The sequence below is a fragment of the Cinclus cinclus genome, chromosome 3, assembly GCF_963662255.1.
Source record: "Cinclus cinclus chromosome 3, bCinCin1.1, whole genome shotgun sequence".
Classification (NCBI taxonomy): domain Eukaryota; kingdom Metazoa; phylum Chordata; class Aves; order Passeriformes; family Cinclidae; genus Cinclus; species Cinclus cinclus.
In genome coordinates, this window is record NC_085048.1 from 83,074,354 (window position 1) to 83,359,285 (window position 284,932).

The window sequence follows — 284,932 nt, forward strand, 5'->3', positions numbered from 1 at the left end:
ACATCTCCCTGAACCTCTTTTAAGCAAACAGATTTCAGTTCTAAACTAACCTGGGATATCAGTCGTAAGACAGGATAGCATCAGCAACACACTATGCAAAAAATAACATCCCGGAGTTCTTCTTAAGCCATAGATCATCATGGGAAAAGAGCCTCCTTGTTCCAGTCTAGGGATCTCAAAATATTGTAGTCAACTAGACAAAAGCTGTACAGTTCTGAGCAGTCTGTACTACGTTGCTGTGACATCCTGTTACAGACTTCTGGGCACATCTCTCCCCAAGGGGTAAACATCTCTTTTGGCCTAGCAGAAAGAGCCAGCGCAAGAAACACTGAGGTTGAAGCCAGAACTTGTCCTTGAAGTAGGGGAGATAGCTGCCTCTCTATTTTCTTGCTTCAAGGGATTGATTTCCTGGGAAACTGTATAAAGGTCAGAAGCACACTATGCTCTATGTGATTGTGAAAAAGCCTCTGGAGAGGGATGTTACATAAATATTTACAACTACCACTACTAACCAAACCTGTTTCCAACCTCTGCTCCTCCCAAGGAGGAAAGCAGGAGAACAAGGAAAAACTGACTTGTGGAAAATAATAGCAGTGATAGCCTAATTTGAAATTACTAATGAAAGCCGCATACTTATCTGAACATAGACAAAAAAAAAAAAAACAAACAAACAAAAAAAAAACCAACAAAAAAACAATCGAGGAGCATCTGTAATTTTCCAGTGCAGACTACAGAAGACTGCAAGTCAGCTGTGACAAGAATGATAACAGGACCATGCTTTTGTTTTCTTTATTTTACCCTTGAGAAGATAACCTTTCATATTTTGTTATAGTAGACGCATTGATGATGATGTTTTTGTGATGTTGCAAAACTCCACTTTCTTCTCATCCCTCGGGGGGGGGGGGGGGGGGGGGAAGGGATGATCATTCATATCCTTTAACCACAACACAGCTTTATAAAGAATGTAAAGACCAGAGGCACAGCACTTTGTGGGGACTCAGATATACGGTATCTGTTCACGTATCCTATATCTACTGTTCACATCAAAAGCTAGCTGAGAAGAAATGTCAGAAAAAGGATATTCATATGAGCCAACATGCTAATTCAGTGTCAAAGAACTCACTCAGAGATAGTATTTGACTAACTTATGCCTAAAATCTTTGGTGATCCAAGATTCAAGCAAATACGTGCAGCTCTGGATGTCCGCGTGGCATGCCAGCAGCTCTGATGTGTCTCCCGTTAAATATGGGATATCAGACTGTGGGTGGCAGAACTCTGCTGGCGGTGAGCAGCTGGGCAGTGAGACAGCAGAAGGAAGTGACTCAGAAAGGACAGCTGGGGCAGATAATGAGGCATCTTGTGACCCAGCCACACGCCTAAGTCTGTGGCTGAACCCTGACATACAGTAGAAGCACTAAGATCTGCAAAAGGTTTTTATCCTTTTTTTCCCCTCAAGACTATTCCTTGAGTTCCTCTCCCCTTTCCCTCTGAGAAATGTACATTAGCTGCCCAAAGACATGTAACCCTGATCCTTAGTGGGACCAGGGTGCCTAAACTTCTAATGCACTTTTGAAGACCCCAACCACAGCCTAAAAATACATGGGAACATTAATAAAGTGAAATTAATAAAACAGACTTTGAAACTTAAAAGAAGAAACTCATAACTCTTCTATAAGCCTTCTCATGAAAAAGCAGAGTTGGTAGAAGTACCCAGAGTCTGTGACATTTCAAGTAAAAGTTAATCAAAAGATTAACAGTCATTCCTGTATTTTGACAGCAGAAACTTTTACAACCTCCTGGGCATCCAGATTTTATAGTACACCTATACTTACTAAGTTTAGCATGTGAAAAAGGCTGCAAAGGATATGCATTAAAGGGTTTCACATTTTGTGAAGTGCAATTCTAATTTACTCATGCTTAAAGAAATATACTTTGTTCTTCACACAGGCCAGTAAAACCTACATTGTGTATCCATCAGTGAAAATCAGTAAGATGAAACATGGAAAAGAAAAGTTTATGCTAAAGGCTGTGAAAGAAATTACCCAATGTTCAAAAATTTGAAATGCATTTATTTTGCATCGGTATGATCCAAGAGGTCCACTGCCTCCCTTCCTGATCTCTGCTGCCCCTTCAAATGCTATTTGAGAGAACATTTATTACTGTGCAATCAGAAAAAGGTCAACAGAATAAATTTCATTCAGCTGATCCCTTTGCTACATTTTTTCCTGTAATCAGTTCCACCAGATAGCAACACACAGACTGGCCTCTTCTGGAAGCACTTTTTTCGCAATATATGTTTCAGAACTTGTGTTCCTGAAGACAATACACTCACTCCATTTCTTTGAATATAGCTATGGATATTTCTAATTCCTCAGTCCCATACTCCAACAAACTCTGTTTTTAGTCTTTTCTCTAAAAACCCCATGGAATCTTGGTTCACTGCAAAAGCTGAAGGCTCAACCAAATGCTTCATTCTGGTTTGCTGCCACATGGTCAAGTCTTCCAAGTTAATGCTTAGGATGCAAACAGCACAACAGGGATAACAAAATGAGAAGAACAGATAATGGAACAAAAACAGCACCAGGAGTTAGATTCTGTTATGCCATTATAAATGGCATAATATATCAAAAAATTTTCATTAATTTAATGGAACTAAAAAGACCCAACCATGTTCTGTTTCATGATTGACACAAAGGCCAAATTAGCATGTCTGGCATTCCGCAGATCAAAGACAGTTGTGATCATATCTAGATCAGGTACACTAATCATTCATGACATGAAAAGTTCATCACAATAGCATGTCTTGATCATAGTTGAAGAAAATTCAGTCTTTCTACATTGAAGTAGCCCTTGTTAATATTTGCCATAGGAAAATGTTGGAACCACTGATTCTTAAAATTGCTTGTACTCCTCCTTTTCTGACTTCCAAGATGTGATAAAATATAAATCTATCTAAATGAACTGTTGCATTTAGCTGATGACATTTGGTCTGCAAAATACTTCAAAGGATGAACACACAAGTTCTGAAGTAAGGAATAGCCTACCCAGTCTTTTTCTCTTAGCAGACCTCTGATGTAGAAATTACTTTTTAAAAAAATGGAATGATCTGTTTCTGTCAGGCACTTCTACAAGTTCTTCCTCATTGCCATCCCTGTACGAAAGATGAGAGAGCAAAACCTTGCTACCACCTTTCACAAGCACAAATACATAGGTGATGGTGCACATTTGCCATGACTGCTAGATAACATTAAACAGTATTTTCCATTTCTTCTGGCAATATGCTATTTGTTTCCTGCATTAAATGGCACTTGCTTTTATGGCTGTGGCATTCGCAAAGTGCCATATGTATAACTAGAGGCTGCAAGAATCATGCAAAGAAATGGACAACAACGAGTGTAGCTCAGGGATATCAAAGATTACCTCATAGACTGAGGTGGGAGGGCAGGTAATAGTTCCATAAATCTACTTTTGGCTAAGAGTCCTGCTGGTAATACTTGGTGGTGCTGCAAATGAAACATTCTGTCATTAGTCAATTCAAAATAAAAGCATTTCAAGCTCAGTTAGCGAACTTTCATCCCATTCACCAGTCAGGGCAGCTCCACTTAATATATTTCTAAATGGTTAATCTCTGGTGGCACTAAAACCTACAGGAGACTGAGGATATTTTTCTTCTCTAGAGGGTTTCTGTAGGAGCTGTGTAACAATGAGATTCAACTGGTCCTTTTGTTTTTGTCTTTGTCAGTGCAGATCTCCATATTTTGAAGTCCAGCCATATTATTTGTTTTACCATCCATTAAGTCTTCTGCCATCACAGTGTTCTTCTTGTTGCATTGACAGAAGTCACTGGAGCTCTCTAGAATGTTGATGCAAAATTTGATAACCAGTGCTAGCCAGGCCATCCCAAAGAGGATCCACAGAGAGATTACATTCTTGTACCAGCTTGGATAGGTGCGATCTGGGTTCATCCCTACAACAGAATCACCCAAAACATTTCTATGTTGGATCAAGAGTGCCTCAAAGGAGATATTACATGTAAAGCAAGGACTGTTGAAATATCACTGAATATTAGTGATTTCTACATAAAACACAAGTATGCCATCTACTTAGCATTGTGAACAGATGTCGTAAGTATGCTTCATGATGTGTCAGCACAGCCTAGTACTCCTTAGGAACTGTAAATATCACCCATAAGAAAGAAAAATAAATCCAAAACTAGACATCCATGTCAAAGTGAAATTATTCACATTCAAGCACACAGTTCAGTTTCTCTGCTTATCACTATTAGCATGTGACAGGGTAGCAGGCAGAGAGGTAAGTAGATTTCATGCACCACTGTATGCATCCTGTTCAGCCAGATATAAACACGAGAGTCTCTGAGAGCAGGGGAAAAGAGTTCTGTGTAGTCCTAAAACCTCCAAGAACAACCAAACCTTGAAAGACAGTTTGACACTGTCTCTGCCTTCATGGCCACAGAGGCACTCTCTGCAGGATCATGGACAGCTTGGTGCCCATCAGGACTGTCAGGTCCCTTTTTGCAGAGATGTTTCAGGTCAGTTATTCTTCCCAGTTCTGTATATCACACCAGTGGGGAAACAGTGTGATGGTTACTTGTACCTTAATTTTGAGGCATAAACCACACATACAGGACTGTAAGGCAAAATACCACAACTGATGTATGAAATTATTCCCATGCCAGACCTAGTGCATCTATGGCAGTATTCAAGTTACAAATGTAATTACACAAGTGAAGACACACCTGGAAGACAAAGGAATACCAAATGCCTTACCAGAAACTGAGAGAAGTAAAGCTGCTGTGGCACAGAGTTCAGCATCATCTGTAAAATCATTATAAGAAAATGCTGAGCTGACCAGCTTTTGTCAAGCTCCATCTGGCTACTGTTGCCCAAGCTAACTTTCTTCCTAACTTACTTACATGTACCTACACAAACTCTGATCATAACTTTTTTGCATTACAGAAAAGTCCTAAAGTAACTGCCTCTAAGTTATCTAAGCATCAAACAAGGGCTATGAAGGAAAGAAAATAGCAAATCTGCAATAAGATGTTTTAGTCTGTTCCTCAGGAATCCAAGGGTGCATGTGTTTCTATAATTAATTTATTTTTAATGACAAAGTATTTATCAAAAAGGTGTGTCCTGCATTTTAGCAAATGCAGTGGGTGTGGATCCAATCCCACTTCCTCTGGCAAAGGGTTTTGGCATCCAAAACTAGGTAGTGCCTGGTGTCTTAAGTTGCCTTTCAGAAAGCAGTTATCTAGGGTTTTGACAGAAGAAACAGTCCTGTATGTTAATGATGCAGACTGGCATCTGCTTAAAGCTAATGGCTGCTGTCCCACTGGAGTGTGAAAAGTGTGCTCTCAGCACCTACTGTGATTAAACCATAGCCCTCCTGCTTGGTGGCATAGTCATTCAAGTGACAGGCCACTTCATTGCCACTTACTGACTGGGAAACATTGTCTTTGTTCTTCCACAAGTGGCCTTGCTATGGCAGAAAGCATGTCTTTTCCAATCTGTCAAATGCCCACCACAACATACTGATCATCAGGTCTGGGGATTGCGACTGCTGCCAAACTGCCAAGTGGGGAGTTTGTATATAGTGGATTTGCTGTTCAGTAGGTGAAAGCAATGAAATGAGAACTACTCACCAATCACATAGTCCCCAAACCCTATAGTGCTGAGGGTAATGAAGGAATAGTAGAAGCCTTCTTCATAAGACCAGCCTTCTTTGTCAGAGAATAACAAGGGAGGTAGCAGGAGGAACAATAACAAGCCAATTACCAGTGCACAGGTCTTCATCAGGAAGGAAGCTTTATTCTAGTAAAACAGAAAAGAAAAAAATTAAAAATATTATCACAACAAGTGCAGCAAGGAAAGTCAAGCTTGGCTTCTGGTTGGAGATGATATGATGATGGACTCTGCAAAAGCATATATTCACTGAATTCCACTATAATAAATGGTCTGTCTGTCCCACATGTGTGGTCATTTTAGCTGGGATGGTTATTTTCTTCACAGTAGTTAGTAGGGGGTTGTGCTTTAAATTTGTGTTGAAAACAGCATTGGTAATACAGAGGTATTCTATTGTTGCTGAGTAGAGTGTGCACAGTGTGAAAGCCCTTTCTGCTTCTCATCCCACCCCACCAGTGAGTAGGCTGGGGGTACAAAGGAATCTGGGAGGGGACACAACCAGGACAGCTGAGCCCATGTGACCAAAGAGATATTCCATACCATATGGCATCATGCTTAGCATATAGAGCTGGGGAAAGAAGGAAGCAGGGAATGTTTGGAGTGATGGAGTTTGTCTTCCCGAGTAAATGTTATGCATGATGGAGTCTTGCTTTCCTAGGAATGGCTGAACACCTGCCTGCTGATGGCAAGTGGTGAACAAATTCCTTTTTCTGTTTTGCTTGTGTACACAACTTTTGCTTTACTTATTAAACCATCTTTACCTCAACCCGTTAATTTTTTACTCTTCTGATTCTCTTCCCCATCCCACTGGGAAGGGGTAACTGTGTGGTGCTTAGATGCTAGCTGAGCTTAAACTTTGACACCCAGCCAATACAAATTGGGCATCATCTTCATAAGTCCTAAATTCATGCCAGTTTAAAGCCTGTTCCACAAATGTTCCCATATAACTTACACATGCAATTTTAACTAAAACTGATGATAAATAGACCAGATAGTCTAGAACTGTGCATTGCTCACATGCTTTATCACTTCTGTTGCTGTAGGGGAAGTCATTAATCACAGAATTTCCCTCAATTAAAAAACAACCTTATCTGACACCTCATAGGGCTGTCATAAACTAAATTTATTTGCTTCCAGTTATTCCTGAATATTATTGTCTTTTTGGTCAAATAGTCAGCTAGGCTGTCCTTGTTAGTCACAGTATCTCAAATACCAGACAATGTTCTGTGTCTTTTTTTCTTTGGGATGTACCTGTCCATACTGCTTACCTGCCAGTGAAACACCTCCTCTAGGCGGTGGGCACAATGCTGAACCCCAAGCAGCATCAACTGTCCAATTTCATTCAGGAGTACAAGGTTCAAGGGGATCCCAAAAAGTGCAAACACTATGCAGAAAATTCGACCAACTGCAGTGCTGGGACTCAGGTTGCCATAGCCTAGACAGGAGAGGAATGAAGCATTAAATCTAAAATATTCTCACTCCTTCCCCCTGGAGGGGTGAATCTCCATCATCTACAGAAGTTAGGTAAGAAGGCCACTGCTCCAAAAGGACCTTTGTTATAAATATCTGTAAGTTACATCCATTGTTTGTCATATCCTCTTGTGGGCTAGAAAATAACATTTCTTTCCCTGCCAATTTTGCTTAGTTCCTTTTCAATTTACCAGTGCATTTCCTCTCCTCTACCCACTACCCTGGCTAGGATCTGACGTAAATGCAAACCTTCCGTTTAGTTCAGTTTTTAAGTATTGTTGGCATGGGCTTTACTGGTAAATGATCCTGCATGGCTGTCAGATGGTCTCTGAATCACAACAATAGTGTTTTAATTATAACAACGGCCCTTTTCTGCTTTTGTCCCACAGGACTAGTGAACTTAACACTGCCTCCTTGCTTATAGTCTTTTGCACCACAAGTACCAAATAAATCTTCTATTGTTAAAATTACAGTCTAGAGTCAATATACCCAGAGAAATTATATTTAACCTGTGCAAAATACTTCAATTTCAGACCAAAAGAAAAAAAGATATTTAAAATTCTGTCTCTTTCTTCTAGTCATAGGAAGCAATCTAATAAAAGGTCCTGCCTTGCAATCACAGCCTTGCTTGTATCCTTAGTGATTCAAAATCATTTGTCTCCACTCCCCACACTTTGTTTTTAAAACATCCCATATATTTGCAGACTTGCACTTATAATTTCTAGTATTTTCTGCCACGAGAAAGTCAGATTAAACTAGGGTATATTTTACAGGATGCTTTCAAACACAGAAGAACTAGCACACCACAAGCATTTCAACAGTGCTGTAAGCCAGTCAGACACCTATGCTCTTGACTACATTCCAAAATCACCTCTGCTCATTAGTGACTGCTGTATTCCCACACAGGAGATTATCTTTTTACCACAAATTATGCTATCCCCTCCCAGCACCGCCCAGCCATTGGCACAGCAAGCACAGATGTGCTCCCTCCACAGCTGCTGTGCTACCCTGCTTTTGGGTGCTGTGGCCTCAGGGCAAGTGAGTAGTGCCCAGCAGGGAGAGGCCCCAGGGCTGGGCTCTGTATCCCAGATAAGTGAGAGTACAAACATCTGTGGTTAGCGGGAGAGTCCCATTTCTTCACTAACCTCTGTCACATGCCAGCTGCAATAAGCCACTGACCCACAACGTAGAAATGTGTGCAGCTATGAGCTGGGGATATCTGCACAGTGCCAAGTCTTTGCTAACAAAAATCTCTCACCCTGGACAACTCTGCAGTCAGTTGTGCATGTGTGCTGGCAAACTACACCCAAAAAAAGGTCTGGGGGCAAACTATTCCTAAGTATGTACCCCCCACAAATCCCAAATTTTATTCTATGGAGGACATTCCCTCCAATAATTTTAGGCACACAATATACCTTCAATGGAGCCCCAGGAGCCTGTCCCTGGGAATGGGGAGAGCATCCCCCAGAAAGAATGGGATACGGTGATGTAACTCGATGTTTTGAAATACAGTCAAACAGAAGGGGCTAAATTAAGACTTCATTCCAGTGCTACTTCTTTGTGAGCAGCTTTGGAATGTCAATGCTAATCACTTTACCCCACTGATTGCTCATTTCTACCATCTTTGACCATTTCCAGATTAACAGGTGTGGTAAATGAGACATGCAAGCAAGTATAGCTGGTAGATAACCCCTTCTAAGTGAATTACAGAAAGATGTGTCTGGTGTGATGCATTTCACACTGGCTGTGACATTTCAGTGGATTAGTTCCAATTTTTCTCTTACGGGATTAGGGTGTTTTGAGGCCTTACTTGGCCCAGGAGAAAGTGCTGGGGAGCATTTATTGTAGGGTTGGAGGCTGAAGATGAGTTACATATATTTATGGACAGTTATTCCCAAGGTGGCTCCCCCAGTCCTTCCCCTTTCTTTTCCTTCTATATCTAGTGTTAAAAGACTGGGTAATGTCCTGGGCAGCTCTTTAAACCATAGATTTCTAAGTTTCTTTGCAGAAAAGCATAAAAGAAGAAAGGCCCATGTTCTCTGGTCAATGTGTGAAGCACAGAAGCCCTCAGAATTTTTGGGATGCCACACAATGCTGGATGGCAGAGCACCTAAACTTAACTTGTATGTTGCAATTAATTTAGAATGGCAAATTGAGTAATGTAGGAAGGCCTAATGCACACAGTAAACCCAGCCCTCCAAACAACAGACCTGCTTTGCATTTGATTTCTCTTGCTCCCTTTTCCCTTGGACTCGGCAGCTCGAGACAATTTTTTGAAGACTTGGCACACAGTTGCTGTATACATGCCAAAAAGCCATGTCCCACCAGCTGTTTACACAGGATATAAAGTATAATCAAATAGCATAGGAGATTTTACATTATGCAAAATGGCCAGAAATTTACTCCTGTCTGGTTACATACACTTGTCTTTGCACTAGACTAAGAGATGCCAACCTAATTGCATATAAACCTCAACTGTTATAAAACTCAGGTAGGAATGGGAAAATAGGACTTAGCCTCTTCAGTACTGGTGTCTTAAATCATTGTGAGCTATATATTGTAAGATCTGAACCAGATTCAGAAACTAAAATTACACTGCCAGTTGTGTCACATCCCTCACAAGCCAGCTGCTGGGGTGTCTCCTGGTATGTGTCTGAGCAAAGGGACACTGAGAAATGATCACTAAAATCTGCAGAGACATCAAAGTGTAAGTGCTTCCAATGAAGCAGCTGGATTAAGCGCATGTATAGCCCCTCTTGTTTTGAATAAGGTGTAATGTAAGTTAAGCTTCTTTGGAGGAAACAAAACAAGAGGGGTTTTATTTCTAAATGCACACAACCATGTGCTTTAACTCATGCACTTCTGTTATATATATTAAGTAATTCAGGATTTTTTCCTGCTTTCTTATTACATTCCTGCCCATAAGGGATTCAGAAATTCTGTAGACTTGTTAAGAAGATGAGACTTATTAGTAAAAGATCTTTTTATTCACAAGACATTACTTGCAGTGCCCTCAGTTAACTGAGGCAGCTGCAACTTTCTGCTACCCACAATGAGAGGTTTGTTCTCACTGTCCAGATATAAAAGTATTTTCATCAAAAAGTGCTTAGAACAAAAAGTGTCTATCATAGGCTGAAAAACATCTGAAAGTTTACCAGAAAATTTCATCTTCAGGAAAAAACCCCAGAGTTAGCATAAAACCAAATCTCTCCAAAAATATGTTTGGGTGCTAAAACCACTGATAAAGCTACAGGTTAGAGAAGCAACTCTTCTTATTTTATTAAATCTTTTCTCCTATCTGAAAGTATACAAGCCATCAGACACTGTCTAATCCCAAATTTACAGATTGCTATTGTTGACATTATTTTGCTTTGAATAACCAGGAATTTATCTAAGCCTGGGGGCCAGGTATCCACTGTGCAGTTCACTGAGGGGTGTCAGTGCCAGAATTACTTTATTTTGCATTACACATTTAAATACTCAAAAACCTCTCTGCTTGGAAGTTGGGGTGATGTTTAGTGAGCCATATACCTATTTTCCCAGGCACTAGAGGGGATCAAATCCTTAAGCCATTCAGCTCCTCCACCATTTTCCAGACAATCTAAACTTTTCTTTCTCTTGTTGTCTCTACAAGCAATCTGGATGTTTCAATCCAGGAGAAATGAAAGATTATTTTCATGAAAATTCAAATTTTTGTTGAGAAAAAAATATGAAAACTCACTCTAGATGGAAAATACATCTTTGTGTAATTCAAAGTGGAAAAACCACAAACACACCTACTGATAACTCACACAGCCTTATGGTAACATTTATCTGGTTCCTGAAAATTGGGAGGATGGTCCCAGCTTAGCTGGAAGGTGACCCTGACAAAGTGCTGATTAGCCTGCCTTGATCTCATAGTTGACTGCTTCAAGCAGACAGTTGCACTGGAGTCCTCCTGAGGTACCAGGAAGCCTGAACTATCCTATGATCGTGCAAGCATTAGAATTTTCAAAGGTCATTTGGTACTACCTACGCTCACCTGAGGATCAGCAAGTCAGAGGTTCCTATCCTCCCACATACTTCAAATGTCTCCATGACTACATAAAACATTAACATGCTTGGCTTCTCCACCTTCTTGTGTGATTTCACATTATACCCACCAAGTCTGCCCCAAGTTCAAGAACATTTATCAGCTGGACACAGCTAAGGACACCTGGCATGGGAAGTCACAGTTATTCCCAATTCATCCATCCAGGGAGGTTGCTACAGGCATGGAGCCTGTACATTTAGGACAGAAAGAGGACACAAGCCCAAGCAGCCACACTGCTTGCATTGGCTTCTCAAAAATTTGAAGAATTTCATTTTAAAGCAAGTGGTGGCAGAATCTCAGGAGCTGTGTCTTATAGCGGGAAGCTCACTGGGACCCGGGCAGATTGAACAGGAAAGTTATTTACAGTTTTAGCCCTCTGAAATTCCAGATGAGAGTAAAATTTGGTTGCACACTCCTTCAGTGAGTGAAGAAAACCCTTCAGATGAGTATTGCAGTCTTTGAGTCATGCTGTGCATGTGCTGAAAGCTGTACAGAGAGCTTAGTTTCAGCTGGGTGAGATAGCATGCAGTCAGGAAAGCAGACCACATTTCCAGTGCTAAGGAGCTAGCTCAGAGGATGCTACTGTGAGTGGCTGACCCCAAACCCACCAGTGACTTCCCATGGACCACTGTGCCACATCCTACTTGGCCAAGCCTGCAGAGAAGCTTTGCCAGTTGTCACAGGGCAGGGAAACGGTCAACAAATCAACAGTGACAGCTTTTCAGCAGAGAACTCCGCTACACAAGAGGTTCCTGAGGTCCAGAGAGGATTCAAATATGAAAGTGGTCCCAAGCTGTTATTCTGTATTTTAACCACTTTGAGACATCAAGCCAGTTTAACTGAATTCCCCAACAGATTGTCAGCCAGCAATGGGCAGGAACCTAACCATTTTTCAGGAGCTCCACCAGACACTGGGCAGCACTACAGAGGGTCACAGTCTTCACAAAACTCTTGCTGGCCCAAAGCTTTACCCTACCAGGACTTCACAGCCCTGAACTTGCTACTGCTTTATTCCCTGCACTGGAATCCTCTGTGGCAACTCCTAAATGTCTATAACAATGTGGTGAATACCATCACTCACTGAATAGCCTGATCCACGTCTCTGTTGTTGCCTCCCAGCCCTCTGGGGTATTGCTTTTAGGAGCTATGTACTGTGCTAATTAGAGAAGAAAACAAAAGGAAGAAAACATTTCCCTTCTTTACAGTGAATAAAATAGGACAAGTATACCATCTATTTAAAAAAGAGCCCTTGAAATCCACAAAACTAAATTCTGGCAGCTGTGCCACCAGAAAATGGTAATACAGCACTAGGCAGTGGCATCCATTCACCCAATATTAAGTGGGACATTCAGGCTAGAGAGGACAATATTCCTTCTACTCTAAGGCTTGCACAAACGAGTAAGCCTCATCACTGACTGTAGAAAGAGCCTTTCCCTAGCCCCTTCTCTGAAATTACACCACCCTGTGGTCGCTTGACTTTAAGAACTTTTTTGATCTTGTGCTCCACTCTGAACTTGCTTTGACCTCTGCCCTGTTAGTCCAAACTAAGTAGGAGGAGAGTAAACACAGAGAGACTTTGTGTCGGGAAGGAATAAAGAAGTCTGAGAGATAAAACCAGCAGCAAGTCAGCTTCTCTTTCTTTAATCATGTTTAGTACTACAGCTCCACAGGAGCTCTGAAGATGACCCTTCAAGGCACTGAAGAAAAGAAAAATTTGTAGAATACGACATAACATCTAAAATATGGCATGATATAATATGTAAAATACAGCAACAAGGAAAGCACAGAAGTGCAACAGTGGGGAGAAGGAATCAGCAGGTGGCTGGGGCTGCCCACCCCAAAGGTTATAAATGCAGTTCCGTTCAAGTTATGAGATTGGCCAAAAAGTAAATCGGCTTTGGGGCACTTTTTAAAACAAGAGTTTAGTTCATACGTATCTGTTCTTTAAACATTTGTGCTTGAGGCACCAACTATGTCAAGCCTGCACGTTAGAATTCACTTTGTTTTTAAGCAGAGTTCACAGGCTGCTTTTAAATCTCTAGTAGCAAAAAGAGAGATAAGAATCTCATTTAAATGGAAGGATACAGTGCAGAAGATTCTGCAACAGGAGACATGGGGATTTAAACCTTGTCAGTGTGGAAAGAAGCTGATGCCCCTCAGTTGGTGTTAATGGGGAAAGAAGTTAACATCCTTTCCTCTATCCCAGTGAGAAAGTGTTCTGGTAAGGACTTGAGAAATAGACCTAGCCTTGTGAGGGGGGTTAAAGCACCTAAAGTAGAAAACAGAAGCTGGCAGAACAGAAAAAGCATCTCAAAGGAAAGTGAAGGTAAAAGTGATAGTGGTTCTGGCAGTGCTATTTGAGAAGACAAAGGCCAATAACAAAGATGTTATTTCACATAAGAGGCCAGCAAGACATGGATAGCATTAATTGCAAAGAAAAGATGTGGAAGAGGCAAACAGGCCAAAGGACTTGCAGCAGCTGGAACACGTGGAATAAAGGCCATCCATGATCTTCAAAATCTTTATATAGTACCCCTAAATTCCTGAGAATTTGTCTTCTGCATTATCATCTTAACTCTACCCTTCCTGAACTCATTTGCCAGAGTGCCTTGAGTTTTAACTCTTCGAAGCTAATCTTGTGCACCTGGACTTGCTTTCATTAGTTCCATAATCACAGCCTAAAATAAACCCTTCCTAAGAACACAAAAAACTCGACAAATCCTCAAAAAGCCTTCTCAATTGTCATTTATCTCATTGCCATACATGAAGCTTCCCATTGTGACTCACCCCTTTGAGCTTCATTGAGTTCTTTGGAAAGGAGCTTGTATCTTTACTTGACATCATCAATTTTCCTTCCCAGTCAAGCCATGGTATCATCAGTGAGGCTGAATTGCTCACTACCTCAAGAATGTGCATAAAGAGAGATTACAATAACAGACTCAGGGTGAGGATCTGTGGAACTATTTGTAGTTCTCTCTTCTACAATACGTTCTTATCAACAGTGTTATGTTGCATAATCTGTATGCAACTAACAATTTAACTCAAAAAAAGCAGAATGAAGGGTCCAGACATCTGCAGTTTTCTACACAGAAGCAGCTTGTGTGGCATTCTCAAGTCCACAACTGAAAAATCATGAACAGTTCTCTGGACTCATAGCATCAGCTTGAAATTTATGAGATGAAGATCTGTAAGAGCTGGTTCTTTTCAATTTTCATTTGCCTCTGTTACCAATTCAGTTGTGTCATGCCCTGTCCTGTCCTCTTCCCCATAGACATCAGGGTGATGAGTTTACTAAAAAAAAGAAGGGAGTGGGGGTGGGAAGAGTAGCTTAGCAGCCACTCTTGGCAGAAGAGCACAAAAAGAAGCTTAGTCTACATCTCTGCCAACATCACAACATCCCTTAGATTATAATATAAACTTCATTCTTCCTAAATATAACCAACTTAAACTGGCCGCGGTGAAACTAATTCTGATGGCTTAGAAACTCATCAGGATTCACTACTGAGGCAAGCAAAGCAGCTCTGAGCAGCCAGAGGCTGGAAGGAGCTGACCAGGCTCTGCTGGAAACCCACAGCCTGTGTAACCCTGTCTGATGAGCCTCCACTGCCATCATCTGGTGCAACCCTTGCCTGGCAGTGCAACACACCGAAAGTGTGTTCCCAACCGGAACAATGAATGTGCAAAAGAGCAGGACAGAAAGATGTATCGAGTCACAAGAAGATGACACATCACCACCCACTTGCCTCCACCCCCACAGAAATCACACGAACCCTCTTTCTTTGTGCTCATGCTTGGGGAGTTATTGTTCTGGAGCCAATATATCTTCAAAAACAATCAGAAATCAAAAGAAGGCTCCATTTGGGTACAAAAAAGAAAAATCTTAATAAAAACATACTTAAAATTGAAGAGAGCAGACAAATCAAGAAACCCATAAGGGATTTTTTGATACTCAACCACCATCTCTCCACTTACTCTACCCTCCATGCTTTTTTTAATACTGGGTCACACTATAAGAAAATGACATCAGGGAAAATTACTAATTGTTCTGGGGACAGGGGACACAAACTGACAATTATTAACATAATGTGTCTCGACTAGCTCTGTACCTAGTACATTTTATTTTTTCCCCATTTTCTCTCCCCTTACTTATTTCCATCATTTCTTCATGGCTTTGCATTACCTGTTTGCTGAAGCCTGAGTCAACAGAACTGTTACGTTTATCGAGCTATTTAACTTTCACTTGAACAAGCAGGTCATCTAATAGAGGTAGTAATACAGAGGAATAATCCATAAATATAGTCTCTGAAGATGCCAGTATATTAAGAATTTTCCAAAATCATTCATGTCCTTGTGACAGGAAAAGCCTTTTTCAATGCACAATTCACCTCAGACCTCCCAGAGTGCACAAGACTTGGGAACGTCCAGGCACTGCAACACCATGAAGCTCAGGCCCCAGAATCCATATGACTTAGTAGGAATATGTCCTCAGCTAATTATTGCTGTGTCTGATCAGTCAGAGTTCATTATTGCACTGGCACTAACAAAGTACTCCCAGGGCTGGGTTCATGGATACTTGCCTACTGCAAGCTCCAGGGAACCACAGAATGCTGGGGCAGCAACTGAGTACAGGTCCTCATTCCCACTCCTTTTCACCCTATGAGGTGGCCCCATAAGCAGGGAACTCTTACCAATGGTTGTTATTGCAGAGATGGAGAAGAAGAAAGACCCACTGTAGTCCCACCTGCCCAGGCTAGTGGTGTTTCCCTGGAGAGTTATGCCACTCTTGTAGGCTTGGATGATACCCTGCAAAGAGACAGTAACATGAGATCCCACAAACCACTTTAAAGCAAGTTCATGTGACTGACAGCCCCACTTCTGGCTGATAAAATCCCAAACTACAATCACCGCTGATTCTGTTGTTTCCCTTTTAGGACAGGATATCATGCACCTTAGAGACCAAAAGGCTGCAAGGTCAGAAAAGCCAAGAGCCAGCATATTGCTTCTAAGAAAAGGGCATCTACAACAATAAAAGAAAGTTGCACCTGCACATGGTAGATTATGTAGATATATATGAAAGAGACTGGAGGATAAGATCTAACTAGAGAAGGCCTAGACAGACAATTAAGACTGCCTTATGACATATTCATTTGAAAAACAAAAGGTTTCCAGATGGGATATTCCAATGGCAGAACTCCAGAGCAGCAAGTACACATGCAAATGTAAATATCTCTTGCAGGGGATCGCCCTGGACTGGGGAGGGTTGTATCTGATATATTAGAGGACACAGAGACTACTCAGGTTGGCCAATACGTCCCCACACTGGGACTACAAATATGAATGAACATAGCAGATCAGCATTATGCCCGATTCTGTTCAATTCTCCTGGGAAAGGCTTAGACAACATTAGCCAAAGTGTGCAGTTATGCCAAAATAAGGTATTGATGGCTTAACACTGCCCACACCTGACTATACCTCCCCATACCAAAAATTAATGGCAGTTCTGTCCAAAACAACATTATTCACAGCATGGACACTAAACATTTAACACTTAACAGTTGATTATCTTTGAATGCAAAGTGTAACCAAGAATACATAAAACTCATCATCTCTGAAAAAGATGTTCAGATACTAAATAATACTGTCCCTACCCTAACAAAAAAGATTACTGATAAAGATTTTATCACTGATAATAAAAGGAATCACACTCAGATTTTGATAATTTTTTGGTTTTACAATGAAGCTGTAGTTTATAGATCCACCAAACTGGCATGTCAAGCCTGCAAAGCAAGGAAGCTTTGTCCCATTTTACTGATATAACATGCTGTACATAATTTTTATGATTTATATAATATTTACAAGGCTGTGAATTAAAAACTGTTTCCAGGGTCCCAAGCAGAAGCTTAACTACAAGGATCATTATCTCTTTTCTCTAAAGCTACTAATTCTCACACTAAGACCAAGGAGCAGCTCAGAGATCAACACGTTTTTCTAAGCAATAAACACTTTTTGACAGTACAGTCTCAGAAATATATTGATTCACTCAAAACTGAAGGCAACTTAAACCCCCTTATTATCCCCCACATTATCATCTATTAAATTCTAACAGAGAGCTTGTGGTCTGAGAAGGGCTAAGGACCACACATATTGCATTGCATTTTGCTACCTCCTGTAAATTGTTTCTGTAATGTGAGTGGGGCAACTCAAAAAAATATTTTGTATATAGCATTAGTGACATAAAAGACCCAAGCCCTGCTTCCCTTCTCCATGCAACTACCCCTAAAAAAAAAAAAAACCCACAAAAACAAATAAGAAAATCCCAACAAACCAGAAAAGGTTGCCTCAAGAATCCTCCAGAAGGATTTATTTTGAACAGTTGCATGTAATTCCCCCACTCATCATTCTTCTTCCAGGTGTGGTGTCTGCACTGGGGTTGTCAGGTTGCATGGGATGCAGGCTGACAACACTTGACCTTCAGTTTTAGTACTGTAAGAAACTCTGCAGACTATGGCCTAGACAGGAATCACTGTACATAAACATAAAATAAGTCCCAAAGTAAGTCATACAGCAAGAGAGACAGTGGAAAATTATACAGATGACCTATTTTTCCCCCTCCAAAACCAGCAGTTAAATTTGAAATAAAAAGCTTGATACTTTCCTCAAAGTTTCCTCTGTAAACTGTGATCTCAGCAGTTCTTAGTTAGTCTTGAACAAATATACCTGCTGGAACAGCAAGAGTCCAGTTCTTGGATAAATTTAATATCAGCTGGATCAGGGATACTTGCAAAACTCAAACATGCAGCATGTTTGTTGTCCATTCTCCTGCCTGATGTCTTGCTGATACAAGTTCAGCAGTTGACAATATTACACTCAACATCAAGTCTTTGAAGACAGAAACACTTAAGAACCAGAGTGGATTGCAAGAACCTGTGGCACAATTGGCCCAAACAAATGGAAGAACTTTCATGCAGAAACAGGAAACAAAGAGCCTGCAAGAGACATCATGTCAGAAGCAAGCAGCAGTAGCTAAGTCACTAAACGTCTAATTTCACATCTTTGCACCACTTCTGTTCTGCCTGGCTTAGAATGAAGAAGCCGAGCAGTTGTGACCATCCATGCCAGCTTTGCAGTGACTTGTAACAACTCAGCATCCCAGGGTCACTGTTAACTTTCCCAAAGCAGCGATGCTGCAGCCAGGATGTGCCTCGCTGTGCAGACAGGCCACAGCATTTGCCTGAATGGCACAGTGACCTGCACTGCTGTCAGTGGGAAGGAACTACCACATAACCATTACTCATTGGCAAAGACTGAGCCCTGAGCTTGCAGCATGCCAGCTGTTCTCTTGTTTCTGGTACTGAGGCATTTGGTATGCTTGCTGAGGTCTCCAAGCCCCTTCAGCAATAAGTTTCTAAGCACTCCTTTATTAATCTTGTTATCAAACACCCAGATAACATCATTAACCATTAGGCTCACCCACCTGTTGAAGTCAGCCCAATGGGGACCATTGAATATTCATGCAAATCCAAACCACTTGAATAAATGAACACTCCCAGAAAAAAATGTCAAGTTCATTACTGTTAGGAAGAAAGAAATACTGATGCCACCCTTAAAATGTAAGAGTCAGTGGTTGGAGATAAGGATACCAGCTTTCATATTCCTAAAGTAAAAAACGTTTTATTACGCTATCTAGAATCAACCTTTGACACAGCAACAATGATGACAGAAAACTGAAGATTGACTCTCCTGAGAATGATAGAGCTAATGGAGCTTGCCTTCCTGCAGATGTGCCCATGGGGGTGGATTCGTGAAAGAGAAATCCATAGACGGATATTAATGCACAGAAATTACTTCTGGCACAGGAAGTCATTGGATTGCAAACCCCTGAAGGCTGACTGAGCATTCAGGGAGATATCAGTGAATATTCTACTTAATTTACTATATTCTTTTAGACTTTTGCTTTTGGCTATTGCTCTTTTTCATAGAAAAAAATTAAGATGGTTTATAATTTTAGAGAGGGCACAGGAAAAAGCCCAGCTGATAAACATTCTAGCAGAACAGCTGAATTCTCCTTGCTTTTGCCATTGAAGAGGTGTTGATGTGTCTATGCTACTGATTTTCAAATAAATTTCAAGTATATTTTAGCTTGTGTGTTCAAGAGGTAGTAAAAAGAAAGTGAATCACACATATTGCATCTTAAGGGCTTAGTTTTCCTAGCCAGCCTCTTTGAGAACGAGAAACTTAGTTTTACTTTATGATTACTTTGAGATTAAATCCTAGGGGTTTTCCTTTTTTCTGAATTTGGCTGGTGATTTGTACAGTGTGTGCTTCAAAACCTAATGCATTAAGAGGCACTAGTAGAAGCAGCATCTTAAATCCAGCATTCAAAAGTAGTTATCTGCCTGATCTAGGACCCCAGTCAATACCACCAACGGCTCAAGCCCAAAAAATACTGAACTTGCAGAGCTTGGGTTTGATATTTTGGGAACTTGAAAGTTCATGTGCAATTCAAAAAGCAGAAAGGAAACAGGTGGGTGGTTAAAATAATTGGAAAAAACCCCCAGAATGTAGTGGTTCTTCGGTTTCCATTGGCAGACAAGCTGTACAACATAAAACCATAGTTTCACTTCTCTGCACTTCTTTCCCCCTGTCTAAAGTGATAATTTACAGTTCACAGTGACTACTACATTTTTAGCTGACAATACTTACATAATTTCAAGCTACAGATAAAATTAACACCTGGAAGATTTATAAATTGAGATTTTAAATACTTAGACCTTCACACATCAGTGAAACTTCATTTGCAGGATGCCACATTTCTCACCAAGTAGGCTGTTCTGGTTTTTGACTACACAAGTAGGCTTTGCCTGGTGCTACTTGCCATGGCTAGTGATTGGAACACCAGCATGGTGTTCACTCAAAGAGGTCTATTTAAAATGTAGATGCCTGTCCGGCTACCTTTGTGATAAAAACATGCCTCAGAATAGTCAAATTGGGCTTCCAGCTCCACCTTACTCAAATATAAACTCTGAAGTTTCAGTTAGGAATGTCATAAGCTAATGCTTGCAAATACAAGCTGTGTTAGATTACATCCCAGTACAAAAGCCTGCTTTGTGAATAACTGTGCAAGGAATTCCCTCCTTGAATTCAAGCTAAGTGGTAACCCTGTAAGGAAGCTGTGACACCCTCTCATCACATTTATTTTAGGATGGCAAATACTCCTTTCTTTCCTTGTCATTTATCATCAGTTGCTGGTTCTTTCTGCAGCAGTTTTCAAACACAATGTTATCACAGTTTCCTTATTTGAGTCAAAAAAAGCAACTAACGAAAAAATTAAATCACTCCTACAGCCTGAATTTTAACCCTTCACAGCTCTGCAGCTACTCTTCCACAGATAACTGATAGTGAGTGACTCACCTATACTGGAGTTCTATCACTCTACACAGCTTTGAAGCAATAAACCCAAAGTAGTTATTACAGTCATACCAGCAAAAATTAAACCATACACTTCAAATTACTTTCAAAAGATCTGGTCATACTGTAACTATAAAAAAACAGCTCCAAAACAAATAAACAAAAAACCACCAAAACCCAGCCCCAACAACTACAGTTTGGTTCTCAGTTGACATTTGAGTATTCCATCTTCCTCCTCACAAAATATAGGTTAATTCTTCTGTATTTGCTGCAGAGCCACTATCTTTCAGCCATACCCATAAGTCTCATTGGCTATGTTTGCTGTGTTATCAGCTCTGGGCAACTCCCAGGTTTCTCAGTTTACACACTTCCTCCCTTCCATGGTTATCATCACATGTGGGCCCCTCCACCACCAGTCTGTGGCTGCAGCACAGCTTCTGATCACCAAGTACTGCAAAAGGAAAGACTTATTTAATCTGACCCTCCTGACACCAACAAAACGTTCCATCTTTCACCTCTGCAGTGAGTCACAACAGCATGTGACTAGGACACAAGTTTCAAAAAAGGCATTTAAGATCAGCAGTAAAGAATGGATGAATGTGTATATGTAAACTGGAGCACTATGTTCTTCACAATTGCTTTCTTCAGAACACTACACTTCTTTTTCCTCCCACAATCTTTACAGCAAAAAATGAGCTTTGTATAAATGATTAAACACGCTGATTCTAATCTACCTGCCCTCCTCAAAATGAGGAAGTTAAAAAAAATGACGAAAGTAAATCCCCAAAAGGTTATGACCCTACCAAGTATATCCATACCAATTCATGACATTTTTTTCAGAAGGAAACCATCAGGGAAAGAGCCACACAAATGACCTTTTCATAAACTGTGGCCCCTGTCACTGCTGTTGTCCCCTGCTTCTGAACTGTGGCATTCTGGCCAGAGGTCACAGTAATCTTGAGATACCTTTGAAGGCAAAAGCAGTATTTACTAAGTGTAAAAGAAAGCAGTTCTCAAGGAAGGCACAAATGGACTGGTGCAAGAAACTTTATTTCCAAGTTTAGTTGACGTTTACATATTCATGTACAAAAATCAACTTTTACAGGGCATACCATGTATTCCAGGGCATGAAAATGGCTTGCCTCATTGCAGACACTTTTCCTCACCTTTGCAATATATAAAGGAGGAAAAGAAACTGTTCAAAAGGCACCAAGCTACAAATTAGACTAATGAGAAAACAACTCACAAATTTTGTGCACTGGAAATTCTGGGCAATGTTGGCATATAAACATTCATTTATGCCTCACAGAATACCAGCTGTAAATCAGAAGAAAATGGTTAACATTAACCTTGGTCTCAGACTGCAAGGACAAACGTCAATTAAATTCCAAATAATTGACAGATTATTAATCACACTTTCCCAGACATGAGCTCTGATCCCTTGTCTTTACCTGGATAGGAAACTTACATGAATTCTGCCTGAAAGAACAACTGGCACCAAAAAAACAAAAACAAAAAAATAAACCCAGACCCAAAATACCAAAAACAAACTAAAAAAACCCAACCCAGCTGGATTCTTTTGAATTTTTAATGTTGTTTTGCCTATTTTTCCTTTTTTTTTTTTTCATTTTATGCTGCTAGAATAACCTGAGAGGTGATCAAGTAACATCTCCCCAGCAATGTTTGCTAATGTAATTGGTATTAGAGTTCCTCAATACCAAAGGAACCCTGAGAGATAAAGCATTTTTACTTTGCATCTGGGTCTGCACTACAATTTCTAGAATCCATCTAGACTTACCTACAGGAAAGGAGCAAAAGATGTAGCAGTAATGCTGCAACCAATTCTACCTTAAGCCACTAGTACTTTTTCTGAAAATTAAACCTTTGTATCAAGGAAGAACATGTGGCATAATTCCTGAGACAAAGCATTGCTGAATTCCAGTCACTTCCCAAACCCCAATGAGAACAGCTACTTGGCTGCAACAGAAATAGGCAGGGCCTGTTGAAAGAAGTTCAAAGAAGCTGCCTGCATAATTTACAAAACACAGAAAGATTGCATTGTATTATCCTTGTAAAAATCGAGATTTCTTTCCCTAGTTGTTTTTCTTTTAATTGCATTCAAAAAGATACAGTAGGAAGAGCAAGTGCATATAACAATTACCCACATCTTCAAACAACTGATAAGAATTACTATTTGTCCTTTTAGAAGGCACCCCCAGTCTTTAGCTACTCACTGCTAGTTGTGGGTCTCAAACCTTCTGGTAGGACAGGTTATTGAGACACTCACCACTCAAGGCCAGCTGGCTACACTCCCTGGTTACTTCCCATCAAGCCTGACCAGCTGTAACTGGGAATTCAAAAATATCAAAAGAATGCATCTCTTTAGGCAGAGGTATGATATAATAGGCTGCCATGCTTTTTCCCTTACCTTTCTCTTTTTTGAACACAGGTACTAGATACTACCAGAAGACCTAGGGCTGAGTCAAAACCAGAAAGAGCTCATCAGTATATCTTACCACCTTCCAAGAAGTCTAGTGATATAGTGCCAGCCTACTGCCTTATAGAGTAATGACTTTACCTTCAACAACTTCTGTCAAACGTGCACTAGAAGATGGCATTATCAGCACAGAATGCACATTCTTGATAAGGCACCCACAGGTCTTTTAATCGACAGGTCTGGAGAACTGGCTGTAACTTAAGCCAAGTAGTAGTACATTTTTTTAGGCATGAATTTGGAAAGAACAGTTACAGGGTAATCAACCCTATTAAACCTGTGACAAGTTAATGACCAAACTGGGTTCTATATAGATATTACAGCTCCACAATACCAGGAGCCTTTGCTGTTCCTTAAAGACCCTCACCACTGACAGGTGATCTCTGATGCTCACCCCTTCCTGTTGCATCATCTGAGCACAAGATTATTTTAGTAAAGTGTGTTTGCAGGCTTTTATTTCCTGACAGCTGTCACAATTCTCTGCTGGTTCAATGTCAGTACAAGCCAAGGTATTGATGAGGATCTTTCAGCCACATGGGATCTCATTGCTCTTGTAAACATCGACTCAAACCTCTAGCTGTTGACTCTGGAGATAACAGTATCTAGATCCACCTGCAGCCATTTAGTTTATAACCCGCCCTTTAGCATTAGGCTCTTTTCACTACACCATAAATCTTTCTAGGAAAAACAAAATTAGCTCGGCTCTCATTTCCACATTTTATGAAAGCAACTGTGTTTAAACAGCATTATATATCTACAATAGAAAACCAATAGAATCATATAATAAATATAGGAAACACCTATACTAGGGAGATATGTATATTACACAAGGTTTCTATTAAAAAAAAACAAAAAACCCCAACAAAACAAAAGGATAGCACAAGAGAGAGATGTCACTGTAATAGGGTAACACACAAGAAGTGCGGTTCCAAACTTGGCCCTACGGCCAACCATCTGATTAAAAAGACACTGGCAAGTACAGCAGCTGAGTGCCTGTAACCATTCGAAAAATTATGCAGCAAAAGGAGAAAGTTTGGAGGACAGCTCAGCTGAACCAGAGCTATATATACACTCCCACAATATTCAGTAAAGCTGAGGCACTTCTGCACTAGAAGTGATTCACACCAAAGCGTGCCTAGGTGCCTGCCCCCAACCTCAAAAGGTCAGAAAGGGTCTCAGCTCCAAGAAATATGCCCATAACAGAAAGTGCCCTCTCTGCATTCTCACTTCTAGAATCCAGAACCAACAATTTTTTCCTGGACATAGATATTTTTCTCCCCAGCTGAATCCAGCTACTTTTCCTCATTGTATTGAAAATGTTATCACCTGCAATGTGTCTCACCATTGCACTTGCTGCCACTTTCTGCAAGTCTTGTCATTGAAAGCCTCCTTTGATGTGACCTCAAACCCAGTAATTCTAGCATGTAAAGACTACCACCATAAGGATAATAAAAGGTCAGACATGGCCCTCTTTTCATGTTGCCTAGTGGCTCTCGAGGAAGGCCTGCTCTCAGTCTTGCTCCTGGTTAGCATGTGCTCAGTCAGACTGTATACAGTCTGGTGGGTCAACAGACTCAAACTCATGTGTTCCTTGAGTAAATGTCACTGGATGCACTGTAGAGAAACTTGTGGCCACAGTGCTTCCATTGTGCCCTACCAGCGTGTATAAACACACAACCACACATTGTTCATTTGCTTACATGCAAAGCATTTGCACTTGCTACTTTCAACTGCTCAGGAGATGTGGAACTGCTCCTGAAAGGGAAGAGCTGGCCAATCCCTCCAGGCAAGACAGCCCCAGCTACAGGAAGCAAGGGCCCACCACCACAGATGTCACTTTAACACATTCTCCTCAACTGTTGTTCTTGTTGCTCGTCTGCTATTGTCACCTCCTCCTCTCTTCTTTGTTAACTTCCTTGGAAAGGGCCTGAGTCACAGAAATTACTGAATGATAATTCACTGGTCTAGCTACTACAGCATGGTTTACTTGCTTGGCTTCCCTCCTGCTCAGCCTCACTCCGTGCTCTCCCGCTAGCTCCTCAAAGCTGGAGCTCTCTGTTGCTCTCCCATCTGCACAAGCGTTGGAACAGTGGACTTCCACTCCCAGTTGGTAACTAGGAACTGAGCGATAAACAGCTTGTAAAATTATGTTTGTATATTGCTTAGCAAACTAGGATTTTATTTAATATTGGCCCCTATACACTTAAAATAAACAGTTTAGGATTATCTGGAATGAAAGAGCTGTAAGAAAACAATGAGGAATTGCCAGTAATGTCAAGGCAATTAAAATTCACACACTGCTTTACATTTTCACAAACACTCTTTATAGGCCTTTCTTAATTAGCAAATAATCAGCTGTGTATCTAGAATACAAGTTTCTTATCTGAAGAGAGCCAGTGATGACACTGCCTGATAAACTATGTGCAACACACCACAATTACAATTTACTGCACAGAAAAACATCTCTTTTTGAGCACACCTAGCACAGCAGTGACTGCTGCATAGGAAATTAGAAAGCATCAATTCTGTGGATTTTAAAGGATTAGTTTCTCAGTGTTAAAGTTATTCAAAATAACACACAAAGCCATTCAAACTCAGAGTATGGTTTCTCAGAGCATGAAGGCACACACAGACACTGCAAAAAATGAAACAAAGCTTATTTGTAACTTTTCCATCGAGGGCTTGCTCAGTCACAATTAAGTAGTCATACAGCACTTTGTAACAGCCCCTGGTCTAAACGGCTTTGAGTGGCTGTCCTATTCCTGGGCTATCAAGAATGATTAGAGATCATACTGCAGTAAAACTGACAGAATGACACCTCTACCTAGTTAGTTGTGATTATCTTCTCTCCACTACCTAGCACCTCATTACCACCATTCACCCTTGCAAACCCTGGGCAAGTGCCACGCCAGGTGCTCACTACACAATGGGCCAGTGCTGAATGGGCTTCTTTGCCCCATTTCTCACTTCTCTCTATTTAAATTCCACAACTAGCACAGCACACACCATAAATAATAAAAGTGGTTACTACGGTAGCTTACAAAGGTACCATTTTATAGTATATAATCACTGTGCTACTGACTGCCAACAGAGAATATACCATCCAGCAAGCCAAGAGATGAAAATGTGACATAGGGCATCAGCATAATTTTGTCTGCCAGAGCCTTGCTGAAACATCCGACATGATTATCCTATTTGATAGCTTCTGCATTTTCCTCTCTTCTGGAGAGGGAAGGAAAACAAAAAAAAAAGTATATAATCAACTCTCCTCTTTTAGTTTATCTGAACTGCAGTGGCCAGCTGTTATTGCTTCAGACACCATCACACACTGCTTTCACTAACAAACAAAACCCAAAAAACCAAACCAACTCCAAGTTTTCTTTGTGTTTGGCAACAACTATTTGAGGCAGACAAACAAAAAGCAAGAAGTACATACTCAACTACCACCACCTACTGAAATCCAATAGTTTGGGTAAGTACTCAAGACACTTCGATATTTACTTTTCAGGCAAAAGCTGAGCAAAGAGAGAACCCATTTATGCCACTTTGCTTCTATCTGTATCATCAAAATGCAACCACCTGTACTTCAGTAAGACTTCATTTGTTGTTGCTTTACATTTTGCAACCATTCTGCAAATATCTTCAGAAGCACTTTTAAGGATAACTTAAGAGACCCAAGGACTTTCTATTTTCCTTTAAACACCACGCAGAAGATGGAAAAAAGTTTGACACTAGTATAAACATCAAGTAAAAGTACCACGACAAAGCCTTCCCATTAGAATTCACCACTCGCAAGACGTCAGAGACTACAACTCGTGCTTTGCAAGAGCAAACCTAAACCACCTGTAATTAACCGCAAGCAATTATCACTTAACGGGACACTCCGCCTGCCTTCGGCGCTTCGAAACCCGCGGACGCCGCAGCTCGGGGGAGAAGGAGAGCATCTCCCCCTGGGAGCGAGGGGAGCCCCACGCTGCCCGCGGAAAGCTCCCACGCCGTGGGAGGCTTCTTCGGGACAGGACGATGTGCGCGCACGCACTTATAGAGAGAAAAAGTTGGGGTTTTTTTGTTCGAAGTTACTCTCGGGTTAGAGGCGCGGCGGGTGCCGCTCCCGGGCCGGAGGCAGCGCCCACCCCGCAGCCGTGCCCGGGCTCACCTCGATGAGCCGCTGTAAGACGGGCTCCTGCAGGCAGGTGTGGTTGGCCAGCAGCCCCAAGTACTCCCGGAGCAGGCGCTGGGCCACCTGCACCTCGACCGGCCGCTCCAGCGCCTGCAGCACGGCGGCGCCCATGCCCAGGTACCCCACGTATGCCGCCAGCAGCAGCGGCACCCCCCAGCACCGCCGCTGCTGCTGCTGCTGCTGCGCCGCCACCATCGGCCCCGCTGCCGCCGCCGCCGCCCCGGCGATGAAGAAGCGGCTCGGCCTGGGGCGGGAGGAGGGCAGCGCCGGCCCGGTAGGGCGGCCGGCCCCCAGCGCCTCCCCCTGCCTGCCTCTTCCCATCCTCGGCGGCGAGGAGGGCAGCCCAGAGCGCGGCTGTGCCGGGGAATGAAGGGGGTCGTTCCGCCCGTCCTGCGGCAGCCCGCCCCGCCCCGCCGCCCTCGCCGTGCGCCGCTCCGGTTCCCACCTGTCTGTCCCAAAGCACGAGGCTGCCCAGGGATCCTGCTCCGCGCCGCTCGTGCCTGAGCAGGAGCCAGCTCCGAGTCACGTTCGCTTCCCCGAGGGATGCCGCTCTGTCCCCCTCCCGACAAACTCAAGTTCTTCCCTCCTCTGCTAGCACCCCGAATAAATATGCATTCCTCTTGCACTCAGCTGCTAATCTAATTTAAAAGGCAGCAAACAGGTGTTTGTGATAACAATCATTCGATAGAAACAAGGGAAAAGGTAGCAGCTTTTCCAGAGTCCTTTTATAATTTGTGGTTTTCCTGTGAACGATGGGACTACTTCGTTTAGGTAGTTTCTGAGACCTATTTGATTAATTATGTTCTTATGTATAAGATTGCACCCGATGTTCCTTTCTGTTCTCTCACCGGTAGATAAAACAATCAAATTTTTTTTGGGTGCATAAGAAGTTTGTAATTTATCTATTTCGTTGCATATTATGAGATAAAGGGGAATAAAGCCAGTAAATTTCTGCACAGAACGACTTTATACATTGTCAGAGGGTAATGTCTTCTCACACTGCCCTGTGATTACTTTTGCCAGGGGAATGTACATACTATTAAAAGTAAGGCAGCCTCCAAACATGTATTACCCCCCTGGAAAAGTTCTGGTCATGTACCTAATTCATGGTTTTCTGAGATGTGCTTTAAACTGACTGGTGAGATGTAAAAACCAGTATACAAAGGCTAGACCAATTCCAGTGTAACGATATCATCCGGAGCACAGCCTTAGGAAAAAAAATAAATAATGCTACTTATTGTTCAGTCTTAGAATTATGCCTTTTCAGGATAGTCGTTACTCAGTGATATTAAAAGACAGAAGTGGAATTATATATATAAAAGTAAACCTTCCATAAAAATATACATAAGTAAGAAAAAAAGCAAGGATATTAAAAAGTATGTATTTACTCCTCACATTTAAAATCAGGAAACAGACACATCTGAGCTACATTTTGACATTTTAGCTGTATTCAAACCCAGATAGTTTACACAAAGCACACTGAGTATAACTGTTGAAACATTATGGACTAAACATATAAAATTTAATGTTTATACTAAAAATATAGAAAACTAATTACAGGTGAGACTCAGGTTTTTAACTAAAAGATATGCTGTGAAAACACAGGACATCAGGCATATGCTTACTAGAAGGCATTTGGGAAGAAAGAGATCAAGATTCACAGCAAATCTTTACAGAATGATATATTATTGAAATGGCTGTTTCCTTCAGTATTTTTAGAAACATCACTTGTCTACCAGTCTTCTATTTACATCTCCAGAGAGAAAGGCTCAAATCTTTGCCAATGATACTTTGGTGTTGGCTGATAGGACAGCATGTATATCTGAGGATGAAGAAGGCCTTGTTGAGTAGGCTAAAAGGGTAAGTGTAAGCCTGGAAGGACACTTGCTTCTTGTCCTGCCCTGGACTGCAGGTGGTAGCTGCCCAGGACAAAGTGCTACTTTTCCATGTCACAGAAGAACACTTGCATTGCTTCTGCCACAGCCTGCAGAACCACATTCAGAAGCTGCAAAAGTGCTGTTTTCCATGCTTGCAGCTGAGCATGTGTGCTTTCCATTCTGGGCAGAAACATACCACTGGTAAAATGGGTCATTAGACCAAAAGAATCCCTTTTCTGTGCTCCTCTGGCTCATAGAAACTCCTTGTGACTGTGCAGTTCTTCCACTTTACTTTTCTTAGCTCGTCAGTTGATACTTGATGATTATATTTTTGCTACAGGAACACTACCAGAAAGTACTTGGTCCATCCATGGTCAAAACCCTGGCCAGTGCACCCAGTATGTATCTCAAAGTAACTTTTATTATAGATGTACATGACCTTTAGGAGATTTTCAGACCCTTGAATATTTGACAAAATAAGCAAGACATTTCTATTTCTTATGTAGCACAGGAGAGGGCATCAGTATCCTTCTCATTTCTCTTCCAACACGGCCATATGCTTGATTTAAAGGTAGCTTTCTGAGTCTTCTGTTGGGCAGTTGGAGAACTGCTGCAGCTTTAGTAAATGCAGCAGTAGGCAAAAAATCCAGGAGGTAGTCTCACCATTTGCTGCTACTTTGCAAAATCAGTATCAGATACAGGAGCAATTTTCTGGACTGTAGTAAAAACAATCCAAACTTTCACCAGTCAGATTTCAAGTAAAGGTAATTTTAAGAAACACTTTGTCAGTAAGTGCTTTCTATCCCTGATAAACCTCTTTATCATTCTTTTATGGCATGCGGCATGGTGTAAAACACTGGATAGGATCACCTTTAGACTAGTGCATGTGTTGTGGCCAACTGTAGCTTGATAAAGTACAGAAGGCATGGAAAAAGGCAAGGTGAAGAAAACAGGTTAGATACAGAAGTCAGCAGAACTTCAGTTTTGTCTTTTACATAAAGAGGCCAAAAGTGTCTGATGGTGTTAAGACAAGGTGGGTACAGAGTACAGCGATGGTGATGATGTTAAAAAGTGCAAGTGCAAACACTGTGTCCGAAGAACACAAAATACTGAGAGACAGTTTCTCATGAGATTTGCAAAGATACAAAAAGCCAGACAGGAGAGTTGGCTGCTCTCTGTGAAAGTCTACAGAGAAAGGTATTGCATAAATTTATGGGAATAGCTAAGGGCATAGAGGAAGTGCAAAAACTGAGGAGATAAAAATCTGTGAGGTAGGTAGTGGTAAGAAATGAGGGAAATCTTGGACTGGATAAGCATTTGAATATTTTTTTTTTTTTAATTAGTTGAATAAACCATAACCAGCATTCTTATATGCCAGAATTTCAGATTTGAATAGCCACACTGCACTGTGCAGGAGTCAGCAATTGGCAAAGAAAACATGTACCTTGTCAGCTGTAAGAATAAACATCTGCTGTGACCCTCCTCAGAAGTAAAAATCTAGCTCAGAAAGTATGAAGGAAAAAAATGGTGACCTACACAAGTCTCTACATGTTTTATGGACGTCTCCAAAATGAAATATCAAAGCAGCTGCTGAAAGGCTGACATTTGATGTTCCTACAGTCTGTCAGACATACGCTAGCTTGGGGCTAGTCTATGTACCCAGCCATATTTCACTCATCCTTTACATTAAAGTTTCACTTATAAATGAGTTCAAAGGGATTAATTGATGGTTACTATGAGATATAAACATACTGAATAAATAGCAGCATGTATATAATTACAAGCATACCCATGGAACATGTTAGTGATGATTGAGCGTGGTACCCAAATTAATGGATAACTGTTTTATCAAGTTTCTAGAGTTTACTTTAATAGAGAGTGTGACTACAGAGCTGTGTCTAAGTGACTAGTCCCTTATTAGGTGTGTATATGTACTTTGGTTTTTCAGCTCTTTTGAGGATGGCTGCTGCTGCTTTTGAATTAAAATAACTGGGATAAATTCAATCTCCCCGTTTCTGATGGGTCACACAGTGGGCTTGACTGAGGATCAGATTTATTGCAAGAACCTATCACTGGCCTTATTTAGAGGCAAACTTACAGCACCAGTTTTGTATGGTGCATAATAGCTCTTCTATGAACTGGCCCAAAGGAAATTCTGGCCTCTTATGGTATTTGTGAACTGGCTGGAAATAAGCATGTGTCCTTGCTTTTACATTTAGTTTAAAGTGCTGCTTTCAGATGGCTGTGAAACGAACTGTGATAAGGACCTGCTTTGAGCTGTTTGCTCTGAGGCAAATGGTAACAGTCCAGGCAGAGCTGGACAGACACATAATTTCCTCACCATTAAAAGAGAAGCATTTTAGACCAGAAAATAAAGAAATGGTGTCACTTTATATGAAAGCTGTTAGTTTCAGATAATATCAACTGAATCTTAATTGGGTGGATGTCATTAAGCAGGTGTTTATAACTGATGATATTCCTCTGTGGTTTTGTTTGTTTTCTGATTGGAAATGAAGAAAGATTTCTGTACCTGACTTTTTCCACTTCAGATTCTTGGTGAAATGACTTCTTATTGAAGCTGGGAGGCAGTCACTCTGGATTTGTTTGAAAATGAGTGACTGTAAGAACTGAATCCCACTAGAAAAAGAGAAAGGATAATAATTGATTACCTCAAGGGAAGTTGCTTTAGAATGAGAAATGTAAAACGAATCGTGGCACAGTTGTGTCACCATGTATGCTCCTTCCTTGGGGTTTTAACTGGTTGATGCCTACACAGGGTCTGGAAATTTCCACATATCTGAGACATTTCCTCTTTAGGAAACAATCTACAACCTGTGGTTTAGTCCTTTATCCACAGGGGTTATTGTGAGATACAGATGGAAGATGCAGTTTCAAGACTGCTTTCTTTGTACCTTGCTCAGCTAGGGATATGGATTCTAGGCTGCTCAGGTTCATCTTCCAACTTGGTGGTGTCTCCTTCTGCCAAGCTTAAGTCAGACTTGTGCCACTTTAGCTGAAGGTATCTTTCCATCAGGTCAGCTCCCACGTTGAAGACCAGAGCCAGCCAGGCCAAGCCAAAAACAATCCATATTGCAGTCAGGCTCCTGTACACAGGGATATAGTGCTTGTTGGGATTCGTGCCTGAAAAATCCAGGGAAATGTGTATATTTATCTTGACAGCTTTGGTCTGCTAAACATACATACTCATACACCCTCTCCACTCCTTGCAAAAGTGTATGTGTTAATGAGCTTGTATGATCCATCAGCAGATATATATTTTTTTTTTTTCATGCTAACTCTCAGGTTAAGCTTAGCACAGTTAGCATGAAATCCCTGAAGCTGAGGCTATATAATAAAAATAGCCATATCTAATATTAATCATGGATGCTAAAAGTCAACGGTTCCTAGCCAACAACAAAGGAAAAAAAAATCTTGGAAATTAGATGCTGAATCCATATTAACCATATTTTACTCAAAAGGCACACAGGGTATATCAGATGACCTAGAAAGCTACAATTTAATGATGCAATGATTGCTTTTTGAAGGGTGATATTACCTTAGTACCTGGGATTCACAATCACTTGGATGATATGGGAAATGTAGCCATTTTAATTAAGTGGCTATGAGAATCTTAATCACTGGTTTGATATCTCCACAGCATGGACAATCAGTGCAGCTGATACTGTCATGAAACTCCACAGTACCAGCTTCAGCATGGGATTCTTTTTTATCTCCCTTTGCAACACAGTTATGACCTCTAGGAGAGGAGAGCTATTACTTGTGAAGTAAAAAACCCTAGAGATTTTAACAAATAAACACATTAGACATAATCTGTTAAGACTATGCATTTGTTCAAGTAAGTGTGTGGAAAAACAGCTCCTCGTGTTTCTACCATGATGTTCTCAACCTAGAGGTCTAAAGACTATGTAATGTCACTGGGTTTGTTTTCTTCCAGAGGCATCCTGTGGTTTTCAGTAATCTCCCCATTTTAAGTACAGATTATTTAATAATCTATATGATTTGCTGTTGGGAATTGTAGGCACTTGCTAAAACAAATCAGTGTTAGGAGAGTGTGGTTCAAAGGCTTAATACTGAAAAAGGAATTTTATTTATATTCTACCTTTCACTCTTCATAATGTTTGTACCTGAACACAGCCACTGCTGAATGAGTGTTCAGTGGCATGTGTGAAATGAGTTGGGTGACTCTCAGGTTGGCTGTCAAGAGAAAAATAAATGCTCATATCCTGTAATACATTATCTCATTGTTACTGATCTGGCTGAGCTCACTCTTGACCAGGTCTATAGTGGAATGGATATCTATGCTCCCTGTATTTTGTTTTATACTAGAGTTATGAATTTCAACAAAGCTCAATCCAGTTCATGTTCTTTTTTACCTACTACGTAGTCCCCAAATCCAATGGTGCTCAGGGTGATGAAGGTGAAGTAAAAGCCTTCTCCGTAACTCCAGCCTTCTACATAACTGAAGACTAATGGTGGGAACACCAGAAAAAGCAAGGTCCCAGTGGTCAGGAAGATGGCCACTGCCAGTGTTTGAACCACCTGAAAGAGAAGAGGAAAATGGCATCTAAAGAGCATGGAGCAGTTGTCAAAATCGCTGTGTCTGTTTTACTCTTGAATCACAAATCCACCCCACCTGGAAGCAGTGGCAGAAAAACAGAAGGATAAGGAAATGCTTCCATGTACTGCAGGTTGAGCTCACTGTTTACTCTGCACATAGATATTGTACCTAACCATGATAAAAAATCTTAAAATTAAGAAAAAAAAGGAGGATTTAAAAAAACCCCAACTTTTTGCAATGAGTTTTCAAGAATGTTCCAGTTATATTTTCAGACTTACTATGACAGCCATTGGAATGAAATATTCATTTTACTATTTCAATTCAAGCACAGTTGCTCTTGTAGTCTTGTCTTTGAGAAAAATCACCATGTAATGCATAACTCATGGAACAAAGTTTGGCAAGAATAAATTAGGGTACTTTTCACTATGACTGCTTCCAGAGATTTATAAAGTGGCTTGCAAGAGCTCAGCCAAAAATATGTTTGGATGAAACCTAAGTGAAGTCAGTTCACCTGCTTTCATTTTTAACTTAGAAGTGCTCAGAGAAAAACTGTTTTGTGTTAGCACAGGGCAGATCTTTGCCTCTCAGGATAAACATCTGCTTTCGGGGAATTAAGTTACTATATATGTGACTGCAGATAGGTGCAAAGAATGGTCAGTGGATGGGTCCTGAAAGGATTTTAGGAGTTTAGGACTGATGATCAGGAACTCACGGGTTTCTAGGGGACACATTCTGGTGAACTTTTGACTAATGATGTCTGGGCTGATGCAAACTCATTGCAATTATTTAAAAACGCCCTCAAGGGCAATCAAACAAGAGGATGATTTTCTATTAATGAGCCTATTGTGACTGGATGAAAAGCCAGACCTCTGTTTATAAAGTGGAAGGTCCAGATATCATGCTTTAATTTCTCTCTCTGAATTATCTCACATAAAATGTAATGCTCTGAGCTTGAGAAACTTGGCTTGAGATGACTGGGTGACTTTGACAAGTCACTTCTATATTATGTGTCGTGTCTCTCTAGCTGTGTAATAACACTTGCCTCGCAGAGCAGTTTTAGAATTACTGATTGGCATGATTACAACTGATATATAATTCATTTGTTCTCATTTACTTAATTCCAGTACTGTAATAGTGTTTAATTACATAATAAACTTTGCATAAAAATGCACACTGAAATGAACAATTTTACTTTTTAATCTGTTTTTTAAGAACTTTCTTGTATAAACCTGTAATGTTGGGAGCAGTAAGTCAGCAGTAACAAAGAATGATTGCAATTTATTTCCCAGAACATGACAATGTTCTCTTTATAAGGAGATAAACCAACTTCCTTGAATAAACTTTTCAGAGTGAACAAGCAGATACAGCTCCAAAGCTTTGTCTGATCATAGGAGTTCTGTCAGAAATGAGGTGTCAACTCAGGAGTGAAAAGGTAAAAAAAAGACCACATCTCTGAGCTGCTATCAGAAATCTCAGGAAAGATGCAGCTATACTAGCAAGAAAATCCTTCTGGTGGTAGAGCTGCATGTGTTTGGGGAACAGGCAGAGGTATACACCTAAATAATTTCTTGCTTATATAATCCAAGTCTGTATTTGATGGTAGCTGTATAGCTTTCCCATTGTAAATAAGGAATGCTTTTCTCTTCTTTTCAAAAGTAGATAAAGTGACCCAAGAGATTTTACAAATGTAAAAGAAAGTAATTGTGCCAGAACTCTGAAATATTTCAACATATCTCACATATCTAAGCTCCCTTTTCCCTAACTGAAGGGGTTAATTCATTGAGCCTTTTCTCAGAAACATGCACTAATTTTGTAATAAACGATCTTCATGTATTTTCCATTATCAGCGCTTTTCTTATTAAAAAATATCTGGACTAGTTCAATGATTCACCAATAAACTGTAAGCAAGGAGGAGTATTTGCATTTTAAGAAAAGAAAAGGAAGGAAGTGCTCAGTTGCTGGCGCAAACAGGAAAGCTAATTCCAGCCAGATCATTAGGCCATAAAAAAAGTTGCCTTTGCACAGTGTGGAGCTAGACTCTGGATAGATGCTGGCATAGGCTGAAGAATAAGAACTTGATTTGGCAATGTGCATGCACGCACGTATTCTGCCAAGGTCACCAGGTCTATGGTTTTGCTGAGTAAGGTTCTAAAAAGGCAAATCTAGGGCACCTCAAGCAAAAGCCTATAGCTTTAAAGCTATTGTAGGTAAATTAAGTCTATCAAGTTTCTGATAGAGAGGGCCACATAACTGCTGTGGTTCACACAAAGAAACCTAAGCTAGCAACAGCAGCTATCTGAGAAAATAATTTTAACTAGTTTTAAAATAGTGAAAAACAAATGGTAAATTGACACTGTACCTGGGCACGCTCTGGCTTTTGCACCCATCTTTCCAGGGTAAGCAGATGAGCATTGAGAGCTTTCCCCAGCTGATTAAGGAAGGCCAGGTTGAGGGGCACTCCAAACAAGGCATAAAACACGCAGAAGATCTGCCCTGCCACTGTGCTGGGGGACAGGTTACCATAACCTGGAAGAAAAGAAAGAAAACATGAAAAGGCTCTACAGTCAAGCTGCAGGCATCATGGAGTGTTTGTAAGATTGGAAGCTCAACTACATTAAGCTTCAGGAACCTGTGGATCTATGATTTTCTGCAATTAAATTGATCTGCGAATTTCCTTTGCTTATGATGAAGCCTTTTGCGTTCACTACTACTAGCTAAAAATTAAATGTAAAATTATTACTCTTCCAGGTACTATTGTAACTTTCTATGTCTCTTGTTTTATGGTGAGTGCAACTCAGTGCTTCAAAGCAACCTAAGGATGTGCTGTCCATGTACAAAATAATCTTGCATGTACCAAGTAAGTGCTCAGCTTTTTTTTTGGAATATAAAATACTGTTTACAGAAAAATAAAAGGCATAACTAGAAACCAATAGAAAACCATAACACACAGTAGTTGATTGTCTTGCAGGTGTATTCTGACCACTAAGTACACATTTCTGGGGCTTTACAGGACAGCTGGAGGAAACACCAGTTTTTAAGGAAAGAGAGTACCTCACCTATAGTGGTGACAACAGTTCCTGCAAAAAAGAAGGAGTTGCTGAAGTCCCAGTTACTGGGATTTGTAGAGTTTCCTTCTGGGTTGACCCCTTTTTCCCATGCTTCCATGAGGACCTGAAGTGGAAAAGGTCAAAGGAGCAAAGATGAGGAAGAATGTCAGAAATAGAGATAAGAAAATACTATTTTCCATCTTGAGCAAGCAGAGTGATAAACAGTGTAGATAAAAGGGTAGAGTTGGTCTAAAAGAACTGCTGACATGGCAAAACTTGGAAATAGAGCTGGCCAGGAACTTGAACTCTTGCTACAGGAGAGCAGGTCATTGAAGTACAATAGGTTCCCCAGCTAGATGAAATCTAAGGGGAAAGGGGTGGAGGATTCCCCAAAGTGATCAAACTGGGAAAAAAAATCAAGGTGAGCCATAAGAATAAAGTAGTTGATCTTTTCTTCTTCCGTGATCTAGTCACCTCATTCAAGCTTTTAATTTAGGTGTGCGCAAATGTATAATTGTGTATGTGGGCAGGGGAATGGGGAACATGCTCATTTCTGTTTCCCCCATGTAAGTACTAGTAAGGATAAATTACTCTTTTTGGCTATGACTTCCATATAATTTTCAGTGAATATTAGGCTTCTCCTAGTCTGAAAGATTAAATAGTAAAATATTCTCTGCTATTCCAGATAGCTCTTATCAGACCAAAACTACTGTGTGCCAAAAAATTACTGTTCCTGCATCAAATATCCTGTCAACTGCCTTAATGGAGATTGTGTTCCTTTGCTGTCCCCAGGGATTTCTCTGTGGGAGAATGGTTTCCCTCTGCTCAGTGGCTGGGGTTTTAAGAATCCCCTTGTTTGTCACATACCTTACAAAGGCTAAGTCACAGCCTCTGTAATTTTTCAAAATGCCTGAAGGAATTACTTGTTCATCTCTTCTAAAGACTTTGTATGATGCAAGACATGAGCAGGAGTCAACAGCAACCCCAGTTTTAGCTGGTTCCAGGAGTGTGAGACCCAGGAAGATACTCTTTCTTGATTCAAATGTTAGCCACCCCCAGAAAGATTGCTTTTCTAGTGAAATTAACTAATACTTAAGGTATCTTATTTTGGACAGGTTCTGCAATATTAGTTGATCTGTACTGCTGGACTGAGTATCCTAAGTATAGTAGCTAATTTGATTCCTTCAGTAAAAACTGCTAGGGAATTGGTCACATTTATCAGAGGGCTGCTGGACATCATCATGTGTGACCTCATGACTGAAGTGTCAGCAGAGCTTATTTTGAATATGGTAAAGAACTTTGCATTATCCATTAAAAGCCTTTTCTTAGAATGAGAAGAATTCAGCATGTCAGATTTTCTAGAGTTACTTATTTCACTTGCTGCTTAGAAGAAACACACAGAAGCTACTGAGGTGTGATATTTTGAAATAATCACGGGTTTAATTTATTCCTGTAAGGAACACTTGGCAGTTCTATGCAATTCAATGCACAAGAGTTCACAGACGTTACATTCACATCATGAGAGCCAACACAGAAGAGTAAGGCAACTTTGACTGTCAAACCTTTCAGAGACAGTCTGACAAGGCCAGATTTCTTGGTATAATCAATACTGTTAAGTACAACCCCATGAAAGAAGCCCATAAATGAAATGGACATCCTGGTGCCCAACAAATGGATTCCTGTGGGAATAGTTATGATGGCTCCTGGCTCCTTCCAACTACAGCTCAGGTAAGGGTTATGGCAGCTGCTGAATGATTGGTTGAATATTATCTGTTGCCTTTGGGAGAGAAGTCATCAGTATGTCAGTACATAAAAGCAATGTGCTCTAATTTACAGTAAGAATATGAAACCTACATTAAGCTATAGTAGGATGTGGAGAGAATAAAAATTGCCTGCTGTTTCTGCTCCTGTCCCTCTGCCAATGCACACTGTAGCCACCTGTGGTCATAGACAAGGATTTGGTCCTTTTGGTTTGTTTATACTGTTTATAATCTATTTATAATCTCATTTATAATTTATTTATATAATGTCCTTTTAGACTGAAAAGGTATGGACATGATCAAAACACAGACTCCTTAATGCATCTGCTTCTCAGTTATGCTGTCAGACTGGCATAATTTCCTGACCGAAGTATGTCCACCAGAGATGCATTTGACAAAAGAGTTTGGATTTGCACTTTCCCAAAGTTCCAGGCTGCTCATGTCAGTAGCTGCAGCTCAGAGCCATCTCTCAGCTAGGCAGTTTTAGCTGTGCAGAACCAATGCCATTTGTTGACATGGAATTACAAGAATTTGTTTCATGTACAATGGAGGCAAAAGTTAATGAATTATAAGTGGCAACTCATTATAAGTGATAATAGATATGCAAAAAATATATATAAATCAGTGTTTAATCTTACATTGCAGGATTTGGTTTAAAGAATGGGCATTGAGACAAGACATGCTTGTTATCTGAGTGAGCTAAGTCTGGGGGCTGTGTCTCACTGCAGTCTAACTACTGTGACTTTTCAGATGGGAACTTGTGACACGATTGATAAAGAGGCCACCTTAACCATATAGTTAAAACATGCAGGGACACAACTGTTTCCCTGCATTAGAAGTTTAATATAGGAAGACTAATGTTTTCATATATTAATAAAAGTTCGACAAATTTGCTAACAGGCCTTCTAAGCAACATATGGGTCAGAGAGTACCTGCACATACTATACCTTGAGGACTACCAAATCTCAGTACTTTGAAGCTTGGTGCACTGCAAATGATTTGGTGCCCTCAGCTGGTTTTATCTGGAACAGTTGAAAAGTGAAATTGTGTTTAACTCAGCAGACACAGCAGCAAAATGTGATTCCCTGAGTGGCACAGCAGTGGACCTAGGAAAAGTCCTCTGGAGTCAGAGAGAGAAGAATCTGGACACGTGTGACCTCCCCTAATGTTCTGAGGGTAGTGGAGATTTAAATAGATCTTTCAACCCCATAAAGTATCACAGGTTTAGAATGAAAATCAGGGTTTTCACCTCTGCAATCACTATCAGAGAGGTAAGGGGAAAACAGGTAGTATCACCAAGTCATGAAGGTGAAAAAATAGACATGTCTTCAGGCATGTAAGTTCTTGAAAGCTCTAGTCATTTTATGGCCAATGCCCAATGTTCCACAAGTAATATATCACAGTCTTAGTAATCAGAACATTGGCTTTGTAGACGTTCAGGCACCTTTTCTAACTTTTCTGATCTGAACTTCACTGTTTGCTTAAATCCATATATGAAATCTGGGCTTTTTTTGTTGATCAAAATCATGTACCTTCATGGAAGTCCTCTGACTTGGGCAGTACAAACCGTTCTGAGTTTTTATCAATTTTAATGACATGGTAGAAAGATTTCAAACCATTTAGGCACCCAGCTCTGCAACTGGGTATGTTTTGAGCACAAAGTAACTCAAGGATTCAAGGTTCAAGGATTTTTGTCCAGTTCCTGCAGGACTATTATGAGAATATATCTACAATACCAGGAAAGGTCTAGTAATTTATCTCCAGCCAGTTTTGAGGAAAAGATTAAAATGTAATTGAAGTTGTCATTAACTGACAATGGGTATTGAACAAAAGCCCTTTATCTCTTCTTATAAATGACAGATAACACCGTTTGTGATGGTTGACTTTATCATTTCTTTAGGTCTGGAAGTGCAGTACCACCTTCAAAGGTAGCAGACAATTTCTAGTACAAAAGGGCAGAATTTGCACAGGTTTGGACTGAAGAACCTTGGAAGGGCAACCTACTTCTTTAGGTTTGATTCTTGTTTTTCTTTTCCCACGCATAGTCTCCAGTAATAATTAATGAGGGAAATGAGAACTATGAAGTTGGCTTATTATTGCATTTATTATTGCAGAATTATTGCAATCTAGCACAAGTGCATCACTAGATGCTCTTATATTTTGGGAGTACATGACTGTGGAAATAAAGTAGTTCCATAGATCAAGATAAGAAAGTATATGAATGGGCTTGAGTTATTTATAAAGTTAGATATTTAATATCATGGACAGCTGATCAGTTTAGATAATGTTTGGGTGCTTAGCCCCAGTTGTATAATTTCTTTTAATGAAAATATTGCTATGATGGGAACCCATTCCTCTTACCTGTACAAACTGCTCCAGGGCTTGTCTGTCCAAACATGTGTAATTCTGCAGGAACTTGAGCTTTTCCAGCTGGAACTGGTCCCGAAAATGTGTTTCTGCCTGCTTTTCCAGCAGCTGGAACACCATAGCACCCAGGAGGAGGTAAAAGAGGTACCCCAGTACCAGCGGTGGAGTCCAGCTGATCTGCCGGCTGTGCATGGTGAGCAGGGGCATGCTGCTGATCTGCCCTTGCCAATCCCTGCTCAGTACTTCATAGGTTACTGTTCCGAGATGTAACCTACCCAGAACACCCAGGAATCACACACCCATGTTCCCAGCTACTGCCCTGGAGAGTTTTTCAATAAAACATCAGGGTATCAGGGCTTACAAAATGAGACTAACAGAGAAATTCTATCCCTCCGCATCTGTTCACTATCGAAAATAAAGGGTGAACATTTATAGCTTAATAAGAGTGTGAATCATAGTGTTTTTCTTCTGTTGGCTTTTATACAAAGATCTCAATCAAATGAATAAAGACCTCTGAGGCTCTTATAGATTTCCAGTCTGGGAAACTGAATCAAAACTGTGGTTATATGACTTACCCCAGGTCATATGAATATAGAGCCACAGATAGACTCTTAAAGTCTTGACAAGTAAAACCTTACTCTAAACACTGGACTTCAGTGCAACAAAATGCTTTAAACTTTCTAATTACAGCAGACTCCCCAGAAGAAAGAAGAATATGGAGCTGAATAAATGGAAAAGTCAATAGCTGCTGTCTGTACCATACAAACATTGCTGGCACTAGTAAAACCAGTATGGTGAAGCTTATAAACATCCTGAATTCAACTTGGTCACACAACAGAACCTCTTTCTTTTCTAGTCCTAGTAGCATCAATTCCCTCACTGCCTGGCCTACTGCTTCTGACCCCTGTTGGATGACTACACCCTTTAGTCCATAGAGTTAGAGAATAAACTATTCATGCCTACTGCCTTCAGTCTCTCTATTGCCCTTTTAATCCAAATATTTAAGGGGGAAGGAGGGCTTACGGTTAATCATTAGCCAAAAAAAGAATCAGTGTTTCACTCATGGGAGCCTTAATAATTATCATGTGCTAGAAATGAGCTGGGCTTGCATTTTTTCTATAGGAAGAGCTTTATGTAAGTGTCACCTGTTTCACACTGCTTCTGAAAGAAAACAAACACACACACACACACACACACACACTCACACACACGAAGATGGCCAGGTAGCTAGGGCTGCAATTTTGTTGTTATACTCCTTTACAGTTAAAAAGTTCTGAATATAGATATCCCTACTTTGCTAGCGTACATATGGTTTTATGTCTATCTTCAAACAAGAGATAGTGCTCACAGAACAAGACTGAAAAAAGGATTTAATTCATATCTGTGTTTGGGAAAAATCCCTGGCCTTGCCATTTTTATTGTGCTTGTAACCTGGGCCCAGCCATCAACCAGAGGAGGATGACTGACCAGCAGCAAAAGGCCACTTACCATTCTGAAAAGTGGAAACTATTGTGGATAATTCCCAGGAGACCATCCTGGACTTTGTCTGGGATTGTTCTGTCAGTGTGAGTAGGAGAACAGAAAGATTTCAATAGGGAATTGCAAAGTGCAAGGAATCAGAGCCTTGGTGGTCTGGTATTTCTTTTCAGCTGAAAAAGCAAATATTTGGGAGATGGAAGTTACAGCAGCATTGATGTTACTGAGCACTGCAACAACATTATAAAGCAAACTGGTCTGAATCAGCTGAGGCATCCAACTCATTATCACTGATGGAAGACCTTCTCTTGTTCTATGCTAAGGATGACATTTACTTATACAGAATCTAACAAGAACATCAGTCTTGTGTCTGACTTCCATAACTAAAAGGTACAGCTTGTTGTTCCATTCCCAGTGCAGTGATATGGGTAAACAAGCCTGGGGTATTGCACTAGCAGGGCTGTCTGTGGTGGGAGATCCAGCTGTTTGTTGTGATGTTGTTGATAGGACTTATGACTACCAGGCTGAGAGAATGACACATTGTTGGTTTTCTGAAATGGGTGCAAACCATGGAATTGTGATCAGCTGGGCTGGGACAAATTTTCTCAGCTGAAGTATATTTCACAATTAAGGGTATGAAACTATAAGATATAAATGAACAAATACAACTCATAATAATTTTTTTGTACCCTTCTGTTCTTTCAGTTCAGATCAACAAAACATACCAGCTGACAAACTTGGCAGTGTAAATTATGCCTTAAGAAAAAGTTTCCACTCAGATTTACTTCTGGGATCTTAATTTTATAAGGTTTTGCAAACTGAGTCACTAACATCATCAAAATGTGCTTATTGCTATACTACTGTTATTCCTACTGGTTTGGTTCTTTCCTCCTCTAGTGTCAAGCTGCAATACAGGAACCAAGTAAAGCCAGAATCTGTGCAACAGCCCAGAAATTATGCCTTGCCACAGGAAAAAAGAAACTTAAATATGTACATTTGGAAGTAAATTGAAGATTTAGGGTTTTTGTGTGAGTTCTGAATCTGGAAGAGGGAACTCAGCATGGCTTACCACATCAGAAATTAAATTTGACTTCCAGGTAAAAAGACATCATATACAATGTGCTGACATAACAATACTAGCAAATTGCTTTTTACGACAAGATGACAAAGCACACTCTAGACTTAATTTCTCTTGCTGCTTCTCTAATGCTCTTCTGATTTAAAAATAAGCAAAACCTGAGATCATAAACTTTAGGAATAAAAAATGCAGAATAATGCCAGAACTTCTTAAGAGTAGCTGAACATGGAAGTTGACTGTTTTTCCAAGGCCTTGCTTTTCCAGTGGTTCCTGCCAATGTAGAATGTAAGAGTGCATCTGGTCTCAAAGCTAGGGAATGACTTCTCACAAAACATATTTTGAATCCAGGACTGGATATGATATCCTTGATAATTACTTGTCTTTCTTCCTCAGTGTGACTGATCCAATAGGATCCAGCTTTTCCACTAGAAAATCTGAGCCATTCTGGAAAGGATAGGTACCAAAATGACATCTTGGTTTACAATCAACACAATAACCACTTTTCATGTATTACTTGGAGCAAATAAAAGGATTTAGAGTTCTCCAAATGCTTTACCTATTGTCCTTATGGCCCCTAACAACATATATGGATTTGAAATAAAAGATAATCCAGAAATAACTGGTTTGCTCACTTTCCTCACTGGTTTTCAAAAGCCAGAAAACATACCATTGTGATCAGAAGTATAATTTATATCAACACAAACAAGCTGTTTCTAAATTAAGTGATAAAGTAAGTTGAAAGATATCCTGACTGATCCTCTTATTCTCAAGCTTCTGATGGAGAATGATTTTTGGACTAGTTTTTCTGTAGAAATGGCTGTGTACAGAAGTAGTTGACAAAGTGGATGCAAAGATCTGGGGATTAATTCTTTTGCATGCTAAGTATTTCAGCCTGAACAGTTTGTACAAGGAAATATTGAATTATTTTAATTTGTTTTACTCCTTGAATGACTTTTAAACTCTGCACTTCAGAGAGGAATTAAGGAAATTATTTTAAAGCCCTATTAAATATAAATAAGGGAACCATCACATTTCTTCAGGCATGACACTGCCATCTCTCAATTTTTTGCTACTGATTTTGTTCTCTCTCCAAATTTAAACCAATTATTTTGACTTCCTGATTTATGTTCACATAGGTGAAAACATATAGCATTTTCAGATAAATACTATAAAGAATGCTAAGATTTCAACAGTATTTTTCTCAGACACATTCCATAGGAAGAAAAAAAAAATGTTTCCTTGCATTCTGTAATTACTGTACTGGAGGTAGACCTTGTTTCTGTTCTGCATAAATGCATTTGAGTAAATCCACTGTTGGTCCACAAATATAAGTATTTGTTTAGTTCACTGTTTGTGTCAAATGAAGCACTGCAGCTGCTCCTTAAAATGAACATAAGGTAACCTTTAGAAAATCTCTGGTGCCATTCCTGAGCTTTTCCTCAAGGAAAAGAGAAAAGGAATCTTCAGTTTTATTGTGTTGGTGTCAAATCAAGGCATGGATAATAACCACTATAAATATTCAGTTCACTTTGCTTTTCTTTAGGTGGGGATCCAAAGCAAACATTGCAGGAAGTGAAAATATTAAGAAAAAAAATACTAGAAAAAGATTGTTTAACATTAATTAAAGCAACAACAAAAGTAAATAATATGAAATAACATAAAACCAGCAGTTTGATTGTTGTGGTTATTAAAAATTCACTTTGAAAAGACAAACAAATTCTATACAGAGCTACCAAATATGCTATATGTAACAAGATGTTCATCTTCTTTGCATCCATATTTATCAGCTGCATGTTTGCAGCAACATTTATAAGATATTAACATTTTATTATGTTGAAGTTCTCTCAATTTATACTAATGACATAAAATACTTGCATCCCATGATTGATTAAACCAGGTAAGTATATATTACATTATATACTTACACTGTTACACATGTGAACCTCATTACTCCTCTTCAAAGCCTCTTTTTTAAAAAACACAGGAGTGACAGAGAGAGAATGAGTTAGGGCATGTCCATCTTCCAAGAAAAAGAAACTCAACATAAGGTTATGCCATTTTCTTCTTGGAGCTCTCTGGAAAGCTGCAGTGGCCAGGAAGTAATGAAATGCCTAAGCCAAAACCTGGTTAGCTCAAGGGTGTCACTAATGCAGGTCCAGTCTGGGTACAGAGCTCTGGCAGATTCAACATAAATGAGAACAGACCCCTTGGGCTTTGCTATAATCTGGGTCATATGCTGAACCTCCCAGAAGCTACAGTGCTGTAATACAGTAGAGGACGTGTATCTTCTTTTGAAATTAACTATATAGAATATTGGAAATGTGTTGAAATAAAAGTTAAGATGGTCTACAGTGCCTGGTATCAATTAATCCCAGAAATATCTGTACGGAATCTAGAACTCTAGGGCTTCTTCCTCAAGATATCCCCACCAAAAAAAAAAAAAAAAAAAAAAAAAGAAAAAAAAGATATTTTATTCTGGTTGCAGATAACAAATAAATTCTATTTACCATATGAACATTGCACCAAACCCAACTAGATACGTGAATTGTCTGGAGTGAGATGTGCATGAGGAATGCCACACTTAGCAATGCTGTTTTACAGGTGGCTTAGAGAGGATTCAAGACCAGGATAAATGTGGGCCTCTGACTGTTTCTTCAATGTAGTAAATGCTTGGGTTGTTTCAAATTAATCTTGAAGTTATATGAAGAATGATTATTAAAAGAAGGAACTTTGGTAGTCTGTGGCCTACAAAAAATTCCTGAAGCAATAAATGCTTTCACAAAGCCACATAGACTTAGAAAAGCAGCCCTCCAGCACCCAAGAAAAAGACATCAAAAGCTAGAGCCAGGCTTTTGACAGTGTGGCTTTTGAGAGGAAGAGACATAATGACAAAAATAAAAGTTCATGATGGACATTAGAGAAAACCTTTTTGTCACGATGACAGTCAAACATTAGAATGAATTGCTTAGAAAGGTTATGCATTCTCCATTCTTGGAGGTTTTCAAGATCACATTGAACAAAGCCCTCGTCAGCTTGATTTGATCTTGTAGCTCATGCTCTTTTGAGGAAGAAGTGAGATTGAAGACCTGCTGAGATAATTTCCAACCTGAATTTTCCTGTGAACCCAAAAGGTAATTTTTGAAGAGAGTTTAAAAAAGAGAATGCTTTATGTCTTAAGACTATTATTTACTAAATGAGCAATCTTTTCTTTCCACATGATCTTATGAAAATTTTCAAAAGATGCAAGAAAGACTTTTTATTTATATAGTTTTCTATTACTGGATGCACTTTTGTCCGAAGTGCCTGGTATAATATTAATCTTGTCTTAGACCATTTTGCCAATCAGTGACTGAATTTCTCACAAATTTTTCAACAGTGTAAAAAAAGGCTAGAGAATTTTGAAACAGAATAGCAAGGAATTATTTTCTCTCTGAGTGAGATGCGTGGCAAACAGACCAGAACACTGAATCATCAAGTAGGATCAGCGTCACATAACTCATGCAAAGATAGCACTGAGATCCTTCTTTTAACCAGTTACTTAAAGCTATTGGAAATGCTTCAATGTCAAAAGGAAGGAGATGTTGGACTAATGATTCCCTTTCAGGCACCTTCAAATAAATTCACCACAATGGGTATTTCACTGGAAACAAAAAAAGGTGATTGCTCGACCCAGCAACATTTTGGAATCTATGGCTCTTCTCCAGCTAGTAGTGTTGAATGGAAGCAGGAATGTGGCCCTGCTCTACACAACAAAGCTGTATGAACAATAATACAGTTCATATTTAATACAGTGTTTATATATAACAGAGTGAGAAAAAGAAAAATAATGACAAACAGATTAAAATTCTGGAAGAAGGACATTTTAATATAATCTCTAACAAAGCATACATATAAAAGGGAGAAGGCCTGTGAATTTTTCCACTTCTGACCAATCCTTGAACTCTTCTCAAAGCAAGGGTAGATCTGACTTTTATCTCAGTTTGCACATATTAAATTCTGCTAAAGCTTACCAATTTATATAGTATCTGTAATAACTTTTACAGAAAATTAAAATGCGAAAAAGGGTATAACTTTAATATTTTAAAATTGATTGCATATTAGTTGTTAATTTGTCAAATATATTTTCTGTAGCTTTGAACACAGCAATTCACCATGTACTTCTGTATAATTATGTATTTGACAAAGAATTAAGTATCAGCATGTATATAAAGAATTATACATCCTTGAGAATATGTGATTTCTGCCAATATATTGTTTTATTTTTATGTGAACAATGCATATGCTTCTAAATGCATGACTGTAAGATTATCACTAGCATGAAAAGTGACAGCTTCAATGTGTTATGCATATCTCAGAGAAAGGCTGTACTTTGCATTGCATTTTTGATTTTAATTTGATATGTAAAACAAATTGTTTCATAACTGGATATTATGCAATAAAATAGTACCAAGTCAATAGTGAAATTACATTGTATATAAGATATAAATGCATTTAAGTTTTCACATCTTGTTGGTGTTTCAGAAGTATTTGCCTTGTTCTGTTTAAGGCCTATTACATGTAGTTATTTCTTCTGAAATCTGTATATTTTTGAAGGATGTGCATCTTGCAAATTTAATCCATTCTGAACAACATTTAAACCATTCAAATAAAAAGAAAACAGTTGGGAAATTTTGAACTCTAGAATTACTAAAACACATTTGTTTTTATATTACAATACAATCTCAGTATTCTAATAATCTGAAATGAAAATTGTTATTCCTTGAGGGGGGAAAAAATCTAAAATAAAATTTTATGGAATTTTATAACCCAGATAACTATGTTATTGAATGCATATCTCTTGATGGTCAATAGGTATAATTAACAAAGCCTTGTGCAAATCGATGCAAAAACCCCCTATCAGTAGTAATAAGCCTTTCCCAAACTAAAGATGTATAAGAGCATTAATACATAAGATAATTTTAAAGTTTAGAAATGTACAATGAATTCTCATAAACAAACATGTTTGGCAAACTCCTGATTAGTTGTTTCACTGTTGTTAGTCTTAATGCAGGGTGAAGATACTGCGTGCAATACTCAAATATCTATTGTCAGAGAAATGGATTTTGCTGTCAAAGACAATTTATATACCCTTACCAATTAAACCTGTACATCTGAAGTACTTACTTGTACCTGTTTCTAAATAGAAGAGGAAGGGAAAGAATAAAGGTCTTTCACTATTTCTAAAAGGAAATAGTGGACGGTGACAAGAATTTCATTTGTTCCCCAAGCCTGAAAGGAGATAAAGGGATACATTAGATTACATTTCAGGTTTCATTGTCTGTTTTAAAACAACTTCAGAAACAAAAAACAGAAGAAAGAAAGAAAGAAAAAATCTTTTAATTTGAATCTTTTAAGACAAAAATAATTCATCTACTTTTCTGCATTTTCATTTCCCTACCCCAACACTGAACATGGCATCAAAAACAAGTTTGCCTAGTAGCCCTTTTCTAAAAAGCTTTCCAGGGTGGTTATTGCAATGCTCTAACAATCCCAGCAAGTGAATGTACCTGCTTTAATTCCCCTCTGTTTAGAAAGCAAATGGTAATAACCCACAGTCCCTGAGGTAAACTTTACTGAGTCCTCTCATTCCCACCCCTGCATTACTGTCACTAAGGATACTGAGCATTCCCATGCTTTCTATTTATGAAACTTATTTTCCACTCTGTTGGCTTCTGCACACATTTATTACTTTTTTTCTTCCCCTCTAATGTATAATAGGGCTTTGAGTTTGCTCCTGAGATGCTAATATAACAGTTTGAAAGGGTCAGGATCACTAAAGGAAAGAGCAGTAAGGATGCTGACAGTTTTTGAGCCCAGCAGATTGGCTTGGCTGACCCTCTGCTTCCTAATGTTGTTTCCTGCAGGGCACTGTGTGTGTAACAGTCATGCAGACAGCAAATACATTTGCATGCAAATGTAGAAAGGATTGTTGAGCATCTCGGTTGAAGAGAGTTTGGTAAGGAAGTAACAGAGCACGAAACTGGGACTAGTACACATGGATTCTGTGTGAAAGTGTCTGACTCAGTTTAATGGCTCTGGGCAAGTAATTTCTCTTTGGTTTATTTTTTTATATGTTTGAAATTTCTTGAGGAAAAATTATGTGACTGATGATACACAGTGTTTTTCCCCCAAAGTTTGAAGTGAGACTACATTCTTCTTCTACTCTTCCTCTCTACCTAACTCTACATCTGAAAGTTTTTCTTTGTGGGGGCAGGAATGGGGAACATCATAGCTCCTATCCCTGTCCCCTAAAAGAAAACTTTCTAGTTCTCCTCCTTCATCCTGCTAAATTAGAATTTAGAAACTATTTTCTCTATGGTTCCTGCTATCAGTTGCTGCATCCCTTAGATCTGGAAGATTTTCCATTTCCTCATAAGGAAGAAAAGCCTCCTTTTATCTGCTAGGTTGGCTCCAAATCCTTCTCAGAACTTGCTGCTGAGCTGTCTCTTGTCTATGACACATCAGGTCCCTACATGTTTGTTGAATGACATAGCCTCTTTGCTTTTTTATTCTCCTGTTCTGTTTAGCAATTTGTTGAGTCATCCAGCCCTGCACTGCCAGGATGATCAAATGCTACTCCACTCCTTTTTCATCTACTTAGGACAGCTCATCTTGTCTGACTGAACTTCAGAATAATTCCAAAAGTGTTGACCGTCCTTTTTTGTGTAAGAATATCTTTCATGACTTGGGGGTCTAAGTAGTTGCCAATGTTGATAATGTCTAGTCCCTTCTGAAACTGATGGATGATGCCAGGTGATAGCCACTGGCTGAAAACAATCAGGATGGAAAAGGCATTTGAGAGAGACATTCTTGTTATGGTGTGATTTAGGAGATGATCATAGGATAATATGTTCTCTTGTTAATTACATTATTCTCTGTCACACATTGAGTCAGGTTTGGACCTTCAAAGGCCAGAAATGTTTGTAAGACATTTATCTATAACTGTCTTCTGATGACCTGCCTATAAATACAGTTTAATTTCATTTGCAAAAAAACCTGACAACAGCTTTTCTAAATAAAGAAAAAAGGGATCCCAAAGCCTAAGTGTGCTAAGTGTTTGCTTTGGATGAGTGTAGGGAGGCTGTTTTTTCAGCCAGGGTGTGTTTACCTGGCAGTTTTCTGATAAGCAGTGTGATACCAAAGCCCCACTTTGTGACAGTGCTAACACCATCTGCCAGGTGCAGATAGTTTGTTGAAAAATGCTGTCATCAGCATCAAAGTGCTGATGGAAAGTTATTGCTTCAGTAACCACTAACATGCTCATATTCTCTCTAATTGGTTGCTGCCACTGAAAACTATTATTCGGGGGAAAAAAAAAGCACAAGTCACTTCTCTTTATCATGATAAATTACTTTTAGGCTACCTTGCAGTGCCACAGTTGTTTATTTATTGCTTTCTACTTCCTGCCAATTTTGCTTATCTACACTCTAGAGTGAACTTTATTGCCTTCCTATGACTGCTCTCAGTACCTGATTTAATGACAAATACTCATAGAAATTTTCATTTATCCTTGACATAGTGAAATACCTGTTAAGGACATACTCTTTGCTAGGCACAGTGGGCCAGTCTGCCTCCTGAGGTGCGGGTACAGTGCAATCATTTGAGTAATCTTTATTTGGTTTCAACTTTTACAACTAAATTTGTACCAGATGAAAACCAGGACAGATAGTTTAAAGAAAATCTATACAGAAAAATTTTGGATCATCAAGAAACCACATTCAAATGCATTTGCTTAAGGGTAAAATAATATACTGTGCAGTTTGCACAGCCATGCATGTCTCAGACATACACTGATGGTGGCTTAGAAAAACAGAGAGCCTTCATAGTTCTGCACTGCAGCATTGAGCTACTTAAGAAATACATGTGAAGAACCTCAAGTGTTTAGAACAGCTGAGCACATAATGTAATTCAATTGAAGCCAGAATCACTTCTCACTTGCTTCAGTACAATACTGACTAAAGCTATTTTGGCTTTAAAATACTGTACAGGAGATTTTGGTTTGGCTTCATATTTTTTGGCAGGATTTACCTTTCTTTTGCAGGATGTTCTGTCTTGCTTTAATGAAAGCTAGGATGTCAGCATCAGCCTGGCTGTCTCCAGTCAGAGGAATAGATGTACTTGGTGGGGTCCTGAAATAAGAAAGTATGCTTGTGGACTCAAGTAAGAAAGTTATTTTTTCTGTCTCCTCTTTTTTACACAATGAAGGATTTTATTCTTTAGATGCATTGTTAGGTATGGCACAGTTTAGCACAGAATTGATCTCAATACTTCTTAATAGTCTTATGTAGGTTCTTAAGATTAGCCACTATCTCTTTAGTGTGGAAAGGCTACTTGCCTATCAGCTATAGACCTCTCACAAAGGGTTAAAAATAATGTAGTGCTGAGTCAAAGACTTAATTCTAAGTGGTAAAGCTTAATGTAGTGAGTTTACGAAGGAAATGATGGATGTGACTATGCCATGTGTTTGCTTGCTTCAGGCTGCTATACATCTGAACAGATCAATAGAATTTTTGCCTACTGTGGGGGAATTAAGTTTTCATACACACACAGAAGCAAACAATCACATGGCACCCAGGACACCTCCTGACAGACACAAATCCTTCGTGCTGCTGAGTCTCCAGTCCCAGCTGAACTCTTGCTCCTGTGCTGCTAAATCATTGACTTACGACAGCTTTTGACAGATCCTCTGGTAGTAAAGATGATGCAATACAATGAAGCTGCTCTAATCAGCTGAGAAAGCTAAGAATTTCCACCTGCATCTTTAACCTTGTTTAAAGATTAATGATAATTGGAGATGAGAAATATGATGGCAAAAATTGCAGTACAGAAGGACACGTGGAACTGAAGGGAAAAAGCATTTTTTTTTTTTTACATGTCCTACCTCTATAATTATGGTTATTTTCAGTGTTCCTTACTGACAGTAGCATTCGGTGGTTTGTGTGACTGACATGTACAGCAGTCTAATACCCTTGTCTTTGTGCTACTAATTAAGTTCTCAGTTGCTGAATCAGTGAACCAAAATGGAAAAAGAAAGAAGAAATTACTCTGAATTTAAAACTCCCCTATTTTTATGTAATTTACAAGGTAATTGCAGAACACCAATAAGGGACTATCCTTGATGGATTTTCATTTATTTAGCAACAATACAAAAAATAAAAACCCACAGTATATTGAGAAGGTGGTCTCTAAATTCCATTTTAGCTCCTATTTTTCTTCTGCTTTTCTTAAACCCAAATGCAATTTAAAACATTAGGTTTTGGAGGATAAAGTTTTCCACATTTTTTTTCTGCTCTAGAAGTGGATTGTTTTGGAAACTGAAAGAAAAAACCCCTTGTGCTTTCTTCTTAGTAATGCAGTAGGGAAAAGAGTAACTTGACCATATTTTCTTAGTGGCTTTAATAGCCAGAACTGTTGAGCACAATAAGTATATAACTCCTGGAAGTAGAGTGACTTGGCATAATGTTTCAGTGGGAGAAAAGACTGTGGAAATAAACACACTAGAAAACATAGAGCAGCTCAAAAACCTAGTAGTTTCTGTTAACCTGCTAAGCTAATTTTCACAAAGCAGTACCTCCTTTGAGAAAACAAGACATACAACCTTTGCCAAGCCTGAAACTGTTGCCATTTTATTTTAAAAGAATAATCTGTGGGACGGAGATTAAAAATATTTTAAAGACAAAATCACAAGTATGAAAAAATATGTGCCTGGTTCCTGCATTGTACAATTTTGTAATACATACACACTCTGATTTCTCTTATTTTCAAATGTTTTTATTTACTCTTTCAGACTCCCTTTCTCTGAGAAGGCTGGAAAGACACAGTCATGAATATTCATAAGATTATAGAGAAAAAAGTCTCAGGCCAAACACAAAACCACCTTTGTAATACTGATGATGCAGCAGATTGTTGTAAAACTATGTGGAAGCCTGCAGTTGGTTTGGAAGCTGGAGGAAAATCTGCAATTTACAAAAAAAATTATTTCTATATTTCAAGGAGACTGTTCTTAAATAGATTGATGGAGGATTGTGAAAGCATTATATTATTTTGTATTTTGCTTTTTCCTCTGAGTAACCAATGTCTAGTTCTTACCTTGTTTTTAAAGATGTGTTACCAGAAGTGTTTGAATTGCTTTTCACAGCTGGATCTTCATAAGGGCTGTCTCTACTGGTGTCTGAAAAACTGGAATGGGAAATGAAGAAATGAAGGAAAATGAAGGACATAAAGAAAAGAATACAGCCCTTGTGTAGGCAATATTAATAAGTACACTAATTAGCTACAAAGAAGATTTTTCAAGATTTTTTCAAATCTATATAAAACACTTATTTGCTGAAAGAAGATTTTAAGTTTAATCCATATGATGATTATATTTAAAGAATGTGGCTATGAAAGAGTGACAAATAACTTCATAAGAATATACTTTTAGTATTTGCCTTCTAAGCCAGACTTGTAAAGCACTATGATTATCTGATATATAGTTTGTAATGGTATATTTAGTTGCTAAACTGACTATTAGCCAAGTGAGGCCTTTGCTCATTTTCCATTCTTTCTTTATTCAGGCAAAATTATTACCAAAATCAGTGAGAGACCGGATAAAAGCTCGGTGAAAACTTTGGGATGGGGCTTGTTGATGATAGCCAAACATATTGTGAACATCTGCTGTGCATTCCTGCCTCTGCAGATATCATTATAATGGAAGTTGGGAGGCAGTTTTCTGCCACTGGATATCTAGGGACGCTCTGCTTTTCCTGGGGGTTGCATATACTGCCAGATCTGGTGCCAATTTTAGAGTGGAAAAAGTAAATTACTCAGTGTGAGGAATTTTCCAGTAGATGGCAGGATTGGCAAGTTCTTGCTTTTTAAAATCTGCAGTAGTTAGTTCATTGTTGGCTGATGAATTGATATTTCTGGCAGAGAACTTGAAAAGGGAAAGAAATTTATTACTAAAATTTTACTGTATTACACTGTGCCAGGTTCAGTTTTGCAGAAGATATTGTGCCCAGGAGTATAAGTAATTTTCAGTTGAACAGCTCCAGGTTTGTTGAATGATTCTCTTTAACTCCTCGAGTCCCACACCATTCACACCTGCCTAATTCAACTAAAGCAATATCTTATTTAATGTTAATAATATTCTGTACTTTATTGCACCTACATATTACAAGAGCTAGAAAGGATGTGTGATATTATTACCTACTATGTGGTTAAACAATATCTGGGAACTTCATATCGTCAGTCTACTTTAGGATTTCCTGAACATTTTTTTCCACTGATTTGGCAGTTCTTAAGAATGAAATGATTTAGTGCTTTAAATTCAGTTTTCTAAAAGGCCTCTGTGTCTGTGCCCTGAGATACTGCGGCATCCAAGGCACATAACCACAGTTTAATAAATTGCTGCACATCAACTGAACCATAGCAACCATCCTTGACTCTATTCTTAGGCTACAACAAACATAAAGTAATGTGACTTTACTGTGAGTCTTTCTCCTTGCCTTTTTTCATTGAAATAAGCATCTTTGCTTTCTCTTTGTCATGCATAAAATGTAAAATTTTACAAATACTGTGAGTCAGCTGAAGTATTTTACTTTTAAGTTGCAGTAGTTTATATATTTGAACTACTTTTTTCCCACTGAATTAAAATAAAATTGTTAAATCCCCATTTGAAGGGGGATTTAACAATTCAGAATAATTAAAAAAAACCAACTATATAGTACAGTTGTGACACAGCTGGAACTCTGGGGATGTCACTTTCAAGTACTTTCCTGGACCCTAGGACAACATGGCAAAACTTGCCTTAGGGTGCTCTGGGAGAATTTGGCACCCACAGAAAGCAACAGTCAAAAACCCTCTTAGACTGAATGAGATGATGCCCAGAATCAGGAAATTAACATTACTGTGCTTAGAGATGGACCCTAATGGATGGACCCTTCCTATCTTGTGCCTGTGGGGTTACAAGCAGGCATTACTGTGGGATGCAAACTGTACTGCAAGTTAAGGAAATTTATAAGGAAGCTTATAACTACTTTTTTTGTAATGACTCAAAGTTCTGCTTCTATATAAGAGGTTAACAGTTAGTGTGCTAATCTAACAAATGAGTCTCTCAGTCTGTTACAACTCAAATCCATCTTTTTTATTCCCTAGAGATTACTCTAATTCCTACACTAGAGGGATGGTCTTTATGGGGAAAACTTGCATCCTTCATACTGAAGCTCTGATAATGGCATTGCAAGATAAGTTGAATCATAAGGGGAAAAAAGAGTGTTATTATGCTGTGCAGTGATTTGTATGCTCAGATGCAACTTGTTCCTAGCCTGTTCTTAGAAGTCAGGACACTCCTTATTCATCCGAGTGTTAGATGTTAGTAACGTAACGCAAAAAAGTGAGAAATGTTCTAGTAATGCTCTAGATTTAATAGAAAGTCATTTTGCTGCATGGGGTAGAGGTTATGATACCCCTCTCTGTATGACCAGCATGAAAGATTGGGCATTTCAGGATGCTCCAGTAAAGCCAAACAAAACCATGCCTGACACACTTTAGTGCGATTAAAGTCTTCTTCAAGCAAGAGGTTGATCCAGAGATCTCTAGAGGTGCCATTCAGCATTTCTGTAATGTGCAAACAAACAATCCTACGTCACATTTTGAATTTAGGTGGATGTACAAGGTATGTAAGTTCTGTTTCTTTGTCGCCTAAGCTTTAACATTATTCAGCTTGTTTTGACAGTGTATAATTCCCGTTTCCATTCTGAATCTACCTGATTTTTCCTTGAATTTAAGAAATCTCAAAGACTGTTTCCTGACAACTTCAGTAAAATTCCTAATTTTTCTGGAGATTAAAGATAGTCTGTCAACTTTGTATGCCTGTTTGTTTTGATAACCTAGTACCTGAAGTTTCACCCAGTGTATAACTATTTTTTGGGAGGGGTTGAGGGGGCACAACCCTCTGTTGGGGGTGCATTTCTCAGTCAGGCAAGGGGCAGTGGTCATGAAGATGTACACAGGGTTGCAGCAGCGTTTCCCCTGCTGAAGGAACCCAAGGACCAGAGACAACTGATCCATGGACTGATTAGCTCTGTCAAGTACATGGGGTACAAGAGCTGCAGAGGTGATGCAGGTCATGGTACGAGTGCTTAACTTGCCAGCTGAAAAAAAATGGAATATCAGGTAGATTTAAATGGAGAGTGAAAATCTGAAGATATGCAACCTCTGTAATGTTAAGGAAACCTCAGCTGCAGTCGTCCAGTTATCTTAGCTTTGGATGTGAGGGGAACAGATGTTCAGTATACAGACAGGAAAGATTCAAGCTGCTTAAAAGCTGAGCATTTTAGTAGTTGGCTACAAAATTAAATTTGGCCTAACTTGCAAATTCATAGATAAATTGTTCCAGTTGTTACCAAAGAACGTGAAAACCTTTGAAATGTCACTAATTGATGATGTTATTCCCAGATTATGTTTTTATCATTATGTAACACTGCAGGAAATTGGCAGGAATAAAGAATGATTTGACAGAAAATGCTGCAAAATATGTAAACATTAACTTTGTTTCACACAACATTAATATAGGGAGTAACTGTTGCAATCCAGGACAATAGTTGTTAAAAAACCTTGATGCACAAAGTCATCAGAAAACATGGAGAGTTATTTGAAAATGTCTCCAGGGGAATTTAAAGTGCCAGGAAGATTTTGAATAAGAAACAGAACAGTCGAGGAGTCTGAGGTCGAACATACAGTGGGGCTTGCTGGAATAGGACAAATGAGATGCAGTAAAAGGAAACGAGTTAAGAAAGATTTGACTGAGATAGAAAAGAATGCATTCCTTCTGAGAGGAGGAAAAAAAATCCAAAATTTTTATAAGATTTGAATGACTATCTAAGATTTATATGATTCAAAGAGAATAAAAGAACCATTTGACACTATTGAAACTAAATGTTCAGTGAGAGAAGCAATTTGAATAGACAAGGATCTGATAAATTGCTTAAATGAAAGCCACTGTAGGAGAGACTGCATGAGGACTATAAAAGGCTGTGCTTGAATTCTGAATGTGTGGAGGGAGAACACATGGAGTGCTGAGAATAACATGTTTGCAGTCTTCTTGCAGACTTGACAGGAATCCATTAAGAGACATAAACATATATACAGTAGATTTGCAGGTAGCCCTACAACCTTTCAGACCGCACTGACTGAGGCAGAAATGGTCACTATTCAACTCTTTATTAACACAGACTGATTTCAACACTTTAACAATTCAGCCATTTTTTCAAGTGAAAAAGAGACACTTTTGATCATTAATCAAGTGCCTTTTAGGTGTGTATATCCTTCTTAATTTCAAAAGGATTACCAGCCTCCCTTCTCTGTTATTTTAGTTATAAATTAACTTAGTATAAAATAAAATTTGAGCCTTCTCAAGGCTTAATATGGAATACATACATAGGAATATGCTGGTGTCTTTTGCATGCTGAGTTATCTAATTTATTATTTCTAACTTGAAGTTTGTATTTACATCCATTCCCATTCAGGAGTTTGTCTGAATGGTTTTACTGCATACTTACTTCACCAACAGCAGTCTTAGAATTTAGCCTACTAAGTTTTAGATATTACATCTATTGAACACACCTGTTAACTGAATTCCATCTTGGAAACAGGTTTTATTTACATCACATTATATCAAACAAAATTTGTGACAGCTTTTGTTTTGGTGGCTGGTTATTCTGCTGAGTGAAGATAGCAATATCATTCCAAAGAAAGAGATGATTGACTTTTAAGCAAGTTAGATTAAAAAGAGCTATTTGTGTATCAAGACTATGTGAAAAAAGCACCTGTAGCCTGGACTCATTATACACAATTATGAGAAGTGTTCTTTGTCACCTAGGACCAAGAGAATCCTTTGGAAATAAATATTCTACTATTTTATTCTTTTAAAGTCTGTGAAATTTGAAACTGTTACTCTAAAATGTTATTCACTCAGGTTGGGGGTAAAGTAAATTTTCATGCACAGTGGAATGTTAAGCCTGTAGCTCCTGCCTCAGAAAAAGCAGAAGCGGTGTTTCTGCTTCCGTATACAGGCCACTGGAAATGTACCTGAGAAAAATATGTTTAAACAGCCTAACATAAAATAAGATCAACTTTCTAGAACCATAAGAAGGAAAGAGTGATTGACTTTTAAAGATTGTGGCAAGAATATTGCTAGAGATGGGAAAATAAAACTACATTCATCCAAATCCCTTTACAATTTCAGTTCCAGAAGATAAATATTCTGTGTCTGTGATATTTCTGCAAGGATCATCCAGTCAGCCTCAGTCAATATGCCCATTACTTAGACACAGAGAAACTGTTCACTCTGAAGAACATCTGCTTTTTGCAGGAAAGCATCTGGGGCAGTACAGGACTCTGAAGTAAGCTTGGTAGTGGAAAGCAACCACACACCTTTCCCCATTCTAGTCAAAATGCCAGATAGACTTTCCTTAGACTTGTCCTCCAGTAATAAACATGAACAGTAAAGGTGTTTGATAGAAAAGCTTAAAAAAATATAAAGAAACCAGTTGTACAATTTTGTTTCTGAGGTAGGGTAGGGAAAGGAAGACTCACCACTGCTGGAAGCCAGTCCTCCATTGCACTGGAAAGTGCTGGGGCATTACCATACCTTCTTTTTAGTTCTAAATTTTTAAATTGGAATGCAAAAGGTATTGCTGTCCTGAGCAATGCATCAGCACACCAACCAGAATTTGTTGTTCCCAAGGTCATCGGGGCAGAGAGGTTGTGCAAGAGTTGCTTAGTTCAAAGGACAGTACAAAGTTAAAGAGAGCGACAGTCATGGATTATTTGAGATAATTTGGCTGAATTTGTGCTAAGCTAGACCAAAAATGCTGTCATGTTCTGTACCATCAGCTTTCCTTTGGGACAAGTAACCTTCAGCCTGAGACCAGAAACGAGCAGCATAGATTAGGCCTAAAACCTGCCACCCATTTGCAAAGTGATTAATGCCTAAGTCTTGAGAGGACACAGAATATGAACCAAAGCAAAGTAGAGAAGACTGGAATTGGTTTTCATCCGTTTGAGAGACCTGAAAATGTCTTCTCAGAAAACTTTAGAGGACTATGTCTATAACTTTCTGTATTGATTATGGAGCATTTACCACAGATACATGAGAGTGTAAAATAAAACTTAGCACCTATTTTACAGTTTTAATAAAATTCAGTACTCATTATTTAATGACATGTAGAAGATACTATGTTTGGTGAAAAGCAGGAAACATCATTTATTTAGATTACTGTCATAAAAATGTAGGTAAAGCCACTGATCAGAGAAATGTTAGTTGCATAATGAGGAGGAGAGAGAGGCAGAAAAAGAGAGCAAGAGAAAGGTGGGAAGGGAAAGAGGAAGAGGGAGGGAGAAAGGAAGAAGGAAGGGGAGAGAACACCTCCATTTATTGTCCTTGAATATGGAAACCTACGCAGCCAGGTACGTGGTTTTTGGCACTCTACTTTCCCTGATGGTTATGAAAAACCTCTTACTGCAAATCTAAATTAGAGATTTTAAAATCAGAGCTAACTGTTGATGAAACAACAAAGATGATTACATTTTTCTCCTGTTGATGACTCATCAGCATCTTACAATACCAAATATAATGTCGTTGTGGCATAACATGCTGCATAAATGCAGTGTGATGACATCTAGTCTATCTAGGATATATATGAAATAATTAATCTTTTTTGGTTTGAAGTCCCCTGCATACATCCCAAAGGTGATATAGTCTCCTCACACAGCAACACTGGCTGATAACAGGCTTGATTTTCTTAGCTGTTGTAGGGCCCCTAGAGAAAGGTTTCCAATCTTCCAAGACCAACAAGTCAAAGGAACTGATGTCCTACCTTCAATAGGACTTCCAAATAACTGAATGATAAATTTTCATTTTTTACACAATCGTTTCTGCTGTAACTGAAAATACAGTGCTTCAGTATGATATTTGCAAAAGCATTCTGGACAACAGCACTTACGCTAAAACTGCATTTTTCCCATGTAAGGAAGGAAGAGAAAAATAAACAATTTACCTGTTAGGTGATAGATGCTGTGAGGATCTGATATACTGTGGATAAACAGTGGCAGTATTTGGTGAAACAACCATCTCTGGCTTTTCCTGCTGGGATTAGATTGAAAAACAAAATTAAGAGGATAGGATTTTTTTAAAGCGCTTCATATGGGTCTATAAATTTCAGCAATAACAAGATAAGCAATGGTTCATTCAGAAAACACAGAGTCTGAATCACACAGTATTTTCTCCACTTACACAAACACTTCTGAACAAAGAGAAAAGTACTTAGGATTGGTTCAAGTATTTTTAAGCTCAAGTTACAGGTCTTTAATATGTAACATCATATGTTCACTGATTTCAGTGTCTTTGGGAGCTCAGAGGTAGAGATAGGTCAAATCTAAGAAATCAATCCAAATTACATTTTCCAGTTTTCTAATCTACTGATGAATCATGAGAGGTTAAATCCTGAACCTCTCCTGTTAAGTAATAGAGAAAAATGTGCTGAAGCGGATTCAAGAATACTACTTGCCATGCTTTGAAAAACCTAAATATTTAGACAAGAGGGTGACTAAAACATCATTCTCTTTCCAGTGATTTTAACTGGAAAAGTATTTGGCAGTGCTAACTTGCAGTTACACTACTTAGGTGCCAATGTATGGATAACTAAATTCCCCATGTAAACTTCTGTATTTATTTTAGTCTGTTTTCTTAAAAATATGGTTTAAATTTATACTCCTGAGAATGAACCAAAATATAAGCTAAAACTTCCTTTGTTTATAGTAACTTTTCTTCAAGGAGTAAATCTTCTCTTCCAGTTAATAATAAATGATAAGGGATGGACTGCACTCAGCATTCTTTTTCATGAGGTTGATGTATGTTTTATGGCAGAGCTTTGTTGTGAGTTGCTGTGTCACTACTTGCAAATCATTAAAAAAGTGTCAGAAAGGGAGCACAAGAAACCTAGGTTGTTTTCAGGAATTTTCAGACTGACTGTGTTATGAACTTCTAATAGACTTGTTAAAATCACAGCTCTTTAGTTCATTTTTACACAAGTTGTTGCATTAGAGCACTCTGTGTCTAAACACTGCAGGACTTCAGCTAGAGAGTGAGGAAACACTCTGTGGTGGGAGCTGCTGGTCCTCTGGGAGCCTAGGGAAGCTGAAAGGTTATTAGAGTCTTTGTAAGCAAAGGAAGCTAAAAAGTAACTGTATTTACTGCAAAAAACCTGATAAAATAGTTTTGCTAACTGTAAAAATGATTATTTTTTTGCAATCTGATAATGCTCTTTCAGAATTGTTGGCATTTTGGGCTCATTCTCCCCTATTAATCAAGTTGTCTGGAGAACATCAAAACAGAAAATAGAGCAGGAAAAATGGGTTGACTTTTTTAGCTTCACAGAAGTATAATTCACATTACCTTTATCCAACTTACATTGGAATAAGCTCAGGTGAAGCAGACCCTGAATCTCATCCTTCATACTCCTTTCCATCTACTCAATTAACTACTTCTTTAAGAAAATACTGAAGATGTTATATTTACATGAAAATAGAAGAAATAAAAAATTAGTTCATACCCGGATTTTTTTTGCCTCTTCAAACCACCAGACTTCAAAGTCTTTCTGCAGCTTCATCTTTACTTTTTCCATAAGAAGCTGCAGGTGCTCAATCTCTACTTTCAGCTCTTTGAAGCGACTGTACGCTATTTTGTAGCTAATGTGAGAAGAAGAAAGAGTATAACAGATTTTCCAACATATATCTGAACAAAGGTTATTCCTACCTAGAACACTTAAGAGATTTAAACTGCAAAATAATTTGTAATAATCAAAGATGCAGAGGATACATACAGATGGTAGAAAACTTCTTATATTTTATAAAAGCTTCACAGGACAGTAAGTGCAAGAAACTTATTCCACAAACCTTTTATTTCATAAATAAGTTAGTGAAATTCAAGTGGGATCAACATTGATTAACAGTTGAAATAGAGGTTCAATCAACTATGAAAATTATTTCTTTTGAATTCTCAGCATGTTACCATTAATAAATAACTGGTATCTTGGATTCAGAAAGGGGCCGAGACTAGTTCCCCTGTCAGATGAAAGCTTCATTACCTTCTTGGCTTTTAGACACTTGGAGATTTACCAGCAGTATGAAAGAGCCAGAAGTTTCCTCAGAGATTGTGAACAACATAAGTGCTAGTAAAATACTTCATACTGACAGTCTTGTTTCTACTTTTTTTTATCCTCCTGGCTACAGTGACATTACAGCAAAGATCAGTCAACCAATGTGTATTCCACATATTATTTACATTTAGTGAGTCCAGTATAACCTACAGATTTTCTTTAGGTCAAGAAAGACAGGACTTTTCTGAATCAACCCAAAAGGCTCATAATACATTTGGATTCAAACAAGTTGCAAACACTAATCCTCAGGGAGAACATTAGGCTGTTTTTATTTATTTTTCACCTTTAGCTCAAGCATAAATTTTCCTCTCTCATCTACTGTGGCATCTGACTGACAAACCAACTGCAAATGCACAAATTTAAAAACCATTAGTGAACCACAAAGCTGATACTTTTAAAATGTCAGAGAACACCCAGAGGGTAGCTGTGTGTGCAGAATTGTAATTGGAATATACTATCAGTATAATTTATCTTCTGAAGGATGGTAGAAATCTGAGGCAGAAATAATACCTTTTCTTTTCTTCTTCGATTTGCATTCGGAGATTCTCTTCTTCTGGATCAGACACTAGTTCTTCAGAAGGATTTGAAACAGCTATAGGATAAATGATGAGATTTAAGCCATTACTATATGGTGTCCAAAGAAGCAAATACTAATTACAAAAAAAACCTAGACTTTAAGAGGTAGTTAACAAAATCACTTCTCTCTTCTGGAAATGCTTCTTCAAACTCCTTATTTAGGCCTTACTTAGTAGAGGACATAGTCAATAACTAGTGATTTAAATAAAATTGCTTATAGTTGGGTTTTTTCATCATTAAAGACTGGAACATTAATTTTAGATATAAATAAATCAATTTTATTGAGCATAATAATGTATTCAGTTATATATTTTTATACATTTTATATACCTATTCTATATACATTATTTATTAGAGTATAAAACTCTATCAAATGCATTCAACCACTTTTTGCAATGGTTTTGGCAGCAAAAATAAGACCAGAAACTGCAGCAGCACCTCTTGAAAGAAAGATTAACTTTGGAAAGCAATAAATTCAGATAATTAGTATAAATAAGGAAAATATCCTGAAATTATGTGAGAAAATTTTCAAGGTAAAAGAGAACTAAGGAAATACCTTAAGAGTAACATAAGTTAGCTTAAGAAAGCAGCTTATGACTTCCCTATCCTGTACCAGAGCTAGTTAACATGCAATACACAATGTGCTTATTCTGAGAGATGGTAAAACAATGTTTCCATCATGGTTTATATGTTCAGTGGTGAAAGGAAATGTAAAGTTACCTGCTAATGTTACAACAGTTTCGGTTTCTGGGATGAATGAGAAGAGTTTTAGGTTCCCAAGAAAACATGTTGGACCTTTTTAACTCAAGAAAAATGAAAAAGCCCAAAAGATTTGCCATACAATACATTCACATTTCCACCTCAACTCTCACTTCTGTCAAGAAAATAAATTCTATGTCAGTCTGTCACAAGGCCTGAGTATTGCACTCTTTCTTCAAGGGGAGGAATTCTGTCTGGAACAAGAGGGCAGCAGTGACCCCTCTCTGCCTGTCAGCACAACAGCTGAAAGCATTAATCTTTTGTAGTAGCGCCCTGTAGCTTAATACAGATGAAGTTGAAAAGAATTTTATTTCATTACTTAGTTCAAGCTTAATACAGACAGTCAAGGTGGACAAAGCCCACGCACAAGCCTCATTTCAAACATTGAAAGGTCTTGCTGTCTGTGATTACAAAGAAGGATAGGGTGAATACATTTGTGGTGGGGAGGGAACCCTTAAAAAATAAAAATACAAACTGCTTGAAATTTTAAAGTGAACAAACAAGACAGGAGGTGGAGAAGATGCTACAACAGTGACACTGTATTACAAGTTATACCTGAACCTAACAGGTAATAAAAAGGTCTTCATAACTGTGCCAGAACCTTTAAGGAAAGGAGCAAACCTTTCCATGATTACAAGGGATGAGGATTTTCTGATTTCTCACATTTCATCCCCAAGAGAAGGCATAATATGGGAAAGCACAGAGCTACAGATGGGATTTGTGGGGAGACACTAATGGTAGAGCTCCTGAGGCTTCATGCTTTTCTGAACTTCATGAACACACAGCAGCCAGGCTTGAGGGAAATGTGCTCTTGTGGAACAAACTGAAATTATTTAGGGAGTTACTGATTCTCAAGTGAGCCATGCTCACAGACCATATGAGAGTCCTTATTATGTTTTCATTAATATTCCAGTCAGACCTAGTGTGAGCCAATTTCAGGGTAAAGGGGACTCTCCTGAGCACATGCTGAAGTGCATTTGTCCTATTTACACAATCTGTGACCCTGCCTAAGTTCAGGAGGCAGCAGTTCTAGCCCCTTATAAAGAAGGGAAATAATATAGGGTGGAAGAGAGTAACATCTTAAAATGTTAATGCTGTTTCTGTAGTGAGGACTTCCCTACATGAAAACATCACCAAATTCTGCTAGTTACTACAGAGTGATACAAGCCAGAGTATAGCTTTCCTTCCTTGGTTTACTAGGACATCTAGTACTTAGAAAAAACATTTCTATATTAGCTCTGAAAGGTCAGCCAAACTTAGGCTAAATTTTGTCACTTGTATATAAAACCAGCAAAAGAATTTTTTTTTTCTGCTGATTACATACTGTAGAAGGGATTATTTGGTTGCACATTACCTTCAGAAATAATAATAAAGCCTTTTGTATGAGATGAAAACCTTTCTCACAAAAAGGGCACAGCATCCTCACCCATGAATGTAAGTCTGTCCATTATCCCTAGCTGGTCATGGAAGGCAGCAGCACAGCTGCAGACAAGGGGAGCAGCACAGTTTTGTGAATGGAAAGCGATAAGTATACTGCAAGCTGGTGTGGCTCCAGCAGCAGAAATAGCATCAGATAAATGGCTCAAATTTACACATCCCTGTGTACATCATTGAGCTTGGGTCACAAAAGCAGAAGAGGTTGGATCACAGTGTCAGGTAAGTCCAGTAGTAAGTCAAATCCAGGGCATCTCTGCCAGGGCACTGCTTTATAAGTTCTCCAGTGTCTTTTCCCAAGCTGTTGCAATGTCCATTTCAGTTTCTTGTCATGTCTGCTCATTACAGCAATACATTTGTGAACTGAATAACATTCCGCTCTAAAGACAACACCTTTAGAATATACCTACTTTTATATATACAAAGGATCATGGCTTTTCCTGATGTTCCAAGCAAAAAGACATCTAAGGTCTGGTGGACTTTTTTTCAACGCTTACATTTCTTTCTACTTCTGCCTCCTCCTCATTCCCTGCTGCTTCTATTATCCCCTCTCCTCCTCTTTCCTGATGAATCCCTGCAGTGGCCTCTTTCTGCCCCTGGACTTCTGCTGCCTCACACCACTCTCCTCTTACCAGTCCAGGCAATTTCAGCTATAGCTGAAGAAAGGAAGCTAAGGCATAAGTTATTGGCTCTCTGTATCTCATACCTAATGTTAGCATTCTTCAGTACATAGGCTCAGTCATTTTAAAATAATGTTAGAGGGGCACTGAATGAATAGACTGTAAAACATAAAAACATATTTACTCACAAATTTGATTTAGACACCTAAGAAAATAATACTTTCTTATGGCTACAGGTTTTTTTACTCTAAAGAGTTTTTTTTTATTGTCTATATCTGCCTTCCCATGCAGAAAATATATATTAACCACATATATACAAAGTATATGTTGATTACTGAAAAATCATGACATCAATTTTTGCCCACATATATGAAAAAATTTGCAATACGTTAAAAGATGTAGTAGAGATGCTACTGCTAAAATATTAACTATCACATGTCATTTCTGCAACTGCACAGAACACAAAGTGGTATCTGCTTTGTCCAGTTGGGATTGACTTTTAATTCATTGATTGATAGTTTGTCATATGAAACTCAGCTGTACAGTTTAGCTCTATGCTTTTAGTGCATCAGCTGAGATGATTTCCCTCAGCTGGAGTGTAATACCACATGCGCTTTTCATGCCCCAGTGACTTCTCCTGGGCAACAAATGCAGTTGCTGCAATTTAATCCTGGATAATGCAGCCCCAGTTTTCAGGGGTGCTGGGAGGTATGACATGCATGTTTAGGAAAACGTTGGCTCTGTGTCTACTAGGGGTTTCTGTTGGCATCCAGCTCTGTACAACAGAATTATTTTGGCAGCAGTCAGCAATGTACTGATAAGTAGTATTATTTTCTTTACATTAACATAACTGCACAGAGAGCTGAGTGGCAAAAATTATGATTCCTAAGATGTGAAGTCTTTTTTAAGAATACCGAGTCACAAGATGTAAAGAAGAGACTGACAGTGCTACTCTGGGTAGGGAAATAGCTAGCAAATTTTATATTTACTTTCAGGCTAACTGTATTTGCTTCATTGTCATATACAACCCTTTTGGTGAAGTCAGCACAGGATACAAATGATACCAGCTGCCCGCAGAGAGATGAAGGTGAGCTCTGCACGAGTTGACAGTTCATATGATAAAATAATCATAAGTTTGTAATTTTTGATGCTTTTCTTCCCATAAAGAAGATTGTAAGAGGCATTTTAAGAGATATTTATTTTATTCTAATGAAAGGGCCAATTTTGGAGTACAGGAAGTGGTAAATTTTACAACACATTTCACATGATCAAATCACACAATACCAGAGAGAAAATGTAGCATCTGCTAACTGGATCACTATTTCAAAGCCATGTGGAAATCATGGATGAAACACACTATTTCTAGAATTATACCAAGTGTTATCACCATAGTTTTCTGCAAGCCAGCAACAACCTGAAATACTTTGGCAGATTCTTGTCTACTGTCAGAAAATTTTGCAAGAAACTCTCTGTGACCCTGAACTTTATACTCTCTGGGGTGCTCATATATTTTCTCAACCTGAGTGTATCCTGGAAGTCAAACTCCTGGGGATTTATTGTCTTGTGCCTCAAATAACATGATGCCCTGCCCTCCAGCTGTACTTCTGCAGTCAAATATTTTCATTTTTTCCACTGGATAGTCTTGTGTTTATCCGCTTAAATTTATAGTCACTTGAAGTAACCAAATTTAGAATTGACTTTAGTATCCCCTTAATATATCTACTGCTTTATTTATCAACTTTGCAGATTTTGGCAAACTCAATCATTAGCGCTTTCAAACTGGAACATATGTTTTAAGTTTTTGGTTTTGTGCTTTTTTTAAAAAACAAAAAAAAAAGAACTACCCATCTATCATTATTCAGGATCATCTTACAAGCAATTCTCTTTTTCTTTATGTTTCCCCTGGGCCATGTCAGCCTACGTTTGTCACTGGGTATCACGTGTGTACCTTATACAAAAACAAAGAGGAGTAGGCACAATGTAACTCAGGAGAAGAAGAAAATATCCTAATTTCTGGATGAGTTTATATTGTGGGTTTTAGAACAATTTACTTAAACATAATGTAATATATTTTTTAAATTATCAGTCAGTTTGTCATAGAATACACTGAAACACACTGTCCTATTTTCAGCATTTTACAAGTTAATGGGTGTGCAGGGAATCAAGGACATGTATTTTGTTGATTTAGATTATTATTTTCACCACTGAATTGAGCAAAAGGGTCCATTGGTATGCAGGGTTTTTTTGAGGTTTTTGTTTGTTTTGTTGTTTGTTTTTTTTTTCCTAACATTGCATTGCTTATTGTTTTACCAGCTTAATACTGGCTCAAACTAACTTCCAATGTACACCTGAAAGCAGAGCTATTTTTCCCATCTCAGTGAGTTGTTTCTCCTAAATACAGAGTTACATCTCAATTCAAATTCACTTTGAAACTAGTCATCTATATTTTTGTTCCTGAAAGTACATGGTATACAAAACAGAAGGCTTTACCTTCATGCCAGCTGCACTTAAGCTTGTGAAACCATCATGGCTAAAAATTCTGTTGCTTTCCAAATATACAATTGAAATATACTGAGGGAAAAAACCAACAAAAAACCAAAACCAAAACCAAAAAAAACAAACAAGCAAAAGAAACCAACCAAAAAACAACAAGCAGCTTCAAGTTTAACATGTTCCATACATGCCAGCTAATGTAGTGGAACAGTAACATAGCTGGGTCTTAGCCAGGAACCCCCTACTAACTCACATTCTTGCCTACACTTTAATAAATACTTTGTACCCTTTGATTATATGCAATTCCTCTTGCTTACTTTATCTTATTCATAATAGATAAAATCACAACTGATATGTTTGAATGCTCTTTCTCTGCCTCCCAAGAAAGGGTGTGATTTGTCATCCATAAGTTTTGAGGTTTTGTAGATATAAATTTCTACAAAATCCAAGAACTTTCATGGAAAAAAAAAAAAGTCATCTTTTCTAATCTTTGTCAGGAGACATTAGGAATATCCCAGCACCAATATCCAGACTGCAGCTCAATAAGCACCACAACTTTTGTAAAGTAATGCCTGTACAAGAGAAGGGCTTGACTGAGAAAAATATAGCACAACTTTCCTAAGAATAAGACATACCTGAGGGCGCTAAAGGTGCAGTCACATTGAGTGTCATGGATTACCATGCATGAGCAACATACACAGGCATGGGCAGCAAAGTCTGTGCTCCTAGATCACATTTAGGAATGCAATGCAACTGTGGGATTAATTCAATAGGCCTAGTGTTTTCTAAATATAAGGGGTGTTTTACCTGCATTCTGTATAGAACTGTCTGTGGTTTTCAGTAGAAATGCTAGTGACAATGCACAGAAACATTTATTCTGGACTGTACACTAAATTTATAGAAATGTCATTTTAAAGAGTATTAAGGAATAATAAGCATACAGGCGTATCCCGTATAGGTATAGATGGGCCATGAAACTGATGTTTAACTTCAAGTTACACAATAAATGATATTTTAACCTTGATTCAAGAAGTGAATACTAATCAAACAAATGTATATGGCTGTACCAGTCTGAGCAATTTTGATCTTTCTGCTACTTTGATCTGCAAGAGAGTAGAAGAGATGGAAAGCACAAAGGAAAGACACATCACTATTGGTGAAACCAATATATTATGAGCATGGGGTTGCACTATAAGTTATTTAGTTTAACTCTTGGCTCAAATAAGACAAAAGGTGTTGGGCTGAAGCTCCTGTATGGTGGATCTGATGGCTTTTTTCTATGCAAATAGCAGAGAGATGTGCTAAGACCCCACCTCAGTTAAGTGTAGAACAAAGACAAAAGTACTACAGAAAGTTTAGTTGCCACTCTCCCATATGAATACTCCACTGATCCTCTAAAACAGTTTCCTAAATGCTTTTCTAAATTGTATGATGTATGAGTTTTCCAGAAAATTTCTGAAACTTCAACTGTAGGATTTTATGTCACCAGGAATGTTATTCTTTAAGAAGATGAATTTTGATGGTCAGTGTTCTGGCACATGTATTAGATTAGGGCCATGTGCAACGCGGGCAGTTGTAGGGACCAGATTATGGTTTTGGGACCCCCTATTCCTGCTGGCCACACTCATATCCCACATGGAGTGCCACTCTCATGCTGGTTCTTCCATGCACATACCTGCTTTCTGCAGAACAGCTGGGCTGTCTGTGCTGTGCTACCAGCTCAAGAATGTACAAGAAATACAGAGGTATTTAGGGAGTTCTCATAACTCAGTTCTTTCCTATGACCTGTGAAGGAAAGGACACTGGGCTTGATGTTCTGGTAGCTGTTGACTGAATTACACTGTACTGTATACTGAGAAGAGACAATCTTGACATATCCAGAAACAATTACAACTTAACCACAAGATGCTTATCTGGAGAAGTTACATCCAACCTCCGCACATTTGTGGGATATTATTAGCTTCTTGTTCCAAGCAATTATTTATTTTGATCTCAAATATGCAAACATTTTTTTTCAGCAAAGAAGGAATGAATTAATTTCCTTTAGCTATTTCAGCAAAAAATGAAAAAAGCAGAAGTTTTTTACCAGACCTGCAGGTTGTTCTGAAATGCTGGACTTGCCATGCAATTTCTTATTCACCCCTCATCCTGCCCTTTACATAATCAGCTAGATAGAAATTTCTACTCTAGGTATGACCTTGAAAAACTCACAGAAATACAGCTGTGAAAGAGATCCATTTCTAGTTTACAGTTCATTAGATTACAGAATTTTTTATTACAGAAATCTTTCATGGAGAAAATCTTGACTGAAACAGCAGTAGTCAAACTGACCAACACACCCACTTGATATGGCTGGAAGAAAGAAGTCTACAGCACTTTACCCTTATTATTCTTAGTTAAACTTTCTACCAGATTTTTAGAGACAAAAGAGAAAGAGAGGTACTCAAATACATACTGAAGTTAAGCAAATAAGCTTAGGCCTAGAATCTGTAGTCTGTGTGCATAGAATCAGATTTATTTTTTGTTCCCTCCACCTCAAGTCCTGGTTTGGAATCACAGAACCATTCTGGTTGGAAGGGACCTTGGAAGCTTGTGTGGTTCAAATGGCTCAAGTTGGGTGAAAACTGAACCAGATTATTGTGAAAATAACCAGACATATTGTGAGACATATTGCAGAGAACCTGCAAACTTCTTTGATGACTTTTTCTATGAGTAACTACCCTCACAGAATCTTAGTATCTTAAGACATCAAACTAGAGAACTGAAAGCTTCATCTCCAGATTCTGTCTTGTTAGACACCAGAAGAAGATTCTAAATAATAATACAACTCTCACTGAACTTTTCGTTATCTCAGAAGAAATACTTACTACAAGGAAGCTTACAGAGACTGCAAGCTGTTCCAACAACAGTGAAATGCCAAAGTCAATGTCAATAAAGCTGAGTACTGGGTAGCTGTGCTACAAGTTCATGACTCTTAATAAAAATATCACTTGATCCAAAAATGTCTCTGCTTTTTTCTGAGATCTCATAACTGGATTTGAGTAGCATAATAGGAACTGGGTAGCATAATAGGATCATACAAGTAATCTCAGAATTTTCTCTGAGAGTTCAGGAGGACATATTTGCAAAGACTTCCAGTAAATATCAGTATTCTCTTTCTTGAAGACAAACTGAAAGAGAAGACTCATCCCTGCCTCTAGACTTGAACACTGGACACAGTAAATCCTGCTAAAAAAAGTAATAGAAAAAACACAGTAAAAAATACAACTACAAAACACCCTAGAAGGACTGGAGAGAAACCCATGGAAAGAAAGGTCTGTGTGAAATTGTGGCGTGAAGGGACAGGTGTAAGAAGTGTTTTCTTATTGGAACATACTCCTACAGTTTTAAACTTAATTCCGATGTAATACTGTGAAAACCCCAAAACATAGTACCAAGATGATACCTCAAGTACTGTGGCAAGGGCATCATTGCAGCTTGTGTAGCTGCTGCTTTGAATCCACAGCTTTTTTTCCTCATTGTGATAATCTTAACAGAAGAACTTGGTAGATAGAAAAACAAAAAAACCCCTCTTCATGAGCTCATTGTTTCAGCCATAAACTATGCTGACTTGAAGCACAAAACAGCATGCAAAACCAAGAGAGTAAATTTGTTATGGTGTGTAGCTTCATAGTTACTAGAGCATAAAGTCTAACAACTTTACTTTAGTCTAACGACTAACGTAATGTCTAAACAACTACTTACATATGTTTTCAAAATTAATTTTCCCTAACTGTTGCAAGCATTTGATTAAAAACTGATTTGGTAAATATTTCTAAAAGTAAATAATAAGTTACAATAACTGCACAAAGCAAATTCAAAAGTATCTGTATCTTTGGCATAGTAAAACTCTTCAAAAAAAGGCAAAGAGGTACTGTTTTTGAATTTTCATCCAGTTGTGCTACCGGTGTCTTTGTCGTAGCAATAATGATAAATAAACGTCCTGTTTAGCACGGTCTTTATCAGCTTTCTGTCACTCAGAATTCCTATTTCCTTTGAAACAGACTAAAGAAATTAAACTCATCCCTAAAGAAAATGGCCTTGATGCCACTAGAGGTCACCCTAGGAATAAAAATCAGTGCTCTGCATGCACAGGAACTTGCGCAGGAACACCACTTGACCTTTCAAGCACAAATGTACAGAACACAATGCACAGAAACATTGTGAATATCAAAATTGAAAATTCCTAAGAGAAACATTTCCCTTATTCTGAGGCTATTGCAAATTGACTACACTGTTCTTTAGCATATTTTAGCACTTAGGTGCCTGATAGTACTGGGCACATTTGCCTTATCTCTTGAAAAAAACCCCAAAACAACAAGAAAACCAAAAAAACAAAAACCAAACCAAGAAAAAAAATCCCAAACAACAACAACAACAGCAACAAAAAAACAAACAAAAAACCCCAAAACAACACAACAAAACAAAACAAACAAAAAAACCTCCTTGAAATTATGGACTTCAGATTATTTCTCTAAAGTGTTTTATTTAGCCCATACATAAGATATCATTTTTCATCACCAAGAATGATGGTCTTTAAACAAGCCATCTATTATCCTCCACGGACTATGCTGGTTTTGTGTGGGAAAACACAAACTGCCAGTTTCCTCAGCTTCTGTCATTTTGTGATTGAAAACACTTGTGTCTCAATTTCATGGCATTAGTACAGATCAAGACTCTTCTGCTTCATATGAAAAAAGTTAAATGTCATCTCAGTTACAAGATGTAAAGCAGTGAAAGAAACCAAGCTCATTTTATTTAAATATGGATTTATTTAAAGAACAGATTAACTCTGATGAAAACCAGCAGTTTGGAAGTGCTATGTGCTTTCCATTCACACAGATCACAGCAGATGAATTCAAGACAGTCATAATTATTGGACTAATTAATGTTATATATGTCTGGAAGAGGCTGCAATGGTTGCAGAGAGGACTACCATACACCTCCTGAACATACTTTATATCCAGAGCAGGTACAAACCATGGTGGACCAGCATTTCTAGTGGCATGAGCCACATTGGAAGGGTTCAATGACAGGCTGGATGGAACTTTGAGAAACCTGATAGAGTGAACAGTCCCTCCCCATGGCTGGAGAATACTGGATGATCATTAAACCTACTTTCCAACCCAAATCATCCTGATTTGGGTGATTCTGGGATCTGACACTCTGGACAACTGGGAGCAGCAGTTCCCCTTTGTAACTCTTCTGATTTGTAGAAATGTGTCAGACAATATATTTGCATCCCGGTATCAGATATGTGATAGTGGCAGCATCACAAGCTTTGGAGGAATCATTGCTTGAAATCCTTTCCTAAGACTGACTGGAATACCCCTGCAGGAGTACCCTGAGGCATCCATTAGACAGCAGTGTCTGTCCCTGCTGTACTCAGTGCTGATCGTGTTCATTCACTTCTAGACAAGGAAGGGTGAGTAAGCAAAATAAAACATGCTATAGATAAACACACAGCAAGGAATGAAAAAGGGCATAGGGTGATACTGACATCTTTAGAACAGGCATCTAGCTTTGAAAATATAGGAAAAGATGGTACAGATAAAGCTGTAAAGGGAAGAAAGATAAGCAGAAATTTCCCTATGTTTGCTTAAAGGCAAATACGTGTTACAAACCCAAATATAAAAATAACATGCCAAAATCTTTGCTCGCAGGCATTTGCCACACTAAATCAGATGCTGGTATGCATTTTCAGGGATTGAAACTTATCTGTTGCTTCTGACTCACCTCGTCATTTTAGTTTTAATGAGAAATCAGTTTTTCAAGGGAATTTTGTTTAAAAAAGAACTTGGAAACAGCTGTTTGAATAACATCAGAAATACAGAATCTTATTTCTAAAATTCAAGTTACAAAACCTGGAAAAAAAGTGGGCCTTTTGTTTGGCTTGGTTGCAGGTTTTAAATAAAATATTGATAGAATTGTGCCTTAATACCGAAATCTGTACAAGGGATGCAAATTCCTTACAAAGACCCATACTTTTCTTTTTTAAAAATTATTTTTTTTTTATTTTTTTATTATTTCAAGTATCTTTAACAAAGACAACAGAGTTGGACAGTAATTCATTCCTAACAAACCTCCTCAGACGGAAAAAGGTTTTGCCATCAGGCTCTGCATTTTACAGAAATACTACTTTATAGCATCATAAGATAATGATTCACTAGGGACAAATAAAGCACCAACTTTTTTTATACAACACTGCAAACCCCAGGGAAAGCTTTTCTTTCCTTTCTTTTCTCCCATCTTTTTCACACAGAAGCATGTTTGTGACCCAGTGTTTTTGCTGTCAATACTTAAGCAGTGTGCACATTATTTCCTTTTAAATACTCCTGAAATGCTGTTCAGCATGCAAAAGGAACTTTAAATCCTGTCTAAAAATGCTGTTGTGTTACTCTAAAAGATCTTCATAAAGATAACCAAAATATTTTACTTGTATAATAATGTATTTTTTGCAGTTAATAAAGATGAAAGTCACACCGAGATGAACCCTTGCAAACTGACATGAAGTAAATGATGTTTCTGGTAGTGTACTGACAAACTTTGAGCATCCCTTGTCTCTGATGATACCTCCCATCTATTTGTGTCCTTTTTTAACTCCCAGCATATGGTGTTTTTAAAGAGATAGCTAAGAGCAGTGGGCTAAGTAGTGGTGTTTTCCTTCAAAAAGAAATCCACATCCTAAGCACAGCCATAAGGGAGACAGATCTACACTCTTTAAAATCTGACTAGAATAGTTTATTGAACAGTTTTAACCATGAAATGCATTAAGTTAAGGGGAAGAAAAAAAGGCAGCTGGAAGATGTTAACTTGGTTTCTAGTTGAAACAATGGTGTGTTTTATTTCATGTTGGGATTTTAACAGACACTTATAATTAGACTTTTGGCCACACAGTTTTCATTTAAAAATATCTTGATGACATTCTGATCATCAAGAAGTTCCTGTAAGACTTGGCACCTGTTACTCTTTGAAAGAACATCCATCCAGAATGGCAGGCAGGCAGGCAGGCAGGCAGGCAAATAATACTCCCCAGCTCATAGAATAAATAGTAAGTCTAAATATCCAGAGTATTTAAAATTAAAATGTAAATGCTGAAAAAATACTCTGTGCGGTCCAGACTTAGTGAGAATAAGCCCACAGCAATGTTCAAAACAAAAAGGCAAAACCACACAAGTTGCCTGCTGTGAGGTGAAATACTAATAGAATATTCACACTGTGAATGTATAGCTGGTAAAGTCACTACTGTGGCATTTCCTAAGGACATGAACAGCTATACCTACCTATGTCATAAAAAACAGCTTAGCTATTGAAAACAGCATTTGAAACACAATTTTTCTACGTCATAAAAATGTCAGTGTACAAGACCAGATATTATCATTCAGATTGAAATACATATTCAGAATGTATTACTTTATTTTTTCAAAACATTGAAAAAGGAATTCTCATAAACAGCACTGCTATGATTCATCTTGATGTAACTTGTAAGAGTGTTAAAAAAATTACTAAATAGATGGTATTCAAACCTGGAGTGAATTAAAGAAAAAAATTCCATGTTATTCTGAAGATAGCACCTTTAAATTGAACTTCAGAGGAGGGAAGGGGAGAGCAGGGAAGGGGAGGAGTTGGACAGGACTCCTAGCAATCATCTAATTCTCTTCAGGACAAACCAAAAGTGTATTAAACCAGGGTGTTCAAATACTGTTTAAACAGTCAGGTATGAGACACTGATCACCTGTCAAGGAAGCCTGTTCATGGTAAAGCATCTTTCCCTAATATCACATCTGAACCTCCCCTGATGCAGCTTTGAACCTTTCACGCATGTCCTGTCAATGGATAACAGGAAGAAGAGATCACCAACTCCTTCACTTCCCCTTCTCATCCTGATAAAAATCAACTGAGTCTGATTCCTCGGCTTTATTGACATAGACAAAATTATTTTTAGTGCTGATTTTTAAATAAAAATAAAATATTATAAAGGTATGAAACAACAACATCTTCACCAAAGCTTGAGATGCATGGGTAAATTACAAAGAGAAACAGTTTTGTTATTTTGAAGTAAGTTACCTGAATTTGGAAGAAAAGAGAGTCCCCAGATTTTCTCTCTCTTATTAAGAGACAAATGTTCTCTATGCTTTGTACACATAGGAAGTACACATATCAGCTGCAATCCGGTGAGTTCCATCTTTTATGTGAAGCAGGTCCATGAAGGCACATTTTGGGATTCTTTGATGGATGAGGGGGGATCTAAGCTGATTGCCCCAGTGTTTTTCTGTCCAATTTTGGCTGAAGTTTACTGTCCCTAAAGTGGAATTCTCTTATGAACACTCCTGGGTTATTTCAATAAATAGTAAGTGGAGTCAGCTTAAAGCATCTTAAACCAAATTTGGATGACTTTACACTTTTGTGAACAATTTGCACAGACAATTTTAGTTTTACAGCTGTGTCAACAGAAACTGCAAGAAATAACTTCTCAACTTCAATAACTAGATGTGAGAGAAATGAACTGTATATACCTTCAGTTGCCCTTGGAATGAGAAAAATTAAAAAGAATGTTAGATTGTGGCATCACGGCTACTAGCTCAGCCTCAGGACAAATCAATGTCTGTTAATGGGAGTTCTGATTAGACTAATCAGAAAGCAAACTCCCAAATCTGTAAGAATTGTGAACTATATTTCTCACCACAGACACCTTTTGAGTCAAATTCCAGGCAAAGTTCACAGAGTCCATGTCCTTTGTGGCACTATATAGGCTTTGTGGACAATTGTAGAAATACTGTGGCAAAAGACAATCATAGAAAATATAACCTGCCTCCCAAGCAGATTCAGCCCTGGGAGATAGCTTCTTGTCCCTGTTGTATCCCGTCTGAAATGTTATGCTCTTACCTAGAGCTGCTCTCCGAATCTGCCTCTGGATTATCTTTCCTTTCAGATGGTCTGTAGAAGACACAAAATGCAACTAATTAGAATCCAAAATGTCAAAAAATCAATGAAACATCCCTTATTTCCTACTATTTGAAACTCCCTGTGCTGCTGGCCAATTTGAGGGTTTTTTTGTGATCCATGGGACCAGTTGATTTCTGAGTTCTCTCTACTGCAAGTAAACAAGTAGGCACAATGTGACTCTAGTATACTGAGATTTAACTGTCCAGTAAGACTGAAAGTAAGACTGAAAATTAAGCATTTACTGTCAAGCACTTTGACAGGATAATGATCTCCTACTGCTAGATAGAAAAGAAGTCCAAATGGGATCAGAGGGCATGCAGAATCCCAAGTGTTGGCTCAAACAGATTTAAAAGTCCTTACAAGATAATAGGTCACTAATCCACCCCTTTGCCAGTGAAAAACTAATTCCCCAAAATTCATTTTTTCCTGTCTGTCCTGCTCAGTTTTAAATATCCCATGTACTAGAGTTTCTGCAAGTTTTACTACTGCTGCCCTTGTTCTGACCGGGGTTAAGAGGTTATTTTTGCACTACCTCACATCACTGCTGGGGGCAGGGGAAAGGGACACTCTTCTCAGGAGAAGGGTCAAGTAAACATGGCAGAGGAAGCCATCCTATATTGTCTAATACTGGGGAGGCTTTCACTGTGACTTTTTTTTTGTGTGTTTCTTTTCCTGTGCCCTCTGCCATTAGGATTGTTGTTGTTAGTGTTCATTTTCTTATCTCACTTCTGCTTCCAGTAAATTGTTCTTATCTCAACCTGTTATATTTGCCTTTCTTACCTCCAATAATTCTCTCCATCCCACCACAGCTGGGAAGGGGAGGGGAGAATGGGGCAGTGAGAGACGGCAGTGTGTGGTTTGGAGAGCCTTGGTGGGAGTACTTAGTTAGGCAGTAACATTCCTAAAGCATGGTAACTACTCAACAGGACTTGCTGTGTAGATGTCATTGGTTTTCAATCAAAAATTAACCAATTCCATATTTTCAACATTCCTAGTTAGACTCCCATGCCCTATATAACTCACTTTTATCAATTTCCCACTTGATCTATGACAATGGGCCAGTTTCCCAATTATTCCAAACAATAATTGGATTACCACATGGGAAGCCATTATTCAAAGACGTTAATGGAACCAATAAAGGAAAAACATAACCCTAGATATGGAATTTCAGCAATAAATGTATTTGGAAGGCAAATGGGATTATGTCTCTCAAGTTTTCAAATTAAAACACTTTCTAAGCAGAGATTTGTTCATAATATTTACTAATATGTAAATCTGGATACTAGGGAAAGAAAAAAAATCCATGCAGGATTCACTTTTTTTCCCCCCTCAGACCTGTGATTATCTATATCATATTAGTGTGCCTTTTGAATTAAAAACATTATATTGCTTATAAGTGAAGTCTTACAGAGTAAGTTAATCAGAGGAAAATTAGTCATTAAAAGTTGGCAAACGCTTAACCAGAAAATATAAAAACCATTTAAATTCCCAGGTCATGAGAATTAGATTGTTCTGTGAGCACAAAATTTGAATTTCAACAACAAATTGAATTTCTTTGGAAGTTATGAGAATAATTGTTAAGTATCTAGTAGCATTGTAGGAAATGTATTATTTGCAATACATTACAGTATATCAGTCAAATTTAGTTGTTTTGAATGTTTATAGAAAACAAACTAAGAGAAGAAAGTACATTGCCTACTCTATGACTATAAAATTGACAAAGGGCTGTATTTTTCTGCAGAGGAAGTTTTGTTCTTTTTAATTATTTTTAATTAAATCAATGCATTTTTGTGTAATTAAAGTTACCTGCAAAATTAGGAAAATGCAATCAGTAAAATTAGGAAAAGCCTTCAGCTACTGAGAAACAGATTAAATGAAATAGCTAACTTCATCTAACCCTGCTATAAAAACAAATAAATCCTCCATCTCAGCTGTACTAACACTCAACCAAAAAACCACATTCAGTTAAACAAGTTGATTCCTTTTATCTATAGAAAAAACATCCTTGATTACTATTTTTTATTGATAAAAACATAGGTGAATGAGCAACATTCATGCTATTTGTGCTTTGAAAGCTCTGTAAAGCAACTCAGTTGATTTTAATACTCAATGAAATGTGATTAAATATGCTACTTTTTTCTCAAATTGCTTTTTGCTATTCTGACTATTTAGATCCTTATATTCTATCACACTGTTTCACACAGTGTGATGTTACTCACTCAATACTGAGCCGTGAGACAGCTGTGAAAAAATTTATAGTAATCTTGGAACTCATCTCAATGGATTACCATTAACAGAGGTGACTCAGAAACAATCTATACTTTTATCTTTGTGTAGGTGCTCAGAAACTCTCTTAGCACTGTGAGCTGCAAAAGGCAACTGCCACTGTCATTTGGAAAAAATGGTTCCAGTAGGGACAACAGGCTTTTCAGCGAGAGCCACCTGAAAATAAGGGTGACATACAGCTCTCAATATTGTCAATAAATGGTGTTATATCTCCTTCTTTAACCTTGCTAGAAACAGATAATCAGAAATCTAAATGTTTTGCATTTCAAGTGGCAATGAGGTCAACTGAAAAAAAAGCAGGCCAAACAAGTCAATAAGGTCAAGCAAACAGACAACAAATTGCCATCAATAAAAATATGTGGAGACACAAGAACGTAGGGACTGGGTTTTGAACGATTATAGCCAAGAGGCTTGACTTTCAATTACGTAGGGTTTACTCTGAGCACAGCTGGGATAGAACCCACAGAGGTTGCAGAAGCTCTACTTGTATTGCGAGCTTTGTCAGATCATTCAGAAATGTGAAACTGTCCCAAATGTCCTCTCTCCCTTCATTCTAGCCTTTGTACATTTCTGCTCCACCCATGACATGGACCATGATGTTGCAAGAAAACTTCTATTTGGCAGCTTTGTGAAAGAATGAGAAGTTTGAATCAGACCACCTGTAATCAGAGAGGAATCACAGAAAACTCCATCGGCTACAAAAATAAAATTCCAGCCTTACTATTCTTCTAGATAATGAGTTTTCCTTTTCTTCTTTAAATAGGAATAGAAAGGTGACATTTATCCAATTCACATAGTCCAAACTGCCTTTTCAGGGCAGCAAAAACTGCATTTCATTTCCCAGAAAATATCCTGAAGAGAAACTGAAATTTTATTATGGGAAAAGTAGGCCAAACATGAGTTCTGATTTGAGGGACATGGTGTTATCATAAGGCACCTGAGTATAATTCCATACCAAGATTTAGCCAGCCAGATATGATTGAATCTTTCAATTTGTTTTAATCCAATTTGAAATTTGACAGTTTGTTTAGATTCCATTTGGGAAAAAAATTGTTTTCACTTAGAAGCTCTTATTTTTGACAAACCCTTCAGATCTTCTGTGTATGTTTTTGATTAAAGTAATCTTGTTTTGTTTTCCTTATAAATACTTGCGGGGGAGAATGAATGTTTCTGACCTGCTCTACTGTTCTTCCTCTGAGAACACCATTGCGCCAGTGCTAGGCTTGAAGTTCAGAAGTGACAGAATTAGGGGATGATTCCAGCACTGTTGCGTGAACTAATCTTCCCATATAAACAAAAGAAAGATTTCAGTTTCAAGTGCTGCCAGTTCTACAGTCTTCATAAACACAAATATATACTCAAAGAAATATGAAGAATCACATTCTCATAAAAAAACCCCGCCATGTCTTCTGATTCCAAGTGTAAAGTTGTGGACGAGGTAGTGCTTGAATGTGGTTTGCAAAACTTGAATTTAAGACATAGAGAACATCTCTCAGCATATGACTAATTATATTTTCTGAAGTTTTACCAAACAAGAAGTTAAAAATAGATCTATAGCTGATACCAAATAATTTTTTCCAGCAGAGTCATTCTTCATCTGGAGATAACGGTCCCAATAAAATGTTGACTGCTGCAACTCCACATGTTTTGGCAAGAAGAGCAGTTTTGTGGAATTTAAGAATTCACTCAGCATGCAGCCAGCTGTCATTAAGGCTGTGATAAATCTGTTGGTTTTGGCCTGCATTTCTGGAGATATGTAGGTATGGAAAAGAGATGAGCTGGTAACACAGAACTTCGGCTTTGTGACAGGAGACAAAGGCAAGGAGGGAGATGGAGAAGACAAAATGGAATAGAGAAATCTAATTAAGAGTGATGTAAAGCAGAGGAACGTATCCCATATAGTGACTAAATATGACAGAATACATAACTTGAATAATATGACTGTTCTTTAGCTTCTTGCCTTTGTGCTGTTCCAGAAGGTTTCAAGTATCAGAAATTATCTTCCAATGTATTATAAACAAGGAATGCTTTGACCTGAAGTGTATGCTTCAGGACAATACAGAAGTGAATATGTTACAATTTAAAAAACACACTAATTAAAAAAAATAATTTTTTGTTTTGTTTAGGCCCCCATTACAGGTTTTAAAACTTCTCTTATGCCTTATTAGATCCTCAATATAATACTATTATAAGATTTCTAAGACTGCTAACCCAAGAACTGACAGGCTAAAGCCTTTGTCAATGACTTCTCTTATTTTTTGATTTTTTTAGTATTTTTCTATTATTTTACATTTCCAAGCCTGCATTTATCTTAATTCATCCTTCCATCATGGAGATCCTGAAACCTTCACACCTCAAATAGGATGCTGTATGTTTCAATTTCTTTTTTGTTAAATCATTTTAGGTGTTACAAATATCTAGCAGAACATCCTCTTATGCATCCAGGGCATCTGGTTCCTGAAATTCACCCTCCAGGGATTTTGTGTCCCTAATAATTCTATATGGTATTAGATGGTGGATGGTGCTTATATTTTTTTTGTTTTGGTTTGATTTTTTTTGTTTGTTTGTTTGTTTTAGTTAGTTTGTTTTTGTTGTTTTTTATTTTTTTTTCCCCCTGTTTCTCACACTACCAGACCAGTCAATATGCTGGGAGTGCACAAGAAGCTGTGATAGAACATAGTTGGGACAGCTGACCCCAGTGAACCAAAGGGATATTCCACACCATGTGGCATCATGTTTAATTAAAAAAAGGCTAGGGAGAACAAGAATGAAGCAGAGGCATTTGGGGCAATGGTATTTGTCTTCCTAAGTCACTATTAGGAGTGAAGGAACCCTGCTTGCCTGGACATGGCTGAACACCTGGCGGTCAACAAGGAGTAAAGGAATTCCTTATTCTGCTTTGCTTGCACACACAGGTTTTTCTTTACTCATAAAACTATCTTTATAGCAACCTATGAGTTTTCTTACTTTTACTTTTCTGATTCTTTCCCCAGTCCCACCAGAAGGGAGCAAGCAAGTGACTGTGTGGTGCTATTTTGCCAGCTGGGTTTAAACCATGACAGGAAATAAGTGGGGGTTTTGTTTGTGATGCAGTGCCCCTATATTTGCTGCTGGACTCAGCTACCACCCAGCTATGAAGACCAACTTAAGACTGTGGAACTATTAAATCTGATTCATGAAGTTGCGTGCACCCACTTGAATCAAATAAGAAGTCCTGCTGAATGAGCAGAAATTAAAGTTGCATATTCAACAAATAATCACTCAGAAAAAAACAAAGAGAGGACCAGTCACATATCTTCCATGAACCTTGTATAGATATATTTTTAATGAGCTTGATGTTAGAGTTGTAACGCCTTACAAAGTATTCCTGAAATAGGAGACACTGAATCCAAATGTAAATATTTAAATGGAACAGTATCTCAGACTGAGAAGATGTAACAGAGATAGTTATAGGAAATCTTACCAGATGTGTTAGAATATTTTTTAAAATGTGATGAAACTGTATGAGAACACAGTCTATGATAAAAAGTGTCTGACAAGAAAAGCCATGGACTAAAATAAAATATTCTGTTCTAATATAAAATCCTGCAGCGCTAAGTGCAAATAAACCATTCAGCCTTTTTGTGACCCAGAGAAATATTTAGGACAAATTCTGAATTTTCTTTTCAAACTGTCCTTCTCCAATGGCAAAAACATGTTAGTTGGCTCTATTAGGACAATGTGCAGAGACAAAGTAGTCTGCATTAGTAAACTGGCTCAACACTATGTCTGATGGAAATGCTTTGTTTTGGAATACATGGTTGGCCAAAACCCCATGTAATTTGATAGCTTCTTATTTTCAGAGAGTCCTTGGTGGCACTGGGGAGGAAAACAAACTGTTGCAATACTCAGGACCTCTCTGATTCACATGCATTTTTCCAGGTATGAAATACAGCCCTCAAAAGCATTAAAAAGATATGGATGACAATACTTCAGGTAACACACTGTAGAGTATAACCTGCTGCAGCAAATTTCTGCCTTCTGCAGCGGTTTAAGACTTTACTGCCTCTCCTTTCTCCTCTTCCCTCTCTCTTCCATCCAACCCAAAGTTTGATGTCAAAGGTCACTGCCCCACAGCAGAGGATGTAGAAGGAAATGTCTGCCCATGTTCTGGCTGCTCTAGCAGCAGAATTTGGCACATCAGCACAAACATACCAGCAATTTAAGTTGAGACACTATCATCAACTCAACTACAATGTCTGAAATACAAGTAAACACTCTCTTTTGCCAGCTGGGAAGAAAAGATTGAAGAAAGGAACTGCCAGCAAAGAGATGGGCCAGACCAGTGGGAGCAGGGAAGCTGATGGGATTTAATAGAACTCATCAGTTGGAGCTCCCAGGAAGGACAACAGGTTTAGAATTTGAAGCACAGCTCTGACTTTCACAAATTCATAGTTGCAAACCATAGCCTAAGCTCAACACATTACCAAGCACACATGGAAATACAGAGTTTTTCCAACATAATATCCTTCCTTGGAATTTAAATATCTCGGATTCAAATTGATATATTTTACTATGATGTAGGTTACCATACATTTTGAGATTACTATTTAAAATATCTGACTGGAGCATGACTCCTTCCTTGCCATACTCATTTGAGACAATAATAGATTTTATTGACACTTTTAATACTTTCAAGCATTATCAAATTTACAGACAGAAAGCTTGAGACAGCAGTCTCTTCCAGTCATTGCTACAGAATGACAATTACTTGACTTCTCAGGAAGAATTTCTTCACTGAAAGGGTGTTCAGGCATTGAGATGGAATGGCCTGGGAGGTGGTGGAGTCTCCCTGGGGGCATTCCAGAAACAACTGAACATGGCACTTAGTGCTGTGATCTACTTGAAGTGATGGTGATTGGTTAAACATTGAACTCAATCATCTTGCAGTTCACTGAGCTACTCATTGTACAGTCCTCTAAACTCTTCACTCATTTTTATGCATTTACTTCTAACTTCCATATTAACTCCCCTTTTTCTTCATGTTCCTGTTAATTCTGGCCAGATTACATTTTATTCCCTCACAAGATGATGACTAACACTTTCTGACTGAAGGACATTCCTGTTTACTGTTTGGCCTGCATTTCCACAGCATCCTTTATCCCGCATCCCCCCACTTTTTATTTTTTTTTTAAACAGCCTTTCAGACATTCTGGCTGATAAAAAACAACAACAACAACAACAACAAAACAAAACAAAACAAAAACAACCAACCAATCAACCAACCAACCAACCAAAAAAACAAACAAAACTCCTTTGATAGCGTTAAACAGCAAAACTCCAGAAAAACTGATTTTATTTTTCTGCTGACATCATTCTGGACCTCTATCCTCTTCTAAGTACAGACTGTCATAGGTTACATAGGTCTTACTTGTTCCTTTGGGAACACTTCAATACTTTTTCTAAAAATCCAGGTACTCAACACTGGAACATCTAGGATAACTAGCATAAAACACTAAGGGCTCTGGACCGCAACTCAGCATCTCCTTGAAATTGGAAATCAGAACCTGGATGCTTTCTGAATTTAAAAACAATGGACATGTATTTTCATGTCCCAAGGTTGGCTGTCACTACTTATTTCTTACCAGGTGCTCTTAGCCAAGCATGGATATACAGCAGCAAGCACACTCCAAGGGACTTCAGCAGAAATACACATTATATCTGGATATTCCAGGAGTCCAGGATAGGTAGCTCAGCCAATAAAGTAGTACTTCTGTATATGCTGCAGCAATTGCAGTTTGTTGCATTCAGGAAATAAAGTGAACAGCTTTTTGGGGGAGATTTATTTGGTTTTATTTTTCCTGGATTGCTCTCTTGAATTTAGATACCTAAATTTCAGTTAAGCTATACCTTAGATGCCAGAGTGCTATTTTAGGTATTGTCCTAATAGCGAACAAATATTCTGTTTATCTATCTTCATATGCTAGAAAAGAAACAGAAATTATGCACATCTGGAAACTGTTGTTCTGTTGTTTATCATGTCTATTTGTTCATGAATTAAATATTAAGCTGGTCCAAAAAGCATGACTGAAAAGCAGTGCCATACGGATAAGGAGCCATAATCTGTGAATTTAGTGCTCTGGATGCTCATATGACTAAATGCCGCTTATCTCTTGATTGTTTCTCAGAAATTGTTGTGAAGAGAAAGAATAAGGAAAATAGAGAAATAGCTTTGTATATCGTTCCTATCCTTTTCACATTTTCAAATATGCAAATTTATGAAGTATAAAAATAAATAAGGGGTTCTAAAGAGCACAAACAAGAAAAGTTAAAACCGAAGGATTTTATCCCCGACAAGTATTCTGGGAGTAATACACTGGTCTCAGTTAATATTTTAAGCAGAGAGTGACTATATTCAAGTTTCAGATGAACATAGTTATTTTCTGTTATCATACTGCCTTCATGGCTTTGCAATTTCTATGCAACAATTTGATGTCCAGTTTCATTTTGTGACATTTCTTCTGGACAGAGCTGTCCAACATACAATTAAATATAGAGCTCCAGGGTTCACTATATGCTTCAATTTCAGAAACTTTTAACATTTTGCTCTTACCCAAGGAATTGTCCTGGTTTTGAGCACTTACTGCTGTGTAACTTCTGGTCAGATAAGACCGACTGATGTTAAGAATCTGATAGATATGATACAAAATTAAAAATAATAAAAAAAATATTATGCTGAAGCTGATTAGATATGCTACCATGTTTTGAGGCCATGCATATAAACAATTCAGGGTGATGGAAACAAATCAGAGTATGAATAAGTGTATGACATATTTTTTGATGCATATTTACCTGCAATATGTGCACTAAACCTTTGAAAAGTGACTCCTTGAGTGTCAGACACATACTAGCAGCAGTAAAATGTGAAATACTTTCCTGTGAAGATACAGCATATATTCACTGTTGTGGATAAGCCTAAGTCTGCTTCTTAAACTGCTCATCAGTTTAAAACACAACCTGATTATATATAACTGGTATAATGATGAAATCAGCTCAGAACAGCTTTAAATAAAGTGCATGACAAAATCTTAATATTACAGCTATTTGCTGTTGATTGCATTCCTTCTGCAACATTCATAACCAGTTATAGTGACATCACAAGATTTAGGAACTAGTTTGATTAGAAAAAAACAGCTATTGTCTTTTAGTATGGGTATGTCTGTATGGGTATGCTACAAGTCTGCATGAATGCTATCTATATGTGTAAATGAACCATGAAATATAAAAAACAAGTTTCTATTTCTGTGTTCAGGAAGGAATATCACTCTTGGACTGTACTACTCTGAATAAGATGAGGCCTACTTCTCTAAAATTCAAAGCTTTGATTTTTCACTGTTAAAATCTCAGGCCATCCAATATGAAAGACATAGATGACTTGGATGCAGGACTTGAGTGAATACTACTAAGTTTACTGATGACACTAAATTGGGAGGGTCTGTTGACTCCCTCGAGGGCAGAGAGGCCCTGCAGAGAGACCTCAACAAATTAAAGAGATGGGCAATTACCCCTAAATGAAGTTCAGCAGGGGCAAATGCCAGATTCTGCACCTGGGGTGGGGCAAACCTGTATTGTTTTCTGTATATAGTAGGGAATGAGAGGCTGGAGAGCAGTGCTGCAGAAAGAGACCTCGGGTCTTGGTCTAGGGGAACTTGAACATGAGTCAGCAGTGCCCTGGCAGCCAGGAGGGCCAAACATGTCCTGGAGCATTAGGCACAGTACTGGGAGAGGTTTAGGTTGTATAGCAGGAAAAGGTTCTTCACCCAGAGGGTGATTGGGCACTGGAACAGGCTCCCCTGGGAAGTGGTGACAGCATCAAACCTCACAGAGTTTAAGAAGCATTTGGAAAATGCTCTCAGGCACATGGTGTCAGTCTTGGGGCTGTCCTGTGCAGGGCCAGGAGTTGGACTCAATAATCCTGATGGGTCCCTTCCAAGTCAGTATATCCTGTGATTCTGTGATCAAGAAAAACCTTTTGTACAAAAGATTGTAGGATTAACACACACACCTCATATTTTAGCATCAACTATCACCTAGCATTTTTTATTTAAAAGAGCAAATTGAATAGATTGACATAAGAACATACTATAGCCTAATAAATAGCCTAATAAAAGAGTAAAGTGCAGTGTAGCAATCTAGCAATGACTATCTATTTTCAGTCAAAAGACATCTTACAAGCAGAAATTCTGTTACTGAGTATTTTTCCAAGTTTATAGCCATAGCTTGATTAAATCCAATGAGCCTGGTAAATTTGTTTTAGTTATTCTAGTGAAACCTTAAGTAAAAAATATTTATTTGGTTTCTTCCTGAGCATAACTTTTTTTTCCCCGAAAATAGTTCTGTTTCTAAAGAACAGAGCATCATTTGTAATAATTAGGAAACGAAAATGTTTCCTACATATGTACATTCCAACTCAGAGCCAAAGCAAACATTAACATCTTGGGACTGGAGTGACTGTTACACTAATAAGGTTCTTCTGTTTAAAGAATAGCACACCAGGGGAGCATGATAGAGCTGTTCAAATGAGTTCATTCAGTTTGGTATTTTCTGAATAAGTAATTTGACAAATCATGTTTTCTCATTCTGAGGACCCATTCAGCATATGCACTGTAACCCTGGGGCATTGCCTATTGTTTGAAAGTAAAAACAAACATATGCAAGTGACTCTGAAACAATGGACAATATTTAGCATTGCCATTAACATATGCATTGCCCCCTGAAGCCAAAAGACTTGTACCTTCTGAAATAAGTTTGCTGAGTGCTGCTGCAAAGACTAATTTATATTACCAAAGATGGTATCCTCTTCTTATAAGAAGGAGCAGAAAAAAGAAAAAGACTGCAACAAAGCTACTAAAACTGCCTGGTTCTCTTGCCAGTCTTATTTCTACCAAGTCAGACAAGAAAAATCCTACATCAGCTAAGGAATGGTGAAGATAGAGCAATGACATGTATCCTTCTCTCTTTTCTGAAAACTGCCCAAGCGTGACCGTGCTGCAGCAGCAGCAGAACAGACAGCTCTGGCATAGGTACCATAAACCTAGGTGTACCTATGAAGGGAGAAAACCTGTACCACCCATGTGCTGGACATCTCAGCCTCACAATAACCCTGATTGGGGTGAAATGAGGTGCAGTGAAAAGGACCAAAACTTGTCAAAATTAACTGTACAGAAAACAAGCCCAAATAAAATACAAGAGAGGATATTGATGAAATGTCCTGCCTAATTAAAAAAATAAATATATATATATACCATAGGGAAAACATTTAAATGGCATGGGATGCCATGAAGTGCAGTGAAATAAGACCAAAACTTGCCTAAATTAACCTTACTGAAATCCCAGCATCAGGGAACCATATCAATTGAAATGACTGTGAAGAAATTGATTTATTTTCCTAGAAGAAAATTTTCCTGAAAAGGAGGTGTAAGTAAATTAAATCTTGCATTTTTAATGAGGAATTAACTTAGGAATGTTTTGCCCATTTCCCTGTACTTCATGGCATCCCACACCTTTTTATTGCTTTTCTTTCGGTGAAGATTTTTTTTTCCATTAGGCATTTAATTTCTTCCATCTCTACTTCTGTCTTTGACTTAGTTTCTTGATTTTGGGATTTCAGTAAGAATAACTTTGGCAAGTTTTGGACCTTTTCACTGCACTTCATTTCATTCCTATCAATTTGCTTTTAGTCACTCCATTTCCAAATTTTCTATTGTTTTTTATTTTTTCACTTTATTGGATAATATCTCCTTTCCAGAATTCTTGCAACCTTTTCTGTTATCAAGAATTAAGATCCTTTCCTGAAATGAAGATTTCTTGTGATTTCAATGAAGATCAGTTCAGCAGGGTTTAGTTCTTTTCTCTGCCCTTTAGGCCCTCCATGCCATTTTTTTGTTTCTCTTTGTTTTAATTTTTTTTTTTCTTCTTTTCATGAATTTTGTCTCCTGTCTCTTCTTTTGACTTTGTTCCCTTAGGTTTTAGTGGGTATCATTTTGGTAGATTTTGGAGCATTGTATTTAGAAAAAGCAACTGCCCACTTCCCAAAGATTGCTCCCTCAACAGCTTTCTTCTTGGTGCAATTTATGTCCTGGGCACCTAGAAAAGAAGCTGCTTTTGCTGCTGTGCTTAGGGCTAGGGTTATGTTTGCAGTTAGCGTTGAGAAAACCACAGAGCCTTGAAGTCCATGGACAGTGCAAGTAGAAAAGGCATGCCAACCCCAACATTGCTCCCTTCACACCTTGGCACCAACCACAAGATGGAAATTCACCTTGAAAAGTTCTGTTTTTTTCTGTTTTGCTTAGGGTTGGGCTTGAAAAAGCCACAAAACCCAGAGCTCTAGGAACACTGCAACTACAACAGGTATGCCAAGGGGAGCATGGCACTGCCCCAACATTGCTCCCACGCATCTTTCTTTTTGGCACCTCCCTCATGTCTTGATCCTCAGGTTTGGAAAATGCTGATTTTTCCTGCTCTGCTTAGGGTTAGGACCTATAACATGTGCAATGCCTACCGTAAGTGTAACAAAGGCAGACTTTCTCTACTGTTTTCAGAAAGGGATGGTGACACTTTACAGATTTTTAAATAGATTTTATAGACTTTAATAGACTGGCTTTCCTCCTTATTTGCACACCTTACTATCAGCTTTCTGGGGACTCTTCATTCAGCTAGAAGTATTATTATATTATAAATTACCTAGTCATAGGTTTAGAATTATACTGAGCAAACATAACTGCACTACTTCAAGACAATTTAAGCTTTGCTCACTTGGCAGAGACTTTTGAGATTCTAAAAAAAAATTTCATGTGAATCAAAATATGATCTGTTGATTACAAACAAGGCAATTCATTGATTACTCTTGCTATGAACACTGTAAAAAAGCAAACAAACAAAAAATCATTAACATGAACCTTTCACTGATGTGCTGGCAAGAAAGAAAAATACATTCCCATCACTCTGCCTTATATTATGATCCAACTGGCCGCTCAAAGGACAAGAAAATAGTTTGGGGAAATGTGCATCACAGGATTGAGTCTGCCCCAAGAGGATAGTAACCAGCTACCACGTAGTAGTTACCTGCCAGGTGTGTGTGAAAATCATGACACCTATTCTGCCTTACAGCACCTTGAGAGAGATCTTCCAGAAGACACTGTGAAAGACCACACTATTTTAGATTATGCTCTACAGATCCCTGTTTAACCAGCCAGGAAATCATGCCTGAAGAGGTAGAAAAAGAACCTGAACAGAATCAGGATGAAAGTAAGCTACATGACACCATACAAAGAAGGAAATATGTTAAAACTGAAGGAATTGTAGCCAAGCAGAAAAATACGATATAGCACCCTGCAAAGCAAAGTAAATTACATTTCTAACATAGAAGAGACTGCAGATGGTGACAAAGTAGTTAAGAAAATAAAATCTTTATAAACTCAGCTCTTTTTCTGTGTTTTCAATGCCTTGCTTCCAAAAATCAAACTGTAACATTTAAAAAGATAGATTCCAAAACTGTCATCATAATGGCACGATGCTTAGTTATTTATCCAAAACAAACACACATAGGAACTTTGTTTTTTCAGCATTAAGTTGCCAAATAATTGGGCCAAGAAATTAAGGAGAAAGAGACTGAAGACTGTGTCAGCCATGCTGAATGGCTTCAGCTTTAACAGCTACTGCTATTTTTGGTGGACACATAAACATGCCTCGTTTATTACAAAACTTCTTTGAAACTGACCTGCAGATCAGAAACAGACTGGGGCTTCTAGGCACTGGGCCACATTGAATAACATCCCAGCTGGGAAATTACATCTGGGGGGACTGTTTGTCCCCATGGCCTGTTTTCTCTTCTGTTTTTCTCACAGATGGCTGCAGGTTTTGCAGAGCTAATGTGCTTTGTTATGTTAGGCATAAGCAACATCCCTCAGGGGTAAGCAACATAGTTACACACCTGAGAGGCATAGTTACACACCTGAGATAAAGTGTGGAAGAAATAATGTTTTTGTACTATTTTCTGATACATCTTATCTCCTGATACCAAGACTGACTTTGTTAAGCGACAGAGGACATCTGCAACATACAGGCAGCATTCCAAGAGGAAAGAAATCACTGGAAATTATGCGTATTGAGGCTTCAATTTTCCATATATCCCAGTGCAGGACAGAAGTGGTGAAACAGCAGAGACACAGGTTTTTTTTGCTCAGGGAGCTTCCAGTCTATGTTAATGTGTTCTTGTCAAATCTCCTACTTCTCATAATAAACTACTGTTTCAGCTTCTTCTAGATCACTGATCTATCTGTTCATCTGGAATTTCTCAGGTACTGGGCAATCCAGCTAGGGATGTTGGACACATAAATCATGGTACTTGCAGCATGCATGCAGCCTGACACTGAACAGGCTTTGGAGAAGGCACACACAGTACATCTGATGGAGAATGTGCTGAATGAGCAGCACAGCATGTGCTGCACCGAATGCCCATTTTTACTGATGGGTTTGGGCTCAGAGCAACATGTTCAAGTGGAAGGTGACCCTGCCCACAGCAGGAGAATTGGAACTGGATGACCTCTAATGTTTTTTCCAATCCAAATCACTCAACGATTCTATGATTCTATAGCTAATGCTTGTTGCCCTTGATCAACCAAAAGAACAATAGAGATAAATGTGGAAATCTTTGCAGAATCTTCTTTTTACTCCATGCACAAGTAGAAGTCAAACTGACCTCAGCTAGAGTTTTTCCTTAGTGAGGATTTCAAGATTTCAAGTTCCATGGATTTTAAAGGTCTCTGCTGAGAATACAAGCTACCTGAAGAATGAAATGCTGTGGGATTACATTACTGAGTTATCTGCTCATTAAATCATCATTCAGAATTAATTTATTTATGAGTTGTTCGCATCTCATTTGAACCATATTTTTTTGTGAATGTAACCTTTCTTCTTGAAGTTTCTCCATCCGTTTTTAAGCCAAATCTTGCCATTTTTCTTCTACACTAGTCATTTCCAGTAGAATTTGCGGAGCACATTTAAGGTCTTGTAAGTACTTGATAGTTTCTGAAATTACACTAGAACAGTGAATTAAATCAGCAACTAGGAAGTCACAATGTTTATTTCTATAAAAGAATGAGTATCTCAGAATATTACACTAAAGAATTGAATGCATTTCAAAGCACAGTAATTTCTCTCTTATTGTAGCCTCACTTCATTCATGGCTGGAACAATGTCCAGTAAGTTAATGTCTGTAACTCAGAACATTTGTATTACTGTAAAGAAATTGCTAACACTACCAATGCTATTGAGCTTTAAGAAAGCAGTACATTGATTTTGGTGGGTTTCCATGTCATCTAGAAAGTCATCACAACTTTTTTAATATCATCTAAGTTCCATGTAAAGCATGGAACTTTTCCTTAGCAGAAAAATTCCATCCTTTCAAAGTACAGATACTTCTTCAGCAAAAGTTTTAAAAATGCTATTTGCTCATGCATGACTTCCCTCAATTGTTTCAGCTCATGTAATCATAGCTTAAAATATGCGTAGCATTCCCAGTATCAGCCTTGGGATTCTAGTTCTTAACTAGTTGATCCTTCTTTTTCCAAGTAACTTATTGCCTTCATATGAAGCTACAATGTAGATATACAACACAGACAATAGAGTGCTCTCAGACCACCGCTGCCTAAAAAATCTTAACTTCATTTATATCTTATTTCTTCCCTTCTCTGTGCAAAAATACTGCCATCAATTCCCTTCATAAAGCTGTGTAGGTGTAAAGAAAACCCTTGCACAAAATATTCTTATTTTGGAGTTTAATGTAGGTCTGCTTGGCTCATCTACATGGGGAGGAAGAGTGACAGTAACAAGACTGATAATTTTTGTATAGATACAGAGAATCTTGCACAAAGAGAAAAAGATGAATAAGAATTCTGGGTTTATATTAATTAGGTTTGGAGTAGGTTTAACATCTTCTGTTCATTCACAGAAATAACAGTGTGACATACAAGTTAGTGAATCAGAATCAATATTATCTTTGAGCACTGACATGTCCTGTCCTCGCTCTCCTCCATCCTCACCATTTCAGTGTAGCATGCCATTAACTGATGCATATGAACATTATGTGAATAATATGCAATCAAATTAAATGAAGACTCTTCAGTAACCATGCTTTGCAATACTAGAACATGCTGTCACTAAAGATTATAATTTGCTTTGGTATTCTGTGATTTTGTGCACAAAAATCAAAGCCTGAAATGAGGCAGAGCAGTGCAACAGCTCAGCATTCCTGTGGGTATAGATGCACCATCAACATCATGTGCACATAATCCACCCACCTACCCTTTTTCATTCCGAGAGTGCCTGTTTCCTCACACAGTTATTACTCCCACATGAGTTTGCCCTTCCTCTCCCAGCTTCAATCATAATGTTAGCTGATTTCTGGACAGACTAAAAACAACAGCTGCTTCCCTCTGGGCATTAAATACCATATAGTATGCTTTTTTTCCTCTAGGAAAAAACTAAATCTAATAGTGGTAAAAATAACCCAAAATAGTCAGACATTTATAGGAGTGAACTGGAAATCTTTACTACTCTTAAATGCTTCTAACACACAGCACATTCTTGCATATAGGAAACTTTTTTAAGTGGTGAAATTCTGAATGAACAGATCAGTTTAATTTACACTGAAAATAGAAGTTGTAATTCCCCTAACTCACTTTTTGATTAATTTAGTAGCAGTTGGTTCTTTTTTGTTATTGAATTCTTTACAGATTGCTCAGATGTACAGTAACCCTTTCTGTCAGGATACTTTGACACAGAATGTTTGCAGCAATAGTGTAAAACCACCTTGTTGATAACAGCATCCCAGAAAAAAAAAAACCCAAAAATTTCTTGCTAGCCCTGAAAAGGGGAGAAGTTCTTATTTCAGAGGTTTTGTCTTTGCTTCTCACCATACAGCTCTATTTTAATTCACAATAAATTAAACTTATTTTCTCTGACTTCAGTCTGTTTTACTTGGTAGTTGGTAAGTCATGTCCTCATTTTTATCTCAACCCACAAGCTTTTTCTTCCTACTTTCACACCTATTCTTTTGAGGAAGGGATATGAGAGAGCTGCTAGATTGTCGGCTGAAGCTGACTCACCACACTGGGAAAGGCACAATTGCAATGAGAAGTTTTCTTCACTATTCTGAAAAAAATCTTAGGCTTCAGCATCAAATTTCCCTCACTGTCTTCTTCAGTAATACCAAAAGGATCTACTGTTCTTGCTAGAGACCCTAACTCTCTGAAAATGATACAATATAAAACACATGCAGCCACACAGCACTTTTTTCCCCAAGAAAAGAAACCTTTTTTTTTTTTTTTTCTTGCTAGCAAAATATACACTTTGAAAGTTCTTAATGTTGGACTAGAAAGGCAAAAATGTACTTTGTGTCAGTGCTGGCCCACTATCCACTTCTCCTACGCTGGTTACAGAGTTCTCATTATTTCCTGACCTCTCAGTTATTTTTTTCTAGTTTCATTCATGTTGGTTTTCGTATTTGTCTTTTAAAGCCCAGTCCTTGGGTACATTCTCCAGTCATATGTAAACAATTCTGAATAGTTCACTCAAATAAATCCAGACATGTCTATATGTTCAAAATCTATACCATTTCTCTGCTTTTTATGGTGTATTTATGCAATATTGACTTGCAAAAAGAATTTCCCCTCAGTGCTTGCACCAAAGCCCTCTGCTCCTTTCTTTGTGCCTATACAGAGTTTAGTGTGATAATGCAGCAAACAGCATCACTAAAATGACTCTGACTTATAGAAACATTACCTCTTTTTCTTCTCTGTCCTTTTTTTTTTTTTTTATTCTCAACTATCCAAAAGACAATTTTCATCCTCAATAAAATTAATCCTCTTATTTCTAGGACATCATTGTAAAGAGTAAGCACAATCACATATCTAAGACATAATATATTTCATAAAAAAAAAGTCTGTACTGCTGTTAACATAAAAGGAGGCAGAATCCAGGACTAAGAGTTATAGTAGCAAAGAGGCATGCTGCTCACCATGTCTCATTTCTGATATTATAGTTATTCCACACTTTAAATCAACCTTACATGTAGACATAATTTTCCTTAATCTTTTTGTGCAAGCAGTAACATTTACAAAAGCCTACCAAGGAAATCCTACTTCAAATTTCTTTCTACAGCTCTGATTTCCTGATGATTTTGAAATGCTTGTGTAATTGAGAAGAGGTTGGAGTATGGCGTATTTTCACTGCAAAACACTAATACTTCCAAAGTCAGAATGAAAGGGTATTTATGACATAAAAGTTACAGCCAGATGCTGCTGTCACTATCTCAAAATATAATCAGAGTGCATGAAATGGATTATTATGGCCTCTGTGGTGCACATTTTTATACTATTAAGAGTAACTTAGAAATAATGGAAACTGATGCTGATGGGATCTGTTCTTGATTGTGCACAACAAGGCAGCCAGGAATGTTTAAGGAAACCAAAACAACAATAAAAGTAAATTAAAGATCTAGTTGCAGTCCACAGATGACTCTCATTTCTTGTACCACATTTTAAGTAAAAATTTAGCAGGTTAATAAACTTGCTTAGCATCTTTAATGATCTTCTGAGTATGATATCTATGATGAAACAGACTTAACTGGAAAAAAATGTATCAGGCTGTCAAACTGTATAAGGTAGTGTAACTGAATTGACTAAGCTGAACTGCAGACAAAATTTAAATTCTTCTTAGGAGGTGCTTATATGTTCCAAACAAAGCTGGACGGGTTGAAAGGACAGATTAATAAAATGTAATATTTGTATTAGCCAGAGTGCAAATTTTCAAATGTTGAAGGGTCTTACAGAGAAAATATTGAAGAAAGGAATTTACAGTACGATAATTTTTAAGCCTCAGACATCAGTGTATAAAAACAATCCAAAAAAGCAGTTGCATCTTCATAATCTGCATCAATCAGGATACAGATACTTATAAATGGGTACAACATGAATAGAATTTTTTGCTTATACAGTAGAACTAGAGTGAAAACTCAATGAAAATACTATTTGCCCATTTTTCTACCAAAATAATAATAAAAAGAGAGTAAAGAAATTAATTTTTAATTTGAAAATGCTTTACTTGTAGCTATACTTACACACCAAAAAAGGATCAAAATATGCTTTGTGCAATTTTTCTTAGAACTTTGGAGACATTTCTAGCTTGATTCTTAAAGGACATTTTCAACATTTGTGTGGTCTACAACCTATTACAATTTCCTACAGGAGGTATGTAAACATTGTCAAATTCAGTGCAACACTACTGATGTGTTACATGGCTTCTTGCTTTGTTCAAGGGATCAGTTTGGTTTTTTTTTTTTAGTTTACATATGCTGCTGTTGTATTGCTCATGTTTCCCAGATATACTTTACTGTTTCACTCTTATCACTGAAGAACTTAACCAAAAGCAAGTTTTAAACAGATGTTTTTAACTGCAGTTAAATCCATACTTTACTGCATTATAGCTATCAGAAGTTTTGCCTAACTTAAGGAGGAAAAGCCCACAGTAATTCAGTCCAAACCAAGGGTTTCTTCTACATTTTGCAGTAATCCATGGAAACAGTCTTGAGAGATGATGTCTACATTGCATTGTTACATTTCTTCTGAGAGATTCAAATTTCAAGGGACTTAGAGATCACACAAGTCTTGTCCTAGTGTGTCCCACTGCATCTTTTACTGTCTCCCATACACTACAAACATTTGTTCTCCCCAGGTATAAGGTGCATTTAGGGTGGCTGCCAGGCTCCTGTCTTCAAGGAGCAGAGTTGCAACCCCAGATACTGAGAAAAATGTCCTTGTGTGTGGCTGCTTATTGCTGACACTCATTGTTCCTGCTCTAAAATTAATTTCAACTTCCATAGGAGAAAGAATCTTGAAAGTCAGGGCTGTGTTTTGGGCACACCTTATTTAGGCTAAAGAATTTCTTGGGTGTAACATAGATAAGCAAATCTAAGAGACAGAAGGAATGCAGGACAGTGTGGACTTCAAGATGCCAGCAGAGGAAAAAGAGTTCTCCACAGTATGCCTGGAGAACTTGCTTTTCCAAGTTTGCCACAGCAAAAAGCCGACTTGGCTGGAGTTAAGTGAGTTTATATAGAAACTGCAGAGACCCATAATTGCAAGGTAGATATTGAAATTCTTTTCTCATGGGTCAATCTATGGATATCCATGAACAGGTTCTGTACTGACATTTATGTTCTGGCCAGCCTGACAGAGGCAAATTAACCTACTGAAAGAAGACAGGTGAATTCCAGTGTCATGTCTTACAGAAATAACCAAGTATTCAGAAAACTTCTGCAGCACGGCTCACCACCTGATGTCTCTGCTTCTGGATCTATTCCAGAACATCAGTTGTGCTGTGGTTTGAGAACACGTTGCCAACATGGCTGAAGCCTTCTGCATACCTGTCATAATGTAAGTATACTGCATAATATCTCTGAGGGACTTGTGGTGTACCCAAAGGTGATTGAGAGGGAAATCGGGCAGTAATTATCATTTGGGACCACAGAGAATATAATCATGGCTATGGTGTAAGTACAGAGCACTTGGCTCTGTGTTGTGAGATACTTTTCCTTTCCCAAAAGTCAGCTGGTGTTCTAAGACATGAAGTGATGATAATGACTTCATTGTCCATGTCTATTTTGATGCCATCCAAAGAAGGAGTATATAGAAAATAAGATCAAGATCGACACCATTTGCTCTGGATGCCAGATGATCCTAGAATCTGATCCCTCACAGCCTGTATCTGGAAGGTTGAAGAGACATAGCTCACCTGCATATGTGCAAAAGGACATGGACTTGATCTCTAAGAACTTCAGGGACAGAAAACCACTGTTTAACATCTGACAGAAATCCTGGATAGCCTCCAGGTTCGGGATCAACAAAATTCTAAAATCAACTAAGAACATACAAAAGGCTTCTAGGAGGATCATATAAGACCTGCCTTGGGGTTGAATATATCTATGGGTGATTTTTGACATTGAAAAATCTGAAACTGGACACTAAACATATGCTGTTGGCACCTTAAAGGAAAAAATTATGAAACGCCCCACCAAACTGAGGCACTCCTCAAAATTGCTCTAATTAATCTGCACAAAGTGCAGAGTGATAATCCTTTATCAGCAGTCATATAAATTTATGGATAAATACAATCCTTAATGATCGATTCACATGAAATTTTCAAATTATGGTTCTGGATCCTTTTATTTCAAAATAAAATTTCAGAATCTCATGCTAATTCCATAACTTCTCCTTTTGATAAATTTCAGACATTCTATCAAATGAAGAAGGGAGCTAGTTTTCACATAGTGATATTTGAAATAATCAAAACTTACACATAAAATTATTACTGCTGTCATCAGCTTAGTTTACCTCATCTTAGCAATGTATTGACTTTTTTTCTTTTGGAAACTAGAATCTCTTCCCGTATATTTGAATTCCATGATTTCATCAGCTAAGAGGTAAAATGAAGTTAAAATGTACTCACTTATTTTGTTTCTCACTTCATTTAATTTCTCTCCTAGGCATTTAGCTTCTTCAAACCTGTCAATGCAAGCATAATGATACAGAATTAGTCTAAAGAACAACTAGTTGCAGAAGTTTATCATAATAAATACAGAATTACTCAGTACTAATTTTCCATTTGTACATAGAACTATTTGAAAACAATTTTTCATTAGGAGAACTAGACCACTGTCTGGTCTAAGATAAACCATCAAGAAGAGTCTTGATCTAGACAAATTAACTGAAGAAATCCACAAACTGTACTTCTGTCTAACTAAAAAAAAGTCAAAACAGAGTAAACAAGTATGGCTTCCCCTTACAAAGGTAGGATGTGAAAAATTCCCCCTCTCAGTTAGCCCATTTCTTCACAAGACTGGAACAAGTTAGAATTTCAAGTGCCTATGCTGGTATCTGCTCACAAGCATTTGCTTTCAAGGCTGAATTCCACAAGGCTAAATGGATGAAGCTGGAGGGTTCCTGAGCACTTACTCTTTCTGACAGAAAAATGGTGGAAGCAATTGAAGCTTCTGTTAGACTTTAGAAAACTTTTTCTACTGGGATTAACCTGGAACCCTGAGCAAGCATTAAGTATTACATAAATATCAAAGGGAAGAAGTTCTGAAGTACCTCTCTCCTTTCTCTCAGGTCCCATAGTAAGTTCATCAATTACTTATCACTTAGTTCCTCAGACAAATCTCATGTTGGCTATTGACTCTGATCCACTGCACCAGAGAGATTTATCTTGAAAAGTCGAAGCCAGATATTTATCCAGCCTTTATTCATAGGCTACTGCCAATAGTTGAATAGGTCGTGCATCTGTTTTTCAAACACCACAGTTTATAAACCCACACAGTAACATAAACTGAAATTTGGCATTAATTTATGACATTTCAACAGATTCCATCTGTGACTATGAATCCTAGTAAAAAAAATATAAGTCAGGTAAATACACAAGACTTGGCTCTAATATTGAATGGGAAAAGGCTATTTTCAATAATTCTTTCATAAAAAAAAAGGGTGTCATTACCTAGCATTAAGGTGATATTGCTATTAATAGTGATGAATGAAAGATTATATTGTTAGCCGAAAAAACTTCATGTATGTCTCAAGTGGAAACCACTCAACAGAAAGGTTGAAATTGCCAAATCATGGCTTCTATTACCTACAAGATAAATACTCTATGATGAAACCCCAGAGTGAATTTAGCCGCTAATTCTAGTGGAAAAAGCGTTTTTGGCAAAGATTTCACTCTTTGAATGCAAATGCCAGTAATTAAAATATAAACACATTGGAAAACAAATCTCCAACTCATTATGTAAACCAAGACAAACTCAGAGGCTGTCTAATGAGAAAGACATTCAGTGAATTAAATGAATATTCACTTGTTTTTAATTACTAGAAATTACAACAAGTGACCCAAGTAAAACTCATCCTTTCCATGAAACTTGCCCATAGTACTGACAAAACAAGTTAGTCGTTAACCAGCTAAAAAACAAAAAGCAAGGAAAGAAGAAAATTGAAAAAAAATAATGGAGAACAACAAAAAGGAAATTAGATTTACATCACATCTGTAAGCTCAGTAGAATTTTACTACTGGAGGTACTGACTAAGATGGGATTTAGAAGCTTTGTGCAGTATGCAATATTACATTGGAGTGGCACAACTGGAAAGATTGCTTGGTAGCATATTTCACTAGGAAATGGGATGCATTTTTCTCCTTCTCAGAGAAACAATCCTAAGAGAACATGATTGCATTGAGGAATGGGATATTATTAAGTTCTCTGGAAGTCAAGTGTAGAAATTCCAAATTGCAGAAATCTGATTCTGTCTGGGTATAAACATACAGGGTGGTTTCTTTTAAGCAGGGAAGCAGTTATTAATGTATGGAAGAAAAATGAAAAAGAATTGCTGTAAAACTGTAGAAGATCACATTTTCTATTTTACAAAGGCACTTCCCGTAGGGAACTTGAATTGAAGGCAAATTCAATCAATTTTGTTTCATTTGAATTATCTTTGGCTGTATCAGTTTCCCCACTTTTTATATTAAGAGATATTACTGAGTTACAGTATAAGCTACTGCACCTCTGAAGAGCTCGGACGTAGTAGGTGAAAAGCTTTATTCAAAACCAGATTTTTTACTTATATATATATTTAACAAAACAAATGCTTTTCAGTATTTTGATTTGATTAGCTGACTGCTTTTGATCATTTTTACACCAGTAGTTACAGAAAAAAAGCCTATATTTTATATGTATGATTATGCATAATTACATCTATGTGAATAATTTTACAGCCAAAGCAACAGTTGTGACCTTCACAGTGAAACTTCCAAGTTGGTTCACTGACAGCTCACCATTCAACTAATATTAGAGTGATATAATGCACACTTGATGTCTTACTGAGAGGTGCCAGGAGCTCCTGAGGCAATAGGAGCCAATAACATCAAGGAAATACTTGAAAGCAATTAAGGTGTGCTCTTCTAAGAAGATGGAGTGGCCAACAGCTGAGGTACCTTTATACCAATGCATGCTGTGTGGGCAACAGACAGAAGAAGCTGAAAGTCACTACACTGCTAAAAAAGCATGGTCTAGTTGCCATTTACTGGAACTTGGTGGGGCAAATCCCATAACTTGAGTTTGCTTACCAATGGCTACAGGTTGTCAGGAGACAAGTGAGGAGAAGGGGTGGAGAGGTTGCTCTCTAAACCAAGAGGCAGACTGAGCATGAAGAGCTGTGTCTGAACAACAGTTACCTGCAGTCTGATAGCAGATGGGTAGGAATCAGAGACCAAGGCAGCAAAGGGAGTTGAGTGGTTCGCATCTGCTACAGGATGCCTGATCAAGGGGAGCCTGTTTATGAGGCCTTCATGCTCCAGCTAATGGAGGCATTGCGCTTACTGGTTCTTGTCCACCTGGAGGACTTCAAACATGCCAGCATTTGCTGAAAAAGCAGCATGGCAAGCAGTAGGCAATCAAAGAGACTCCTGGACTGCATGGAGGACAACTTCTTAAGCAAGGCAATAGATGTGAGGGACCAGAGGGACACGATACTGGACCTATTGGTCACCAAAGTAATGAGCTAACTGGAGATTGGAATTGAAGATTGAAGCAGCCTGGGCTGCTGTAGTCATGCATTGGAGTTCACAGTCCAGAGGGATATGAGTTAACGGAAGGGCAAAGTTAGGCCTCTGAATTTTAGGAAAGCAAACTTCCACTCTTCAAGGAGTTAGTCAATAGGATTGCCTGGAAAACTGCCTTCAGGGACAAAGCTGGGGTAGGTCTTTTAGAATGCTTCCCATGAAGTGCAAAAACTCACAATTCCCCAAAAGTAAGAAATCAAGCAAGAGACCAGCATGGCTGAGGTGAGATCTGCAAATCAATCTAAACTGCAAGCAGGAAATGTACAGGCAGCAGAAGCACAGATGGATAACCTAGGAAGAGTACAGTGATGCTGCCTGTGTAGGCATTGGACCAGAATTTTTAGGAATGGTATTCTCTGAATTAGGAGTCACACTAAAAAATACACACTTCCAGTTGCTCCCTCTCCAATTGGAAGCATGAAAGGTAAAGATTACAATTTGAGATAAGAACAATTTACTGGAAACAGCAATGAAATAAGAAAATTTCTAGTAACAGCAACAATATTAATAACAAAATTGTGCAAAAGAGAAAGTTTGGAGTTTGACCCAACCACAGCCATGCCACCCAAAGTACTCCCTTCAACTGGAACCAGTGTTACCCCACTATGTCTGCCACACTTCCCGCAATGGAAAAGGAATGCCCTTTTCTGAAAGGAGAGAGCATCCTTTTCCTTCACCTGTGGCTATGGCATAGGATGGTATTGAATAACAGCTGGGTCTTGGTTATGCCCACATGGCTGCTACAAAAAATTAACCATGTCCTTAGCCAAAATGAGCTACACTCATCACCTGAGCTAGGACCAAAGGCCCTTTGCAGTGAGTAGCTCCGGTAAGCCAACAAGTGAATTGCTTGACTCCCTGCACTCCTTACCACTCAGACAACATTTCCTTACTGTCTCAACACCAGGTTTCCCATAGCAGAGACTCAGATGTCTGGGTCCTTAAAATAATTTAATCATGATGCAACAACAAGATAATAGTTTGAGCTGGTACCTCTGAGAAGGGACCCTGAACAAAGGAAACCCTGGATTTTTATACCCTCACAGTCTAAGAGCATGAAAGTCTCTGCTCTTCATCCTGAGGCACCAGCTCCTACTGTCTCTCAAAGTGTCTGTCTACCTGCCAGGAATCACAGGTCCCTGTGTCCTCTGTTATGCAAAGGATCAGTGCCAGTTCAAGGCCTCTTGACTTGGGCTCCTGCCAACCAGAGCTCCAAGTGCAGCTGCACACTGAGCTACTGACACTAAATGCATTCAGCTGCGTCCTGGAGCACGGGAAAGACATGGACCTGTTAGAATGGATCCAGAACAGGACCTCAAAAACCATCAGAGGGCTGGAATACCACTCTTAGGAAGATATGAGAGAGTTGGAGTTCAGCCTGGAGAAGAGAAAGGTTCCTTTCTGCAGAATTTCAATATTTAAAGGGAGATTATAAGGAAATTGGGGACAAATGTTTTAGCAGGGGCTGTTGTGAGAGAACAAGGGATAGTGCTTTAAGATAGATTTAGACTAGATACAAGTGAGAAATTTTTTACAATGAGAGTAATAAAACACTGGAACAGATTGCCCAGAGAAGTGGTGGATGCCCCATCTCCAGAAATATTCAGAGGCAATCTTGTCTTTGCTCTGAGCAGCTTGATCTAGTTGAAGAGGTCCCTGTTTATTGCAGCAGGGTTTGACTAGATGACTTTTAAATATTCCTTCCAACTCAGCCTATTCTCTGACTCTATGATAATTAGCAAGCCAAGAAAATCTACCCAAAATACCCAAAGGAAAAAATAAGACAGCTAAAAATAAGTAATTTGCGAACCAAACACTGTTTGTGGTATGACAGAAGTGGTTATGCAAGTATAAACAAAATTATTAACAAGAGAAGCCTACATATAAAGGAAAGCTATGGCAGCCTTTAAACATGTGGTGTCCACTCTCCTCTTCCTGTGCAATTAGAACACTGGCTGGGTAACAGAGCTTTTGTGTAACTAGTAGTTCAGAGGCTGCATTCCAAATTACAGACTGGATTTGATACAAATCCATTCTAATGAACTTGGTAAACTTGTAGATATAAGCATTTTTGCTAAAAATGACTGCAAATGGCAGAGGAAACTGCTTTGTTCCAAAGTATCAAAATTCACATTAGCACTGATTTCAGCAATCAGCTGATGCCTATTAGAGAGGGGTTACACAAGGCATTAGTATGAATCTCTTTGTCCTTTAAGGGAAGCAAATCTGTCATCAAACTTAGTAGATTCTGCTCATCTTTATTATATATTCTGAAACCAGAAGGAAACACTGGTTTGCTTCATAGTAATGACATACAGAAAAATATGGAAGAATTGTGATTAACTAGAGGAAGGGAAGAGCATGGCTCAGAACTGTATTTCTTTCATTATCATGCTGTAACTATTAAATATTCTGCTGAATAGCAACACCAGAAATGACTGCAGTGCAATCATTTATGCAGTGATGATGCAGTGATGTGGCATGATCTGATAAACTGATCAGAAGAAAAGCACTACTAAATATCCAGTTTACATGGATAAATGCTTGCATATGTCTAATACCTTAGCAATTTGTGTTCCTGTGGCTGAGGTATAGATCCAGGAAAAAAGTTGATCAGTTGAGAAACGTGATAAATAGCAAGAACTTGAGTAAATCACAAAGATATGAAGATCATTTCTTACCTCAATTTTACTGAAATAAATGAGACTTGGTGACCCTGAAAAAAAAAGTCTTTCATGCCTATGAAGTAGAAAATTGTGTTAAAGAAAACAGAAGAAAGCAGGGGAAACCTGGAGAAGGAGAAAACCTCAAGGCAAAAAACTCCACCAAACCAAACCAAACCAAACCAAACCAAACCAAACCAAACCAAACCAAACCAAACCAAACCAAACCAAACCAAACCACAACAACAACGCCCTACAATTAAACCAAACACCCCCCCCCACCCCCACAACCAAACAGAAAAGGCCAAACAATATACCCCCAAGCAACTTTTAGGGGAAATGCTAGTTACAAATAAAGATTGAGAGATTTGCTTTTGGCATCTGCAATCTCAAAGCCATGGGTTTTTTTTTTTCAGTACTAGGAGGGCTAACACTTGAAAAGCTGACACTGAAGCAGTAGTGTTATCCAGACATAAAATAGACAAGTGCTGGTGGTTCAATTTGTGAAGTTTAAAATCTGTTTGAAAATTCATGTTTCCAAGGTTTTGCCATTATCACTATTTTCACCAGACATATGAAGTGTTTTGCCAACAGTAACAACAAATGTGGAGGAGGAAAGTATTATTTCTGTTTGTGAATGCAAAACTGGCAGAGAGAAGCTAAAATGACTTGGCAAACAGGTTAGGGACACCAGACATGCATATGTTAAGCATCTCCTAGCCTACTATCCAATTCAGTGCTGAAGCCAGTAAAGCATTTTTGACAATGGAAATTGCAGTAATTGATTCAGTCCCATGGATTTTACTTCCCCTAGACAATTCTTGATCATGAATGCCATTGCCACGTTGCTTCAACACGGCTGTGAAGATGAATAAAACCTGTGGAAATATGCGTTAAGGTTCCTCACGCTATTTTAATTTCTGTCCAGACTTCTATCATCACTCAGTGCTTTCTGAATATGAAATCTCTTAAGTAAGAAAAGGAGAAGTGCCTGTAACAAGTCCTCAACAGAAGACTGGGTTGTCTGCCCAGACTGTAATGAACTCTCAGATGTCTTCCCCCAGCTGCATTTTGCTGTGTCACTCACCTCTGCTTCAGAAGCTGTTTGTTGTCCTCGATGGTTATACTGTCAGCATGGTCCCACTTGAAAACTTCAAAAGCTTCCTGACATCCAAGTGACATCTTTCCTTCTGCCCCAAGGTAAAAAAAAAAAAAAAAAAAAAAACCAACAAAAAAATCTTCAGAGTATTCAAAATAAAGAGATTTTTGCACTTATTTACTCATTTAAATCCTTTTTAGATAAATGCAGCAAGTCAACCCAGGGGCCTTAAAGCAAAGAGAAGACTAAGTTCAGTTTTCCAGTGATTGGAAATAATTTTTGATAAAAGATTTCTATTATCTGACAAATTACTTATGTTTCACATCACATCTCTAAAGTCTGAGTGCTTGAGGCATGTAATTCGTCATGATAATTTTGAATATTCATAAGTAAAACTGAACTTTGAAAATTTAAAATATGTGAAATATTTTTAAGTGTGGGCTAGAGGTGTTTTCACAACAGCACAATGCAGTTTGCTTCTGTATTTCTTCCATCTGTTTCACATGGGGCCATAAATATACCTCAAATATTTTCAATATTCTTGGAGGAAACAAAATCAGGCTTCTTTAATTATGTATTACTAAATACTTTTCTGTACCCTTTTAGGTAAAGCAAGAATTCTACCTACACAAATGGTTTGTGCCTTTTTACATTTATGACATGGTGTTTGTTTCCTTTTGTGCACCAGAATGTCAAGACTTATTTGGCCTTCAAATCCTTTAAAATCAGTATAGAAAAACATTACAGTCTGTATTATTTTCAGTTCTTACTATGAACTATGTTCTATAGCTCAAAGTGAGATACATTGTATCTGTATTATCATTAACAAAAACATTCACAGGCTTAAGAAGAATGAGAGCTTATGCCAGCATCTCTTTTATCATCAGTACATATATGCCAATAAATTTGCAAGAAGAAAGGATGAAACTTGCACTTAAAGAAATTTGAGGAATTAAAATAGTTCAGGAGCAGAGAGGGGGAAGACTCTAAAACTTTGTGCAGATTTCAAAATAGCTCCACCTTTAATTTAGCCTCCAAGTTGCAACTTAAACCTCTAAAATTATATTCCTTAAATTGGAATTTGATTATCTTTTGATTTTCTCCCTCTTGCATCTTTCTTTTGTTCTACTGACAAGTCTGCCTTCCTGCCTCAGAGCTATGAAGACCCCCAAATAATTTTGAACAAGAGCTATAAAACTCCCTAGGATTTCTGCTGTGCAAGTGTTTTCTCTATGTGTTATGCCAGTGGACCAGCATTACCAGTACTACCTGCATTGCAGTTTTGGTGTAAGGGTTTTCTCCTTCTCCAGGTTTCTCCCGTTTCTTCTGCTTTCTTTAACACAATTTTCTCATTTCATAAGCATGAAATACAGTGTTTTCAGGGCCAGCATCACCAAATCTTATACTCATTTCCATCAGTGAAGATGAGACAAAAAACAGGCAAAACATGCCTAAACAGGCTGGGATGTGTGATACTGGGATGTTATCCCTTAATGGTCCACAAGCTGAATTTTAAAGTCATTCTAAATATTTTCTGGTGCACCTCATCATATGTATATCAGGATAAGTTCCCATTGACTGCAGTGAGATTTCTGTGATGTAAGATACTGTTCAGAGAGAAGGCTGGTAACAAAAGCTAGGACTCAGGGTTCGGTGAACAGTAAAAGTTTAAAAAGATTTCTTTAAAATATAGAGATAAATTTGCCCCCCTGTTTCAGTCAAAAGAATCAGTACATCTGCTACTAATTCAAAAATTTTGAGTTGAAAATAGAACCACCAGGAATGTTTGAATGGCAAAGCATGCAGAAATGCTCCACCCTTTTTGAATAAGAAAATCAAAGAAAGATACAGTGCAGTATTTACTGGTGTGTGATCCAAAAGAGCAAGAGAATTCAGGAAAATATATTTTTCTGTGGTGATGACCTGAGAGTATTATGTTCATGTTTCATGCTTGCCTTGTAGAAAAACAGGCAGCTTTGCAAGCAGAATTTTATAACATGTTCATCCCATCTCCAGTACTAATTTTAGCATGTAGCCTGAATTGACCCCCAAGAACTGCTTTTGCTGCAGAAAAAGCTTGTGTTAATTGCAGAAAGCCTGGAAAAAAATCATGATCAAGCCTAAGATAAACAGTGACATGTCCTTACTCACACATAACACTGTAATGTAAAGTATTTAACTCTTCTGGCCATGTGCTTGCTTTGAGAGTACAAATAAAAACAGTAAAGTAAGTTTGGAAAACAAAACTATTACAGTGATTATTGCTACTGCCTGGCAGAAATGCATCAACCAAAATTAAAGGTAACCTGATAATCATTTTCCAGCACTAGCCTGAAAAGGCATCAAATTTGTACAGCCAAACAAGGCACACAAAAGTAGATCCCCAAAACATTTGGGAAGGGGACATTTTCTGGTTTATGCAGTTCATTTTAAGAAAATACAGAAACATACGAAGTAGCAAACAAACCCATTCTGAAAATGGTATTAAAGGAAAGAAACTTGGAAGGATCACTGAGATTGTATTTAAGTAAAGTATGAGCATACAACAGCAACAGAACAATGTTGCAGCCTATGGACAATGGCACAGACATTTATGAAGAAAATAAGGGAAGACCACCGGGTCAATAATAGCAAAAGACTGCAAGAGACATTGGAAGTTTGATGGAGAAGTTGTATTTTCATTTTTCTCAGAAATTAAGATTTTGTATTTTCCATTGTTGATGTGGTATTTTCTATTGTGATGTCTACATTTCTTTATATAATCCTTAAATAATCTGCAGTTTCATAAAACAGTCTGACCTTTGTTCAAATGATCTCCAAGTGCCATGGTGTATTAGCATTATTGGCATGCTGTTTCTCCTGAGCTTCATTCTAAGAAATAAGCTATATGTTATTTTAAACCAAGGTGTTATTGGATTTTTGTCTAGCTTTGAAATTGAAATCTATGTACAGCAATACATACATTATTATAAGCAAACACAAAATGAAGAGAAGAAACCAAAGATAAGGACAAAGTTTTGGCAGGGTAGTGGAATAGTTCAGCTAAAACTTCTAGAAAAACCAATTTCTTTCACTCTTAAAAAGCCAAAAAAATTTCTCCTCTCCTTCTTAATTACCATGGCATAGTGTTACAAAATAAATATTTGAAAAATCTTATCTAAGGAAGAACCATCATATCCTGCAGGATGAGAACCAGGAAACACATGCCAAATCATTACAATGTGACCTGGAATAGTCATTACCATAAAAATAATTCAGATCATTGGAAAAAGCATAACATTTTCTTTCAGTCACATTCATGAAACCCCAGTTGAGAGGATTGCATAAAAAAAAGAAATAAAGTTTGTATCAGCCTAATTTTAATTATACCTTCCCTGTTAGATTGTGTAACTTGGCTTGAATACTAGAACACAAATATGGCCAACTCACACAATGTGAAATTCACAGCAAACCCATCATCATTTATAGCAAATTCACATAGCTGAAATTTTTTGGTAAAATTCAGGTTCAATCCACATCATGAATTTGTATGTTTAGGAATGTTCTCATTGAAGGTTTGATTTCAGTCTGTTCTCTGACCCAGTGAACTCTCTCAGCTTTTATATTAAACAAAAAAATTTGGTTCAATAGGCTCTTTTGCTGAAATGTGCAAATTATATCTGTCCCACTGAACTTGGGTAAGTCAGCAGGGTGGCAGTGATGTCTCCCAAGCTCTGAAATAGAGCAACAAGGTCTGACTTGACCAAGAAGTAGAAAGGTTGCTGTAGCATTGATAATCTGTTAAACTCTCAAAACCAGTAATAATTCAAAATGCAGTGAACAAAAACAAAATAAGGCTTTTAGATGCTGCTGATTACTTTTTAAGGTAAGAAAAGATCAAAATTATTTAAAGACTCTGTTTGTATGCCTATAATATGCCTATAGCAGATAGAAGCCTGCATATCAGCAAAGACTCTACTGGTAGAGATTGTGCATGCTATTCTATCACTCATAATTTAGAGATTTTTAAGCATTTATTCTATGCTGTTACATACACAAATGCCATTTACAGCCATCCTAAACACCAAATGTTAATTTAAAAGAAACTTTAAAGGAATGTGTAGGATATAGGTGGCACTTAGTCTTCAACTACCAACAGAGAAATTATTTGACTGAATGCTATTTTTGAGTTAAATAGGATGTACTGGAATTATTCGAGGACTGCATTGAGTAGGTAGATGCATGCAAGGGGATAAACATAGACCTTATTTTGTTGTTAAAAGTGGTCAGACACGGTTGTATATTTACATGACCATACTAATTTTTAAATTTATCTAACATCAACAAATCCTATTGCAGCTTGTATAAGTGATCAAATTGCAAATACTGGACAATTTTAAAACATATAATTTTAGGGTTTTTTAATTTTTTTCCCCCAAACAAATTTCTAGACTGCTCAATCTGGAAAGGACACTTCCAGTCATGAGCCACCTTCTGTTTTTTGGTTTTTTTTGTAAAAGGGTGATTACACAGAGGGAGAAGATCTTAATAAAGTTTAATGCATGAAACCTACAGAAAAAAAAATTACATTGGTTTTCAGATAGGTCTGGGAAAATAGGTCAAACAATAGCATGAAATTGCCATTATCTCTCTCTGAAAGTGGAACCACAGTGTCTCCTCAAAGCACCACCCTGTAACCAGATTTTGGTCCTGGTATGAGAGCTCTGAGGGGGTTTCAGCAGCCCTTATGCCAGAGGCTGCCAGTTTAACCCACAAAAAATTGGAAACAACTCTCCAGAAGTGAAGTATTAAGATTTCAAGTGGATCTGTTCTGAGGGAGGAACATTAAGACAGTTGACAAAAGCAAACTCTTGGGAATAATTGTTCAGACAATGTATTCTGATGAGAAAGGCATCTGTCTGCATATCTGCCCATGTATTTGTTTTGCAGAAACTTCATTTTCAGAGTAAAAGACTTTGTCAGTAATTGGCTTTCCATTTTTACTAAGTGGGCTGTTAGACAGAGTCTTCCATTGAAATCAATAGAAGCAAAGGGTCCCCTTGGCTCAAGGAAAGCTTTCATTTGAGTGAGGGTAGTCTGAAGAATTTCAGGATAGCAACTAGCATGAATTATGTCTTCATGTTTAAGAGGACTGTCAGCCTGTTTGGGTTATTATGTATTTCCACATATTATCAAATGGGAACAAAGGAACTGCAAAAACTTTCAAATGAAACTAAAGACCAATTATTTGGTAAGTCTTTGCAATAGAATTAAGGTATTAGAGGTCACATAAACATAATTAATTACATCTTTACCAGGATTCATCAAGATGTCATAGCCATCTGCTCAGAATGGAAAAAGATGTAACAGAGCTTGCAATAATGAGTCAATAAAGAATAAATACTTAAAAATAGACAAGCAAATGGCAAAACAATATACAACAAATACCTCCCCACTGCAAAACTCAGCTAAATTTCTCATGAAAAGCATATGTATTCCATATGGCTACCTTCACTAGACTACAATTCAAAAATGGGAAAGACTTAAAACAAGGTTGCTCATAGAACTCCTGCAGTGTTGAACAGTTTTGGGGGAAGTTAAAAGCCTTTAAGGAAAAACAGAATATTCAGATGCAATGAACTAAATAAAACATGGACATAAATTAATTTCTCTGGCTCTGGAGTTTTTTTGTTTATTTACAGGGAAGGAAGAGGGTAAAATGAACAATTTGTTGAAACCCCGAAAATGAGGAATAACAAAGAACAATGTTGTACAGGAGCCTGTTGGACATAAATTAAAAACAATCACTATTTCTAACGCCATTCATATCACTAAAATGGGATTACTTTAAGATGATTAAAATAAAACATAAAACCCCTAGATATTACATAAAATGTCAACATTATAAAAGTCAATTTTTATAAAGTTCAACTGAAATGCTTCCAAAAAACCCAGCAAGCAACTATTTCGAATCTCATAAGGAGTAGACTAGTACATTAGTTATATTCCTCTGCAGGAGTAGTAAGGAAAATACTGAACTGTATTTCAAACCCAAAGGTTAAATGAAGTATAAAATTAATTTTAAAGAAGATGACATTGACTATTTTACTATTGTATAAGACCTCAGAACAATAAAACTCTAAATGTGTTATGTTAGCTGAATTTAATCACATTGAATTTCTTCTGTTTCATTATTTGAAGAAATCTCAAGTGGCAGTGCAGGTATGTTTTTAACATCTCTACTTTTGCAACAAAAGCCACTTGACCTTTAATGAAAATCTAATGAAAGTCAGAAATTTGGTTTTAGGCTCCTTACTGAAATGTGGTAAGTCTGACATCAGGTTGAATCTTAGAGTGATATCTACGTGTAAAGATTTATTGAAATATCCCTCCCTCATTTTCCTCTTCTGGCAAATTAATATACCAGTTTGCCTCCCCGTCATAGGTTGCAAAGCACAATTTTAGAGAGAGCTGCAGGATAAAAGGAAACTGTCAATAGCAACTTTAAATACTGTCATGACCTCCACCTGGAAGAGCACATATTTTCCTCAGTTAATAAGATAACTTTGGTCTGATTATTTCTTACAGATTCCTCAAATATAATTTGTTATATTTCTCAGGTATAATTTTTATTATAATTTCTTTGACTACATGGCATGGAATCAAGATACGCTAGAATAGTTGCACCAGCATTGATGATTTACAGCATACTTACTTTTGTGTTGCCTAGTTATGTTAGTATATTCTCTTTAAAAAGCCAGTGGGCACCAGAGTTATCAATGTCAAAGTTGGAGCATAGAGATGAGAATGCAGTTAGAGGCTATTTGACTTAACCAAAATGTTTGCAGATCTTGGCAGTGGGAAATAAAATAGTTGTGTGCTGACATAAATATTACTGGAGAAATATTTTACATTTTGTGTATGACATCTTTTATGTTTCAAAAGAGAAAAGTCATCTGCTATTTGCAACCATTTACTTCTTTAGAGCTGCCTGTGAGATCATATTCGATTGTGTAACACACACATTGAAAGTCCTTAATTAGTAGGTATAAAGGGAAAGCATGAAATGAAGCATGATAGGCTTGGCAGAAGCTCAGTGGGTGGATATGAAGGAAAAAATGAAGTCAAACCCACAAGAACTTTAGGAGACACACCCAATGGTGCTGCCAGTTCTAAATAAATAAGATTCATTTCTGCATATGACAGGATCACACATTTCAGATAACTTCTCATAAAACAGGATATATATGTCATGCTGCATTGTGCAGTTTACATCAAACACCAGATATTACAAATAAATTGTGCATCTCCCTTGTTTTTTAGGCATCTATGGTTGATGCAGTTGTAAAAGTTTTTACTAAATACAAAAAAGGGCCTATATTTATGCACCTGTGTCAACTCTAATTAGAGTTGATTTTGAATAAAATTTAGACCACTGATCTTAAGATAAAGACTTCAATTAAGATTGAGTAACAGCAAATTAAATGAGTTTTGCAAGCTTCATGTACTTGACATGCTGCAGCAGCGACATTTGCGGCTTCTGTTTCAGACCTGAAAAAGGGCTTTTAGGCTAAAAACTTTCCTGCTTTTTTCAACAAGACCAACATATTTATAAAAAATTAGAATAGTGTCAACAACCTTTGCTCAATTTACATGTTTCATGCTGTTTTGAGTGACAGGTATGGTATTTGCATTCTCCTTTTCAATATATCTTAATTTTAGAAGAATTACTCTGAGTGGTGGAGAAGAATATTTTAGGAGCTCTACAAAATGACAACCTACATCAATGGAGTCATGACAGCTTGGACCAAATGAAAGTGAAGGTTTTTGTTAGGGACATCTGTAGACAACTGCATGTATTTTTGGTGCTGGAGAATAATTTCTACCACTAGCCTTGCCAGTAACACCATAAACCACAAAAGAGGCATATTTCATTTTCAGAACAATTTAGCAGAGGGAAAAGAACTTGTTATAAACATCAATCTGGTTTTGGAAACTTACTGTACTTTTAATTTTATATTACATTTTAGCTTTTTCTTTATTAAGATACTGAGGTTTTCTGAAGTAGAAGTCTGTCTGTACTACATCTTAGGTAGAAAAGAAAAATAACTTCTGCAGTGGGTACACCATTAATTAGTAACATCTTGGGGCTATCTTTTACTTTTAATATTTCATGCCATAAACTACAGGAGTGCAGGGGCCACTTAATGAGAAATTGATCTTTATTTTCTTTTTTCCCCCTCCCAGCAGGAACACCAGCACTGAATGGGGTATGCTGAAGTAGAGCGCTTAGAGAGGAAACCAAGATACCATGAAATAAACTTCCTGATAAGCTGTTTCTTTTTGACAAGCAGCAATCTAAATTAACTATTTTTTAAATTGACTTTCTGTCTATATTCAAGATGAACAGCTTTACCTCTTCCATCACTTAGATCTTTTGGAAGCTGAGCATTAGCAATTAAGAAATAAGTAAAATTTATCTGTAAAAAAAATGAAATCTAATTATTGCTCTGTTGAAACTTTATTGGGGTTCCTTTCTGAGAATGGTACACAACAGACTTCTTGTCTGTTGTTCTTGTTTTCAATATCTAGATTTGAAAAAGTAGTTAGGCATGTTATATCCCAGGAATGACCACAATAAATTTCAAGCACTCACCTACTGAAGAAATATTTAATCCCTCTGAGTAGGAATTCTGTAACTGTTACATTACAGACTGCATCAATGTGTATTAACTGCACTTTAAATATACACACAAAATTGAGCCTTCAGAATTTTCTACTAATCTCACAGCTGAGGACTTCTAGGCATATGACAAGCTCCTGAAGTCTAGAAGAGTTAAAATGGGAGTCCTGTGCCCAAAAATCAGCAGAAGTTTAGAAAACACTTGTGTAACTTGCATGCTCCTACTCTGACAAATTTGCTGAATTCACTTTGGAATTAAGGACATTGTGCCTCTTGTGTTACACAAAGAGTGCATTTTAGTAACACAAAGCGAAGATTAGTGAATGCAGAAAGAGAGCAGTTATTGCCAATTCAGCCCCATTCATATAGTCAATTTTTTATCTATAGTGGTGTTGAAATAGCAGACAAAGCAGAAAAGGAGGAGATAGCAATGGGGCCTGAAAAACCAAACTGGCTAATTTCTCTCCTGAATTTTCACTTCTGCTTTTCAAATTTTATCATACTCTTTTTTTACAAAACTCTCAGCTATCTTTAAGTAAAACTTCTCATTATTTTAGACTTTCCTCAGATCTGTTAAAGGCTTTTTACTGCTTTTAAGAACTCCTTTGACTGCACTGTATTTTGAACAGGAAAAAACATAATCTATCTTTAGTGATTGAATTGTAAAGGAAACATTAAATCTTTGTATCCTGTAGAAAAAAAGAAAAAATATTCTGAATGCCATACGCATCCTTTTTTAAAACAACTTTTGCCAAACCCATGCAGTAAGTGTACTTGCCTTCTGCATCAGTGTAAACACAATCTAGAAGGCTGAGCAGGTTTAAGTAAAGCTGTAATTTGCATTTTTAATAAAACATTTTGAGCGGAGGCATTAATCAAAGTAATGTTTAAAACTGCAAATTAGAGCTATATTTAAGTTAGTTTTACCAAAATCTTACTACTCACTTAAAGTGGGATAAAGTAAAACAAATACCTCAGAATTTAAATCCATTTTTCTGACAATAATGACAAATAGCATGCACATCACATTTTTATGAACAAAATTATGTAACACACCAGTAGTATTCACTTTCAATATTCTAAGAATAAAACCTTCCAATTCCATGAGAAGGAATATAAATATTAACTTGAACATTCTTAATATATAATACCAAGTTTACTTAAGTTCACAGGGGTTTGAGCTATAGTCATTAGCAGTTGTTTACAAAAAGAGAAATCCTGCCTCTATGGAAGTATTGATATATTAATCAAAACCAGAAAGTAGTAGCTGTCCTTGTTACCAAAAAATATATGAACAGCTGATCAAATTTTTAGGATATCAAATTGCTTCTATAACAAGACCTTTTGAAATGCAGCTGAAACCTGTTAAAAGGAAAGTTTAATTTACATCCCTAATGTATTCATTCTGTAGAGAAAACTAAAGAATGAGGTATCTTCCCTTTGTTTTTATCAAAAATATTTTGTCTGCCAAGACTGAAACCACTGGATGTTTCCAGTGCCACTGGATATTCATGTTGATCAGCTGACATGTGAGATGTACTGTAAGTATATAGAATCACAGAATCAACTAATTTGGAAAAGACCTTTGAGATCATCGAGTTAGTGAGCTAACATTACCTCATCAGCTAACATAACCTTATCTGCTTACATGTACTGATGTTGTGCTGTTAAATTGTTCCATTCTTGTTCTGGGCTACACAAAGTGTAACATGGAAGGAAATTGCTTAAAGAAAACAAGGAGGACTTCTATACATACACTGGTGACAAAAGGAAGGCCAGGGAAAATGTGGGTCCCCTGCTGAATGAGGTGGGGGACCTGGTTACACAGGACATGGAAAAGGCAGTGCTTCTGAATGCCTTCTTCACTTTAGTCTAGCACCACCAGCCTTCTGTTATCCCAGGTCCCAGCAGAAAACTCTGCATGAAGGCAGAGACAAAAGCTCCATTTGAATGTTTCTACTGCTTTTCTTCTAATACAGCCCAAGCTTAAGAAATTCTAAGATAAATCTATTATTTTCTTTGCTTAATAGCTTACAGACAACAAGTTGCATTTAAATAAAAATTCATTTGAATGTTTCTACTGCTTTTCTTCTAATACAGCCCAAGCTTAAGAAATTCTAAGATAAATCTATTATTTTCTTTGCCTAATAGCTTACAGACAACAAGTTGCATTTAAATAAAAATTCATTCATACTCTACTAATATATCAACCATTACAGGGAAAAAATCATGCATACTGAATGGAAATACTGCTTTTATTAACAAAAATATAACTGGCAACAAACCCAGCTGGACATCTAGGCCCTTGTGATGTGACCCTTTTTTCTGGTTATAAATTAATGAGACATTAATTATTGCTACTGAATATCTGCTTTCATGCTTGTAAGTTCCTAATGTGACAACAGAGTTTCTGTCCTCTGATTGCATCCACTGGTATCTGTCTTCAGTTAGTTTACGTATGACAGTACTTCTGCTGTGGCAATTTCACCACAAAAGAGGTTAAAAATTGTCACTGCAAAACCACAGAGCAACTGCAGAGGGTTAAGTATGTGGATGTATTTTTTCTTAGGGTGGGTATATACTAAAGTGAATATTCAAAATTTGTAACTTGCTATTTCAGTGCAGTTCAAAAGAAACACCATCTAAATGCATATTTGAGTGAAGGAGGATGGAAATAAGTTGGGCTAAAATGTTACCAGGGTCAGTGAAAGTTAGTATTGTACTACCCAGCCCTACGTATCAACTAAAAGCCTCTAAAACCTTGTGTGTGGTAAATCTGGGACATATGCATGACCAAATGATAAAAGCTATAACCTTACTTCTTATATCAAGACTAAAAGTAGTAAGTGGCAATAAGTGTTAGTTTAGATGGCATGAAGTAATAAAAAATGCTTGAAAAAATTCATTAATACTACAGAAGTATTTCTGGAATTCAAACAAATATCCCTGTTTATTCCTCTTGGCACAGACACTCCTCATAGAAGACTGAGAAACATTTGAAAAAACTTAACCCAGAGGATTCTAATAAACAATCTGACCTAGAAACAATGCTTAAAATCTCTATATTCTACATTGAAAATGTAATTTAAACCAGGAACATTAAGTTCTCCAACTAGTCCTATCATTCTCACCTGAAATACAACCTTTAATGTCCACTGATATTGTGAAAATAGTGACTCAAATATATAAATATCTCTAGGTTTTGAATTAATAAGACTGAACATGAGATTCCCCACTGCCAGTTCTGCAACTTTCAAATAGCTAAAAAATTATTATTCTTTACTACACTGTATGTCTAACCCTTTGCAGCCAGATCTCAAAGCCTCTTCCTTTCAATAGAGGGATTCATCTGGAGCTTTTTCTCTTTGTACATTCATTTTTGGAGCATGCACTCTAGGAGTATGCATGAAGAACAACTTTATGCCAAACTACAGTACTGCCCTCAGAAACAAGAAGGAATATAGTGGGGAACAGAGAAGGACCATATTAATTAAAAATTATTTCTCCACCTGACAGTCTCAGGCTTGCTTCATGTTGGAAGCAGTAAGGGGGATCACAATGGCCATGAACAATATTTATGGTATTGATGCTGGAAAAAGTTGGAGTGAAATTATTTTTGTTAAATATATCTTAATGCATTTTAATGAAGAACTACTACTTAATGAAAAGAAACTTCTGTTTTGAGCTTAGAGTCATACAACTATGAGCACTGTAAAATTACTGGGAAATTAATTTCTAGTCTCCCATACTCTCAAGGTGAAATACCACCCTATTGTGTCACTGAGGCAATTAAGATACCTTCTTTGAGGGCAGGTCTGCTGCAGAGAATGAATTTCTCCCATAACAAAGGGAGAATGAATAGCCAGAGACATCTAAAACCTCATAATTGCCACCACACGTTGACCAAAAGGTCTAAGCTATTCATGTTTTTTGTCTTCAGAGAAAACATTAGAAATAATTGGGTCAGAGTTTACAAAGGGTCTATAGTTCTGAAACAGAAGCACACATATGAACTCCAAATTCAATCCCTGAAACCTCATAATGCTAAAATTAATTCAAATTTTGGATGAAACGTGTATCTTACATTGTCTCTAAAGGCAGGAACTGCCTTTTGCCCTGTAGTTGTGGGTTAGTGTGGCCTATCCCATTAAAAGTAAGTCCTGCTTCCATAACAACAAATAACCACATTCAGCAAAATAATCATTCACTGTCTTCATGTACAGCAACCATTCCCCATGATATAAAAGTCAGATGTGATACTGGAGTGTGGTAACATAAACTTACAATTTGGCAACATCTCCTTGCTTATAAAAATTCACAAAATGTTTGTCTTTCAGAAATCTATCCATACATCTTAAGCAATTTCTTGACCATTTATCTTTTTGTCTTGTTGGTGGGTGCCTATTTATAGAAACATATAAATTCCATGAACTTTTGAAAAATTATAGTGATTCCAAATCCCTTACTATTAGATATATATTTGCACTACATGATTAGATATTTTTTTCCATCCTCAACAGTGATAATGGAAAGCAAATTAATTTAGAAGCTAAATTCCTGATCCTGCAAACAAATAGGCACAGACATTTTTTTTCCCCAAGTACTTTCATGGCAATTGAAAAGCCAACATATGTACACAATAAACATATGGAAAAGCAGAGAGACACAAAGCCTTTCCTGCTCGTGAGAATAAACAAGAGAAATCTCCCCCCCCACCCAGTATTAGAAGGACATCTTCATTTTTCAAAATGCAAATATTTTTTCTTGTATACAACATGCATACAGTTGACAGTAATATGCAACACATTTGACATAACCTAAATATGTTCTCTTCAGAGAATTGCTCCCACTAATTTTTTTTAGCTTTATTTATTCTGCCTATATTCTCCAGTGTAAATAAAAAAGAGAAAAGGAGAACTTTATTGTTATGATGCCTAACATGTCTATTGCATTAAAATTGAGAATAATCATAATTGAAAATAAACTAATTTGGGTTCTTCTGAATTACAATGATTGCCTTTTATTTCTATGATTCAAAAAACTCTAATTTTAATCAAAAGTGGTGACATTCTTGTATCAGAGATATTAAAAGCAAAACTGATTGCTCACAAAAGATAGAATGTCCTGTTGTCTCCCTGGCTCATCCTACCACAGAATTTTTCTGGTGAAAATTCAATGGTCTTGGAAGCTATTTGAGAGAACTTCTCTTACCAAAAAACTAAACTAAACAAAAAATGCCAATAATAAATATAAAGTATTTGAGTGAAATTCCATTTCATATTGACACAGTTCCCACTGTGAAAAGCAACTTCTTTCAATTCCTTTTGAACCAAAATTTGTAACCAACTGAACTATATAACTAACTTGCAACAAAGGATCAAAAGACAATTTTTGAACCAATAACCTCTGTAGCTCTAAATCGGCTTATGTCAGGACATAGAATTAAAAGCAGTTTTGCTCCTTGAAAATCTGTTTAAATAAGAGACTATCACTAGAAATATAATATAATTCTTCCTGAAAACGAAGTACACTATGTTTATTTGATGGCTTTAAACTGTTTGTTTTCCTGAAGATCAAAAAGGTACAATAAATTATGGACATTCCTTGTCATTCAACCTCACTACAATAGTAAATGTGCTGTATCAGAGCTATGAGCTCTTGCATCAGGCTTTAGTTAATTAAATAAACCTGCTGAAAATCAAAAGGATGTCTTCCCAGAACTCTTTTTCTTCTAGTTTTCCCTAATGCAAAGTTGTTTTTAAGAGCTCTGATACAAAGCTACGACATTCCTCTGTTTCCAAGCACTGGTCATTATTCAAACTGATGTGACTCTCTGTACACTTAAAGATTAAAGGAAATTTCTGAAATATTTCAAATTATTTCTCCCCAGAACTATAGCTGGATGCAAATGGCATAAATAAAGAGTGCGGATCCAAGTGGGGAGGTACTGCAGAAGAAATGATTCATAATAAAATATTCAATAATTTTTAACACAACTTTCCTAGCCCACTCTGAGTGCTTTACACTCCTCTCTTTTAATGAGCAAGTAGAGACAGCTTTGCACGCAGCTTACTCTCAGAACTGACAATAAATATCAAACATACCATATGTTTGCCCATGCTTGTATAGAATTTCAAGTAGCCAGCATAGTCTAGAGTTTCAGCAAAGCTTCCCAAACAAATTAGCTACAAATAAAAAGAAAAAATTTCAAGAACTGGGTTGAATAATTTTGCTGACTAAAAATGAAGAATCAAGACTTCCAAGATTCTATGTTGGTTTCTGCATCTAATTCACTGTCTTAATGTCACAAATCATTTCAACTGCTCCTCAATGTTAGAAGAACAAGATTTTTCTTTTACTGATGGCCTTTGAACATGAAATCTCAAAGTGATCAAGGAAGATAAGCCACTCTTAATTTATTTCACAGTTGAAGAAAGTGATTCAGAGAGATGAGGTCACTTGTGTAAGTTCACAAACTTAGTAAATAATAAGGATTGAAATAAAAAACAGATGCCCTGTGTCTCAGTCTGGGATCTTATTCAATGCAGTGTATTGCCTTTATAATGCAGTAGAAAACTGAGTTGCTTTATCTGCGACACACAACAAGAATAAGCCAGCTAACAACCTCTGTTAGGCAACGCACTTTAACACAAGCATTCAGTGAAAAATCAGAAACATACAAAGGCAAATGTTAACAGGAGCTCTTACATTGTTCTTACAAAGCAGTTTCACTTATTTTGGAATAATAAGAGTGTCACAAGTAATAAATGGGCACAAGTGCTAACAACAACTGTCTGAAGCTTCACTGCTTAAGTAATAAAAAAGTGAACATGACAAAACCAAAAAATAGATGATTGTATGAAGAATAAAATATAAAAATAAGTAAATATGAAAAGGGAAAGCTTTCACTCTCCTCAAAATTTACAGCTGCTGCTGTTTATGACATAGCATGCACAGGCTGTGCCACATGGGAAAGGTATATTTGTTTGCTTATCTTTACTTATGTTTTAATTATTGTTCTGAACTGTTTCCAAACCACTTTTTCCTGTCTCTTTATCCATGAGCAGAATCTTTAATGACTGGAAAAAGACTCTACATAAAACAATGGTTATACAAAGTTGTTTTGTATATTGTCATTCTGTAGTAAACAACTACATCTATCACAAAAGAAAAAAAAATATATATTCTGATTTCTTGATTATATGTGAAATTTGCAGCTTTTTTCTGAAATTAAGATTTTTTTCTAAGTATTTACTTTGCTGTCTAAAACATAGGATTTTGTAATATTATTTAAAAGAAAATGGAAAATTTTCAAAGGTTCTTATCTGGTGCATTACAATATGACTTATTACTACTACATTTCTCAATGTACTTCTTTTCCTTTTTAGCAAGTCTGAAATAGCCCCTCAGTAGCAACAAACCTTATTTTTTTTTTTTTAATACGAAACAGCTTTTGTCTACTGCTTTTCAACTATCTGAAAAATACCAATTATTTGACCCTGAGATTAAGGGTTTAGGAAGATGAAGGCTGTGCTTATACTATTGGCAGCTATCCAGCACTACACTGTAGTGCAGGCACAGTTATTGACATATTAAGGTTGGTAACTGTAAGAGAGAAGGCAAAAAAAACCCCAAAACCCCACAACCCAAAAACCCCCACAAAACCCCCCAAAACAAACAAACAAGAAACAAAAAGCAACAAAAATCGCCAACAACAACAATAAAACAAACAAAAAACCCACCAAAACAGAATAAAAAATGTGGTTCAAATCCAGCAAGTTAGACTAAAAAAGGATGAATTTGCAATAACTTAAAAACTGCTACGACAGTTTAATGACATAATGTTTAATGTCATTCTGTTTAATAACAATAAAGAGAAATTTTACTAAACATCGGGTAGCTAATAAGTCTTTATAACATGAGTGGTCATACAACACATTCTCTTATATCTCAACTACTTCGTGGCTGCCTTGCCAGTGAACACTAAACAAGCATAAAACAGACCATGGTGAAATTGACCATAATAAACATAATGGTTTAATTAATTATGTGCCATTACAGTCAATAGATTTTTACTATTGTTTTTACCATATAAATAAACTATCAATTTAAAAAAAAACAATTATGTAACACTGTTGTGACTATATCTAGAAAAAAATGGAGTTTGATAATTTGTGCTTTCTTCTCAGAGGCTTTTAAGGGTGAGCTTTCCTTTACCACTTAACATCCCTCTTTACACTTTCTTTCCTAAAGTCCACATTTTGCAGAAAAGCAGATTCCAGGAAATGAAGTTACTTGTTTTGATACAACTGCCAAAGCCACTTCCTGTACGCACTTGGCAGAAATGTTTGGGGAAAAAAAGTCTTATGACATTTTTCAATCCAACCAGGCTGGGCATTCCATTCAGCCACACAAAACCTCCATTTAGCCCCAGAATCGCATGCCAGCATTATATATTTGACCACTCAAAGCATTACAGTCCAGTAATAATAAATTCATTTTTACATTTCTCAGGAAAAAGAGTATCAAACAGGTTCCAAACAAAAAACACACTGACCACTTCATCCATGCATGACATGATACTGTTCCATTTTTCCATTTTGCTATTTTTCCTCTCTTCTCTCTGTACAGCCTCACATGTGAATGCACTGTACAGAATAACTTACGAAAAGCCTGCAGAGAGACCATTCATTGCAACATGACATAACATAGTTACTGTTATTCTTGGCATTAACACTATTTGTGCCTCATTTAGAGGCACGTAAAAAAGTAAATTGTAATTAGAACGCCTCTATAACAAGAACTTGGGCTGCTGCAACAGAAAATCATGAAATACATGATACTCATCAGACAAACTGAGCAGGCTGTCAATGACTGAATCATATTTTTTAACAGGTGTTTTACCAAACCTTGCCCTGAACAATGTCTGTTATGACAAAATTAGGTCTTTGACTGTAACAACACAGTTTTTCCAAACCAAGCATTTAAAAGTATCAATTAAAAAGATACCCAAGCCTGCTAATAATTTTGTTGCTTTGACTCCAGAACAATCTCTTCATCTTAAAGGCTAACAAATTTACCAGAGGGATTACAATTGTATATGCATCAGTTTAAAAGAGTACCTCTTCTTCCTACAGTACTCCTAATTTAAGGAAGCCTTGTTAAATCTAAAATGTGAGTCCTCTGAGGTCCCTGTCTTTGAACCCTCAGTTCTTTTTGGGTGCTACAGGTAAATTAAGCATGACAAGCAGTCACTTCTCAACTACTGTTTCCATTTTATTGCATGTGTAATTTCAAAACAACTATTACTGTCTTGTCTCTCTAGCCATTTTTCATTCAATGACTCTCTTGGGTTCAGTCTCTCATTTCTGATCTCATTCACAGCTTCATTAGGAAGACATCTGAAGCCACAGATATTTTTGCCCTATTTATAAAAGGGAATCCATACCTGCCCTTTCCTTTTTACCCCTTCCAAATCAATTTTCTCCTCCCAGAGTTTAGAAAGTCCAGTGTGAGGTACAATAACCATCGTAGTATCAATTGCTTCCACTGTCTACTCCTACTACAGTTTCCTGGCAGCCACAGTATTTTCACAAGAAAGACAAAAGTAGTATTCAGAAACACATTTGCTATTTGTAACTAGCACATGGTCTCCTAATTTATTCCATTAAACAGATGAAAAAGATTCCTGACATTTGAATTAAAAAAGCCCAGAAACAGAGTGTAAGAGAGAATAAAAGACCAATCATATTTTCAATTTTTTCCTTCTTCTTGAGTCCCCCTCCAATGTTTTAAACATATTCAGAGAAATTTTCAACCCAGAATTAAAGTTATTATACTCAAAAAGTTCAAGACATGACTTAATTTACCCAAGCTTTCTTTCCCTAGATATAAATTTGATGATTTAGTATTAAGAGCTACAGTTAACTAGTTCAGCTATAGGAATATAAAAATGTACATCTCCTCTCATGGCTGGCACCCTGCAATCTATTCCTTCTTTTAAAAAATCTGGAGAAAATCAGACTTCTAACAACAGTTAACTAGTTCAGCTATAGGAATATAAAAATGTACATCTCCTCTCATGGCTGGCACCCTGCAATCTATTCCTTCTTTTAAAAAAATCTGGAGAAAATCAGACTTCTAACAGAGTGGAAAACAAGAAAACTCTGGGGCACCTCATGAGGATGCCAACAATGAAGACATTTCTGAAACAATGGCCTGACCACAGATCTTCCCTTTTGTAATAGATGCAACTTCTAGCAGGGTTTCTTAACAAGGCAGGTCCCAAATGACTAACATTTCTAGGCCAAAGGCTTAATTTGAGAAATATTGTAGAACTGTGCCATTACATATATGCAGAGATCATTTCTATTTAACAGACAAGCAGATACTTTCTACACCAAATTCAATTTCAAACCAGTTTAAATTTGTCGCTCTACTGGAGTACACTTCAGGAATCAAACCTAGGGTGACAAATGCCCAGAAGGGTGTAGCAAAATAATTTATATCAAAAAATATCTATTCATTCAGTGCTTGTCAGTCACAGATTAAAACATGACTATTTATTGGAGTCTAAAATACCACAAAGTTGTATTACAAGCTACAGGTCAATTTTCTGTTCAAGAATGGTAGTGTACATTCTGAGAAGTTCTTCCCATTGTCCCATAGTAATGCATAATAATTTAGTGGATTGAAGTGGATATGTTAATTTTCATTAATATCTCAATCTTAAAGAAGCATTTGTCAAAATTTTTAATCAAAATCAAATAGGACACATAACAGAATATAACCTAAATCCATTCCAGGCAATCTTGAGTTCAGAAATCCCTACCAGGGCTTTTTTTTTTTCCCTTTGAAAAATACCTTAATTTTTATAACCAGTTTTATTTACCATTAAATCACTCAAAGTTATACCTAAGAGCACAATACATGATAGCAACCTGTGATGATTTACAAGGAGAGTTAGAGAAGGGAAAGAAATTCTCTGGACTTAACCTTGCTTCTTCAAAGAGTAAGAATAAATAGATTAAAGTTCTAATTCACAGAGTTTCAGAACATTATATGAGTGACATATGATTAGGTCCAACTGACATAATAGGAAACTAATAACATTCCTACACGTACTTCTTCAGAGATCAAAACACCATTAGTTTTTTACAGAATCCCTGACAATAGATCCTGCTTAGTCATGCAATGATACAGTGAACCTCATGACTGCCTTGGGCCTATTTTTCTAAGCACTCATCTTTTTTCTGATTAACTTAGCTTTACAGGCTGTGTCCCCAAACTTGGGATTCCCCATAAGAGTTGGAGATTATTTACCTTAAGTTATCCTCTTTCAGCCATGCAGATGTTTTGATCATGAAGCCACGTCGTTGTGCCCAGAAAACAAACATGTAAAATATTGAGCTATAAATGTCTAAATACTTATTTTAAATACGCTTAATGACACATCAGAAACCAGAAGGGAATTGGCTACATACATATACAGAATTATGACACCAAGTAGAAACAGGAGGAAATATTAAATCTTGTGCTTTTGCACTTTATCTAAACACTAAGTAACAGATATCAAGGAAAAAAAAAAAAAGCAAACTGAACCACGAGTTATCAATCAGCAGTTTATCCTGGCTTTTTACCCTTCCTGCAAATTATCTGGTTTTGGAATGGGTGCAGGTATTTCCAGCACTTTTATACCCAGGAGGTGGTGCTGCTGTTTGTTTTGGCAGTGACACAGGAACATGTACTCTTTGTATTCTCTGTATTATTGAAACATATATATGGAGAAACTGGGTTGATTTCTGTTGAGCAATAAGGAAAAAAATGCCAGTGTCTTCCTAAAATAGAGTGTAAATCACAGATACATAGAACTGTTAAGGCTCAAAAAGATCTCTAAGGTCATCTAAGTCCAAGATCAAGATCTCTAAGTCCAACTGTCAACGCAGCACCACCACCATGTTCACCACTAAACCATATCCAACTGCCATACCCACACATTTTTTGAACACTTCCAGGAATGGTGATTCCACCACTCTCCTGGCCAGCCTGTTCCTACACTTGACAACCCTTTGTGAGTAAAATTCTTTCTAATATCCAATCTAAACCTCTGCTGGCACAACTTGAGGCCATTTCTTCTTGTCCTGTCACTCTTTACCTGGGAAAAGAGGTTGACCCCCATCTCATTACAATCTTTTGTCAAGTAGTTGGTGAGAGCAATAAGGTCCACCCTGAACCTCCTTTTCTGCAGGCTAAATAATCTCAGATCCTTCAGCCTCTCCTCATAAGACTCATAAGACATAACATAAATATTAAAGAAGTTAATCTTTCCATATAGGTTTTTGGGAAAGTTTATTGTGACTTCCAGCATAATAAACTCATGTTCTCAAAGGCTGTTATATCTAGGTAGTAGAAAGCCTAAAATGGCAGCAGAAAGCGAAACTCACATTATAATATGCATAATAAAATAAGTTGCAGAAGCCTTCAAACACAGCAGCCAGTATTAATAGCAACAGACTTTCAGATTACATGTCTATATTAGTTTTGCTTAGAGCTGAACTTCAGAATGTTGTTTCTGAGATAATCTTTATTTTAAGGAATTACAAGGTTACAATAAACATTACAATAGCTAGGATAATAACTGTAAGCAAATTCAGTAACATGAACATAGAGCAGCAGTTCAAGGACCATGAGGTGACCAAAATAAAAAAGCTTGAGACAATTACACTCAAGACACAATAAAATAAAAGACTGAGAATACTGGTTATAGAAAATTATTGGACACTAGTTTGATTATTAGGAAACAGTAAAAGATAAAATTTCATTTTATTTGAATGAGGGTTTAGTAAAAGTATGCTGAAAATCAAGTAGGGGCTCACAGTATGATAAGGCTATTTGTGAAAGTATTTAGCACAACATCATTAAGAACAGCTATAACTACAAAAACAAAATCTTTCAGCAAATTTTTTGCTCAATCATCACCAAATGGCTCACCTCTAGGAAGAATATTACCAGGAAAAATGGACTATAAAGAGACTACTAAGGGCGGGAAGATTAAATATGAGCTCACTATAACACAACACAAAAGTAGACAGAACTGTGTCATGCCCAACTCCACCATTTAATGCATTCATGTCAGATATAAATGATTTGATGAAGAGCTGGAATTACTGCTAAATGCTTACAAGTGTTAAATAATTTCGTCAGTCGTAACTTCTGCTGCAGGAAAATGGCCATAATTACCTATATGTAAAGGATCTTTGATACGCACAATTTTACAGAGAACAACTTCAGCTCTTGGTATAGCTCTGTGTAATCATTTCAAATGCCAAAATTGCCGTAACTTAAGGAAGTCTTAGACCAACTGCTACCTGACACTATGAACAAAAAGATCAAAGACTGTTTTCAGTGTAGCTTTGTAGATATTTACAGCAGACCATCTCAGCCAAAGATTTTTAAGACCATCCCTGCAATGAAAATCAGTAAGAGCTTTTACCTGACCTAGAAGCAAAATCTACCAAACTTACTGCATAAGTGTGGGAAACCAAATATCACTCCTTCTCTAGTTGTTAGCTCATTTCCATTTATGCGGTTGCTCTTTTCTTTCACACAGATGTCAATAATGGTTTAATTTTTCTCAAATTAACCTAAATACAATATAACCTGTGAACATAATGTTATTCTTTAGAAAGTAACCTTCTGAACTTACAGCAGGGCTGAAAATTAATGAATCAAAGGCACAGTTACTAAATAGATATTTCAGAGTTAAAAGTATAAGGGACAAAAAGGTAATGCATCTTTGGTGCAAGTGAACTTTGCAATGATTTTTTCAACAAAAACATAAGAGCCAATTGTCACTGAGGCAAATAGGCATGCAGAACTTCAATGGAAAAACGGGACAGGAACAGAAGCTTGAAATTGGCCTGAAACATTTGTATGAAACTTAAATGCTTAAATATACTGCAAATATCAGGGAAAAAAGGTAGGGATTTGTGGGATGTCTCCAATAATTCTTACTCTGGTTTTATATTCAAATATTTTGAGACTAGAGTCTCAAGAAAATATCTGTTTCTGCTAGTAACAGAATGAAAAAATACATTTTTCTAGGTGAAATATGCAAACGAAAGTGAGACAGAACTCTAGATTGTTGTATTATATTTAGCAAAATTAGTAATATCTGTACAGAAATATCTAAAGTTTAAGATAATAGAAGAGCTTTTTAGTATTTAGATTAGCCATATGCATACATAATGTGCATGTAGTGACTCTGTTAAAAGGCACTGCAGTCTCTTGGGACCAGCGTCCATAACAACAATAAGGAAGAAGTTTTACAGAGGTATTTGCCAAACCCGACAGTCAATATATAAAGGAATTTGATCACCCTTCAAGCATGCAGAAACTTTCTGAATCATATTTTACCTCTAAAATATCAAGAGTTGAAGAGCTTTAGCCATCAAAAAACCCCCCCAAACAATATTAAGGAGTTAGTTTGAAGGATCTATTAGTATTTTTAGGCAGCTAAAAATATGGCTAATGAAATAGGAAGCCAAAAAAGTTTGAAATGGCAGAGAAGTTCCAAGGAACACTAGGTTACATTTAGCAGACTAATCTGGATAAGAGAACAGTAAACTAGTATAAGAAATACTGGAAAGTTTCCCCATCTAAAAAGACTCAAGAGGAAGGCAGTAAAAACTGCCAAAAGCATCTTTAACAGCTTCCAAACATACGTTCTACATCAGAAGAGATTCCCACTTGAGAAGTGGAAAGAACAACATGATGAGTATGTTAGAAAATGTTTTGTAAAACCAAATAAATGTGGAGAAGGAAAAAGCTGTTGATGGAAGCAGTAAGTTGTTTTACATAACAATATTTTCAATACATAAGTAAGACACAGTGCCTCTGAGAAATCAGTGAAAGTACTGTAATGATCTGGTCCTCACTTCTATTAAATCCTTGCAAGTTACAAAATTTGCCTTTGAAGTTTCAAATGGGGACCAAGCTCCAAAGAGGAAAATCTGAGCTTCTCTGCTAAAAATAACCCTATGGTCATATTTGCAAAGAGTAAAGATGACAAAAATTGCAACACACAGGGTTTTATCACTGAATATCAATTGCAAGAACTCACTTTACATCCTATAACGTGTAATTATATTTCTTTGTCACAAAGAATAGTCATCTGTTGTTCCTTACAGAGATGTTTCTGGAGTCTCAAACTTTGTAACACAGTCATTTTGCAGTTCACTGATCTCAGTGATTTCAGTTCAAAGTCCTCACTCAAGCAAAAGTCACAGTGAATTCCAACAAAATAAAATTTTTTGAAGAAGTACATATAGAAGAATACATTTTGAAAAAACAATCAAACAAACAAACAAAAAAAAAAACCCCAACAAAAAAACCCCAACAACAAAAGAGCAAGCCCCAGAAGCTCATTGAGTCTCCTATAAGTTCACAGAGTTAGTCTGCTTGGTATTTATTGCAGTCAGTGTACATTTAAATAGTGTAATTTTGTTTTAGAAACCACTCTGAGTTTAAATTTCTAGTTTTTGTTCATGTTACAAGATTAAAAAAGGGAATAAAACTGTGGCCTTTAAGACAAACAGAGATACCAATATGTATAACAGCACATGACAAAGTAAAAAATTTCCACAACTACATGCTACAAACATATGCCTCACTGATGATGACAGCCATTCATACTTATGACATAAAATGGAGCCCTAGCAATACATGCTTTATCAGTTAACTTGCAATACCAGAAAATAACTTTGTTAAGCTTAAAAGAAGTAAATTTCAATACAATTGTTCAAAAGCTTATGCTGGGTGTTAACATTTGCTGAATTTATTTTGTAGGCATTTTAAAATAACTAAATCAAGCAGTGAAGTCTGATACTTCCTGCTTGGTCCTTATATTTGGCAATAATGAGAAAAAAACTGTAGCAAATAATCTCTCTACATTATAGAAAACATTTAATGCTTAAGAAATTAGCAAAACAACACATCTTGTTTCAAGTAGTTGTTGTAAAGATTTGACAGTAGCAATGAAATATGCACTACTTATTACTAGGATCTGGTAGAAGTTCAGTTGGAGAGCAAATGGAATATATACTTTTTCCTGGACCTTTAACAGAAAATGTAGAACATACTTTCTTTTCTGACTAATGAGAAAGATCAACAGTAATTCTGAACAGTGCTCTTAATGCACCAGTGAGGTCTTTTATTGGCCAAATAGCAATAAAATGACTACATGTGTTTGTTAACAAAATATCTGCCATGAGCACGGTGCCAAGGCTCTGCCCCCAGATATCTGAATGCACTACTGGACACAGAAAATACTCCAAGAAACATATGGGTTTGCTAAGCATTTAATTGTTCTGAAGGTTTGAGACCTGCCTTTTTTCCTGAAATGAAAGCATAGAAGAGATTCTGATGGAAAACCTCAGTCAGTCCTTTTCATTACGGAGCTCTCTGTGGGTTTTCAGCAACAGAAGGAAGCATTTTCCTCAAATTATTACATAAATATATAAAATAGACAAGATAAATATTTTAAAATGTCCTAATACAGGACAAAAATATTTAGCTTTCAGAAATGAGCAAGTATGTGTGTTATCATCACTACTTTCATGCTATTCATAAGCATCATCTATTTATAGAAACCATCTCTCACCTTACATTTCAAAGCCAGCTTGTCAGCCCCTCAGCAGGAATAATTTTTTATATAGGTGTTTGTATAGTGTTGAGCAAAAAGTGATTTTAAATCATGAATGGGATACACAGGAAGTTAATTCCTCACAAAAGTCTCAAAAAACTTCACAACATCTGAATGAAAGCAAATGGAAATGGCTCAAAATGGTCAGAACATGATTGTAACAAAATCTTTTGTGAGAGCAAAATAATCACTCTCAAATCCATCAACATATACAACCATTTGAACCTCTTACTAAGATTTACTGTATTATTTAAATGCCACAATAGAAAAACTGTTTATATTTCAGGAGAAAAACAAATCTAGCAGGAGGAATAATGGCTTTTATGCTGACAGAATTATCCTAAGAGACAAGTGCCAGTCTCTGAAATCAGTGACTGATTTAAAAATAAGACTTCTTTGTATAGAAGTGATATAATGCAATAAAAGTAAAATACAACACAGTATTTATCACTCTGTCTGATGAAGTCTGATTTTTTTCTTGTTTTACTACATTAATTTACTCTCTGATTTATCCTGAAACTACTAATTTATTATTAACTCAACTCCTAAGAAAGATTATATGTAGTTCTATAATTATATCTCTAGAAAGCATGAATTGTTAACACAATTAAAGATGCAGAAAATACTTTTTATGATGAACAAAATGATTATATTAAAAGGAAAATTGTTGAAGAATTTGTAAAGCTCATGTTATTATGCCCATAACTTGTCTTCGCATTTTTTGGAATGTTCACCTGAAACATAATTGAAATTCATAGCCAGTTATGTCTCTTTCAGATTCATGAAGTATATTATGATGATATAAACTGGAAAAAACACTATGCAAAACACAACAATGGTCCACATGTCCAGTTTCAGCTGTTCTTAGTTAAGTCTCCAGTGATATCAAGCCTCATGTTCAACAATATTTTACTAGTGACGTTATTTCAAATATGATATTCAAACAAGTCCCTAAAGACATACCTGCTCACAAAAAGTACCTTTCAACATTAAATCAGACACAGGCAAAGAGAGCTATGGTTGCTCAGCATGGAGAAGAGAAGGATACAGGGAGATCTCATTGTGTCCTTCCATTTACCTAAAGGGGCTTTAGAAAAGGAGAGAGAGGAATTTTTATATAACAGATAGTGACATGATAAAGGGCAATGGTTTTAAACTGAAAGACAGTGTGTTTAGAACAGATGTTAGGAAGAAATTCTTTACTCAAAGGGTGTAAAGAAGGTGAAGCACTGGAACAGGTTGCCCGGAAAGGTTGTGGATGCCCCATCACTGGAGATGTTCAAGGCCAGCTTGGATGGGGCCCTGAGCAATCTGTCCATGGCAGGGGGTTTGAAACTAGATTATTCTTAAGGACCTTTACACACCTCAAAAACATTCTATGATTCTATGGAATAAACTCTTTAGAATTTAGTATTATCAGCTGATAATATTATATACTGGTGCCCAAAAACCTATGTGGAAATCAAATCTAGCTGTTAGGCCTTGTAAATCCTGGAGTCTGTACATCCATTAAAGGCTTCTGTTTAGAGTTCCAGGCATACGCATGGTAAGGAAAAGTAGAATGTACAGGAAGGTAAATATTACCGCATGTCAAACCTTTGAAGATATGTTCACTCAGTTTCTTCTGAAAAGACCTTGCATATTCAATACAGGATGGACTTAGAAAAAGTTAAATTATGGCTGTACCTGTAAAACATTTACCATTGTAGAAGTCACTACTCATTTATCTCCAAAGTCAGCCTGTTGTGGGACAAATTTGGACCAGGAATCATTTTACTGCTGTGACAAGATCAAGATAAATTTCCTGTTATCACAGATTATTACAGCAAGCTCAGCAGTGAAATAGTATAACTGCCTTTCTCCTACTTAAAGCATTGTCTGGATAGGATAGACAAGAAACACATCTTTCAATGTAGATATGATACTAGATCATATGGGAAAAAATGCTAAAAATATTATTCTATTTTCTGTCACAAAATGGTAAAAATCTGTTTCTGGGCAAACAAACATTAAAGCCACAAAACAACTCAACTGCAAAATAAATGAATAATTCTAAATATATTTTTAAATTAATTATTAGATAAATGTGCCAACAACTATTTTGTTAAAGTAAGTATTTTTTTCCTATAACTTCTTTTGATTTCCTAATTTAATATTCAGGATAAGGAAATGAGATAGGAAAATGGAAAATACATTAGAGACACTAGAAATACCATGTTATATTGCATTATATTCAGGCTGATGGCAAGTTTGAGAGTAAAGAACTAAATAAATAAAGATAGATTGTTCAAATAGTTAACACATCACATAGCCTTCATGTTGTAAATTGAAATCTTCATAAACGATGCAAACTATGCAAAGGGTTTAAATGATGAATAGTTTCAATGCTACACTAAACCTTCTACCTGGGAGTTTAACCCTGGCTCAGGCCCAAGCCCTTTTAGAATCTTTAGTGAATTCTTAAAGCGTACAGACAAAATGGCAGATATATATATACACACACACAGTTCAGATGGATTTTGAATAGAGGGGGTAATTTTATAATGATGTACATCATTTTCAGGCTTTCAGTAGATGAAAAATGAGGCTCTGTGCTCGAGTGAGAATTATACCTCATGCAAACTTAGTAAAGGACCACAAAATTTTTTGGGGTTGGAAGGGACCTTAAAGATGATTGAGTTCCAACCCCCCTGCCAAGAGCAGGAACATCTTCCACTAGACCAGGCTGTTCAGGGTCCCATCCAACCTGGCCTTGCCAGTGCAGAGTGCAGGCAATAATCCAGTTCTACAATCCAGTCAATTTGAGCTGACATGATGGTTCCTGTTTTACATTCAAAGAAAACTCATATGAACATAACCACACAAATGTTTGCAAAAAAGGAATGCATTCATCAATACTAAGATTTTGATAATGCTTATGAGGGTATTTTTTAAAGACTGAAGAATAAGTGGCACTGTAAAAAAGATGGAATTATATTAGCTATTTGTTGATAAAATATAGCTATTATTTGCTAGCATATTTTGGTGGTAATGAAAAGCTTTGTGTTACAAGAACATGATTGTATTTACTTGACACTGTTATGACACCAAATCAAATAAATTCTTCCTATAAAATGAGAAGAAGCATGGTAAATAGGAAAAGCAGAGGGCAAAGGGAATTCCTCAGCAGCTGAGCAACTGAAACAAAATAACAAGTGTGACAACAGACAAGATCAATTAGAATCCAATTTTAGAGGGTAACTGGCAACCTTAAATAATTTAAGAACTTCATTCCCACCACTACTCTAGGAAGATCTAAATTTCTACTTGTCAGCTGCCACGTCTGAGTTTCACAATGAAAACTCCTTTTTTCTTTCAGCTAGCTGCCCCCAAAAATGCATAAAAAAGCATACATAAATATAAATAATGAAAATTCAATAGACATATGTGATAATTCAGGCTGAGGCATTTTCTTTACTAACAAAAACATAAACACTTCCAGAACCTGCTGACAGCAAAAAAATCTATTTCAACAATTCAAATAGAAAATGAAGAAAACATGAGACTATGCAAGAAAAACCTATCTACAGGTTTTGGAAGTTTTTTAATGTGGATTTTGAAATGAACAATTTGCAAGAATATTGTTATCCATTTTTCATAAATAACCAGATAAAATGATATATGGAAAGAAAATTCCAATGCTCAGCACTTAACGTTTTTCAAATAACCACTATAAAAACTGCCCTACTTATGCGATCCATGCTAACTGGTCAATATTATTTCAATTGTTTGAGTTGCTTTACAATGATTTAAACATAAACGTAAATCCTGTAGTATCAGGACAAATTGAAATGGATCTTCCTTCCAGGGGAAAATATTATTTCCTTATATTTCTTAATGAATTCTACTCGAACCCCCATTTTTTTCTGTGAATTTACTGAAAGAATCAAGGGCCTGCAACTGAATTTATACTATGGTTCCATAAGGCTGTTCAACAGAGTATTTATATAAGTTTTAAAAATTATAAGCACCTCAGAGGGCTTTAAATTTAAAACCCTGCATTTGTACATATATAATTAGCACAATATGACTGGTACTGAAATAAAGATTCCTGGTTTTGGTTCACATTTGAAGGATATACTGAAAATCATATTGGAATAATCCAATAACTGTTCACTTAATTAATTACACTAACCTGTTGCTCTGGAAAGAAAAGGTAGTCTGGGAACAGAAGAGCTGAGAACTTTTGTTTCTTTCAGACTAAAACATCTAGATGGACTCTGACTTTCTTCCAGGCTCATAGAAGGAGACTGCTCCAAGAGCGCAGAGCCAGCAGAGGTGGCATTAAACTGGGAAAGAGCATCTCGTGCTTTTTTTTTTTCTTTTTTTAGCATAGTTACCAGAATATCTGCAAGATATATTAAGGAAATAATTATTTTTTTTTTAAAGCAACAATCATCATTGTTTGTCCATAAGCATTTTTTTTCTAAGTGAAACAATATTATGGAATTAATATTCCATAATATGAAATTAAAGTTGGTCATATGCTTTGCAATTATTTTCATTCACCTGTTTTTCCAAAGAGCAGATTAATTCTTACTAAAACAATAAAAAAGTCACACATTGACCACAACTGCTGATCCCATTCAATCAACTCCTGATAAAAGCATTCACAGACAAACAGGATCTTATTGCCATTGTGGTAGTCCCTTTTTATTTTTTAAATTCTGCAATAAAAAAAAGTCTTGCAAACAGAATAAAACCTCTTAATTTACAGGTAGGCTTACAAGCATATCCCATCTGCAAGCTTTTCATGAAAGGTTTGATAAAATTCAGGAAAAGTATTTGGAAATTCATTGTAATAACACTAAATTTACTGGAAGTATACTAGATATAAATACATTTTGCCTAACAGCTTATAGAGAATGTAAAATGGAAAACCTGCATGCATTCAGTTAGGAACACTGAAAGCCCTGTGATATGAATTTCATATGCTATTCTTTCTAATCCTAATTAATCTTCTTAATGAACAGTAGAAAATCTAATTAGTCTTTGGGGAATATTATTAACTGGACTAGGTAATAAAAATAAAGCCCTTTCCAATTCAGTTTTTATGATAGCTTCTAGCCACTGTAGGCAAGAAGGAGCTCATAGTTTATTTAACAGCTCCCATATTTCCCACCACTTAATCACATTAGGCATGCTATTAATGTTCTAGTGATGATATACCACCACTTAGCCACTGCAGACTTCTTAAATCAGTCTTGTTTTCAAAGTCTTCCTATATTCTTTCTATTTAACTCTTACATGGATTTACATGAGTTTCCTCCTTTTACTTGTGTGAGCCAAGCTGTATAAATTTGTTGAGCACAAGTGCATTTGACAGAGATATCTTTGTCTTTATCTCATACTAATGAAATAATTGATTTCAGGAGGAAATGTTTCTGGGAATTCAGATATTAAAATTTACATTAAAATAATTGAAGAATTTTTTGAAAGGAATGAGTCAGTGTTTTAGCTAAATTTATCTGAAACTGCACCTTGGAAAAACAAAATCTTATCATCTATGACAGAGCAGAAATAGGGAAGCTTTCCTGCCACCTCAGTTCAGACAGGTAACATGCTACACCCCAGTGAAAAATGCCATTCTCATTTGACATATAAAATTGAGTTGAAATTGTTGAGCACAAAGAATGCAATTGAGTTCACTCTTTGTTAATAAATGTGGAAAAAAACCTGCTACCTTTACATTCAACAACCTCATATTTTTAATTTTTCTGCTGTATTACCAACTTTCCCCTCTGAGTAGCCACAAAGCTGGGGTCACAGTGGCTGTGGTTTGCCCACAGCTCTGTCAACCTGCTAAAAATACCTCCCACCCATCACGCTGCCGTGCAGCTACTCGTGTTTCCTGTGAGGCAGTGAAATGGACAAAGCATGTCTGAGCAGTTTAGCACTCTTATGTGCAAAAAAAAAAAAAAAAAAAAGCTTTAAATTTAAATGTAAAAAGTTTTATATTTGTTCTAAGGGCAAATTGCCCAGTAGTCCCCAAAGCAACACTTCGTTTGGCTAAAAATAACACATACAGGAAATTCTATTCTTTATAAGGTAATAGATTGGTCTTTATATAGCATCAGAGTTTCCCCCTCTAAAAAGTAGCTTAAATTGCTTGAGGAGAATCTTTTAGGTGTAGCCTGATCCACAATATTTGGTTATTGGCTGGACCATTCTAAAGCTAAATGGTGCTTGGATCCAGGATTTTGATTTTGGTGAAAGTGGAAAGAGAACCAGGTGCAAAGCAGAAGTCCTGTCACATAAAAGCTGGGAAGTGAGTATTTCCTTTAACACAGTAGAGCCTCTCTTACAAGAAGAAAAATGGTTGTAAGTCAGATCATCTCAAATGCAAATAATACTTTTTCCCCCACAAAGGATACTGATTTCATTGTCTCTTTGTTGCAGAACTCCTTTCAGTTTTTCCAGTTCTTCATTATTGTTTTGTTCTTCAGAGATGTCTTGAGAGAGCAATTTTTTACCTGAAGTCATTGGATGATTTATAATTTGCTATTAGGAGAAACAAAAAATGAACACCCCTTTAACTTTTCCTCCAGCTCTGTATTCTATTCTGAGAGAGTCTAGCTATAGTAAGAAAGATGAAACCTTTCTATACTCTTTACAGCATAAAATCATGCCACAGTTGACTGTTGAATTATATCCATTGTATCAAGTATGAAAAAAATTGGATTTTTTAATCTTCACTGGTAAGGGTGCAGTTTATTTTACTTTTTCTACACATGAACTCCAGTGTTCTCTAGTATCACAGAACTTTCAGTATTAAAAATATAATTAAAAGTAATTATTTAAGGACAATAAATTAAGATCAGGAATGTATACACTATTATATTGGAAGATCTATATCCCAAAATACAGAAAAGCATTATCTTCTATAATTTCACAATTACCAAGTATATCTGGTTTTCTCAATGATTCAGAATGTCTTGCAACAGCATCAGAAGAATTAGTGTAATAGATAAAGGAACATAGTGTTTTTAATCTACATTTTTACATCCTTCAACATAATTTGTTCAAAGTAAAGCCTCAGTAATGCTGGAAATACAGATGGGAACATCTATCCATATAACAACAACTTGTCTTAATTCCAGTAACTTCCAGTGCTCTCTTACAATTTTACTGCATGTTGGGATCCTTGCTGATGTTTCCACAAAATACTGCTGAATTTTCCCAGCTAAATTTAAATTTTCTATGAGTCCTCCAAGTTTAAAGTTTGATTGTTTTACCATTTTCCAGTACCTCCCAACTACATTGCATTTCTTTTAACACTTTTCAACCATTAATATCTCCAAGTTATTTTCAGAGAGCCAGCTGCACTTTCATCTCCATTTAAAAAAAAATACCTTCATATGAATGAAGCAATACTTTATCTTGCGCATGTCAGCACCAACATCCAGAGAGCTGTCAGGATCATTATCTTTGAGAAATGTTTCAATTAACTCATCCAACCTGGAAATAACATTTTTAAGAGAAGAAAAAAAATTCACAAACAAGTAGATAACTGCAAAATGGCATGTCAAATACATTACAAAATGCATCAAGCTGCCTGATATTAATAGGCTATCTTTCTTCAAGGACCATGCATTTGAAATGTACTTTTGATCTGGTTAATGAAACCTGGATTTGTTCCTGAAGATTCTACAACTGCATATCTGAACGTACTGGCGCTTGCTAAGGAATAGTTCTAGAACTAAAAAGCATCTCAGATGTAATCTTTTCTTTTTCTCATTTATTTTGTAACCTTTTGCTCTTCTGCTATCTCATAATTGAAAAGACTTAAAACCTGCTCTATCATAAGACTAGATTTTAAGAGGGTTTGGGCATAGGATTTGCAATTATATACAATTATTTGTTCAAAAGAAAAGTCTACTTCTTTTTCTATTACAATAATCAGCAGATAGCATAGCTTTCATACATAAATTACCTGCTCCAATCACCAAGTAAGGCAAACTCTCCTTTAATGCAGATACTTACACACTTTTCAAAGATCTACTGCTCTTCCTCTGACAAATGAAATGTAATTAGCATTTTAATCTCTTTAATGTATTCTTTAAAAACAACTGACCAAATATTCCTTAGGGAGAAACAGTTATTTCTGTAATTTGGTCTTCGCAAGACAATCTGGCCCAGAGAAGCACACTCTTTATTTTTCAAATCCAAATTAAAAGTATCAGACCAGAAACCTATACAGACATAATATATCACATTCTAGGCTGGATGTCACATCTATACACATAGAGACAGACTTCCTCTTACGTGCTGTCACCATCTTTCCAGGTCTCATATTTCAGGATGCATTGCAGCTCATTCTCAAGGCAAAGTGAAGAGGATTTCCAAGCCAAAGCTACGCTTTTAATCCACTTGCTAAGGTATATTTCTGGGAAACTGCAGAATTTGCAAGTGCAAATTCAAACTCCATCAACTGGGTTCAGATTTATGGCTTGCTGGCTCCTGACAAATGTTATTTCAATTTTTTAATAGGCAAATGGTGGGCAACAATTCCAGGCATATGACCTGTAAAGCATAATTTTATAATTTAAAATGTTTATTTAGATTCTTATCCTCAAGTTCTGAGCCTGAGCCAGGGAATGTAAGGTAGCTGCATCAAGTACCCAACTGCCCAAGAAGGGCAAGAGTTCATGTCTGCGTCTAGTATTTCTTTTGAACTAGTCTCGTTCAACTCCCTACTTAATATGCAAGCCTTCTGAATGTCACTTCGTAGTCATTTATCCTCTTCGGTTACAGGACTGGGAATCTTGTTGCCATTTTATTATCAGAATCACTTTGTTGAAACCACATAGAAAAAAAATTAGCATTATAATATCACATCATCCAAAGCTGACCCTAGAGTATGTTTTGTGGTATTTCCCTGCTTCTGGAGAATTTTTTCACTGAAATTCTTCACATTACAATATTAGGAAATCCCTGCTGGAGAGTGAAACAAAGGGATATATGACAATCAGAAAAAAAACCCCAACATTCTTTTCAATAGATAAATATCTGAAAATCAGTAGCTGCAAGACTGGAATGAAAACTGGAAAACATAACAGAAAGTTTTGATATTTATCTCCTCTAGGTCCAGCAATGTGGCAATACTCAGAAGAAAAAGGAAACAAGTGGGTTGATATCAGACAAACTTTGCTTTCCCATTTTCATCATTTCAGTTAAGTAACAAGAGATATATATGTTCTCTATTCCACTCATTGAATGTCCAAAATTCAGAACTTCTGAATTTATAGGATATTCTCTGAAGTCAGTGTGAGCTGTACATGTGAAGAGCTTGAAGGAGAGGATATTTAAAGAGAAATATTGGCTACAGAAGTGTTATTGGCACTGACTTGCTTCTCAGCTGAAGAGACAACAAGATTTACTCAGTAAAAGAAAACAAAATTTTACTTATTGCTACGGGATTTTTTTACAACATTAAGAGTACAACAGAACAGAATCCAAGAGTACAAAGTTACTATTAGTCTCTGCAGACTCACTAAGCACAAAGAGAAGGAGAATTAATCCTTCATCCATGGAGGCAGGCATTTGTGTAAGCAGTGGGAAAAGAGAAGCATTTATACTATTAATAAGAATATGACTGTGATTACACAGACACAGTAAGTCACTATCTTAAGTCAAAGTATTTGTCACTATCTTAAGCACCTTATTGCTTTCAGTAAGAGGAAACATTTTTTTTTTAAATAATTAGATTGCCTAGACTGACTATATGAAGTCATCTATAAAAATGGGCCTTTATCTTGAACTGTAAATTATGGAGGAGATGTATTAACCTTTCAAAGATCGTCTAGTTGCCAGGGATTTACCCATACTCAGATTACAACAGATTTAGGCTATGGGAATCAATTAAAAAATGCACTAACTCGCATAATTGCAATTACCATAATGTGAAAATCTTTCAAGAGAAAGGGAAAGAATATATAATTCCTGAAACATTATGCTTTATTTTTTAAAACTATTATTCCAGTCAAGAGTCAAGGTTCATTTGCTAAGTGCAACAAATTTGACAAGCTCTAGTCATAGATATAAACTGCTATTTCCTCTGTCTTATATTAACATTTTAGAAGTCGTGCAAAAACACAACAGTGCAATTAATTTTTTGATTTCCAAGTAGTACATAGCAGCCAAAAGAGATCTGAGCATCAAGACTGAGTCAAGTCTGAAATATCACAGTGTAAATCTGAAGCTGTAAACCAATTCAGCCTCTTTCCCAGTTGTAGGAAACCCTAGATTGTCAGTGTGCTTTTAGGTAAATTTTCAGTATTTCATCTTTAAGAATGGGAACAAGAGAAGGAACAGACCATCTGAGTCTAAACACTACGGATAAAATAAAAATAGATAAATGAAAGAAAACCAGCCATGCAAATCTCCATGAATACTAGCAAAAAAATCACTGCCTCCCTTCCTCTTCTAGGTTTCCATGTAAAAAATGCCAGAACTCTTTCTGAAATAAACACAGGGTCTGGCAACATGCTGAATATTCTGGGAGTTCTTCCAGAAAATTGAAGCACTACAGAAAGGTACAAAATAAACAATGCGATACAGAGGCAACTTGAAGATTCTCTTCTCAATTACTAGATCGTAGCAAATGGAACCATCTTTCATTTAAGTGATTCAGCAGCTCAAAGACTGTCAATGTATGATTTTATACAGTTTAGAACTTCAGTTTCACAAATTAAAGAAATACAATGCTACTTCATTTTCAGAAACATTCACAGGATTAATCAAGGAGACAATAAAGAATCACAAGGCAAGGGAACAAAACACAGATGAGAAGATACATAAAAAATACTGATTGTACATTTACTTTTTACTAACATATATTAGACACGGTGTATCTCTTTGCTAGGTGGTACAGAAACAAATGACAATAGAATTTAAAAGACGAATATGCTTTTACTTCTCATATTCCTAGCTAAATCAGTCTACTATTTGTCTCTAAATACTCCATAAAACTAAATAGATGGAATATATGAAAACTAGACCGCAGAATTATATAAAATAAGGTTGTAAAAGATTTATGAAATTCATGTAGTGCATTTACAGTTACAAGTCCAACACATTCCTTCTGGTCAAAACCATGCACAGGCTGTAGTCATCCTCCAATAGAAAGACAGCGATAAAAAACTTTTTGGAAGTAAAGGAGAGCCAGAATAGCTTGTGTTTTTAATTCTGTTATTTTTATGAGATCAGTAATACCATTCTCCTTATCAATAATAGCATATTCTGAGATAGTCATCTATGTTTGATCCTTAGTTTTCTACAAGGAGAACGTAAATCAAACTGTTTTTCTTAAACCAAAGATTTTGCTAGAAAATATGTCAGCAAGAATTGAACCAGAAAAACAGATTAAACACCCCAAAACTGAACAAAGTAGGGTCCAGCTGTTCAAGAGCAGCAAGAAACTCACAGATAACAAGAAGTCCAGAGAATTTTCTAGCAAATCTTTCTTTACTGGCCTACTCAGAGGCATGGGTATGTGGCAGAACAAAGGTAGTATGAAATCATGAGTTAAAATAAAAATATTCATTTTCTAAAAGACTTTCCAATTTTTTTTCAACTCAGTCATAGTAGAAAAACAAAAAGGGATAGGTAATAAAGAATTTTTAGTCATCTATTGTGGCTCAGCCCTGAGACCATGCATCTAGTCAGTCAGTATGCCCTATTTTCTGTAAGAGCTGTGAACGAGCGTTTCTTTCAAAAAGACCTGAAAAATGAAACCTTTTATTTATTTATGCTATTATGCCAAGGACAATGGTCAGTATTTTCATGTCCTCTCAAAACACAGATTAGGAAATAAAGCTGCCCAAAGAAGGGCATTTTGAAAGGTGTAATGAACTTGCTAATGGAAAGAGCATGCTGGGCATAGAACACATATCATGTATGAAAAATTTCTAAGTATGTGACTGAACTTTTCTTCTCCCTAAAACAATGCAGACTGAACCTTAATTTCCCCATTACACAAACTGCCAAAATTCAATGGGAAAATAATTTAGAAGAATCATATACATAGGTTCTACAACATAATTGAGAGGGTCAAGGTAACTCATAAACTAGAGGGAAGAAAAAAAAAGGTCCAAATGCTTTGGTTCAGGCATGTAATGAAAACCAGCTAGAAACAAGAAGAAAAAGAAAATCAACTAACAAAAATACCAAAAATGCTTTCCATAATATTGAATATATGTGAACACTGACACTTACAGTATGATATTATGTTTTCCTTTCTTGACTATATTTTTGAAGACTAGCAGTACAGCAATCCTGGACCTCCCTGTTATATGAGAGATGGACTGCAGAAGAAATAAATTCCTGTTCTGATAGTCTAATTCTCTGTTATAGTTTAAAAAATAAGAAGCTTTGCAAGGTATCAGTAGCAAAAAGAATAAAACTATTCTAGAATAGAATAAATCCCCCAAGTAAAATTAAAATTCAAGGTAATCAAGCCAAAGACATGAAAGACACCAAAAACCTTGTGAGAAATACCTGTCATTCACTGGAGTAGAAAACCAGATAGAGATGCTCTGTACTATCATCTGAAGATCAACACCAGGAATTTTATTTAACGCTGGAGAGACCCTTATAAAAAAATACTTAGCTGTAAGAATTCACACTGTTCTGCTTTTAAAATCAGCTTAATATGAAAAATATGATAAAAACTGTTTAATTAACTGAAATGCAATGGAAACCTAATTATGGAGCTAGGCATATGCACTGAATTGAAAATTACTGAATTGCTTACTTGTCACACTTAACTGCTTCAATGGAAATATGCAGCATGTATATGAATTTCAGAATTTGGTACTCTTCTAACATAAGATCGTCAATTCAATTTTTTAAATTTGAGGGAATTCTGTTATGCAGGTAATTTAGTTCAGAAAAGCTTCCAGTATTCCAAAGTAGAAGTACCTAGCCTTTTCACGGAAAGTATTAAACTAGTATTAAAAAAATCCCCAGACCTAAAAGTATATTTTAGAAACCCTAAAAACTTTATTTTTGTGTCTAAACAAATATAAAACTAATAAGCTTTTGTTTGTTGTAGTCAATAACATTAGCGAGCCAGATGCTGTATTCTTCATTAATTTTAGCTTACTAAGGCTCTAAGTAATGTTTTCATGCAGAATTTGTGCTAATCAAAACTGGAACGTGGATGACCACAGCTAATTTCACATGACAGGAAAAAAAGTATCATATGAAGATGTCTCTTATAACACATGGACATCCAAAGTTATTCCCTTTGTTCTCTTTTTTCTGGTATGTTGTAAGGTAAATGACAGAGAATTGAATACTATTTAATGTTATTAAAGTAAATGAAATATCCAAAGGTGATGTTTGATCAATTTCTGTTATTCTACTAATGCAAGGTTCTGCCCTGAGAACAGAAGGCCAAACTTACACTAATAAGAGCAAGGGTGTGCTGAAGGCTATTGCCAAAACCCTGCTGTATCAGAAAAAAATAATTTTCCCAACAGAAATTCTCCAAAGGATGAAGAATATGGAAGTATTAAACAGAGACCCACTTTCTGTGAAATACAGCAGTTAAAAAAAAAAAAAATGGGGCTTTCTTTTCCAGTGCTTATCAGGGGAAAAAAGAACAAACAACAAAACCCCAGAAATGAACAAAATATTACACATAAAAAAAGTTTTTAAGTCAATATCAAGGGACCAGTAATAAGTGATTTCCGAGATTAATTTAAAACCAATTTTGATTGTGACCTTTTACTTTTTAACATAGTACAAAAAGGAAGGTATTACAGTGCTGATCCAGGCAGGTTTGAATCATGACACCAGAATGTGAAACCACAAGCTGTGTCAAGTACAAGTCCTTATGCTGATGCTTGGAAGAAAACTCACAGTAGAACAGTCGTGAACAGTTGGGATGGAAAACTAACTGTTAGTGTTAACCTAACAGTGCTCTTTCATTAGAGACTGTAAATCAGGCCCAAGTTCTTGGTCTAGCCTTTCCCACTTTATATCTTTTCTTTTGCAAATAATGTAAACACACACTGTACTGCAGCTTAGATACAGCTTTTATATTATCAACTTCATTTCTCTTCTGTTACTTTCCATCCTTCAGAAATTCTTCTTTAATGAAGACCGCTTACTGTTTAGACCACACATAAATCACAAAACTTTTCTATCCACATTATTTCAGATTCCATGCAATTTTTCTGATAGCACAACTGCAGAATGATTAACTGAGAGCGCTGTACTACTTCACTTTTACACATTCATTAAATAACACACACATATATTTTTTAAAAAAGTCTGCTTCTGAATCAGTCATTTTTCTGGATGAACCAGGATACAAATCACACAGCTGAAATGCATCAGAAAAGCACTCCCAGCCAACTGAGTATGTTTTCAAAGTTTGGAGCTCTCAATAGCTTGCAGGATGCACAGTCTCAAAACACAGATTTGGAAGGACTTGTTTTGACCTTGCTTTATGTGTCATGATTCATTTCTGAGAGAACTTCCCTTTTAACCCCTATCACTGACATAGTGTGTTATGTATCAAGATTAAGTTCACTTAAATAACAATTAATTTTGTGGGTCAGTTGTGAACTCTGTCACAAGCAAAAATCCAAGTTTATGAAAAATAGGTTGCTAACAAGGCAGCTAATGAAGAACTTGTAGTAATCAGAGAGGTTGCTTTAATTAAACAAGTTTTTTTACCTTGACTTTGCAATAGCTTGCCTATTAGTAACGTAATTGGTATCAATTTGTTTTAAAATATATTAATTCCAAAAATTATCATTAAGTTTAATAATGATGTCTATATTGTTCAAATAGGAACTCCACATCTCTACAAATTTTATTAATACATTGGTCTAAAAAATGCATGATAGTGAAAGAAGAATGACTGCTACATTTAAGAACAACTAAGTGTGCATCAGAATGGGAAGACTGTGGAGATTCATACTGGATTTTATAAATAATGCTATGGAAGGTAATGGAAAAAAGAAAAGGTATTTCCAGGCATTGCTGTGAATGAAATTGCCAGAAGGTAAAAGTACACAGAATTCATACAGCTTGCCCTGAGAAGAACTGTTATACATTACTGACAGGTAGTACATGACAGCACAGCTGACATTTACAGAGGATAATGCTGTATTCTGTACCCAGAAATAACTGCTTAACTTCTCATTTAACAAAAGTGTGCTAAGTCTTGGGTGAAATAATAATTAAGGTAACTGATAGTGGAAGCAGATACATAAGCCTTTGAACAATCCCTTCAGTAGATATTTCATAGAATAATTTTATTATCATAGCCCTGGTATAGGCTGCATTGATTTGATGTCTTAGACCAGAGTAGTAAGAGCAGTAAGTATTTGAGTAAGTATTGATTAAGTAAGTTTTATGTTTCTACAGTCTGGAAGAATTTTACAGTTTTAGAAAATATCTATACAGTGTTCTAACAGCTACATATTACAGGAGATTCTTCTGAATTAGATGGCTACCATGTGGCAAACAGATGTAAGATGAGTTTCTACAAAGTTAAAAATCATTCATTTCAATGATGAAATCCACTCAGATCTAAATCTTTGTATCGGTAAAAAATGAGTGATTTGGATTGAGCAATAAAATGACCAAGACTGGCTTTTGAGGGGAAAAGGTGGCTACTGCCTGTAATTCCATATGCATTTTCTTTTTTCAGAGAAGAAACATGTCAAGTAGCTTGCTGAGTAGATGATTTCCTTCTTCAGCAGCACTTTGTAAAAACAACCCAAAGCGCATACAGAAAGGAATGCTACTTACTGCCAAATTATACTTGTGGCCATAACAGTAGTTATGTTTTAATCATTGGAATATATCTAAAAGTAGAAATACAAAACCAACATTTAGTTTATCAAAATTTCAAAAATCAAAATATCTGCAAAGAATTTGAAATAAAATGAAATTACATAGGACAAACATAACAGCAATTCAAAGCGGCCAAAATACTTTGTACCTCTATGGATGAACACCAAGGTAGTATAGAACCCAACACAATATAGAAGACAGACTTAGTTTTAAAAAATATGTAAAGTATCACTTTCAGGTTATTAATTAGAGGTATAAGAAGAAAAGAACAAAAGAGAAGAGAAGATAAAAGAAAGAGAAAAGATGGGAAAAGGGAAAGGAGGGGAGGGGAGGGGAGGGGAGGGGAGGGGAGGAGAGGAGAGGAGAGGAGAGGAGAGGAGAGGAGAGGAGAGGAGAGGAGAGGAGAGGAGAGGAGAGGAGAGGAGAGGAGAGGAGAGGAGAGGAGAGGAGAGGAGAGGAGAGGAGAGGAGAGGAGAGGAGAGGAGAGGAGAGGAGAGGAGAGGAGAGGAGAGGAGAGGAGAGGAGAGGAGAGGAGAGGAGAGGAGAGGAGAGGAGAGGAGAGGAGAGGAGAGGAGAGGAGAGGAGAGGAGAGCCAATGATTCAAACAGATATTTAGTGGTACTTTCAGAAGAACTCAGCTGACCAAACATTCAGTGAATTTCAGTGAGATTCAAAATACTTCTATGATCACTTTTGGTCATATACATTAGAAAACTGGCTCCAAGATTTTTTTCAAACACATAAATAAGCAACTGGAGCTATCTTATGCTTTCTCCATACACTTCACTATTATGAGTTTATTTCACTATTATTATTTAAACCACATAATATTAGATGACTGGTATAATTTTGAACACTAAAAAACAGGACATCGTCTACCTCACTCCCACCCCCATGCTGAAACAAACTTGCTATCCTTTGAAAAGAACTTTGCAGTTTATTATCTCTGAATAGTTTCAATGCAAAAGGTGATCAGTTTAAATAAGATTTCCACCCCCCACCCACACACACTTTTAGGGGCCTTTGAACAAAAAGCAAGATCACAGAAAATTATTTACATTTTAAGCATGTAGCTTAGGTACATGCATTATGAATCTGAACTTTCTGTGCTGTTGCTAGAGTTTTCATAATCTGTAGGAGAAAAAACGTCCTTGGCAAAAATGCATTGATTTAATAGCATTCTAAATCAGGCATCTAAGCAAGCTAATTATTTTAAGGCTACTTTATAGCTAAGGTAGCTTGTTTTCTCTTGAATATTGCCTACACAGCTCATGTCAGTCAATCTGCTAACTTCTACACAGATCTATGGTCTGCAAAGCTGTCTTGACAAAAGGCAAGGTGATACGCTTTTATTTCTTCCACCTTGCAAATGAAATTGAACATTGACATCAGCAAATATGAACATTTGCTCTGCTTTGTAAAGGAAGCCATTTGTTCAACAGCTTAACTAAGTAACTGTTAAAGCTCTATATTGTATAACAGGGCAATATTTTTAATACTATGATAGCACACAGATGTCACGATGTTGAAACAGAAAAAATGAAAGACAGACGTAATGAGATCTCCAGGACTTGAGTCAAACAAACAGTATATGACTGTTGAAGTAAAAAAAATAGAAGCATCTGTAATAACATATGTATCTGAAAGAAATAAGGTAAAATTATTAATAAATTAAAGTGCTAAGCCAGTACTTCCGGTCCTGTTCTTAGAGATTTCCAACTGGCAAAAGCTCTGGAAGCGTGGGTGCTCTGGAACATAGGACCTTGATTAGAAATCCTGACTTTCTGTGCACACACTGTAAATTGCTAGTGAGCTCATTTATATTATTAAAAAAAAAAATAAATCCCAAACTATTCAAGCAAAAAGGACTTTCCCTTCTACTTTTGGCATACAATTCTCACACACACACACACACACACACACACACATAAAAAGTCATTTGAAGATAATTTAATTCCATTTTAAACCATAATATGGAAGCCTGAAAGAGTACAATTTCTTTGTATTTGGGATGTATGATGTTTTCTATTTTTAAAAAATAGTTCAAAGAACTCCTGTTCTATTTTTTTCCCCTTAAATATGAAACTAATTCTTCAGCTCAAAGAAATATTTAGACCAACCCTTTACTGCTGAGGAAGTAGAAGGTAAGATCCAAAGCAAGCAATTCAGATTTTGGAAGCATTTTATGAACTACATTCTGAACCACTTATGTAGTCTAGCTGAAATTTTTAAGCTTTGCTTTTTAGATAAACAAAATGAGAGCAGAAGAATTTGTTTATGTTTAACATTTATGAGAACAAAATAATTAAATCAAAAGTATGGTGCAGTAATGCAAATGCTCAGCATTTAACACAGAATTTTGAATACCAGAGAGCTGTAGCTTTAGTGACACAACTGATAAGCTGCATCATATTATAATTTACCATTCCCAAGAAAAGTCAAGAGCATTTGTTTTCCATTTTGTTTCAAATTTAGTGAATGGTAATGTGACATTGTAGTGTTTATGAGGAAAGTCTATTTGACAGATTTTTTCCTTCCATTAAATGAAAAAAAAAAAATAAAATAAATCCCTGAAGACACTTATTTGATTTAACTGAGGAAAAAACAATCAAGAATGAAAATTAGCTTATTCATACGCTACCTGCAAATATTTAGCAATTCCAATTGCATTGAGTAGCCCATCAATTTAATTTGGAATGCTCTGAATGTAAAAGATTGGAATGAAACTCATTGTTGCAAGAAATGTTCAGCATTTCCTGACTTAATAAATCAAGAAACATACAAAATATAATTTTCACATATTGTTAACACTTTTTTCCTTGGCAATCACTAACACTTAATTCCTGCACATATGTAGATAGCAAAAAAATCTATGTAATGCCATAAGCATTGTGTTAGACTAAAAAAATATTGGATCTACACAACTGGACTTGGTTTCATTTTGGCATCTGTCTTCTACTCAAAAGTGCCTGAGATAAAGTGTTTTGTGGAACAAAAAAATATAAATGTGTGCTCAGTGAATGGAGTTTTTCACTGACATGTTTTGTACCTTTGACCATCTGTGCTCAGCATCAAAGAATAAAAAAAACCCAAGGATCAGAAAGATCAGAAGGATCAGAATACTTTCAGCAGGCTAATTTTTGTGTGCCCTCTGTTAAAATATGTATAATCAATCAGGAAAAGGAGAATTAAAACATAACCATTTTTATAAGGCTACCTTTTGTAACATTTTTTCTTACCAGTCAATTATTTGCAATAAAATTAACCACAGTTAGACTTTGATCAAAGTCTAAGAATTTGGAAAATAATTATATAAACTTGAATTATTTATATAGTTATACATATATATGCATATATATATATACACACACTATGAGATACAGTTTGTTTAAGTTTAAACAGAAGATAGCTAAGCAAAAATGTTTAAATAGGATTTGAAATACATCATGACCTTAATTAGATTTTCCTCTTTGACATATAAAAAAATCATCAATAAAAATAATAATAATAATAACAAAATAATCCCCTACAATACTAGTCCCTTAAGAATCGTTCTTGGGTGGCCATTTAAAATAAAGCACAACAGAGTATGTTGCATTATCACCTATACTATGCTTCTTTTCTTCTTCTGCCTGTCATAACAAACTGATCTGTATGGCTCCTGATAAGTAATACTATTTAGATTTCATTATAGATTCAAAACCAGATGCAAATCCCAACATAGACATTTTCCAGTAATAGTCAATCATGATTTTATTAGCCACCATCCAGGTCCATATCTCTGTTTGGACTACTCATTTGTATATTTATTCTTTAATGTGTACAAACTTTCCAGATAATGAGTAGTTCCAAACTGACATGGCCAGTCCCCATAAACAGAACTGTCATGAAGTTTTGCTGTTATGTGTTGATAGACTCTAACTGGAGACAGAACACTTAGATGCTATCTGCTGATTGTCATAAATGCTCAGAACATTTACAAACCTCAAGCTCAGACGTGTAAATCAGCATGGTCACAAATGTTATTGCCATATAAAAGTAAGTTCAAAAAGCATAAATGTTCAAAACCACACAAAAAGATACTTTAATTGAAGTAGTGGCTTTTTATCCTATCATTTCATTATATTTTTATTTGGGTGTTTGAGCTACATCAGTTGTTTATCAACAAGCATTCTGTTTGCAAGAACACAGACAAATGTGAAGCTCATAAACCCTGACATTTACCCTCCCTTGAACTGTTCTAGAAAATACTGAAATAGCCTTCAATGTTCCATTCAACTGCAGCCCAAAGTAATAACAAGCCAGTCTGACTCACATACCTGACAGATATTCTCTAGCAAACTCTTTGCCTCTCTGTTTGAAAAAAATCTGTATAACCAACTTTTTTTTTAAACTTTAAATAATATTAAGAAAATGATCCCTGAAAAATGCCATTATATGATGGATGAGGTTTAGCATTGATCTTGTTTAGCACTGATCCTCAGGAAAGTTATTATATCCCAGCCAGTAGTACCTAAGTGTTGTTCTGCATTTTAATTCCAAAGCATTTGATCCAAGAAAGAACTTATTTCTTAAACAACGAATACATGTGCTACATGAACCCTAAGAAGTATAAATAAACTATAAATTCAGAAACCTTAAAGATTTACATTGACCTAATGTAACTGAGGTCCTTGAAAGTTACTTCTCATCACGAGACTTAATGCAGGTAGAAACTCATTAAAGTCTCCACCCTGTTTCTTTCTGGAGTAATGGGATGCAAATTTCCTTTTTATGATCTCAGAAGAAATCTTCGATTGTAGTGTAATGCATGACACATTATGCTACATAGATAAAAAGGAAAAGCACACAACTAATACACTTTTTAGTCACACTTCTGAAACCAGGGCTCCCAGATGTATGGTATGGTGCAATTGTATGCGATACATTCCTAGTTTTCCTATGCATAATCATAATGAAAAAAATTAATAAATCATTAATCCATTACTATTTATTACCCATTCCTATTTATAAGTCTGCCATTTCCATGGGAAAAAGGGTATAATCTTAGGAAAAAAGATTTGTGACTGTGGTCTTAGAAAAACCCAAACAATTTCCAAAATCCCTGTTTCTCTGTACAAAGTAAGCAGCAGATAAGATCACAGTGGAAAATTCATGTGACATAATTTTGCAATAATATTATGAAAGCACTAATTTAAACCAATATATAGATTATTTAAGTATGTCTGAATAAAATCACTGAAAGCCCATCATCTTCTGAAGACTGAAAAAAAGGGTTTCTTTTTACCCTTCTGCCAGGGTAAAAAAAAAAACAACTAACCAAATAAGGGCATTTAATTATGCATATAATGAAAAAGAAAGGTACTTTTCTTTCTATGGCTAGTCTTGCTAACATCTAGAGCTACTCTGCAATCTTGTTTGTGCATTTGACTCTTGTGTTTGGGCAGATGATAAATATATATTAACTCAGTAGGAGCTGCAGGGACATTTCTGGTTAGGAGAATACAATGATAGCTACTGATGTAAATGATTAATAATGACAACAATCTACATGAGAAATTCAAGGTTCAAGTTAGCAGCTTGTCCTCATATCTCCAGACTCTCCTGTGTGTTAGGGGAAATTGTTAGCACTGGGAGCTGTCTTCTGGACCATCCCCCTGAGAAATTAAATACTAAATATTCCCTCAGCTTCAGTTTGGTTGCTGTTAACATACTAATCAAACAAAATTAGGCAGTTACTGCTTTATAGAAATGAGGTACAGCAATTGAATAGGTCCATATTACAGAATTAATTTTTCAAGGCTGGAAATTGAATTCAATTATTGTGAACATTTAGAAGTAAGTAAATACATCATATGCAGAAAGTTCTTATATGCTGTATTAATCTGTTACCAAAAGCTGAAGAATATTAGAATATTTACATGAATTAATACTGCATTTCAACAGCATGTTCAGTTAAAAAATATTTATATTTGGCTTTTAAGACACTGATCAACTATGGAACAGAAATGTGAGATTTCTTTTGGTTTATGTCAAATTAACACTGCAGCAGGATACTTCTCAGCACAAGAATATTATTTGAACTCTACTCGGATTGCATATCCAGTTTTGAGAGAGACTGTTTTTCATTCTGCCCTATTATACAACACTTCTTTTTGCCTGGCATTTGACAAGCATTCCCATCCTTTGCATTTACTTTACTTCACTTCCTCATTGCTGAGGCTGCAAAAACACAGCCAGCAACCTCACAGAGCTTTTCATGGAAATCTGCCATTCTAAACTGGCACCTAACTCCATTTTCTTATTCACTCAAGGAAGTTTAAAACTCTGAGATGGATTTAAATATTTATGCCAATAAAGAAACTGATGAAAAGCATAATAATAAAAGAAGAAAATGAAAACATTGTAAGACATTACTGAAGTAGCTCTTCTTGGGAAAGCTCTGATGTTCTTTGTTTGCCAGTCAACAGCACCAACTCATCCTTCAAATCCTGGATCTCCTTTTTCAGCTGGACAATCATCTACAAACAGCAAGGCACAGACCATGTATCACCTACAAATTAATAGCTAGTTTATGATTTTTGCAGTAGAAGGCTGAGTTTAAGTAAGTATTTTATTTTAGTTTTCTCTTTTTTTAGACAAGATTTCTTTTCCAAAAACTGTCAAAATTACTTAAATACACCAAGCACCTTTTTTCCCCCCACTCTTTTTCTATTTATAAACCCAAGCAAAGTCTTCCAAATTCAGTAAATTCTTGTGTTAGAAGACTTGGCCTTCAAAAGATTTTTTGCAAAAGACAAATATAGTTTAACATAGGAATAGAAAGATAATTCTGACTCATTAGTTTTGCCTCTTAATTATGAACACACGTTTAACAACAGACATCTTTGTTAGAGAAAGAGCAACTACACAACAGAAGTGATTTTTTTTGCTTTCACTTTTATAAAGAGAAGTTTCAAAACACTATCTTAATTTTAATCTAAACTTTTTTCTTTTTCATGTGACATTTCTCTATTATTAGGATTATAGTATACTGTACTTGTAGGTATGCATCAGCTAGCTAGGTTGCTAGCAGCAAACTGATGGCATAAAGCAACATACTGAAATTCAATTCTATTCATGAATGGTAATGTGAGAATATTACATAGAAAACTGAACTAGATTTTTAAATTCTAGGAAGTCCTGGTTGGAATTTGCACTTTTGGAAAAAATGTCCATATAAAACTAAATTTTACTTATCATTAAACTCTCAAAGCTAAATTCTACAAAGCAGGGGGCAATATACATTTAGCTGAGTCTAAGACTTGAATGAGCACATTCTTGGATACTTTGTGGTTGATCATTTATTAAAGCCTCCTTTTACATGGCACAAATGTATCAGTAGGACAGTGATATACTTAGGTGGATATATGTACACTGATTCAATGTGCAAAATAAGCTTCCAAGAGAAGAATGTTTTAAAGGAAAAAATAATCACTCTTGATTGCATGTGGTTTCCAAAAATGAGATTGTTGAAATTGATGACATGTATTTTCACTGAATGTTAAAACTCCTTCAAACATTTCAATTTATTTTAATGGTTAAATTTAATCGTAACTTCCTAAATTTGTGCTTTAGAAATCAAATTATTTTACACATGCATATGATTATTTCTTTTAACTCTAAACCTATAGCTAATTATTTTTTACAATAAAGTATTAAAGCCTAACATTTTATTTAATACTACTACTAGTATTAATACTACTAAAGTGATTACTATTAATTAGAGAAGCAGCAAGAACACTTAGAGAATATTGCAGGCCAAACATTTTACTCCAATTTTATATTGTGCCATTTTGGTGCTGCACCCTTATTTTGTGCCAGCTAGTGAGTCAAGAAATTAAATTTGAGGCTGGAGTGGAAAATGGTGGAAAGCTGAATCACTATAACATCTCTGTTCAATGCTTAAATTTGTTAGGATGAGTAACTTCAATCTGACAACAACAGAAATACCAATTTCAGGACATGGATAGAAGATTCATTTTCAAGTATTATTAAGAAAAAAATCTACAGAAGCAAAATAATTTCATTTGTATTTTTACATGAATGCTAGAAGAGATGAAGTCTAATTTGACCTTCATTTTCAGTTTAAATTATGTCCTTTAGCCATGAATGAGAGAGGTTCAAAGTTGAGTCACTCAAAAGTACAACAGGTACAAATTCATGTTCTCAGTAAGATAAAACATCAGGAATTCTCCATTATAAAGAATAAAGTTTACACAACAATCTGACTTAAATCAGATCCACCAAGAGGTATTGTGAACTCCCTTTATAAAGCATGCATTGAAATCACAGATGAGAGATATTGCCAATAAAATGTGTTTCTATTTTTAATAAAAATAATATTATTTTATTACAATAAAATTAGATTTTTATGAAAAAAATCTTAAATCCAGCTCTTTGAGTAATGGAGTTGCATCCGGGAATATACCTAAGATGGGCAACAAATTCCATAATGAGCACAGGGCCATAGAAATTCAAGGCACTTGTGTTCCCCTGCCTTTTCCAAAAGAGGGGATGGTTTTCTTACTCTCACGAGTCCACTTTTGCTTTACTTGCTAAATGATCCTGCAGAGTGAGACATACCAAACTCGTGGAGTATAGCTCCACAGGATGTAGTAAAAGTTCAGGAGCCTGCATGTGCTTTACCTCAGTCAAAGCTTTCTGTGGACATGGAAGAAATGTTTTGCATGATTTGCTACTAGAAAGTTATGTAGAAAGAAAAAAAGAACAGAGAGATAGGAATAAAGAAATTGTTCAATGCCTACTGGGTTTATTTTTTGGCCTTTTTTTTATTTTTTAATTTGTGATACTATTGCTGTTAGAACTTGCCTGGAAAGAAAAATAAAATTGATAATAATAAAAAAGAAAACTAGCTAAAAACAGGACAAGGATCTTCTATTCCCTTTGAACTCCAAGAACAAGAGACAAGAAGAAATAAAAGCATGATTATTAACAGTAAACAAAGTATTCTAATTATGATCATGTAACAATGAATGAAATCATTAGCTGTATAATTAGCTATTTCAGTCTCCTTTTCTTGTCTTCGTCTTTTTTCCTAATGGTAACTTCACAGAGTTCTTTCTTCCTGTCTAAAATGGTTCTCAAATCTATTTCAAGGAAAGAGTCAGTATCACTATGTTTCTTAGCTTTTTAATACACAAATTTTTCAGTGCAACTGTGTGCCTTCACCAGTTGATTAGCAATCTTAGTACATTTTTTAAAGAATTTTAGAACCATCTGGTGATCTGTGTCTATGATTTAGGAATTATCCCCCTAAAAAATCAACACAAAGATGATAATGAAAGTGACTGTTTCTCCTGAGATGCTTTAAGAATTGAGAAAGCCTTTAGAGATTTGATAAAGATTCACTAAATTATAATTGTGTCCAAAAAGAAAAAAATTAAAGTGGCAGCTATTTTATAGAAAAAAATTTGGAGCTTGCATCTTGAAACAATTTAATTGGATATTTCAGTATAAAATCCCCAACATTCCCCTTGTCCCCATCCAAGGCTCTCACCAATCTGGGGTCAATTTCTTCATTAAGAACTGCTTCATTCTTAATAAGAGCAACTCGCTGTGCAAATCTGCAGGTTGATATAGATTCCTGGAAAGAAAAAAAAGCAAAAAAAAAAAGAGAAGAGAGAATTCGAATTACCTTTGCACCAGATAAGTAGCCAGACTGCTAGCAAAGCTATTAAACAACATTTCCATTTTTTGAGTATGTTACAGAAATATTCTATCATTTCATATTCCAAAACAAAAATATTCAAGGGAAATTAGGTTAGCATATTAATGACAGGGACATATAAAACTGATAAACATATTTTACTGATACAGTTTATCTTCTGACCAACTGCATTTCAGGTAAGACCACAGCTGGAACTATAGGATAACAAAGCCATGCTATTCAGAAGACAATAACCTTGGAACGATGAGTTGGGATTTTGTTGTTTTGTTTTTTTTTTTGGTGTGGGGATTTTTTTGTGTGCTTTTTTGGGTACTTTTTTGTTGTTTTTTTTTTGTGGTTGGTGGTTTTGTTTTGGTTTTTTTTGTTGTTTTTTTGGGTTTTTGGGTTTTTGGTTTTTTTTTTGGTTGGTTGGTTTTTTTGGTGAAAAAGGGACTAGGAAATTTTATGTAAAAGAAGTTTGGAAAAGATATGAAGGGAAGAATAGTGGAAATCCAGGACAACTGAGAAACAAGCTAGGAGACTAGGAACTGGGAGACATACAGGGGAACTGTGATACCAGATAAAAATGTCAGATGAGCTAGTATGGGGATCTGCAGGAATGGAAGGAAGAAAGAAAACAGAAATATGCAGGACTGAGATGGCTGGGGAAACTCTGTGACAGCCATTGTGTACTCCCATCTAGTGCACAGCAAGAAATCAAAGATCCAGATACGTATTGTTCTCACATTCCAGATCAGCTAATATCTAAAGGCCAGACCCTGCTGTAAGACTTATATATTTAATGAAGAAAACCCCAGCAATTGTCTCCAGTTAGGTCAAATAATAAAACATAGAATACTAGGCAGTAGAAATTCAAATGATGCTCGAGAAACTGTATGGTAAACCCTTGTGGGATTTGGCAAACTGCATTTAAAACAGAATTTGTATATAGCCCTTAAATCAATTCATTAATGTAACAGAATTGATTTTCAGAATTTTCTGTCTCTTATTTGGTTTGGAACCCTGAATAAAGGTTACGTGAGAAAATACGTTTCTTGCTAATAACACAATATATAAACTGAGTATCAAAGAAAAGGAAGGTTTTACAATTGAGTTGCACACAGTATTGTTGGGCTCCGTGTCTGCCTCTGCTGTTCCTTTACAATGATGACCAGCCAATGTGATTGTAATTAAGTTCTATACATATAACAACTACAGTTATATGTCATTACACACTCATACATTTCCACTAGGTCTCTTTACCCTGCTTAGTGTGCAGCACATGAAATTAATGAGTAGGTAATCAATTTGGTTCTCAATGTTCAATATGCTAGCTTACAATTTGTTTATTCTATGCCATCAAAGTGGTAATCAAGTCAGACATCTAATTTCCTAATCATTTTTATACCATGCTTATCATCACAGCACCTCAGGGTTTTACAAGAATTAATCACTTAACCTTCTTTGCTGCAAGTGTGTGGAATGATTACACTTAACAGAATGGAAACTGAAGTCAAAAGTACCAAAAAGTTGTATTCTATTGTTGTCATTTTATGATCTTCTGTTCAAAACAGCTTCCATTCTGCTTCAGTTACAGCTATATTAAGTAATATATCTACAATTCAGAAACAATGTCTTCATCCAAGCACTCCAAAAAACTAGGACAAAAAATGTGACCTAGTGACCTAAGAAATTCTGTACAAACTCATTGGTAGAAGTAGGAATATAATCTAGTTCTCTAGGATAATAATCTATTTGTCCTCTTCATATGAGTGCTCTTTCTTACTCTGAATTCTCTGCTTCATTGTCTTCATGACAAGAAACAACACTAGGTCCTTAAGAAAGTGGCTTTTATTATACAACTACAATTCATACTGGGGGTAGTTCTGTCTTGTGCATCATTTGTGAGCGAAATGTGGGAAAAAACAACCAACATACCACCCTAACATAGCTATGGATAATGACTCATGCACTTACCCTAATTCTGACATTTTCTGATGGCTAGCAATTTACTTATCCTTTTTTATTATTCTGACATATCAGCTTATTACCCACCTATATTATTTGGATATTTCAGATTTTCGGGAGCAAGGAAGGGATTTTTTTTTTTTTATTTTTTTGGGAGGACCAAAGAATAAGATTGGTTGTGTAAATAGTATATGTTAAAGCAAGAACATGAAAATTGTCACAGCTTATTCTGGATAATTGCTTGATCTAAATATTTTCAAAATAGAAATCTAGAACACCATGTGAGATACACACACCTCATGAACTGATATATGAAAGGCTTCTAATCTCACAGAGCTGAAAATGAAATTAATAAACTTACCCAACTGCATTTGTAACCAGACAATATGTTTTCATAATCATGTTTGCAAGTCTGAACAATATGTTTTCATTTAACAGCAAAGTCCACTTTACTAAAGAAAAAGTCTATAACTAGATGAAGTATGGTTTGAGTATAATGCTTTCCACTGTATTTCAGAAAGAAGTCTTAGACTAAATAGTTTTTCTTTTCTTGTTTATTCATATTAGAATGCTTTTATGTTAGGAAAATCAGGAAATAAACTCGTTATAAATAGCTTTGAGCAGTGTTCTATGAATTCACATTGCTACATGTTTTAGAATAAAATAGACTAGACTATTTCAGTTGGAAGAGACCTCCAATGATCAGCTTACAACTGCCTGACCAAGTATAAGCACCTTTTTAAGGGCATTGTCCAAACACCTCTTAAGTACTAAAAGGCTTGAGGCATCAACCACCTCTCCAGCCTGGTCTGGTGTTTGATCATCCTTTCAAATCAATGCTTCCTAATGTCCAGCCTGAACTTCCCCTGGTATATCTTTGAACCATTCCTAGACATTCTATCACTGGATACCAGGGAGAAGAGCTCAACACCTGCCTCTCCACTTTCCCTCCTCAGGGAGATGCAGAGAGGAATGAGGTCACCCTCAGCCTTCTTTGCTCCAAACTAGACAAGCCCAAATTCCTCAGCTGCTCTGTACAGGCTATTTTTTTCCAGACTTTAGCCAGCTTTGTTTCCCTCCTCTGGCTGCACTCAAGGACCTTCACATCCCTCTTAAGCTGTGGGGCCCCAAACTGCACAGAAGTGCTCAAGGTGAGAACAGCAGACAGCAGGATAATCACCTCTTTTGACCTGCTGATTGTTCTGTGTTTGATGCGTCCCAGGATGTGGTTCCCTTGGGTGCCAGGGCTCACTGCTCACTGCTCATCTGACCAGCACTCCTGGATCCATTTCTGTAGGGATACTTTCCATCCCCTGGTCTCCCAAATTGTGGTTGTGTTGGGCATTACTCCGCTATAAGTGCAGAACTCTTGTTAAATTTAATCCCATTAATCATAACCCAGTGCTCCAATCTATCTAGGTTCTTCTGCAAGGCCTCTTGTCCCTCAAAAGAGTCAATGGCATCTCCCAGTTGGTATCATCAGCAAACTGGCTAATGGGGCATTCAACTCCTGCATCCAGATCATTGATGAATGTATTGAACAGAACTGGCCCTGGAACTGAACCTTGGGGAATATCACTGCAGATCAGTCTCCAGCCAGATGTAGCCCCATTCACTACAACCCTTTGATAAAAACTGCTAACCTACTCGTAAACAAAGAGAAGAAAACATCACTTCATATTAATTCCAGTGCAGGAAACTGGTGACAGGACACAAAATACCTTAGAATTTCTATAAATCTTAAACTAACCCCCCAATTCCCTTTCTTTTCTAGTGAACTCTCCATTTGTCTAGCATAATCTATATAATGTTGACTCCAAAGAAGTCTAACAGAAGTTCCACCAAGGTTTTCAGTGGAAATGCACTTTTATAACTCAAAAATTTATTCACCTGGAAATCAGTAAATTGGGAAAAAAGTGTAGTTCATTAGTAGGTGCAAGCCATTTCCCAACTGCTACTTGACTTGAGGTTACTTAGAGAAAGAACACTTTTTAAAGGATTTGCTTATATCCTACAGCAATTTCCACTGATAAAATTATCTCTTAGAAACAAAATTAAAATGTTCATTTAAGCTTACACACTTGAATTTTAATCTATACTAAAAATCAAGAGTAGGATCTATAGAGAAGTGACAAGATCTTTGTTCAAGGTAGATAGAAAGAACATACATCTATATTTCTTTTGTCCATAGCAAGTGTTGCTATCATGGTAGTCATGCAGTTTCCTCCCAGGCTGTCTCTTAGCACTGAGGTCATCATAGAGTTTCGGTAAGGAATGTGGGACCGGTTCTTCTCTGCAAGGGCGATTATTACCTGAAAAAACAGCAAAAATAAAAGACTTTTAAATGTATATGTATTTTAATGTTTCACACATATAAAGAACAAATTCAATCTGCTCAGGAATTTTTGACACAACGAAACACTTATGCACCCCACTGTTAGCTGTAAACCCACTGGCTTTATTGAAAGAATTCCAAGTTAAATTTTAGCATGTTTATATGTCTTCGTAGGAACTGGACCTGAAAGACCAAATACATTAAATTTTATCATGCCCTAGCCTTACAGTCTCTCGGCAACATGGAAACTAAACACGATAAACTCAAACCCACAGGTTTTCCTAAAACACAGGAACTTACTGAAAATCTTCCTCATACTTTTTTGTAATAGCTATAAAATATGGATAGTATTAAAGTAAAAACTTCCTCAATGTTTGCTAAAGCATGCTTTAAAAATTACACATTCTTAAAACAAACACTTTTTAGATGGTACAATACATTTATTTCTGAGAAAATGTCTTGGAAAGCAAAGCACGAATAAAAGGGTGCATGATTACAATGTACTGCTGGAAAGAAATGATTCCGTTTAAAATATATATGCCTTGGCCAAAGAGGAAATTGTACACCTACTATTCTCAGTTTCCCTCCTCAGCTGTTTACATTATGGGACCTAATTATTAAATAAAAAGCTAGATTACCCCATGATGTCCTGTGATATAAAAGATTTGAACTGTTACCCGGCCAAGCACTGCACTGAAAAACGTCAGCTATTTGAATTGTGCAAGTTGTCCTAAATTATTAGCAGTTGATTTTCCTTTAATAAATGTTTCACACCAGTGTATATTTTATTTATCCTACATTTACAAAAATTGCTGGTTTAGAAAATTTAGTAGTGACTTTTTTGTGGCATTAGTTTCTCTTACTGGTCTTCAGAAAATTAAAAGTTAAAACCATAAATCTTACTCTGGCAACCCTGAGAAACACAAATGCATAATAAGAAAATTACTATCTTTTAAAGGAATCTGGAAACCCATTCCCAGATCAAGGTTTTCAAATCTCATATGTTACAACTTGCTATATAGAAACATGTTAAAGCTTTGTTGGTTTATAATATTGCATAGAAAGCTCATAGTAGTCTAGAGCATACATTAATAAGCACATTCTCAGCATGAACCACACAGAGACTATAATGAGAAGAGACAAGATGGGAAAAGACCCAGAGAGAAAATTTGTTATTTCCATTATAAATGGGAACACTGTTATAGGGAATTTCATTTTTTCTTAAGTTCATGCAGGATGTCTGCAGCCCAGTTAGAATCTGGACCCTGCCACACTAACGACCAGCTCTCATGATGCAGAACCCATTGTCCTGTCACATATGACAGTCCCATAGCACAGACAATTTTAGTCTAACATGCCATTAGTAAAACCTCACCTTAATCACTAAATCAATCTTTACAATCCAATCAAGGAATCTGGAATGGAAAGAGGAAAAGCTGAAGGAGAAGGAAGAAATATTCTTTGACAAAGTGACAAAGAACACCTGTACAGAAGGTGAACCTGGATCCTCTAAGAGGCACCTAATGTGATAATCAGAAAACTGTCTCATTTAAGAAGGTGTTATTATCCTTTTGATATAAAAAGGTTTTATTTTCCTTCTTTTTTTAAAAATTTTTTAAATACTTGTATTTTTAAGCTTAATAATATGACCAAAGCAGAAAGTTTCATTTTGAGTGGGTCAAACAAACCACTTTAAGGCCTAGTTGCTGTCAGAATTCTTGTCACTTTTTGTAAAGTTGCATCCTATATGAAACATAGAGGGGATACAATCACTCATAAATAACTCCACTGGCACATGTCAAAACACTGCTAAGCATAAAGGAAAGTGCAAGACTCACAAGTGGTTCTACATGATTTGAAGCGAGCCCAAGGGTCCCTGTTTCTGTCCACATCCCTTGTGAAAGGAGCAGATTTGCACCAGTATCTCATGCCAGCATGTTCTCAGAGAATCCTCAAGAGATGGAGATTTTGGGGTGCATCACTTGCAGAAATAATGATGCCAGGTACACCTCTATATTGCTGTTTAGTGTATCACATGCTCTGAAGCCATATTCCTGCTTCAGAGGTCTTTTTTTTAATGTTTCCCATCATACTTCTATTTCTAGTAGAGTTAGAAGCTTAAACTTTGGTCTTTACAGGAAAAAAAAAAAGACAAAAAACCAAACAACCAGCAAAACCAAAAAACCAACCAAAACAAAAAAAAACAAACAAAAACCAACCAACAAACAGACAAACACCAATTTAAAAAACCCCTTTGGTTAATATGGGCAGCAACCATTCACTAATGGATAAAAATCTTTCAACATTCTGTAAATGGAACATGTGCTAAATGACAGTTAACAAACATATTCTTTAAAGAAGTGAGAACATTGTAAGTTATTTTGAGGAAATAATTCCATTGTAGTGTCAAATCACACGGCAGTATAACTGTTAATTTGCACCTTTAAACCTGATCCAAGATCCTCTATATTTCTATCATAAAGGGATATCTACATATGCACAGTTACATTGCAGTTGTAATTCCAGAATGTCCTTACTACATCTCTCAGACAAAAAAAAAAAAAAATAAAAAAATCCTGCTATAATTTCAGATCAGCTACATGAAAGTATCTTCATTTTCCTCTAGACCTAGGGGCCGCTTGGAGTAAAAGTGCAGTGGATTTATTTGAAGACCTTTTTAAAACACTGTGGATATTCAACAAGTAGATCAAGTGTGGCAACAGAGAGCTGTGCTCCCATTGTCATCACAATACAGTGAATTTAATGTGACTATTTTACTGTGAAAAGCATTTCAAAATGGCATAAGTCAACATTAGACCACCACTAGATAGCTAAAGAGTCGAGAATTTCAATAAGCTGATTTTGAGGCATTTGTGCACTTTAATATTATTCACTGCAAGTTCAGGATTGAATGGTTGAACAAAAAGACATTTTTACTGTCTTTGGTGGTCTTTTATTTAGTATTAGAAAACATTTCTCTTGATACACAATCCCAGACAGAATCTGATATGCCTATTTCCAACAGTACTTCTCTAAAATAGGAATTATAAGTTGCATGAAAAAAATTTTCCCCTGCTAAATACATAAAAATCATACAATAAATAAGAAAGGATCATGAGTATGATTTGTATGATTCTTTAGAGTCCATTTGAGAGTCACTGGTCCTTATCACTTCCCTTGAGTATAACTCAAATATGGGCATTTTTCTTCAAGGTAAAATTTAAACAAATAAGGGGCATGAAAAAAAATCCAGCGTGATAGTAAATGACTGACTGCCACCTGCTGTACCTTAAGCTTCTTCTTTTGACAGATGAAGTATCTCTGATCATAATTAAATTAAATCCAAGAGATTTGTTTTTGTTAACAGAAAAACACGTAACACAACAATGAAAAATATTCTTCACAGAAAGTAGAACAGTTATATTTCCTAATAATTATTTTAAAGAATTTTCACATCTGCACACCCACAAAAATTTAAGGTTTAATGATCTACTCAACTGTGTATTTTACTAAATAGCATATATACCATAATGTAAATTAAAAAGTACAGATTTGAATTTTAGAGGTAAGCCTTTTTTCTTCTCCCTATCCTCCTTAATTATCCCTCTAAAGGACAGTCTCCCAGACCACCTATGTTTTTACATAAAAAATTTTTAAAGAAGTTTTAGGAGAAAGTACTGTATCTTCCATCAGAACCCCCAAAATAGTTAATTTTTAGCAACAGGAACACTGTTTGGTGTACTGTGAAGACAATATTATATATTCAGTGTTAGGAAGAAATTAATTTCCCTTACAGGTATGAGATCTTAAATGGACACTTGAAAATCTTCAGTGATTGTAACATAATAACACAGCATTCACAAGAGATTTCTTTCATTGCCATGTGTTTCTTATCCTAACTTGGCAAGCATCATAAACATCAAACATATAAAACATCTTAGTAAGTCAGAGATATATATATATATATATTAAAGCCTGAAAAATATATTTTAAAGTATAGTACTAAAATAATTAATTTTTATAATAAAATTAGTAATTATCTAATTATTGCAGAACACATATTAATAATAAACCACATAATTAACCAAATCTTTCGACTGCAAGTTTTTATCTCCAAAGTTTTCTTTTGCAGCTGCTGTCTGAAGTAAATCTTTATTTAAATGAATAAGATTAGTTAGGAGCAATCTATTTGTTCAATATTTGCCTTTTCCAAACAGGAAAAATTTTAAAAAATAGTGAAAGAAGAATAGGGATTTTAGTACACCTCAAATCAAGAGGCTAAATCCTTTAAGTAACAACAGCTGAATGACAAAGTCTTGTAGAGATTCACTATTATTATTACTAGGATTATTATTGCCTCTGTGAGTTCTATTGTTATAAATCTAATAATGATAATCACTCCATAAATACATTACCAAAGATAACTTCTTTCTCAAAAAGATCAAAGATTTAAATTGTTAGAGGACTAAAACAACACATGAGACAAGAGCCTAATAATTTACCACATTGCAATGCTTGAACCAAATAAAGGCCATACACTTTTTTTTCAGTGATATGTCCTGATCCCAGCTGTGGAAGGGGAAGAAGATTATGAAGAACATTTTTAGGAGAAATATAGCTGAAATCTTGTAAATATCTTTTCTATTCCAAAAAAAAACAAGCAAACTATTTTGGCAATACTACCCTGTATACCTACTATAATCTTACTGCTTGATTGCAAAGCTTTCCCTAAATTAAAATATTTTATTTTAAATGAAGACTTATAATTCAATAATTTTAAAAAAATCAGAAAACTGCAATAAATATCTTAAGTTAATATTGGAGTCAAGTTTTCCAAATCATTGCACATTGTTAAACAGGAATTTAGTAAAGGGAGAAATATTTCACTCAATTTTACCTGCTCCAAAAAATGTAATGACAGGTTGATGTATTTGGCTTCTGTCAGTAAGTGACCTCCAATTCCAGTCTTTGCAACACGTTCTGATCCAGCAAGGTCTACTAAATGCAACTTGGAGCGTCGGACAGTTGCAGATCCAGGTTCCTTGCTGGAGATGTGAATAGTGAAAATGCAGTGAGATCGGCTTGAGGCTTGATTCATTGGTGTCTACAGTGACAAGAAAAAAAAGAATTCTTAATGTTCAGTGGATAAATAAATCCAGCTGCTTATAACTGAATAATCTGGCAATTAAATAATCTATCTGATTTTTTAGCTATTGGACCTGCAATGAACATGCAAAAGGAACCCGATAGGATTTACCTGACATTCACATTCTGGACAAATACTTGGATAACTTCAATCTTCACAAATTACTGCAAGCAACAAAGGTTGTTCCAAAGTACTCTAACATCAGCCAAACAGCTAGCTTTATTCATGAGGAATACCAGAAAAAGGCACCTTGACTGGAGGGAATGTTACTGAATGCTGATCTCCAAGAAGATATTAATTTCCCCATTAGTACATCAGTTCATTTTGTTTAGGGTTTTGTTTGTTTGTTTGTTTTGTTTGGTGTTTTTTTATTTGTTTTTGTTTTTTGTTTGTTTGTTTGTTTTGTAATAGGTAGCTACCACTGCAACAAGGACTACAACTTCCTGTAAGGCTTTAGATTTTTGCCTTATTACTTTTATGTAAAAATTCTCCTGGCAAAATCAGTATCAGATTTTTAGGTGGCACGACAGTTTTCATAAAATGGTTTAAATAGATTTCTTTGGGAATAGCTACAGCCACACTTCCTTAACTTAAAACATGGAAATTCTTGGTCAATTTTTAGAAATGCATTGTCTTAGCATCACTTCAGAGGTTTTCTCAATATACTTGAATTACTGAACCAAAAATTTTAAACAGCCCTCAGTTATTTAACTTTAGATTTCAAATGACCATATGACATCACTCATATGTCTTCCGTAAAAAAATATACATAAACTGTCTTTAAGCATCTAAAGCACCTTTTGTTTAGCTGTTTCAAGGTATTGTTAAAAACTTAAATCTAAAATAACTCGTTATCCTCATTTTAAAAACAGTTAAACTTTAGATTATATATGGAGATTAAAGGTTTAGCATACAGGTAGCATTTTTTTTCATAAACTATAACAAGTATGACTCCATTGCTTTCAGCACAAAAATGCTGGACCTGCAAAAAAACAGAGTAGTAAAATAATAAATCAATATAATTGAGTCAGCAACTAAATCTGTATTTATTTATAGCTGCAGAAAAAAGTAATAAGAACATCCTGGCTATACTGTCTACATTAATCTCTTGTCTCTATTTTCCTCTGTTATTCTGCAGTAATTTTTTATGTAGACCTATCCTGTGATTCAGATCAGATTCAGATCAGATCAGATTCAGAGCAACATATTGCTCTTTTTTTACATAATCTGCTTTGTCATGCACCACTGCAGATGCTAAAATGGCTTGCCCGTTGCAAGTGTTGAAGATGTTGTCTTACTGATCCAGAAAAGAGCTCTTAACAGAGAGACTGCAAGCTGAACTGTCCTTTAAGAGGATTAACATGGATCATTTGATCTACTTCAACTTCCCCCTTCTTTTCAATCTTAATAATGCCAGCACAATCAAATGGATTTTGGGAACTGATCCAGCTCAAAATAAAATAAAATAAAAAATAAAGTACTGCAAGCCATAGATGTTTAACCTGGGTCAGTTTCTTGATTCAGCCATAACACCTCTACAGAACACAGTGGCAGAATGCATATAGTATGTGAAGGCAGTGTGCAGGAATAGCATACACTTGCAGCTGTTGGTGAAGATTCTGCAAGGAAATTTCAGCCTTTGCAGTATTTTCTTTTGAGCTGCTTTACCTAATAAAGGCAAGCTCAGAGGGAGACGGAAAAGAGTTTTGATCATTATTCTATACAGATGAAGAATTTTGGAATTCATGATCCTATGAAATGAGCATTAGAGTGCAGTCACATGCTATGCTATCCTCAGAGGTGATGCTGGACAAATGAAGGGGAAGTGAGTTGTAGTGTTGGAATGAAAATAAAAAGGCTGAGGGAAAATTGTCAAGCAAGAAAACATTCCCCTCAAAATGCAGTTATACTAAGAAAAAGTTATATGCTGTGAAAATGTACATTATTTGGCAATTCTGATTCCATGAATAATCAGAGCAAGTTTCACTTATTTTAGTAGGACAGCTATGATTTTTTTTTAATTTGCAGCTCTGTGAAGCAAGACTTTTTTCCTAGCTAGAAAACCACAACAGAATTAGTATTTAAGGAGATTCTCCTTGACAGAACTGATATTTAGGGACATTTTGCATTACAGACATGGCATCAGTCACACTATACTGCAGACAAGTTCTAGCTAGATCAAATATCAGTACAAGTGGAAGCACAAAGCAGATGTTGCTATGATAGAAGCTGAAGAAATCATCACACTTCTGAATAAGCATTCTTAAGCAAACTTGAGTTTCACACTGTAGCAAAACCTCATGTATTTCCAAATGTGTTTTAAGTCACACTTGTTTAATGCCAACAGAGGCAAAAGCAATTCAAATTCTGAAAGAAAATAATTTCAGGATTCTCAGTTCCAAAAAGCACATGGCAATATTTGCTCTACTACCTTTTTTTGTCTGTTGCGATACACTAGCCACAACTTTATTTTCCGTATTCCAAGTAGATTTGGCTGGACTAGTCATTAAAAATTCCATTGCTTTTCCCTCCACACCTTCTTTTTCTCATGTGAATGAAAAAATGAGTGAAGCTGATTTGGAAGTCATTGGCTAGAATCCCAAACGGATATTTTTATTAAGTCCATCTTCAGAGTAGAACCATGGTTTAATCAAGACACCAATACTCCTTTTTGCAGTATGATTCTATCTCTGCTTTGCAGTTCCCATATATAGGAAGCTCAGTTAGAACTCTTGCAGAAAGAATAAAGAAATAAAAATTTAAACTGTTAAATGTGATGTGATAATGAAATGCTAATTGCATAATCCCCCCACACTTTGCTACTTTTATGACATGAGTAGATGCAAAGCACACCACAGAAATGATGATTTGTTGGTATCTCAAGTCCAAAAACAAGCCTTTTCTTTTGCTATTTGATTGTTATCTTACATATGCAACTTCTGACTATCACCATTCATCTGTTTAGAAAGTTTGAAAACAGAAAACAAATAACATTTTCTGGACAGTGTCTCAAAGTCTACTAAAATGTTCCTTTAGTGGTTTTCCGAGTTCATGTTGGCTTTGTTAGCAGTATTCAAACCATATGTATATGAAATCATCCTCACACTAATTTGACGTGATGAAGGAAAGAAAAAGAAAGAGGGGAGTGGCCTCTTTCTCAGCAGATGGTTGCTATTGTGAGAGTTATATATAGGACAACTGATGAGTGGCAGTTACTTACAAAGAATAATTTTTTCCAGGAATTCTGTGACATCATAAACCGCATAAGCAGACTTCAGATGCTTTGTGATATCACATGAACACTACAAAGGACTTAATGTCAGGTCTACTACTGCCCATTTGTGGCATGGGAAAGGATAAATTCATTTAAGATCATGACTTGGTTAGGCATCAGCATTTCATTTGATCATGGAAAATATGTACAAGGTGTATTTCAAGCCATAAAAGCCAGTCTTGTTATTTTGCAGGACAAAAATATACCTGTGTTTACTGAAATTAAATACAATGTATAGAAGCTTTGTGACTTAAACTACTACATCTATTTATACAAAGGTTGCAAGAAGGCAGCTTCTACTTAAATGAGCATCTACACCACAGTCATACTGCTAGAAGCTTCTGAGTTGGATATTTCTGTCAAGGAGTACAAGCTCAAGAACAATCAAAAAAGTTGTTGGAACCTAAGTTTTCCATCTTAATCTAATTCTTACCTATATTAATTCAACAAAACACTGCAGGAATTCTTCCCTGTACAGGAATTTATGTATTTCCCTAACCCTTTATTTGTTGCAGCTGCTGTTACAAATATTGCTTTCACTAAAAATAGCCAGAAATGAATGCTACTGGTCTATATAGAGTTATTAGGGATTGAGGACCTAAGAAAGAAAAAGTTTCTTAAACAGAACCAAGACATATGAAAAGCTGTTTGAAAATCACCACTAGACTAACAGAAGCTGCTACTATCTGGAAGAATAATGTACTGATTATGGCTGCCAAAATGCCCTGACAGAGGTAATACATGAAAGAGTTCAGGACCAATGGGACAAAACAATTTTGCAGGTGATAAATGCAGTTATTCAGTCCATATTGCAACTTATACCCGTTCCAGGGGAATCTTTTCTCCCTTGAATCAAGATATTTAGACAGCAGAACATGATTTTCCTGTATGAGTGAATTAGTGACAAGCCAATGCATAGAGACCAATTCTGAGTGTTCACAGTTTTTTGAGAGAATGCCTCAGTGAAAAGGTACAACATTTTAAGGAATGTTTTTTTTTTCTTTTTAAGGTTTTTTGCTTCTGAACTTTTCAGAGGAGAGCAAGAGGAAAAAAAAGATAGTATTAATGGCATCCAAGATTGATGTCAAATGAATTTTCTCCAATCTCATGCTACAATCAGAGGGATATCTGTAGGAAGATGTTCAGACAGCTACAGGCATTTCACAGTTCACATAGATATCGCTGCCTAATAAATATAAACTCCACCAACCTCAACAGAACTATGCTATAAGGAAGAGCATGTAAATTGAAGAATAGGAAGTGCCTGTGTTTATATGTGGTAGATGAGAGAGACCTCAGTTTCTCTTTAGTTACCTTTCTAAACAATATGTTACAGGTGAAGGGGCTCCTCAGTTCTACGTAGGTACACTTGTCATAGTTGAAATTAAAAAATTGTTGTTATGAAAATATAAGGATCAGAATAGGTGCAATCACTTCCTGAAAGCAATACTTTTTATTTCCATATTTATTACAAGTACAGTTTCACAATTAGACCATGGTAACTTTTAAACTCAGGTAACTTTTAAAGTAATTAATACTCCTTGGTATTGACATTGTTAAACCTTATGTTATATAGTGCCTTTTATCCATATAAATCCCGAAGTATTTTAAGGACTATTCAAAGTAGTATGTATGACCAGTAATTTTTTTACCACACATGGAAATGAAAGCACCTCTGCTGAAATAATGATGCCATTTGGAGCTAATAACACAACATAACAGGTTTGTCGGAGTGGTAATAAGTTAACAATTGACACAGAAGAGGAACCTAGGAAAGCAGAAAGTTGTAATTTCTTCTGGACTGCAGCACTAACAAAGATAGCATGCATTTTTGTCAAAAGTGACAGTTAATCTCATACACTAACACACTGAAATCCTATTTTCCCTGTCTCATCCAACAAGAAATGCAGCCAAACACTACCAGTGGCTTTTCAAATATATTCAAGAGAATACTAATGTACAATAAATAGAAATAGAATTAATTCAATTCACAGGTCACAAGTCAGTCCCCACAGCTATCCTTAAACCTTTAAGTTTCATTCTTTCTTGAAATAAACATATTTAAACATTGCCAAAAGTTTACTGATTGCCCCAAGCGTACTTCAAATGGTTTAAATGTTGGAACAGATACTGTGTAGTATACACTGTGTCCCAAATTTCAAAAATGGAGTGCTATAGGTATAAAACCATGCACTGAAATATTTCCTTCCTCATTAAAAAAAAGTACTTTTTCATTAGAGGAAAAATAAATTCTAACTGGACATGCAACTGCAGTCCTCAGACATACAAATCTCAGAAAAGGATTTTACAGATTTGAAATTGATGCACATCATTGGGAGGCTACCTTACTCTACTGTTTTAAAGGAAATATTTGAAAAAAACTAAGAAATCTCAAAATCACAGGGGTTTAGGCATGTTATTTCAAAAGACAGAGGTCATATGAGATTCCCATCACAAGGACTTCGAAAAGACCACTTCAGTGAAAAGAAGATATATTATTAGTATACCAAAATAAAATGTTTTGAGAACACTACCTAAATGGCCAAACACTTATTTCCACACAGGAGCTTTTTAGATGTTGCTGCTACCAACTGCTTATATTGCAAATTTGATTTTTAAATCCTCAGCATGCATTTCAGATACTGAAATCATAAAGTTGTCTTAACAGATTGAAAAGATAAGAAAAAAGTTCAGATTTTCTAACCTGTTGCATTCAGTTATAACAAGAAAATGCTTTATTGGAAAACACACAAAAATCTAGTCCTTACATTCAGTAGAGCTGTCAACAAAAGACTCAGGTTTTTTTTGGTTTTGATCTCTGCCTATTTCTCTCTGGCAAAATATGACACAAACAATTCCTATATGGATTTTTACATTGTGAATTGTCAGTGCACAAATGTCTCCCATCTTACCATTTCCACAACTCATAGTACACATCAAAACTAGAGCAAAGGACCAGTCCTTCATTGCCTAATAAAGCAATCCTGCACAAATTAGATTAGTTTCCTTTTTTTTCCTTCTCTTGGGCTATATAGTTACATGCGGTAAAGAAGCATTTGGTTATAAACATCCCCTTAGGCTCTGAAATTTAATGAATAAAGGAATGAAGAAATTTTGCCTATAAAATACTTTTAATATTGTGATGACTTTTTTAACAGCATAATCAGTGAAGAGGGAAAAGTACACCCCTCAAAACACAAGTTAGACCATATTAGCATAGGCAATGCAGAAATTAAATTGTCATTCTTATTTTCAAAATAGTCAACTCTTCAAAGAAGAGTTATTCAGGGTTTAGACACTAGATTGCAATTTTAGAGGCTACAGATCTCATATGTGACCCATGACAGTCATCTGAGTTTTTCCACAGCCAAACTCATCATTAAAAAAGATGATTCCAGCATTTATTTTACTTTCTTTTCTATTTAGGTTTATTAATATTGCTTCTTTTTCCTTAAAGTTTACTTAAGACAGTTCTAATCTTCAGAGGTCAGCAAGTATTATCATAACTTTAGATTTAAAAATACAGATCTCTGGAGAAGTTATGTTTTATGTCACAAGTCCTCTTTCTCAGGTCTCTAGATTAACCCTTTTCTCTGTAACACTTTGTCAAGTCCCTCTCCTCCACATGGTATCAATTTTTCTATTTCAGTATCATGAAGCTGTTCACTGCCTCAATGTTCAAGTTTATGGGCAGCCCTGATGTTGATTATCTCTTGCTTTAACATATTCCTTCCTACCTCTCAAAATACAAGTTGAAATAGTCATCCTTGAGGAAGAACAAATATTTGTTCCTTATTTATATTTTGTAATCAAATGCTTCTTCCTGTGTGTTCAGATGTATGTGGCCATCCAGCAGGAACACAGAACTTCCTGATTATTCATATACTCTAAACATCTTTCTTGTCAATGATTTATGATATATCCTTTTGGAGATAGAGAGGAAGAAAACCCAAAAAGTTTTAAAACAGAAGTAACTCTACTGTAGTAAAGTTACACATTGCCAGGGCTCATATTATACAATACACGTTTCATATTTACATTGCACATCCAAGCATAAAGGGAAAAAAGAAACTTACAGATGTCAGATATGGAAACATTTAATTTTAATTTTTCAGAATCATTAAAAACACCCTTGTATTTGAATATTTGCACATATTTATTTTGAATTTCCTTTGAAGTACCATTTGGGTTTTTGGTGAGTTCCGTTTGTTTATTTGTTTGGTTTGGGAAGGCTTTTCACTGGTTGGAGAGGTTGTTCTGTGTTTTTACACATAATACCATGTGTTGATGCAATAAGAAATTAAAAAAAAAAGAGGGGACTTATTTTCTTCAAAGGCAACTGAGTGCTTAATCACAGAAAATATAATTTCAGTTGGAAGGAACCTTAAAGATCATCTTGTTCCAACCCTCCAATACCTTCACACTCCACACACCTTCCACTAGAACAGGTTGCTCAGGGCCCCATCCAATCTGGTGTTGAACACTTCGAGGAAAAACTTCACTGGGAATGTCTGACAATGCTTTGCAAGGACTTATTTTCTCATCTTTACATGTCTGGGTATGTTGATACATGCCAAATTCAAAAGTCAGTCTATAGTTTATGAGAATTTTTGTATTCTACTTATTTTAATTTCAGTTAGTCATGACATCAAGAACTACCAATCAGATCCACTATGGAGCACTACCCTCAGAGAAATGCCTACCTAATTTCACTATGGAGATACACTCAAAAAGAGGGTACTAAATTATGTCCAAGGACTTCCAAAATATACATCTTATTTGAGACAGGAGGAGAGATGTTTTTGACCATTTTAATTCTGGTGGTGTTAAGAAAGATTTGGAGCAGCCAATCTCACCTCAGCAATCATTCTGTTGGTATCCCCCAAGAAGAGTAGGTTTAAGGCTTCCTCTTCATTAGTTGCTTGCTGAAGAGACAAGTTTTTCAGATGAATGTTTTGATCAGAGTCTTCCATTATTGTCACTTTTCTACATGGAAAATAAAATAAAAAACAACCAGTGAAAACTAGAGTTTTAATGCAATGTTGTTTCATACTTTCATTTTGAGCACACCTAAAAGGTGCAATCTAAAACTCACACCCGATCATAATGAAAGAACATAAAAAATAAATGATACACATTAAAGTATTGATTTTTTTTAGTCACCTTCTTTTTATTCCTTTATCATGAAACTTCACATAAAAAAGGAACATAAGAAAATTAAGTTTTAGAGAAAGTTTTGGGATTTTTTTTAGTGAGATATAGTAAGATCTCAAGAGTAAGAGATTAGATGAATCATCACAAACAAACAATACATAAGGGTTTGTTTGCTATTTCCAAGTACAGATGATACATGAAGCATATCATTATTTTGACATACAAATAAGCATGGAATATTTCAGAATCAACACATCTGTAGTCAACATGTTTCTAATAACTTCGCATTTGTCAAGATTATTTCTCTTTTCATTCTTCTTAAATGGTAGTAACTACAACTGTAAATTATCCCTTTCTTAAATTAAAAGCAAACTAACAGAATGATTTTATTTATTCCCCTTGTTAGAAATGTTCTTAGCTACACATCTACAAGACTAAAACTCTCAGAAAGGAATTGGATACAAGCAGCAAGAATATGGCAAAAAGCTGTAGAAAAGCTGCTAAATATCACTGAAAGTCCTTTTCACTTCTTTGAATAGTCCTTTAACATAAGAATTTTTTTCTTTCAAAACGGTTACTGAGAATTAAACTTTATTTGCATTACTGAGAAGCCATAAGGTCTCCTCAGTTGGGACATTCTATAGTACCCAACATGGAGTACCTCACTGGATTTGGAAAACTCTCACAGAGAAGAATCTATTAAAACTAAATCTGAGGATAAATAACATGTCCTTCAGGGTGAATTACATGTTCTGATACAATTTAAAACAAATTAGAACTTTTTTAAATGTAAGAAGTTGTTGCTTTTATTTAAACAAAAACTTTATTTTCTGTGTAAGTATAGATAATACTTTCTATCTATTCATACACCCTAAATGTATATATATATATATATATGTATCTAAATATTTTTTCATGTTCTCCAAGGTAGACCACAAGAGGGAGTATGGGGCTTGAGTTTTTATCAGTAGGCAGTTCTTGCATGTTAATTACTTCAAGTTGCTACAAAACAGAGATTTGGCTTTGTTCTGCTTTACTTGACTTTCCCTCCTCACACCAAACTGAAAATGAACTCAAGCATCAAAGCAGCATTCCATAGTATTACTCTTAGATATTGTGGGAGTAGTTCACAGTCAAAACATTCAAATGGATATAGAGAAATAATTTTAACACACTGCAATGCACTCTTTTAAAGAAAAAATCACATGAAAAGTTCACACAAAGCTTCTTTGGTAGCCATAACAATTACTTTTTCAAGTATGATTGCCTCTCACTGTTCGTCTTATTTTTGTGTGGTGGTACAAAACCATATAATCACAAAACTCAGCTTCCCCATTCAAAGTATAAACCCAAGAGTTTAATTCTGCTCTTACATATCAAACTTTTGATAATGTCAAGTCTCATTCTGTCTGCATCTGTGTATGCAACACAGACTAAAACCCAGAGAAGTTCTGATTACAGTATACCCTCATTAACTTTTGCCCTTGCCTGCATCAATTGATCTGTCACCAATATAGGAGAGTCTTGCACACTTTGAACATGTTTTGATTTATTAAATTCTTGTTACTGGCAAACATTGACCTTAAATATTCCTTTGATTAATTAATACCACCTCATCAATTTGTGCTCCATAAATAATAATAAACAACACCCATAATATATTTTAGAAAACAAATGACCATTTAAAAAGTCAAATTTCCTATTATTATATCTTTCTCTAGGCCTTAGAATTGAAGAAATCTAAAATAATCCCAAAAACCTTATAAACATTTAAAAATTAATCATAATGATCCAGACAAACAGCATATGAAGATACACAATTTTTATGCCAATACATAAGCAGAATATAGTGATACTACTTCATTGTGAGGAGACCATAGAAAAAACAATAGAGCAAAAAATAAATTCGGGAAAAATTATAAAAGAGAAAAGCACAAAGTATGCATCTTGGAGTCTGTTCAGAAGAACAGACTAAATTAACTGATACATATAGGTAATGCTTTGTAAAACTGCAAGTAACTTTAGCTTTTAGGAGAGAATGGCCAGAAAAAGCATCTTATGTGTATCATTGCAAAAAGATGATCTTTCAGAAGTACAACTCCCTGAATACCAAAACAGAGGACAAAGTCAACACTTATTCAAGAGGCAAAGTTACAAAGTTATTCAGCTACCCACACAACTTTCAACAGCACACAGATTTAATTTTCCATCCAAATAGAGACTTAGAGCATAATCTCCCTTATGAGACATGGCACAAAGTATGAGATGAGTAAGTGCTCATGCAGACTGTTTCCTTGACATGTCATCTTGCAATAGGAAATCCTTCCCACTGTCTCCAACAGATTCTATTTTGAGACAACACAGTTTGGCTGTTCTGGATGCTGTGGACATGACTGGAGACCGTTCTATACTTGGGAGTTAACAATCCATGTAAAAGTGAACCTGAGCAGGCGCAGCCTGTGAGGTGCTGCACACACAGAGCAGGGCACTCAGGCCTGAGTTGTGCTGCACACATGCCTTGGCTGCCAGATAAATCCACTGAGGTCTCAGGAGAACACCTTCTAGAATGAAGCTGTTTTCTTGTAAGGAAATTATACAAAGGCTCAAAAGAGCAAAAAGGAGACCTTCTCTCCATGGCTAGACATGTACTGCTCTTGGGGAAATTCATTCAGGCTCCGTCTAATGCTGCATGGATGCAGGGCACCCACTACATGATGGGATGCAAGATTTACTTGCCACATATCTTCCTCCTCTTATTCTGTTTTACCAAAGCAGTTACCTTATTAAGCCATTTGTTGCCAAACCTTTCTTAGTGAGATCTGGAAAAAGCTGTGCACTCTCTCTCTCTCTCACACCTCACTCTGCCATGTAAAACAAGGAATCAAAACTGAAACAATGAGATCGGTGGTTCATGCATGAACAAAACTTATAAAATCTGTTAGAATTTGCAGGTAATTTCAATAATCTCACTCACAATAAATAATTTTTTAAAATTAACTTTGACATTCACTCATCAAATGCTAGTAGAAGAGTTACCTTTAAAAAGCTTCACTGGACTTCATACTCTTTTTCAGGAAACAAATTAACATAAAACATGGATGTGAATAAACAATATATCTTGTGTGTTGATGTTATTTTATGCATTAAAGTATGATTTGTTTGAACTGTAATTTAAAAAAAAATCAATCTTTAAAGGAATTATTCAAAACAGTGTTTAGCTGTCCCCTCATTAATAAAAATAAGTCTTACCTTATGAAACTTCGTATTCTTTTAACCCTTGGTATTCAGTAGTAACACAAAGAGCACTTAATTTTGAAAGAATATATTTAATATTGAAAAAAAGGTGAACTAGTAATATTATTAGCCTTAGGAGTTTTAAAATTATAATAATTCTCAGAACACGGAAAATACAGTTCTTGAAGGTTTATGGCTGGTGGTCAGTTTCCAGATGACATAGTTGGTACAGCCATTAAAAGGGGATGACATTAACACAGTTGAGACTGGAGAGGAGAATCAGGTTTATTTGCATCAAAAATCAGACTGAATAAAATATATTTCCTGTACGTTGAAGATTATTCCTTTAGCCTTCATTTATTTTTGTCCTTCTTTGTTAAGGAAAATAGGAATTATTATAGCAGTTGTTTTAGCTTTCCATGTCAGCAATTTGGTAACTCTTAAAGCCCTTGGAGGGCAGTAGAGAAACGGAAGAGTATAAAATCATTTGAGGTAATTTACCAATAAGCAGCAACAGGTTTTGTTTTAAAGGGAAATTGTTTCACACTGACCCCGTGGAACATAATGGCTCTGCACGTTACTAACATATATTGATATCGGCATCATTGTTGATGTTTGAAGCTAATTTGCCATCAGGTTAAAGTGCGGTTTTCTTAAAGTCAGACAGCATCATACTAAAAATTAAACATTTCCCTCTCAAAGAGGACTTTAAAGAATCTTCAAACAAAAATGGGGAATCCCTTTTGCTGAGTTGAAGTTTAGATTCTGTTTTCCCCTGGCCACTTCAATCCAAAGTAATGATTTTCTGAGCTCCCTGACAAGTAGCTCCTCCAGTAGTGCAGCTTAGACTGTGATTCTAAGGCAAAACAGCACAAATTATAATGTGTCTTCCCATTCAAGAGGATCACCTGCCATCAGACAGGTAAAGCAGCAACTTATTTGTTACCTATGAATTAATCTAGTAATTCTTGACTAATGGTTCTATAACATCAGTCTTTACTTTTGTGTTATATATGGTGTCAAAAATCTCTTATTTCTGAATAATTAACAACATGTTAGGAAAAGTTTTACTGGTAGGTTGTAACCAAAGTGAAATTCAGTAATGTTGGATTAAATAAATTACAAATACACTACAATTGAGAACCTGTTGGAGATGAAAGGCTCTTGCACAAATGCAGAGTAAATTAAGAGCTTTAGAAAAGTATTCCTAATTTGAACACTCCTGCAAAACTTTTATGAAAACATAAGGTGGCAGTAAGTATTTAAATAGTCTTCCACCAGCTTTATTTTATAGTAATAATTTCATACCTCTATGTGTTGAAAACACTCATCATTTCCTTGTACAAACATGGAATTCTCTACAGCTACAAACAGAATTAGATTGTCAATATTAAATTCAATTTCTTTATTCTACCAAGTAAGATTCTTAGAATTTTTTTGCATCTGCATATGCTGGATTTCATCTACAGTGTCACAGAATTAAAACACTGTCAGATTTGTACAATGAAACAAGTTGCAATTGTAAACTATATTTTGTATGAAACATTAAAATATATCAAATTATATATTCTATGGGTTATGAGCAATATCCCAACTAAACATCAAGAAAACTATTATTTTCTGCTAAAAAAGAAGTTCAATGAGATTTCAAAACTAACCTTAGTTGTTGTAGAAATATCTGTACCTATTAGAAACATGATACCTATTAATGTATACATATATAAATATCTATATGTGTGTACATAAATAGGTACACATTTCTATATCTCCCTACATATGCATGAATATGTAAATAATTACATAATTCTGTGTAGGAATCTCTATATGTATACATATAGATAGACATATGTATGTGCAGCTATATGGCCCACATTCGTGCACTTGTCAGAAATTTATTTCCAGAAAAGTACTGATTGTTTTTGTGAGAGCCTCTTCCCTTCTTATCTGGCAGACTCTGATGAAATGAGTAAGCAGTGCTAAGATGAAAATTTCATAGTGTACAAAATATGAAAAGTATGGCTACACACAAAACCTTGACTTCACGAGCTTAGATTCCAAGCCTAATAATGTAATGTTTGGATGCAATGGGCAATTTTAAAAATGTTTGTTATTCACTTTGCCTCAAGCATTGAACACAATTTTAATATCTCATTTTTGAAGTACTATCAACAAGCCTGTAGTGTATCCACAAGTCTTTCATAACTTCTATCACCTGAATGTAATCTGTGTTTAGTCCTTTCATTAAACTGGTAACATAAAGCTAAGAGTGCAGAGTTTGCTGGTCAGAAGTATGTTATCTTTCATTCAAAATACATCCCCTTCTTTTTGCAAGAATATAGATTACAATATTGTTCCAGAACAATCTGCACATTATATGAAGTTTAACTAATCTTTTTCTTATTCTTCTAAAATTATAAATTTCTTCAGTACTCTTTTTCTCCATCTTGAATACTTCAGAAAGTATCAACACTGCTAATATTTACCCAGGACTTGGGTGAATATTGTGCCTTTGGCTTTTCATGGTGCTTAAAGCTTAGATGATCCACTGTGGAGTTCAAAAGAAAATTATGCATAATATGACACCTTAAAAGTACTAAAATATAATTTTTTTCTAATATTTTCATTAAATACAGGCTTTCAAGCAAGTTATAATTTTGTGTTTTGCTAACACTAAAATATTAAGGGGTTTTAAGCACAGAAAATTCTCCAAAAATATATATTAGGCAATTAACACCTGATGAATTTTTGGTTACTATTTACTTATATGTAACCTCTATCATTTAAGAAAATTAATCAAGTAATTGAATTTAGTTAATCATGCAACTACCCATTCTTGCAACTCTTACTCCCTTCTTGGTTCAGAATGACACTACATATTTTTAAATTTTGAATCCCTAGACTACAATATTAAGAAACAAACAAAATATTTTTTATTAATTAAATACTTTTGCACATGCTAAATATGAGTCATATAGTTATAGTTTCAGCTTACAGAACATATTTTTATTGACCAACAATGCAGTGGAAATTAATATTAGTTACTCTGCAGAGAAAAAAATATTATCTTAGTAAAACTCATCTTGGAGTAGCATACACTATGTAAGTTTACAGGTGTAACAACAGGTAATTATGATTATTTCAACATATCCTAAGCTTTATTCCTAATTTAAAATCAAATTATCTATCAACTTTTACTTTTTAAAATAACCTTATACACAACACAAAGTTATTATTTAGTTTAATTGAATCATCATACATAAACTAATTGGAGTATTCTAAAACTCACAATTATTAGCAAACATTCAGTACCTAGTTTTAAAATATGACATATTTTCCAGAGCACATGACCCCAAATATCTGCTTCAAAGTTGCAATTAACTTATTAAAATTCAGTTTCTTCTAATTGAATAAATTTGTTCTTATAAAATGTTAATTGGTATGAGTTCAGATAAAATATTTCAAATAACTTAATAAATGAAATTAATCATACAATAAACTAATAACTTAATAGCATTAACTTTAATATGTTGGAAAAACTGTAACATAGTATTTTTTGCATCCTGTAAAAATGGATGCAGAATTAAATTAAGTTATCCAAACTAGCCTCTGATTAAAATTTTTGTCTGCATGGCACAGGAAGCAGGTAATAAATTAAATTAGAATCTTAAACATCATCATGAAAGACTCTGTAAAGACACACAGTCCTCACAGCACTGATGTATCATAAAGCAATAAATTTTACTTCCATTTCCCAGGTAAAGAAACTGAAACAATTAGACCAATTCACAGCCCAGTCCCACACTTTGCATTTGTCTGCTGCCTTCCTAATCACTAAACTATATTCTTTTCTAAAGATCAATCTTGAAAATTCTTATGTACATACATGTCCTAGATACCCCATATTGTGTGGAAAAATAAAGCAGCATTTAAACACAATAAAATATTGTGTTGGGAATTTTTTTAAATAAATAAAACTGTATAATAATATGTAAATGACATAATTAGTTATTTCAAAATAAAATTCAACTGATTTCCTTTTATTGTCCCATCGAAAGTTTTCAGTATGTTTCCTGCTCTTGTATCAGCAGTGATTTCATCGTTATTTACAAGTGTCTGCTACCATCATGCTGGGTGTTAAAATTCATGGTGCCCAGCATTATTTCAGGGCACTTGTGAATCCAGTAAATAACTCACTTATTCACACCTATTTAGTGTTTGCTTAGCTGTTTAAAAATTACACAGACTACAAGCTATTACTTCAGACTTGGATACTAGGACTTGTATTTCTTATAAATTAGCAGTCTTTAACTTCACCAGCTGGAGTGTTCGTGAACTACAATCATTGTTTACTACCCTTCTCCAAGCATCAGTAGGTGCTAGTGTCTGACTAATGACAACTATTATAACAACCATCCATCCTGAAGGAAATACACTGTTCTTTGGAGTTCTTTGTGGCCTATTTTCTATCTGTAACTTACCTTATTTCATAATTGCATATTCGAGAAAAATAATGATCCTTGAAGGAAAAGGTCCAAATAGAACCAGGGACATTTTCTCATTAATGTTGCAAGGAAATGCCACCTGTTACATGTCTCTGCCACACACAAGCATACATGCCATAGAGACAGAGACAGGCTGCCATGAGAAAAACAAGTGCACCTTCACCTTGTCAGTGGCTGCAAGAAATCTTCTCTGTGTAATAGCAACAAACACTTTTAATCTTTTCACCTTCAGTTACTCCCTAGCCTCCATACACAAAAAATAACCATATATAGGGCACCGTTGCTAAAATTGTGAAAACAAAGTATTCTGATTAAATTAGTGCTGAGATCAGTAGCACAACTTCAAAAAGTCCCCAAACAATCTAATAGTGTATATGAAAAAGATTCTTTTTGATTTTGATGATTTTCTGTAATTGTATTACTTACGGCAAGTCTTCCATTCTGGATGCCTCATGTCTCGGGTCCAGCAGATCATAACCACATTCATTGTAGATTTCTAAGTAGGAAACATGAGTTGTGTACACTTTACTGCTATCCTGGATAAGAAAAGGAAAAAAAAAATGGTGCTACAAACAGAAGTCAGAAGTAGATAAGACAAATTTATTTCTATGGCTTCTAGATCACTTTTGCACTTTGTCTCTTTTCCTGGCTATGGTGCACATTTTCAATTTGTAATATTTTCATATTTATGTGTTACCATATGCACAAGGACTCAAAAAGAAAAAAATGAAAAAACCCACAAAAACCCCCAACCGAAGCAGAGACACATACAAAACCCTAACGTGACCATGAGTTTAGTCTGAGATTTTTAATTGATTCTGTATACTTTAAAAAGTCTGTATATATTTAGAACATCGGAGCTGCTTACAGAACTATACATGATATTTTTCACTTCTGAGCTAAAAAGTTATTGTAAAAAATTATTATAAAAACTTTTATATTATGGATAGAAAGACTATGCTTAAATAAAAAAAAAGAATGTAAAAACAGCAACAAAAATACTATTTACTTCATTTATAAACATCAGTGACATACTGCTTTTCACTCTCTTCATCATAACATTAGAGCATTGTATATGATGTCAGCTGTTGTCTGCAATCACAATTCTTTTGGTAAATTACATTGCCAAAAAGTAATTTAACACAACTGAGTTTTGCAGATGGAATTTTCCTCTGCCCCAAAGCCAAATCCAAACAACATAAACCTCAAAATAGTGGGCTATGATTTCCAAAATTAAAGAAAAAAAAAAGAATAAAAAATCAGTCACTTCATTTCAGCAGACAAAGCAGACATAAGCCACTGTGAAAGTACTAATATCACAGTAGAAAATTAATAATTCAATCCATTACATTTTTTTTGCAAAATACTTTGAGATATAACTTGTTACTTTCATTTAATAATTATTTCCCATATTTTTTTTTAAAATTGGTTATGACACTTCAGTATTTCAAGGGAAATAATTTAAAAGATACACTACAGATGGATGGAAAAAATGTAGTAAAGAACAACTCAAACAGGATGCTGTGGAAATAGGAGAATTTCTAAATTAAAAGGAGATGTTATTAAAAACAAAGAGCTTGATTTGCTTCTTATTTAGGGTAAAAAGTTTTGCTTCTTCAGTTTCAAATTGCACTGTCTTTGTCCAAGTAAGAGCTTAACAAGTCTTGTATTTCATGTCTCTGATTTCACTTTCTCCAGTTTCATCCTACTTAGGGTTAGAAGGCAAATGATTCTTCTCCACTATTTGAGCACCTTCCAAATCAAAGTTATAGGTAGAAAGAAATGAAAAAGGGGAAAGATATTAAAAGAAAGGCAAGAGAAAAGATAAAACACCAAGAAGAGATTCTCTAAAAGGCACTAACAAAAAAGGAAAATTATATGAAACAATGATTTAGAAGAAGGAAAATTGAAATAGCCCTATAAGCATAAATAAATATCGCTTTTGATCCAAAACCCAGTCTGGAGAAGGAAATATTGGTATTTCTGTGCTGAGAAGATGACAGACATACTAGTTATTATTCATCCTATTTGGTTTTTATTACATAATTTAAATTAGAAAAGAAAGTTGATGTGTTGACACTGTTTGTTACTGGCAATTACACAATGAACCTGCTCACTTTCCACAACAAAAGTCCTCCATGGGGGTAGTGTGAGTGCAGAAGGTCTAAGATAACATGATCATGTGGGTTTTTTTCATTTCCATTCCCACATTGCCAAGTTTTTGGGCATATGCCATATGCTGTGTACATTTACGTGCCAAAGCTATACTTCCAAAGAGCCAAAGTAATTACTTATTGTTGTTAACCCTTACTAAGACAAGGCATATTAATCTGACTGAGACATATGCCCTTATGCAAACAGACTGCTACTCTGCAGTACGTGACTGAAAGAGTATAAAAGTACAGTAGAATGATTTATTTTAATGTCAAGTAATATTTAAATTGTCTTAATTAAATAGCTTTGATAAAATGTGAGGATTAATGAGTCATAGGCCTGGTGGAATAAATGAAGAGACAAAACAAATTACACAAGACTCCTCTCCTCACTTTTGCCTCCTGTAATTATAAAAGCACTGAAATAACTGTGTCCACTCATGTATGTATTTTAGACACTAAAAGAAAATTAAATTTCTCACAAACATAATAAACATAACAAACAATCAGTGTGCTTAGTCTGGCACATCTTTTTGTTTACTGATGCATTTAATTGCAGAGAAAGTAAAAATGAAATGCAATGCATGCAATACAAAACCAGAGTGGAGCTGATGTAAGTGTTAGACAAGGAGAACCACTTGTGTGATCCGAAGGTATGCTACATCAATTAAAATTAGCTCAGGTTTTAAAACTACAAAAGCCGCCCACAATGGTGCCCATTATTTTCAGACTTTGACAATAAACCAGGTAGCCAAAACAACTACAAATATATTCTTGCACACAGTAAGTACTGTGTCAAGTTAGATATTTTCTTAAGTGTTAGTTTTAGGGCTTCCACTAAAACTATTATAAAAACAACCTTTAGCAATAGTTAAACATTTGAAACAAGATGTTAGAACTGAACAGAAAATAATGTTCCATACCTTCTGCAATTGATCAAAAATATAAGATAAAGTCCTGGGAATAATGCCTCGATCACTGTAACGTTCAGCTCCTCCTGTGATGGTAAAAGTTTTGCCACTGCCTGTCTGACCATATGCAAAGATAGTACCATTGTATCCAGCCAAAACACTGTACAATTAAAAAAAGGGAGATAATTAATATTTAAGGCAGAACATATTGTCCACTATCAACTTTTTATAGATCCAAAATAAAATTAACAGTAATTCTTAATTATATAGCAACTGTCTTTGGTAATACAAGAATACACTTCAGTGTATATATTCTAGATTCTATAGAATTTAAACTATCTAGAATGGAAGGATTTCTTGATGCCTTGACTTAATCCATTAAGCTGATCATCCTTATTACAATTTATACTACCTTTTCATACTTTTTAGTTTGGCAGATGGTTTTTTGCAAGGATGATATTTAATCTCTTTAAAGACTCTAGATATCAGGAATTGTGCCATTCATACACTAGAAGAGTGAAGAAATATTTCACATAGGAATTCATTAAATGCAAACAGAAAAAACTGTATTGTGGTTAGAAACTCACAGAAGGATACTGTTATACCAGGGTACAGCTTTTATTCTGAGAACAAGACTATACTCAGCTATCGTACTATGCTTGGATAAGGGTATGCAGGAGAACCTGTGCTTAAAGCAATGTAATAAAATCTTCATTTACTATGAAAACATACAAACCCACATTTGCAATAGCAAACTTTTCTCTTATAATTATGAGTGTACAAGAAACTTCAATAGAACAGACAAAATACCTATTAATGGCAGAGGATGAAATGGCATTCAGACTCATCCTCTTTTTCACACCTCTGACTTCTGTTTGCAGAAGTACCTAATAAAAGTCCAGTTCAAATATCTTTCTCTAATTCACCACCATTGACTTCCATCTGATTTCCACCATACAGTAGATAAACTTAATAATCTTAAATTTTGGATTGGATTTACAATGCTTAAAGACCTACCAATATTGTTCAACAAATTTAAAAGCAAAAAATTATTCTCATGTATTTTGTTTAAAGAGAAAGGATAAATAAGCTATGATTTTAATAAATAAAAAGAGGGAAAACAACCCTTGCATAAGAGGAAAAGAAACATGTATATAGATAGTTGCTGGTCTGGCGCCATGAGAGATGCAATGATTCTCCAACTTACTCAAGTTTATTTAAAGGCCTGAGTACTTGCCAAATTGCGTATTTTAATCCATTACAGCAGGATGCCAAAGACAAAAACAGAAACATGTTGAAAGGAGCTACACTGAACATCTGCTCCCAAAACGTGCAAAGACAGAATATATATAGATATTAGATTCCAGATGTTAAAAATCAAAACAATTATTATGATAAAACACCTCATTCATCCATCTTAGGAATTTCTGGTGCCCACTATCACAATATCTGAATGCTGATGACAGTAATGAGTTGTCAGAAGGTAGGGCAGACATGGTAGATTCAAAGCTAGCAAGGGAAAATGATTCTTCAAGAAAATTGTAGTTAAGCTGTGCAACTCTTTGCCACGCCATGTTTTGGACATTAAAATGTCACAGAGGCTTCAGTAGAGATTGGACTAAATCACCAAAAGATTTTTCTTCAGGGTTACTAATGACAGAGAAATCAGAAAGTCCCTTAACTACAAATAACTAAAACTAAGAGGGTATATGGGGAGGCAGTTCTACATGCTTACTCTGTTTATTGCTTTTATCTGACCATTGTCTGTAAGTCCCTGTGAGACACAACATAGTGAGCTAGAGGGAACCTTGGTCTGATGCAGCACAGTTGCTCTTCAGCTCATACAGAAGAGCTGTCTGGCTCTTCAGAGCTAACAGCTGGGATTGTTAAGTTTTCTTATTCCTTCTCTTCTTTAAAGGTGTGCCTTGCAACATGATAAAAACTAGTAAAATGCATAGCTGCAAACTATTAACTCAACTTGCCTGTGCTGCAGAAAAAGCTGTTGATTAAAATCACCTCACATGTAAACACAGGATAAAATATCACATACCATATGCTGTCAAAACAGCTGCAAAAGTCAGTGAGTTTTCTTTTTGCTATTTGATTTATATTCTTATATTTTCTGCAGTGTATAAGCACAGTTCTGAAAAGTTCCAGAAGACCCTGACAGCTCATAAAATGTGAACATATCCATACCAATAATGCATTCTTCTAATCCATTGCAATTACAGGTTATCTTAATATCGACTTTTTTGATTTCACAGTTACGTTCTTTAAATTCTGAGCTAAAAGTCCACCTTCTTCTCTAAATTTATGTGTGAGCATGTGTGTGTGTGTATAATAATATATATATATACAAATAATCACATACTGTCCATATTCACAACATGCATTTCTTTCATTCAGAGTGTATTACAGCTACCACTAAGTCAATTTAAGGACAGCCTGCTTAAGGTACTAAGGAAGCCTGTGAGGAAAGACAACTACCAATAATACCAGTGAAACTGCTGGCAAAACCTTCTAAGAGTAACATGCACTCCATGAGTACAGGATGGAGAACAAACTGTCTTTCTAAATTGGAGAAGCAAAACACTTCTGTAAGAGAAAAGGGACTAGGAGTTCAGGCAGGACTACAAAGCTCATGGGCTCAGAAGCAAGTTGTATGCTATGATTTACTCCTGAAGAAGAACAGGGGGGAAGATGCAGTGAAAATGAAAAGCCTCCACTGCATTGGCTTGTGGAGAAACAAACTTATGAACAACAAAGTTCATGGTTTGTGCATACATATATATTTATGAAAGAACATATTTCTAAATTGAAGATTTATAACTACCATTCTAGCATTCTACTGTGAATATTAGTCAGTGTCAGTTTTGAAGGTCTGTATGTGATAACATGGATTAATTTATAAAAATCCATGCCTGATGTGCCTAATTCACACTCATTTTAAGTAACTTCATTTGCAATCAGTGATGATACAGGGTGACTTAACAATGAGCCTTATGGACAGCTTATCACAATAGAAAATATTTCTTGGAGATACACTTTGCTCTTTTTCACTTCTAAGTGCTTCAAGGCAAAAGAACTCCCACCAAAACTCCATCAATCTAATTTTAGTTAATTTAGTTTAGTTTAGTAACACTGAAAGGGTAACTTATATGTAGATGGACCAATACCAAATCAATCAATAAATCAATGCTTATTTATTAAATACTCAGGAAGTTTAAGATCTGTACATAGTATTTTCAACCCAAGATGCATAATTATTTTAGGAAAATAAAAAGCTCAGAAAACTTTCATAAACCGTAAGCCACTTATAAAATGCCATTTAAGGAAAAACATCAAACTATACTGCATAATTACCCTTAGCAAAGTGATGGGTCCCTCAGATGCTAGAAGTAAATGTAGTGAGCAGAAAATATTCACATTATCCTTTTCATCCTGAAATATAACTACAGCAGGTACCAAAAAAGTTGGCAACACCCATTATGAAAAGACTTGATAAGAGCATATTTTCTAAACAGCATTCACCAAAGGGATCCTTGAGGATTCTCATCTGCAAATTTAAACTGTCCCCAACAGTAGTAGAAGTGATTCTTTGCTGGGAAAGGTTGGTAGAGAATCAGAAGTTCTTTTCTACAAAACCTACTTCGCAAGATGTCAGTTCCCACAGACAAAGCCTGCATCTTTCCTCTTCAGAGTCTGAACAAAAGTCCCAATTTTTTTTTTAAAACTCAGTATTTGAAAACTACACAGGTTCACATGGATAGTGATGGTAGGCATGTGAGGACTTAAAACTATGTGTAAATAAAAATCATACACTGAAAGCGTATTTTCAGTCATGACTCCTTGGTGTTACCAGAACATCCAGAATTTTGAGTATTATTATTTCTCTGAAAGATGAATTTTGGCATGGTCAAGGAGATATTTTTTTTTTAATAAGTAGTCTCTTTACTACTTCAAACAAAACACTTCAAAGACCCACAGTCCAAGGGGAGGCTTTGCAGAAAAGATCTTTCATGCACTTATACAACATTGTATAGCACCTTGTTCAGAAATTCATGGACAACTTCCAGACAGATTAGCTAAAATACTGTTGGAGCATATTTTAAAGTTATGATTATGAGAGTTACTGGAGGGTCTTTTATTTTTATCAATACCAAGCTAGACCTAAAAATACCTACTACAGAGAAAAGTAACTAAAATACAATGACTAAAATCTTCTTTAAATTTGTATATTTGTTTCATTCTATTACAGAATTCAGAGGGATCATTTTCATTATTCACTAAGTCATGCAGGCATATAACACTTTGTTATAGACTAGTTTCTATAAGAAGAAAAGAATAATATATATATAAAAGTCACTTTCTAACAAATTGTTGATTTGGCTTTGCTTGTACTGCTTATAACCACACATTCCATGTTTCTATCTAGAAAATACGGACCAACTTAAATGTGTCAAGGAAAACTTAATTTGCCACGTGCATGAACAGTAGGTCTGACTTATTGAAGTTCATACCTGTGAACAATAAAATGCATTGAATGGGGAGAAATTTCATTGGCCTGAATTTCTGCATATAAGGAAATCTCAAAGAAACATGGATGAGACTTCAAATTCTGTTAAGGCAAGATTTCCACAAAAAAAGAAAAGTGACATTTCATGTGGTCTAGTCATATGAAGACTCACATACTACAAAACTGAATATAAGAAAAAAAAAGTTTGCTTGGTATACTGGAAATGGTGACATGTACATCTATGTAACCACATCTACATACATTTCCTATTGAGGTGGGTGGGATGATAGATGTTAGTCTTGTCTTTTTGATCACCATAAGAAAAGTCAATTTAAAGCAAAATATCAATGAAGAAACATCATGATTAGCTGCCAAGTATTATGAGCTCATGAAGAAGTATTTATGCAACAAGAAAATCTCTTTAGAAAAGTTGTTATCATTGAATAACACAGAATTGCGCAAAAAGATTTTGTTTAGTGGAAATCAAAATAAGACAGAGTGCATGGGAAAAAAGCAAATAACAGCATAAATTGCAGGCAAGCAACTCCCAAAGTATGAATAATTATTGTTTATTACATGCCTAAATCTTCTTTATCCTTTTATTCTGCATTATAATTTATCACCAAATTATATGTCCTCTTGAAGATGATTATAGTTGAGCAAAGGATTAGTTCTTACTTTTTACCCGAAGAACTGAAGCTGCTTTTCTGATCAAGCACTGAAAACTTAACTGCTGGCTTTTAGAAACACAACAGCTTGTGTTTCACCTTACAGAGCTAAACAGCAACAAGTTTAAAGAAAAAGAAAGCACTGGATATACTTTCTTTGTTGCTTAGAATTTAAATCCCACCTTTTCCAAGCAAAAAGTAATTTGTGCACACAGCTAAGGAGATTGATTTGATACCACTGCTAAATAAACCTAATCATATATTATGGCAGCAACATGATGAGATAAATTAAAACTGTTCATACCTCCAGCTATGGCACAGACCATCAAAAAAACCTCCCCCAACAACAGTGTTTGAGACAGGAATTGCAATACTTCTGGTATTTTTTCTAACCAGAACACTAAGGGATACTTCCCCTCTACTGGGGAAGAATTCTCTACCTGAAAAGTATTAAGTAAGACCATGATCCATAGCTTATTCAATTCAATGATCACTTTGACAATACACCACTGAGTTTTAGGGGACAAATTTGATTACAGCAGATAATTTTGCTGCTGCAAATGCTTGAACACACTACAGGATTCACACTGATCTGCATGAACCAAAAGTACATCTAATACCTTAGAAACTGCCAACGTACATTCTACAAATATTTTTTCTAATTAACATTACATACTCTTAATTTAAATACTTCTCTTGTTTTGAAAAAGAGACATAAGAAAAAAGCAAAGTAAACTGAAGTAAATGTTCCTTATATATTCCACTTTCAGTAAAACCTTAATACCACTTCATAACCCAAGTGTTGTTACATAAAATGTATGTAATGATGATTGCTCAAGAAAATCAGTTTGGACTTTATGAAAAATTAATTATTACATGCATTCTCTTCTGCACTTTGGACTTTGAGAAACTATCCATTATCACGCCTAGAAAATTTTTTTAAATGATTGTAAAGGAAAGGAATACCATGTGGGTTTTTTGCCTCAAATTTTTTTATTCACTTCTCAAGTAACTTGCATGTTCTAATTTACTTGTAATTAGTGGTGATTTAAAAACATATACAGTGAGACATGAACTTCTAATCTGAAAATTCAGTCCAGACCCCTATTAAATGAATGGTGTTACAGAGTTATGTAGTGGCATTTCCAGTCACTCCACTGCCTTGTCTCATTCCTGAAAGATGTCTAATTCCTAAATATAGGGTGATACAGAAGCATAACTCATGGAAGCAATTCCACTTATATTGATAGATACGTTATGTTTACAACTGCCTAACATTCCTCAAGTGAGAAATTCCTCAAGTGAGAGCTAGACAATTTATGAGTAGTTACTACAGTCTAAAATATCATTCAGTACTTTGTCCTTGACTATCTGAGACAATATAAATAGTGGTAAAAGCCCAGTGACAGTAGACAGAAGATGAAAGCAGACTGAGGTTGTTTTATTGTGGTTGGGTTTTCTGACTACATTCTGTTTTAATTTCCAGTGAAGATCATTTGTTCTATTTAAAGCTTACGGACACAGAACTTTTCATTTGTATCTGTGCTCATTGTTAATGTGACTTTAGGGAGACTTTTACCAAAGTGTAACCAAGAACTCTGCTTCCTTTGCTGCTGCATCATTTTTGCTGAATTGAACAGAACAATTGCTTTCAAAATTAAAAAAAAAATATAGGGGAAAAAATAAATAGGAAAGAAACTCTCCTCCTTCAGTTCTGTAGCCAGTTTTGGGCTCTCCAATAGATGAAAAGTGCCCTAAAGAAACTAGAGTGAGCCTGAAAGAATCAATTGACTTCAGGCTGCAGCACATCCTGCAGAGCCAAGTGAACAGTTTCCTATCAACATGGAGGAAAGAAAGCCTCATATATACCTAATTATCACCTTCTGCAATGGATCATTAGAGATGGACTCAAACTCCTCCCAGAGGCTTACAAGAACACAAAGCAATGGTTCACAAATTGCAAGAGAAGAAGCTCAAAGTGGCCATAAGGATAATATTCTTCATAGTGAGAGTAGCTAAGCCTTGGAACAGGTTCTCAGATGGATTGTGGGATTCCCATCTTTGGACATCTTTGAAACTCTACAGGACAAGGGCCTGAGAAATGTGATCTAGAAGCCAGACCTGTTTTCCTCAAAAGATTTGTCTAGATGCACTACAGAGATCCCTTCTTACCTAATTATTCTAATAGGTTGAAAAAGTTCAAAGTGAAAGTTTTTACAAAGTTAGTAATATGAATAAATAAAATAAAGAAAACCACTTATTAAGTAAGACTAAATTTGGTAAGGGTTTTTAAATAAGTAAGAGAAAATCCTGAGAACAAGAAACAATTTTCATCCTAAAAATGTATGTACTTTAATTTTGTTTATTTTGGCTTCATATTATTTTTTCCTGAGTTCTGCTGTCTTAATTTTAAATGAGTAGTAACATAAAGGCATGTGGTCAAAACAATTATTCAGTAACTATAAAATACTGGACTAATGAAAAAAGCAGGACACCAGTCTCTTTGGATACGCTTGGCCCTCTATCTCAGTTCTTGCTGGCCTAAAAATTTTTAAAATGTTCATCAGCTTGCCTCATTTTCCTTCCTTCCTTCCTTCCTTCTTTCCTTCCTTCCTTCCATCTCAAGAAACCTCAATTCATTGATATTAAAAAAATAAATTAACACAGTCCTTTAAAAACCAGCCCCCCCACACCTTCCCCTACCAGCCCCCACCCCCCCCACGCCCCCTTCCAAATTTTATTGAAGATAAATAGAAGGAAGAACTTAATTTCAATGATCTTGAAAATAAGTTTTCAGGAGAATTTTTCTTCACAAAGACTCAGCTCTCAGATGTCTTCTAACACTTGGAGGTCAGACTAAAGTTTCTTTTAATTAAAATAAACAAAGTATCTCAGTATGACTTTTTTTTCCTTTATGTCTTTGCCAGATTTGTGGAACAAATCCAAACTGGTAATGCCTCATCTTTAAAAAAGAAACCTTATTTCCAAATGTGCATGTGGCTGTTTTTGAGAGATTAGTGCAGGCAAGTTTCCTTAGAAATTTCAGAAGTTTTCCTACGGAAAAAGTACTAAAATATTTTCTTGTTTTGACTAAGATCTCTAAATATACTTAGAATTTCACCATAAATACCATAACAGATAAGTAACACAAAGAAATTCTGAATTAAAGATGTCAAACTGTATCTTAAATTAACAACATTTTTGAACAATTCTAAACTGCACAATTTAAGTCAAAACAAACACAAGCAACTAACAATCATTTGAGAAGAAACATCAATGACAATTTTCACTTTTTATTGCCTCATAATTGTACTCACTCTGAGAAAGAACAGCTAGCATTACTAATTTCTCAATTTAGGGGAAAGTTTAGGCAACATTTCTTTCAAGATGACATCCAAAACAACGTGTCCTTTTGCTCTACATAGATTCTACAGGTCTTTGTGATGCAGATGAGCCAAACCACTACTTCCAACACTGTGTGACAAATATATCCAGATACAAAATGAATAATTGTTAATATAAATATTTTACTACATTTTCTGTTGGAATACACAGCAGAAAAAAAACAAACACAAAACCAATTGAGAGTAAACAGAAGTGGTTTATATATTAAAGATGTTAATTCTTAGGATAAATAGCTTATCGAATAAACCAGAACCTGCAGCAATGGCAGCATTATCCCCAAGGCCATCAAATTTTTCACAAGATCACAGGGTATTGCTGGTAGATTTACAAACAGCTGAGCTATTTCTTATTTGCATGAGACAACTGAAGAGAAAATATTTTCAAAAATTATTCTTTAATAAATCAAGACATCTAATACCAAAACATTGGCTATATTAGAACTGAAAACTCAGTTAATTCAAATTAGTTAACATTTTCTACTTAATTTCTGATTGTGTACATAATCATAATGCTAATATTTGAAACATTTTGAGAGCAGGCTTGTTTAGTTGTGAGGCTAAAGCAATGCTTAATCATTAGCAAACTTTTAAAGTGTGTTGTTATTTATTTTCTCTGCTATTGACACAGTAACAGAATTAGTGCTGCTTCATAAACATCAAGTTGACTCTGCATAAAAAACATTATTAATATATATATTTAAAATTAGAAGGAAAAGAAACAATGCAAGAGATGACTCTTGGATAGAAAAAAAGTAATTAAGTTCAAGCAAATCATATGTTCATAATGGTTTGCAGAGGCTGGCACTTTTGACTGAAGCAGCAAATTAAACAAACTAATGTCTGATGCCTCCGTAACCACAGGCAAAATGACAATGTAACTGGACTTACAGAAAGAGAAGTAGTGGCCCAACATCAAAGAAAACACACTTAAAAAGGAAAAAAAATAATAAAAAGAAAGAAAAGAAAGTTGCATCCAATTTCCATCTATCCAAGAACAAACTAGAAAGATTTTAGAATTCTGAGCATTGCCTTTATGGTTCTAGTTTAAAAAATACCCAAGATTTTTTTTTTTTTTTCCTGAGTCTCTCAAATTCCTCAGGACTGTAAGAATGCATGACAAAGAACCTCAAAATGTTACTGAACTATTTCATTGAGATTTTCCTGCTACTTTCTGTTCCCTGGCAATGCACACACAAAAACTGTTCCCTTAGTAAAGTGATTCCAAGAACAGAAAGGTGTGTACTTCCAACAGCTTTTTCATGCAAGAGAATATTGACTGTGAAAGAAACAAAAAATGAGGGACATTTTCCTGTGAAAAACTGTGGCCTTTAAGAGAAACAGGGTAATTCTTATTGTCCTATGATGGAAAGGAAATTGGTATCATTAACCACAGAGTGAAATAAATTTCAGGCCCAGTTCAGGACTCCATTAGTCAAGGAACCTCAAGACTCTGAAGATACTTTGAAATACATATTTTTGTCTAAAAAGAGATAAAAATTAAAGGAGTAGATAAAAAAATGAACATACCTCAGTTATTGTCTATTATAAAAACACAAGTAAAACTATCAGTAACAACACAATTTAGAATACAAATTTTACCACATTATAACTCTCAGAGACAAAATCTTGATTTCATTAAGAATGGTTTTATAAATCAATTTTAGCATTAAAGATTCAGCTATTTGGAGATAATTGTCTGCCTAAACACCATTGATTTGGGTAGCATTTGACTACTTTCAAGTACTTAAAATATCTAAACCCTGAAACTAAAGTCTACATAATGGAGAAGATTAATATATAAAGCAAGTCTTTTATCAGCTAGCACTGGAAAAAAAAAGGGAATATCCCTTTCTGTTTATTAGAGCACTGTACAGATGAACTGTTCAACTGGAAAACATTTCAACAGTATAGCAAAACACTCCAGATGGAAAAAAAGTTTCTTGCTAGTTAATTTTGATACTCTGAGTATTTGTTGAAGATAATTAAGTCCATAGGATGTAACAATGATACTTTTAATGCCTCTCTTTCCAAACACACTCAAATTAGATAATGACTTTTTTACTGCAGTCAACATTAAACCCAGAAATATTTAAAATTAACTGTATGAGTTAATGTGAAGCTATATGTGATAATGTCAGATAAGCAAAGAAATATCTTTTGGATGAGAAAATAGCAAGCATTATTTTTTAGTCTTAAACTTATTTTTAAGCTGATTCTAATGAAATTTCAAATTCACAGGCTCTTCATTTTCACTGTGAATTATCTTCTTTATGTGGGACTTCAGAGAAGAAAACAGGAGGGGTGGGAAGACAGAGAATGAAATTGATAGATATATTTTTTCTTCCATGTAACAGCTTGAGAAAGGCTTAGTGTCCAGCTGAAGATATTTGTTTTCCTCCAGTGATAAACACAAGACCGTGCAACAGGTTGAGGAATAACTTGAAGAATCATGTCTTAAACCAACAGATGAGTCAGACAATGAATGAGAAAGAAGTTAGCACTTGAAGTAATACTACCCAACTCACTACAAGTCTGGATTTTGAGCAGTAAGTTTGATAAATAGGCAAACACTATGCAGAAATTCTGCTTCCTCAAGCAGGGGATTTTCTCCCACACTAAAACCACTACAAACTTATGCAGTGCAGATAGTAAAAAAAAAGAGAATGTCATTAAATCCATTTTCCGTTGGAAAATCCACCTGTTTCAGAGTGGCATCTAACCCACACGATAAATACAGAAATCTACAACAGTCTTAAACATTTGCCTTTGCAAACTGTCTGATAAGAACATTGTTTGATTATGAAAATGGAAGAGGGAAAAAAAAACAGTGCCAAAAAACCTACCTTACGTGTTAAAACAAAAGTAATAAGGACAAGATTTAAGAATATCTCCACAAACATTAATGAGAATCCCTAGCTTAAAGAAAAAAATATGAGGGGATAAAATTTTCTTTAAGTTTACCTATACATGAAACTATATAGAAAATAGTATTCTAAGGTAATGAAGTCAGGTTATATTACAGACAAAAAAATAATTTGGCATGGATTCCTATTGGTACACAAAAGAGGCAACAGTAGCATTGCTATTTTAAGAGTCAAAAATGAAACTTTAGTATGCATAAAAATCTCAGGGGGTTGTATATCTCCTGGATTCAGACATGTCAGCATTTAGTAAATTAGAACATCAATCCACTTTTACAACAGTGAAACAAATGCTTGACAGCTATCCTTCAAGTAATACAACAAAAGAAGAAATAGCTTTTCCATGGTTACTTGCAAGAACAACCACGTACCATTCTGCTACTGGTTTGGCGATGCTGTCAAAAATCACATCTTGTTTTGCCTCTTGATTAAAAATTTTCTGAAATCTGAAAATATGAAGCAAATAAAAATTGCTTAGAATGTTAAAACAGAACTTGATTCATACATTTTTGTTTGTTTGTAACTGTCAATGTTTACATCATTAGGCTTACATAACTTAGTACAATGTTTTCCCTGTAGTCTTAACCACAGCTTGCTGTTGTGCTATTGTACATAAATAGGCTGTACACAGAGCTGCTTTGACAAGATCTGTACAATAAAATCCTCTGATAAAATGACGTGGCTTAGAAAAAAAGAAACTGTATTTTAAATCTATCAAGAGAATTAGTGTTTGTAACTGGCACCACACTGAATCCTGGATAAATAGATTACACTATAACCAAATACAGCATCCCACCAGTACAGACAGGCTCACATTTTTTCAAGCCATTTCCTTCATTCTGCTGCACGATTACTACAGATTAGAATGAGATATTTAATTAAATATGTTTTGTCACTTTCTATATAAAATATTGGCAGTTATTTTATTATTATTCTGTTATTTGCTGTAAAATAACTGAATTAGAATTCTTGAGGTTGGAAGGGACCATTTGTTGCAGTCCTTCTGCTACCTCTGGATTATTTTCTGTTCACGTGTATGGACTGTTCTTGAGCTTGGGGAAGGTGATCCATCTCCTTCAAAATCAGCCAGTTTTCCTGGTAATCTCTCCAGGAATGTGTCTCAGAGAATTCATTCAAGAAGATCCGTGAACAAGCCAAAGTCTGCCTTTATGATGTCCAGGATTGCGATCCTGCTTTTTGCCTTACTCCCCTCTCTCAGTATCCTGAATTTCATTGTCTCACAGCTACTGCACTCAAAGCTACCTCCAGGCTTATTATCCCTCAATAGTTTGTCCATTTTTGTAAGTATCCTGATTAACTTAACTGTATTTTAGGAAGTTGTCATCCACATGCTCCAGCAGCCCCCTGGTGCTCTGCTGTGCTGCCCCCTATTTGGAGCTCTACTCTCACACAGAACTTCCCAGGGTGTGTCAAAAGGCACCGTGCTGACCCATGCAGTAGGTACAGTATCACAGAAAAATGCAATATACTAAACATAAAAGCATTTATTCTATCCTGCTAATCAGTCAAGTAACTCAAACAATTATTCTTGCATTGTCTTAAGGATAAGGCATAGGGTTTCTCAAAATGCATCTCTACAGAGTTTTTAATAAATTCAAAAGTCAGACAAAAATATCAGCATTCATTAAGTCAGGCTTGGGCATCTACAGCCTAAGGTAGTGTTATATATTAATCAATTTGGGAGGGCAGCTCCTTTCTTTCCAAGCTGATAACCTTAGCTGATGTAAAATGACATCATTTGGAGCTGCAGCTGTTTATGTGGAGCATTTTTTTTTAATAGCATAGAGAAACAAATTTCTTGTTGTTTACAATAAAAACTAAAGCATATCCAAATTGGAAAACGACAGTCTTGACCTCATCAATAGAAGTGATTATAGATCAGGCATTATTTGTCACAAAAATTTTAAAGCGTTGCCTCACTGTTCTGTTGAAGTAATAAAGATGTTTGATAATGCTGTACTAATTTTAAGTTTCTAAAAAATGTTTACACTCTACAACCAAGGATTTATTTCTTTCAAAAATTTCTGGGATTCTTTACCTTGCTTTGGCTGTCTGAAACAGCTTCTAAACAGAATTCTATACATCAAGACTGCCTTAGCCAGTCTATAACAACTCATTAGATCACAAGAGAATGCACAGTCCTGCTCCAGTCTTTATACACAAATTCAAAGCAAGGTACAAAGATAGAAGAACTGATAAATGAATCTTAGAGATGAGATTTAGAAATGCATAATGGCTTGCAATGGACAGACAGTAGTATGACAATTATATCCAGTGCTATCAGACCCATTGTGGTGAAGAGCATATCCTGAAGTATTCCTCTTGTTAAGGGAGTTATAGAAAAAATAAACCCATCCATACCATGATCTAATTTTAAAAATAGACTTTTCCTGATTCTGTACCTCTGTATCACTACACCTAGCACTGTCAATCACTAAAGGCAGAAGGTACAAAGAAAAGGCTTCTACTCACTTGAACTTGTAGCTTTCTCGTTTATTATTGATGAAGCCATCTGCCAAATCACGTGGCACAGTAATCGCCAGACTAGATATAGGTTCCTCATTATCAACTGAATAACTCTAATAAGGATGGACACAAATTCACAGAATAACTTCATCAGTAGAACAGCATTACTGTTAGACATAACACTCGCCTAAGCTTAGCACCCGTAATTGTCTGGAGACAAACTTACAAATTGCAGAGCAGATCTTAACTACTGCACAACAAAACCAGCGCATACCGTCACCAGGTAAACACTACAATAATATTTGAAACAAAAGCGTAGCCTCTTTACCATAATTTACTTTAATTTACATAATTTACTTTAAACCATTTTAATATCTGCGATTTTATAAAAAACCAAAGCGCGGCCCCCAGTGCAAGCCTCTCAAAAAAAAAATCTGGAAGAATACATTAGGAAAGGCTACGGCAAGACAAAGGCTGCGACGAGAAGAGCTGGTTTAAAACAAGAAGGCAATTAAGAGACCTAAATGCTCGGTTCCTAAGGGACACTTTCATTACTTTATTGTCCCTTGGGAGGGCAGCTGTACCCTGGGAGCAACACGCACCCCTCCCCTGCTCAGAACGCGGTGGAGCTGCACAAACCCAGGGACGCGCGTTAAGTGTTTTCCTGCGGAGCCCTTCTCTAATAGCTAGGTGGAAGTGAGTTCTTCAGCCGCTCCCCCAACAGTCACAGCCTAAACTCCTCTACTTCGTCATTTTATGAACTTCCTAAGGCTTCGGAGAGCAGGAGCTGGCTCCTGGCCGCACACCCGCCCGCGTACCAGCCTCTCCGCCAGCCGCCCGAGCCTCTTGCAGGGGAGGGGCCCCGCCCCGCTGCCCCCACCCGAGCGGGGGTCTCGGGCGGCTCTCCCCAGCATCCCCGGTACATCCCTAGCGCACCCCCGGAGCACGGCTCCCGCCCTACCCCCGCCTGCTGCCGCCTGCCCAGCGGCTTCACCCGCGCGTACACCCGGATCGTCTCCTTCACCATCGCCCCGCCGGGCCCCGGCAACGGTAACCGGGCACGGCCGGGGGCACGCGCCGCCGCGCGGCCTGGGGCAGCGGGGAGCGGCCTCGCGCCGCCTCACAGAGCGGGGAGCGCCGGGTCCGCCCGCCACAGCTGCCCGCCTCTCCCAGGTGTCCTCTTACCCCAGCTGCCCGCCTCTCCCAGGTGTCCTCTTACCCCAGCTGCCCGCCTCTCCCAGGTGCTCACCTGTCCCAGGTGCCCTCTTACCCCTGGTGCCCTCTTACCCCAGCTGCCCGCCTCTCCCAGGTGCTCACCTGTCCCAGGTGCCCTCTTACCCCTGGTGCCCTCTTACCCCAGCTGCCCGCCTCTCCCAGGTGCCCTCTTAACCCAGCTGCCCGCCTCTCAGAGGTGCCCACCGGTCCCAGGTGCCCTCTTACCCCAGGTGTCCTCTTACCCCAGCTGCCCACCTCTCCTAGGTGCCCTCTTACCCCAGCTGCCCACCTCTCCTAGGTGCCCACCTGTCCCAGGTGCCCTCTTACCGCAGCTGCCCACCTGTCCCAGGTGCCCACCTGTCCCAGGTGCCCTCTTACCCCAGGTGCCCTCTTACCCCAGCTGCCCGCCCTCCCAGCCCGTCACTCCGGTTCCCCGGGCAGCTGCCGTCCCCGCGGCCGGAGCCGCGCGGCTGCGAGCGAAAGGAGCTCGCCCTGCCCAGCCCGGAGGTGCGGGGAGCATGGGGAGTGCGGGGCATTCCCCGAATGATCTCTGTGCTTCTCCTGTCTGTCCGCAGCCATCTCCCGGCTCAGCTCACCTGCATAAGGCTCAAGGAAAGGTCTTTTGCCGTTTTGCAGTTGAAACACCGAGATAAATATCAAGATGACCGGCACCGAGGACATCAACTCCTTAATTCTAATATAAAAATGGTTGTGAAAAAAAACCCCACAACTTCTAGTCCAAAAAGAAGATGCTGTCTTGCTATGAGAGCTAAATTTAGCAACAAGAGCAGAACCCCATTATTCTGTGGTTACTGAAGAGTCACACAAACATCATGATTATATTTTGGCCTTATTTTTGGTGGGGTATAGTGGCAGGGATCAGTTTACAGGGATTGCAAGCACACTAATTTATATTAAGTGGAAAATCAGGGACTTGTTTATAGAGAAGAAGTTTCTCCAACTCAGATATGGTAAAAGTATGTTGAACTTGTATTCTGAATAGAATAATAGTAGGGAAAAGTTTCTCTCTCTCTCAACTGAGCAAATAACTGTCTCAGGAAGTGTATGAGGCATAAGTAGTAAGCCTTCAGGGAATAAAATAGAAAAGCGATGATCACCATCTAAAGTCAAGTGCAAAAAGCCAGAAGGGTAAAAATGAAAACAAATGGAAAATATTACTTGGCGATTAAATAAAGAGTGAAGGAAAAACAGGACGTTGGAATGGAATAATGGAATAAATAGTAGTTATCTTCTTGGCATTGCTCCAAAATGACAAAAAAGTTTGTCTCTTGTAAGTAGGGATGGGGGTGTTAACGGTGATTTTAGAAGCAGGAGTGACTGCAGGTAGAAAAACAACTGCAGCCAAGAAGGAAGCAGAATGTACAGTGTTCAGTGAATTTAGACTAACAGATCAGGATTTGGGAGGGAAGCATAAATAATTTCAGTTACAGAACTCTGAAAGAACTGTGATGTTTGAAGTTTTGGGAGGCAAAATGTTAGTTTGCTTGGTTTGGAATTGACATGATGCAGGGACAGTATAGTATTTTGAATTTCTGTACAGAAAACTCCAAACTTAACAGTCAGCTGTGTTTAGCAGCTTAGCTGGACTGTGCATTAGTTGGGCAGCAGATACTATGATATTGCAGTTAATTGTGAGGAAAGCCTTCTTGTGTCTGCCCGTGCTGAGTAGCTGGAGTACCTGGAGTAACTGGAGAATGGAGATGGGTGAACAACACAATTGGTTCTGGGGCCAAGCCTGCTCTGCAAATGGTTTAGGTGTCTTTCTTCAACCTGAAGCCTGAACTGTAAACTCTGAGCCAGTGGCACAGTGAAGACACACTGTTTTATTATAGAGTAGTCTGAATATGCTATGGCACAGAGAAGTCAGTGAGCCAGCTTAGACTCAAGCTGCTTCCAGAAGAAAAGAATGGCATTTCAAGAAAAGCCTGAAGGTGACAGCTAACTGAAAATGTACAGGTCTAGAGACTGTATCTTACGCTGAGGACATGAAAAGTACTGCTCTGCTTTAAATTTACTGTCTGAGATCTTCTTTCTGTATTCTGTGGTACTTGAGGAATTTTCAGCATTTGCATTTACGTTAAACCTCAAAGATGTGTCAACTTTCTTTAGCTCCTGGATTTGAGGAGTGCACCACACAACACAAGCAACCTATAGACTTGAAATAATTATATGACTGAATGACTTACAGGATCTGACAATTCCATGCTTTAAAAAGGTCAGCCATTGCATTCTGAAGTAATAGAGCATCACAATGAATCATCTGCCTTTACCATTGTAATTTTCTTCCAATTAGAAAAATAATATTGGTCATAATATATACTGGACCTGGCAATTCAAGGACTTGTGCTCCATTATGCCACCTAGCAACTTACTATGCTTCCAAATAAACAACCTTGTAAGTTTTATAACAGCATAAACTTTCAAGTTGTCCCTTTTTTTCCCCACAAAGTTTTACTTTTTCAAAGACTTTACTTATTCTTGGCAACTATCATGCCATTTGGCTGAGATAATGATTAGATGTTGGAACACAAATCTTTCCATATTTCAGCTGAGCAGGATGAAGGGCTGTAACTCTTGCCAAAGCCTGAATTTGTCTCATCATCTAACTTCTGAAAATATCAATGGCAAATATGTATCTTTTACATGACCAGAACCACTTCTTAAATGAACAGAAATTAAAGTCTGAAATGTGGCCTAAATTTAGGTATAATATCTGTTGAACTTTTTACATGAGCACTGCCAGAAATAGTACAACCTTTATAGCAAAAGGTGGGTAATACAGAAAATTAGGTTTCTGTATTTGAATGGAATGTGAAAAAGTCAAGGCAATATTTTTTTATATTTTAAGCATCATCCCAGAGCCTTGTTTTCTTCTCTTTGTGTTCAGGATTAAAATGTTTAATGCTGTCATGTAGACAAAGCTTTTAATAGTCCAGCCCTGAGAGGAGGACAGAGATGTTTTCCTCTTTTAGGCTACTGTTACAATCTGTTTCTTAGGAAACAGGGCTGCATCTTCAGGTATGTAAGAAAAACCTTTGGAAAGTACCTTAAAATGTCACTGTTCTCACATTCTTACCCAACACATTTAAATGCACCCTAAAAATGTGTGTCTTGGTAGACTTAGTCAAACTAGAAAATCTGAAAATATTCTCCTCAGGGCTTATATATATGCATATTTATATGTCTTCAATTGCTTGGCTCTTTTAAGGTAAACAAAAATTACATGGAGAAATTTAGGTATTTTAGGACTCTGACTGCAACAGACAACAAATTTATTTTTTTTCTTTTTTTTTTTAAGTTGGGCACTTTGTTTCTGGTTTGGGGGCTTGGGGGGGGGGAGGTTCATCTTCTAGATAGTAAACTGGATCCTTTGTTGCAAACTAGTGTGACAAGTGTTAACAGGAGTCATAAACATAATTCCAATTCATTGCAAATGCTATCTGCGCAATTTTCTCTACCTCCTTTCCACATTTCTCTTTAAGATAATAGATTTTCTTACTGATTTTTTGTTACGAAATCTTCCAAAGTCTATTGTTGATTTGTCTCTAACAAAGGAGAGATAAAATTCTAGGTGAACAAGAGTAGAAAAGTCCATAGGATTTGGGCTTTTATATCTGAAAGCTGCTAAGAAATTTAGAATCTTATGTTCAGTTCTGTTCAATTTTATGTTCAATTCTGCTCAATAAATAATTTTTTTATAGTCATTGTATAACTAGTTTGTGTATGCTCTTTTTTGAAGAGGATTAAAATTCCATCACCTCCAACAAAACATTATAAAATTCAATTATTAGATACCATTGATTTTCAACAAATCTTAAATTGAAGCCAAGTATTAAAAGTTTTTTGGGCACTGTGTAAATTTAGAGGCATATCAAACGGCTCTTGCTAAGTTTAGGACAGGTGGAAATGCTGGAAAGGGAAAAATCAATAGAAATAATGTGGGTAATACTAGCAGAATAATCAGAGGCTAAGATTTTCCTATCAAGCTGTTGCTGTAAAGACAATTTAAAGAAAGAGAATTATATAATTCTACAGATCTTTGCAGAGCTCTTTTGGGGAAATATAAACTAGCATCACAGAAAGCAGGGAAAGGTATGTTTGAAAGTGTAAAATGAAGTTGATCCCATTGATAGATCACAGACAGAAACCAATCTGCAAGTTGATCATGAATAAGGCTTTACAGTATGGATAAGGACCTTAAAGACGAATAAAGTAATGTGGTAAAGACAGAAGAGTTGCTGGAGGAGGCACAGCTGCTGGCAGCACAGAGTGATAACTGAAAGGATGATATTAAGCAACAAAACTCAAGGAGTCTGTGGGTGGGATTGGGTGAGAGGGGAGGGTGGAGAAGCTGTTGTTCATTGAGGACAGATGTGGGGAAAATCCAGCAATGCGACAGAAGGTGATTACAGTCATGGAGTAAAATTAAATTTTGTAGTTCAAAAGGGTAAGGATAAAGGTCGTGATCTCAGTTTCATAATTACTGTTAAATGAAATTGGAGGGCATGATATGGGGAGCTGTAGTGAAAGAGTCTCTAGAATATAAGTATAGATATGTAGGATATATTTATACTTTTATAAGACAGTAAAAATGAAGTTCATAGTTTAGGTAATGTAAAAATTAAAAGGAGAAAGTAAAGTGAAGTGTTACTTTAGAGGCAAAGGTAAACAGAGGGGCTGTTTTTGTTCAGCTTTCTTATTTGGATGGAATGGATGGAAGTGTGGAGCTAGTATGAAGTGAATGGACACAGAAGAGTAATTAATAAAAATATGGAAGGAGAATAGTTGATCTCATAAGAAGATGGATTAGGATGGGGTGAACACTACTTGACTGGGTGAGCAGATGATAAATGTTGTTATGGGATAATGAAGGGAGCTGTACAAGAAAAGATGGCCATCTGTAAGGAAGCAAAAGTATGCATCATAATCTAAGTAGCATAGCATACCTAAAACTGAGGGAAATTATTCTACCCAGGTTCACTGATCTCAGGAAACTGCCATAATGAGCATTCTTTTATTATGCTAATACCTGCACAGGCTCACAAGTTCTTCAACTTGGATGTAATAATATGCTCCATCCAGGTGTGTCAAACATTAGTATATTTAGAGTTGGTACCTGCCCTTTTCTTCAAGGAAAAAATTAATCAGTGGAATAATTAAACAATATGTCCAATTTTGCAAGCACAACCTGCAGTGAAGCCAGAGAAAATTGTTTATTATGTAGTGAGGCACTAAACACCAAGACCAACTTTCCCACTGAAGTTTTCCATGTATTTGTATTTGTGCCTTGTTGTAAACATGACAACACTGGTCTTCCCCATACAATTCTGTGAATTCTGAAAATAAGATGCTCTCTTGAACTGTTTGAAATAAAACAGAATAGCTCTCATGTAAGCACAGTGCAACAGTATTTTAAATCCTCCTGTTTCTAGATATTTTCAGGTAAGGGGAAAAAAAGATTGCTTTGGTTGTTTTGGCTTGTTTTTGTTTATTTGTTTGTTTATTTGTTTTTTTAATATTCAGTTTTTAGTTTAAAATAAACCAACTACTATTACTTTTTCAACTAATATTGCAAATTCAGCCTGGTCTAGTGGAATATGTCCCTGCCCAGGGCAGGGATATTGGAACTAGACAATCTTTAAAGTCCTTTCCAACCCAACCATTCTGTGATTTTACATCTCAAATGTCAGATACTTTAAAGGCTGCATGATTTTGTCATGTGTTGATGTTGTGTATCTGCAGTTGAGAAATCTCATAAATGGGCAAGAGTTGGTATCCAGGGACTGCAGACATCAGTTATTTGCCAATGTGAAGAGGCAGACTTCTTGTCTGAGTAACTATATTAAAATACAAAATGTTCATTTACCCTGTGTTCATCTTCTATCTCTAGCTTGGCCATGGATTATGTACTTAGTCATTGTTTAGACTTCTCTGGAATCTTTCACTTAAGAATCCCCAAGAATATAATGAACCAATGAGTTGCAATCCTCTTGCATTTGGAATTAAATCCACATCAAATTAAAGCTGCATCTCTGACCCTAATATTACAAGCACAATGACCATATGCATGCTACCTGTTTCTGACATATGTCTGAAGAGAACTGAGGAAACGTAAACCAGCCAAAGGCGAAAAAAAAGTAAATCCCCTTTCCTAGGTTAGTAACTGTACTGCACTTCATGTCTATAATTTCTTCTCCAAACTAAAGTCTTATTGTAAGCATTGCCAAGAGTTTTAATATTTCATAGTTTGTTTACAACCAAGATGGTGAGTTATAAATCCACATATTTAAATTCCATATACTGAGAATCCTCAATGCAGAAAGTAAGCTTCCTAAAGGTATTGGTGGTTATTTGACAGACAAATATATTCCAGCAGTGATTTTTTTAGATTAAGTCATTATTGAGCTAATAGTATATCGTTTACTGGAGAAAGGTTGGCAAAATTCTTCTCAAGTTTGTATTATTCTGTGACCCATGGGAGAGGTCAATGGGAGAGGTCAGTGGCTTGCATACACTCCAGCCAGATTTTTCCAGAGGTAATAAACATGAAGTATTAGATAGGATATTTGAAAACATAGGTATATCAGATTGTTGACGTGAATAATGAATTTCAGGCAGTAAATAAATTAATTTCTAAGACTTTCTTCAGAACATATTTTTTCTTGCAAATGACTAGCACATAAACACTTATAAAACAATAGATGAGATTTCAAACAGTTACTGTCCTTGAAAAGGCTATGATTTTTTGGACTAAGGAAAAAAACAACTTTGCATTGTATAAATCTGATAGGAAATGTAAGGACACCATTACATTTTCAGAGGTCAATCCTAATCCACTGAGATGCATGAACAAGAAATCCTACTTGAAAAACAAAAGAAACAACCCCAAAACTCTGTCTATTACCAACATTCAGATAAATATCTTCTTCACTAATGAACAGATATCCAGATAGACAGAGTAGCACTGACCTTTCCTAAGTGGGATAATCCAAAAGTCTTCCTTGAGATGCAAGTCTCCTCCTGGGTTAGTCACATGGCTAGTTCAGCCACTAAATTGTTGCTAGCAATATAATACTTGCTTTTCAGTGGAGCTTATATTATTTGCAGCTTGCATTTAATGGCTTATCAGAAGAATCACATAACTAAAACAACTGATCTGGTGCAAATCACGAGCTACAAAACAATGGAACATCTTACCTTTGGAAGGTGCTAGTGTTATTTTTGCTTGTATTTAATCCAGAAGAGCAGTTTTGTTGTATTTGCATGCCCTTATAGGGTTTGCCTAGGCCCCAGTGAATGCCAAAGCACCTCCAGAATTTTTACCTCACGTTACTGAATATGGGATTAAGCATGGTTTGGATGTAGGGCAAATGATGGCAAATGAAGAAAAATGGGAAGAAGGATTGTATAACATCTCAGAAAACAGCTAGGCTGTCTGATAAGCAGTTCTTTGGATTATGTGTTGGAGTTTCAGAATAGTGCTGAGTAAAACTGAATCATGTTGAATCAAGTGACGTAGAAATAACTGTTTTGCATCACAATTGTTAACCAATTTGTACAGCTATTGAAATATTTTTCTTAACATTTTAAAGTCTCCAGATGCCAAGTGTGTATCATGATTTTCTTCGGCTACACATAAAATTACTTAATGAATATTGGCTTCCAGGATTATTATCCTTCCAGCTAATTCCCAGTCCAACTCAACTTGCCTTTTCCTGGGCTTCTTGCCACATTCCAGTTTTCCCTATGCTGTTGATGTTATGTAGAACTGAAATGTGGAGTTATCTACAGTTCATAAAAGAATCAAGTACCTTAGGCTGTTGTGTTCATCTATTATTAACGGACAGTAAATGCAAACATGAGCTAACAAAAGGCAAGGGATAAGCACATTTAAGTCAGATCAATTCCCAGAGAAATAATTTCAAAACTTGTCAAACAATTCTTGAAACATGGAAGAATAATGTTTTCCCATAGATTCATTGTATATATTCTGGCACTGTAACTTTTCCTTTATATAATATTTTTATAAAACTTGAATAGTAATTCCCATTGGAAGATCTCAAAGAGATTTACAGACATTAACAGAATCTGACTTGTAACACTAGTGTGAAGAAAAGAAGCTGGTTTAGCTATTTGTTGTAAAAAACATCTTTGCCACAGTCAGCTGCCCTGTGCTCTCCTGCCAGCATTAAGGTTTGCAAAGTACTTCATTCACCAATTTATAATCATACTCCTGCATTTGGATTCCTTTTACACTCCCTAATTTCTGGGGATGCTCATGGCTAACCTCTCAGATAAGTTAACTATCCTCAGAAGGTTTGATTCCATGTGAAAGAAGCCACTCACTTGTGATCCCCCCTGCTGCTTCCAAACATTACTGCAGTCCAGTGGTCCTGTGCTTCTCGAATGACTTCAGAGAGCTGCTATGGCTGCTTGTATATATAGTTTTAGTCTTGTTTCAGAGACGGGGTGGAAGTGGAAGTGTCTTCATCCAGTTTTTTCAAGGAAACCAGGCATCGATGCCAGTCCTTTGTTTGTAATCTCGTGGTTGTGATTCACTGGTGAAGAGTCGCCACACAACCCAACCTCTTTCTGCAGGTTCACATGACATTCCATACCTTCCAGCCCTCAATTTATTTTTCAAATTATTTAAAATGGTATAATTTTTATCTAATCCTATGTTTAAAGGCTTTAGAACGTGTCTCTTCATCCAAACATATACTAATATTATAATTTCAAAATATAATTCTTACATATGATATCACATGATTTTATGTGTCAGCTAGAGACTGTAAAGTATTCGGTAGTTCAAAGGGTTTCTCTTATGAGCAAATTGTGTTTTCATGTCTTGACAAACTTGATCAAGGGCAATTAAATTGTGATACCTTCTTGGATCGGCCAAATTAGTGGCAAGGGGAGGAAGGTGGAAGGAGAAAGAACAAAACTTTTAGCTTTTAGATAATTCCTGTACCTAAGTGGGACAAGAATCTTATAGTAACAACTTTTATGACATGAAATCTGTGAAATGAACAAAAAGTTATATAAATATTTGTTTAAGCCTGTCACCTTTCTGTCTGTACTTGAAATGATCAAAGGAATGACAAATCAAAAGTACAATAGACTTTTCTTGTGAAACTGGTTAGCAAATTTTATTGTAACTGGTTAGTCACTGATAATTTCACCAATGGTGTGTCTTCTACAAGGAGTTGTATCAGAACAAAATGGACTAATTTAGGGCACAATTGACAATATGTTGTACCTTGGTCTTAGAATATGCTGAGCATCCCAACTTTGTTTATTTCAAGTTGCTTTGGGGTCCTTAGGACCACATTCTGGGAGACAGTGGGTTTAGATATATGAAAGTTGTTATTCTGGTTTATTTTTCAGAATTTCCTGCTCATTTCCAGCTCACTGGTGTTTTGTGAAGTGTTTTTGTTTGTTTTTTTTAATTTTTAATTTTTTAAATTTTAAATTTAAACACAATAGTCATCCCATTACGAAATGTAACACCCATCTGCACACCCACACATCCACCCAGCATCACTGCTTTACTTCAGACCCAAAATCCTGGTGCTGTGGGGTATTAAATATCTTGAACCATGTGTAAATCAGCAGTGAGTAAGACCCTGGAGAACTCAGTATGCTTAGTGTAAGTTTGTAAAGCTGTTTTTTCTTGCCAGTCTTCACTAAAAGACTGATTATACTGCTGTCATATTTCACTGCCCCCACAAGACCAGTCTAAAACCTGATTCTTCAAATGAGTATTCTGTCTTCAAACTTTCATTCATTTATAACACTAGGTTTTCTTCTGTCTAGGAAGAAATAAATGTAATCTGGACTTTGGTGGCCTTCTGTTTAATCCTGTACTGTTTAATCCTGCAAATTGTCATGTTTCTATTACTGTGTAGGTGCTAGAAACTGTTCACAATAAATGTTAAGTGTCACATGAGAATGACTTCTTAGTTGTGCTATTTAATAGGTACAGAGGAAAAAGAATGCCTGTATGTTGTGATTTGATTTTGTTCTGCTTGCTTCTTTCATTTCTTATATTATAAAATATTAGGAAATGTTTCTTGGCATTATCAGTCAAGATCCTGTGCTCTTATTCTATAATCAGACTGTCTAAATTTCTTCTTCTGCAAGTTGGGTAGGACAGAAAGTCACTTTTGGCTAGTGGGGTAATAAAATTTGGGGCTGAAGCATAACAGTCTCTACAGTTTGCATAAATTCCAAGAATGCTTGTGCCAAGACTATTTTCCTATGTCCATAATACTGTAGCATGTTTCAGAGGCAAAGCTCAAGAACTCTCCTGCATTTTCCTGCCTGAGAAGAAATATGAATATGTCATGGCTAAATTGCATCATTTCTTGAAATGGCAGCTTCACCAAAGGAGAGAAGTATAATATCATGACAGCAGTGGAGTAAAACTGTATTCATGGGACCTTGGGGATTATGTTGATACCTCAAAAATTCAGCAGAACTACATGGGCAAAACTTCTGGAAGTGTTGAGAGTTTTTTCCTTGAATTAGCAAATACAGAAAGAATGACAGTAAAGAGCATAAGCGCTGGTGAATCAAAACACTTAGAAATGTACATGCACAAAAATTGCAGCACCAGCTCCAACTGTGTGCTTGCATTTTTAGGTGCTTTCTTCATCACTGAGCTTGCATTAGGCTGACATCAACTGTGGCAAGAGCTGCAAGGAGAGAGTTGTCTTAAGCTGAGTGTCTTGAACTGAAATGCAGGCTGCTGGATCCTATCCCACATTCTGACACAGCTGTTATATGAGTAGCGGCTAAACATATCAAAATCATAATGTGTTTGCTATCTATCAATTTTCAGCATTTGATTTTCCAACCTTGACAATCTTTCAATGTAATTAAAAATGTGATATAACTAGCTGTAGATTATTACTCTTTTCAGGTTTACTGGTTCAACTCTGTGGGCCACTGATGTACTTTTGCATTCATGCCCACAAAAAAGATTCTCTGAGTTGTTTTAAACCATTGTAGGAAGTGACTCAGGATAATTGTCAGTCTAATAGGCTCTTTTGGCTTCCTGGACCCTTTTAAAAATATATCTTTTGCAAGAAAAGAGAATGTCTAGGAAAGAAAAAAAAGTATACCAGTCAAGACACTTAAATTTGATACATTCCACAGAATTGAATTCTCCTTCCTACCTAGACTCCCCTGTAACACATGATGATTGCTGTTAATATGGTTTATCATTGCTGGCATTTCTGTCTGCATCATTGTCTACTGAGTGCATATGTTTTTCTCTGGCTTCTTTGAAGCATCTCCACTTTAACATTTGTCACTACAGCATGTGAGTAAAAGAAGCCAAGAAACTGTTATCCAACAAAACTCTCAAAGGACCCTGGTTAACCTGAATTCACTATAGAGTTTTTGGTGGAAAGCAAAATGGATCTAAGACAGCGCTGGGAATAGCTAGTCGGGCTGTGATGTATTACAAAATGTTGTTTAATTTTGATATTATATGTCTGCAGAACAATTTTAGTTACCAACTGTCCAAATAGTCTTGCCTACTCAATTTTCTTTGGTCTAATTGACTGCTGCAAAGGAGTCAGAGCCTAGCCACAACTCCCTGTGTGGGACAAAGCTCAGTCTCTCTCCTGCCTGCTCTTCTGCCAGTGATGGAGGCAGGGTGTTCTCAGCTCGCACTGCCTTCTGTCTACTCTCATGTATGAATACTGTCCATCTAAGTTGCTGACTTAGTTTGAGAAGACCAGTCTGTGCCTCAGGCTCTGAGTTCACTCACAAGGTACTGCAGAGATGATGGCTTTGTAAGTCTTACTCTACTTAACGCTACATTACTTTTAATTTGAAATCTTCCTTCTGTTGTGTGAGCCTGGTTTTCCACTGATTCTTACTTTGTGTTGACTCTGATACTGAAGGAAACTGAGTCTAAAATGCTATCAGTTCAGCGCTCTACATTGGTTATGATACTCAGACACTTCCCACACTCTGCATGATCATTTGTGGCTAAAGGAACACCTCAAGTACACACCATATAGCTCTAGAAAGCGCTCTCTTCCCCCTTTCCTGATTAGAGTATGATCCCTTACACAGTTCAGAGGTAGCTGTGGCAATGTCTTAGAACAATCCTTCTTGCTGGCACATGTTTATCTGCAACACATCACCAACTTTGCTTCCAGTCATTTAAACTGTTTACTAATCTGTGGTAAGCCATAATGCTGATTCAGGCCTTGGAAATAAAGATATCTATGAGACCCATAGGTGGTTTCCCTCTGGTCATGGCAGTGGAGGATTAAATCCAGGGGCCAAGAGTATACAGTGAATAGAATTGCACCATTCAAAATAAAAGGAAAATCACGAGGTAGATTTAAAAACTAGGGCCGGGGCTGTGCATCTGTGGACAAAGATAGAGCTCTCTGCATGCTTTGGTGTGTGCTATTCTTTGAACATATGCCATAACTTTGCATTTCCTGATTTCAGGGGATTGGAAAAAAATCTGGCAGGTTCCCAAATTAAAATATACACAGAAATAACATATATAGCAATACCAGTGCAAGGGATAAAACCCCAGCATCTGAAATAACCTCATACTTAAATGTGTAAACTGATCAACTATGGGGCTCAAGAAAGAATTTCTCTCTTTAACCATTCATCCTTATGTAATATTCCAGCCCACAACTGGCTGGATGTAGTGTGTTTTCCATTCTTCATGCTCTGAATCATCAGGTATCTAACCACTGCTTGAGGCAGTGTACTAGACTAGTGAGCTGAAGGCCTGTTCCACTATGGCAGCAAGAATAGCATTTTAATAGGGTTTCATTTCCTTTGGTTTATTATTTTGTTATGTAGTACTAAGGGAGTGACAACTGGACTTCTACAGCTGCTCATGTGAACATCGGACTGGTTTGGATCTGAGGAGCACATGCTGCTTTGTCCAGTCATGTGCAAGTGATGCAGAGGGTCTCACTCGGTTCTCTGTATTTTCTCTGTGTTTTAGAGCTGAGTAGTGCCCATGCTTGCATTGGTCCATTGCCCAAAGTTGATTCTCTTCACCCTCCACAAGTGCCTGTCTCTAGTGTCTTTTTGGAGAATTACTGTTTAAAATAAATGCTGTTTAAAATGTAACAATTTTTGCTCTTGCATTCATATTCCCAAGCTAATAGAAAGGGTTCTCAAGTATAGGAAACAGGAATAGACATTGCCTACAGAGGATTTCTTTGTGCTCTTCATGTCATGGTGCTGTGTTCCAGAAAGGGCGTCTTGTGGGATTGACTCCTGTGGAATTCAGCGCAAGACTGTGTATATACAACCATACAACTGGCTGTTCTACCTTTCATTTTCATACAGAAATGAAACAGGTTCATAGAGATACCATCTTAGTCCACAGTAGCCGGAATGTTATAGCATTTCTCATGGGCTGGATATTACTATCTTAACAACTACATGGTAAGGGGCGTATCCCTTTCTGGACAGAAATGAAATGTGGTACTGGACGCAGGTTAACTGTCACTGTCCATGTCATGTATGGGTAAACAGAGCATTTCAGCCTCTTAGCATTTCAATCTTGTTGCAAAATCTTTCAAAATAAAGGAATACCATTTGTTCTTGGCTCAGCCTGTAAGACAGGCTGTGGTTATTCGTGCTTTAGTTCTGCGTGATGCAGAGGATTTCCATGTTCCTCCTAGTCCATTCTCCAGGGAAAATATGTAATATAATCTTATAAACTAAACAGAAGGAAGAGGAGTCATGGGTGGCCATCTCAACTTTAGCCAACACCAGGAGCCTCTACTCTACTTTAAAGGAGATGAGTCAATGAAATCTGGTGGGCTGTGGAGCTCCCTTCAAGGAACAGCTCTGGTATCCTACAGAAAAGCCCTCAATCTCTCTGCCCTTCAGAGTTCCTGCTGAATATCCATGTGACAAACTGCCAGCAGGTAATAATGTAACTCCTGGGTTGATCTTTAATAAGATTAGCATAGCAAGTCAGGGACTCATGTCCTGGGTGATCCTCCTTGATGCTAAGTAGACAAGTGGCAAATCTCATAGGCAGAGGGGACAACAACACCACTTGTTCAATGCTTGGATTGCACTGTCAAAATTGGGTTCCTTTTAATTTTTTTTAGTTTATATATAAAAACATTTTACTTCTTTTGCTTGACTGAATACCACTTTGGAACTGGGATAATTGTCTTGTTCCAACATCTGCCAGATTCCTAGACCCATCTTATAAGTATAAAAGTGGAAATCTCTTCAAAGAGATGCCATTTTATTCTGGTATGTATCTCAAAGCTTTTGGTCATAGTAATGATACTACAGTGCATGGGGGAAGCTGTCATTAGAAAGTTATCAGAGAAAATTTGATTTTAAGCCTTTTGAGGTTGATCAGATGATTTTTATTGATTAGAAGGAGCCCTGGCTCATGGTGCCTATGTTAGAGCAGAAAAGAGAAGGTATATATATATGTATATATATATATATATATATATATATATATATATATGAAAAAACTAATCCACAAATCCCCAGTGGTAAATTTGCTCTTCTAGTAAGTTGCACAGAAAAGAGCCTTGGCACATTTTGAAATAGCATCTGCATCTCCGAAAGTGGCACCAAGACAAATACTTCTTAACTCCTTACAAATGGAAATGATGTGGTATAAAAAAACCTAAACCCAGTTGCTTATAATAGCTACACATTTGTACACTCCTGAAGAAAATGTTGAATAAGTTTTAAACTTCTTAAAAAGGTATGTCTGTAATCAAGCAAAGCTCACTTGGATTTTCACCATATATCACTTCACCTTCAGACCTGTTTAATCTCTTGGATGGGACTACTGATACTTACAGGCTTACAGCCAAGCTCAGCTTCTAAATACAAAACAAAGAGGTCTTATCAGTCCAAATTTATCATCACTTACCTCAGCAGGATTATACCACGAGATCATTTCACACTTCAAGTACTGATTAACTTTAATGCTAATACCATTTCAGTTTTTGCTCTAGCACCTTTTCTCTTCCATGTAACACCTAAGTGGCTTTCACAGCAGGTGAAAAGTGTCATACAGTAGCAAAAGAATAATGGAAGCATGTAAATAGGAAGAGCATAATAAAGATCAAAGACTAAATTAATTTTCTGAGCTGGTATTTACCTGAGGTGACACACTTCTAGAGAAGATATTTTGAAGTTAGGAGGGAAGATGCCAAAACAGCCCACATGCTTGAGAAAACAATGCAGCTAAAAGGGGTTAGTGACAAACTAAAAGGGGATGTGGACAAGATGCTTGGAAGGCTGTTTAAGTCCTGTTTTAGTTAAATCCAGTCCAAACCTGGACACAGAAGAGGGCTGTGGGCTTGGAGTATGTCTATGAGAGACCTCTATGTCACTCTTGATTCAAACCCTCTTTAAACACAGCTGAGAGACTGAAAAACCACATTCCAAATGGAGACTTACATGACAGATAGTTACATCCTGGGTGTGGATATAATATACCATGGATGGAAAAGTACAGGTATTGTCTTTTGCCAGGGACTTATACAATCACATCTGTAGTTCTCCACTGTTTCCTCCCTGAACCCCTTGGAGGGGTTTTCTGTCCAAGAGTGCAAAAAATTACAAATCCCCCCCTCAAACTGCAGTTTTAAATCTACCTAGAGAAACTTTTAGATTGTTCATTCCATAAATATCTCTTGCAGGCTGTCTGACGTCAGAGGATTTGGAGAGAGAGGCTGGTCTGAAAGTGAAAACAGCAGCAGTTCCAGTCTCACTCTAACAGCAGTGCCAGCGAGAGGAGCAGCACAGGCATTGCTCTGTGGATTACGGGACTGCAGAACAGGGAGGATCTGCACAGAGACACGGCTACTACAGTGTAAGTGCAGCTGCTGCAGCAAAGCTTCTCATGTTTTTGCTTGTTTTCAAGAACAAATCCCTGCAAGTACTGATTGTTTATTTTATTTTATTTTATTTTTTCCCCTCCTCTGAAATATCCTGAAGCCAGCTTGGCAGCATACACAATTCAGGTTTAGCTTGACTGCTTCTCCCAAAGGTATGCAGAGGGGCTGATAGTGCAGGTTTTGCACTCTTCTGTATGTGGGTGGGGGTGACAGGGGATGAGGGAGGTCTGAGGACAGTGAGGAGGGGATGATCATATCTTTAGAAGACTACAGAATTAACTGAAATTCAGCTAGTTCATGTTCTGGTAGCAGGAAAAGAAAATCCCAAATAAGCCTTAGGCAAAAATCAACTTCCTTAGGCAACTCCCCAGCATAAGATTTATTTTTTAACTCTTTAATCCCTTGTCATATTGTGCAGCAAGCAGTTCCTCTTTCCTTGTGAGGATGACAGGCAATTCCCTGGCCCCTGACAATGAAGTCCTGTCCTGTTCTGCTGGGCTACTGGTGATAAAAAAATACTAACACAAATAAGAGGAGTCACTTGGCTAAATCTGCCAAATTTAACACCTTGAGCCTGTACTTGCTTGATACTAAGCTCTCCAAAGAACCCTCTGCTTCTGCAGAGGTGTCTGTCACATTTAAAACCTACATGAACAAGTCAGATACTACAAGGAGTATCTCCCTGCAGATACTGATATGGACACCAGGTCCAAGTCCAAACTAAAACTAATGATTCTTAGTAATATTTTTTTCTTATACCTCTGCAGTCCAGACATTCCCAAGCCTCCTCCATAAGATGATGTTTTCTGTTGGGCACACAGCTGTATCTATTTACAATTAAAATTCAATGCTGCATTTAATTAACCTTACCTCCCCAACCTCACACCTGGATGTCTATTCATTCTTCAAGTAGAGAAGGGAGCAGTTCTGGGGACAGCTGTATAGGCAGCTGTCCTCTCTTTGGCATCTTCTCCAGTGAGACCCATGACAGAAACAGCTTGCTTCCTCAGGAGCAGTTTGAGGCCTCCTGCATGAAGATGACACACTTTGCAAGCACTTGTAACTGTAGAAAACTCTTGGCCAGCAGAACCATTGCTGGCCTGTGCAGTTGCTGGAAGGAGAGATGATGCCCTTGAGCATAAACACAAAGTTGGGCTGAGGAGCAGAAGCCATGTGAATTGCACAATGTGATACCCCATGCTGTTAGCAATTGGCTTCAGCCAACAAGCAGTCACAAGAAAGGCTGCTGCAAGTCAGCATTCCCTGCATCAGGCTGTTTTGATAATGGAAAAAATCTGCAAATACTTCTCCTCTTGAGGGTGGCAGAGTGGGTTATTGGGGCAGGGAGAAGGAAATAAAAGAGGAAAATTGAGGTCTGGGAGGAGGGAGTGTTACAGGGATCTCCACTGCATAACAAAATTGAGCAAGTGTAGTTAGCTGTGCTGAAAAGAGCTTCAGGTTGATGTAATCACCATGCTGGCTAATGTAATGGGGATAGCCTTTACTGGGTAGGTAGTCAAGGTCTAACCCAGTAAGGGACGCCATGCTATTCCATTCATGAGCTGGAGAATAAGCAACTGTACTGATACATGTGTAAGGGAGACTGAGTTCTCAAAAGTAGATCCTACAGGGATGTACTTTGGAAGTGAAGTCTTCAGATTTGGAAGGAATCATATTGAGATCTGAGCTACTTTGCTGTGGTATATCAGATTTTTTTTCCTCTACTCCGTTTATTTCTTACTAGATTTTGTTTCTAGTGTGCCTACCAACTCCTTTTCCAAGAAGCCGCTTTTTTTTTTTGTTTTTTTTTTTTTCTGAGCAAAAGCCTAATCACATTGGCTGGCAATGTAAAAGAAGAAAAAATTCTTAAGGAATGTAGTAATTTGTTAGAAACCTTTATGCCCTAATAAAGAACTGAGAGCTGTCACAACCAAGGCAAGCGCCTGGAGCCACAAGCACTTTTTACCTGGTTCAACAGTTAGTCTCTCTGAAGTACTTTAGGCAATACGAGACTAATATATTCAGAACTGCTGAAAGCTGAGAGGGTAAGAAGAGGAACTGAGGAGGAGATAATTCCATATTTGGGGTGTTTTCATCTGGCTGCTACCTGTCTGTCTCATTATTTCTCTCTCTTTCCTTCAGCTCAGCATCCAATGGGTTAGCAACACTACCTGCAGGGGTTTACAATTCTGGAAATTCCCTGTGGGCTGTCAGATGTGGTTCAACAGGAAAGTTGCACATTGAGTGGAAGGGTGAGAAGAAAAATGGGAAGGAGGATATTGATCTGGTAGGACATAAATTCAGTTCCAATGTGAATGGATGGGTTTTAGCATCCTTGAATTTGGATGAGGTTATACCAGCCAGGAAATTGCTAGCTCATGTATGGATGGACTTACCCTGGAAGCAAGATTAAAAAAAAAACAATATGGACAAGGCAGGCACCCTTTCAGTTTTGTTTTGTGGAACAGAAAACTATTGCCTGTTGCAGCTCATGACAGTCAGTGTAACCCTGAGATTTTAAAAGTCTATATTATGTGTTACGAAGTGAGGTCTCATGGTTACACAGAGCTGAGTAAGCAAATTCCCTGGATATCCTAGTGGCTTTACCACACCATATCACTTGTGTACTGCTATCACTGCTGTTTGTTTTAGTTGTGCTTCTTGTGTGTAGTTCTGTTCATCCTGAAAATCAGTCACAAAAATTTTTCTTACCAAATACACGTATGGGGTGAACTTACTGTACTTCATTGACAGGGACGGTCATCAAGAATTGAATAGCATCTTGAAGGAATCTCCAAAATTGTTTGGGTTTGCTCCATCTGCTTTAGTCGATATAAAATTCCCCCAAGGTCCGATGGTATCTGAGAAACCCATCTAGTCCCTCCAGCCCAGCCATCTGACTTAGAGATTGAGCAATCAGGGGACACTATTTCCTGACACTTAGGGGAAGGATGTGTGGGAGGCTTGGCTTTCAGCACTTTAGTTGCTGTGAATTTTCAAACCTGGGTCAGTCCTATGGAGAGCTGACCCTCTCTCCCTTCCCTGCCCTTACAACCCCCAGGCAAGCACAGCATGTTCCTAAATTAAAAGAAAGCTGACTGCTCTTATTTTCATTGGATGAAAGAGTTTATGTGTATTTTCCCATGATTTTTGGTTTGTTGATTATTGACAGTTGTGTCTCATATGGCTTTTCCTTTTGCCAGTCGTGATCCCTGATATCACATTCCTTTGAAATCAGACACGTGCAGAAAACTGTGTACATACTAAAATGCAGTAGGTTTGAAAAATTGATCATATTTCTGTAATTCCACTTAACAATGACATTACTTCTGTTTGGCACACGTCCGTATCGTTATCAGGCCAAGGAATTGTTATCTTCCAGCCTGAGTGACCTGAGACAGAGTGCAAGTCAGCTATCATCTAGTGAAAATTTTCTGTAGTTTTATATTTTTCAAGAAACTTACTCCATGCTTCAATTCTAAGTAAGTTAAGTAACCTCAGAACTTTGTACAGAGAAACTGAGGCCCAAGTTGTGCAAAGTAACCTGTAATTTTGGCTCTTTATTTTTAAGACAGTCAAAAATTGAGGCAGCCAAAATTATAAGCTGCTTTAGAAATGCTGGCCGAGGGACTTGGGTGAATCTACAGAGTGCATTTGATTCTGCTCACATACTTATAGCAGAGTAACTCTCTGAAGGCCCATGAAACTCCTGCTGGTTTACAGCAGTGGAAGCCACAGACAAATGTGTCCCATGTTGCTGGAAGCTCCCATGCGTTTTGGTGTGTCAGTCCTGTCCTCATGGTCTATTTCTCTTGACAGGATGTACCCAGCTGTGATTTCCTGAGAACCACATAGGCACATGCACATGAACACAACCACATCCCAAGCAGTGCTATTGGTAGAGTAGCCCCAAGCTATCTTAGGGCTGGATGTTAAATGGGTACCTGGTGATGGTCAAACAAGCTTTTCCCTCCCTGAGGCTTTCTGTCTGGTTTGTTTGTTGCTCAACCTTCATGCTCCCTGTCAGATTTATAATTTCAGTTTTCTACAAGGCATTTCAACTCGAGATTTTGGCTTCTCTGGTGATGTCTATGGTGTCAGATAATGTCTTTTAATAGTAGGAGTTCACTAGACACAGAACAAAAATCTATAGCGACCAGGACCTGAGGGAATGGTCTGAAGTTGTATCAGGGGAGGCTTAGATTGGATATTAGAAAAAGTTTTTTCACCCAGAATGTGGCTGGGCTCTGGAACAGACTCCCCAGGGAAGTGGTCACAGCACCAACCTGACAGAGTTCAAGAAGCATTTGGACATTGCTCTCAGGCACATGGTGTGTCTCCTGGGGATGGTGCTGTTCAGGGCCAGGAGCTGGACTCAGTGATCCTTGTGGGTCCCATTCAACTCAGGATATTCTGTGATTCTGTAACATGGAGTAGCAAAACTGACCAGAAGAAGTTCAGGGTTTTTTATTTAGTAGAAGAGTTATTCTGATGGTATGGCAGGCTTATACCAGTGAAAAGGCTTTTCTGGGGTTAAAAACTAAGGACTTAAGGTAAAAAGAAGGAAGTAGATAAGAAAGGGATGAGATCAGAAGACTTGCTGGAATTCAAGGAATGGGAGCTGGTGATCAGAAGGAGATGTTTAGACAGTGTGAAAATGGAAATAGAGGTAACATTGAGGAACTGAGAAAAACTTTGGCAGCAAGAAAGAAATAGGCTTCCTCCCTGAATAACAAGTGCTTGTTGACTTCCCAGTAATAATTACTGAAGTTGGTATTTCTGCTCCTGAATCTTGAAGTTCACATTTGTTATTTGTTGGAGAGTATTTTTCCATTTACTGTGTCCCAAAATGACTAAAATCCAGGCAATGTATATCCCAGTCTAGCTCTTCTTTGAAATGGGGACAAAGATGATTTATGAGACCCAATAAGTCTACTCTGTCTCCTTGGTATAGTTCTTTAATAAAAGATGCATAAACAAGAACTCATTTCTACTGTTTTATAGCTTTTATTATTCAAGGCAGTGAACAAGCCTGATTTGGGGGGGCTTTCCATTTTGTTTGCTGTTTGGAGGGGCAATTTTTTAGCTGCTTAAAGAATTGGATTAATGAGCTGTGAAGACTTAAGAGATAGGAACTTGTACAGTACCTCTTTGAGGAATATGAGCAGGTCCAATTTAACATTACAAGATCTGATGTGAAGATGTGTTCCCAGGACACAGTTTCATAAGATAAATACACAAACACAGACATACAAAAGAGATGGAACATTTCTGCCAAGGAGCACAATCCAGGAGGGATTTATTGTGAAGAAATCATGCAAGACTACATTTGAAGGTTTAAGAGCATATGGCAATATTCTCTCCTCCTAAGACAAAGCTGTGGGAAGAGGTGAAAAATCTTGGAAGATGGGTCTACTGGTAGCTATTAAACATGATAATCTGGCTACACTCCCATCTGCAAGTCCTAAACAACTGAAAGGATTAAGCAGGGGTAGGATCAGACTATATGTGGTATTTTTATATGCTTTCCCTAAACATCTGCAGCTGACCTTTACTTGAAGATATGGTACTGGTTTAGGTGGATTTCTGACTCCATGTAGTCAATTTTATATTCCTGTGGTCTTTGTGAGAGAAAACAATGTGAAGTTCCTCTGATGTTTCAGCTATTCTCCAAGGGAGAAGCAGTCATATCTGTAAGATGTTGAAAGCTGACCGGGCACATCACAAACCTCCAGAAAATTATTCATATTTTGGACTCCTTTAAGTGTCAAGAATGCATGCGAAGAAACTATATCTTCATTTTTAGCACTGATTTTTTAGAGATGTTTTTTATTTTCTTTTGCATTTAAATATTTCTTAAAACATTTCAAACAGGCAAACTCATCAGTAGCATATTGTTGCTGATACTTTCGTAACTAACAAATATTTTAAGTTCTTCCATTTTCCAGGAAAGCACAGTGCTTAAAAAAAATGGATATTTTTAAGTAAATCATGCTGGTCTTTAAAAATCATTAATCTCTTTGCACGCTCTTGGTCCTGCACTGCCATCTGTTTTCTTTCAAATCTCCAGAAGGCTGTGACAGAAATACATGGGAATCCATGTTGTTCTGCATCAGCCTGCCAATTCTGCTCCTTTGCTTGTCAGGTCAAAGCAAACAACCTTTTCAAGAAGGAATGAAACAACTGGGGAACTGTTTAAGCATCTTTGTCTCTGCTGATTCTTGCGTAGAAGATTCCTGGACTCTTCTAGAGGTGTAACATGATTTCCCTTTAACATAAATCCATGGTTTTCCCTCAAGTGTGTTACACCAATCCATTCTCTCTGAAAATGTAATCAATAAACCATCGGCCTACAATACAGCAAGTTCTATACTTTCCATTGGTTTAAGATCAAATCCTGAATGCCGTGGGTATTGTATGACCATTAGTCAGATTGTTGATAGATAGATCTGAGTCATGTCAATGGACTGCTCCTATTTGACCAGAAGTAAAATGCTGAGCATATTTTCTTGTCTGCAGTCATACACCATACAAAAATGTGAAGATAAATCACATATATATCACAGATAAATTCAGCAATTTATTGTTTGCATTCAGCACTTTCTTCTGGAAAATTTCCAAGCACTTTACAAATATTAGTGGTTTTAACATTTTGGGAAACTGAGGCACAACTTTCTCAGATGCCTGCAAACTAATGGGAGCCTGCACTATCACATAAGTACTCTTACTGCAGGTAAGTTAAATCCATTTTTTTCAGATATCTTTATGTCTTCTAAAGCATTAGTGCAGTACAGACACAGTTCTTAATTAAAATATTGTAACAATCTTAGTCATTATGTTGCTTTGTGTCTCCTGTCTATAGAAAAGCCATATATTTACCAAAATCAGGATTCTCCCAGAATACATGAATGTCACCCTATTGCAGAGTGGGTACTTCTCTCCTTTTTTACTCCCTCCCTCATATCTTCCCAGAGCCTTTAGTTACAATCTCCCGTTCTTCTTACACTCCACACTTCATTTAGGTTTTTGTCTGTACTGAGAGTACGGAACTTAGGTACTGCTGATAATGCTGTAAGAGAATTTCCCTACTAGGTAGAGTGGGTTTATTTGTTAGATAAAACAGCATAGATCTGTAGAGAAGGTTTGGTAGGATATCATTCTTCCTAACAAATTTTAGGAATGGAGTCATCCACTATTGCAGACAATCTTGGTTTTCTTCTTACTGAGTCACTGACCATGAAGCTGAGATGCCTGGACTGTGAGTACCCTCCTTAAATCCATTTGGCAGAATCCTGACCCCCTCCAGGCAGGTGACCCCCATCAGCATCTGCACAACAGATGAAAGAAAGCAAGATCTTGACCAAACATGAGGGGACTTCAGTCCTTTGCTACTTTTGCAGCCGTGTATACAGCGGGAACCAATTAAACTGTTTCTAACAGCTGAGTGCACAGGGAGACAGTTGGTTTTGTTCTTGCTTGCTCTCTGATGTGTCAGCATCCTCCTGCACTGTTATGCAGGGGTAGAGTAATAACCATGCTAGGGCCCTGCCAATATGAACTGTCTTCCAACTGTGCCCTACTGAGATATGAACTTGCCCTCATTGCTTGTTTCATACTTTAACTGCCCTGTGGGTCAGACGTCCCAATGAGTGAATCTCTCTGGCTCTGTTGTAGAGGCCATGAAATCTGTTGCCAATGCCAGAAGTACAAAGCTTGACCTTAGCCTTTCATCGTCAGCAGGATTCAGGCCGTCTGTGTGAATGTTACAAAGTCTTTGGCATTCACCATTACTAAGTTATAGGGAGAAAAACAGATGCCTTTTCTGACCGAAAATTTCTGAAATTTTCCTTGGGGGGACCCGTGAATTGTTTTCCAGCTGTGTCTGGACTTATCTAGAATAGCTTCATGTACCTGCTGGGGGACATGTGTTACGTTATAAATACCCTACTGTGCCCTTAATGACACATTTTCTGTTTAATCAAAGGCAAAATTTAGCAAGTAACTCCTCACTGTCTCATCCCCTGTTTACTTTCAGCAGTAATGTTTAGTATGTTCACATCCATTGGGCCATCTCCAGGAGCCCCTATTCTTTCTGATTTACATACCTGTTTGTGTAGCTAAGCTACTGTGGAATGAGAGCCTTATCTAAGAAAATACTGCAAATACAAATTACAGTTGACTTATCATAATGTAGCAACATTTTCATAGGGTATCACTGTACCTTTATCAAAAAGCAATATAAGATTGCCACTTCATTAGCTCTGAGAATCATTTTTTTCAATTACTGGCTTTGATTTTTGCAAGACATGTCAACATATAATTCAGATTACGTGCATATCAATATTCTTGCTTTTTTCCTAATTTTTAAATAAAAAGTTATCTCTAGCTTTATGTATTTTTATCCACAGAGAGGACTAATTTTATAATCTCTAGAATCAGTTAACAAGGGTCAGGGAGATGATATTATGCCTCTGTACAGTGAAATACCTAATTTATCATTGTCATCTGCTTTAATCTAAAAATTAAAATCTCCACCTTGCTTCAGACTGGAAAACTTATCTAATTGTTTCCCATTGGCCACTTGAAAGGGCTCATGTTAATGTGTGATAGTTTTGGAATAAATGTGCTGTGGAGACTGCTGGACTACTATTACACAGTTGTCTATGATTGTAGGAAACAGGATGTGATGATTCTGTAGTTTTATACTGCCATGAATGCACATGACCCAGAATCCAACTGACCACCCTACAGACTCTGGTGACATGTGGGAGTGCCGCAAGTTAAAATGGAAGCAGATGGTGAAAAAGTACCTTCTGTGTTTTGCCTTGTCTTTTCTTTGAGGGATGTTGCCTGAAGTCTTTGATCCAAATAGCCTGCTGAGGGGACATGTCTCTGAGCTAGCCGAAACAACACTGGGAACACTGTCTTCAGTTCTGGGTACTCAGTGATAAGTGGTTACACAGTGGTGAAGAGAGATAAGCAACTTTCTTTTTCTATTTGAGCCTTTTTTAGTCATGTTTTCTAGCGATTCTTGCACTCCTTCAGTAGTAAACCTAATTCAGAAAGAAACTAGAGGGAACTAGACAGTTTGGTGCCAGACTGGGGGGCAATGCCTCCAGAGAAATGAGAAAAACTCTTTGACTTCCATTAGGAATTCTTCAATTGTAAATCTTGGGCTTGTTTCTGCCATTAACTTGGGCTGACCACTGCCATTAACTTGGGATATGTGCTTTTCAGTGTGTTGTCTATCTCTGCTTGCTATGGAACAACCAAGGCTGCACAGAACTTTTAAGTTTTATTTCTTAGGCTTTCTGTACAAACTGTGTGAACTTAAATCCATGAGCTCTCTAGATTCCTATATTTGTTGCATTTGGAATTTAAAACTTCTCACCAGAATTTAGAAGGCCCGTTTCTAAGGCTGAATTTTGACATTTGGTATGAATCATACACACTGCGTCTTGTGATGCTACCAGGGTGGGAAATAATGGCCCCTTGTAACCTCAGTGAAGCTCATGGAGAAATTCACTCTTGGGTGTCACAGAAGCAGTTTTCCCAGTTGTCTGATGTTTAGTCTAGAAAATCTCCATGTAGAATAAGATGCCACGCTGGATTTGTTTAGTAGCTCTGGGCTTCAGTTATATCTGAACATCCCATGAAGCTTTAGGGTCACAGCAAGTGCTGTACTGCTCCTAGGCAAATGCAGCCAGACTGGAGTTCGTTTAGCGGTCATTGTACCTGGCTCTTAAAACACCAAGCTCACTTTTACATACTCACTGAGACAGTAATCACCGCATTATACCAGCGTCTGTGTATCTGACACACCCAGTGATTTGTTTGCAGACTTTCCCACACCCTCAGAGTTGCAAGGTCTTAGTTTGGGCCATTTTTACCATGTCTCTGTCAAGTGTCTTTTTCTCTCCAGATATTTTTAGGTGCAGATGATTGCAGCAGGTTGAGAAGACAACACAAGTCTGCCTTTTGCAGCTCACCTGTGTTGCACTACTAGAGAGTATTAAAGCAATCATGTACCTGGACTGATCATTGTAGGTGCCTTCCAACTGAACTATTCTAATTTTTCTTCTATTCTATTCCTGTTTATGGAAGGGCTTTTGTTTTTTCTAATTTTTCTATATGTGGCTTCTACACGTGTCTACCACTGTTAATTCTTTTTGCCCTCCTTTCTTTATGCAGCAGAGGAATATCAGTGCTGAGGATCTAAGATGAGCCTAACTAAACCTCACCACACTGAACCACTGGGCCAACAGAGGCCTTTTATTTTCTTACTGTCGTTTGGTACCAGCACAAGTGTTTTTTTAGACCTCTTTAAATGGTCTTTCTGATATGTCAGAAGTCTGTGTGGTTATGTTTATCAGTATTTTATGACCTTTTTTTGCCTTGTTTGACATGTGTCAGCTGCTGAAGGTTCTCTGCTGTAAAATGTGTCAGGGGTGACTAAGTGGCTCCTTGTCCTGCCTGCTTTGCTAATTGTGCTGAGCCAAGTAGTATCTGTTGGGTATGCAAGCATGGAGGGTAAGGAAGGGCTTTGTCAACTCAAGGAAACTAATGAGTTGTAGGTAAGAGTTATGATGCTGGTTTGGCCAATAATTACAGACTGCAGACTTCACAGGTCCCAAAAGCTAAGCAAACTCCATCTTGCTTAATACTTTGATGCAATACTGAAGAGTGTACAAAGCAGGGCTGATCACAGGCGTCCATCAATTTTGAATCAGGTCTATGAACAAAATCTGAGGAATTTGATATTATAGGATTGCAGAGTTTCTTTTCTGTGCTCCACAGTGGTTTTGAGCATTAAACTAGTAATCTGTGAGGAAAAAATACAGCAGTTGAGACTATCAGAAAGCATAACCTATGAAATAAAGTAACAATTTTGGTCAGTACTTTATTTGGTTCAGCAATATACATGGTTCTCAGATGCTATTAGGTACACTAATGGGACACAGCCTAATATAGCTGACTTTGATTTCTAGTTTCTCTTTGTATCATGGTTGCTTGTTTCTGACTCAACACAGATTCTGAACAAACTGTCCTCTTCCAAAAATTGTTAATATGGACTCCAGTGCTCTGTATCTGGGACTTGGGTTCTACTGGTAAAATTACATGACAACATTTACAGAAATATTTCTTATCTGTTGATGGTTTTGTGTTAAAAATTTATATAATTTATGATATGATGTAAAACACCTCAGCCAGCACTAATATATTTTGGCTTTGGCCTGTAGGGCTTGAGTTTTTCTTCAGAACTGGTGAGCATACACATCACCTGTTGACTTCAGAAGAAGTTGTGGGTACATAGGCATTCAGTCATTTGCCCAGGGTCTTAGGGATGGTCAGGATCACAGCTCCACAGGGCAGTTCCTGGCTCCAAGTAAATAAACACATATGCCAGACTGGTAGAAACTTCTGAGCTCTGCAGTCATCTTGTGTAGCTGCACATTAAGAAGTGGGTTTTGTCTTTCATGATCAGATTTAAACAGCTACACTTTTATAATGATAATAGCTATTGCCACCTGTGCAGTGGCAGTAACTACCTGGTGAGTAGGAACTATTGTACACTATTGAAAGCATCTTTTCAACTCTAATGATTTCTTTTGAAACATCACATCTTGGGAATTACTTGGAATGCTCCTTCTGTGTTGGTTTGACCTACCTGGTTAAAAAGTGTGAGCCAGTGCTTCATTTTCTATCTCACTTACCATGACTGACTTTGCACCAAAGATGTGCATGTGCAGGACAGCAAGCTCTGCTTTTTTTTTTTCTTTTTTTTTTTTTGTCCTTTTCTTTGTTGTTGTTGTTGTTGCTGCTGTTGTTTCATAACCACTGCAGTAAATTAAAGGTTTACTAGAAAATTTAGCAGCTGTAGAAAGTAGTATGTTGGAGTGGGATCACAGCCTCATTCTTCCTTGTAGTGTCAGCTGAATTGGCTAGGGAGTTCTGAGTGCACTTTGTCACAAAGTCCATGAGCTCTCATTACCACGCTCCAGTGATTGGGGTGCAGCATGCTGAGCAAAACCTCCACATACTTCAGGAATAATGTAATCTAATTTTTTGTCTGAGGTCAAAACATGATTTATCTAATGGTGATTTAGAACTTAAATAGAAGCAAGTCTGGAGAAGTGAGCTGAGTATATTTCTCATTTAGCTGAGTTGTCTAAACACTGGGGACTAAGATGAGCTTATGAAGAACCTTCTAACACTGAGTCTGAGTCAGGCATGATTATTCCTCTTTTAGAGAGTACAGAGTCAGAGACATGACTTGTCTTGCCCATGCCCACACAGAAATGCACAGGTAATGTCAGCATTACAACTTGGTTACTCAGAAGTGCACAGATGTGCAATGTGCATTGCACTTCTTCCCACTCTTAGTGCTTCAGAGACTGCTTGCAAGGGACTAGGTGCACACTCTTACCTTGACAACTTTTAAGAGTATGGGTTTTCTCTTTCACTGTGATTTTCTTTTTAATATAAAAATAACCATCACTAAAGTATTACAATGTGCATTTTTTCATCATCAGAAGTGTAAAAATACAGTTCTTTGGATCTGAAAATATTTGTACCTGTAGAAATTTCTTTTGTTGGGTCAGCTGGGCAAACCAGTACACACTGGTGAAAAGTGAGAGAGAACATATGAAGATTTTTCAGAAGTGATCGAAGTAAATTTTCCTGGCCCCGGTAAAGCAAAACACTGAAAATGAGAGGGCAATCAATTTAAATGAAACCAGTAAGTTCTAAAGGTTTAGAAAACTTCAGGTTGATGCTGAGGCTGAGACTTAGGTTTCCTGTCTCTTGACAATTTATGAATAACTTAGTCTCTCCCTTTATGTTGGGCATAACTGTGTCAACTTCCCTGTGTCCCAGAGTAGAATCTCCAGGCCCTTTCCTTTAAAGCCTTTGGAATTTACATAACCCTGCAATTGTAGCAATGCAAAATGTGGCTCTGGTTACAATAACAAGGGTTTAGGGAACGCAGGGAGAGATTGTAGCGGCAAAGGCATAAAAGCAAAACAAAACAAAACTCTACATGCTGCTTTAATTTTCAGCAGCCACGTGAGAACTGTCCTGCAGTTCCTGGCTATAAATAAATCTCTGCCATCATAGGAAGACAAAAACCAAAACAGTTCACATTCCTCCCAAATTTCCTTAAGGTTATAAAAAATAAAGGAATGGTAAATATTTCAAAAGCAGAGTGTGTCTTTGCTAAGGAATGTCAAATTATTACTCAAGGGGGTTGATATTTGCATTAAGTAAAGAAATTTGGCATTAAGCCTCTCTTTCCTGATCCATCTTTGCCAGCTCTTTTAAGAAAACCACTTAGGACTGCATATAGGAAGTTTGCCAGGCAGTACTTCTTAGAACTCCATGCATTCAGTAGTGCCTTAGTGTCAGCTGAAGCAGGAACTGTCTTTGAGATGAATGAGCGTTACACAGAAGTATGACTGTCGCTTCTTGTCAGATGCTACACCCTAGTTGCTTTACACAATGTGTTAGAAGGTGAAGATGAGGATCACTTCATTGCGTAGTGAGACGCTGTGGCACTGACAGGTGTAGATGTGAATACAGAATCAAAAAATGCTCATACCAAAAGTAATACTGTGAAAAGAAGCAGGTGTTCTTGATAAGTAAGATTAAAGTTATTACATGTGGGTGAACAAAGTTTGGTCACCTGTTCAAATCCATTTCTTTAAATGAGAATGAAAAATTGGTACAGTTGCAAATGTTGTAGGACAAGCTACCTCACTTTTAGGCTCAGGGATGAGACGATGTAATGAATGCCATGTGAACTGTGTGACTAAGGATAACTCTTCAGGGAATATAATGACAGACTGAACCATGAAGTGGTAACAAGGACATTAATTAAGATAACCTTTAGTAGAGATCCTTAGAGTAATCAAGACTCTGTGAGGGTTTCTGTATATTAATGAGATGAAAAAGTTTTGTTGAAACTTCTTTCTCAGAAGATAGGGATGCCTTAATTTTAGGTAGTCCAAGGCATCAGTAGAGGTACAAGTCTAGCATGTGTTAGTATGGTGAAGTCCCAAGCAGCAAGACTGGAGACTAAGAAAGAAATATCAACACCAGCAAACTGGGAAGGAATTGTGCTATACGGGGAAACTGATTTAAATTGACACTGACCTGTGGTATTGATTTGAATGGGCTTGAGGTCTCCCAGAACAGGATGTACTTGAATTTCGGAGTGTTCCCTAAAAACATAGGAAGGAAAGATGCAGCAGATGAGGGGCCTGATGTTGATGTGAAATGGTTCTCCAATTGTAAAACCTATTTGACACTATCTCATCATGGTGATGGACCACAAGCCAATTGAGAGCATGTTGGAAACAAACCAGAGCAATGTTTTGGTGGATATCTGTTATAGATCAAAAGAATGAGTAAAGGAGATCTTCCTCAGGCAACTGGAGGAGGCTCATGACCACCTCAATGTCTGCTGGAAGAGCAATACTGTAGAACACAAGAAATCCAAGAGGTTTTTGGAGTGATGACAACTTCCTAACACAGATAACTGTTGAGTTGAAGAGTCACTCTATTGAACCTGGCATTTACAAACAAGGAAGTTTGAAGGTGTGAAAGTTAAGGGTAACTTTGGCTGCAATAACCATGGGATAGTAGAGTTAGAATCCTGAGAGGAGGGAGCAGTACCAAAAACAGAATCACAACCATAGAATTCAGGAGAGCAGACTGTGGCCTGATTAGGGACCTCCTTGAAAAAATTCCACAAGACATGGTCTGGCAAGAAAAGAGATCCATGAAAGTCCAGTGATTTTCAAGGAATGCCTCTTTTAAACTCAAGTGCATCATGATGAGCAGGGAATGAAATAAAGGCATCAGAAGGCATGTGAAGGTAAGCAAAGAGCATCTAACTAAACATAAAAGGAAGTTTACAAGAGGTGGGAGTATGGTCAGGTGACTTGGAAGGAATACAGAGTCACTATCTGAATGTGTGGGGATGGGATAAAGAAAACCAAGACCTAACTGGTCTTGAGGCTGCGAAGGGGTATACAGGACAACAAAAAGAATGTCTAAAGGGAGATTGATTGTAAAGGAAAAAGAAAAGGGAGAAAATAGACCCACTGGTGAATAGTCTAGAGAACCTGGTGGCAAAGGACACAAAAAAGGATGAGATGCTCAAGTCTTCTTCGCTGTGATCTTCACTGGAAGTACTCACCTTGAGAAATCCTATGCCTGTCAGACCTGTCGGCTCCAATGTGTGGAGTAAGGCTCACCTCGATTAATGAGAATTGGGTTAGGGAATATTTAACTGAACTGAACAAATAAACAAGTCTCTGGTACCTCACGGGAACCATCCAAAAATGCTGAGGGAACTGCTTAATGTCAATGTGAAACCACTCTTGATTAGCTTTGAAAGGTTATAGCCACTGGGGGAGATTCCTGAGGACAAGAAGAAAGCGGTTGTTATTTTTATCTTCAAGAGGGACAAGAAAGGTTGTCTGGACAGGGTGGGGAGCCTTACTTCAATCCCTAAAAAGGTGAAGGAATGCACCATCCTAGAAACCAATTCCAAACCTATGAGGGACAAAAATATGACCAGAAGTACTCAGCACTAATCCATAAGGAAAAATAATTCCTGACCATCTTAATAACCTTCTATAATGAGATAGGGATAGAGTGATAGATGCTGTTTATCTTGACTTTATTAAGGCTTTTGACACTTTTACATAATGTCCTTATTGACAAACTGATGAACTGTGGTCTGCATAAGTGATTAATGACATAGCTTTGTAGCTAGCTAAGCTGCTGGACTAGAAAGGTTGCAGTCAGCAGCAAACAGATCAGCTGCAGGCCACACAAATAGATTATCCCAGGTTTAGTTCTGGGATATTAAACTGTTTAACATCTTCAGTAATGGCCTGGATGATGGGCCTGACTGTACCTTAAGCAAGTTTGCTGGCAACATAAAACTGGGAAGAAAATTGATAGACCAGATGGCTGTACCTCTCTTTGGAGGCATCTCAATAGGAATCTCATGTAATTCAGCAAAGGAAAATACCAGGACCTTTTCCTGAGGATGAAAACTCTCATGCATCAGTAAAGGCTGGGTCCAACCAGTTGGAAAACAGCCTTGTGTAAAAGGATCTGGAGTTCTGGTAGGCAACCATTTGAACATGAGTCTGAACTATACCACTATGGCAGACAACAGCCTTGGACAATATTAAGAAAAACTGCCAGCAAGTCAAAACAAATGATTTTTCATCTCTGCTCAGTATTTGTGGGACACATCTGGAGTGCTGTGTCCAGTTCTGGGGTTCTGCAGAGGAACAAAGAGATGGAGAGAGTGCAATAAAGGGCTGCAAAGATGGTTAAAGGACTGGTATATCTGACATATGAAGAGAGACTGAGAGACCTGGGACTGCTTCTCAATATATAGGAATACTTGATGTGGGGAGTAAAGAAGATGGAGTCAAACACTTCTCTGTGGTACCAAGTGGCAGAGAGTACCAAAGTGGTGATAGGCACAAACCGAAACAGGAAATTCCATTTAAACATAGGAAAAACAATTTAATGTGTGTGTGATCAAAACACTGAAACAAGTTGTGAAAATGTGAAAATGTGAAAAGACATTGTGGAGGCTCCATATGTGGAATACTAAACACCTGACTGGATGGGGCTCCAGGTGACGCTCTCAAGCTGACCCCTCTTTGAGTACAGAGTTTGGAAGAGATGATTGCCAGAGGTCTCATCCAACTGTTCTGCAATCTATGATACCTACTTTTTTTCTCATGGATGAGTCAAAGCAGTTCAAGGATTGTGATCATAGCTGGCACATACTATTTTGCTCCAAGTACTATTTGTCCCACACCTTCTTAAAATAAATGAAGCCAGAACAAAAATCAGGAATTGTGGTGGAAGGTTTTTGGGGGGTGGTGAGCAGTGGAATTGTTTCCTGTGCTATATACAGTTTGAGGTTGGGTGGAGGACTTCACTCTCTTGTGGTTCTAAGGTGGTGTCCTTCACCAGTATCAAATATTTATTGGGGGTTGGGGAAGAGAAATAGAGAGAGGCCTGAATTTGGTTAATGTTGATAGACCTGTTTTAAAGTTGATATTGTTACTTCATGGGGTTAATGAGGAAAGAACAGAGCCCTGTTTTTCTGTTATCCCCCAAAGACTACAGTTTCTGTGAATAACCTTAAGGCACACATGGAGAAATTGACAATTCTAATGATGTTTCTCTTAAAAGAGTTTCATTAAATACCATGAGAAGCAAGCAAGGAAAAGGTCACCTTAATGGTATTTCCTAAAGTGACAGAACAGCAGCATTTGTGGAATGTCCTGGAGCATGCTCATTTGGCTTTAATAAAAAAAAAATGAAATAAACCCCAACAACAAGAAAATTAGCTGAACAATAAAGGCAAATAATTCAAACCAGATTTCCTTATAAATCTTGGAAATCATCTGTCTAGAGCATCTGATCAAAAGAAGACAAAGGCAGTAGTTCTGTACCATCTGAAAACCATCTTTTGCAGGTTAATCACACTCTCTGTAGAGAAAAGATGTTTCTTTTTTTTAATCAATGATCACTTATGATCCCTATACTCAAAGTTAATGTATAGAGTAAGAAATCTACAGTTTTTCTGCAGTGCAGGTGCAATTAGTGTTGAAGATATAGTGGTACATGTGAGATACTCATATTGAATTTGCTTGTAGAGTATATTAAGAGCACTGCTGAGTCCTTCAGCGAAGAATACTAACCCTGCATTAAAATTAAAAGAGACCATATAGGAACCTCTGTATATTTTTCTTCTGCAATTTAATTTGAAAGTGAAGAAACATTGGAGATGCCCTTTATATAGACAGAAAGATAAAAAGAACAATTTATTTGCATTTGTTTCTCCAGACCACCATCTCTTCAGTCAAAGCAGCTGTACTAATTCATCTTTAGGTCCTACACAGTGAGGACCTGAACTGAACAGAGACCTACAGAGAAGAGTGAGTCAGAAACTACACAGATCATTCAGGTTAGTTCTGATTTGCATATGGGGAATGGGAGAGGAACAGAATACCAGGGAAAATAATTTTAGCTATAATTTTGTTTTCTTAAATGTGTATGATGTTACCTACATTCGTGAGGCAAGAGGAACCTTCTGCATACTGCAAGGTGGTAAGATGGTTTTTCAACTTTAGAGCAAAGTTACAGCAAACAGGGCCTCACAAGGCCCAATAATGGAAAACCAAGGTGTGTTTAGAAGCAGTGCACATCTTAACGGTATAAAAATTGCAACTCCAATCCCATCTATGTCTTTACCCCACTACCATTTCAGCAGAACAGAATTTATATCTACAAGTGTACTACAAGTGTTAGTCACACCATTACTCTGTCTGAGGGCCAACATATCAACTTGGTTTTGATTATAATTATAGTTTAAACTGGAGTCATTTCTTGTAAGTTAGTAAATAGACTTATTGGAAATTATAGTTTAGTAACATTCTTGATTTTTCCTTCCTTCCTTCCTTCCTTCCTTCCTTCCTTCCTTCCTTCCTTCCTTCCTTCCTTCCTTCCTTCCTTCCTTCCTTCCTTCCTTCCTTCCTTCCTTCCTTCCTTCCTCCCTCCCTCCCTCCCTCCCTCCTGGCTGTCAGCATCATCCTCCTTGGTGCAATTTAGAATACTTCAGTGTTTTGGTCTATTAAGAATTTGTCCATGAAGCCTAATTATACCTAGTGTCTTATGATTTTCAGAGTCCTTTCTATATTTTCTTGTAGACTTGCAACAGTTATTTGCAGAGACAAAATAATGTGAAACCTATTCTTCCCATGGTATTTGCACTTTATTTGAATCAATGCTGTGGAGTCTAGTGACCCAGTTCCCTATTGACACCAGCTCTGCAGCAGTATTTACATGAGTGTAATGTGATTGTGGAGGGTGGCTGAGTTAAGAAGTGCCTGATGTGAATGAGCAGGACAGTGGTAAACCAGTGGTCAGGGCTCAAGCGCTGTCATCCTTCTGATGAACTGAATAGTAAGTTTCCTGTGGTTGTCTCCATAGGAATGATACTGTCACTCTGTCAGTATCCTAAATATCCACAGCTGTTAGAACCTCACAGACACAAATACAAAAAATACAAGTGCTAAATTCAGATTCTGTCATGTGAAACAAAACATGATGTTCAGCTCACAGCTCCAGTGTTCTAGGTGTGTGTGGTTATTTATTCAAAAGGCACAAATACTCCACATAATTTAGAAACATGATTATTTTATGTCTTTGAAATCTTTTGAAAAACTAATTCATTCTTGATTAGCTACATCCCTCTAGGTGACCAGTTTCTTCTCTGGCATGTGCAGTGGTCCAGGATCAAACAATGGTTTGAGGGGCCCTGTCTCTGTGCATGAACATCTTGCATAAAATTAGTGCCACTGCCTAGTTAAATATGTGCTGCTCTCCTGGCATACATCAAGTTTCCTTCTGGCTCAGACTGCCAGGATGGAATTAAAGCTTACAGAACCTGGGTGTGCCCCTCTTCACTCAACTGTTTCACAGAGAAAGCAATGTATTTTTTGTCTCCAGAGCAACTCTGCCTTCTGGTAAACATGCATGTACTACTTAGCACCTCACTGGAGCATGGGTGCTCTGCATTCCCTGTAAAATGAACCCTCTTGCCAAGTACAACAAAGATGATTTTCTTCTCTCCTGCCCTCACCCTCATAGTCAAGCAGATTTCCAAGAAAGCAAGTCAGCATCCTTTGCCTAGAAGTAAGGAGCCACCTTTCCGTAGGAACATTGTCCCATTTCCAGGACTCCTAAGCATACAGGAATTCCTGTAAAGAAGGTCAAGTATCCCTGGGGAAAGTTTGTGTCACAAAATAGGACAGATTTAATGTGATGAAAATGATATCTAAGAAAAATCAGGGCAGGTTAAGAGTGGTCTAAGAGAGGGAAGGCAAAAAAACCCCAAAGCAAAACAAACAAACAAAAAACCAAACCCAAACTAGAATAAGACACCAAATCCCCCATGGCCAGAATGAAGAGCTTGTCTATCAAATACTGAAACTAAATGTCATTTGCAATTAATTGCTACAATAAGGTCAACTGCCTCCCTAATTGATTTCTGCTTCTTAATAGGGGATCAGTGCTGCTGATTAGTTTGCATGCAAACTTCGAAGAATATGAATAATCAGAGTTTAGCAAGACACACCAACTAATTCTTCTAGATTTTCTTCAAAGAATACACAGTAAACAAATGTTGTCCCCTGTGCAGCATCACTGGTAGAGGGAGGACTTTTTGTTCCAGCTACTTTTTTTTTTCCACTGAGATGCTACAAAGCATTTAAAAGCATGCAGATCTGACTACACTGAAATAATTTTCCAAGGAAGTGAGTTTTCTTGGCAGAACAGGAGCAGTGGGACAGCTCAGCCACCAATTCTGCAGAAAGGAGGATATTTAGCTGGGGTTCCATGCCTGCTGAGCTGTAGCCAAGTACCATTTTAAAATCCCAAGGCTGTTCTATTGGCACTAGGGTCTTAACATACCTCCATCAGCTTATAGACCACAGAGTTACAAGGGCAGTTTAAAATTGACGTTACTGTTTCACTTTGGTTTTGTGTCAACCAGCAGTCAACCAGAGTAAAGGATCTGGCCTAGATCCTGCATCAGAATAAGAAGTGGAAATAACCTTTCCCTTTCCAGTTCTCTGTTTCTTTGATACATACAGCTTTGATTTTCCTGGAAGTCTCTGAGATCTCTGCCTTCATATCTGGAGGCTGACTTTACTTCTGACTATATTAATGACCTTTTCTTGGATAGAACAAGACATGTTGATCTAGATAACTGGCAATTAAATTATGGTCAGTACAACATCAGGTATCCCCTAATCACTTCCAAAACTTAAAAAGACCCCTAAGCCCCTCCCATCTATGCAGCTAAACAAGTCCTTGTGAATGCATATAGGGAATAAAAAGGAAAACAAGCCCTCATTCAGAGCCCAAACTAATTTTTAAACTAGCAGAAGTGTATGTTGCAGTGCAGCTCAATCAGCTTGGATTCTTTTTCAAAAAAGAAAAAAAAAAAAAAAAACAACAAAAACCTTCAAATGAAAAACATTGAAAAATTTCATTAAGCAGACCATTATTGAAGCAGCTGCCTATGGACAAGCTTATGCCAGCCACCTTAGTTCACATATTTAGTAAATTTAGACTACAACATATGCATAATAATGTTTGTGATACATATCACCTGTCTGCATACTGCATCTATCTGTAAGGTAACAATTTGGTAGACCAGAGATTTTTAAAAGAAAAATTATTCCTCTGGAAAATATATAGAGAATAGGAGGAAGCATTCAAAAATGATGGGGAAGGTAGAGGAAGATTGTGTTTTACAAGTCAGTGCCCTCTAGTTTGCTAAATGAAATTCATCTGAACAACTGTCTTCCTACAGCTGTGGTCTGTGCAAAATAACATGAAGTTCAAAATGGTCATAAGGTGTTTGGTGCGAACACAACATAAATTTCTTCAAGGGAGGCAAATGAAGCCATGATGAATTTGCTGACTACAAATATTTACAGTTGTCAGGGGCTGGTAACTACCTTTAATTGCCTACAGTTGATCAGAGCTTTAGTGGCAGGAAATTTAATCTAATTCTGGATGATTCTGTCTCTCTTGCCTTCAGGGATGTGGGTTTGAGTTGCTCTGTTATCTGAAAATGAAGGTTCACTTTGAAGATGTTTGAGAAATATCAAGCAAAACTAAAGGGAGAAAAGAAACAACTCCTGTAGAAGTTTCTTTCTATTTTTCACTTTTTACTTCCAGTTGAGGTAAAGATGACTCACTTTCTAAAAGCTCCTAAGCTTCTTCTTTTTGAAGAGTAAATGCCTTTCCTCTTTCCTTAGCTGTTGTCCAAGATGCAGCAAATACTGATGTACTTTTTTACACGCTTGATTGCTGTCTCTCTGGCTGGCATGTTCCCCTGCCAGCACACAAACTTGTGCAGACCACTCACTAAATCTTAACCAATACAGGGGTGACTGTTTAGTGGGTTTGAGAAGCCAATAAAAGACAAGGAGCTGTCAACACAGGAAAAACACAGGGAAAAGTTTGAAAATTGAATTAAAATATGCTGCCTCCCAGGAAGGTCCACACCAACATTTTACATCTTACCATCATGGATACAGATTTGAATGCAATTTCAGTTGACTTAAATTTTGTGATATGGGCCTATTTTCTATGAAATGGAAAACTAATCTTTTAATTTAAGAACAACTGGTAGAAGTAGCTTGATAGCTAGTACATTGGTTTTGGGCATTGTTGAGAAATTATCTTTATATTGAATTCCATAACTTTCATTAGCTACACAACTCTTACATATCTGATAAGGTTTTGTTTCTAAGAACAAACTAATTTATTTATTCCTAACCATTTCTTTAAAACTGAGAAAACAAGCTCACCAAAAATAATTGCTTGTGCTGGGTTTGTAGTGTGATCTTACAAAACCATATTCTTCCACAGTGTCACTAATGCTGCAGGAAAATAATGACACCAGCAAAAAATCAGATGCAAGCTAACCCTACCAACAATAAGTTTTGTCACAGTTTCACTCAAACATCTTCATGAACATACTCATGTGTAAATGCATACTTGCATGAACAAGTGTGTACATGCATTATAAATCATCACGTGCAAAAAAAATCTTGTGGCATTGCCAGTTATAAATTTTAAATAATCATGAATGTTATTTCAGATGAGCTTTGTCCAGATCTTTACTTTTTAAAACTTCAAGGCACTTTCTCAAAACAATATATCAACAACATCAAAGATGTTGGTTAGATTAGGATTGAAAAACCTTTAATCTGAAAAAAGCATATATATGTATATATATATATATACACGTGTCCCTGACTCGAAGCAGTCATCAAGACTTATTCTTCTGGCAGTCAGTGAGAGTGGAATCCAGCCTTTAGATCCAATGGGGTGGTTTCAGCCTAAAGTTAAAAATAATTTTAAAAGGATTATATAAACTAAATGAATGTACATATATTTCTATTATATTGACTATATATGCCTCATTTCAACCCCTCAGCAATAGGGGACAAAATTTTGTGTGGTTCATTGATAAGTGATGTTAATGATGGATCCACCACCACATTACATCCAATGTCAGTGTATAGTAGTAATACTTCCCTGTATTTCAGACTGGAGGGATGCTCAGAACATTGTGTGGCATTTCAGAGACTGGGAGACACGCAGAAATGATAGGAGGGTAGGAAAATCCTGTTGGTCTTGTACCCTGTGGTGACTGAGCTGCTGACCCTGGGGCTGCACAGGGTGGTGGTGTCAGGCAAGGCACGCAGCCAAGAGCACAGAGCTGTGGTGTTTACTCTCACTGTCAGATGGAGCAGGCAGCCTGGCACTGGGTCCCTTCTCACAATGGACACTTTTGTTGTCAGATTAATATACCCGTGTCCTTTTGTTTTGATGAGGGATCTAACAAACACTTCATATCTCCAGAGGTAGAGCAACATCTCAGAGAAGCTTTTGCTTCTGTCTTGTGAAAGGAATGCAGTTTTGAGCAGCAAAATATTTGATTCTGTATGTCCCTTTCCCCTTTCCACTCCTTACTGTTCTGGGCCCTTATTTACTGCAGCTTTTTTGGTTTTGATCTTGGTCTTCAGAACCGAAAAATTCTTGTAAAAATAGGTAATTTCTTTAATGCTTTTATTTCTAAACTCAGAAGGAGCTGCCTTTGTAGGTATGTTTGTGCTGCCTTGCAAAGTAGACATTATGTGATACACACTTCAGAGAGACAAACATACCTTCTTTTTCGGCACCTTTGGCAGGACTTTTGGTTTTGCTATTTCCTATAAGCTAAGACACCAAAATACTTCCTGTTAAATGACTTGTGCAAGGGGAATGCTCCATTGAATCAAACACTTTTGCAAACTGCAACACTTTCCAGTTTTCTCTGAGGTATCTCCAGTATTTAATAATAAAAACTGGCTTCTCTCTCAGCTTCTATTCCAATGTGTTGCTCATGCCAGTATTGAATTATGTAACACCAAAGTTTAAGGTACTTTGTTGCAATTGAGTGAACAGAGTCACAGAAAGAAAGAGCTATTAACCAGTTTCATTTACTAATGACTAAATATTGAAGCATGCAGCAGAATTCAAATTCTATGTCCTTGTTTAATATACCACACATTTCTCCTACAGCCAGTAATAGAAAACAGGAGTTGTGCTGCAGCCATAAGACAATGCTCTGTCAATGGAACATCCAGATGCTGTGGTAAGAGGGGGCCAGCTTTCACATGGGATTATGAGGAGAGTAAGGAGCAACATATGTAAGGAACTGCAGATACTCCTTTTTCATCTTAACATTTATGGTGATTAGATCATTCTTCCAGTGGCACAAGGCTGTTTCCTGCTGGTGTTTTCTGGTGCTTTGCACGTTCTTGTTTTGTGCGTGTGGAGCAGCGGAGCATCACTTTAGCTTCCCCCCAGCCCCCAGTTTCTCTCCATCATTGGTATCTTTGCCATTCAGTTTCCCATCCACTGCAACACCTTACCCTATGGTCTTATAGACAGACTCTGCCTGCTTTGAATGTATCAGAATAACCTTAGCTAAGGCACCAAATGGATCACCAGCTTTGTCTTAAAGGTGGATGTTTCATTAACTTCTAAGTAATGGACAGGGCCATTTATCTTTGTTACATTCTATCATAATAAATGGTTGAGTATGGAACTGTGAGCAGGGAGATAGCCTTGGTCCTGTGAGCAGGCCTAGCCCCTTGTGCCTTGGCCTGATGCTGCAGGTTAGTTTCTAGGCCGGATAAAGGTCTGTGGCTCCACAGCCTTTGCTGTAGAAAGGAGAGGGATGCAAGAGAAGGAATTGATTAATCTTTCCCATGCCTCATTTCAGGCCTTCTTTCCTCTTCCGGTGACAAACAGAGAAGTTAGACAGAGCTCGAAAGGTGGGGATCAGCTACAGAAGTACGTGACATGCAGAATGGGGAAAGAGGGAGTAATGGAGAAGGACTTAGAGGAAGAGATGAAAAAAGTGGTAGCTAGAGATGTGAGTAGGAAGTGAGGATTAACAGACCAATGGGAATGTGTGAACAGAGGGGAGGACTGATGTAATTTTAAGATCTCTTCTACCATGCATCACATGTAGTTTGCATGTGTAAATAATCTAAAACTTTCTCAGGCTTTATGCTGAGAAAGGCAGGAGCACAATATAGCTCATACTAGAGAAACTCTGATGGGTCTCTGCTGTTTCATATAGAGCTCATAGCGCTGATTATTGTAATTTTGTCATGTGGCCAATGGCTACTTTGTTTACAGGGCAGAAGTTATACATGCCAGTAGTTAGCATGTACCTTCTGAGCCTGTTTGTGATGGGCCATTATCATTACAAGGGCTGCGTTCAATTTTTTTGTTTGCACCCATGTTCTTCTCCATAGGACTAAAGAAAAAGAAAGAAAGAAAGGCATCATGTCTTGCAAGCAGTTTGTAGCTGTTGTGTACTTTATTGTGCATTGGTTTAAGTGAAGGCAGAGAGGAAAGGACAGTGGTGACTTGGGCTCATCTTGTTTGGTTTGGCCTGCGAGATGGAAGGCAGCATTTCCCTCCTATAACTTGCTTTCTCTGGATGTGTCATTGAAGATACACTTATTTGTGTGTGAATGTATATGACTTTGCCTTGTGATATGTGTTGATAGGAATTGTCATCATGAGAGTTCAGTTATTTTAACCAAAACGAATGTCTTACACATACAAAGAGCAAACCATGTATTTCCATGAGTTTAAAAGAAAAAAAATGAGAGATTTTGCAGATGGTGTTACTATCTCTGAATTTTGGTGTTTCTATTTAACAGAGAATGCGGTTTCTTTCGATGCAGACAGAAACACACACGAGGCAGACAACTGTCCCACATTAATCCGGCTATTAAAATCAGATTCAGTTAAAAGCGAAGTCAGAAAACAGCGAACATGGTAGAAACAGTGGTTTACACGGGATTAAAGCTATCTGAAGAACGAATGGAGAGGAAAGACTAGGAGATGAGGGCTTTTTATTTAGTTAAATCGTATCCTCTCCGTTACAGGGAATAAAATCTCGTAGGGTCAGACTGAGCGGAGTACCAGGGGAAATCCCTCATCCCCGCGCCGCAGCGCAAGTCGCGGAACAGGAGGCTGGCGAGGGCGCGGTCCTGAGCCCACCGCCCAAGGGAACCGCGCCGATCCCGCCGGCATCGCGGGGAGCGCCACGGCGGCCAAGATTAAACCCCGCCACTCCCGAAAGCCTTGAGAGGAAAGCTGCGCGGGAGAGCGCTCCCGAGGCACGCAGGAAAGCGGCCGTCGCTCGCTCAGGGCGATGGTGGTCGCGGCGGAGAGCCCCCCTCGCTCCCGCCCGCAGCGCCGCCCGAGCAGCGCCGGCGGCTCCCGGAGCGCAGCGCTGCCGCCAGCCCGGCGCGGGGCCCTTTAAGAGAGCGCAGCGCGGTAGCGGGGCCGGCCCTGCCTCCCGCAGCCCGCAGCGCTGGAGCGGCGCTGGGCCATGGGAAGCAGTTCCTGCTCTGGGTCCGAGGGAGCGCACGCAGCAGCGGCGGCGGCAGCAGCAGCAGCAACAGCAACAGCAGCAGCAGCAGCAGCAGCAACAGCAGCAGCAGCAGCAGGCACCCCAGCTACCCCAGCTACTCCAGCTACTCCAGCTCCGCTCGCCCAGCAGCATCCAGCGTGGGGATCACCGCTCTGCCTGGCTCCCTGACACGGACGGGATGGACGTTCCTCAACACTGAGCTCAGCCGCTGTAAAAAAAAAAAAAAAAAAAAAAAAAAAAAAAAAAAAAAGGAAAGCAAGTAGGAAAATATACATCTGGATAAAATTGGTAAGTCAAACTAGAGTCACATCCTCTTCCTTGGACTACAGTTTTCCAGTCTCTTAATTTGTAGTGTTCTTTCAGGCTTTTTTTTTTTTTCTTTTAACTTTTAAGCAGAGCAGCTGGGAAAACGGAGGCAAAATAAAAGTGAAAAAAAAAAAAAACTTTGACGATTTGTCAGTGTTTGTGCTCCTGTTTTTGAAATCCTCTTTCCCCACAGAAGCTTTGCTGCAGGAGTGAGGAAGGAGCAAGTGCTTTTTTATGTGGGGAGATAGAAAGCTAGTAAGAGTTGTAATTGGCTTTTCCATATGACACGATCAAAGATTTCAAAAAACAAACAAATGAAAACAAGCAAACGGAACAAACCCCAACTTTTAAGAAGCCGGGAATGACTTGTCATTTACTTTTCCAGAGTAAACACAAGTCTCGTGTCGAAGGCTTAAACGCACTGCGATTTGTACAGCAAGGAGAAGGAACTTTTAAAAACTGTGTTGTCAGTGTAAATCCGGGTGCCAAAGTATTGCCGGGCAAATGTTTAAAAATTTGTTTAAACTGAAGTAAATCCATCGTCAGCCCTGGGAGGGCACGGGCGGGAGATGCCGTTTCTCCCGTGGCGGACAGAGCGCGCTGTTGCTGCACCCGGCATCAGCTTCCCTCAAAAGGGGAGCTGGTAAAAATCCAAGGGGAAAATCGAGTAGAGGCGAGATGTTTTAAACCATTAAACCAGCAATTGTTCACACGACCGCCAAGCTATAGTCGGTAGCATCCAGTTGAGCAACCAATTTTTAAATTTTCATTCCCTTAAGTTTTGGGGGCGGTTTTTTGGTTTGATCGTTTTGTACGAGATGATCTGAATTACAGAGAGAAATATGTTAGAGCCTGATTATGACCTTGTTATCTTTTCTGGAGTGTGTTGTGGAGTCATTCTGGATCAAGAAGGGGAGGGAAAGTGTGTAATCTCTTGTCAGAAATGTTACTTCAGTGGTGGAGTAGAAGATGAGGAAGAACTGTCACTCAGTGTTGATCAAGTTGCAGGCTGGAATTGGACAGCTGACATGGGAATGTATCCTTTATATCCAGTAGAGATGTACAGCAGAGGTTAGAGATCTACAAGTGACTAAGATCAGTAAACCCTGATGACTGAATGGCATATTGTCAAGTAGTTTGGGAAAGGGGAAGGGTCATGTCCAGGTATGCAGCTTTCCTCATAGAAATCCCAGTACTGCTACAAGAGGCTGACAATTGTACCATATTTCACCCATATAAACAAAGAGTTAGAAAATGCAGCAAGAGCCTGTTCTTACCTGTGTGTGTGTGTGTGTAGCTACTTATGTATCACCTGGGGTGTAAAATACTCTTCTTTGTGGAGTAGGAATTTGGGTTTACTTAAATCAAAGGCTTTGAAAAGAATGAAGTTATGATTTTAACTAATGCAGCTCTCTTGTGAGTAGCGACAGACCAGAGCTGTCAATTTCCCCTCTGATCCAACCTCTGCTACACCTTGATGTTTCTGTTGCGACCTGGGGCTTTGGTTGTGCCTCAAACAAGACTTTTCTGTCTGACTGTATTCCTGTTACATACAAATCACTTGCAAGTGGAGTGGAAAGATTTGCAAATTTTGAGTCCTTAATGTGAGACATGCTGGGCAAAGCAGATTAAAAGAGCTGAATGACCATATGTCATTCCGACTACCAATTATTATGCCTCATTGAAAAGTTTGAAGTTCTACTACCTCTGTTGGACCAGTGGAGTATGTGAAGAGTAGACAACTTTCTTACCTGTGAGAAACAGTAAATCACTTACTGTGCAGCAGTGCATCCTTGTGACATTAGTAGTTTTTCAAGAAAAAAAACAGCCATTTCTTTATACTCCTTGTGCTTCATTAGACATCCAGATATGAATGGCCCGTAAAAATTACTTACTGGATCAAAGGAAGGATTTCCCTCTTCAGTTCCTCTCTGAACTAGCAGGCATTACTCAGGTGTTTGACTACTGCCTCAGTAACTTATTGAGGAATCTCTTTCACTTCCTTTCAAGCAGATTGCAAGTTCACTGAGAATGATAGAGCTATCAGACACTCTGAGACACACTTGAACCTACCAGGTGACTGCCTTTGTAGGAGGCTAATTTATGCATTCAAAGTGTCTCTTCCACCCACCATCACTAATGTCCAGCCAAGCTCTTAAAAGTTGCATCTCCCCACTGTCTGCATTACATGTTTAATATGGTAGCTGTAGTTGTTTCATTCTCCTATTTGCCCATATTTCAAATTAAAATCTTCTCTTCACAAATGGAGAAGATAGTATGATGTGCCAGATCAGATTTTTACTGCATTGTTTGGAAATTCACTTTAGTATTTGTTGTATTTTGCTCCCAAGTGTTTTGCTTTGAGTTATTTTGTACCTAGGAGTGAACACTCTAAGTCTGTCTGAGGCTGATGCTGAGGTCATACAGTTAACTCCTGCAGAATTCCCAAAACCTTAGCTTAATATGACATATGTGTGTGATATTTAAAATGTAAAGGGATCCTCCACCTGTATTTATGCTAAATTAAAGAAACTGAGCTTCCTTGAATAGGTTTTTTTCATTAGAGACCACTAATCTTTTTACCTGCCAGATGATACTTAGCATGTTGGCAGTGCTATAAATTCTGTGGCTGCCATTGGAGCACTTGTCTACCACTTGCTTACACTGACAGTAACTCTGCTAAGTGAGTTTAGCCAGAGCAAGACTCATGATTACTCAACAAATTACTGTCAGCTTGGCTTCTAATGTAATTTTTTGTCATCGTTTCATAGAGCTTCAGGTTAATTAATCTTTGAGCATCTTAAAATAGTTTACTTGATGAAGCCTACTGCACAATCCTTTCTCTTAGAATGTCTCCAGCATTATGAAGTGCTGGATGTCACCACAAGTTGTGAAGGCTTGTTGGTGTTCACACAGCTGTGGTGAATCTGGCCTTGCTCTTTGTTGTAGGTAAAGTCTTTTTCTGCTTTATGTAACAGAACCAGGATCCCAACTTAAAACCCCAGTTTCATATCAAAGGCTGACTGTGCTGGTAATACAGTAACTTGCTCTTTCCTTTGATAAGAGATTTTGTAGTTTTTTTTATACTGATCAGTGATAGGTCTGGTTTTATGTCTGATTTATTTACCTGTCTCTAATTTAGCATTTGGAATGGCACATTTTCCATTACACGCGGGACAAGTTTATCTGTTTAAGTGGAGACCTCTCAAGATGTTGTTCTGTGCAAGATCAAAACATGTTAACTTGCACAGAATATGAAGGAAAGTTAGTAAGATTTAATAGCTCTGAAGGTGGATATGGAAAGGAGTTAGTGTAGGAATGTGTTCCCCAAAGAATATTTTCAGTGGATACATCTGTGTAGCTAGTCCTGATTCTCCCAGGGAGACCACATCAGATCTGTCAATACTCATGTGGATTTGCATCCTCTAAAGTATTATTTTCATCTTCACATGTATACATCTGTCATTTTGTGTCTGAGAAAATTGATGACTGAGCTTTTCTGTTTATTGTACGTAATTCCAAAGTTCTTTTATTCTTAGCCAGATTAATCAGAATCCTTGAAAACTTCAATCTCTCTTTAATCTCATTCTGTTGTTGAGAGTATTATTTCTTAAATGTAAAAGTAATGAACAAAAAGTCTTAAAAAAATTTTAGACACTCTATCAGCTGAATTATGCTTTTGAAAACATGGTAGTGAGCTAATAAATTGTTAAATTATTACATTTAAATACTGCATTGACCTTGCCAGCCAGTAAATCAAGCAATGGCAAAATCCCTTTTGTTCTTTGTGTTACACCCTGAAACCTGTGAAATAATCTGAGCATTTGGCAAAAGTAGGTATCAAGTTGATGTGTTTTGCAGCATGAAATGAAGAAAAGAGGTAGAAATTTTTAGCTTTCTAGGGGCCAAATAAGGTACTGCTGAGATTCCTCCCTCCTCCTTATTTTCATAAATTCAAGAGAACATGGACTGTAAAGGTTCCATATGAGAAGAAAAAGCCAAGGTGGCAGCTGGCAGTGTTGGCAATTATTAAATAAGGGCTGCACTTCTCAGAGCCTTTATTGGAAAGAATGAGTTTTATACTCAGGGCTGATTTTTACCATCTTGTCAAATTGTCCCTTTGGGGAAGGAATGGGTTGAGGTGTGGATTGGAGCTGATTCACAGTGCAGCTTCTGACTTTTGAAATGGGGCAGAGATTAAAAGAAATTCTGAAGTCTTTGTCTGCGTCACTTTCAGTTTCCTGCTGTCACATATTGTTCCCCGTGAGAAATATGGATGGGCAGAAGGACCATCAAGTGATTAACTCTCTTTTGTACCATGTTGTGTATAATGCAATATCCAGGGGCAGCAGGAAGGCTAATGACACTCTTTGCAACTGCCCTTCCCAATTATTTTCACTTGTGCTTCACCTTTTTTCTCACCTGGGTGTTTTGTCATTTAGCTAATATGATGTGTTACCAGTGTGTATCTAGCTCTACAGCCTCTTTCTGGATGTGTATCAAGATGTACCTGTAACTTTACCTCCATCTCTTTATTAACCGGCATGACCATATACTTCTGTTTATTTTGAAATCCATGGAAAGTACATGAAGAAAAACTGTAATTCTATTTCTCCAAGACAATCTTTTCCAGCAGCTGATGAAATCCAAGCTCATGCCAGATGAAAAGCTCTTGTGTTATCATTTTCAGTTAATTAAAAAAATAAACACCAAATCCCTTACAGCAGTAGGTTTATAAGTACTGTGTGTGTATGTGTGCATGTATGTGCATGCCCACACCAGCCCTTCACTCTCATGTGCTTTTGACAGCACACTGGAAATTATCATAAACTTTTAGCTTCAGGACTTGATGCAGGGATACAGAAGAGGATGGAAGAATTTGTTTGTTTTAGTACATCTTACACTAGCTGAAACAGACCCAAAATAAAGTAAAAACTTTAGTGTTTGCCTTAAGATGGCAACATTTTTGTTGTCTTTTTTTTTTTTTTTTTAGTAAGAAAACATGCTAAAGTCTCAATTTTTATCTTCTGGTAGGAAAGCAAAATATTTTTTCTGGCAATTTGATTCTTTACTAAAATGAACACTTACTTGATTAAATGTGCCAAATTTGTGTGTGCTAAAAGGCAGGAAGCTGGGTTTGCTGAAATAGAAGGGTGCACTGGCAGCTGAGGCTGAACTACCTCATGGCACCCTATCAGTCTGTTAAGTGCAGATCCCAGTAAACGGAAGGATTATTATCTTCAAAAAATCTTGGACAGTTTCACTGGTGAGTTAGATTTCTTTTGCTTTCCTTTTAAGAAGGTAAAATTAATATCTTTTGGGTGAAAGCTGTTAAATGGACAGATTTGGAAGACTGTGGTCGCTTTGTTCAGTCACAGAATAAGTGATGCTGTGGACCATGGCTGAGTCACCTTCCCCAGTGCCACTCTCTAGTTGTGTGTTCTGGGTTAGTCAGTGGATCAGACTCAATGCTTAGCATCTTTCTCTTCAACTTTCTTTTATTTTCTTGTTTCTTTTCTTTTCTTTTCTTTTTGCCAGCATTGTCAGATTCCTGACAATGAGCTGACTGTTTAGATTTTGAGATGGCTTCTTCTTGAATCTCATTAGGCTTTGCTGACAGACGTCCTTGTGGATCTTTTTGGTTCAAGTGACAAACTTGCTCGCTTATCAGGACAGCCTTGATCAATTCATTTCACATGAGCAGTGATCAAATGGGAATGGTTTTTGGTCATCGTCCAGAATGGATTCAGCCTAGTGGCCTGGTAGAAGGACATATTATATTCCATTACCATCCCTGTGAATCATTCAGTCTCCCAATTGAATGTGGTTTTTCAGTACTCCACTTGCGTTACACAAACCTTGTGTTTTTAGGCTCTGTGTTCTTTTCCTGATTCAGAGGCCTTTTGAAAGTTTCATGTGGGCTTTTGCATTAAGCTCATCTGGAAATCAAAGACTCTGAACTACAGATGGTTTCTTTCAGGGTGGGACAGAGGGACTGTGTGGGACAGTGGCACAGGGTTTGTTGTAATACCTGCAAGGATGTGTAATAACTGTGTAAAACCTTTTGGCAGGATACTGTATTTTAAAAAAAGAGATACTGTTTTTTAAATATTATGCAAAATTTGTATTTTTATGTTTGTATATATGTCTGCTTCCCCTTTCCCCTGAGATTTAAACAATGACTCTCTTTTAATCATATGCTCTAGGAAAAAAAGTAATTTCTGTCCATGGAGAACTTGATCATAAAAATATATATTTGTACTGGAAACTGTTTTTCAGTCTTTGTGCTGGTTATTTTTTAATGGCACACTACTCAGGTTATAGAGTGAAACTTGGCCAGGTAGTTCCAACTTCCTGTTTCTTGTTCACTTCCCTAACAGTTCTTTCATCGTCTAATACTATAAGAATTTGGGTTGGAAGCCCATCAGGGATTTATTTATATTGAACAACCTTTTATTTTTTCTATTTTTTTTTTTCACTTACGAAAACATACAAGAACAAACAAGCGTTCTAATGATATTAGGTTTTAGGCAATAACGTTATGCTTTTGCCAACCATCCAATGTCATGTTTAAGGTGGCTGACTTGTAGGTGACATTAAAATGGAAAAATGAAAACACACTCTAGACAAGCTGTTTTTTCCCTGTTTCATTTAGCTTTTCAATGCAACTTAATTAGGTGGAGGCAATGAAACTACTACACTGCTGCTTCAACTTTGAGCACAATAGGGAGAACAAGAAAGTGGCTGTGAAAGTTTGGAGACTTACGCTCATGCTTGCTATTTTGACTTCACGTCCCAAGGCTCAGTCAAGCAAAATAGCTCAGAGAGAAATTTTCAGTTTCTCAGCCTGAAAACAAAATTATATGAGTAGTCAGGCATCTAATGTGCAAAATTCTTTAAGAAAATATAGCATCTCGTACCTCAGAAATATTTGCACTCTCTTGGAAGTCTCATCTCTCATCTTTACTCAGTGATTGTAAACAGAAATATTTTCATATTTCAGAAGAATTAGCTAATCTGTGCAGGTTGATGCAAGGTGTTTTAATAAGAAAAACTCCTTTTTAATGCTCTTGCAAGTTTTAAAATTATTTCTTTGGGAACCAGAGTGAAGATCAACAGGATTAGAGTCCTAGTGTAGGGTACCTGCAATATGGCTGTTTTTCCAGTTCAGTCTTTGAGCTATGGCTTCTTTTTTTTTTACCTTCTTTACTTAATTTTTCAAACCTCTTTGACACCAGAAATCTGCTAGACCAAAAGTGGACCAGTGCAACATTCTCAGCCCTCAGAATTTCTTATGGGACTGCAGCCACAGGGAACTGGTGGGTTACCAAATACATATAGGGACTCTGCTTCTGAGGACCACTTTTTATGGGACATGAATGAAAAATCAGCAGAACAAACCAGCACCACCAAAAGACCTTCTGCAATAAACATTTCTGTTCTCTTCTTTATTTTTTCAAATGTGAGTGATCAGATACATTAAACAGTATTGATGTGTGTGGACAGGGTTAGATAGCTACTGCTGTACAACAGTATGTAATAAATGATGTGTATTTAAGAATGTATATGTTGATGAATAATGGATACATGCAGGTATGAGAGTGGTTGTTACTCTTTAGTTGTACAGTTTGAAGATCCTGAGGTGGATTTGATTCTACACGACTGCATGTGTGGAAGAGGTATACATGAAGTTATCATGCTATTTGCTTTATTGAGCCCCTTATCCCCATGTCTGAAACTGTGATTTGTTGTGCTGTGATATGATCCAAAATAGAACCACAACTCACTGTAGCGGGTTCTTTCAATCCCCTGGGAATGTTTGTCTGGCTTAAATGCATGAAACTGAAATGTGTTATACTGAGCTGCAGATTATCATGAAACCAAAATGTGTAATATTGTGCTGCAGCTTATAGATCAACACTGACTCCATTTGTGGGAATGAATGAATACCTCATGTTTGATGTGCTACAGGAGAGTTCACAGATGATTTCTTATGTTACAATGCTATATTTTTCATGCTTTTTCAGCTTCAAGTGTTTAGCGCTTTCCTGTGTGTAGAATAGGGCTGTATTATCCTGGGCTTTTCAATACAGAAATAGAATGTGAAGAGATTTCTCCCTGCTGACTCTTTTTAATGCTTTCAGAGACTTCTTTCCAGCAAAATTTTGGTCAAGTCTGAAAAAGACGGGTGATCATTTCTATACCCATCCACACATTTCTCAGCTATAAAACTTCTTTGATCCACTTTAATTCTTCCTGCATGATCCTGTTGTATAATTTCCTCACTTATTTACCTCTTTTTACAGTTCCTTTGACAGCTTTTAACCCCTGGATGCAGGGCAGTGAAGTTAACTTCTAACAATGTAGTCAACTGATTGGATGGTAGGTGGGAGGGTTCATCTCCATCCTGCTCCTTGCAGGTGATCATTGATATCATGGAACTTTATTCCTGTTTCATTCTTCCCTTATGACCCAAATTTTTACCTGAAAATACATAAGTGCATACAGGTGAATAAATGTCACTCAATAAACTTTCATGAATTTGCTTAATAAAGAAAGCAGACCTTATTCTAGCTGTCCTGCTAATATTCCACGTTTAATGTACCTTGTTTCTAGTTTTTATTTATTTATTTATCCTGTCTTGGCTCAGCAGAGGATGAGGTGTGCACAACTAAAAGAGACCTCCTGAGTCACAGAGTTCACCATTTCTGTAATTGCAGGAAATTATGTTGCAAAATTCCCTTACTTAATTTATCAATCTCGAATGGCTTTTGCTCCTGTTGCTTCCTATTGGGAAGCCATTCAAGAACCTCACTCCTCTGATGTTTATAAATCTGCTTCCAATTTCCAAACTAAATTTGCTCATAGCTTGTTCATGCCCATTTGGTTTTATGCCAACTCAGCTCTCTGACTTTAATAGTTCTTCCCCCTTCTTACAATCCTCCTGTGGTCTAAGAGGATTCTTGTCTTTCTCTCCTTCTGTTGTTCCCTAAGAGAGAAGATAATTAAAATTGTATCTCTTTATTATGTTCTTCATTATCAGTGTCATTGTGTCTTGATTTGATAAATCCTTTAGAGTTGAGAGCTTTTTAGCCTTTCCAGTCAGTTCTTGGACAGAAGCAGGAAAAGGTGGCTGTTTGCATTTTCCTAGACAGACAGAATGTGTAACTTTTTGTTAATTCTGACGCCAGGAGGGTGAGATGGGAAGAGGGAGAAAGTGGCCTGCATGTTTCTGCATCTGTAAAGAGCTTTAACTGGGGACTTTGTGAAAAACAATTCGGATTTGAGGATCTGGTGCCTGGGATAGGCAAAGGCATTGATCCAGTTCTTTTCATTCAGTCCAGCTCTCCCATTGCTCCATAAAAACCTGCTTGAAATGAGCAGCCGATAAAAATTCTGGAGGGGATGCAGCTCACAAATGAGTTTTTGAAGGCAACTTTCCAGCTGTTTCCTCAGAAGGAATGAGGCAAACAGCTCCCAGAGCCCCAGACAAATGCCTGGGATCTTTCTTCTTCAGAGTGCATGGAGAGTCCCTGAGAAGAACTGAGAGGCTGGAGGCTGATGGAGAGATGAAGCCAAAGGCCTGCAGTGGGAACCTCCTGCTGTCAGGATCCCACGCTAGGCTGCACTTGAGGGCGGGCATGGAGGGGAGAGAGAAAGCTGAGTAAGGTTTGCTGTGACCTCAGTATTTTCCCATGCAGCTTCCCTCTCCGGGCAGTGCTTGATGGCATCTTTGACAAGATTCTTCAAATGCCCTTAAACTCAGTAGAAAAAAAAAACATATAGTCCACTCAGCATGCTGCTCTATGGTATCCTTACCATGATACCATGGATGTCTCTTACAAGACAGCTTTTTATTTAGCAGAGTGTATCAAAACCAGGACTTTTTGCAGGGAAGTACCAGTCCCAGGCAAGACATCTGTGGTGTACTGGGAAGTTTTGGTGCAGCAGGATAAAAGACTGAGAGGAGGGAAAGCTAAAACAAAAGGTCTGGCCCTTGTGTGGGAGCATGTGGTAGATACTAAGTAGGTAGAGCAGAAAGTGTGAGAGTAGTGGGACTTCTGTTCAGATCTATCATCTTAAGGAGAATATAGTGGTTCAGAGCTCTTTTGAAGTTGTTGTCTGTATTTTTCTGTGTATGTTGAGGTTTTTTTCTTTTATTACCAAAGGAATTTTTTCATTGGTATTTTTTCATTAATTTTTCCAGCAGCAAGTTTTCTAACATACCCTCTTTTATTTCTCTACTGCTTCTGTGCCTAAGAGGTATGCACACACATACCTTGCTGTATCTTGCTTGCTGTATCCTGCACTCTTTGTATTGCCCCACTGCTGGGATTTTACCAAGTAAGATAACTCTGGAATCCTCCTGGAATGAAGTTCCTGGGACTGGTGCAAAAGAATATTTGGGACTTGTTTCCTAACCATTAATTCAAAATAATTACTGTTCCTCTTCTTCAACAGATTTATTTAAACAGTGTTAGTTCATCACATGAGGTGCTTATGCTTTAATAACCATAATTAGATACATTTTAAATTGACTTTGATTGTATTCAAAGTAGCAGAACCAGTCTTTCTTTTCTCATCCATCTAATGAACTTCAGTAGGAAGAATCTAAATTTACAGGTGAAGAATGTCTCTAATCAGTGCCAGCATAGACTGAGTAGAGCTAGCTGGAGGTGACATCTGCCTTTTCAGAACCCAGCATACTCTTCTGTTTCACAAAAAAGCTTGTAGTCACTAATTGATTCTTTGTTAGTCTCTAAATAGGAATGGTAATGATTTGCCCTGCTTATGCAAGAAATTAGCCTGGTTGACTAACCTAAACTAAATCTTTCAATTTTTTAGCTCATATATCCTTATACCCTTTGATTGCATTTTGTGATGGTCTCCCAAGATGGAGAAGAGACATTATTTTTACTAAGCATACACCCTATTATCTCATTGGAAATATGTGACAGAATTGGGAGAGGATGCCTTGTGTTATCCAGGCACGCCTCCTCTTGTGGAGGTAACACAAGATTTGGCTTGTGGCTCAGTTCAGGAGGTGCAGTGAGTGTTCTTAGCCCTGTGTGCAGGCAATAGAAGGAATTCTTAGGACACTAAAAAAGAGAAGGGTGATTATGCTGTTGATACTTGGTCAGTACTTGCAAGGACTCAGGAGGCTGAAGTTCAGCCATACACCAAAATGTGTCTTCCTGAGGACTCTAATCAAACATTAATAAACAGTCCCTCACTGTTCTCTCTTTTTGGCTCCTCACTTGTTGCACAGAAATGGAGGAAGAGAGTCATGAGTCCGAGTTCTGCTGGTAATTCTGGTTAGAGCTCTTTGGTTAGGATTAGTTGTACTTTCTCACTCTGTAATCCTGGGGAGAAAGTTCATACAGGATAGACAGAGCCAGAAATAAATAGGCTTTTAAAAGGTCATATAATGTGCATAGAAGGAAACAAATGGCTGCATTCAGCTTATAGGAATGACAAAATTCTTTGCTATTACCTTCCACCTGTCAACACCCTCCTGGTAAATGTGATATTGAATATGTTTAACAGGTTCAAGCTCTGAGGGCATGATGATGAACATTCCTGCTGTGTTTTCTTTAATTTCTTAGTAAGTGTATAATTTGTGATACACTGAGTGTACTGTGCATAGTACTGTAAGCCTTGCTTGCAAATGCAGCTCAGTTGTTTGTCTAAATCTTGCAGTTGCCATTCATTCATAAGGCCAAGGCAAAAGACCAAAACAGTCCATTTCCTGTGGGTCATTTTGAGGAAAAAACAGTCTGGGCACTGAGCTCGGCTCTGTGGTGTGCCTCGGTGACAGGACCTGAGGGAATGGCCTGAAGTTGTGTCAGGGGAGGGTTAGGGTGGATATTAGGGAAAGGTTCTTCATCCAGATGGTGGTTGGGCACTGGAACAGGCTCCCCAGGGAAATGGTCACAGCACCAAAACTGACAGAGTTCCAGAAGCATTTGGACAGCACTCTCAGGCACATGGTGTGACTTTTGGGGTGTCCTGTGCAAGGGCCAGGAGTTGGACTCAATGATCCTTGTGAATCCCTTCCAACTCAGGATAGTATAGCATTTTAGGAAAAAAAAAAAGTGTGTCAGCTTTAGCTTTCAGTATGTGAACGGTGTGTGAGCATCCAGCAGCACTAATGCTGCTGAAAGGGAGTCTCTTTTGAAAAGGAATGCAATAGCTTTGCTGTGATATGAGCAAGAACGGTTAGCATGGTCTTAGCAGAAAATAAATGATTTTTAACTAAAGTGGTCCACATATAATGAAAACATTCTGTTGTGTTTATTTAGGGGTAAAGGTTTGTTTTATTTATTTATTTTTTACCATTTAGCACTTCATATATAACCTGGACAAAGCCTGAAAAACCACCTGATGTATTTTTTTTAAAAAACCCCAGCATCTTCATTTATCAAATCAAGATATAGTGCTTTAAATTGAAAAGCTAATTAAATTATCAAAAGAGAGTATTATGAAGGTTTAATTGCTAAAGAGGCTTTCAGTTACAATACTATTTTTAGTAGCACTGGTTTTAGACTAGTTTGGGGATTTTTTTGGCTTTCTCATATCAGCAGCCTGAGATTTAATTTCCAGGTGATTTTTGCCCTGGTGTTCAGTGGGAAAACTTTTCATTCTGACTAAGGACCTTCTGCTAAATGTTTTTGACCATGCCCTTTTTGTTATCTTTCCCTATTGTGTGTTTGTGATATATTCATGGGAGCTTTGTGCACAGCTGACTCCTTGGTCAGTTCTGACGTGCTTCCTGGTGACAACACCAAAGGCTTTTAATGTTTGTGAAAGGCTGGATTGCCCTTGACTTATGGACAGCAGCCAATGCCAAGTATGGAGTCAGAATGGCCACACCTGTTATCAGGTGTGGAGGTAGGAAAAAAATCTCGTGGTAGATCTTATGCAGGACTATATTTAATGTGTGCTATATAAAGGTTATGTCTCTGCAACACAACTGAATTTCACAGTTATGTGGGAAATAGACCAGAACATTTTAGGGTGGCTAAGTAGAGTTGGCTGTTAAGCAAAGCTGGCCCAAATCTGGTTCTACTGGTTTAGAACTTTGTTCAGACTATTTGTTTTGCAAGACAGAAGTTTACCTGTTTCAAGATGATTATCTCCTTGATCAATTATGTGGGTATGTACTGGGGTGACCCTGGCTGCAGGCCAGGTGCTCACCACATGTGCTGTGTCACTCTCCTCAGCTGGCCATGGGAGAGGAAATGCAATGAAAGGCTTGTGGATTGAGATAAAGTCAGGGACAGATAACTCACCAATTGCCATCGTGATACCTTCCTCCCATCCGTCTCTTTTTGGACTTAACTTTTCTTCTTAGTTTCTCTACTTTTTGCCTTCAAGCAGCACAGGTTGACATTCATCACACAATGTCTCTGCTGCTCCTTCCTCCTTAGGGGAAGGACTCCTCACACCCTTCCCCTGCTCCCATGTGAGGTCTCACACATGGGACATAATTCTCCATGAACTTCTCCAGTGTGGGCTGCTGTCCTTTGTGAACTGTTCCAGCACGGGTCCTATGTGGGGTCATAGGTCCTGCCAGCAAACTCTTCCAGTGTTTGCTTCTCTCTCCATGGGCCTACAGGTCCTGCCAGGATTTTCTTCCAGCATGGGCTTCCTATGGGGTCACAATCTCCTCTGGGCAACCACCTGCTCTGGCATGGGGTTTTGCACAGGCTGCAGGTGGAGCTCTGCTCCCCTGTGGACTACCATGGGCTACAGAGGCACAGATACCTCACCATGGTCTGCACCATGGGCTGCAGGGGAATCTCTGGTCCTACACCTGAAGCACTTCTACCCTGCTGCCTTTGGTGTCTTTATTGCTGTTTCTTGTGCATATCCTCATTCCTTGTTCCAGCTGAAGTTGCTGTTTCACAGTTTTATCCTCTTCTCCAATATGTTATCTGAGAGCCACGACATGGCTGATGGGCTCAGCTTTGGTCAGCAGTGGGTCTGACTTGAAGCCAGCTGGCATTGGCTTTATCAGACACAGAGGAAGCTTCTAGCAGCTCCTGTGAGAAGCTGCCACTGTAGTGCCACACCCCTGCCAGTGCTACCAAAGCCTTGCCACACAGGCCCGATAGAGTCTAACATTCAGACCTTCTTTTTCTGTGAAAATAATTCTACAAGGAACCTTCCTCTTGCTCTATGTGCTACATATAGAAGACAGAGATGAGGAATATATGTAGCCAGAATTGTTAGTTTACGAAAATTATTTTAACCTGGTCACTATTCTGATTCTTCTTGTGAAGTAAGAATATTGGTTTTCTGGCAATGAATTTTTCATTTCAAGACTGCAGATGGATGCAATTTCCTTAATTAAGTTTTCTCACAATCAGCATGTAGTTCTGCCTCTGATCTTCTTTTACTCATTACCAAATCTTAATTTGTAGAGACCTTCCTTTTTAAGTGGTTTTAAATGGAGCTCAGCTTTCCTGAGGCAGGCTTCAGTGACACTTTCTGAGCACTGTTTACTGGGTCTTTTCTTTATCAACACTAACTATGCCATGCCCAACCAGTCTGAACACAGTCGAGTTCTGGTTCTATAACCAGATAAGTGAAATTTGATGGCACTTTACCCTTTTTCTTTTTAAAAGAGTTATTATCTCTAAGTGGCATCTATGGACCCAACCTGAAAAAAAAAGTCTTTCTTATCCTAATTCCTTTGAACAACCCAAAAGCAGGTCTTATTCCTTCTCTCATTTTAACTTCAAACATCATTATAATTTAGTTAGGAAAATGTTCTCTTATGCAGAGAGATAATGACAAGATAATGACTGATGGTACTTCAGTCTACCTTTCCAATGGAACATGTAGAAGAAACTATGCATTACTACACTCTAGTTATTCTTCAAGAGAATGGCAGAGGGCCTTGGGACTCCTGCCTGCTGACTCCATATTTGGCTTTGGGATAAGGTAGGGGGGGGAATATAGTTCACCTGTAGGTCAGAGAATGGGTTATTTGGATTTCTGGTTGATAAAGCATGAATTTTGGGTTAGTTAGTGTGGTGGAATAGCAGTGTGTGATCCTGAAGACTGACTTGCTGCCCAACTTTGAGTCGTCTATCTATTCTGTGTGGGATCCAGACCTCATCAGAGTTGGTGCCTGCACTCTTACTTTGACTTCTCTAAAACTTTATTCTGTCACAGTCCATGTGATTGATTTCTGTATAATCATTTTTTGGGGCTATTTTTTTATCATATTTGCCCTATGTGTTGCAGTTTCATGTGACATTTTCCAAAAATTGAGTCTGTTATCTCAGAGTCTCTTCTTTCTCTCCCTGAAAGAGTCAATAGCCTTAAACTGGCAGACTCCATTGAATTAGGGAGCTTTTAGTATGAGAGAAATATAATACAGCAATAAAAGTGGTGAATTAGTATGAAAGCTCCCTTCATAATTGAGAGATGAAATTAATCTCTCACATTCTTTTATGTGAATGTAAGATTCTTTGTTTAGATTACAAGATTCAGATTGTTCCATGTAAAACTCTAACTCCTCCTCTCTTTTGTCTTGGGTGGCTACACATATTCACATGCACATATACATGCTCAGAGATACACTACTTCTGGACAGTTCCTGTACAATTACCTCACCTCTTCTAATCATGGTGCACAGAAATGTTTTTATCCTACCTTTTTCTGACCAACTTAGCTAGAACTTAGATGTCTGAGTTGTTCAAAATTAAAATTTAGGGTACTTAAATGATACTCTTTGGTTTTTGATACCTTTTATCCAAAAAAACAGAAGAGCTTCTATAAACCCCAGATATCTCAATGTCATTTTTTCCTCCTTCACTTTTTTGTTTTTACATCTGTCACCTTGATGGAATTAGTGCATGGAGTATAGAAATGATCCAGGCAGACTTTTCAGATCTTTGTTGCCATCCTATATTCCCACTTCCATGGATTTAAATTTCATTTGAAGGATCCTCACCTTCTCTGTTGCTTCCAGAAATCTTGAAGTAAAATTTTCCCCTGGTCATGTTACCTATATTGTTTTGCCTCTATGATATTTTTGTCTTGAGCTACGCTCTGCTGAAGCTTCACAGGAATCAGATTCCTTGCCAAGTAGTGAGAGAAGGTTTTTTGAGAGCTTTGCCTCTGAACAGTACCACAGCCTTTTCAGATTACAGGGCTTGGCTGAATTTTACAACCTTAGAGTTTATATTCATCTCATGTAGGTTTTTTTTTTTTTTCTTCCCCATGGACTGTTATCGTTTGAGTTCCATATTTATCTGGGCCAGAATGACTGTCTGTCATTGCCTCATGGTTTTTCTTCTGTCTCATTCTTTACTTTCAGCTGTCTGTTCTTTTCAGGGGTTGTCGTTCTACTGAACTTGAACAGCTACTAGTTTTGCTTATCCATGTTTAACGTTCTGATTTGGACCTCTTGAAATATTTGTCCTCCCAGAATTTTTGGCTCTGGTTACTCTTACATTATGACCTTTCTTCCTTTTCTTCTGCACTTGACATTTTCCCAGATTATGCTTATCTCTATGCATTCAGGCCTCCTATCTCAACCTTCCATGTAGAGGAATAGTATAAATGGTATAGATTTGCCAGAAGTTTATTCTTCCCCAGGAAAATAATAACCAACCCTTCACATGTCACCTTTTGAGACAATCTAAGACAGTCTGTGATAAAATAGCTGAGAAATATCACTGCTTTCCTGTTCTACTTCACAGAGCATCACTTGAGTGGATGAATTTACAAAGCTTGATGTTTGAAACCGGTACCTGCTCTAGAGAACATAATCAAAACATAAACAGAAAGCCTACTCTTGACCAGTAAGTTTTAATCCTGAAGTACTTACAAACAAGCAGTTGTTTTGGTGACATTCCATGTCTCTGTGAAATGATAATTCTGTGCACAGGCAACACTAGTTGATTCCGTGCCATGACAGGTATGGTACTGAATGCATTTTATTCTCCTTTTCTTCTGTCTCTAACCATTAGTATGCATGTTAGCTGATGCTGAAATGAGGTTATGGGAAGCAACGTCAATTTTCCAGTGTAGTGTTTTGTCACCACAGTTTAGGAAAGGAAGTGCAGGATGCACACAGACAGATCTGAGCTAACTTCAGTCTGGAGAGCTTAGAGATTAGTGGCATCAAACCTGTGATGTCTTGAACTTGAAAACGTGTTGGCCACCTGTATAAGTAACCTGACTTCTAAGAAAGCTTAGCTTTTACAAAAGGCTCTGCTGTGATCCCTCAGTGCTGTTTTTACCTAAGTAACCTAAAGTAAAGTTAGAAAGCCATGACTTAATGCAGCACAATGAGAGCTTTTGTTAAAGCTAGAAATAACTGGAGTTTCTCTTATACCTAGTGGATTTAAAATTACCTCACTCTCTTATGTCTCTTTAGACATTTCCTTATTTTTCCTCTGCAGGAAAAATCTCTTGTTCTTCTGATACCTCAGTTCCTCTTGTGTGCCTGCATCTGCACACCTCTTTGTAACTTTGTAAGTTAGAGAGATGTGATGGTCTGTGGCCAAAAGTGTCATAACCCTTTTGCAATAGCCTCATTAGCATTCATCAACGCTGACCCCTTCATCAGCTGTCTCAGCTTTTTCATGGACAGAGCAGGAAATGCATAGAGGAGAGTTGGAAGTTTGTCTCTGGAGGCCAGCAGAGCAAAGGGGTTCTCTGTGTAAACTTCAGTGGTCCAGACTTAAAGATTGGCAACTGAAAAGCAAAAGATGACAAACCCAGTCTGTTCTCTTGGCTTCAGATGTCCAGTTAGAAATCATAGTAATGTAAATACTGTTGTACTGCAAGCAGAGGATCCAAAATCAATAGTGATAAAGCTGAAAAAGCATGGACATGAGCACAGATGTAAATCCCCAAGCAGTGCTATTGTCACTGAGTATTTTTGCTGTTACCACTGGACAGATGATACATTGAAATTTTAACAATGGTACAAAATCGACTGCATGTGGGGTTTTTTTGGCAATCTTGGTCCACATAGGTGCTTCTTCAGGAAGTAGAGTCTGCTATGTATTCAGCTGGATGTTAAACCTCACATAGTTTAACCAAATCCTTGGTTTAGTGGTCATAGGCTCATGAAAAAGCCCAGGTTGAAAGGGACCTTGAAAAATTATCTGATCCAACCTTTTATGGATAAGAAAGCCTAGATGAGATTGTCTAGCTCCCTGTCTAGTTGCATCTTGAAAACCTTCAGTGATGCTGTCTCTAGCATATCTCTGTGGAGGTTGTTCCTGTGATTGACTGTTCTCACTGTAAAAAATATTGTTCTATATAATTCATATATCAAGATGAACAGTTTTATTTCTTTAATTGCTGATTCTGCTGAACTTTAAGGATAATCCTGTGTAGATTTTTCCTTTCCCTTTCCTACAAATTCCATTCCTAAAAACTCCTTTCACCTTTACCAAACTCTTGGATGGTCAGAAGCTACAATTTTCCTCCCTTATCTTCTCTTTCTTCCTCTTCCTTCCCTCTGCTTCCCATTGTAGCAAAGATCATGAACAGCATGTAACGGAACTGAGGGAAAGTGGAACAGTTTTGCAGTGCACATTTCCATTCCTTAAACACCAAAGAGTACTTCTGGAACTGGCTGGTCTGCAAACATTCCTTTGATCCTGAAACCTGGTGCCTTTCTGCAGGACTTTAAATTTTTGGATGTTTTGTTGTGTTGTTTGCCCATGATCCTTGCAGTGTTAAGACTAATGGTGAAAAGTTTGACCATCACCTTTATATTATGCCTCTAAACAAAAAGAAAAAAAGAAAGGTTTCTTCTTAAAAAAGAAAAGGCTACAACTTTACAGTTTTCACAGTAAGAACATATCACAGTAAGAACATACTTAATACATTTTTTTTTGTATATGGCTTTCGTATCTTCTCCAGTGAAGCTGTTCCAAAGCTGTCAGCCTCTGTAGAAGTGGCATAGAAGTGATGGCATGGCAGAGAGACAAGCAATAAAAATAGCATGACCCAGGAATCATTTGCCTTCTCCTGTGGTCTCTGAGCTTTGAAAAAATCGTCCAGATTATTTGCAGTCTGCAGGCTTCAGAATAAAAGGGAGTTGTGCTCTTTAACTGAGCTTTGCTTAGAGGACAAAACAAATGAAAGTGCTGCTTATGTGACTGAGGCCAATGCAGCAAGTTGGAAAATCTGATAAAACTGTTCTTCTATTTGGACTTTCTCTCATTTCCTTGATAAAGTGTTCTTTTTCTCTTGGTAGATGTGGTCAAAGGTATTTAGGAAAGAATATCTGTCCTCAATTTTGCACTTTGATCTGAACGTTTTGGTGCAATTTTAACCCTGCTAATAAATCAGGAGTTTCAAGAGATCTGCAAGATTGGCAGAGATATTATTTGGTGCATTTTATTTTTCAGTGTTTTAAGCAATGCACAGTGTTTCTTTTTGCTTTCAGTTTAAGCCCAAAAAATTTGCCAAAAAACAACCAATCCACCAGAGCTGTGTGACTGGAAACAGACTGATGAATAACTATCATCCCTTAAATGTTTTGACAATGAGGCTTTGTAGCTTCAGAGGACCCTTTTTCCCCAGCTCTGTCAGGTCATTGGGCTTAAGGTGCAGCAATATTTATCAGTGGTAGGTTTCTGTAACATTTTATTTCTGCTGGAAATTTCTTGCCTCTTTAGAGTTCACAGAGATGACCAAGTCATTTTGTCTTCCTACTACAGAACATTTTTAGCTGGAATCATTTCTTGTCACTACAAAGCAAAACCAGGTTTTAATTCTGTGCCTGGAATTCCAGTGGTGCCTGCTAAAAACTGCTTTAATGCCTGAGGCTCCTGTCATTCTGTTAGTGAATTAGAAGTTGGATCCTGTGGCACAGCTTTGCAAAACTGGAGATTAGATTCTGTGGTTTTAGGGTCATTGGAAATTTATATTGGTAGCAGCAATCAGCAAGCAGAGTATCTGTTCACATTTCTAATCCTTGTTTCATTAGAATGCTTTAGAAAATACTTAATGTCTGTGAAGGAAGATACATCACTGAAAAACGTTGTTTGGGTTCCAGTTGAAGAATCAGTGGCTTAAAAGCATAGAGAAGATATCCAAGACCCACAGTGTCACTTCAAAGCCTCAATTGCTGCTGTCATATACAGCAAAATGTACATAATCCTCCACTACTTCTATCAGAAATTTTTGGATTGCTTTATGAATGTTGGAAATTCCTGGTTATTAATACAATTACAGGCAAACTGGTTAAGAGCCTGCAGAAACCTCTGTCTTCCACAGTCATCCATTGACCTCACTGTGGTTTTGACTCTGCTGGTGTTCAGAGGAACACAGATTCCCAAGTTTTCTCTTGGGGGATGGTTGTCCCACGATTAAAACATCTATATATCTTTCATGGTCTTGGTCTTCATGTTTTAAGCCAATTTTGGTAAACTTGATGCTTCTCCTTCTAAAAAAAAAGGAAAGAAAGAAAAAAAGGCTAGAGCTGTTCCTGGAATATACTATGACTTCATGTCGGCATGAAGTGCCAACATGCACGTGGAATGGAAGAGTAGCAAGAAAAATGACTTCTGCAACTTGGGTGGTATTTTCTACATGAGAAATATCACTCTTTTCTGTCTGCCAAACTATTTCACTCAGGCTCTAAATCTGTTTTGTATATGGAGAAGAGGTAGGAATTGCATGTGTGTGAACTTGTGTTTCTGCCTTCCTCCTGCCTCATCAACACGTGTGTGCCTGAGTGTGTGAATAGGCACCCAGTCACTTCTGTCCTGGGATGTATGAACATGTGCTCGTGCTCTTCCTCATGGGTCTGCAAACTTCCTACTATGATGCTGTGCATGCACGTCACTGGACAAACCCACAACCACATCCAACTGTCTCTTCCTTTAAACAGTGGGAACAGACAGTTTTTATTTTGTGCAGAAATCATGTATCTGGAACCTTAAACATGCTTTGATGTTTTTGCTGTTTTTAAAAATCCTTACTCAGCTGCTGTGTTGTGAAATGTGGCTCTGTGAGAATCTCCTGACTGTGAAATATGAGGATTTTTTTTTTTTTTTTTGCTGGTCAGCAGAGGGATTTTGTGACCTCCAGCCTATATCTGTATAGTACATCTTGTATGTGTTCATTAGTGAGACAGCACAGTGCCTCCAGGAAATGCATTCTTTTGCAGTGGGCCATATGGGTAGCTTTGCATTTTTATGATGAAGATAGGAAGATAAGGTTGTTGCTTACTCTTTTTTTTTTTTCTTTCTTAAAACTCTTGCTGTGTTTTGTCCCTGCATATAGTTGAGGCATCTTAAAAGATGCTTGAGATAAAACAGAATTCAGCCCCTTAACAAGCACTTGCAACAGACTATTAGATTTCTTTTTTTCTAAGTTTAGAAGGACTACTTTTTAAATCTTGGCTGTTGTTAAAAAAAAGAAAAAAAAATCAATAGCAAACATATTAGCCTAAAACCAACCAGTAAGAAAATGAATACTGAAGTAATTTTCAACAATATTGAATGAGGCTAAAGCAAATATTAAAAAAAAACCCAAATAGTCTTCCATCCAAGTGCATAAAGGCACTCATCCTATGTTTCTGTGCAGCTTTCCCAGGATATCAACGTGAAAATGATGGGCATCTATTGCTTTAAATATAAAGGAATAATTTGGGTAGTTACTTCTTCCTACTCAAACACATCCAGGTTCTGGAGGGAGTGAAATGTTCACATTCTAAGCCATTATGTTCCAGTAGGAAATGGGGAATTTATGTGGAAAATTGATGAGTCTTCCTCAATTCAGGGGAAGTAATTGCTACTGTAATGGTGCAGAAGGCTGTTTCTGGCTCATATCTTAGAGATATTGGCAACTATTGTTTAAAGATAGGCAGAAGAACTACTCCATAGCAAACTATAAAGAAGATCATGCTATTTGCCAACACCGAGAGGAAAAGGTCTGAGTTCTTTATGGCTGTTTCTAAAGTCTTTTGGTTTATAGCTCTTAAATTGTTGCCTACTTAAACCATACACCTGTGTAATTATTGGCCGTTTCATTTTTTGATCATTATTTCAGTTTTATTTCATTTTCCTTTCTTCAAATACATTCTTTATGGAGGAACTGCTGCCCTCAAGCTAACAACTAGGCTCTCAATAAATTTGAGAATAAATTATCTCTTAAATTTGACTGACTAAGCAGCAGATAAAACCCTTCTTTATTTCTGTATCCCTGTTATCCCGTCCATGTTCCAAATGGTGTTTTGTTGTCTTTCTCCTTACAGGGGCAGTGCTTAGATCTGTCTCCACCAGGAAAAATGAGCTTTCTGTAGCTGCTTTCTCTCTCTCCCCCTCTTCCTCCCTCTCTTCTTCCCTCTCTCTTGCTGCTCTCTCTTTTCCTCTCTCTGCCACTTTCTCTCTCTCTCTGGAATATTTTCAAACTGTGAATGAAGTGAACACAGAAAACCAGAACTCATAGTTCTCCAGGACATCCCTGTTTTCCTCATTGAGAGAGTTTTATTGCAGTTGATAATCCAGGACATTTCTCAAGATGTATTCATGAGTTACTTGTACAGCCAAGTACAATGTTCTACTCTGTGTTTTCTTTAACCCATCCCTGGTTCCATTGTACAGCTTTTTCCTTCTGACTGCGGTGGGGCCCCGTATTTCAGGACCTTGTATTGGCAGCAACTGCAACAGAAATCAATATAAAATTTGTATAGAAACAGTAAGGTTATAAAGTCCTGTTACAGTAGCAAAATGTAACACTTTAACAACCATGCCCAGGGGGACCAAGTAATCATTTTAGCTGGAATCTTGTCTTTAACGGTAGCCAATGCATATTCCCCTGCATTCCTTGCACAGGTTACTTGCCAGTGTCCCTGCTCTCAACTTCTGATCAACTTAAGTCTTAAAGAATAATGATTTTGGCAAGGAAAATAGAAAAGCATTATGGTGGAGAAAAGACGAGCTAAACTTAGTGGTGTTACATACTGGTCATCCTATACAAATCACATAGTTTGAGATTCCCATATTTCCATCTTACTGGTAGAGATAATCTTTCTTCTCCATTGTCCTGGAGCCATTTGGTATAGTTAGAGTTTAAGGAAAATATCTCCCTTTTTTACCTTTATTTATTTAATTTTTTTTCAAATTAAAAAGGTGGTGCAGATAACATGTTCTTTCTGACTCCTCTTCAAGGTGCACTTAAATCCTGAAGGATACAAATGCTGTTTTTCATAGCCTTTTATTTGCTGGTTAAAGTGTCTATCTTACACCTCTAGATACTTTTCTTGTCCATGGTATTCCCATAGTGCATACAGGAATTCTTTGTCTTTGGAAATGCTTGTCTACTGTGAAGATCACAAACAGTTTGTATCAGGCAGAATGCAGGAGCCTACTTGCTGTTTCTGAGGGCAGAAATTACATCATTATTAAGTAGAACTTAATGGAATTCAGAAGAATAGAACCAGAGTGCTTTAATTTATTCAAAAGCAAATTATAGGAAGAGACTGTATCTTTCTCAGAACTTTATAATCAGCCTGGCAAATGAGAAGAATCAGCTGAACAGGTCAAAAGGAATGACAATGAGTTCAAATGGTGTTGATGGGAACAAAATAATGGCATCATAAAAGTTGCTGAGAATTGTAACTTGTAGTTGTCTTGAAGAATAAACAAATTCAGATCAAGTTCTTGGCTTATTTACACCTTGCATCCCATTGGGAACCAAGGGCACCTTTGAAATGTTAAGAAAATCCTACTGAAGTCAGACATGTTTTTGTAGGAGTAAGAAAAGAGGCAGCAAACTTGTAGCTATTTCTTAGCCTTGTGGTAGTGTAAATGTTTTCTGGTTGCCTCAGTCACCAATACATACTACACTGGAAAGAAAGTTTCATTTGAGCAGTATTCCTAAATATTTTGCCTGCAACATCTGAGAGTCAGTGCTGTCTATACCTGATTAACTATAATTTGGTCATCTACCAGTGAGTTGGATCTACCAGTGGATGTTTGCTAAACTGCAGAAAGAATTATTGTGCTGAAACTTATATTTTGCAGGTTCAATATTGTGTTACAGCCACACAAAGGCAGGAGTCATTTAGAAGCACTGAAGTACAACAATTTTTGCTGTAGTTTGATGGGTTTTTTTGTTGGAATATTTTTGTTGTTGCTTGTTTTTTTTTCTTTCAGCTCATAGATTCACCCCAGTCCCGTGCCCCTGAAAAAAAAACCACAAAGAACCAAAATCAACCCTGTCCTGTGCTCTTGGATACTGTTTCTCCTTTCCCATTTGTAGTCTGTGGTGCCCCACACTAAAAGAATTGCTGCTTTCTCTATAACTGAGCAGTCCTACCATACCACTATATTTATGGAATTCTGTAATGCTTTCATTGATGGAGAAATAGTGGGTTTTGGAGAAGGACATGAAAAAGCTCTTGGGATCAAACTTTCTTTGCTGTTGTTCAGTACAGTGGAGGTCACGGGATGTGATTATTATCCATTCTGGAGTCTCTCCTATGCAAGACCATGAAACAATGAAAATAAACCCCAAGTTTTCTGCATTACCTGATTACTTCAAAGGAAACTGTTGGTCCAAAAAATCAAGCTGATCCTGAAAACAGGACACTTAGGTTCTGTTTATGACTCTTCCAATACTGTTTTGTATAGATGTAGTTTTATGGTTTCTAATTATCTTTCTTTATCTGGTGTTAGGAGAAAGAGGACTCCTTTAATCATTACCTAAGACTAAATTCATTGATATTAGTAAAACATTTACTGATCTTTGGTAAGGGGGGGTCTTGGTAAGGAGTAAGGTAATTTGAATGGTTATCAAACATTAATTGATGAATGTCTGCCTGTTGGGACATCTCCCACCTTCTGTAAATGGGAGAAAAAAACCCCAAAACATTATACCATGCAGTGACTACTCTGCTTCTACGTCTAGGGGAGAGAGTGAATAAGAAGTTATTAGGAGAGATTCTGCAGTCTGTACTCTGCAAGAGGTCATTTTTGGTGATTGTTATGGTCCATTCTGACCTTCATCTGACAGGGATATCTTCCTGTCAGGTGCTGGGTAGTGTGACCTGTTTACATTTGTCTATTAAGCATGAAATTTAGAGCCAAATTTGTGTATTAAGGAAGTCATCACCTGAACACTATATAGAACAATACTTGCAGGAGGCTTTTAGTACTGAGATGGGGAGGCACTTAAGGCCATTTGCAAGGGGGTCTAATGCAGAAGGGGGAAGTACAGCCATTCTTCTGCACCTGGTTTTTCTCTACCATCTTTTTGAGTACTTAGATTCTTTGAATGGATGACCTTATGGCATAAACCCCTGTATGTATAGATATTGTAACCAATAAATAGCAGTGTTAATCTGGTGTGGTGAATTCAGTGCCTTGTACTTGGTTTGAGATGGTTCATCCCATTATCCATTAGTTCATTCTGATACCATTCTGCGTGGTCCAGTATTAACAGTGTTTTGGGAAGGTGTTGCTATGACTATATGATCATAATCAATGGATTCAAAGGCAAACTCACTCCCTCTGAGGTGAATATGGTACAACTGAGAATGCAGAGCAAGCATAGGAGAAGGTATTTGGGGTGTGAGAAATTTTGATACTTTCTCTGGGCCTCATGCCTGGCCAAGAAGGAGATGTTGCCAATGCAGATTTGACTATAATTCTTTGTAGCTAAGCTCCACTGAGCAGCTAAAGGAGAAGCTGCCACTGCTCCAAGGAACTTTCAGTATAAACAAACTGAGGATCTGATACAGACTTCGTGGAAACAGTACTAACTTAAGAAGTGCGAACAGGACTGGGGTTGTTTTTAATGCATGAGATATTACCACTGTTTTACTGCTTAGAGGGAAAAGGGCTAGTTCTTGGAGCCTTGTCCAAGTGGGAATTCAGGCTGGACAATGCATTATTGGGATTTCCCCAAACACTTCTTGGCTGGAAAGACTGTCTAGTGTGTAGCTGTTCCAGTGCACTGCTTTGGTGGAAGGGAGGGTTAAGCTCCCATGTAAACACTTGGGCTTTGTGTATTGGGAAAAATGTGTTCCATTCATTACTGAATTGCAATTTGCCCCTCAGCTCAGGAGAGAGGTAGAAGTGAATATAGTGTCAGTCTCTTTTGTCAAGGCTGAAGGCAGACATGCCACAAATGGATCCCTACCCTAGCTCCTCAAACATACAGACCTCTCTGACTGTAGAAGCCAGGAACAAATGAAGCCTGAGTAGTCTGGCTCTGGAACGTGCAACAGGACAATGGCATACATACATATGCATATCTTCATAGCAGGATAACTCAAGATGTAGCGTTGCCTCTGCTTTATGTGCATGTTCTTTTGAAAGAATAGTGTTCTTTTGTCAGGCAAAGATGGTGGTCAGGGATGACAGCATGCAGGCAAACGGTGAGATTTCCTGTACATGTTCTGCTGGTGACACTATGTACTTGCTCTGTGCTTCCCTGGTACTTTAAGGATGTCTGCAGCAATGAGCTTTTGAATTGTCTGTGTACCTGTCTGTGTTGGTCAAGCCAGAACTTCAGTGGTTAGCATGAAAACTTATGAAAGGCAATGAACTGCTGTAATAATTCAGCTTGCACTTGTGCAGAGGAATCTACCAGAAGAGTGTGTGGGGGACGCCTTGCATAGGGTAGCTAGAAAGTAATTAAATAAAGCATGTTCCCATTTTAAAACTTAAAGAAATGTAAGGAAGGGCACCAGATGTTTTTCTGCTAACACATGCTGAACAACAGTGAATCCAACTACAGCTTTGCTAATGCCATCTGCCATTGCATTTTAAGAAATTAAAGGGTCCTGGACTACCATAGTTCTTTCAGCACATGTAATCCAACTAAGAGGAAAAACAATTTCTGTTTACTGACTGAGTATAGTCCAGTACATGGACCCCTGATGCACCTATATTTGCCTGTATCTCTACTCTTATACCATCATTTAGCACTGGTTTTTTTTTTTGACAGCTTATTCTATTTGCTCTTCTCTGCAAAATCTCAGTTCGTAAAACAAGCTGAAGAATGTTAACAAGGGATGCTTCTCTGACAGCTGTGTGATATGCTGCTATCTTGCATGTGAAGAATCTGCATGGTGTCCTCTAAAGGTTGTGTAGACATAATCCATGTGCCTTGTGAGGACACAAGGGAATTATGTTATAAGCCCCACTTTCCATGAAAAGTAGGATCTAAGTCCAGTCATAACTTCTATTTTGCTGGTTTTATGCTACTCTCTGTCTTACACTCTCATAATAACTGAAGGATAACTTAACTGGAAGTTTTGGTCTAAGCAGTTCTGGGGTACACTAAAGGAGCTGTAGACTGAGAAGAAAGGGAGGCAAATATATAATAGTATGGAAAAACACATTTTGGTTTTAACACACTGAGTTTGTTTTGAAATTTGAAGAAAATATTTTGAGACTACCAATAGGTGTGTTCTCGGACATCCTCTGTTCAGACCCAGACAAACATGGCATTAATTGGAAAGCACTGGTAGGTGGCCTTTGTGCTACATAAAAAATGCATGAGTATAACTCCTTTAGCTACTTTGCATGAACCTAGGAGTCACAAAATTCTTCCCTTCCATCTTACAGAAATTTGGGCTTGGACAGTCCTTGTTTAGGCAGCTGGAGAGAAGTGCACGTGGCTTTGGCACATGCATGTAAGATGTATCTTGCAGTGCTGCTGGCCATGGAAATTTCTGTGGGTAAATAAGATTTCTGTCTCAAGGGCTGTCCATATGGCCCCTTTCATCAGCACTAATTCCACTTAGATTAACTGCACAGCACAAATATGGGTCAAAGCCTGGATTGTTGCGAGAATGCGTTCCCGCTTGCAAACTGCTTCCCACAGAAGTATTTGTTGGCAGCTGGGATCATAATGCTCACACTCCTCACAATAACCCACTTTGAAATGTATTTAGAGAGGGGTCTTGGCAGTCTGCTTGCTGCTTTTTCATACAAAGTGCAGGCCTTGGTTTGTAATCCCACTCAGCACGTCAAAGGCATTAGCTATGGGCCGCTGTCTTCTCTGTCTTTATCGAGCACAGGGCAGGGTATCCATGCTTGGACTATACCAACCACGCCAGGTAATGTCATCCCCCTCAGCCTTTAGGAAGAGGAGAGGAACTACTCTTGGAAGTACTGTGTTGTTTATTATAGAATTAAACCTGCTGGGTTGTTCCTGTAAACTCTGTGCCCTGACTGCAAGTGGTGAAAGGAGATCAAGAGATCCAGGGGGAAGAAGGAACGGATCTCATGGGGTCCCTGGCTCACATGTGTCCATGGTTACACTGAAAGTTGCTTCTTGCTTTTATTTCTCTTTTGTCTACTCTACTGCTGGCAAAGATCATGGGTTGCAGACAGTCATTCCTAAAGCTGTAGAGAGTTCTGCTGTTTCCCATTGTGCCAGGACACCTTATGGAGGAAGGATAAAACTTAGCTATAAATGGCCTGCTTCATGAAGTCAGGATCTGACTTACCATGTGAATAAACTTTGTTTTTTTGCATCTGAAGTGATCTTCAGCACTAAGTTCCTCCTGATATATTATTAAGTTTTCCCCAAATTCACTCATTCACAAAGAAAAATGTCTTTCACCCAAACCTGGAAGTGCATTAAGCACAGGCTACCCTAAGCAATGAGAAATAAAATTTAGAGACCAGAACCTGCCCACACTGGTGTGAATACAGGAGATTATTTCAGTGCCACTAGCCTTCCCATGTTTGTCACCTCTCTTTCCTGCTGCTCTGTATAGACAAACTATTGACAAATGATTAGGAAATAATTCATCACAACAGAGAGCAGTATCCCTTTATATGCTGAGGGAGGACTGCAAGGACATGCAAGTAACATAAGCATAGTTTTGATGTCAAGAGACTTGTTTTGGTTAGGAGATTTTCATGCCTGTTTCTGGGGCTAATGCTGCAGTACAGAAATAGGGTAACACAGTGAAACATTATTCATTGGAGCTAAGGCCTCATGGGTATACAGAACCCAAATCAGGTGTTTTCTCCTCGCCTCCGTGACTCACTTGAGTTTTAGACAACTTTTGCAATCACATTCTGCATGCATGTGTAGTGCCCCCCTCATCCACTTTTGTAGATTAAAAACATTTTGTAGATTAAAGTATTTATCAAGCACCTTAAAATTAAAGCAGACAGAGCAAAGGTAGGTGCAGTTTTGAGTAGCTGGTAAATCCCTCACCTTTTTCCTGGCCTCATGGTCTTATGCTGGTGTGAGGCATCCTCCCACCCATTTAGTAACACAAGGCAGGGTGTTCACTGTGAAAGTACACAGGCTTCAATGTGCATCCTAATTTTAAGCAACACAGACAAAAATCAACATACCTGAGGAAATTTTGTTTAATTATATTAATACATTAATAAATTATGATAGTTTCTTGTGCTGCACACAGTCATGCTTGTAAAGGCATTCCTGGCACTTGTAAGAAATTTGTTACAGAATTGTTCTAAAACTCAGAATAGTTTGCACAGCCTAGAAGATGAACAGTCTTATAAAATGATGTATTTCCTATGCATGGTTGTAAAACACTTTAGGATCACTAAATACCAGATATTTTTGGGCTAGATTGTTTTGCTTTCTTTATGAGAATGTACTTTTTTGGAAGCCTTTTACTGCTGTTTTGAGACCACCATACTAGGAACTTTCTTTAGTATTTTCCCATTTCTTTCTCTTCTAAATGCAGGGAGCACAAAATATTCTTCTGGCATTTGAGCTGCAGTTATTTTGAGCAGCTACAAACAGAGGGAAATGTGTTTCTGTGGTAGTTACTGCAGAGAAAGAATTTTGCTGAAATGTCTCTCCCCCACCGCCCTTTGGTGGCTGCAGAAAAGAAGCCAGTGTTTGAGGCCCCAGCTCTGTGCATCTGCTGGATCAGTTTAAGGCCAATTTTCCCCCCTCCTCCTGCCCCTCTTTCCATTAGCAAACTAGATATAAAACAGAAGCCATTGGATAAATAGGAAAAATGTGTAGCAGAGGAAGCCCTTGTGATTAGGGAGCTGTTAACCAGTTATTTCATGTCCGGCTTTCAGTGTATTTATAAAAATGATGCTATTCAGTGACACGTCGAATTACTATAAATGGTATTGGCTCGGTTGCTTTCTCATGGAAGCCAACTTGTAATTTATTTTTAACTTGGGCCCACTGATTATTTTTAAAGTTAGTTTAGTATTTGTTAAAGATGCTAAAGTGGCAGGCAAAGTGTGGGCAATATACATCAAATTTGCTCACATCTGTCTTGCCAGTGCACTCAAGAGTCCTGTGAAACCTCGTTAGGAGAAAGCAGCTCAGTCAGTGCCTGTCCATTTGCTGCCTGGCTGTTCTGGGGAGAGGGCTGATTGATGTGATTTGTGGCAGCTGCAGTGCTTGGTTTTGTGATGTGGAAGCTTGTCCATTAGGAGCTGGCCCTAGACCCGGTAAACCCCTCCTCCCCCTCTTTTTCTCTATTGATCGCCAGCAGCCGTCACATCATTACATGCATTTATAATGTCCTTGTCGAGACTCCACTGTGTGCACATGGTTTAAATCAACAGCTTCCCAAATAGGGGGAGCAAAAGTACCAGAACTCCCTACCTGCCTCCAACAATGTGCTTGTAAACTTCGGGGACAGGGAGAAAGAAAAATACAGCTCGTGGAAAAGTGCCAGGAGGTTCTGAGTCTGCAGTTCATACTATGCTTTGGACAAAGAGGTGAGTCTTGCATCATGGTCTAAATGTGGCGAGGCTTAGGCTTCCACACAATACTTCTGGAACAAATTTCATAGAACAGAAAATCTTTGCAGCAGCAGTGGGACCTGAGGCAGATTCTCAAAGCTGTCATTGTCAATACTGAGACATCTGTCAGGTCTGGTCCACTTGAATCTTATTGCTTTTGCTTTATTTAGGATGTAGACTGCAGTTCTTACCACACTTTCTGGATTTTCCAAATAGTCTTCAGGGCTATCAGTATTAGTAAATATCTGTGGGACTAAAGCATTGTACAAAACTGTCTTAAAGACAGCTCTGGTCTGGGTTGTGACTTGAAGATGAGAATCTTACACAAGTGCTAGGAAGCCGTTTCCATGCAAATTCATTCCCAAAGAGCAACACTCATTCCAACAGCACAATCTTCTGGTTTCGTTATATTCCCCAAAGAATCAGTACCTAAACAGTAACTCTACTCTGCATAAAATGGCAACACTTGAAATCTGTCGGATTGAACTGACACTTCAATGAAATATTCAGTAGGGTTTTTTTACAGTGGGATGAAAAGGGTATGCAAGCTTGGTATACCTTTCCCTTCTTTGTTTTCTCTGATTCTGAGAGGTCTGATGCATCATAAAAAATGTTGCTTTCAAAGCATTCAGCCTGTCCTTGGTAGCCATCCAATTTGTGTGTCTTGAGAGATGCTTCTTCATAATATTTACATTTGATATTCTAATTGGAATGGAGAAGACAGCATTTGTTTGTACACTGCTGGGGTGAGAAGTAGAGAGTTTTTAGTCATACCACAGGACAGCCTTTTTGCTAACAGGCTTTTTACTAGTCTGGAAGTTTTATAACCTACTTAGAAATAAGTGTCTCTTGGCTGAGGTTTAATAGCAGATGCATTTGTGATGTCTCCTCTGATCATTCAAGTACTTAAGTAGGTGAAATATAATTAAGAAGAATTGAAATTAATTCGTTTTGACTCATCTTTGGTTTTACTGCTACCACAGGTGACAGTAGAATTTAGTCCTCACAGCCATCTAACCAGGAAAAGGCTTTACCTTGTCCATACCTCAGTTTCATCATCTGGCAGATAGAGGGACGATTATGTTACTTTGAACTTCTGTTTGACAAAACATAAAATCCTTTTCTGTGATCCAGTACCCCTTCTCTGTTTGTTGTGTTTGTTTCCTTACTGATTAATTCCCTGCTTAGAAACTTAACAATTGTAAAGACCTTTTCAGTGTGCTCACTTCTTGCAGGGACTGTATCAGTAGAAGGCATCCTCTGGTAGGTAATGGAAGTATAAGGAAGAGGAAATAAGATGAAGCAAAAAGCCAGACCATACTTGGTTCAGCATCCTGGTCACAGCCCAGCATGGTTGTGCTGGAATCCTGCTGATGGAATGTCCTGACATTGTGGTGTTTATTTCTACCGCAGCCCTGAAATGTAAACAGGACATCGTTGGATGCTAATTCAAGGGACTGGAAATGACTGAGAATCCTGGACTATTGGTAGGACACAAGGAAGTGAATTTTACAGGAGGATTGGCATATAGCACTAGCAGTGCACTGGGCCATACGTCAGAGGAGGTGTTTTCAGGAAGGGTATCTGACGTATGTTTGTGTGGAGGAACAAAACACAGCAGTAGTGTTAAAAGAAGTGCACCAAAACATCCAGAAACTTGCAGAACATGTGGCATGTTAGGATACTCTCTGCATCCCATACTAATGGGATGAAAGATAGAGAGTTTGCCTTCAGCTTGAAAGAGATACAGAATGAATGGCAGGTTATCATTGTGGGATTCATTTTCCTCTGCACCTTATAACATAATAGTGGAGTCACCTGAGGAACAGGAAAGTAGAAGAGAGGCAGCCAAGTTACATTTCTTGCTCTTGTTGCATCTCTGGCCCTAGAGCCCAGAGGGCATGGATAGGAGGTAGCAAAGTCAGGGAAGTGTTGGTTTAAGTGGTTTAGTACATGAGAAAGTTGGCTGTGCTTGTCTTATGCAGACTGAAATAAATGCATGGATATTGAACTCCAGTCATGGCTCCCTCCCCCATGAAATGGAAATGGGCACAAATAATTTGTGTAGGATGGTGCCTGTGGAGCTCTGTTCAGGAGATGAGCCATGACAAAGCTATCACCATGTGCTGTGAGGCACTTGAGACTCACATTGCTGGAGAGAAGGCTGCACCCCACCTTTATCCTGTTAGAGGACTGTGACTCTTGCAAGGAGAGCTGCTAATGCCTCCTCTGTAGCACCCCTTGTAGCAGTGAAGACAGAACTGAGTTGTAATGAATATAAAGAGGGTTCTTTATTGAACTTGCTAAATGCATACAGACCCTGTAATTCACACTGGCTCTCTGGCTTCCAGACTGGCTGCCTGATGTTGCCACACAAGGTCTCCCTAAGTCTTGGTCTGGCGTCTGTAGCAACAAAAGGACTGACTAAAGAGAGACACAAGTTTTCTGTGCTGCCAGTGTGGTTCACTGGGTTTTTTTGTAATAACTCTCCACACACTCTGCTGGATGCATTTTGCAGCATATTTTTGTGTTAGGTGTCTTCCAACTGTTTTCACGAGCATCTTACTGGCAGGGTTGCTGGTGTTGATACCTTGTTACTGAAGTGCTTTGAGCCTCTGCTATGCTGCTTGGGCTGGGCTTCCATCCGGATCAGAAATTTGAAATTTATTACTTGGAACTGGTTTTTAAATGTGAAACTGACACCAGTTTCTTATTACTTACCAAGTCCTGAGGGCAGACTAACATTCCTGACGCTGCTGTAGGTGTTAATGGTTTCATCAACTCAAGAAGCAGGGCACCCTGAACTCTGCTCTTGGCAGCTAGTAAAGAAGGGAAACTGACTTTCAAATATTTTGTTTTTAAAGTTGTTGTGGTTTTTTTATGATGTTTGCATTAGCAAATTGGAATTTGTGACACAGACTTTTTTGTTGTTGTTGTTGTTGACTACTTCGTTCCTAGAAATCAAATTGGTAGCAAAGCCTCAGTAGGCTCCTGGAACTGGTCCTGCCAAGCACCTCTGCAGATGCAAGAGAACAAGAATCTGTGAGTGGGCCTACTGTGGGTGCAGGCCTATGACTTTCATTTACTTGGTATGTTTTCTCTGCCTCAAAGTAATCAGGAAGGATATTATTATGCAGATACCAAGATTTTTTTCTATATTGCTTTCAGTTGCATGCAAATAGCTCAAAAGCCTTGCTCCAAATCTGGAGAGATTCCAGGATGTGGTTTTTTGTTTTGTTTTTAGAATAGTTTCTGTCTTTTGCTGTGCTGGAAGATGGCATTTTGAGCAAGGATGAAGATTTTAAATCTGAATTAACTGGCATTACTCTGGGCTCTGCCATGTACTTGCTGCATTACCTTAAGCAAACCATCATTTTCTTCATACCTGTATTGTGATATCCTTGTATCCTGCCAGGTTGCTGTGGGAAATGACTTCTGCTTTAAACTTGACTAACTCCTTTGATCCAAGAATGAATGGTATTTCAAGTGACCATTGTATGTGTGACAGTCTGCTGCAGAGGTCATAAATGGAACCTTACAGAATTTAACATTGATTAATCCCATGTATTGATGGATGAGACTCGGAAGCTTATCCTGTAATTATTTATAGTGGTGCTTAAAAGGTGACTTGTTGATTGCTATTTAAAATCAGCTGTACAGAGAACATTTAGTGATAGCGTTTTCAATCTAAAAACAGTAAATCAGGGCCCAGCCAGAAACTGGGAATTGAAACTTGGCAGATGAAACCATTTCTAAAGTGAGAGGCAGTTTACTGAGGGCTGTGGTAGATTTTCTACTGCTGGAAATCTTTAAATCAAATGAGATGCCTATTGAAAAGTTATATTCTACTTCAAGCAGGAATTAATTTATAGCAATGTTGTGGCTTGTGCTATGTATGAGGTCAGACTAGCTGATTGGTACAATCCTTTCAGCTTTATAGTCCATAAGATTTTTTTATCAGATTGGTGAGTGTAAGTCTCATTGAGACCAATAGAAGCCAAATAAACCTGATGCCAGGGTTTTGCACTGTCGCCTTTCACATCCTTCATGCTTCCAGCCTGTATTCATTTGTTGCCCAGCTAATGTACAGAAATATCTTCCTGTTTTGCTTTTATCTCCTTAGCACTATGTGGTTATCACTTAGTTTGCTACCACTTTCCACACACGTCTTAAAATTGTGGTCTGTTTATTTTTTTGTTGGCTTTTGGGGTTTTTTTTGGTTTTTTTTTTTTTGCTTGTTTTCTTGAAATGGGATTTGAAATGTGCTAAAGTCTGAGCAGATCAAAAAAGCAGCACATCACATTTTGGACACAACTGGAAATTTCTGTTTCGCTATCCCTTTGACAATCACTGATATAGAGCATTAATTTGTATTCGTATTTACATTGTTTTAGTTTTTCTCCCGAAGAACTGTAGCATACAAAACTTCTCAGCAAAAGAAAGGATTCTTAGCTACTGAGTTGCTCCTCATGTTATGTCAGAGAGAGAGAGAGAGACTTTATCTTATAATTTCACACCTGCATCCTATGGTTCAAGGCAATGAGCCCAGTGGGTATTGTTTATTCTGTCTCCTGCTGTCTGCTGTGCTGCCTGTTAAGAGTGGAGGACACAGCTCAGGGCTAAAGGAGAACTTCCTTGGCCAAACTAGCAGCTCAGTTATTGCTGTTGCTGAAGGACTGTGACTGGTAGTAGCCTAGAGGTGTTGGAGAGGATTTGACTGTTTGAGTGACTGTTCTCAAAAGACAGACTAGCTCTTAGTAACTGTTCATCTCCCTTTCTGACATTGGTGGTTAGATTTTTGAAAGAGCTCAGCAAATTTTTCCATTGAGATTTTCTCATAGAAAAGGTCTGTACTCAGAATTGCCAAATTTTGAAGAAAATTTTCCCAAATGTTTCCACAGATTTTCTCAAATGTTTCCACATTCTTATGAGAGCTGGATGTTTCAAAATGTGTGCTAAATCATGCAAGAAGCATGTATTTAATTGTAACTATTTCTTTCTCCTTTTTTATGCTTTTGAATGCTATGCAATCAATGGTGATAGATATTTCTAAACTCCTTTCTTTATTGTATTATTTTTTTTTCATTAGAAGTGGAAAATACTGGTGAAAGGGGAAATGTCTGTTGTTCCTTTTCTTTAAAAAAATATCTCATAAGGCATCCCCAACTCTAGAGTAGCTTGCACTTTCTTTCAAAATTACTCCTATTTTCTTCCTTAAGACAGTCCTTTTTTCCTTTTAACCAGGTTTGTACAATAAGCTGCACTATTTTGGATTTTTGATTCCTGTTTTCATTGAAATGGAAGCTGGTTAGTTTTGTGAAAATTTGTTCTGGAGGCAAGAGCCAAAGTCACTTTAAATTCTAATTATAGAAATTCAGTATGTCTTGTGCACACACGGCAAGTGAAATTTGCAGATTGTATGTATAATTCTCTTTCTGCAAGCAACAGTGGTGAAGAGTGCTAGGCTGCAGAGCGGACTGATAAGTGCATTTAGGGAAAGGATTTCCTGCATGTCCTCTAAATAGTAAAATGCTCCTTTTATGGCGCACAGTTGAGCGGAAAAAGTATCAACTAATTGAGATGTTCTCTTCAATTAATCCCCATTTTGAATGAGTGCCTTGAAGGGCCACATATGCCTTTAAGAGGTCAGGTTAGCTGTCTTTGCAGGCATCACTGCAGGTCAGCCTTTAGAACTGTTACACTAATTTCTTCTTAGTCCTCAAAAAGTAACTCCATGAAACTTGGACGCGGCTGGATAAGCTCAGCTACCGCATGTGATAGGCCTGGCCCCAATGGATGTTGGGCAATTTTGCTGGAAGTAATCTCACTCACAGCATCTCCTGGGTATAGTCTAGCAGGTGAGCGTCCTGAAGAGACCAAGCAGCTGTATGGTAAAGAATGTCTGAAGAGAGAGAACACCCGGCTCATAGTCCTTTGGGGCTGCGTTGTTTTTTCTGGTGTAGGGTTGGCACGTAGTTCTAGTTTAGGACAACCCAAAATGTGAGAGTTGCTTTTGGTTTTCTCCTCTTTTTTTCAGTCTTATGAGATAAAAATCAAGTTGTCTTGAGAGGAAACCCTTCTGATTTTGAAACAGCGTGAAAAAGACTTCACACAAGGACTCTGCTGGAGGCTTATCTGATAGATAATGTGTGCAGTGCAGGAAGGCAGCAGGTCAGGGCCAAATGTACTCCCACTTGGCACATGATATTTTGGTGAACAGGAGAGTGTGTTTCATTTCGGGGGGGGGGGGCTTTATCTGTAGCATTGGTGCATTACTGTGGGAGTTAATAACCTTTCCTCCAGACCTGGCTGGGAGGAGGTGTGCAGTACCTGGTGTACTTTGGAAGAGCCACAGGTAAGAGAATGTAGTTAGCAAGTAGTACAGGATGGGGAGTGTGAAAAACTGAAGATGAGCTGCTGGCTACTGGATAACTCTCAGTTTCAGCATCATGGCCTCTCTAGCTCTGTTTCTGTAGAGACAGTCCCTGGGACATAAACTGTCAGATGTCTGGGGAGCTATATGCTGCAGAGAAGGAAATAATTCAAATTCCTTATCTTCCACACAACAGACTGAGGAGAAGTCTTGCCAAGACAGCTTGCACCAAGGCCTTAGGGAAGAGGGAGTGACCTCTGAGAAAGGGATTTTCTGGCGCTTTGCTTGCAAAAATTGTATTCAACTACTTTCTAAGCATTTGCCCTGAAAACCTTCTGAAGGGCAAATACTAGGTGGTAGTGGTTAGCAGTCCTGCTGTGGCTGAAATCCCATGCCATTCCCACAGAAATCAGTGGTCAAACATCCGCTGACTTCATTGGAACCAGCTGAGACACGCAAAGGGAAAAATTCTGTAAAGCCCTAACTTCTTGAGAATTCAAATCAAACAGAAGATTTTTTGTTTTGGTTTGATTTGATTTGTTTTGTTTGGATCATCACCAGTTACAAGGACTTATTCTCAAGCAGGGGAATAGTAAGATTGTAGACTAGAATGTCCAGGGAATGTCTTGGAGCAAGGAGTGCAACAGCAATGTCTATGACCTTACCTGGTGTGGGAACCAGTAGATGTACAAGTCCCCTCTGTTTGTCACTCTCACCACCTGTGTTAATGCAGAGACAAGGAGTTTTTTTGTAGCTAGGACTAGAACTAGGAACCAGTCGCTCCATAAACATTACCAGTCAAAAGCTTTCCTTTAAGGCTGCTTCTGCTGGTATTAAATTTTTTCAGGATTCCTGACTTCTAATATTAATAACAAAATTGTGATGTCATTAATATTTCATTTTGAGGAAGGTTGGGGCAGTTCAGTAACAATTTGTGAAGACCTTCTACAAATATGAGGAGCCTTTTTTTTGGCTGGCTGACTGACACCCTGTCTGTAAATTTTTGAGCTGTGAGAACATAAAAAGAGTTTGCCTGTGGGAAAATATGGTGATATTTTTATTTCTAACATATCTCTTCTATGCATGGTTCTTTGTTCTGCAGCTTGTTCATGTCTGTCATTAGCAGACATTGGCACAAGAGAGAATTTCTGCAATATTCTTTTGTCATGCAAGCAGTCTTGATCTGTACACAGGAGTCAATTCCCTAAACAATTACAAAGAGCTGTAAATGTTGGTAAGAGGACTTTTAGGAATTGTGACTCTTTGCCTCAGAAAGGTGCACTCTTTTTCAGTGGTGCCCAGTGAAAAGATGAGGCAATGAGCATAAATTAAAGCCCTGGGAAACTCTATCCAAATACAAGGAACTTTTTTCTTGTGGAGGTGTCTGAACACTGGTCCCAGGCATTTTGCCCTACCTGACCCTACCTGCACAAGGAGACTGGGTAAGACACTCTTGAGAAGTTCCTTTCAACTGCTGAGATCAGTATTGCAACATTTTCTTAGGAACTGGTTACCTGCCTGGCCCAGCCTTGTATCACAAGGAGCAGCAGGAGTCATGAGTATATATTGTTATATCTAGACTGTGAACCACTTCCTGGTGCTTTCCCTTTCCTCAGCTTCACAAGGCGTGTGGGGTGGTCCTTGGCTTTTGACCATGTGAAAGTTTTCAGCATGTGGCTTCTGGGGCCAGCAAGTTAGATCTTCCTTCAAAAGAAGAACATTGGTTCTAAATTTCCTCTTTAATCCCTCTTGCAGATGGCAACTTGATCTTTTTCTAAAATAGGATGTTTTGACTGGTTATTTCACACTTACTGTCTCTTCCTCTCCTTCTTTTTTTCCCTCTACCATTTGCTCAGAACTCGTTTATCTGCTTCTGAATCAAAGGTGGGTCATGGCTCACCCAGCCTCTACCCTGCTCCAAGAGTAGTTTGGTTTGCCTCTTAAAGAAAACCTGACATCTTAAAGAAACTTGTCAGTTCTTTATTGCTTTATTGCTATTTCAGAAGTTGTTTGCAAAGAAAAATGCACTTTACACACTATATGTGTGAAAGAAGCACTGTTTCTTAAGAAAGACACATCAACTTCCTTCAGGGAGGCTGATGACAATGTTTTTTTTTTCTTATCTTCTTTTCAACCTTCCCCTTCCCTCCCCCAATCTTATTTCTTCCATGTATTTCATAGAGATTGGCCTCTACTACCTGGTAAAAGAATTGTGGATGTGTAAATTTTGATACCTTTCAGACATGGACAGAATAAAATGTGTTGTTTGGGATTTGAATGTCCTGTTAATGGAAAAACATGGATTGAAGCATTGGAACCTTGTGAGATGTGGCTCTCTGGGGGAGACATGCTGGAAAGAACCCTGACCTTTGTCTCATCTAACTCAGGCTTTGAGGACTCCAAGATGCTCCTGCTATACTGCTGAGCTTGTTTCAAAACTCTTAAGTTTCAATCCCACCAACTTTTGGATCTTTTGAGCTAAAGCAGTTAGTCACCTTAGCAGCCTTGTACAGATCCCCTCCTCACTTGGGAGTACTTGGGAAAGTGCACTGATGAAGGAAGGTGGAACACAGCCAAGCAGGAGAGGATTCAGTACAAGGGATGTACATACACATCATTATTCTTTTCTCCATAGGATAAATTCTATTTTCTTTAAGGAGTGTTGAGATGCAGGTGGTATGGAAAGGGAAAAAGAGGCCTGGACCTTTGAGATGGACTTGTTTAAGGAAAATTTTAGCACTGTGACTCTAATGAGGTTGTGCATCCAAAATGCTGGAGGAGAGCCATAAAAAAAACCAGCATAAAATAAACTTGCTGTACATGTTTTCATACTTACATCCCGAGCTACTTTTGGTGTGTTTATCAAAACATTGTGGGCTTTTGGTCTGCCTGATGGTGGGAATGAGAACAAGGAAGTGAGAGAAATATATATATATATATATATATATATATATATATATATATATATACTATAATAAAGCTTTGTTTAAGCCCTCTATCTTTAAATCTCCTTACTGAAGTGCTTCTTTGGCTAGAAGAAGATAGAAAAGAAGTGTTGCAAAAACCTGTGCTCTCAATGTTCTAATAAAACTAGAGGAAGGGAATTTCTCCTATCTGAATATTTTCAGACTGGAATGCAAACCCTTTTGCTCTGCCTTGAGGGGACAGAGAACTTGAACTAAGGTGCAGTATCTTGCTACAGTGGCAGTCTTTGAAGATTGACAGATGGGGCAGGAGTCTGTACTGAGGCTGATTCATGATTTTCAGATAGCAAAGGAAGACTTCCATGAAAGTTGTGTATTTTACTCTTTTGGAACTGCATTGAGGCTGGTGTGTGTTTGGTTTTTGGAAGCCTGGTCACATTCACTGTGAAGAAATGCCTTGTACTGAAAACTAGGGATATGTTACCAAGAGTGAAAGAAGCTTAAAATTTTGACTCATATTTCAATAGTTGAAGTTAAAGTATATATTCTATTACCCAGAAGTGCTGTCCGTTTTTAACATGGTTATTCATGAGTTACTTGTGAGATCTCAACTGACCATCAGAATAGAAGGACATTGTTTTAATATTCACCAATAGACAGTGCCTTGGGATAGGAATGCCTGCATGATGCTTGTGGATGGCTGATGCTAAACATCTGATATGGTAGTTGAGCACCTCCTGAGTGTTACTGTACTGGCATTATCTTATTTCCATGGAGTTATCTCAGAAGTGACAGGCAGCTGAAAACCAGAGCTGTAGCTAGTGAAGACAACCTACAAATAGAAGGAAGAAAATAATATAAAATGTTTCTTTGAGGCCAACTAAGATGCATGCAGAAGGGTGACGTACCATAACAATTCTTTCCATCATGGAGGTGGGGGAAAGTCTGCTTTTTCCTGTGTG

The 284,932-nt window shown here is 37.3% G+C and overlaps 3 protein-coding genes across 3 annotated transcripts; all 3 read right to left on the minus strand.

Annotated features, from left to right (window-relative positions):
* Nucleotides 1-3,710: 3,710 nt before the first annotated feature.
* Nucleotides 3,711-27,521, minus strand: KCNK17 (potassium two pore domain channel subfamily K member 17). Its single transcript, XM_062489225.1, has 5 exons — nucleotides 27,303-27,521; nucleotides 15,933-16,047; nucleotides 6,971-7,137; nucleotides 5,663-5,831; nucleotides 3,711-3,967 (listed from the first exon to the last, which is right to left on the minus strand). The coding sequence occupies exons 1-5, from the start codon at nucleotides 27,519-27,521 to the stop codon at nucleotides 3,711-3,713; spliced, it is 927 nt and encodes a 308-aa protein (XP_062345209.1).
* A 4,599-nt stretch (nucleotides 27,522-32,120) lies between these two features.
* Nucleotides 32,121-41,163, minus strand: LOC134042121 (potassium channel subfamily K member 16-like). Its single transcript, XM_062489226.1, has 5 exons — nucleotides 40,951-41,163; nucleotides 36,839-36,953; nucleotides 36,142-36,308; nucleotides 33,598-33,763; nucleotides 32,121-32,344 (listed from the first exon to the last, which is right to left on the minus strand). Exons 1-5 carry the CDS (start codon nucleotides 41,161-41,163, stop codon nucleotides 32,121-32,123), a joined length of 885 nt encoding a protein of 294 aa, XP_062345210.1.
* Nucleotides 41,164-48,813: 7,650 nt separating this feature from the next.
* KIF6 (kinesin family member 6) lies at nucleotides 48,814-200,992 on the minus strand. The gene is made up of 22 exons (XM_062490338.1): nucleotides 200,927-200,992; nucleotides 199,972-200,078; nucleotides 197,850-197,924; nucleotides 185,982-186,129; nucleotides 183,332-183,441; nucleotides 174,872-175,001; nucleotides 166,493-166,699; nucleotides 161,429-161,572; nucleotides 157,143-157,229; nucleotides 154,001-154,104; nucleotides 139,120-139,225; nucleotides 138,142-138,268; nucleotides 135,903-136,115; nucleotides 106,353-106,455; nucleotides 99,447-99,502; nucleotides 77,556-77,606; nucleotides 63,259-63,340; nucleotides 62,143-62,278; nucleotides 60,589-60,677; nucleotides 53,639-53,728; nucleotides 51,578-51,678; nucleotides 48,814-48,827 (listed from the first exon to the last, which is right to left on the minus strand). Exons 1-22 carry the CDS (start codon nucleotides 200,990-200,992, stop codon nucleotides 48,814-48,816), a joined length of 2,346 nt encoding a protein of 781 aa, XP_062346322.1.
* Between the last annotated feature and the right edge of the window lie 83,940 nt (nucleotides 200,993-284,932).

Bases quoted from the DNA above. Each gene is read 5' to 3' on its own strand.
- KIF6 (XM_062490338.1), bottom strand. From the start codon at position 200,992: ATGGTGAAGGAGACGATCCGGGTGTACGCGCGGGTGAAGCCGCTGGGC. The intron at 77,607-99,446 runs GTGAGTACATTT...TGTCTTCTACAG, and splicing joins TGAAGTGAGAAACAAAATAA to ACCATCTGAAAGGAAAGATA. The intron at 63,341-77,555 runs GTAAGAGCATAA...TTTATCCTATAG, and splicing joins GATTCGGAGAGCAGCTCTAG to CTGTTTCAAATCCTTCTGAA.
- KCNK17 (XM_062489225.1), bottom strand. From the start codon at position 27,521: ATGGTGGCGGCGCAGCAGCAGCAGCAGCAGCGGCGGTGCTGGGGGGTG. The intron at 7,138-15,932 runs GTAAGAGTTCCC...TCTCCTGTCTAG, and splicing joins CTCTGCAATAACAACCATTG to GCTATGGCAACCTGAGTCCC. The intron at 3,968-5,662 runs GTGAGTAGTTCT...ATTCTGTTGTAG, and splicing joins GTTTGGGGACTATGTGATTG to GGATGAACCCAGATCGCACC.
- LOC134042121 (XM_062489226.1), bottom strand. From the start codon at position 41,163: ATGCCCCTGCTCACCATGCACAGCCGGCAGATCAGCTGGACTCCACCG. The intron at 36,954-40,950 runs GTAAGAGGAATG...TTTCCACTTCAG, and splicing joins CCCTGGAGCAGTTTGTACAG to GTCCTCATGGAAGCATGGGA. The intron at 36,309-36,838 runs GTGAGGTACTCT...CTTTTCTTCCAG, and splicing joins AACTGTTGTCACCACTATAG to GTTATGGTAACCTGTCCCCC.